The 243,793-nt window shown below is 36.4% G+C and overlaps 23 protein-coding genes and 1 non-coding gene across 30 annotated transcripts; 8 read left to right on the top strand and 16 right to left on the bottom strand.

Annotated features, from left to right (window-relative positions):
* Positions 1-334: 334 nt before the first annotated feature.
* On the bottom strand, positions 335-3,674 carry LOC135688145 (uncharacterized). Its single transcript, XM_065204865.2, has 5 exons — positions 3,507-3,674; positions 3,228-3,377; positions 2,464-2,601; positions 1,053-1,232; positions 335-901 (listed from the first exon to the last, which is right to left on the bottom strand). Exons 1-5 carry the CDS (start codon positions 3,561-3,563, stop codon positions 824-826), a joined length of 603 nt encoding a protein of 200 aa, XP_065060937.1. The 5' UTR covers positions 3,564-3,674; the 3' UTR covers positions 335-823.
* Positions 3,675-10,558: 6,884 nt separating this feature from the next.
* LOC135688435 (histone H4) lies at positions 10,559-11,287 on the top strand. The gene has a single exon (XM_065205282.2). It carries the CDS (start codon positions 10,635-10,637, stop codon positions 10,944-10,946), a length of 312 nt encoding a protein of 103 aa, XP_065061354.1. The 5' UTR covers positions 10,559-10,634; the 3' UTR covers positions 10,947-11,287.
* A 2,592-nt stretch (positions 11,288-13,879) lies between these two features.
* On the bottom strand, positions 13,880-49,980 carry LOC135688076 (nephrocystin-4). Its single transcript, XM_065204782.2, has 37 exons — positions 49,776-49,980; positions 49,265-49,452; positions 47,952-48,262; positions 47,114-47,172; positions 45,687-45,842; positions 43,703-43,770; positions 43,002-43,082; positions 42,530-42,583; positions 42,032-42,137; positions 41,473-41,624; positions 40,434-40,622; positions 38,928-39,139; positions 38,225-38,264; positions 37,435-37,556; positions 36,817-37,008; positions 35,870-35,935; positions 35,033-35,138; positions 33,915-34,058; positions 33,664-33,765; positions 33,090-33,201; positions 31,707-31,787; positions 30,082-30,223; positions 29,285-29,348; positions 28,820-28,878; positions 27,983-28,150; positions 27,360-27,418; positions 26,729-26,853; positions 25,993-26,082; positions 24,774-24,930; positions 23,525-23,610; positions 22,581-22,666; positions 21,834-21,893; positions 19,210-19,321; positions 18,272-18,380; positions 16,420-16,538; positions 15,838-15,933; positions 13,880-14,784 (listed from the first exon to the last, which is right to left on the bottom strand). Exons 2-37 carry the CDS (start codon positions 49,442-49,444, stop codon positions 14,641-14,643), a joined length of 4,209 nt encoding a protein of 1,402 aa, XP_065060854.2. The 5' UTR covers positions 49,445-49,452; positions 49,776-49,980; the 3' UTR covers positions 13,880-14,640.
* A 4,093-nt stretch (positions 49,981-54,073) lies between these two features.
* Positions 54,074-60,568, bottom strand: LOC135688436 (fucolectin). Its single transcript, XM_089114087.1, has 2 exons — positions 59,995-60,568; positions 54,074-58,287 (listed from the first exon to the last, which is right to left on the bottom strand). The coding sequence occupies exons 1-2, from the start codon at positions 60,275-60,277 to the stop codon at positions 57,854-57,856; spliced, it is 717 nt and encodes a 238-aa protein (XP_088970213.1). The 5' UTR covers positions 60,278-60,568; the 3' UTR covers positions 54,074-57,853.
* Positions 60,569-67,821: 7,253 nt separating this feature from the next.
* LOC135688297 (uncharacterized) lies at positions 67,822-72,374 on the top strand. The gene is made up of 2 exons (XM_065205084.2): positions 67,822-69,122; positions 70,455-72,374. The coding sequence occupies exons 1-2, from the start codon at positions 68,804-68,806 to the stop codon at positions 70,883-70,885; spliced, it is 750 nt and encodes a 249-aa protein (XP_065061156.2). The 5' UTR covers positions 67,822-68,803; the 3' UTR covers positions 70,886-72,374.
* A 485-nt stretch (positions 72,375-72,859) lies between these two features.
* LOC135688295 (AP-2 complex subunit mu) lies at positions 72,860-83,830 on the bottom strand. The gene is made up of 11 exons (XM_065205082.2): positions 83,660-83,830; positions 82,774-83,039; positions 80,336-80,418; positions 79,671-79,806; positions 78,831-78,996; positions 78,099-78,147; positions 77,491-77,567; positions 76,327-76,462; positions 75,529-75,626; positions 74,997-75,108; positions 72,860-73,133 (listed from the first exon to the last, which is right to left on the bottom strand). The coding sequence occupies exons 1-11, from the start codon at positions 83,731-83,733 to the stop codon at positions 72,999-73,001; spliced, it is 1,332 nt and encodes a 443-aa protein (XP_065061154.1). The 5' UTR covers positions 83,734-83,830; the 3' UTR covers positions 72,860-72,998.
* Positions 83,831-84,001: 171 nt separating this feature from the next.
* On the top strand, positions 84,002-87,037 carry LOC135688289 (GPI inositol-deacylase). Its single transcript, XM_065205073.2, has one exon. It carries the CDS (start codon positions 84,002-84,004, stop codon positions 86,642-86,644), a length of 2,643 nt encoding a protein of 880 aa, XP_065061145.2. The 3' UTR covers positions 86,645-87,037.
* A 141-nt stretch (positions 87,038-87,178) lies between these two features.
* Positions 87,179-96,309, bottom strand: LOC135688298 (fucolectin-7). The gene is made up of 2 exons (XM_065205085.2): positions 94,458-96,309; positions 87,179-90,774 (listed from the first exon to the last, which is right to left on the bottom strand). The coding sequence occupies exons 1-2, from the start codon at positions 94,753-94,755 to the stop codon at positions 90,344-90,346; spliced, it is 729 nt and encodes a 242-aa protein (XP_065061157.2). The 5' UTR covers positions 94,756-96,309; the 3' UTR covers positions 87,179-90,343.
* Positions 96,310-96,446: 137 nt separating this feature from the next.
* On the bottom strand, positions 96,447-117,784 carry LOC135688290 (protein kinase C iota type). 3 transcript variants are annotated; one of them, XM_065205075.2, is made up of 21 exons: positions 117,683-117,784; positions 117,398-117,553; positions 114,848-114,969; positions 113,889-113,978; positions 112,985-113,035; positions 112,293-112,378; positions 107,605-107,655; positions 106,935-107,024; positions 106,449-106,548; positions 105,866-105,945; positions 105,362-105,448; positions 104,941-105,012; positions 103,883-103,980; positions 103,234-103,320; positions 102,676-102,725; positions 102,066-102,151; positions 101,442-101,529; positions 100,107-100,232; positions 99,148-99,317; positions 98,116-98,234; positions 96,447-97,154 (listed from the first exon to the last, which is right to left on the bottom strand). In XM_065205075.2, the coding sequence occupies exons 2-21, from the start codon at positions 117,436-117,438 to the stop codon at positions 97,067-97,069; spliced, it is 1,782 nt and encodes a 593-aa protein (XP_065061147.1). In that variant the 5' UTR covers positions 117,439-117,553; positions 117,683-117,784; the 3' UTR covers positions 96,447-97,066. The 3 variants fall into 3 exon arrangements, with proteins under 3 accessions (XP_065061147.1, XP_065061148.1, XP_065061146.1); XM_065205076.2 differs by having other exon boundaries at positions 117,701-117,782; XM_065205074.2 differs by having other exon boundaries at positions 117,398-117,777.
* Positions 117,785-118,301: 517 nt separating this feature from the next.
* On the top strand, positions 118,302-121,944 carry LOC135688299 (uncharacterized). The gene is made up of 2 exons (XM_065205086.2): positions 118,302-119,296; positions 120,805-121,944. The coding sequence occupies exons 1-2, from the start codon at positions 118,996-118,998 to the stop codon at positions 121,197-121,199; spliced, it is 696 nt and encodes a 231-aa protein (XP_065061158.2). The 5' UTR covers positions 118,302-118,995; the 3' UTR covers positions 121,200-121,944.
* A 905-nt stretch (positions 121,945-122,849) lies between these two features.
* LOC135688294 (uncharacterized) lies at positions 122,850-128,178 on the top strand. Its single transcript, XM_065205081.2, has 7 exons — positions 122,850-123,448; positions 123,803-124,068; positions 124,364-124,645; positions 125,137-125,292; positions 125,653-125,791; positions 126,362-126,474; positions 126,886-128,178. Exons 1-7 carry the CDS (start codon positions 123,019-123,021, stop codon positions 127,135-127,137), a joined length of 1,638 nt encoding a protein of 545 aa, XP_065061153.1. The 5' UTR covers positions 122,850-123,018; the 3' UTR covers positions 127,138-128,178.
* Positions 128,179-128,221: 43 nt separating this feature from the next.
* LOC135688292 (uncharacterized) lies at positions 128,222-139,762 on the bottom strand. The gene is made up of 7 exons (XM_065205077.2): positions 139,227-139,762; positions 136,253-136,512; positions 134,368-134,649; positions 131,407-131,562; positions 130,192-130,333; positions 129,619-129,731; positions 128,222-128,670 (listed from the first exon to the last, which is right to left on the bottom strand). The coding sequence occupies exons 1-7, from the start codon at positions 139,672-139,674 to the stop codon at positions 128,401-128,403; spliced, it is 1,671 nt and encodes a 556-aa protein (XP_065061149.2). The 5' UTR covers positions 139,675-139,762; the 3' UTR covers positions 128,222-128,400.
* Positions 139,763-146,734: 6,972 nt separating this feature from the next.
* Positions 146,735-148,528, bottom strand: LOC135688296 (QRFP-like peptide receptor). Its single transcript, XM_065205083.2, has one exon. The coding sequence runs from the start codon at positions 147,831-147,833 to the stop codon at positions 146,844-146,846; it is 990 nt and encodes a 329-aa protein (XP_065061155.2). The 5' UTR covers positions 147,834-148,528; the 3' UTR covers positions 146,735-146,843.
* An 8,304-nt stretch (positions 148,529-156,832) lies between these two features.
* Positions 156,833-161,446, bottom strand: LOC135688301 (UPF0598 protein CG30010). Of its 2 annotated transcripts, none has more exons than XM_065205087.2 (3): positions 159,731-161,446; positions 159,545-159,593; positions 156,833-158,023 (listed from the first exon to the last, which is right to left on the bottom strand). In XM_065205087.2, exons 1-3 carry the CDS (start codon positions 159,911-159,913, stop codon positions 157,563-157,565), a joined length of 693 nt encoding a protein of 230 aa, XP_065061159.1. In that variant the 5' UTR covers positions 159,914-161,446; the 3' UTR covers positions 156,833-157,562. The 2 variants fall into 2 exon arrangements, with proteins under 2 accessions (XP_065061159.1, XP_065061160.1); XM_065205088.2 differs by having other exon boundaries at positions 159,736-159,877.
* Positions 161,447-161,589: 143 nt separating this feature from the next.
* LOC135688303 (lens fiber membrane intrinsic protein) lies at positions 161,590-165,505 on the bottom strand. Its single transcript, XM_065205093.2, has 3 exons — positions 165,098-165,505; positions 163,341-163,481; positions 161,590-162,907 (listed from the first exon to the last, which is right to left on the bottom strand). The coding sequence occupies exons 1-3, from the start codon at positions 165,354-165,356 to the stop codon at positions 162,765-162,767; spliced, it is 543 nt and encodes a 180-aa protein (XP_065061165.1). The 5' UTR covers positions 165,357-165,505; the 3' UTR covers positions 161,590-162,764.
* Positions 165,506-165,595: 90 nt separating this feature from the next.
* Positions 165,596-171,792, top strand: LOC135688293 (uncharacterized). Its single transcript, XM_089113988.1, has 3 exons — positions 165,596-165,720; positions 168,933-169,096; positions 169,954-171,792. Exons 2-3 carry the CDS (start codon positions 168,949-168,951, stop codon positions 171,132-171,134), a joined length of 1,329 nt encoding a protein of 442 aa, XP_088970114.1. The 5' UTR covers positions 165,596-165,720; positions 168,933-168,948; the 3' UTR covers positions 171,135-171,792.
* Positions 170,261-183,920, bottom strand: LOC135688302 (uncharacterized). 4 transcript variants are annotated; one of them, XM_065205092.2, is made up of 4 exons: positions 182,012-183,920; positions 181,402-181,705; positions 180,380-180,517; positions 170,261-178,870 (listed from the first exon to the last, which is right to left on the bottom strand). In XM_065205092.2, exons 2-4 carry the CDS (start codon positions 181,661-181,663, stop codon positions 178,695-178,697), a joined length of 576 nt encoding a protein of 191 aa, XP_065061164.2. In that variant the 5' UTR covers positions 181,664-181,705; positions 182,012-183,920; the 3' UTR covers positions 170,261-178,694. The 4 variants fall into 4 exon arrangements, 3 of the variants coding, with proteins under 3 accessions (XP_065061164.2, XP_065061162.2, XP_065061161.2); XM_065205090.2 differs by having other exon boundaries at positions 183,400-183,903; XR_010516374.2 differs by lacking the exon at positions 182,012-183,920 and adding an exon at positions 180,146-180,201 and having other exon boundaries at positions 178,787-178,870; positions 181,402-181,934.
* On the top strand, positions 172,373-175,462 carry LOC148957905 (uncharacterized). Its single transcript, XM_089113989.1, has 3 exons — positions 172,373-172,506; positions 173,894-174,085; positions 174,669-175,462. Exons 1-3 carry the CDS (start codon positions 172,443-172,445, stop codon positions 175,328-175,330), a joined length of 918 nt encoding a protein of 305 aa, XP_088970115.1. The 5' UTR covers positions 172,373-172,442; the 3' UTR covers positions 175,331-175,462.
* Positions 183,921-185,623: 1,703 nt separating the features above from the next.
* Positions 185,624-191,100, bottom strand: LOC135688008 (uncharacterized). The gene is made up of 3 exons (XM_065204681.2): positions 190,232-191,100; positions 187,494-187,628; positions 185,624-186,186 (listed from the first exon to the last, which is right to left on the bottom strand). Exons 1-3 carry the CDS (start codon positions 190,446-190,448, stop codon positions 186,023-186,025), a joined length of 516 nt encoding a protein of 171 aa, XP_065060753.1. The 5' UTR covers positions 190,449-191,100; the 3' UTR covers positions 185,624-186,022.
* Positions 191,101-194,118: 3,018 nt separating this feature from the next.
* Positions 194,119-194,190, bottom strand: Trnap-cgg (transfer RNA proline (anticodon CGG)). The gene has a single exon. It is a non-coding gene; the product is annotated as a tRNA-Pro (tRNA).
* Positions 194,191-197,693: 3,503 nt separating this feature from the next.
* On the bottom strand, positions 197,694-207,332 carry LOC135688010 (TAR DNA-binding protein 43). The gene is made up of 4 exons (XM_065204683.2): positions 206,986-207,332; positions 203,578-203,765; positions 202,606-202,746; positions 197,694-201,058 (listed from the first exon to the last, which is right to left on the bottom strand). Exons 1-4 carry the CDS (start codon positions 207,245-207,247, stop codon positions 200,657-200,659), a joined length of 993 nt encoding a protein of 330 aa, XP_065060755.2. The 5' UTR covers positions 207,248-207,332; the 3' UTR covers positions 197,694-200,656.
* A 1,489-nt stretch (positions 207,333-208,821) lies between these two features.
* On the top strand, positions 208,822-210,813 carry LOC135688007 (uncharacterized). Its single transcript, XM_065204680.2, has 3 exons — positions 208,822-209,103; positions 209,302-209,436; positions 210,495-210,813. The coding sequence occupies exons 1-3, from the start codon at positions 208,893-208,895 to the stop codon at positions 210,662-210,664; spliced, it is 516 nt and encodes a 171-aa protein (XP_065060752.1). The 5' UTR covers positions 208,822-208,892; the 3' UTR covers positions 210,665-210,813.
* Positions 210,814-213,047: 2,234 nt separating this feature from the next.
* On the bottom strand, positions 213,048-222,440 carry LOC135688006 (uncharacterized). Its single transcript, XM_065204679.2, has 4 exons — positions 222,193-222,440; positions 215,816-215,959; positions 214,286-214,438; positions 213,048-213,947 (listed from the first exon to the last, which is right to left on the bottom strand). Exons 1-4 carry the CDS (start codon positions 222,380-222,382, stop codon positions 213,757-213,759), a joined length of 678 nt encoding a protein of 225 aa, XP_065060751.1. The 5' UTR covers positions 222,383-222,440; the 3' UTR covers positions 213,048-213,756.
* Positions 222,441-227,360: 4,920 nt separating this feature from the next.
* On the bottom strand, positions 227,361-233,638 carry LOC135688224 (uncharacterized). Its single transcript, XM_065204971.2, has 6 exons — positions 233,482-233,638; positions 233,079-233,394; positions 231,274-231,412; positions 230,581-230,694; positions 229,259-229,372; positions 227,361-228,434 (listed from the first exon to the last, which is right to left on the bottom strand). The coding sequence occupies exons 1-6, from the start codon at positions 233,508-233,510 to the stop codon at positions 227,749-227,751; spliced, it is 1,398 nt and encodes a 465-aa protein (XP_065061043.2). The 5' UTR covers positions 233,511-233,638; the 3' UTR covers positions 227,361-227,748.
* Between the last annotated feature and the right edge of the window lie 10,155 nt (positions 233,639-243,793).

Raw genomic sequence — 243,793 nt, 5'->3', positions numbered from 1 at the left:
CCTTTTTACTTGCCCATAAAGTGGACATCAGGTTCTTATGAAGCAATGATTATTGTCTTAAAGTCCCCTGCTAAAAACACAAAATATTACACAGTATTGAGTCTGGTTTTTCTGTAAAATTCATGATTGGTGATGAGATATATTCCATCAAAAATTACATGTTGTTACATCCCCAAATACTCACTTAAAATTCCTTTACCTAGCTATTGGGGCAGATAAAGATATTTCCTAGACAAGACAATTCATAAAACAGCAATTCTAAGATGTGACAAATGTGCAGTTTAAAGGATTAATATTTGGCTGTACCAAGCAGAAAACACTTCAGGAAAAGTAATTTTCAACAAATTCTTTATCAACATTAAAATTAACAATTGCAAAAATTAAATTGTTAAAATATCAAAATAAATTACCATTTCTTAATGGATAGTTCTAAATGAAACAATAGTGACATCAACATGTACCTCTGATGTCAAAAAATAAAAGCAAATAATATTTTGAAACATTTAAAAATTAATGTAAATACTTCACAAGTAACGTCAATGGATGAGATGAGACTTGAATTTGGGAAGTTTTGTGGGTAGAAGGGTGGATGACAGAATAAATTACTAAGCAACAATTATTGAAACAAAATCTGGTAACTAAACAAATATCCCTTAACAATGTTTGTGCTTATTTCACAGTATATCATCCCTTTTTACAACGGTTCTTCTTTTCAATGATACCCTCACAACGAAGTAGTACCACATGGTTCTATGTACAAAGATGATGCTGTCATCACAGTCTGTTCAGTGCTTTGCAATGATCAGCCATCAGATAAGAGCAATTATGCTTCAACTTGCTTTGCAGCCTCTGCTTCATCTGATGATGATAACTTTTGCTTCTTCAAGAACTCCTCTCCTTCCTGAATATACAAATATTAAACACTTTAAGAAACTGGCAACAATTAAGAAACCTTTGAAATCAGTATTGAAATTTGCAGCTTTATATATCTAAAGAATAACACATTGTGTTGATATTTGTTCCATGCACAGTGACAAAGTATCTTTACATACCTCTGCAGTCATTTGCATGGTACTTTTCCTCTTTAGTTTGGCACTTTCTTCATCATCTGTTGTACCATTTGTCTCTACCTTTTCTTCCTCACTAGCCTTTATTGCTTCTTGAACTTGCTTAACTTCGCTCCTGGTTCCTTCCACAAGTCCTCCTTCAGCTTCCAACAGTTTGGCTGCTTCCTGCATAAAATCAAATCTTCTATGATATATACTGCATCTTATAACCAGACATTCTATAATATAATAAGTTTTAACAACGCATACAAGATAAAACACTTTGGTATTAATCGCAGGTGTTGTTGGAAATTTGATATCATTAATAACCACAATAAAGTTTCACCACAACAATCTCTTTAATATATAACTATTCTTTCTCTGAACTATAAAGAAAATTTTAGTTCTGGCCTCATCCATCAGTTCATTGGCTAATCAAAGAAGCCATATTTCTGCCACTGAATGTAGTTTTAGTATTGGATTAACAGGGCTGTCAACTCTCCTGGTTTTGCTGGGGGACTCCAGGTTTTGCTTGCTTTCTCTCGGTCTCCCAGTTTTTTATAATTTTTTGCCCTGTGTTTCTTTGTCTTTTAGCAGAGGTTTTCTTATAACAAAATGATTGAAATGACTTTGTGACAATATTTTTTGTTAGTGTTTACAAAAAAACGAAAAGGTTATAAAAACCATTGGGAAGAAGCGTCCCATGATAATGATTGTCATTAACTGTTTGTCCAACATGACATTTTTATGCCGGTATGTTGTTTATAAATTCAAGAAATTCCAGGGATCTCAGGGATCTCCCTGTTATTGGCCAAGTCTCCTTGTTTTTCTCAACAAAAAATTTGAAATCTCCCGGTTTTGAAAATTTTAGGTTGACAGGTCTGGATTAATTGTAACTAAGGTACATCTTATTTCAGTACAAGTTTCTTCATTGAATTAAATATCGAAAAATTCCCCATTAACAAAATGTAACTCAATTTTCTGCACACGCATATTAGACTACATATACAATACACTCTTTTTATAAGAACCAATAAATTGAAGCTCAGGCTAGCTGTTCTTAGTTTTTCTGAAATTTTAAGGCAAGATATTTCCTAATTTGTTCGCAAGTTATTAGGGTGTCAGCTGTGCAATCTCTAAATATTGTGCTCAAAGGGAGTGTTCAGGCCTCATTTCAAAACAAATTGAGCAAGACATCTTTGATTTGTTGAAAAGCGTGAAAAATCCACAAAGAAACATTTGGATGACAAAAAGAATTCTTGTTTTCAGTTGGGTTTTTTTACGGAGGAGTACCTCACCTTCAGCTTGTTCTCACTTTGTTCTTAACTTTAGACCAATTTTGAGGTTCATGTTTATAAAACATTGTTCTAATATATAAAAGAAGACACATTCAATTGCTGCTTTCGCCTAGCTTTACCTGAGCTGTAACTTCCATTGTGGATGCTCGTTGCATGGCTGGCTTTTCTTCTTCATCGTCTTTCTGGTCTTCACTTTGTTTTGCAGTCTCTGCTCTCGTCTTCCCTAAATCAGCACCTGCTAAAATCTCTTCCCCTTCCTGTATCAAGACAAATATGCAATTAACACATGCTGCCCGTTCTGAGTGTTTCAGAATTATTGCTAAAGATTGGAGATATAACAAATAAGATAAAGAAGACAATATCTGATAAAAATAAGTCTACAACTAAACTCGTTTTGGAGAGGACACTACATCAGACCCTCTTTTTAACTGTTTTCGCGGGAAGAATATTAGGCCTACTCTACCGACATTGCAATGAGACATCTGTACAAAGCAAGACTGACAATACAGCACATTTTAAAGATAAACCTAGTCAAAATAATGGTACATAACTTACGAACACAAATATTATCCTTATTATTGATTCTCGCAATAGCCCACCAGCTAAATGAAACTTTTGTTTATTGATTATGCGGATGAAAATCGGCTGGATTTTTTTCCACGCGGAGTAACAAAATACTGAAAGGAAAGAATTTGATTGTGAACTCCCCGAGGATTATGAGCAAAATACATATTTGGTTCTTTGGAAAGGGAAAGCTGTCATCCTGTGAAGTTACAGACGCTTTGGCGCGTTCCTAGACAAAGAGGACAAGACAATAGACGCAGAAAAACTATTTCAAAAGCTTTTTATTCAGATAAAAGCAACAGTTGCATAAATGTCAAACCTTGGCTGTTGCTGCCATCGTAGTTGTTCTTTCCATTTTCGGCGTGGAATCTTTTTCAGCTTCGGTATTCTCTTCGATCTTCTTTTGTTGTGATCTCGTCTTCGCTTCTTCGTCAACTTTTCCGAGCTTTTCAAGAAGCGCATTGCCTTCCTAAAAGAATATTTCAGGTTTTTAGAGGCATGAAACCAAACTGAAAATGAGAAACAACGAAACTTCAAATTATAGTTACCAGGCGGATAAGTCTGGAAAGTTCGAGAGGTTAGAAAAATATTGAAATACCTCCGCTGTAGCAACCATGGTTGAATCTCGCTTAAGTTGAGCTGTTCCTTCGGCCATATTTATGATTTTTAATCGAAAAACAACGTCTCAACCTTAGCTTATTCGAAATTTCACTCGATAAGCACGTTGTTTACGACAAAAGCAGTTTGCCGAAAGAGGAACAAACAGTGAGCGCTTCTAAATTTGATTGTTTTATGTTAATTCCTGGCGGGAATCGACTGGCTTCTGATTGGTCCTTTTAATATCACATGACAAATAACAATTATTTTCTGATGTGTCATTGGCTAAAATCTATACATGTGACTTTTGATTTTCCGGAAAATCTTTCAAAGGAGAGCATGGTGCGGCTCATTCTGACAAGGAAACAGATGTACTATTAAGTAGAAACGGGGGGCCAACAACTTCCAGCTTATTGGGACAATTGCAACACTGAAGGGAAAGAGGGACAAACACAGAAAAAAATGATTTCTTTGAAGCTTAATTGAATTTAGTCACAAATAAAATCAACTATACCAGCTCGAAATGAAGCATTTGAACTTTTGATTTACTTAAAATGCAAACAGTTTTGTTATAATATCCCCCGTCTTCTTGAGCTTTCATAATGATCTAAAAGAAGCGATTAGAAGGTGTCCGTTTTCTCGTTGATTTTATCCTTCTTATTATTAGACGACAAAAGATCTAAAGCGTGGCTTCTCACAGAAATAAGCCCTTTTGAACGGTCTTTAATCAACAATCAATTTGTATTTGAGTATGTATCACGAAGACAGGAGGTTCTCCCTGCAGCAACACGTCACGCAACCCTTCAAGAAAAATTTACAACACCACAATTTCAATCATTGGTATTTTTCACGATAAACTTTTAAACTTTACTGCTGAGAAAAAACCAAAAACCACGGTGGTAAAAGAAGCCACTAACCTCAAAAATAATTCTTTTTTACTTCAGTGTAAGCATTGGCGCTGTAGACTGAAAATTTTGAGGGTATGTGGAGGATGGTGTAGTTTCACCTAACAAGAAGGCAAATACTCAAAAAGCAGTAGATCTGGGCCCGAAAAGGAGGGTACAGCCCCCTATGCACACGAGTGGTAGAAAAAGGCTAGGTTCTATGCACACGAGTGGTAGAAAAATGAGAAGACTTAAAACCCTGTTACACAAATAAACATACAGCCTGGGCACCCATTGTAAAATGCATAATAAAATATGCTTGAATCTTGACGTTACGGAACTGGTATTACAGCATCAAGATGCGCTCAATTCTACGAATGCCGCAATGAAAAATATGAAACTGGCATATTTGGTTAGGCCTATCAACATCAAAAAGTATGTATATCCGTATCTTATGCGAGCATTGGCTAGGATGTTAGATGCAGAGCCGCCCTCGTGTGATGTTAGGAGACTAATGAGAGCATGCAATGTTTTGAAAGCATTCACGTGAAGTAGAATCATCATTATATCATTATTTGTACCACATGAAATCTGTACTTACATGTGCATTCTAATTTGCCAATACTCGAAATGTGGAACCCTTATTCCCGGCGGGGTTTACCTTGGAGAAAAATCACAGGGATGTGCCTTCCACAATAATTTTTTGACCCTGTCCTGGAAAAACATTTCTGTAAACATGAGACGCTTTAAGTGAGAAAGCTATAGAGTGGACAAGGATTCAATTTTAATGACAAATCTGACCTGTTCTGGAAAAAGTATCTTCGATGAACATACCTCTGCCAGAAAAAAGAGAGATAAAACGAATAACCCTTTCCCAGAATTTTCAGCCGGATGCGACGCTATTGGCCGGAACATCCCCAAGTAACGCCAAGATTTTACTTTATTTATCTTATTATCAACAGCGTACCTTTACAGGGTGTTTTACAATTTCCCCTAGTTTTAGGGTCTCTATAGAAACGTCCTCCACGCTCTATAGACATGAAATAAAAACTAAAATGCTAGAGTGCTTTAATCCTTAAAAAACCTGGATTCTGAAATGCTTGTGGGAGATTTTGCAAGTCGTGCTCCAAGGTGAACAGGCTTAGCTTGGAACTTTTGAATACTGTTTATTGTTTTTTGGCTACTTTGGAAAATCAGTTTTACACATAAATCAATTTCTACTCGCCTTGCCTTACACATTTCAGAATATAAGCGTAAGAGGAATTGTACCTTGGGTGCCAGAGCCTCATTTCTATTCTCCTTCGCAATGCCTTTCCCCCATTCTTCATTCGTTGACTCTATCTGGCAGGAAGGTTAGGGGATTTGTGAAAGAAATAGACAGTTGTAGGGATCAGTCATAAAAAGCTACATATGACTGTTTTATTAGCCAAATATTGCCTCGTAAAAAGAGCCATACCTTTTCCAACGCATTTTTGAAACAGGGTTTTTTCCCAAATTTTTAGGGTTGTGGCCAGCAAAACTTTACTCCTCTTTGCCCAGCCAAACTTCCAACTCTGGCTACACCACTGCTTTTTATTTACTTTACCTTAAAGGTAAAACCCGAATTTTAAAAATTGGGGAATCTTCCATTTACCAGTGACCTGAAGGGTGTGTACACTTGTAAAACTATATGGTTTTACAGATGAACGTAGACAAAGAAGGACAACAAAATATATATAAAAGTTTTCTTTGATTATCAAACGACTGCGGTTTCAACCAAGCTTCCAATAACTAATCGACTTTTATTTAACGGCAACTTTAAATGCGAATATAGGCGACTTCGACTGAACGATACGACTCGACTCAACTCCATGGCTTCACATAACGACTGAATTCACAAACAAGGGCACTGCATAAAAATCACATGACAACACACCTTAATTAGGATAACAAAATAATTACTTCAAACAACAAAGGACTGATGACAACAATAGTGGCGATGGAATGATGCAATAACACGGAATGTTGATGGCAAGGTGACAAACAACGGAACTATCAAGAACATCAAAAGAACAGGCAACTGAATATCACGAAACTAAATAAAACATAAAACTTATTGCATAACATAACTCCCCCCTTTGAAAGACAAGCCTCCTGGCTTGCACTCTCAAACGGAAGAGAAACTAGAAAATAAATTTAGGAAATATTAGGTTACTTCGAAATAGTTCCAATAACAATGTTCTCGTACGCTTCTTGAAGAATCTCTCTCCCGCTCTTGAAAAATTGCTGCACTGTGTGGTAGCAAGCTCTCCTCAAGCATGCTCTGTGTCTTCTGTTGCGAAACAATTACATTTCTTGGGCCGATTATTTTACTTGGCAAGCCATCTGCCACATGATCTACTATCACATTTACAGGCCGCCACAGTCGAGGCGTTACTCGTTGTTGCAGTTCTTGGGCGATTGATTGCAATTCTTGTATCTTCGCATCAAGCACCTCAAAATCTTGTGGTGACGGAGCGACGTCTTTCGTAGCGATTCTGTCATAGCGAGGTTCTACCGTCTGATCAGTGACGCATGTGTACTTTCTGTCCAAACAGTATTTTGCAACATGGCCAACTCGCAGGCAACAGTAGCAGATTGGCCTCCCATCCTCTGCTCGGTACACGTTTGTACGATTGACAAAAGGATTGCTGGCTTTTTCCTCGGCCAACCGCACTCTTTCAGCCATTTCAGCACACATTGTGCTCACCATATCCAACACCAGCACTTTAAATTGTTCCAACGACACCATGTTCTCCAACTCTCTCCAACAGAAGGCCGTGAGTTCTTCTCCCGGGTCACGGCACCAATGTAAAACTATATGGTTTTACAGATGAACGTAGACAAAGAAGGACAACAAAATATATATAAAAGTTTTCTTTGATTATCAAACGACTGCGGTTTCAACCAAGCTTCCAATAACTAATCGACTTTTATTTAACGGCAACTTTAAATGCGAATATAGGCGACTTCGACTGAACGATACGACTCGACTCAACTCCATGGCTTCACATAACGACTGAATTCACAAACAAGGGCACTGCATAAAAATCACATGACAACACACCTTAATTAGGATAACAAAATAATTACTTCAAACAACAAAGGACTGATGACAACAATAGTGGCGATGGAATGATGCAATAACACGGAATGTTGATGGCAAGGTGACAAACAACGGAACTATCAAGAACATCAAAAGAACAGGCAACTGAATATCACGAAACTAAATAAAACATAAAACTTATTGCATAACACACTGTACACTTGCAGAAATCCACTTAGTGTCTAACACCCAATCATTATTGCTTTAATCGGTCCCTGCTGACTATTTACTATAATTCTTTTGTTGTGTTCAGTTGTGTACCAAACGATTCCTTATATTTGTGAAAGTTTTTTCCAGTGAGTCAAATTTTTACAACATCACAAAATTAAAATCACAACACCACAAATCAAATTTACAACAACACAAATAGTAACAAAACCACGTTAGAAAAACCCCTGCAACCCTTGTGAAAACAAAAATGTAGATCTGATGAACTGATGCTCACTTAATTTTGCTCTAATGAAGCACTGTTTGCCAGGGGAAATTTTAAGCTATCCCTATAGATATCGTTTATCCTTTGTGCGTTGCAGTGTTATTTATTTTCAACGTTATAGCGATTGTTTCTTAGCAAAATTCTTCACGAAAACTTTATTTTACTTTATCTACGAGTCCAGAGTTTTTCTGTCTGTGGTTTGACTTAAAAGTTGGTGTATTTGGGCAGAGTCTGGAAAACATAATGGCCCCACAGTCACTGGCCGGAGGAAGGTTGTAGAAACAAAAATAAATTGATGAAGGTACCCAAAAATTAAGAAACTTGTTGAAGTTGAAAAAAACACATTGCATTTTGGATTTCAAAATACAGTCAGAAAAAAATGAAAAAAACTGTATTTGAATTACTCTGTTTGGAAAGTTGTTCCCAATGTTTTGTCAAACTTAGATTTTAAGACTTAGATTTGAAGGTGCGATGATAATCAATTTGTGCAGTGATAGATAAACAGGGAAAGTGTGCAATGATAAACTAGTATTTTATAGCGATGACAGGCAAATTCTACCCTTTTTTACAAGCTTCAAAATTTTTTAAAAATTCAAAACTTCAAAAAAACTACAAGCTTCAAAAAATTTTTTTGGTAGCCAAGGCTATGAGGAGAGGGGGACAAAACATATTTAGGGCAACAAAGAAACATGAAGGGGGGAGCAAATCGCCCAAAGGCTCGAAGGCCTAGGAGGCCGCAAGAAATGCCTACCAAAACTATGCCTACAAAGTAGTGAATTGACTTTTACGAATGCAAGAATGAATGTACCCTTGGTACCAGACCCATTCAATAAAATGACGGCAAAGAAAATTCTGGAATGCATTTTAATGCCCTTGGTGCCAGTCTCCATTATTTGCGGCTCTGAACATACCTGATGCACTATTTGCCAGAACTTAATAATAACAAAAAACAATAGATGGTGAAAACAATACTGCAGCAAAGTATTTTTAAGAAATCACGGATCTTCATATAAATTACGGGACTTTGTAGGAAAATTTCTCCATAAATTGGGTTTAAAAGAAAACAGATTTTGCCTTAAACTGCTATGCAAAACAATCAATAAATGCTAAAAAATTATTCAATTCATTAGAAGCAATGCGGTTCAGGGGTGAATGGAACCTCCTTTCCTTTGTCCATCCCCTTTTTCAATTATGATGCAATACAATATTTCGTAATCTTTTAGAGGTTTCACTCGGGGCCTTCAAGAAGGGGGGCAGGGCAAGGAGGACAAATTGCCTCAGGGCATCGAGATCTAGGGGGGCCGCATAAAATAACAAATTCCGTCTTAAAATGTAATTAATGAAAAGAAACAAAATTATATTTTAAGAAAATAAAACATTTTAAATGAATGAATGATTGAATGAATGAATGATGCCTCCTCTTTCGGATTTGCCTCAGGGCCTTCAAAAGCTCTGCTCTGGTTTCACTAATAAAAGTTTCTTCTAAACCGAGAAAGAGAAGAGGTTTCAGGGTGGTGCATGGTGGGCGGCATTGTTTACCGCTTGAGGTTCTACTAATACTATACATAACTCAAATAAACAATATGTTTGATATCAAGACAGAATGAATTTTGAAAAAAACAAATTACAATACTCAGATTCTCGTGACATATGCATAGCATTTCGAATAACAGTATGAAATTCCAAAGGAATAAGTTCTTTTGATTTAAAAAATACAATCATTAATCTTATAAGGAACTAAACCCTCAATGCTCGAAGCAAAAAGTTAAGAAACAATTTAATTTTCAAAAACTGCAGAAGTCAGAATTTTCGTTAAAAAGTGTATATAATGTCCGGTCAATCGACCTTTGTTTCTTATGGAAACTTTGCAATTTTGTGGAAAAAGGCGTATACACTCATTTTTTTAAAATAAACTGTCTATAAGAAACGAGTACTGGACAGTCAGAAAAAATTAAAGAAACTTCAGTACTCGAAGCAAAAAAATCAAAAACTATTAAATCGTGATAAAACTGAGAACAACGAAATTTTGTAAAATCCGAGAACATGATTGCCCTGAAGGCCTAGAAATTAAGACACAAGGGATAAAAATATACTTTCCACGTCTAAATACAGCGTCAGAACGAAAGCGAATCTCTTGACGTGAAAAAGGTCACGAACATTTCATAACATCATTCATGACATCATAATTAAGAAACTCTTAAAGGAACAGTGAGTAGTAAAATTTCCAGAACATTAAGAAACTGGAGTACACAACATCGACCTTTGTTTCTTATACAAAAAATGAGTGTAAACTTGAAATGACAACAATCGCCGTTTAGATTTGTGGCACGCTGTCTCAATGAAGTCTTAGGGGTGTGAATAGCATTGTATGTCCATTAAAAAAATGCTCCTTTAAACAAAAGCAGTTCCTACAGGAATTCTTATCGCTCGCTTTACTGTGCCCCACGAAACTGTGCTCGCTAATTTCTTCTGGATCGGAAGTAAATAAGCCTGTCTTTTCATTGGTTTCCATAAAAGCCAATAAGAACGCAAAATTCCATGATTCCACCAATCAAATCTAACATTGCTTCTTTCGCGTACGATGTCAATGATATAGGATGATAACAAAGAGAGCTGAATTTGTCAAAGTTGTCGTAAATACCACGAGGAAAAGAAAGATTTGTAGAAAGGAAATTTTGAGGAAAGAAAATGTCTGGACGAGGAAAAGGTGGGAAAGGTTTGGGGAAAGGTGGTGCCAAGCGTCATAGGAAGATTCTGAGGGATAACATTCAGGGAATTACAAAGCCTGCAATTCGTCGACTTGCCCGCAGAGGTGGAGTGAAAAGAATTTCAGGTCTGATCTACGAAGAAACAAGGGGCGTCTTGAAAGTGTTTCTGGAGAATGTGATCAGAGATGCTGTGACATACACTGAACACGCAAAGAGGAAAACAGTTACAGCAATGGATGTTGTTTATGCATTGAAACGCCAGGGTCGCACGCTGTATGGTTTTGGTGGTTAGGGCCTAAGGACGGATGCAGCGTCAATAAAATCCGGGAATGTGGCCTAGCAGAACAGAAGCAAGCTGACATTCGGTTATCGCATTCTTTATACACAAAAGACATCAATAGAAACTGTATATAACATGCAAGGTCTAGGGTTCCCCTATTCGCGGAAAATGGACTTCGACACAGATTCTCTGTTGGAAAGTCGCTAGCCCCCCGAAAGGGGCAATAAAAATGTTTTAACTGTAGGAAAGTGATAAGAGTAATTCAAAAATTTTTAGTTTTATTTAGTATGTAATTATAAGCCTGTAAGGAATTTACTTTGTGCAATTTAAAGATAAATTAGTCGTAACATTAATACCCTGTTGTTTTTATTTCAGAGTGTTTGCTCTTGCTCATGTTTTGTATATCATGTTGTTGAATATCAAAAGGCCGACACGATAATTGTTCTTTGACAAGGGGATCGGCTTATTTGGTTGTAAGTGAAATTTATTAAATTTCCTTACATGGGTTGGTAAAACGATCTTAAGTTTTCTCCGCAGATTACTCAGATTGCAATTTTAACCGATATTTTTTGTTTTTGCGAAAACGTCTTGGTCGAGTCACGTTCTGCCCCTGTCACGTTCAAACTAAAGTAAAAACTTAGGGGGATGGAGGACTCGACCGAGGGGCAAATCACTGCTTAAAATCGCGTACGCTCTCAAAAATAATAACAAATTAATCCCAAAAAACACATTAATATCATATTAATCGCAAAAAATCACCAGTCATATTAAGCGAAAATATTTGAATCTTTGGTCACGTACATTCGTCCATGTTATTGAAAAAAATTAAATGTCCCTTTCAAGGTTTTCCACACTTTTATGTACATGTTCAAAAATCTGCCAACACTCGAGAACATGAGCATAAATGAAGGCCTCGCTCTCACGCCGGGGTCGCTGAAACAGCTACAAGATGAAATATAATTTTGTTGCCGATTTTTAAGTATTTCCAAGCTGGGGCGTTGGGGCTCGGTGGGACACCCGGTGGGCCCCTTTCAAGTGAGTTTGTAAAATCCAGGACAAACAGACCTCTGTGAAAGAGATGCGTGGAATATGAACAGGGTCGCCGAGAGGGGGACAAGGAATGGCAAACTGCCCCAAGGCCTCGAGGTTTAGGGGGCATCTTAAAGCCAGGAATTCCAATATAAGAACTGAATTTTAACGAAGCGCAACAGAGTATGCTTAGAAAGTTGTAAAACGCGGTAAACAACTGTAAAATACATTCTGAGATGTATTTCAAGCTAATTTAAATGGCGTGGCCGGAAATATGTTCTGCTCCCAGTCCGAAGTGCTCTGTCGCGTTTCTGTTTGTATCAAATGTGCACTATGTGCAAATGTGCATTGGATTTGTTCCACATTTTTTGCAGTCTTAAAGAGACTATGGTTAGAGAAAAAAGATACACCCCAACAAATGAAGCAAATGAACCTTTAAAGGTGATAGAAACTGGCATCTTTTTACTTTTCGTAGGTGCATGATTTCCTGGTACGTACCATTTTTTGCGACCTGTGGTTTGTGATTGGAGATGTCATACAAATCAGCAGGCCCTCTTATGATCATTTTCTCCCGGTTCTTTTCTACAGGGGCCCAACGTCCCAGTTTTATGCACATTCCCCGTTGATTGCTGATCTACGTAACATAAATCGCTGCCAAACTGCCATGATAGGTTGTCATTTGATTCACGAAATACTGTAGTTTAATTTGACATATGACTTGGCTAAACTATTATGTATTTTCTTTTTTATGTATCTTGCCCTATGTCGCTTCTTCAAACGGGTTTGATTGCACAAAAACCTATTTGAAAGCACTTTCGAATATGTGATTAATTTTTCAAAAGTCACGAATTAATCAAAAAACATTGATCACTTTAATCACTAAAAAATCAAATTAATCACAAATTAATCACTCGTGATTTTTAATCTCGTACACCATTTTTGTTCAGTAGTGATTTGCCCCTCGGACTCGACAACCCAAATTTGTTGGATATAAAAGAATAATGTTATAGCAAAGTCATTGGCAGTGAGAAGGGGGCAAATCTAATCAGTTTGAATATATCCCGCTTAGGGGTGTACCGGATCAGGATTTTCAGAATCCGGCCGGAACCGGATTTACCGGATTTCTTCGTGGAATATCCGGCCGGATTCTACCGGATAATCTGACCATTTATAGAATTTTCAGTAATAAAAAGTTTTGAGCCACTTTGCGAAAAAATGTATAGCGAGAAGATCAAAGAAACCTATTCAGGGTTGCCAGATTGAATTTACAAACGAAGGCTAGACTGGTGAGCAATTTAAGCCAAAATGCTCATAAAAAGGCCAAATCAAAAACTCTCTCAAGAATCCATCGAGCAGGCACTGATTATATTTCTACGCTTGTGCCTGTTAGATAATTTCTTACTGATTAATTTCGGACGTCTGCTGAAAAGGCCAACAAGGTCAAATTTAAGTAGTAAGCAAAAAACAATTTTTCCAGGCAATCTAAATCTAAAAACCAAAAATGAAAAATTTGGCCTAAAAAGCCGATCTGGCAACCCTGGACCAAATTTGTGAATTATATCATCCAGTCTTCCTGTTTCGTGATGACGAGCACTTTCATTTCAAATCTGTTTTCAAGGCGCTTGTTTTATCGTTGGTATCGTTTAGTTCTGGAAAATCCATTTTTCATCACTGTATGAAGAGAGTCTGACTTGGTTTTCCAAATTTTCTTAGTTTTGATTAAAGTTCTGGAAAATCCGGCAACTGGCCGGATTTCGGAAACAAATCCGGCCGGAACCGGATTTTCAAAAAATCAGCGATCCGGCGCCGGATTATCCGGCCTACCGGATATCCGGTACATCCCTAATCCCGCTCTCTGTGGCGGTCTGGGGATGAGATCGCGGGGGGGCAAAGGGTGTACAATTGTTCGGAAGGCCTCTAAATGAGGGGACAGGGGGGTAGTCAATTACTGGCAGAACGTGATAGATTATTTACCATCTAACTGTATATTTTAGTATCGTTGTAGCGGCTGTAACATTAAACTCAATGGTATAGAAGGCAAATTGCCCTCTAGAGCCTTTACTTTGCAAAAAGAGGGCGGTGGCTTAGCGCTCTGGTCACCAGGGGTCTTTGTAATGCCCTGGTTAGCATTTCATTTCGGGCCAATCCGAAAAAATATACTAGATTTTGAGAATTTCTATGAACACTCGCAATCGTTGACATTTATCATTCTTAAAATTTCCAACTTTAAGAATGGGCTGTGCTTTCAAGATTCAAAAGTTAAGGAGCTGAAAGCATAGCTTGGCGGTTTCTAGGACTGCAACAAAGAGGGAAGCAAGGGATATGGCCAAGCAAGATATGGTCCGAGTGGTTGAAAGTTAAAATCGCTATATTTTCAGGCCAATTCTCAAGCTGAACGGCTTCTGACAATAATAGAAAAGATGAAACAGAAATATAAAATAGATTAGTATTTTTCAGCTTAAATAATGCACGGAATTAAAATTGAAAATATTTACAGAATAGACTTCACAGTGTCTCTGATGTTTCTTTGCATACTTATGCCATTATAATTTACATCGGAAAAATTTACATCGCTATTATAAATGAACATCTTATTATCAACTTGAATGATAGCTATAAAGTATACCAAACAAATAGATTTAAGGAGCTAAAGGCTAAGATTTGTTCTACTCACAAATCAAGGAATGTACCTGGCTCTAAGGCAAAAGGTTTCTTCATTTTTGCCTTCTTTATCGTTAACAAAAACAAGTACGTCAACCAGCCCTGGAAATTGTTGTGGTAGAAATTCGAGAATAATTTTGTGAGTCTGTCCACTGCCAAGCTGGAAAAAAGACGATGTTTTAAATTTAGAAAAGAAAAATATTCTACTAGAGCTTTAAAAAATGATCATTTAAATTTTTATGCCACAAAAATGTAGCAAATACCAATAAAGGTATTGTAAGATGAAAAGGATCGATGCTTTCGAAATGTGGGCTTACAGACGCTTGTTTGGAATATCAAGGAGCGACCGTGTTACAAACATTGAGGTATTGGAGAGAGTGGGGCACTCGAAAACCCTGCTGAGAAATATTCAAAAAGCACAACTACGGTACTTCGGCCACATAGCACGCCGAGACTCTTCCTCGCTGGAAAAAACCGTAATGTTGGGTTTTGTTGAGGGCCAAAGAAGTAGAGGTAGACCGAAACACCGATGGACAGATAACATCAAGGCCCTGGTTGGTGCATCTCTCCGGGAATGTATCGAACAGGCGCAAGACAGAAGATTGTGGTGTGGTATCATTCAGAGGTGCACAAGCAGCCCGCCGGCGGCTGAATGAACAATGATGAAGATGAAAAGACATTGGCTAGTTGCAATACGCTTTGGTGCATGGAAAAAGAAGGTTATAAGTTGCGAATCAGACAACTACAACGCTTGACAAAAGTACTAGAGGAATCCAAGCAGTTTCAGTCAATTTTTGATCAATTTTCCGTTCACCCCTATAAAAAAATAGCTGTGACACCCTCTATCTCCCCAACAAATATTGGAAATTCACCTCAGTTACCCTAGTTTTGAAAATACAGGTTATGTTGATCAAATATTGTTTGAAAGTGGAGGGATGGAAAAACTGCTAATATAAACGAAAAACATTGTTATTGGTGTTCAAAGATTTTTGGTAGGTACTGCAGTTGTCATATGTTGCATCAAAAATGAAGCATAGGAAATTACAAGAAGAAAATATCCTAATGCGAACGCGAATTATGTTAGAACTACGAATACTCTATGTAAATTATTGCTGTAGTTTTCTTGTAAGATTTCGGCATCATAGAATATCTTAGTAAGAAATCATCCCAACTACAACCATGCTTAAAGAGCTATCTAACCTTTCATACTTACCAAAAACGCGTTTTCTCGGAAACGCAGTAAATCTGGTCGATTGGTGTTGAGACTAAAGGATTTCTTCATTGGGTATGGGTTGCCGTAGGTAATGCTCTGTTGCAATGAAAGAAACAATACATGCAATACATACAAAGCGTTCCAAAAACAGCAAGACTTAATTATTGTAATTAAATGCTTAAAGAATTCGCTAAAGAATCATGGCTAGCGTACAAAATAACTGGTAAGTATCATCTTAGAAAACTTTTGGAAACTACGGATGCTGTGTAGCAATTACTTGATGTAACTCGCACAAAGCTCATTTAGGCCGAAAATGGGATTCCTTTTTTGGATAAAAGACAAATATTGCAATAGAAACGTGTAGAAGAGGTTGCAACATGATAAAAACGGCGAAGAGAGCTGGGCGGTTGAACACGTGCTGGACATGTGATGTAAAAAGGATAACAAATAGAGGTGGGTGTTGTATCCTATTCTGCAAGAAAACTAGGAGCATTCTTATGAATGGATCGGTTGATGCTGAAGAGTCGGCGATGGAAATGGCCAGAAAACCATCCTAAATAATTATATTTACGGGGTACGTACCTTATTTGATCCGCGGCCTCCTCCACATTTCAGTTGGAGTTCAAAGGTCTTTGATATGTACGGAGGCTTGCTTGTGATGCAGACCAACCATGACTTCACTAACTGGTGAAATTCGCAATCTGAATCTTGGCTAAGGATTCCAAGGCTACAATTACATGCCTCATAAGTAAATAAATCAGCTTTTTTAAGAGCTTGAAATCCTAACATCACCTTGGTCCATGTCAGGTGACAAAAAGTAGGAGATTAAAAAAGCATGCCCACAATTTCACGAAAAGGCCTGAATTTCTCTTCTTAGCTCAACTTTATGCCACAGTTCTTTACACACAGGGATTCATGGAGAAGGAGGGAAGGGGTGTCTTTTAGGGTACGAGGTGCTCTCGCACAGGAATGCGTTAAGTCATTTCTCTTCCGAATGCAAGGTACAGGGTTTTTTCATTCCGAAGAGTATCATATCATTCATAAATTGTTTCATTCTACTTTATATAAAAGTTACACCAAAAAGGAGAAAACAAGTTTGATAATTTGTCAACCCATTTTTGCTCTCCTTAAAAAGAATGTCCTGACCGAAAAGTTCTATTTAGATACGTCTTCACCGATGATGCATACATAAGAGCACAACGCAAAAAACGCTTCCTGTTGTTACAAGACACTCTTCGCTTTTGCTTTTCAGTCAGAGATTTAAAAAAATTGGCTTTTCAGATAATATAATAAGCGAGATCTTCAGCGTTCAAATCTAATTAACAGCATTATCTATTAGGCTAAGTTAGTTTAATCGCCTTTTAACAGTACAAGATAGGAGGGAAGCAAACCGTTGCAAGTCTTGGTGAAACATTTATAGTACACGATCATATGTGAACGGAAGCTAAGAGCTTGCTGTAGGTAGGCTTATAATTGCAAATAAATTAAGTATCTATCGGTATTGAGGTTGCTGACACACATATCCTGATTTGCAATACCATATAAAAGGTTACGATGTTCGGCAAATTAAGAATGCTAATTCGGAAAAGAAGTTTAATGGATCACTCAGTCAGGGCCGTCGCTAATCACTTTCACTTAGGAGGGTGCCAGTCACAAATTTGCCGACAAAATTGGGCGTGGCCTAAGGTATTTCAATTTTTGGGTGTGGCATTTTGACGCAATTGATTTCGTTTATCAAAGAATATGTTCTCGTTAGTCTATCATCGCTTCAATTTCAAGTGACTGTGGGTACTTAGCTTGTAGATATTACTAATAGGACCGCTAAGAGATTTCGAAGGCTTTGAAGCAAAACCGAAAGACGAGGCCATTTGGGAGCGGAGCAAGCAGAAAATTTTTGCGACCACGCCCTTTAGATTGTCTAAAAATGCATTTCAGAATATTTCTTGCAGTCATTTCTTGCAATCGTTTAAAACTTTTAACTATTTTCAGGCATACTTTTTCTACGTTTCATTGATTTCATTCTTAAAATGGAGCTCATTACTACTTGAGTCCCCATCAACCTCAAGGCCCTGAGGCACTTTGCCCCCTGTTCCCTCCACGGCAGCCCTGCTTACAGTGGCTTCCAGTTCCTCCAGGGTCAACGTTCAGAGTTTTTAATAAATTTTGACCCTTCCCTAAACCCCAGGCCCCAGACAGACGTTAGATTCTAGACTCCGGCTGCCGACAGAAAGTCATTTGAAATTTTTGGGTACATTTGCCTCTCCGTGACACCCATAGCGCAGCCCCCGCATCCCCCATCCCCCCCACTAGCGATGCCCTGCACTCAGTGAACGAGAAACCGTAACGTTGGACAACAATTTCGCCGCTAACAAATTAAATGGAAGGATGTTCGGTTAATGGTGTTTTGTGTTCTAAAGTAAATTGGAAAGGATACCGACAACGTTGACAAACATTTTGATGTTCCCCGTTGATTTTGTAGTCGCTTTCAATTTAATCTCTTGGACTGAATTCGCCATTAGCATGAATGGATCGTTGGGCAAGACCTTCATTCATAACGAGAAAGAAAAATATTGTATATGAACAACATGGACCATTCTTAAAACAGCAAGCAATTATAGTTATCATTAGTTATCACAGCAAACATAAAATATGACATTATCATAAAATATGACATTTTCATAAAATATGAAATTTTCATAAAATATGAAATTTCATAAAATATGAAATTTTCATAAAATATAACATTTTCATAAAATATAACATTTTCATAAATAATAACATTTTCATAAATAATCACATTTTCATAAAAAATCACATTTTCATAAAAAATCACATTTTCATAAAAAATAAAATTTTCATAAAAAATGACATTGTCATAAAAATCAAATTTTCATAAAAAATGATATTGTCATAAAATATGACATTTTAATAAAATATGACATTTTCATGAAAAATGAAATTTTCATAAAATATAACGTTTTCACAAAACATGACATTTCTATAGAATATTACATTTTCAGACCCAATTTTGAAACATAGCATGTATCTGCATAAAACTATCTGAAACAGGCATGATAGTAAATGAATTACGCGAGGGCCAAGTTGGCATGTCTTGCATGCTCTTTCGTTAATTTGAAAAGAATTTTGAGTAAATCGTTTTGGGTAACTCATGCTACCACGTAGCTACCTTGCGGTGTATTGGCTTTGTGAAAACATATGCGAACGTAGATTTGATTATAATGGTAGCTTAATGTATGTAAATTTAGAATTTTCAAAACAAGGTATCAAAGTTACTAATGCCTGAATTGTATTGCAGACGATCAACTCAAGTCCAAAGATTATATTTTAACAACAATTTATGAGTGGACATACCTCTAGCTCTTCAGCATTCGATGAAAAACATCTAACCAACCGCGAGGACTGTGTACCACGAAGAACAATAGACGTTGTTGTTGGTTGACCTTGTGTTGATGTAACGTCGATTCTATAGGCAAAAAAAGAAACCGTCAGACTGACTACAAAAGAATACTATGGCAACAAGCAAACGAAAGTAACGAATGCAATGATAGCCCATAGTCGAGGTATACAGACTACAGATCCAAGAATCTGGCGATTAGTACCCTGCAATAGTAAAGATTTCATGTAGAGTGAGAACAGTCGCGGACACACTCTTATTCAACCTATAGGAATCACGAGGCGTGGTCGAGAGGAAGGGCCAGTACACTACTTGACAAGCATAAATCCTTAAAACAACTTTTAGAAGCTAAGAAGTAACAAATACAAATACAAATAATATTCATGGCTTGGGCCTAACCATCCCCCTCCACCAGTGGCGTAGCGTGACTTTTTCAACTGGGTATTCTCTATTAAACAAAAGGGTGGGGCAGGGTGTGGCTCAATGGGGCTTGATGAAAATAGAGGGATAATAGGAAGATTAAAAGGACTAGCTTTTGACATTTAATCTATTACTTTAACACTTTTCTTTTTGGTTCGGTTGGCAAGTACTGCACTGTCAGGGCATTACTATGATGAAAACGATACTTTGCTAAAAGGACCCAACGCAAATATACTCTTCGAACTCATTCATTGCATCAAAATTCCATTTCATCAAAAGTAATTCAAATCAAAACGTATCATTGAAAATCAGTAAAATTTTGCTGGTCGAAATATATCCCAATAGTTGTTGTTGAATCCTCTAACATTTGCACTGATGTAAAGAGGAAGTAACTGTAAACACCTAATCTTGATACCTTAATACAAAAGGGCTTTCGAAAGTTTCAAAATTATTCACATAGGGCATTACACGAGTTATAAATAGCTTGTGGTATGCAGTCTAGACTTTTTCTTCATGGCCTAATCGTGATATTTTCAATACAAGTTAATGTTTGAAAGAATCGAAGGTAATGAGATGAGACTGCACGATAATGCAAATAAATGCGCTCGAATAATGCAAACAAAATAGGCCAACAAGATAACTGAATACACCAGGCAACTATAAGGATATTATCCAGGCCTATCTGCATTTACTTTAATTCCGTCTCATAACACAATTAGAAGCATCCCTGATTGACAAGCAATAACAAAATTGACATTTCAAGAGGGCACAGATCTGAGTCAGTGTAGTATTATGTAGAAGCCTACCTTACCTTTCCACTTTGCTGTTGGTAGATTAAGATTAGGGGTCAAATGAGAGAATGATTATGAAACAGTAATGCGGACATTGCAATGGTTTTTTAATTAAGTCATGTTTACTGTTTTCGATGCAGCGCCATCACTCCAACCGCTCCGACGTCCATTATCTGTTTATATCGATCTCAAAACGAGACTATTTTGAACCAACTTTGAGGCTGTACGCTGCATATTTCTCAGCGTACAGGACCATTGTTTTAGCTGATTAACGGCAAATATTATTCATGGAAAGGAGCATTTTGATTGGTTAAAGTACCGTCTAGGGTATTCACTGCGTATTCATGACCGATCTCTATTCAACATGAAGTAGCTCAATCTTCAAAGATCTCCCAGCCTCTCTATGCGTCGCAGTGTTGTTTCCATGAATTTCGTGATATTTTGTACTTGTACAAAATGTAGAATATCGAAGGTAACGAATTCAACCAGAATCAATTGCCCCAAAACATTTTTTAGTTATTACAAATATACGTCGTATCAATATTTTTTCTGAGAAATCTCAGGGTATTCACTGAATACCTTGAATACCCGGACGCTACGCCACTGCCCTCCACATAACCATTGTAGAAAAACATAATCCATAATGTTCCCCTTAGTTGTTAGCAGACGTGAATCCTATGCACTTTCTGAGTTTCCAGATAGAAAAAAAATTGGATAAAAGGGACTTTGAAATTGTGTTTTGGCATTATATGAAAAACGTTTGATTGATCGTGTCGCTATTATATAAATATCATCTCCCTAATAATCAGCAGTAAGCATTTTGAGGACAACACCAGAATTCTATAACATGTGAAAAGTCCATTGTCAAATATTATGATCAACTGCTGTTTTCTTTTGAATTTTAGGAAAGGTTTAGGGGCTAAAAACTGTGGATTTCATCATAGGCCGTCCCCTCTCGGCAGAGACTAGAGACTAATTGCCATGACAGATGTAAGGGAGAGCAGGGAGATATATGACCTCTTTTTTCAAAATAACGCGTGTCATTGTGTCCGTGCCACGCAGAGATAACAAAAACACGACAGGACAAGGAACAAAGATCGACATATTTGCAGGTGGCTCCTATCTCCTGGTGACTGTTTTATCTTCCACACAATAAGCAGATCTGTTTCCTAATGTCACAACCACAAGATTTTCCAACTATATTATTTTCAAGACTCTCCGGTCATTGTGTGCTGTAAAAACGTAGTTGACGTAATCGTCACGTGACAATAACCGCTTTAGGAGGACTGGGGAATACAATATGGCGGTATCAATTCTAGAAAGGCAGAAGATTATTTCATCCAGCGACGAGGATTGGAAAAAATTCATACCGTTGCAAAGAGTGAATATAAAACTGCCATATCCGACTTGGAGATGCACAGAATGTGTCCCTATCAAAATAAAAGACAAAAATTTAAATAATGTCAAAATCCTTACAAACTCCCACATACAACTTAAATTTATTGCTGATTCGAATTAAGTTTCTCGATGCGATTATGTACCTCGAGTTAGAAGCAATATATTAGTAAAGAGCCAGATGCAAGGTTTTGTCGCAAAGCGGAACTTTATCAACATTGTCGGTAACAGCCGGATAAAATCACATGGTAATCATCAAGGCCTTTTCAGTCATTTTTTCAAATTGCAGTGAAAATCTTTACTAATGGTCTCATCCTATTGGTGTCACAAAGTTAACTGGCAGTTATACCTGAATTCAAAGAAAGCTAATAAAAATATTCCTATTAAATCCTTGCATCACTCAATTTGATAAAAGATTCTAAATAATACTAGAAAGATTCTTTATATATGAAAATGATAAATTGTTTCCATTGCATTTTCAAAAGAGGTATTAATGTGCAAAACAATGAAACGAATGTTGGAAGAAAGCGCTTAAGGACATTCAGTATTTTAATAAGGGCAGACGATCGTCTTAAAAATCGTCTGGTAGAGATCCGCCTTGAACGACGAACAGAGAAAACTGGTTTACATTTAGAAGGACAAGGATAAGAAAATTTCCTTATCCAAGAGATAAAGTTTCTTGTTGACTATATATTGCCTCTCCTATACAGCAAAATACTTACGCATAGATGACAACAAAAAAACGTCGAATATTCGGAGATGGTCCACAAGGAACTTTGATCATGACATCCTGCGGCTCATTCTCATGCTACGATAAAAGCAGATTGGATAAAACATTTGTCAACCCATTGTACATTTGAAATATCAACAAAGTACGTACACTACTGTCCTAAGATTTGGTTGTCACAATTAAAAACCTGCCGGTCCTGGAAGCTATCTTCGTTCTAGAAAAGTATTAAGTACACGCTGCATGATTAGATAACGGTCTTCAGTTTGCTTTAGCATCAAAAGCATCAATGATTGCATTAATTCAAAACAATATCATTATTCCTGTGGCTTTTCTACAGCACGGAGTTAAGGTCTCGGGTTTATAGGACATATATATGTATGATACTCAAGACCTATCCATTAAAATTGGAAGAGTTTTCAATAAGGCACAGGCAGCATTTCAGGTAACTGGAAGACTACTTTAAAAAGTCAGAAAACCATCACAAGAGGATAGATATTCAATCAGATTTGACAAGCACTGAGACGCAAAATAGGTTTGAGCTCCTTGAATATCAACTTTGATAGAAACAATCAATGGATGTACGAATCTTTAAAGGTTTTAGCACCGAAGAAAAGGCAGGGATAAAACAACTTTTAGTAACAAACAATAAGATGGGGGCAGTATCGCAAACTGCTTTCAGTTTCAGAAAAAATCTAGCACCTGCTTAATGAACAGGGCGAAAAACTTAAATTTATTTTTTCAAGATTTATGCTTTTTGATAAAAGGGGGTTAGCGTATTCATCTGACAAATACAGATTTGATTTGCAACATTGGAGAAAAAAAGAGTACACATGCTAAAGCATAATAGCATACTTGATTGATTGAAATTACAGATACTGTATTTTAAAGACCAAACTGAGCCTAACTATGGTTAATTGAATATAGACTCGAACCTACCACATCGTGTACTTCGCAAATGACATGCTGATCAGTACATCGTGCCACTATTGATTGCACTGTTTGTCCCTCTGTCATTATGTTACCTGAAAAGAAATTTTTCAAAAATATAAAGCCTTTATCTCTTATACTAGCATCAAAATGGTATCACTTGGCGACTTTGGGAATAAAAGTGGAGAATTAAGATCCCTAGGAGCCTACAAGTACACAGACATACTGAAGCTTTAAAAAGAGTCAAAGAAATTGGCAGAGATTGTCCCATCATAGATACATAAATCAATTTCGATCACTGCTTGTCCGTGAAACATTTGATGAATTTCAATCAAGAACTTTTATCAGTTGCAATTATTATATTTGTGTGTTACCCAAAATAGTCCCTAAAATTGTTTTCTAGACAGTTTTATTATTCGCCTGATTCTGATTTTCAAATGAGACAACTATTTTGAGAGCTGTTCGGACTTTTGAATAATCCTGTTTTGAGAAAAACTAAATGTTACAATCAGTCAAGCTAAAAAAGGATACAGACAACATCAAATAACAGCAAAGTTTCAGAAATTTACAAAAATTGAATGTAAGTCAAATAAAGGGGTTAATATATTGGAATACTACTAGAATTACACTGGGTTTGCCTGAGTAGGGGGGCTGTAGCTGCATGGGGGTTGTTCTTCCTTCTATCTCTATACATACAAATGGGGGACTATAAAAGGCAGATGGTTAACAGCTGATAATACAAACAACTTTTTCTGTAGCTATAACAAAAAAAGGTAGAAGGAAGAACAAAATCTGAAGCTAAGTGTTTTTATATGGCTGTTTTAAAAATATTAATAAGTAAGAATGATCAATATTTTTAGCTTTGTTTCTGCTTGTCTTTTACACGTACTGCCCAATCATAAAGGGAGGAGGCCATGATAAAGTGAAATGGCCGGTGATATAATCCAAATAATTGAATTCACCCCCCCCCCCCTCTTGTAAATGTTTTGATCAATAGAAACAGAAAGCAGCTTTTCTAACATCGAACATGGAAGAGGTCGCTGAACAGGATTCGCTCGAGGCTCTATGTGAAATAAACAACTAACTGTTTTTTATAAATTAAAAAGCATACTAGTGATCGATTGCAAACGAATTGTATTGATTCATGTACAGCTTTTACAAATTGTAAAGGTTTGGCTAGAAGCTTAATGGCTAATATACGACTAAGCGTCTATTTTACAACATAAAAATTCAAGCCAGAGTTTAATTGAAAACAAACCTGTTAGATTTCGCCAAGGAGGAAGCCGAATAGATTTCTTTAAAAATGATTGTTCAGCGTTTGAAAATCGAAAAGTTTGATCAATGGTATGAGGATGCATTTCGACATTAAGCGTTAAGATGGCTATTGGCTTCTGGTCTACAGTCACAAACGATATCTGCAGTGAAAAAAAAACAAGGATTGTTAGAAGTATGCTTCTCAATATGTTATTTTAGCTAAGAAAAATTGAACGCTTTCATCTAGTGGAAGTGTGGTAGAGAAACTGTTAGACACTCGATTAAAATGGAGAATGACACAAATAATCAAGATATTTTCTACGATACGTTAATAGATTTCCAGCTCATGGAATACAGTGTTTCGTAGAAAAGGCGATCAAAAACTTAGGCCTAGCCTAACAACAACAACGGTTTCAAACCGAGGTCAGCAAATGACGTAATCAATAAATGGCTCTTCTGGAGGGTAAAACTCTATAAACAAAGGCTTAGTGTACTTATGGTAAGCGATAGAATTGTCCATACATTTCACAAAATGTCATCTTTTATTTGAAGAAACGAAGAGACCTTGAATCAAAATAAAGATACTTCCATATTTATCACAGCAACAAAGCTTCTTTGATGCTTTGAATTATGTCTGTATGGTATATCTAATCAATTAAGAGGTTGGTAATTTACTTGCAATCCAAAATAAATCAGTGCAATCTTAATCAACTTTCGACATTTTTTTAAATTGCGAAAAACAATCTCATAGCGAAAAACAAATTTTATCTCATAGTGAAAAAAAGTTTGATCTTATGGCGAAAAAACAGCTTTTATCACACAGAGAACAAACAAATTTTATCTCATAGAGAACAAACAAATTTTATCTCATAGAGAACAAACAAATTTTATCTCATAGAGAACAAACAACTTTTATCTCACAGAGAACAAACAAATTTTATCTCATAGAGAACAAATAAATTTTATCTCATAGAAAACAAACAAATTTTATCTCATAGAGAACAAACAAATTTTATCTCATAGAGAACAAACAAATTTTATCTCATAGAGAACAAACAAATTTTATCTCATAGAGAACAAAAAAATTTTATCTCATAGAGAACAAACAAATTTTATCTCATAGAGAACAAACAAATGTTATCTCATAGAGAACAAACAAATTTTATCTCATAGAGAGCAAACAAATTTCAAACAATTTTTCCAAAAAAATATATGAAAAATACCTTAATCGACTTGGATGTGATTCCAGTATCTTTTACCAGAGATTGACATAAATAATTGGTTTGCTTTGCAAAGAGTGGATGAGGAGGACCCTGAGAAGACAAAAGAAAGTTGAAAAGAGATATCGAAAAAACAAACCAATCATATATGAAAACGTAATAAAACAAATTATCAAATCACTTATCAACAACTGGATGCAGCATTGATTGTTCTTATATGCATGTAATGAATAAATAAATATATGTAATGAACTAATAAATGAATGCATGAATGAAGAAATGAATGAATTACTGGCAAAAATAGTAAATGAATGAATGAATGAATGAATGAATGAATGAATGAATGAATGAATGAATGAATGAATGAATGAATGAATGAATGAATGAATGAATGAATGAATGAATGAATGAATGAATGAATGAATGAATGAATGAATGAATGAACGAACGAAAGAATGAATGAATGAATGAATGAAGGAATAATTTAATGAAATAATGAAGGAATGAATAAAAGAATGAAGAAATGAATACCATTAAAATTGTATTTTCCTATAATCTTTATTGTTTATACTCGCTATTGAATTTCTTTATTATTTTCTACTCATCTGCAAAAAGTTTCTGATTGACTGCTAGTGGCAGATGCTAGTGGTAGAATAGAACAAAGAATTTTCAATACTGATGACCAGCCTTTAACTAAAAAGACATAAAAATGACAAATAAATGACAACAAATAACTTACGAGCTCCGGAGTTGCACCTTCCGCAGTGAAGCACTGCAACTTGAATGGGATATGTACGGTTTCATTTGCCTTCAAATATAATTGAACCACAGAGTCTAGGTCACTCAACATATTCTCCTCAATTGCTGCAAAAAAAAAGACCCTAAATTTCTTGCCGATAAACTTATGCAAATGTATGCAAATTTATCTTCGAAACAGCATCAAGACAAATTCCTATCTTTTTCTTGTCAATATGCTGTAACTTTAAAAGCTTTCAAAAGAAAAAAAAACACACCATCGATGTTTTAATTGAAGCCATGTTGCTTTCATTATAATTGCCTTTTGACGGCATCAAGGAAGGGACGGTAAGTGTTCGTAATATAGCTTAACTGATTAATGGAAATAACTGTTTAATCAGTCTGTCGTAAAATGTCCATTGCATCTCGTGTATAGGGGTGGTTTTAAATTGCAACGACTTACACGCAGTTATAACCAGTTTTACTGCGATAATTGTATTTACAATGATTCTTTGAAATGCGAAGCTGTAACAGACACCTAGTTGCATTGAAATAGTTGCATGGCCTATTGCACAAATAGTGATGGCTGTAAAGCTCAATCCATCTTTTAGATATTTAGCATAAAAGCACCTTACCTGTTTTCGTGTTTGTGAGCTGTTTGAAATATCTCCACTCGCGAGCATTTGTAATAACACTACAAAGAGTCAAAGAACAATACTTTAAATAAAAGGATACCAATAAACAGTTTTGTAAGGATAATCAGTAGATAGTTTTCTTAAAGGAAAAGTTGAAATGTCAACTTGTATACGCTGAAAAGGCCGCAGTTTAGGGCACGGCTCAAGTAATGGCAATATAAAATAATGTGCCTTTTCGCACAAAAACGTTGAATATGATCTGTGTTCGTCTATATCAGTTGTGTAGCGTTCAAAGACAACTTACTGACCACAGTAAAAGTGAGTTAGTAATATCAATTGCTAGTAATATAATTTTACATTCCGCAATATTTTGCGTCACAAGAGCTAATTTCAGCTGTGAAATCAAAATTTGAAATTTGAGTTTAGGCAAAAACTAAATATCAGTGATAGGTTGAAAAACATGTGTTAGGAAATTTGGTTGAACGCGACTGTCGTTATCGCAAATAATCGCGATCCATATCATAAATTAACCCAACAAAGCCCGTGGTTTACAATACTGCATGGTTATAAAGAGACATCCCTTGCATTGGTCGTGGTGTTCTAACAAAAAACCTTGTACTTACGAAACGTCCCTGTCTTCCCAAAAGATTTGCAAATTCTGATCCACTGAATATGGATTCTTGAGAGCAAATTCGAAAAATTCAGCTTTTCCTAATGATGCATGCACGGTGCGCTGAGTTGTTATTCCTCCTTCAAGGGAGTTTATGATGCTCTCGTGTTTACATCTTTCTCTGAATTTTAAGTAACAAAAGAGGTTAAAACAAGGAGAATGAAAAATAAATTGCTCTTTTGACCTGCAATTTGGTTGCGTGATGAAAAACAATCGACCACTATGCTTTTAGTTACCAAGCAGATGGTACAATGTAACATTTATTCAACAGCAGAGGTATCATTCATTCTTGATTCTATGCTTTGGATCTTGGTACTACCAATTCTAGAGGAATCATTTAGTCAAAACAGAGAACCCGTTCAAAGAAAATACCCTTTAGGGGCAAGCCTGCTTTGCAAGAAAGAAGGCAGCTGCTACTTTAAGAGAACCAAATATACCTCTTATTCGCACATCGAATTCTTTAGAAATTATATAGCAAGCTTTATAGGGTCGCATCGCATTATGATATAGGTTTTAAAAGTAAGGCATGAAACAAAAGTATATTAAAAATTTCGTTAAGAGATTACCTTGCATTGATGCGCATATCATGAAAGAAGAATAGATGGAATAATTGTACAAAGAATATGATTGGTAGAAATTGGAACAAACAGCGAAAATTCATGGTTCTAAGGGTATTACTGGTTCACTCTTTGGTAGTCTCCTGCTGCAGTCAAGATAAGATAAATAAAAACATATTGAAAACATATTGATAACAAAGTTACTGAAAGCTTAAACAAAAACCGTATTCTACCTGTACACTTTAATTGTCTGTAAGTCCCGGTGGCGTTGCACTTTCTCCTCTTTTTGAAGCTTCATAAAAAGGTTGGAAAACATTGGGATTTTACGAACAAATATCAGTTATTTGGCAACAAAACAAGAAATTCCACGAAAATGAATTACTTGAGTATTGAAGGAATGATATGAAAGAATGTGGCAGCAAATGGAAGCACTAAACTCCCAAGAAAGAAGTACATATTAAAGAGAAAAATACCCCTAATAAATTGAGGGGCAAGGTTGAGGCTGCAATCTAAAAAACACCAATCAGTGAGATTTTGGCAAACAGAAAGGTGTCAATTCAATTTACCAAAAATTCTCAAAACACAGCGTCTCTATAAAATGTAGCCATGTACTTTACAAAAATCGAGAAAGGTATTGCTCACCAAGCTTTGACCAGAATTAATGATTCATGTGCTAGAAATTTAAAACAGTGACTTACCACAAAGGCATTCACGACATTATTTTGCTGAATTTGCCTGACAGCTTGCATCCTATCCAGTTTCCTTTAAGAATAACGCAGATATGAAATTTCCATTGGGGTGACAATTACGAAATCACGTATAACCATTGAAGACCATGAAGGATGTTTTTTAATGCGACCTTACAATGATATTTATTCACAACAACTACATGATATTCAAGCAAAATCACTTACATCTGAAAATACGATAGTATAAATAAAATTCTATTCATTAATGATATTTGAAAATACATACTTAATATCTCTTCCAAAAATTATAAAAAAGGGAATCTATTGACAGCAAAAGCTAAAAATATTACACAGAAATTTGGAATATTATAGAGAAAAAGCGGCAGGAAGAAGACAAGTATAAGCATGAAGAAGATTTCTAAGAGGTTTGTCAAGAGATGCGTACATGATGATTGAGACTTAAAAGTCTGAAGGTGACAAATTTAAGTGCCATTTTTCACTGCTTTATAACTTTATAACGGTATTTTGAAATTTTGCGATTCCAGGGCCTATTAGATTGAACAGAAACATAACCTAAACAATAATTGAAAAAGACACGCTCGTCTGTGTATTTTAGGATGCTCTTTGTCGCAGTTGAATCTAACAGCAATAGGAGTTGTTAATGTACAATTTTTTCTTTAATTGCCTACACCTGTTATATCCCATGTGCATTTATCGTAGAGTCCATTTCAATTCATCTAGAAACAAAGAAATTCAATCGACATGGAATAACAGTAATTGACTGATTGGGGACTATGTTGACCTACCGCTTCCTCACTGCCTCGGCTTCCCTTGTTGTCTTTCGCTCAACCGGGGCTGTCTGATTTCGCCTCGTGAAAAGCAAATTCGCTAGTTCTGAATCGCACTCAGTCATTAGCTTTGCCCTTGCCGTTTTGCTTCTTCCCAGGGCTAAAATGATACAAATATGAAGGTCACATAAACAGGTCGCCTCGCCTTCTAATAAGAATTAAGATTCGAATAGGATTTTTCAAGAAAGTTTTTTAAGGTAATTACGAGTGCAGTAAGGTTCGCATTAAGGTGCTATTTCTTAGAAGTAAACTGCATAAAGAAACACGATGGTAAAAGCAAAATTATCGAAAAATAATATTCAGACAAAATTAAGAAAATTTATAAATAAAACATACAAAATGAAATAAAACACTGGAATCAGCTCATTTTTTGAAAATATGGTAAAAATTAGGAAAAGTTTCAGACAACCAACGGGTAAGATATTGCTGAAATTGCAGGAAACTATTTTCGGGGCTAGCATTTCCATAGAAGCTAGTCTAATTAAGTGTTAAGCTCATTATTACTAAAATAAAATGTTACTTCACTTCCAAAGTGTTCACAATGAAATATTCCAAAAAAGGCGACCATTTATCGAAGGTGATCAGTTAAAGGCAATTTGCAGATATAAAAGTGGCTTAAACCATGTGTCCATCAATATTAGCCAATCAATAAGCGTGCGAGTTTAATCACGCTCACTGATTGGTCAGTTTTTTACTGAAAGATGGCCTCTTTAGTATGTGTTGATTGCCTGTAATACGGATAAAGAAAGAACTTGTTCAGAGTATGGACATCAAGAAAATATTGGTGGTAGCAAAGCGACTGAACATTGTCCAGTGAACTTTTTCCCTGTTGAAGAATGCGGGTGGGAAAACTGGCAACAGGGCATCTCGTTACCTTTGAAAATACACTTTTCATAGTCCTAGCCGTGTTATCGTATGAATTAGAGTGTATTATCAAAAAGTATCTTGGACTTGCTAGGTTCATCACAATCACCGTACTCGTGCTCTCTGTCATCGCTTTCCTTATCGGAACTAAAGCTAATCTCTTCAGAAGACTCATCGTTACTAATGAAATGCCTTTTTCTGCTATTCGTCCAATTGAATATTGATAATGTTTCCATTTTGTTCGCGGTGTTTTGTAGGAAAGTTCGCGGTGTTTACTGTTGAAGATTTGAATATGGGAAATAAATTGACGCCAAACCCAATCCATTAATCAATTGTGTGTGCGCGAACTTGACAAAGTTCAGTAGAGTGGCAAAACGACTGAACATTTTCTCTGCAACATCAGTGAACAAAAGAAATTTAATCCTGTCCACTGAGCATTTTTGACTGCCTTCAAAATCGACTGAACATCGCTGAACAAGACTGGACAAGGTGGCAAAACGACGCAACATTTACGCTGGACATTTGTCCAGTGCATGTTCAGTAAAATTGTCCAGTCGTTTTGCCGGGGCTTAACTCTATAAAGCCAGTAAGGGGCACCTTTGGCTAACTTGCCTACGATGATTGGCTTGATTCACCCGTATCATCGGACAGAGATTGAGTACAGCAGATAAACAAATGCATTAGCATTGAGGTCTGCGTACCAACAGTTCTGAGCTTACCTGGTGATGACCCACTTAAATTTACTGATCCTGACATCGTATCAGGGATGATAACTGTTGATCTCATTTGAGGCAGGGTTCCTAAAATCAATGGGTAGAAAAAACAACTAAGACGTGAACAATCAAACAATTAAAACGTGATTAGATTTTGGCTATGGTAAATAGTCGCTGCCTACAATAAGCTTTTGCGTAAGTCTGATCAAAGGGCCTGGTTGCACGGGCATGAGATTCGTCTGCTTACATCAACAAGAGGCAAACCAATGTACTGATTAAGCTGACCAAAATCGATTGTATTGATCTTGAAAACCTAACCATACTTATACAGGTGGTTGTGTACTGACAGACGCGGCTAAGCCGTTCAATACTCCGCGTTAAGATAATGAATAAAGAGCGTATAGCTGTTTTATGCATGTGGCAGATGCTTTGTCAAGATTTAAACAAATTGATAACCATTTTGTGTTGTTTTTTTATTGTTAAGGTTTTGATCATAGTAAGAAAAAGATGCGATTTGATGATCATAGTAAAACAAGGATGAGATTTAGTTTTCCTTAAAAAGGTCTTTTTAAATATTTTTGAATATCTAATTCATCTTAAAACTTGAAATCACGTTAAGTTTCCACCTTTTACTGAAGTTGTCCATATGATTCAATAACTTACAGGTCTCTAAAATAATCTTTCGTTAGAAATACCCAAATGGGTCAATGCATTAAAATACAACACAATGCAAGTAAGTTATCAAATTTCTGAAAAAAAACAAAGGAATTCCATGCTGATTTCCCTTGTTGCTGAAGGTCTTACAGCAACGTTAAGGTATTCTTAATATATTTATTGGATAAACAGCTTTTCAATGACATCACATGAAACTTGGTGTATAGATTAACTAATGCAAAAAATGTAATTAAGAAGTTGACTCCTTTTTCACAAACTGGCTGCATTCTAAACTTGATCCTAGACAGGGAGGCTTATTCAAGAAGACCGCTCGTTCACATCTTGACCCTAGAAGGGGAGCTTTTTCAAGCGGGGCACTAAATTGATTGTGGGGCTTGAACAAATTATCACGGTACCTAGCGTAAATTTCATCGATAGTTAACGATGCACACGACAAGAAAATTAACAGAACTGTTGGTAATTGAAATGTGGAATCGGTTTAATCACTTTCCAAGAAAACAACTTTTTTCTATTTTTTCTTAATAACTTGGAAAATTTGCTTCAAACAAACTCAACTCAATAAGAACAAAGTTTCTCAAAATAAAAAAATTAAAAGTATGATAATGTTTGAAAACCTTTATCATAGAAAAAATAAAAAAAACAGTCATTTTATGAATCAATATTTATGATTTGAAGATTGGCAATTCATAAAAAAATGAACAAAAAAAAATGTACCTGCTTTCGTTGGGTTGAAATCAGATGAATAGCCGACATTTGCTAATCTCATGTACAGTTTTCCTTCTAGAGAAATATTTGCCCCTGTTGGAATTTTGCGTCCATTTTGAGCCTGCAATAGGAGATTTTTGGCTTTCACTGATAGAAATACAAACTATGGTTCTGGAAGCAATTTCTGGGATTCTGGATGGGTGGAATTTCGATTTCCAATGCAATTTTCTTGCAAATGTTAATTTTCTCGAAATGAATATTTGCGAGGCAGCTGATTTAGATTTCAAACATCTAAAAGAAAACTAAGGGCTAAAAAGAGGAATATTTGTCTTCATTCTAACAAGGCGGAGATGCCAGTTCTTGGAGCTCTAAGATTTTACTAGCATTATGACTGTAGGAAATTTATTGAAAGATAGAGCCTTCCTAGTTGACAGGGAAAATTACACTTTTGCAAAGCCTAACAATTATACCTGGTTCGGATCTCATTTGGAACAAACTCAGATAAGGGAATATAGATACTGAAAAAGGCGCTTAGGGTGCTTAAAATCGATGGTGTACACTGAGAAAACAGTGATCAACATACCATGTCACCAGCCATTGCAAGCTCATCCTCGACGTAATCCACTGAAGTTACATCCAACTCAAGAGATGCTTGCACAGATGATTTGCCTTGCCGCATTAAATACTGAAGAATTCAAGTAAGAGAAAGAAATCAACCAATGACTTAGTATGATACAGCAGAAAGATTTAGATCATATATTTTCAATAATAAATGCTAAATGCTAATAAAAATATTTCGAGCTCCAAATGAGCTGTATGAAGAAAAGGTCTTACTTTGAGCTCCGCTGATGTCGAGCCAATGAGCATGAGTGATTCTCCATCCCACAAATCTATGTACATCCTTTGTTCATGTAAATACCGAATAAAGGACCTTTTCTCCCCAGGCTGCATGTAAGCAGGATCAACAGTATACTTGACCTAAAACAGAAAAGCCAAGGTTACAAAGAATTTGCCCTATTCCAAATATTATTAGCAAAACATTAAACCATGCAAACATAATAGTTAAACATGACTCTTAACTGCACTCCAAATACACGTGAAATCGTTTCATTAAAGATCTTTATGCAAAGTTCTAATACATTCAGTGAAAGGTAGTTGATGAATACCGTAAATCCTCGAATTAGCCCTCTAATTTATTTTTGATATTTTTGGATGGGGGCTTATTTGAGAGGGGGGCTTATACGAGGGGGAGGAGGCTTATAAAATTATTGCAGACATTAAGAAGACATTATTAAAAGACCTCGTTTATCTTAGTAGAAATTTCTTTATGAGCATTTAATTAATTACTACCAAAAATATGAATTTGTTGTGGTAATTCAATAAAACGCCTTAGGCAACCTCAGATGGCAAAAATCATCAAATTGAGGGGTCCAATTTGAGAATTTACGGTAGCAATGGGGGCTTATTCGAGGGGGGGGCTTATTGACAATTTGTTGTTCTAAGGTGGGGGCTTATTCGAGAGGGGGGGCTTTTTCGAGGGGGGGGATCCGAGGATTTACGGTATACACTCAGGTAAAGTGGATTTGCCAGTATTATGGAAATCAGAGGCAGTTAACGACTAATATTTTGTTACAGGCCAGATTCTATTACTGCCAAAGTCTTGTTTTTTTCCTCTTTCAATAAGGACTATGCTACAAAAGAGAATATCATTGGATATTTTACAAAATATTGGGACGGTAAAAATCTAAAGCTACAAAATCAGAATGTTGTTTCCCTGAGAGTAGGTTTTCGATTTCCCTTTGATCTACGACTTACAAAACAACATTTGGAAAATATCGCCAAAAAAATAGTTTATAACAAAAGCTTATAGCCACACGCAATAAAAAACAGGAACATATCCCCACTGGACACCACTGTCATAAGCTACGATGCTAAACATAGGGTTTCCAAACCTGCAATCCCGGAGACGTGTTCACAGGCTTTCCTTCTTTATCACACTTGATCAAAACACAGGGCAAATTCTGTGAAGACTGCTTGATGAGGTCTCTTAAACATAACCTGGAGGCAAAAATAGCGTTATTCACACTAGATTGGAAATTACAACCTGTCAACCTTACAAATCAATACAGTTTCATGTTTATACAGCCTTCGGTATAGCAACATCGGTAAATTATCTACCTAAAAAGAAAATAATACTCAATACTTTTAATTGATAACGACTTTAATTCAATTTAATGCTATCTAGCAGTTTACCACAGATGGCAATTGGATTCACTGTCTCCATTATTACCACAACTTTCAACATATCACAATTACTTCATATTTAAGTATTTACCGGAATAAAAAAAAATGATCAGAGTTTTTATGCCATCTTGCTAAGTCAAACTTGTTGGACAATAATTATGTCTATTGTTGTTGTTCCTTTTATATGAAAATAATGCCTGGATCTATAATCACATACATAAACAGTGACGTGTTATTTCTTGATGATGATAAATCCAACGAACCCAAGGCAAAATACATATGATGATGAAAACATACTGTAGCAATAGTAATGATAAAAGTATCAACAAACATTGTCAGGGCTAAAATAATATTTTCAAGGGCCCTGTTTGAAATGAACTTGAAAGAAAGTAAAATATTACAAAAATTACAGAAATTGTAAATTTCTGTAAAGTTGAAACGTCTTTTGTCAAGCTCTAACAGAATGAGCTATGGGTCGTTGAGAGTGTACTAAACTTTGATGAGGTTGGTTGAAGTCGAAAGACAAATTGCAAAGAGGTGTTTACCTTTCAGTTGAAACTTGCGGAAAGCGGTAAAACTGGAAAGTTAGAAATACGACGGGATGCTTGCACCTTTAAAAGAAAAATATTCTTGCTTAAATTTTATGTAAATCTAGGATTAAGAAGAAAACCAAGACTAGACGAGGGATACGGGGGACAGGATAAATGGTACCATAAAACCAGTGTAAAAAAAGGGGGGAATTAAAATAATTGATTGTTTTTAGTTAGGAAAACTCAGTTAGCACATGGACGAGAGACTACTTCGCGAGTAACCAGAAATAACCCTTATAATCGTTTCATTCCATAAGACATGCAATGGAGATTAGATGTAGCCAACTAATTGTATCGTTACGTTGATGTATTATCTCAAAAGACATGTAATGCAGCGACATTTATTAAGCAATACATGGGTCTGGGGTGCAATGAAAAGGTTAAATGGAGATTAAGTATGGTGAGATGGATTCGGGCAAGATAAGTTGAGTTGGGATAGAGTGAGATGGGGTGAAGATTCAGGGTGGAGTATGATGAGATACTGTAGGGTAGAGTTATGTGGCGGGGTATGGTAAGATTAAGGTTAGGGTAGGGTTTGGTTGGGTAGGTTAAGATAAGTGAGTAGGGTAAGATCGAGATCAGGTGAAGCATAATGAGATGATGTAGGATAGAGTGAGATAAGGTGGGAAAGAGAAAGATTAGGTGGAGTATGAAGAGATAATGCAAGGTAAGGTAAGATGTGATGGTGTAGGGTAAGATAAGATGGGGCAGGGTAAGAATTTGTCGGCCATGATAAGGCTAGGTTGAGTCGGTTGAGATGGGGTAGGGGTTGGTGAAATGGGGTGGTACATGATGCAATAGGGTGAGATATTGTTGGATGGTGTGAAATGGAGTGAGATGAATTGGAACTGGAAAATGGCAAATACCTAAACTTTTGAAGAATTTAGGCTGTGAATACTTACATTGAAATAGCAAGAAACTGGAGGATAATTTCATTTGACTGCAACGAATCTGCTTCCTCTTGCTCAACATTGTAGCGTAAAAGTTCACCAGGATCAACGACAAAAGGAGGATTCCCTTTGCTGTCAGTGATCACGGGGAAACCAGCACCGTGAAGCTTAGCATAGGCTGCTCTTGACAGTGAAGTGGGCAAGCTTTAAGGAAAAGTAACACGTGTGAATAAAAAAGCTTTCAAACACAACATTACAAAAGAACAAGAAAACGAAATATTCTTTAAATGTTTAAAACTATTTTTAGAGGTGCAGAATTTAACAATCTGGCTTTTAAAAAGCAAACATTTTGAGACAAACTGACGCTTTATGTCTGGCACATCAGAACATCGAGCCGAAATAGTTTAGTTACGAAAAAAGTGTCGAAAAAAAAATTATTGCTGGGATATCAAGGAAAAACTACCGATCGAAAACAGGTTATTTGCAAAGTTTTTAGAACAAATTCTGATACATGAACCATCTTTCAGCAGATGTGATTATAACACAATAAAAAGTAGCCAATGAGTAATGCTAGCAGAATATTCGCTAAATGAAATACAATTATAAGCAATATTGCAATATTGTATTTACCTGGTTGGTTGATTCGTTGAAGTGGCAAGTATAGGAGTGTACTGCTGTGTAGGAGGGAGCATCGACAAATCTAATGCCTCAAGATCTTGTCTCTCAGGAGCATTTGAAAACTGTGTAGCGGGCTATGATGATAAATATGTAAAAATAATACATAAATATGGAAGTCGAGTGCGAATGAGAAAGAAGAAAAGGTTGATAACGAAATTACATAAAAATGAAAAGCATTATCTGATTTATTATTTCTAGATTAGCAATCGGGCTTTGGCGAGGGGAACAGTTCGATTCTGAGTCACCACTTCGAGTTTCACCCTTTATTCAAATAAGAAACAGATGCACAGTCTCACAATGAAGGGAGATTTTGACAATGAAGTGTTGGGCAACTTTACAGGCATTCTAGAACACCAGCACCAATACTGCCAAACCCTTTCACAAAAGTTCACCAAAAACCCTTTATATCTAAATATGGATTAATGGCAATTACTGGTAAACAGTCTTTCAGAAATTGTTCGATGCCGTAGCTGTACACGCTTTTAGTGTATAGAACAGGATGATTCAAAGTTGCTACTCCGATTCCACGCTAAAGGTGATCCAAACATGGATTGAATACTCAAGTTTGGATTTTCGAACCAGTGGTGTGTTCGATAAAACGATCAATTGGTAAACGGATTATTTTCAACACAGAGAAAGATATAATTGAGATGATGAGAAAAATGAATGATATAATGGAGTTGCTCACTCTTGCTAATGACAACAATCTAATACTGCAAAAACAGCTGTTTAACACACTTACTTGGTTACCCGGAAAGGGAATTGAGCCTTGAACACCAGATCTATCGAGCAGAAAAAGGGAAGGAATATAGGATTGTGCCAAATGAGATTAATCCAAACAAACCCCAAACTATGCTCAATGTAAGTAGAATCTTCTTGAGAAATTGCTTTCCAAATTTAGCAATACTTTCCACTCTTTGTTGTTCAAATACCAGCCTGTATATTTATATTTAAGGATTCAAGGAATATAAAACCTTTACTGAGAGAGTTAAGCTTAACATTCATAAAAAATGGTGACTTCATTACCGGTTCATAAAACATCAGCCATTGTCATTCAACATTTAAATAAATGGAAAAAAAATTCTACTGCGTCTGCTTGCAAACAAAACATAGATATAATATTACAAGTGAGAACTAAGGAAGTTGTTCATGAACTTATAGCAATGCAGTTTCAAAAAAGAGGATTCAATGGCATTTGAATATTGCATACATGTGCTGGCTTTAAATTAACTGTATGCAAGGATCCATGTGAACGAAGGCCAGTCAAATATCACAAGTCATGCTTTCGGTAGCTTCTTAACCAGCCCTTATTCTAAAGATTACCAGACCAGTTTTCCAGATACGTTTTCGATTCAAATTTGACTCACCGTAATTCATGATACATCATCTAGTCAATTTTACCATACCAAAATTCTACATACTAAGAATGTTGATTGTAAATGTACCTTAGATTGCCTGGCACTGGGGATTTGTTGTGGACCAATGGGGTGCTTGTGATCGCCTGTGCCTGGCCAGTGTCCATCAGGTTGGACATTTCTGAATTGTTGCCAGATGTTGTACCCCCGGCTAGCAACGAGCGCCTACGAACAGACTCTCTGCGTTTCTTTACCTGGGTAAACGTGAATTGAATCTTTCCAAGTGATGTCCTTTTTTTAGTCTGCAAGAAGAAGAATAACTAGATGAAAAACTGAATGTGAAACCAACTCAACCAAAGCCAAGATAATATTTTGTACAACACAGCTGTCTTCTGCATCTGAATCCACTCTTAAAGTTACTTCACTCTCGTACTCCGATACAACGATTGCTTAATTTTGCCAAATTTTAGTTTGAGTTTGTAAAAGAGAAGAAACCGTTGCTTCACGGCCTAGGGAAGAAGCGATCGAGATTCTATCATGGTTTCCAGCAAAAACACATAAAACAAACCAAGAGTGAAGGTCATTTTTTATTTATGCAATATAAAACCAACTTGTTCCACAAAATCTTAATCCAGCTCGTCTTTGATAAAACCCGAATGCACGGTTTTCATTCTTCAAGCGTTCTATAACTGTACAAACAAGAATCAACAAATCTTGCAAAGTCAATAGACTGTTAAAATAAAGTTCATTTGAGTAGGAGAAAACCAAATTAGAACCTTTATAAATATATGCAAGGGAATTTTTTAGACAAAACGAATTGAGATTGAACATAGGGCTTCTGGAAGGACATGCAGCTTCACTCGCAACTTCAATCAGGTAGAATCTTGGACAACCCAAAAATTAACGATCTCAGTTTTATAGCTCAACAAATTGCAATCAAATAGCTTTTCAGTTTTTTAAACAACTATATGTGTTTACCTTTTCAAGAATTTGAATGAGGTAGATGTGAGAGAAATGCTCGATTCAGTTTTTGAGCAATATTCCAACTTGTGACTAAAGCAAACTGAATGAACATAAGACCATTTTCGAACTCACTTTAGAAAAATGATGAGCAGTGAGATGTTTGTGATTCTGTTTACAGATCTTCTATCTAGAACCTCTAAGGTTTCAAAAATGGTTTATGAGAAGGTACCAAACAGCTACAGACAAACTTTTACAGCGTGGAAAGCCTGGCATTATCCAACACCGTAACATATGAAGAATGCAATATAAGAATTAAAAACAGTTTCTCGGCGACTATATTTCAAAATAAGACTCGACTAAAATTTCTCAAGATACACGAGAACCAATATCAGTAAAGTGCATGTGCCGATTATCTAAAGAGTATTATTACTTTTTATCAAATTTTCGTGAGGTTATGGAAAATATTTTGCTTAAGCAATATTTTTCAGAAAAAAAAAAGTTAAATTCTGAATGATAGAACAAGTACGGCACATGGCCACACCAAATTTCTTAAAGGTAACAATATATTTTGATGATCTATCAAGATTTCCACACAAGAAAAAAAATAACACGTAAACGAAATGAAGTTCTTACCTCTTCAATGTTACTGACTTTGCGAGTGAAGCAAAAAGAGTGAGACGGATTGGCTCCTGGTCCTCCAGCAAGGTCAACTGTGACGTCAGCAACAGCGGGAAGTTCACTTTCGAACGGATTCCAAACCAACCACCTCGCTATCACCTCGGTTTTCTGTGAAAGCGGCATGCTACCGAATGATGAACCAAGCTGTGAATGACATAAAACAGAATACTTAGATATCGAGCGCATCGCATCGCCACGCAATCATCCTGAGAAACATTATGAGGCAAATCACAAAGTGTCAGTTTATGCCGTAGCTTGGATCAACAAAACACCCAAATTAAATAAACTATATATTCTAGAATGCTTAAAAGGCTGCGTATGAAAATGAAAGTTGCTTGCACAAAACTTCCACGCGAATCATTTCATGTATGAAAATTTTCACGCGAATCATTTCATGTCTCTTGTAATTATAGGGTTACAAATGGAGGTTGGTGAAAATTTCAATTTCTGTCGAAACGAACCTTTCAATGAAACGAGAGGAAATTAGGCTTAATTAAGTATTCATTCAATTTCACCATGATGTATTGATGAATTTATAGGGAAACTCCTTTTTTCGTCGAAATCTAATAAGAAATAACAGAAAGAAAATATAAAGGACAACAGAACCATTGCTTGCTGATTTTCTACACATTCAACCAAAATCAACACTAAAGATTTAAATTATTTCACTTATTCGAGGTCAGAGCATTATATTTTTATCCATTATTCTACACAGATCATGTACATAGACTATTCTTTGTATCAAATCGCCATTTTTAATTACAAATACTCTTTAACATATTCTTCAATGACGGAAATTTCAGCGTTTCTTTAATCCAGCTGTTCAATTCCGCTTTTGCTGTCACATTTTTTTACCAAGCGCACCGGTGAATTTAAGCACATTTTAGCTCAACGCTGGGATCCATTCTTGATAACATTGATAATAAAACACTTTTGGATATTCAGAACTCAAGCAAAACAGTAAGAGTTAAAACAAAAATAGAAACAACCTTACCCTCGATCGAGCCTTTTTGTCTGTTGGAAGTTCAAGTTTCATGACAGGGACATTAAGGATATATTGTATTTGAAAGACAACAGCGAACAATGGGTGGTTTGCAACTTCATCTAGCTCAATTCTACTTCTCAGCGTTAGAGACTTTGTTTCTCCTATAGGTAACATCAAGTAACATTAAGAGTGAAAAGGCGAAAGGCATTATTGTTCACACAACTGTTCAAAGATCTCAGCACTAACAATACTTCGACCAAGAAAACATAAGGAAAGCACCTAATAAGAAAACATAACGTATTTTGTTTAAGTACTCTTCGTCTGATCTTCATCAGAGTGTAAAACGTCGGGTAATTACCAAGATTTAAACGGAAATTGAGTATCAATCTGTCTGTTATAGAAAGCTCAGTGCCATGTAGATAAGCGTTCACAAATGTGAATGGAAATGGAGGATCAAACGGTCTGGTGTAGAATGCTCAGTGCCGTGTAGATAAGCGTTTACAAATGTAAATGTACAAGTGAGTGTGAAGTTTAGGAGAGGAAACAGCTATTAAATAGCAGAACCTACTTGCTAGTCCTTCGCCACGAAGGCTACCAGAACTGCTGTTATTTGACTTTTGTAAATAACCAATATGATGCTCTTTGATAAATGTCCATCCATTGTGAACGCCAACCTACAGAAGAAATGCAATAGTACAATTCATTTTGAACATAAGAACCAAAATTGGAACCTTAGCAAATCCATTGTCATAATAATAAAATCTCTTAAGCAATTGAAAAGCACAAGATGGTTGAATAAATTAGCAACCCTCAATATAAGAATGAATTAAATTAGCAACCCTTGATACTAGAATGAATTAAATGGGCATCTATCTTTATCTAAAAGCCGGTCATTTTAAAAAAACTGAGCGAAGCAGTGACAACAAGAAATTAATTCATCATATTGTCATGCCAACATGGCGGCGATTTAATCACATTTGCTTACCAAGAAAACGGTTTCGACAAGAAAACGATATAGATGGAAAATATAGCTGATTGAAAAGAGAAGATTAAAAACGAGGCTTACCAAAAGCCTCCTTTCGGCTACAGTCACTTCGGATGAATCTGGATCAATTGCATACTGAAAACAAGCGTAAATGGTCGGTTAAAATTGTTGGGCTTACATTTTTCTCTTGTGACAACAGCATCTGGAAACTCCATAAGATAAGCGTGGTCAATTCTAATCCATTTTCGAAAACATTCATGGTTATTGGCAAAAATAATACTTTTATTAGTTTAATGCCAGGTAAGAATTGTAGTGATGAATCAAATTTAAGCTCTAAATCGCATCTATTAAAACAAATTGACTTTCCTATTATATGAAAAAGAACTAGAATGAAAAGAGAGGTCAAAAATGAGATCAACAGAAATATCTTAATCAAGTGTCACGCCATTCGTTTTATATATTAATGCAAGCCTGAGAATATTGTTCAGCTTGAATCAGCCAGCAAATATTAATACTGCTTCACTGAAAAGGGACCCATTCTTAAAAAACTTACTTTGGCCAGTCTGTCCTCGTTGACAGCTCTACAAAGATTCTCTTCGAATTTTTCGACAGAAGGGAATAGAAACAGAGAAAGCTGAAACGAATATATATATATATATTTGAAATGTCTCTACTGGTACAGAAAAAATAATTAGTATGGTTCATCAATTAATAAAGAGAAGTCTCTACAAGTTGGAGGATCAAATTAAGTTCAATTTAGGACAAAACAAAGGAAGATTTAATTGGAAGATGGCTTCACACAAGACTTTCGACTCAAATTAAATTTATTAAAAATAAAAAATAAATCCATCACAACATGTTTAAAAATCTTTGTCCAACAAGGCTAATCGAAGCTTCACACTGAATTAGAGAACATTTCAGCATTCACAAAAGAAACACTTCCACACTAGTGGAAACTATCAAACAAAAATTATCAATTTTCCATTAGACCCTTCTAGCTTCCAATATAATTTTGACCATTTTCACCATTTGATGTCATACAAGCAAAGTTTCTTTTCTACAAAACACGTTAGTTTTAGTTCCTTGTCTTAACAAGCAAGAAAATTTTGCTTGATTTTCATAACAGATGAATCTTAGAAGTATCGAAGAATAAAGACACAGCCTTGTCTTGCAAGAAATAAAGTTAGTGGGAAAACTCTTAATCGGAGTCTAGAATTAAACTACATCATTTAAGATAATCAATGGTTACTTTACCTTTCCAATATAACACGGCCAAGGCTTCAAAAGCTTGGGAACTCTTAAAATATCAATGATTCCTGACTCTGAAGGGCAGAAAGAGGTTTGTGTTACATGAAACCGTTGTGTGTTTTAAAATGGAAAAACTTTAGGAGAGACTTTAGAGATTCGGTTAGAAATAGTAGAACTTAGCGTAATCCTTCCATACAAAATCTCTAAAACCCCTTAACAGATACAAAACTTCTTCTAATACATTCGGATTTCCATTGATAATTATATTCTAAGACTTGCTTTTTAAGTTACGATCCAAACGTTTTAAAATAGTGGGGGGCGTTTCTTCTAAGTGATCGAATGGCAAGATTGAATTTAAATATCAATAGACACGCTGATAAGGCAGAGTAGAAGCATTGCACTGACGCTAATGATTCATGCAATACCATTTAATTCTAGGTTCAAGTCAATATGGGAAGGAGTAATCAATCAGATATGAAGCAAAATGGTGTCAACAGAGACTTAGCAAAGATTAGACTGGCCTTGAAATCGATTTTTAAAGAGCCCGCCCAACACCTGCCAGCATGTAAAACAGACGTAGATCCAAATATGATGATATGATGATTTTCGAATTTTGGCAAATCAGCCACGTCATGCGAAGCGATTGAATCCTATCTTATTTAGTTTTCCTGTGGACATCAGCCATCTAATGCCATTTAAAATGACTCTAAAAGCCCAAGATTTAAAACTGAAAGTGGTTCGATGAATATCAATGAAATTTTGATAAAGCTCTTTTGTGTTGGTAGCGTTCTAGCGACATTTCCTAAACTGTGAGAGATATAGAGCCAAGGTGCATACACTAAGTGAGCAAAAGTATTGCACAGGATTGACAATTCAGTAATGGCGACCGCGTTGTCAACAAATCAGTAATGGCGATCGAAATTCAACCACTTTTGTGAAGCCATTAGGCGTCTTTTTATGGTTAAAATCTAATCAAACCAAACTTCAAACCGTTGACAAAACTTTTAATTTAAAAATTGAAAAAAAGTTACCTTTTAAAAAAAAATAATTTTAACTTTTATTGGACAGTCTGTGAAACTTTTGTGAGACTTGCTAAAACTTTACCAAAAAGTTTAGTAACAAGTTCTGTTAATCGCGACAGGACAAATTTCGAAAAACATTTGCAAGATCGCATTTAGGTGTTAAAGTATCAAGTTGATCAGAAATGGCCTTGTATTTGGTGGAAAGTGGCATGTTTTAAGCCATTTATCTCCACTCTTTTACAGCTATTAAGGCACTTGAGTGAACCTGTTTATCACGGGGATTTTGGTATTTTCATTTAATGAGAGGACAAAATGTTGTTTTATGCGATTTTCAGGATTATTTGTTCCTATAACAAAATCGCAATGGGTTGGAAAAATGGACTTTACGATTTATGACACATTCTATTGATTGAATTTTGCTGCAACATATCACGAAGCGGGCGCTGCTCCAAAAATTTCCGACCAAAACTTTTAGCAGATTCCCCAACAAAAGTAATGAAAATGAGCAGTTCAAAACCCCCAAGCATAAAGTAAGTACCCCCGAGTTCATTCTAATAAGATATCGCAAATTGGTGCAAAGATCAACTTTTTTATTGCAAGTGTTTCGCAGGTACTTCAATCATCATGGCTCATGGCTCAATTTTTGTGTTTTTGTGACATGTCGATATTGTTTAGAAATATGTAAAAATCAAGAATATTCTTACATTTACTATTATCACCATCAAACCCTGATAAAATTTCCAACATATTCCAGTTAAAAAGTCATCTTTTAACTTTTATGAAACTTGCTATGGCCACTTGAATTTTGGTTCGCTAAAATTTCTTACTGCGGTGCAGCCATTTCTGTTTCAGCCTGTGCAATACTTTTGCTCACTAAATGTAGTTATGCTTTATTTTAAGCATCAATAAATAGCCAAAAACAAAAACTCCATAGAATATCATATTGTGAAGGAGAAATGGAAAATCACCGGTTTCAGCCCCAATCTCTGAGACTCCTGGAATCCTGTCATCGCCACTTAATACCACATTTTCTGGCATAAGATGCAGTACCTCTTCCAATGCAAAATGTGACTGCAAGCTGTAATTTATTCCGCAATCTTCTATAGGCTGTAAACCCATGAATTCTAAAACAGACGGAACATGTCAGTTACTTTTGAACGTTTGAATGTACTCGTAAAACGATCATAAATCTTATATGTGTCTTTCCTAAATAAAATTCCCAGATGTCGTCTTCTCAATAAGATTGATTCGAATTTTTCTATAACAAAACAGAACTCCACGTGAAAAATATTGTGAAAATCTTGTGAAAAATTTCGAGCTGAAAAATTTAGTTTTCTCACTCGAACTCTTCAACTATGATTGGGCTCTATGTTTTCTAACTGCTCAAAGATGTCATGCTTCCTCTCAAGCTTATTTTTGATCGACGTGTGGATTTAAACTTTTGCTCACCTATAAGTCACTATCTGACACTGCACACCCTGAAGACTATTGCATAAAGCAAACTTAAGAACATTGGAAGTTTCTGTTCATTCATGCAATCTTGAGACATATCTTTCCTTTGAATGAACGCCCATTTTAGCTCAAATAGCACTTTCCTATTTGAACATTCAGAGGCTGTAACCTAGTTTTGATAGACATAAAAGCCAATAGGACCCTCAGGATGAATGCAACCAATTAATCATAAATGCAATCACGCAATCAATTGATAAATTGTTCCCTCAATAAACATATCTTGAAATACCAAAAGAGTAAACACATCCAATCCTTAAATATTGAAATAAAAAGGTAACAGGATCTTAAAAATGCTTGAAAATAATTAAACTAGCCTATTGAGCAAAGTTTCCATTCTTGGATGAAAAGAAAACCATATTGGTTCCTTGTTGGCAAAAACAGTTGTCATTTCAAACATGCAAGATTATGAAAAACTGGATGGGAGGTGACTAAAATATGGCTACGTTTGAGAATTACCGGGCATGTCATCATTATCAGGAGGCTAATCAATGTTTAGCGGTGGATCCAGATGGTTGTGACAATTGCAGTTGCTACTGTCAGATTAATGGTAAAGATTTGAATCAGATGCTTGTAATTTCCATACAAAAACTTGATAATCAAGTTCCATATTTGCAGACCAATCAACTTATCATTTTTTCCATCAGTGTTAGTTTTAGCAATGACAATTTTGCATGCTGATCCTCAAACACTATAATTGGAATGTCCCCTGCCTTTTGCCAATAAACTACTTGCCAAAAGACCACCACCTCTTACACAGCAATGATTAAGCTGTAGTATTTGAAAGCTAACCAGTGAGAAGTGTTTCTGATGGGTTGTGAAATAATGCAGGAACGAAATAAGCTAATGCACGAATAGATAATAAACTGAGGTTCTGGGTGCAAACCTTCAATTGGTTCGGAAAGGAGCAGCAGACCAGCTGGGGTTCCATAGTAGAGTGTCAACCTAAAAGGTACAAAAATATTTTTATCATTAAATCATTAACGGAAGCATGGCTTTTCCTTTACTTGAGGTAATGTGTCCAGCTAAAGCAAGCGACTCTGCGGGGTTTTTAGAAACATGTGATTTTTCATGTCATCTTCCCAGCCATTACAGTCATTCTGTTTATCTAACCTGCTGCGAGGTTAGCTTTCTTGTGAGCAGTTTTGCATCGCAAGAATACTGACCAATTGATGTTACTTGACATGTTGGGTATACGCAGTCCTTTTATATGGACACATTACCTTTAAACGTATTCACAAGTAAATATCAATAGATACTGGGCAACATAATTTGTACAGATATTTTTAAAGCTGTGAATACATTTAAATAATACATTTCCAAGAAATTTCCAAGGAAATAAATGATACATTTATAGCTTTAATTACTAGGGTTAACATTTTACTTAATCAATGTCACATCAGTAGTTTACAGATTTCTGGGTTTTGGGAATCAGATAAAAAAATTTCACAATAAAGTAGTCAAGGAAATGTAATGCATCTTTCAATGCCTAATGGTTTGCTTCCACAGGTTTCAATACCTTTTCAGTTTACGACTTTCATCTTGTTTTCTTTCCTTTCTTATACTCTTCTGTTTTTACCTTGATATATTCCTATGATCCTTGACTGTTTCTTATGCTTCCGTGTCAGCAAAGGATTCTTAAGCTCGCACTGTACACGCCTGAAGTGTGGACAAAAACCTCTTGTGCCTACAAATCACATTATATCTATATGAGCAATATTTACCTTTGGTGCAATGCAGACGCAGCTCCTTTTGTGTCTGGTAACTTCCCAACATTAGAAAATATTCTCAGCATTGACCATCCTACACTCTGGTATAACTTGCTATCAGCAACAGCAACTTCTATTACCAATGTTATTGTATAGTCATTCAAGCAAGAATGAAAGTAAAGTGGCTCATTGAGAACCACTTTAGCTGTGCTGCCAATCCTGCTAGTTGCTGATACCAATGGGCCCTTCCAAGTGTTCCCAAAGAACCAATAGTTTGCAGCATCATAAAAAGTCACAGAGACTTGGAACTCCACTGTGTCAGTTGACTATAAAAAAGAAATTTCAAAACCTATTTCAAAAAGGAACCTTAATGTTTTTCTAATCAAAGAAATATCACATCATTATCATCTATGCAGCATTTGAAGTGGGTAGGTTGGTGTATTTTTTGTGTGAATCTGGCTGGCAGCAAAATGGTTAATCAAAGAATTACATAAATAATTTCCAACAGAGATTCTTTTGATCAAGGCTTGAACAGTTTTTTCTGAAGAATATGTTGGCCTATACACAATTAATTCCATGTGTAACTACAACATGCTACAAGAGCAGCATTTTGTTTATGACTTTTCATTAACATCATTGATCAAAAGAATCTCTGTTGGAAATTATTTATGTAATTCTTTGATTAACCATTTTGCTGCCAGCCAGATTCACACAAAAACATACACTAACCTACCCACTCCAAATGCTGTCTGAAATTGAATAACTTCTTTTTAATAAGATTAATTCTGGTCATTTTGCTTGGTTCATAAGAGAGGAGCTTTGATTTTCAAATTATCTTAAAGCAAAAAATATTTACACAATAGTACTCTTGACACCTAAACCCATTAATCTTTTTCGCCCAAACCAATTCCATTCTCAATTGCAACTTAGAAATGAAGGCTGCATATTCTACTTTGCTACCCTTTTTGCTTAACAGCTTGCAGAAAATCTCCGCCCAGCAACACAACTAACCTCCTACTCCTTCAGCTTATCACTTCACAAAAAAGTTTTTAGCCTGCAGAGAAAGATTAGTAGGTACACAGGAGCAGCTATGAGCTACCCTTGCCATAATTTCCAATTTTGAAAGTGGGCCAATATCTGTGTGGCAAACTCTAAGTTTGCTTTCAAAGCAGCCTTTAATACGTGAGGATAGGTACAGAGTGTTGCTCGAGGTTGCACAGAAGACCACAGATTTTCAGAATTGTGGTCTTCAGTCTTTAAAATTAGGCAGTCATTATTACCATAAGTACTTATGAAAACTGCTATAGCCTCAACATTGTTATACTTACAAAACCTGGAGGGATGTTAATGCCTTCAAGTGACTTCAAAGTTAAGCAAAATGGAAAACTGTTTTGACTTTTCGTTGTATGCAGTCTACTTGGGTGTGGTGGAATGACTCTGTTTTCTTCATAAAACTCTTCCCACGTTTCCTCCTGGTCATCCTGATCTTCTGTCCCCTTCATTGTCATGCTTGACACTAAAAGAACACAATTTAGACGTCAAAATTGATGATTTGGGATGTGTACTAAAAGCAAACACAAGTTTTCTTCTCACAAAAAAGACAAAATAAATTACTTTCTTAACAATTCTCAAAAATCTAACATTTCCACTTCCAGCTTTAAGAAATATAAAAAGAAAATTTATTACTGTGTGTCCTTTACAAAAATAATATAAAAAAGGTTATAGAATAGAGACAAGAATGAATATAACAATTTTTAACGGAACGGACTCATAGACGAGTCTCCGCATCTGACTGAAATGTACACGGACATGAGTAAAAGTTTAGCAAGGCTCTCTTACCTTTTTGCTTGCTCCAAATAATTTCATTAGATAGCGTTCACTATTAATTGAAACTGCACTTTTATATGCTAGATATTCAGCATTTGAAAAATCTCCACTGAATCGAACGAGAGCTGTCTATACAATCCATGACAATCAATATTGTTGACATACACTCTCGTCCAACGTTAGGCCTTCTCTTCAAAATGTTTTTGCCGCCTCTACTTCAAGCAGAGGTTTTGGAATGACAAGATGCCACTGATCTTGCGAGATACCTTGAGATCTTGAAATTCAGTTCGGTTTAGTTCAGTTCAGTTTGTATTTCAACTCTACATACGATTTATCGTAAAATTACTACAAAATACGCCCAAACGATTAAACTACAAAAATATTAAGTGATATTTTAGAAATTATTAATAACACCAGTGGCGGACTGGCAACCGTTTGACCAACCGGGAAAAGTAGCCAAAGGGGTGCCAATAGGTGCTAAAGTTGCATAACTTTGGGTCTTGTAAAACTGGCCCGGAAAAACTTTGCTTTACCTGAGAATCAGTTTGTTGCAAACACTGTCATAAGAAACGAAACGGGGGTCAGGGGCTGGCCCTCGGAAATTTTTTTAAATCACCCTATTTAGAATGTCAGAACATGCCCCATGTCGAAATCAAAGTTTTTTATTCACAATTGGCATTTGCATGAAGAAGACTCTCTGTCAAATTGACTGTATTTGAAACGTCTACACGACTGGTCAAATTTGTAGGTATCAAGTGACGTATTGTCCTCAATTTCATGTATGAAATGATAGATTTTGAAAGTTGGACCAAAGCCCAAAGCCATTTTTCAGCTAGCAAGACACCTTTTTCCAAGATTTTACAAAGAAAACAACTTCTCTGGCCTAGGAGACGAGATTTTTTTCGATTAAACTCGATCTCGAAATCTTTAAAAATTTGACGAAAAATTTTTTGAAATTAAGTTTTGCAGCATATCTTTGAAAAAAAGTAAAGAGGTGCCTCAACACCTGCTAGCCTAATGACTGTGTTGCTCCTGCCTCCACGCTACAGTTACAAATCATTTACAAAAGATATGATTTATGATCAGGTATTGAACATGTGCTCAAAACCGTAGACTTGTCCGAGAGATATCTGATAACATATCTTAGACAAATGGATTTTAAGACATCTTGCTGCCATCCGTTTTGCGCAAATTGATGAGTTTGCAGATTGATGGCTTCTTCGGTATGACAAACTGTGCGTAGACATGGTAAAATGGATAAAGAATTTCTTAAGAAAAGACACAGTTTCTATTCCGGAATACTTTAATAATAAAATTTGAAACCAGTTTTATCAAAACAGCCGGTTTAACTTTTCATTAAGTTTACAGAAGGTTCTTACATGAGGGCATCAATCCTCAATAAATTTTGTATAGAGTTTTTAAAAAGTTCTCAAGATTTTTGGCTTCAATTAGTCATAGCTTTTTTAGGGTACAAAACTCCTGGTTGCAACGTACAAAAAGCATGATGCATAGGAGATTTTAGTTGAATCGCAAAGTAAAATAGCTTGCCAACAACAGGACGTTGAGAAAGTATTGTCTTTTATCATACATAGAGCAGTTCTCACTATTAAGGGATAGTTTATGGCCCAAAGAATAGGGACTATTATTCAAGAGAGACAAGACAAGGAATATGCACATATTACGTCATCGAAAAACGGTGTTATTTGAAAAATCCCCTTCTCCGTAAATTATTATTTTAATAAGCTTTAAGAAATAGCCATAATGACTGCTACCGTTTGTGAAAAACCCCCTCCCCAACCCATCTTTGATTATGTAATATGGGAACGTTACCATACTCAATGGCCAACACACCGATAATTTATCCAGTTATAACTATTTTGGTTGATTTGAAAGAGCACAGGGTAGTGCTCAATTAATTTTCCCAATGTGCGAGCCCTCTCAGTCGATATCAGATACTCGAAATAATTCGCATTAGTCATAAGTCAAAAAACTAATATGGTTAGTCAAAAGTCATGGGTTCACAAACAGTGCGCGAGTTAGCTAGTGAAAACCCCTACTACCCTCTCAACAGATATCGAATTAATTCAAGTATTGCGCACTTGCTTGAAAAAATTAAAAGCTAATGAGGGTTGGAAGTGAGAGTAGGCTTTCTGGCTGCTACCACATTAACTGCTGTCAATAATAAAAGTATGAACACTTTTTTGGCGCTACTAAATTTGAAAATGGCTTTGAAAAAAGCAAAAATTTTAAACATACTAAAAGCTTTTTCATCTGAATCTCTTTAGAGTTAAAAACGTAAGAATTAGGGTCGGAAAGAACAAGATGGAGAATAAATACCCATTTGTGGATTGAATTTTCCATCTTGTCCTTTGGACCTTTATTCTAACGTTATATGCTCTGAAAAGTTTCAGACAAAAAAGACTTAATATGTTTAAAATTTTTTGCTTTTTTCAAAGCCATTTTCAAAACAAAATATGTTTTTCTCAAGGTTTTCAAAAATCTTGCAGAAACTGCTGATGAAAACATCGTCTCCAATGAATTTTCTAAACTTTTCATGGAAACGTACTTTAGATAGGAGGTCAGTTTATGATTGTAATCAGTTATAGTTTTATCGGAAGGTTAGTTGCCTTTTGAAGGTTTTCAAGTTTTTGAAAAAATAACTTGGGGCAAAGGGCGCACCGGGAAATTTCCCGGTGTCCCGGTGGGCCAGAAAGGTTAATTTGAATGGAGGGAATTTCTTAAAGGGGGGAAGTCTCTCAGCAGCTATGCTAATCGAGGAGAGATCACCCCCTTTTAAAGATGTCTCATTTACATTTGACTTCTATTTTAAAATTATGACTGAGAAACTTATCTCCGATCAGTTCTAGTAATTTAATTCAAAGAGGGAGGGTTTGAGCTTTCAACGAAATACAACACGAGATAGTGACTTTTTTTATATCCACAGGAATGTCATTCCAGAATTTGCTGCACAGTAACGCACCGACTTAAGGCCATATTGCAAGGCATTTTCCTGTTTCAGGAAATGTCCTTGCCACGACTTTTAAAAATACTCAAGAACGCTATGTTTCTGCAGTTCCTTGCGATTTCCAAATCTTTCGATACAAAAAGCATGCATTTTGCATTTTAATAAAAATTAGTTTTCTCAGTTTAGTTCATTCAGTTCATTCATTCATTTTCGGTAAAAGTAGCCGCAGAACCCTGTTATGGAGGAAAGATTTTAACAGTGATGACTAAAACATTTACGCAATAGATATTTTCATCAGATTCGAAGTTATTTTCGTCCCTTATCACAGACCGTCGGCGACCATCGCCGATGCAAGTCTTCTCATATACTGCTTGTCTGCGATGAGGTGCGATTTTCTGGCCCTGTTAGGTCACATGTGACCCTGAAAAAAGAGCCTCATTTGAAAATTTTTGCGCCAATCCTGATAACAATGTCTCGAGAAATTGAAAACATTAGCCAACGCATATGGCCATATTTTCAAACAATAGAGAGTACTTCGCTGATGCCGCTACCAAATTTTCCACTTACTTTCAATAAATATCTGGAAAAAGCCATTCTTATTGCCTTGTATCGTCGTTCAGGCTCTGTTAAAGACATTCCCGTGGATTTTGCAATTTTCTTCCAGCAATTAACTTATCCTATTCTGTCTTTTGAGGCCTTTTGACTTTACATGATTGATCGTAAATTGGTTTAGGTTTTCTTATTTCTTCGATAAAATGCGAAACTGATACACTATTTTCTTGGGAGAAATCCTCCAGTTCAGCCATTTTGCTCGGCGCAAGTGTGGTCATAGAGGTAGACTGGAAGCTAGACATGATCGCCGATGGACCCAGACAGTGTTCTCATATAAATTTTCCCAGGCTTTAAGAGCCAGCCAGGGGCGGCGTGGCAAAAGTAAAGGGCCTTGGGGCATTTTTCAAAATGCTAGTCAGAACCCTTTTTCTTAAAACTCAACTAATCAAGGTTACCAGCAGCACTAACTTTCAATTGACCAATCTTCCCATTTGGAATTATTGCTAAAAAAAGTAAAAAAGGTCTGGAAATTTATGCGGTAATTTGACACAAGGTAAAATTTTGCCAATAGATGATCTTTTTTGGATCTAGTTCCAACAAGAAGTCTTGAAACCATTTATGCTTGGTTTTGTTGAGGATGAATATCATAATCAACGGAACAACTACCTTCGCCCAATTCTTTTTTGTTTTCAGGAACCGCTACAGTGACCTCTGATTGCTTTCTTGGGTGGTCGCCGGGCCATTCTCTGCCTCCTGGTGATATACAGACAAACAGGTTACTTGTAATTGTCTTCAAGGTTCTTCTTTAGAGGCCCATATCGACAGTAAATCAAGGATTGCCCCTGTTAAGAGTTGTTCTATATGCACTTAATTTGGACATAGCTTTCGTGTAATTCGCACATTTTTATTTAATCAATAACTAAGGAGGTGGAGGAAGGCGCGAGAAATTTTCTTTGCTCAAAAAAACAAGGGTGGGAATGTAGGATATTCATAGGACAAACCCTAAACTTTCCATTCAATCAAATTCTGGAAAAGCCAGTCGAGTCTGTGCGCAGGCTAACCCAGTTTTTGACAGTACTAAAACAAGGAATAGGGAATCGGGCAACAGGGGAATCAGAGAATGGCAGAATCCGGGAATGTGGGAACCTGAAGTCAAAATGTTGAAGTATGGACAATATTTTGGCAATGTAATGCATGATTTGATGACTTGACTTTGCGGCTGGGGAGCAAGGCCCCAGGCGTCTATAATTTTTGCGATAACAGTGAGGCGAGCATTCGAAAAGCGTGAAATTTATGGGCCCTTTTAAAAATCAGCTGATCAGTTTACTGTTGTATATTTAAGGTGTTATAATTTTTGTAGCCATTTGTAGTAATATTTTAGATGTAGCAATTTTAATAAACCAGTTAAGTTTACGACGTTCTGTTTTCTTGTAGTAGATTGAGGGCCATTTTGGCCTACATATCTATTATCATATAAAAAACAATCATACAGACGACAATACACTAGATTGTTTTTCTAAAAACATGCCCGATCTTGTAAATACTTTGCAAAAAGCGTGAGCCTTATCATGGTTAGAACAAAATGAAATTATTGCAAAACCTGAAAAAATCTCATGCTATAATGATTAGGGAAAACAAGACAAATAGCTACTAGTGAAGAACAAATAATCATTAAAGGTAAAAAAATTGAATCTGAGGAGACAGTGGAGCTTTTAGGGGTAACGTTGGATCACAAACTTGATTTCGACCCACAAATTTAGAATCTTTGCAAAAAAGCTGCAACACTTTTAAATGTTCTTAAAATATTAAAGACGTTTATTGGTTTCCACGAGAAAAAGATTCTTGTTCAGAGCTTTGTATATTCTAATTTCAGTTATTGTCTCTTGAGCTGGTATGTTTCATTTTCTAAATCATTACAGAACATTGAACAGAAACAAGAACGTGTCCTAAGATTTCCCTAGATCATACAAGTTCGTAAAACGATCTGCTTGTGAAGTCAGACAAACGCACAATGTTCGTTGCTCGTCAAAGAATTCTGTGCATTGAAATATTCTAAACAGTAAAACAGTTGGGCCCACATTCTATGCAGAATATTTTTTAATTACGTTCATCAAATTATTCATTTCATTAAGATATCCAAATAACTTAGCCCATGTTAGACCTGATCAAGCAACATTTGGATCCAAAAATCTTATGTCAATCGGGCCACAGGTTTGGAATGGCCTACCCAACGAACTGAAATCCGCAGAAAATTTGAAAATTTTAAGAATCTAATAAAACAATGGGACTGACCGAATTGAAAATGTAGTGCCTGTCAGCTTCTACCAGTAAATGCAAATTACTCTTTAACTTAGTATCTATAATTAATTCAATGTGCCTATTGGTAGCTATGTTCGATTTTGATAAGTTAAAATTGTATAGATATGTATATATATTGTTAGATATTTCTTTTCATATCGAATTAAAATGAATTTACAACAACAACAGCTGCCACTAAATGACTGAAAATTCGTGATGGTGTCCCCTATTGCTACAAGTGTCCCTGTTTGAAAAATTAATTTTGTTAATATCAAACACCGCATGGTGGGTGTTTTTGTGCAGTTTAAAATTGATGAAGCTTGTTAATATTCTTTGGAACTTGCAATTTGATGCCACTAATATGCTGGTTCCTTTTGAAACAAACAGCAGGTGTTTGAGGCAATCAAAAAATCCACCATTCAACTTATTTTTACCTATGCAGCCATTAAGATAAGCTGTTCTTTGAAAAAGCAACAATTTTAAGACCGACTTAACCTTAAGTGTATTATCCTAAATCGTTTGCTTTATGCAAAGCAATTTTTAAACATTGTTTATCCATGAAACTTCTCTTCTCTTTACTAGTGAATAAATGACATAGTGATGAAAAAACAGTGCCGTCGGAACGAAATTCATATGGGGGGGGGGGGGGCTGCCCATTGTATTCCTTCTCATTCAGTACACTGTTATAAAGAAAACATACTACAGTTTGACAATTATTGACGGGCTCCAGCCTCCAAGCCTCCCAGCCTCCCAAACCCCCGGGTTCCGACGGCCCTGAAAAAGTATAAGCTAATGCATTACTTCCAGGACTTTTTGCCGGGATGCAGATCACCAAAGCGTCATCAAACATACCCTGTACACTTCAGCCTAAAAAAACTGCGACAGTGGATATCAAAGTTAGGTATTGCCAAGTCAATAAGGACGAAACGGCTTCACTTCGATTTGAATGTCACAGTGTTTTTAGGGCTGTAGTAGTAGTACCATGGGTAGATACAGTATTACTGTACTAAAGTTATCAAAAGGGAGGTTAAATTGATGACAAAAACTATGACAAGACGTTGCAATTAAGGTGTTTTTCTTATTATAGATAGTTGATAATCGGTGTAACAATATTTCAACTATGTTAATATCTGTCATCTGCCAAACAGAGGTATTTTCAGCTAAGTATACACCAGCAAAAAAATCATTTTTAATTAATACAATTGTTCATTGTCTTGTATCTAAGTTCCCGACTTCTAAGTACCCGACTAGAGTAGTTGGCATCGAAAGTTGTAAAGGTTGACGCCTCCGTTGATGATATGATGCAATAGTAAATCTCTAAATAATGTGCACTGTAAGAATTCTCTCATCATTCACGAGCTTTAATCCATTGGAATTCTAGTCAAAAGTGATTGGTTTAAAGACTCCTTATTGATTTCAAACTGACTAAAAATGCATTATGGGATACATACGTGTCGCAATGGCTCATTGTTAGCAATGAGTCTTTAACACTGTGGGCTAATCATGGTATAGTGCAGGTAAATGTTTAGATGCACGTGAAAAGAAGTGTTCGGGTCATGAGAAGCTGAAGTGGCTGTTTTTGTCTACCAAAATTCTGGGCGGGCGTTATTTTAATGATACAGAATAGAGGCGATGCGCAATTTCTGGGAACACTCTTTATCACAAAATAAAAAATTTTGTGAAAATATTTTCATCAAAGATTTACCCAAAGCATGGATAAAATCAATTTTGGAAGCCTATTTTAGTACGCATACTCTCAAAGGATCACTGATATATTTTGTTCTTTCTAAGATGTTGCATGCGAAGAACATTAAATTTTCACAAACGGCTGTAGATCATCGTATACGGAGAAATCAAGAATTTTGTGCCAGCAAGGTATAAATTGGCATAACTGAGGTCCTTTGCCAACAAAAAACCTAAATCAATAATAAAGCTATGTTTGAATTCTAGTCATAGTTTTTCTGTATTGCAAATACTTTGTTGTTTTTATTTAAGTGACGAAATTCTGACAACCAGGAATGATTAAGAGGACAGAGAATTCATCCTAGCGCCACCTCACGTCGAATTATGTAAATCCTATCTTGAAAACTCCAGAACATGGGTGACTCCTTTTGGTTTCGAGAATACCAACATACTACATTAGAATAACTAAGTTTAAGGGTCTATCTCCTTTTACAGGGCAGTTTTCAAACACAATTCTTATAATCAGTTCTAAATGCAACCCAGCTAAATCTATTGAAAATAAAATGAAATTAAATGTCTCTAGATCATAATTCTAAAAAAACAACTCTCCATACACTTCCAGCTCACAGATTGTCAAATCGTCTGAAACATTTGATTCAATAAAGAGATACTTGCCCAAAACCAATTCATCGCATTCAAACATGACTTCTTTCGCCGTGAGTATGCCGACGTTCCTTCTGCAAAAAGGGTTTGCCCCGTTTTCAAGCAAAAACCCAACTCTGATGTTGAAATCCCTTAGGCGCTCCGAGCAGCAGTCACCTCTATTAACAATGGAGACAGCCTTCACCATGCTTGCCTGAGGAAACTCAACTGCCCACCAATGTGGAGGACCAACACCAGACTCAGTGTGTGTGCATGTGCAAGCTTGGTAGTCGTTGCATTTGATGCCATCAATGGCTTTGTAGCTGTTTGTTGGTTCTGATGATTGGTACGTCCTTGCAAGGGGCAACGAAATTTTCTCTTTTTCTGAAAGAAATTATAATCTTTCAGCAAAATTTTTAAAAGAGAAGTGTATATCTATTTGCAACACCTGGAAACAAACAATATACACTGGATATACACTATCTGTAAGCTAAACAGATCATCTTCATCATTAACCTTTTTAACTGTTAGCTAGACATTAGTTCTACATCTAATTGACGCTATCATGAAGCATCTAAAAGAGATTGCATTATGGACATAATTGACACTACTACAAGTACATTCCGAGCAGCAATATTTATTAACAGAAAATTGTGTCCATAAGATCGACTGTATTTACAAGTCATCCTGCAAATTCCATGAACATGAAATCATAAGTGAAATCTTCATCGTTAAGATAAACGTCAGATTATGATCTTGTATCTTGGTGTCAAAGAAACGAGAAATAAAGTAAGATGCATAGACTCTCTCTTAAAGTTTAGTTTACTTTTCATTTCATCAGAGTTCCACAATTTTAGGGACAAAGAACCTTGCTTTGGCAAAATAGGATTCTCATTTAGCTTTAGGTGTGTTGTGTAACGATCACTAAACACTCAAGACGCCTCTACAAATGACACTCTACAAATGTTAAATGAGATTAACAGGGATTGCCTTGTTTCTTTCTGGGTTGCATTGCTTTGGGCTACTTGTTAAACAATTTATAGTCTTCGCTTATTAATTTTTAGATATAAGTTAAAGTCCTTGTTTGCAAGAATCTAGATTTTATAACTACTTTCAAAGTCAGTAATAAACAATGTTAATTGGAATCTTAAAATGAGTGTCATTTGATCTTAAAAGCCTTTAAATAAACACTTTCAGCAAGCTTATCAATAATTCATCAATAGTGTTATGATTTTGAACAGGATTCCATAATGCAATATTGAAAGACATTTATGGAAGCCCTGCTACTTTTAATTTCCCTATGCCTTTATTTGTTTCCAAACTTATTTTCATACTTCATGCCCTTATCATTCCATGAAAATTCTTGTTCAATATTTTCTCAAAATAGAAAAACAAAATCAGATGCCTTGGTTATACTAAAATAATGATGGGGTCCAGAAAGTTTGGGGCTTACAAGGCACTGTCTTAAAAGACCAATAGCAGTTGATGATGATGACGATGCTTGATGAACATTTGAGACATTCAAAGCAGCTACCATTTCATCGTCTGATGACGTCTTTAAACAATGCACTGATATTTCTATATCTCTTTTTGAAGTCTAGTAGCAGGCAGAGATATGCGTATTTTGCATCTTGCATAGACATGCGTAAAGATGTAAACACGATTTAGTAACATTTTCATTTGCCTTTTCTGTAGTATTAGCTTGGTTGCGTTTGATACTTTAAAAAGCATTCCATGAAATAATGCCATTTTATGGTTTTTTTCTTGTTTTCTCTGTGATAAAATGCTTTGAATTTGTTGAACGAGCAGGTGTAGCAAGCCCTAACTTTTTCTAAAGGAAGTTTGGCTTGTTTGGTAAAAAATTCAGTGAAGTCTGCTTGAGAACACACTCCAAACCCTGTCCTTATCACCAAACCACACGTTGCATCCCTAAACCTTATCAAGTTCAACATAAAGACTGTATACTTTTTTAGCGCATTAATTGCTTGCTCTAAAAACGGTAATTATAAATTAATCAAGTTTGATAAAATAGCAATCTCTTGCAAGAACATAAAAACTTTAAGATTTATAATGTTTGTAAATGTGTCATACTTTCTTCTTTCCTCCAAACGTATTGTGCTTCTTCGATTTGTTTATGTCCCTCTTCCAAACCAAAAGCTTTGAAGTCTCTTTCATCCTTGTTTTTAATGATGAAGTGACAATTCTTTTTAAGGTAGCAAGTTTGAAATATTGGAGATCCAAAAAGCTCATAAAAGTCAGCTTCCCCCTTCACCAGCTGGAATTTGAGTCCATATGACCATACCTTTTTCCATTCTTGCAAACAAAGTACATGAAAGTTTAAGAAAAACAATGAAAAAAATAGAAACCGTTCCATTTTATTGCTCTCCGTTTCATAAAAACACTTTCCAACCCTTTTTATAAAGACGGTTAATATCAATTTTTAATTAACAGGTATCCATGCATCAAGACGTTCTATTGGCTATTGATTTGAAGTCAACGAGTCAGTGATTACCAACATTCTTTATCAAAATTTAAATTAGCCCAAGAACAATTGCTAAAAGCCACTGCGATTACACTGAAACAATAGTCTAGCAAGTAAATGGTTAACATAGAGGATCAATCTACAAAAAGGCTGAAAGGTATAATAGGGACATTTGCAAATAAAAACATAGAGAATGGCTTTGAAAAAAGCAAACATTTAGTAAACTAAAGCTTTTCGTCTGACACTCTTCAGAGTTTAAAACGTCAGAACATAGATCGAAAACTCTACGCTAAGAAATATATATACTCAGTTGTGGATCGAAATAGGCCAATCAGAAACACGAGCACATGACTGTAAACCAATCAGTGCCGCTTGCCTATTAGAATGTTACCAGTGGAGTCCTAAGGTGAAAACGAACTCCTTTTGTCTACACAGTAGCGGTTTTTTCGTGCTTATGTAGATAGATTCTAAAACTGCTAGGTGGAACGACGATCGGGCTTTACCAATAATCCGAAACATGTCGCCATTATAGTTTTTTGCACAATCTGGGTTTTCTAGCAAATGCTGCCCGATAGCAGAATCGCAGGTTTTAGTTGTAAGTTTAGATTTGCAAGGCCGAGGTGGCTGTTCTCTTTGGGGATGTGTTTTGTTTCTAATATTAGATGGAACGTGTTGTTTTATCCTATCCTCCAATCTTTGAGGTTTCTGACGTTTTAAACTCTGAAGAGTGTCAGACGAAAAGCTTTAGTTTACTAAATGTTTGCTTTTTTCAAAGCCATTTACAAGTTTTGTACCACCAAAAGATTGTTTGCATATTTAAAGCAAACATTTGACAACATGCTAACAGCTTCTTTGTCTGACACTCTTCAAAGCATTCAACGATTCCTCAACTGCTAGATAAAGGTTAATTCGACGTAAATCATCGCTCGCCCTGATTCAACGTTTCTTCAAGAGTCAGCTGAAAAGATCTTTGTAATAAGCAATTGTATGTTGGGAGATAATCAAAATAACGAGCCAATAGAACGCACCTTTCTCGATCTCATGTGATCACTAACTTTTACATTGCTGTAAAATTACCTTCTTCATTTGATCATTTCAAACAGGGAATTTGGCATATCCATCAAAAATCCTGCCTAACCGAGAAGTTCAAATCTTAATAGTGAAGGCCACCGACTATTAAAAGCCCTGGAAACTTTCTTGCAAACACCAGAAATTACGTTACCGGAAGCCTGTAAAATGCTTGGTCTATTATACCATCGGAAAGAGCATGCAAAACTGAATGAAATCAAACATCACTGTGATTTGAAGAAGTAATGGCTGTTCAAGCTTCTAGTTATTTGTCGAAAAACTGACTTGTAATGTTTCATGCCTTTTGCACATTCTTTTAAGCTGTAAACATACACTACTAGCTATATTATAGCTAATCAAAACCAACTTGACAAATAAACAAATTAAGAATTTTATTACAGTATAAGATGAAGAGCTGAATACATTGACAGTAATGGTAATAAATAAATAACTGAATCGCTGCCAAACTTTTAATATTTGCTTTAAAATCTTATATTCCAGCTTAAGGTGATTTTTTTGGGAATTGAATTCCACACTTTATGTTGTCTATTCCATATGCTATTTGGTTTATTGGCCATAGACCATAAGCTAGTGCGAAGGGTAAATCACTCCCAAAAAGAGGTACGAGATTTAGAAATTTTGAAAAAGATTTTGGGATATTCCGGTAGATTTTGGAATTTTCAAAAATCTTTATAAAGTTTTGACATTTTAATGTAAAGCAGGATTTTTAATATTCTGTAATTTTAAGTGAAAATTCTGCAATTTAGTAAATTGCTTATGATAACAATGATTTTCAGATGACAGTTTGTTACAGAAAAGAGCAGTAGATCATTGAAAAAAATTTGTACACAATGTACACAAGACAAAAACGAATTTCTAGCAAGGAGGAAAATGCTGTTTCAAAGTGGTTGCGGCCAGGGAGGCTTATTCAAAACTTGGGCGAGATATGACCAATGAAAATTATTCTTGAAATTATTCTTGCCTGGCTCATAAACAAAAGCAACAACAACATCAACAACAACAACAACAACAAAAACAACAACAACATAAAGTTATTAATCAAGAAAAGATTGGTGTTTTCTGTTGTTTTCATTTAAAAAAATTGGTTTTGGAATGATAGCGCAGTCGCTTAGTAGTTGAATGGTGCATTTTACGATTCACGCAAAATTGGTCATCAGTAATCTGTGAAGTTTTTGTGAAGTTAACAGCTGGACTAACAGCAGATTTTGTCGCAAAAGACGAAGACATTTGTCTTTCTTGAATGAACTTGCTGTCCTCTTTGGTGGGCTCATAGAATGTCACGTGTACGAAAAATCTAGGTTTGATTGGTTTAAAGATGAAAAGCCTGCCTTTCGCAAAAGACCGCGAAATATCAAAGGCAAATATCATATATTTTTGATGTCAAATATTATCACAAAAGGCTAAAATGTTTCGATTTTGACCCCGCACACTACAGATTTATGTGATAAAAGACAAAAAACTTCGTCTTTTTCGACAACAATTTGCTGTGTGCGCTAGGCTTTAGTAACGTTGAGAACACGCGCAAATCTATTCAAAGCAGTGGTATGGTGGTTAAGGGGCCGGTGGCATGTGCCCCAGCCCCACCAGTAACCAGAATCAGGGAGCGGCAAAGGCGATCCAACTCCACCAAGGGGTTGCCAAAATGCCCTGGAAAACAAATGTGAACGAAGAAGGCCACATGACATAGCTGAGCTCGGAAGAGGCGCATATTTCGATACTGAGAAGTCTTTCTCTCGACTCTTTCTTTCACTCCACCTTATCCGGAACCCATTCAAAACTCTTGACGCTGTGGAATCCAGGGTAGGGATAGCAATCCCAGCATTCCTTTGTAATCCACCATTAGAAATAAACGGTCCCTAAGGGCCTGATTACATGGAGCGGGCTTGCCCGGCTGCGGAGCTGGCCAGGTCACCCGCGCTGCAAATTCCTAATGATTATTTGGAGAACACCAGAGGTGAAAAATGTTGGATGGTACATTTCAACGCTCATCGAGAAACCGTTTTCAGCTATGAGGTTTTCGAATTGAAAGTTTGGGTTGTTTTCAATGTCTTTTCTTCAGATTCATGATTTGATTAATGTTTTAATATCTTAGAGCGCATGCGTCGTTTAAATGCGCATCCTGCTTGAATCGATTACATGAGCAAAAGATTAAATTGCAGCTTGTTTTGACGGGCTAGCCTAGTAGGCAGAAAACGGATCCCGTCTTACCGGGCTAGTCCATTCTCCATGTAATCGAAAGTTTGGTAAATATGCTATTGAAACCAGGGTCCCGCCAATAATGTTCCTATTGAAACCGGGCCAGCCCGCTCCATGCAATCAGCCCCTAAGTAACACAGTGACTTGCTTGACCTCACGAAAGTTGAATGAAAAACATGAATACTATGCGAAATTGTAACGATCAGAATTTACAAAATAATACTTTGTACTTAGTCCCTATTGTAATATAATCAGCTCACGAGTAAACAAGCTGCAGTTCAGTCTTTTGTGAACTCCCTCTCGCCCTAAATATTACAGCCCCCATAAAGTTTACCATCGGGGTGCCCCCTAGCCAATTTTGAGCCACTCCACCACTGATTCAAAGCACTGCAAAATATTTGCCAGAGATAAAGTGAGAAATTGAAGGGTCCTTTACCTGAGACCCATTACAATAGAGAACGTTGCAGGTGTTGGTCACGAATGTGCGCAAAAAAGCAAAACAATGTGTACGATCGAATGTGTACGATACTCCTATCGATTTAAACTAAGAAGAAACTTTGAGAGAATTAGCGAGAAACCTCTTGCATTCTTGTGCAAATGCTACTGTGCAGCTGAATCAGAGTTTGTTTGATTGTATCTCCGTTTAAGTGACAACATACAAATACATACAAAATAGCTAAAAGTTATTGCTGAATCTGTTCAGCTATTTTCTGTCTATTATGAATCAATATAGCAAAAAATGGTACAGGAATACGGGAACAACTTACACTCTCTACTGGGAAAATGGAAACGTGCAAAGAAGCATATTTTCATTTTCAACGGGAATACGAGAACATTGGTTGTTTTTGCAAAGGGAACACGAAAACAAATACCCCCCCCCCCTCTCTGGGAGACCCTTACAAATATTGTGAAATACGAAGAACTCTCAGAAAGCGAAAAACGAATTTCAAAGAAAGCAGTCGATGTCTTCCACCCTGGAAGATGACAAGAATGAACTTGAACAATGAAGGTCAAAAAAATGGACCGAGGTTATCCACCATATTCATAGAACGCGACTCTAAGTAAAATTAGACGTTAGAATATATACAGACAATTATACCGTAATTAGAACTTTAGAATTTCAGAACGTTAAACATTCGAAACCATTTGTAGGAATCCTGATCCAGCCTGCTACCTAAGGCGGAAAATACCTACGGCCTACAAACCTGCAGTTGCTTGCATAAATTTATTTGATAACGCTGCCTCCTCCCCCCAGTACAATGTTGCAGGTTGTAAATCGATGCGCCTTTTATATGCAACATTGCTAAGGGGGAGGGGGTGAGCTGTGAAAGTAAACGTTAATTCTAAACCGCTATCTTTAAAGTAAGTTCCAAAATGTTTGTCAAAGAATGTTGGTAGGGAAATACGCAAGATATCTGAAACGAAGCAGATTAAATCTTTAAAGGCCATTTGCAGCAACGTTACAATCATTTGTCACCTGTCTTGAAGCTATAATGCTTTTTTGATGATTTTTATGTAGATTGTGCTAATCCCAAACGCTGTACGTGGGTGCTATTTTGCGCACTTTATGTTTTTAAGAGGATAATTACAAGTTAAAGGGTTGAAGGCTTCCTTTCAAACACTTCAATGTAAATAATTAATTTTTACTCCTGATAATGTATGCACATTTACGTAGGTTCTAATCATTTACATGATAAGGAGCAAAATTCTGGTCTTTTACTCAGACGTAGGGTAATTATGGGCGCAGCGAATCAAACTCAATTAGATGTGCTCAAAATGCGCCCGCAAACCGCTTCAAATTGTTGTTGGTGCGCAAAGCAAAAGCAAACTTTTGGGGCCAAATTTGTTCCCGTGGTAAATGGCCCCCACCTCGACGAGATAATATGTTCTTTAGGAACTCGACGCAAGTAAGCGCGACAGAGGGGTGTTTCGGAAGCACTGAGAGCATTGAGACGGACAAAGAGATTTTCTTTTCAACTTGTCTTGATGGCCTGGCCTGTTTGCAAAACAGGGAGTAAATAGGCCGTTTTAAACTCAATTTTCGTACTACAAATACTAAATTTTTGTACATTCTTGACGAGATAGCACCTGCATTGACAAAGGAGACGGTTTCGAAATTGCCTATATCTCCAGACATGAAATCGACGGTTTTTCTTTACAGGTTTGCAAGGGATGATTACTTATACACAAAACTGCAGAGCTTGTTGGATTGGGAACCGCAGCTGTTTCCTTGATAGTGCAGAAAGTTTGAAAGGCTACACGGCTTATCTTTGAAAAAATCTGCCACTACAAGCACCGCAGAGCAGGGGGGCTGGGGGACTTTAGCCCCCCCCACTTTTTGTGAAAATGCAAAATACTAAGAATTGAATCACCAGTAATGCCTCTTTTTATCCGGTTTTAGCCCCCGCGCTTTTTTGGACCCCCCATTTTTCTTAACGCTCCGCGGTTCCTGTAATAACAAAATGCCAAGAAATAAACATGCATTGATGAAAACAACAAACATTTTTGATCAAGAATGGCAGTTTCCCTGTTGTTTTGGTGCTGTAGATGGATGCAATGTACGAATTAAATGCCCTAAAAGTAGTTTCGAAAGGGCAAAAGAATACCACAACTACCGTAAAAGCTCTATTAAGCCCCTGGGTGCTTATTAAAATTTTGAACCAAAAAAGTTTTAAAATGCCCTTGGCCAATTTTTTGTTATGAAAATTACATACAAGTGTTCTCAAAAAACTTTGCCAGCAGTTTTTAAAGTTTAATCAATCAAATAAAGGTCCTTATCTTCATCGACTGACTACTAAGCTACACAAGTTAGTCTTTACACAGGTGGTATTTAATGCACAATATCTTATCATTCTCACACCCGTCAAGAGACCCACTAATTGCGCATATTTTCTATGTTTGACATCAAAGGCTAAAGAGGTGATGACTTAATAGAGAGGGGGAGGGGGCTTATTTAAAGTTTTGCTTGATAAGGGGGCTTAATAGAGTTTTTACAGTATTCAGTAGCGCTAATGGCGATTGTTGATGCATGGTATAGATTTAATATATATAATGGCTTCCCTGGAAATAGTCATGATGCCATTTTCAAGCCGACTAATTCATTGAAAAAATTTCAAAAGTAAACTTCATTCCAAAATGTTCAAAGAAAGAATCTGAACTTGAAATTTACGCAAACTTGATTGTAGATTCTGCTTTTCCCTTTTATCTATGATGGATGAAACCCTACAATAATGCAATTCTCTCTGACCAAGAAAAATATTTCAATTATCGTTTGAGTAGGGCAAGGATGGTAGTTGAAGGGGCGCTGGCGAAATCTCCAACGTAACTTTTGCAAATGTCCCTTGCATTCATAGTTCTACACATTTTTTGTATTGATTTGGATGATAAGTTACGATGAAAAGAATCAGAAAAATGAATCGGAATGAGCAATTTAATTTGCTGCGCCTATAAGGCGCGGTCTAAACTACGCCTAAACTACGCCTTAGGCAATATGCAACAGATTAAACTGGTTTATCATATACTGAGGTATTACAGGGTGCTCTTTCAGGCTAGGTGGACATGATTCTGATAGCTAAAAATCAACTTTTACCACGTTCTCAGATAGTTTATTTATCGTAAAGTCACAAGTTTCATTCCAACAAGCATGTTGGAATGATTTGGCAACCCTGCCCAACAAAATCACGTTTGCGCAACTACAGCAAGGAGAAGCCGGTCACTGATTTGCTATGGTTTGATCAGAAAGCTGCGAACGGTTTACAAAAGATGAACCAAACTTCGACAGAAAAATCGACTTTATGGATGGGGCCGCAAAAAATGAGCCAGCTGCCGTTAGACGAAGAAGGGAATGAAAACTGTTTGCGACAGTATAGGGGACGGTTCAAAAAAAGAACCCATTCCATTACTAGGTTCTAAGTAACCCCATTTTGCATCTCCTTTTCATCATATTCCTGGTCTTTAAAAACACTTTGCTGTTTTTCAGTGTGTATCGCCATGTTCAGTTTCCGGCAGAAGCCTTAGTGTAAGAAGTGAGGCCCTGAGGTTTTGTTTTTGATAAATCGACAAATGTTGTATGAAATTTTTCGCTGGTTTGGCAACCCCTACATCCAGAAATGTCCAAAAATGACCAAAAAGTCGTCCAACAACGATGGGCTGGGGCTTTGAACAGTAATTTCCATCAACTTGACATCTTAATTAAGTAGGAATCTGAAGAAAGTAAGTTTCCCTAGATGGAATAAAGGAAAGGTGGTTTAAGGTCGAAGGGATCCTTTTCACCAAGCTTCTATAGAGTGCGAGTTTGAAGGTAATTTGTGGAAACTGCTAAAAATAAGAAATAGCTTTGATGCCTACGCAGAATCACAAATAAAGTAATTGTCCAGTCGGAAAAGGCCAACGACTTTATCAGCTTGCAGAGCTGGCAATGTAATAAAGGCTTAAAAAAGCAAACTAGAAAATCTTCAATTAAACCTAAGAATGGGCGGATGTTAAAAAGCGCGTGAAGTGTGATTTCGTTTGGTTACTCGCTAATGATCACAGTGACAACTGATTAACTTAAAAACAAATATTCACAAATCAGAACCAAAGAAACGCGAAATTAAAGAGCAATTACAGGTGGTGGCGGTTCGGCAACGGTAAGAGTGATTCATAAACATTTGTGATTTTTGCATGAGAAGTTTTACAATGAATGAGAAGAAGAGTTTGGAATTGACGGGGGTATCGGTATTCATGCAGCGATTTGCATCTACCAATATAAGAAGACAGATAGGGGGGGGGGGGGGCGGGGGTGAAAAGCGCAAAGAATATGCGAAAAGGGGCAAACCTTCGGCAAATTCTCCTAACCAGCAGCATTCCTGTTACAACAAACCTAAGGGTTGAATTTACGTTTTTCGGCAAGAAACATGACAAGTTAGCAATATCAAGGTAACTTGAATGGAAGCTTGAGGAGCCCCCGTGAAGCTTTCTGTTCAACTGGGGCAGCTTGTGATAAAAGAAGACGCTTCTTCAGGTAAAAATACACAATAGCTGGAGGTGCAAGGAAGCAATTTCTCGCAATTAAAAAGAGAAGGTCAAGAAAATATTAAGGATATCTAAGAAGTTTGTAATTGAATAAAAAGTAGTAAAAATTTGCAAACCACGATGCAAAATTTGTCTATGATATGGCTAAATAAAATTTTGTGCTTGCTCCTGGCTTTCTTTCTGCAGCCGGTAAACAAGGTACATGGACAAAGTATTACATCAGGAAACACATTTGAGCAGATTCTTGGAGATAAAGAAGAAGACCACAACTCGATCGATCAGTTAATGGTGTTCAACATGTGTGGGGTCGAGGAATGGTGTACCCACGTGGTAAAATGGAAGGATAGTGGAAACTTTGAGCTGATTAACAATGGTGAACACGAGTGGGGAATTAATGATGATGAAATAGCTGGAATGTGGGTGAAAGGATCGAAATCAGGTAGGTTTAAGCAAACTAAAAACGATTAAAGAGAACGGTCAACTTCTCATCTAACAATATTTCAGTAGAATTAGTAACTATCAATGGGCTTTTGGATGTGCCACTCAAAGCAAGTTGCATTCTTATTGAAAAGTTGTTTAATTCAAAGTAAAAAACATAATAAACTCAGATCACATCAATTTGAGAATGGACACTTCAAGACGACCAAAAGCAACTAAGTGAATTCAGTGATTTTTCAGCAAAAGCAAAAAAATTCTGGATTCTTGCAGTGCCTCCTGCGAATTTTATTTTCATCAAAAACTTTTCAAGGTTCCTTGAAACTTCTTTTAAGATATGATTAGAAATCTGGAAATTTTGGATGCTTGTTTAGACAAGCTAGAACTAAACGAGCCCTGTCACATATTAAAGTGTACAATTCAATGGTATATTCTTCTTCGACCTCATCCTTGGATCTTTTTTAGATATTTAAGATAAAAAATTCACTCCTTCATGTAGACTTTAGCCACAATCTTAATGCAGCGAGCAGCTGAAAGTGGGTGTCTACAAAACAATAGCAAACCCAGAAAAACAACTCGAAAATCTTTTTATGTTAGCTTGATCCAATAATCAAGGATGTTATCAAGTCTGTTCTAACCAAGATTTCCTTGGTTCATTTTGATTCTAGTCACTCTGAGATCTGGAACAATAAACAAGTGATACGAGGTGGCATAGTCGCGTCAAACAGCTAAGATTGCATGTAGAAATCTGAATATCTGAATCAATATTCTCTTTGCTCTCTATGCTAATTAATTTTCGCTAGGAGAGGGGTGCAGTTATGGGGGGCTCAGATCGTTATAGAGAAGGCCTATTTTTACTTCATGCTATTGTTCTTTGAAATGCTTTGAGCGAGAAAGCACCGCTCCCTTCTTATTTCCGTAGCGGTATATCCCAGGTACAAGGAATGTCACGATCAGTCCAATCATGGACGATACTTTCCACAAAATAAATAATGTGGAAAATGCTCGATCCTTTGAATAATTAGTCTGGCAAAGGTAGCCTAAACGACCGAATAAGCAGCGGGGGGAACTTATTCAAAAATCCGACCGTGACCCCGGGAGCTCGTTAATCAAGGAAGGTCTTATAAACAAACGAATTTTGTATTGCATTTAATATTGCTGAGTTGTTGGACTGGCATTCGTTTCAACAAGCATCCCTTTCTTGCTCATGGGGGTCTAACTTGATAGGGTTGTCTATTAAAAGACCCTTTCCGGGGCACTTACTTGAGGGGGGCGCTTATTCAAAAAGGGATTCTTACTTGGTTGCCTTTGATAATTCCGTTAACGTTTTCCACAGAGCTCAAGAACGTTGCGTTTAAAAGAGATACCAAGGTCTTATCAGAAAGTAATCCAAGTTCTTTGGCCGTCGATGGAAACAAAGACAACCAATACCAATCATGCTTTCTGTCAGTCAGCACTGATACTTTACCTTGGTGGAGAGTAGCATTTGGGGCACCTGTGCTTGTTTACAGTGTGACAATAACAAACGCTGGTGGTGGGTTATACCCACAACTGGCTGCATTTTTCAAAGAAGTTGATATCAGAGTTGGATATCAAGATACCAATGGAGTGAATCCATACTGCAGACGAAACATCTCAATAGCAACCCCGACCACAGTTGATTTTAGGTGTGACAATGAGGTGCCAGGCACGTTCTTATTCATCGAGAAACAGTCTGCCGAGTTGTATTTATGCGAAGTAGAGGTTTATGGTATATTCCTTTTCTGAATTCCTTACATTTGAACACCATGAAAGTTATTGATGGCTGTCGGACTACGACAAAGCGAAGCTGTTAGCGGCCACTGCGAAGGAGAAAAACTGGGACCGAAGTTGCGACCAAGGTCAATTGAAATACAGGCCTTGCATGCCTGTAAAGCATTTATTGTTTAAAATTATTAATGTTAAAGGACTTTGATTTAGTAAAATAAGCTTTTGGCCTATTTGCAAGTTGGTAAATTATTAAAACTTTGATAGTTAATTTAAACTCTACACTATTGTAGTAACAGAGTCTCTCCGGACACCCATGGAGGTATACGAGTCGTTATTGTAAACACAGAATTAAGAAGCATAACTTCGCAAATATTTATTAACTCTATAATGAAATTAGACAGCTGAGCGGTAGGAGGTGCTTGAAGCATTCTATAACAGAGGTTTAACTTAAAACCTTTATGTTGCCTGGATAAAATCATCACACAAATGGTTCTAGCCTCGCATTTATTGCACAATCTGTTATCTGGCTGAATCAAAACCTGAACAGGGTGAAATAAAACGTAAAATCAACGCGCAATGCTTGATGGCAGAATATCTTTGAAGTCTAGTTGTGCAGATTCGAGTGATTGCAAAATGTTTGGGCTTTATACACGTGGCACTAGAATTGAGGATTGCATCTATCAGCCCCTAAATAGATTCAGGAAGATGCTATACTAGTATCGATGAGCTAATAATCGAGATTATCAATTACAAATCTTCAACGGTAGTTCTGTATAAATCTCGTGAGATCTGTAATTCATTATGCGCTAGAAATAAATAAGAAAAATTGAAAGAAAAAAGGGTCAGTTATGAAAATAGTACTCGTTGCTTTGAGTCAGAGAAAGAAGAATAGTGGCTGATTGAAAATGCTCTTTGCAATGACGGGGCGCGCTCATTCTCCAGTAGATTTGCAGTTGTCTGACTTCCAAACGAGTTCCCATTAAAAATATTATAACTATTCGTAAAAATGATGCATTTCTGTCTACAGTTGTGACGGCTACAACAAGCCCTACCCTTCTAATTGGCATCCTTTATTTGAAACTTTGTAAAAGGTCATACAGAAAAACGTATTTTTCAATCTCGTTGCCAAAAACTACCGAAGCTGCAAATGTAGAAAACTAACTCCTTGTAAGTGTTACAAAACTGAATCGCGACAAACTAAAATGATGTATGAAACGCTTCAATCAAGCTTCGAGGCTGCTTGTGGAAGGGAAATCGTATTTCAAGAGAATTTTTACAAAGAATTCGAGTCTAAGGGCCCATGTGGACGGACTGGCAACTAAAACAGTGAAAATAAAAAAGCATCTGTGGTCATTGTAAACAAAACGAGAGATATTTCCTTTTTCTAGTTCATTTAGTCAGAGAGTCATATTACTTAATCGATAAATCTTCAAACCGCAGAAAAGGAGGACTAGAGTCTAGGCAGAATTACTGACAGTGGATGGAAAGTTTATATACTAAGATCTTCGCTTCAGTGGAAAAACATTCTAAAAAAGCTTTCAATTCTAAACGAACGACGAGCTAAAACAGATTCCAGACGCTGGCTCACAACAGCTAGGCCATTGAGGAATCCCCTTCACTGTTAGTCACTTTTAATCAACATATCGGTACAAACCAGATCACGTGTTTTGGTCTTAGCCTTTTCTTTTACCTTATAATAAATAGTAGAATAAAAGAAATTCTTGAAATGATGAAGTGTAGGAGTATTTCCACTAAATATTAGGCGAGGGAGCTATTGAAAATGTAAATTTTTTTTCGCACCAAGATAAACTTAGAGTTTCATCTGTCTTTCATGTAATTAGATTTAACGTTTGATTAAATAATTATGATTGTAATTAAAACTGCATTTAAGAAACTATAACAAAGCCATGTGTTAGCAAAAGATGAATAATCTTGATCGAGTGGCTTTGTAAGGACAGATGTTTTAACGATTTACTAAATAAACAAGGCTGCTTATGTTTTGGTTATCTAATCAACAATAGAGTTTTAATCTAATACAAAATGTAGTATTAAACAGTTATCTTATAATAATTGGGAATATAGTTTACTTGGCATATCGCCGACAGTTACGATACCAGCTGCCTCATGGTTGTTAGCATCTTGTCTCGTACAGCCCACTCTTCGAAATGTACCTGACCCATTTCACAACATCCTGGTCACTGTAATTCAGTTTCGACTCAAAAACCTTCAGATAACGAACCTTCAGCCCAGAGCATGAAAAAGGAACCTGAAAAACCGCGATTTTCAGAATATAAAATCATGACAACCAAATGTTACAGAATAATGGATAAAACAGAAATCTCTGACGGAAAGAATCTTTCTGTTAGGTTTTTTTAAAAGTGTTTATCGTAACTCTGAATGATAGCTTTACAATGAAAAGTACTACCAGGGAGAAAGATTTACGCCATTAAAGAAATGAATACAGCCAATTTTTGGCCTCTTTCAATTCGTTTCACTACTAATATAGAGAAAGTTATAATTGGAGGCTGCTAATCTAACCAAAGGCAATCGCGTTCTGGTGTTTCCTGAAACTGAGATCTTAACTAGGATTACCATACGACCATGTTCAGATGACATCAGGCGGCTATGCTGAACGAAACTGCATGATTTTGTACTGAAAAAATTATGCAAACAATCTTTTGGTGGTACAAAACTTGTAAATAGCTTTGAAAAAAGCAAACATTTAGTAAACTAAAGCTTTTCGTCTGACACTCTTCAGAGTACAAAACGTCAGAACATAGATCGAAAACTCTACGCTAAGAAATATATATACCCAGTTGTGGATCGAAATAGGCCAATCAGAAACGCGAGCACATGACTGTAAAGGTTGACCAATCAGTGCCGCTTGCCTATTAGAATGTTACCAATGGAGTCCCAAGGTGAAAACGAACTCCTTTTGTCTACACAGTAGCGGTTTTTTCGTGCTTATGTAGATAGATTCTAAAACTGCTAGGTGGAACGACGATCGGGCTTTACCAATAATCCGAAACATGTCGCCATTATAGTTTTTTGCACAGTCTGGGTTTTCTAGCAAATGCTGCCCGATAGCAGAATCGCAGGTCTTATTAGTAATTTTGGATTTGCAAGACCGAGGTGGCTGTTCTCTTTGGGGATGTGTTTTGTTTCTAATATTAGATGGAACGTGTTGTTTTATCCTATCCTCCAATCTTTGGGTGGTGCGTCCTACGTAGCCAGAATCACACTGGCACGTGAATTCATACACAACAGAACTTTTTTTTGTGGCAGGAACGCAGTCCTTTTGAATGGACGGAAGGGCCTTTTTTGTACTGTAAACAACACGTGGGTTAACCGCGAAGAAACAATTTGTTATGGCCTGTTTTATCACATTGATGGATGAAATTTATCACATTGATGGATGAAATTCAACATCGAATCAAAGGTGCAAACTAAACTCAAAGTCTCATGACTTCAAATGTGTAATTGGACCTAAACTGATTCTTCTTGCTATCTTGCCTATTTCTCAAAGGCAAAATTTATTTGTAAGCTTTGTGCTGACGGGCAGGCAGACTAGTTTGCTAAATTGAATCTCGTTGAAGCGGTGCCTCGATCTAAAAAAGCTGAATAAATAGTGTCTTGTGGCTAGCATTTATTACGCTAATGTTTTTTTCTACTGTACATGAAACTAAATCGCTATTTTTGCCAATACGTAAACACATCTCAGACGTTTTTCATTGGTCAATAGTTGACTGACAGGTTACTTATGCGATAAAATCTACGACTGCCTATAAATTATCTAACGAGAGGTAGCACATGTACATCGTAATCGCGCAATGCAGTTAATCCAAAACAATTTGTATCATGTCACGTGTGAAATCAAGCTCAGTATACATGCACAGCAGCAGGATAAAAGGTAATAAAATGCGGACTGGGTTTCTTGAGCGCCTCAAAAGCTGAACTCTTCAGAGCAGTGGATCGTAGAAAACAAGCTTAAAGTATTTTCCATCGATGCGAGATAGGCTTGACAGAAAATTTGATCAACTGAAAAGAACATTTAAGCGCATTTCATTGGCAAATGATAAACTGGGTGAATATTTGGTTTTGTAAAAAATTAAACAACGCGGGAACAAACCTCAAAATTGAGAGAAATTGGAGGCCTAGTCCATTTTTTTGATTCTTTGGCAGGAAGAAGCTCTATTTCAGCTGTTATTGTGCATTCTTTCATGCCAGCCATACGACGAATTCTATAGAATAAAATGGAATATGTTTATACAGAAAAACAGATATTTCATGATATAAATCGCCAATACTATGCAATCAAAGGTACACCTCAAAACACGACCATCAAATCAAATGAAATAAAGACAAAAACTTTTCCATTAGTGTGTGCTTGTTATAATTTTCACCAACAAATATATTCTCTCTGGGCTAAATGCAAAGAGTTCAGCAATTTACATTCGCAAATGTGAATTCTGCACGACAACCTCGCTGAAAACGTTTTCACACGCGACATGTTGCATGGGAAGAGCTTTTCTTATCGTTTTTTAGTTTTTTTTTACGTTTTCAAGAGTAACTATCTAAACAACATAAAACATTCTATGTCACAGCAAAAACATCCATTAAAGCAATAAATAATAGAAACAAACAATGAAAAATGTTCTTACTTCCAAAGAATTGCGTTTTCGCTCGTCTTGTACTTTGCTTTGCCTTTCTGACAAATGAGTTGCACCCCTGCAGTGGTTGGCGGTGTTGGAATACGAACCTGTGAGGGGATTAAAGCTCTTTTTTGAAAAATACATAGGGCTAAAAAAGTAGAAGGCATCGATGAGTGTTGTCTGAGAGTTGCAAGAAAATTTCCTCTGCCCGCAGGTTAGCTTGTTAGAAAGTGAATAATCTAAAAAACAGATAAACAGCTGCAAAACAGAAATATTTTGTTGGAATAAGAGTCCATTGATCCCCAACTTGGAACGTTATTTAGGTCAAAAAGGATCTATTCGGGAAAGATATGACTTTTGAAGTCAAGTGAAAAGACTCATTTCTAATCAAATCAGTTAGACACCACATTGAAAGTTTCGTCTGTACGGAACAATTCTTTTTATCCAACAATGAGACAAATATCACGTTTCAATACAAAAAACTCCGTTGTTTCCAGCACAGATCAAAAAAGTATTATCCAATTTATGGATTGTCATATAGGAGGGGTCAATCCGCATGGGAGATTTTCCCCTCCTTCCACTCTTTGCTTCTTCCATTTTGCATGTCAATAAAACAAGGCAAGATAAACAACATTAGTAGCATGGTCAACTGCAAAACCTAGGCGGAGGAATTGATACTTTCAGGTTCATAGCAAACCAAAACCATGCAGGCCTTCTGTCTTAGTTTTATCAATTATAAGCAACGTAGCCTTAAACACAACCAATTGTAGGCTTTAGATATTTCAAAACAGCTACAAGTAAACTAACCTCTATTTTTTGCCCAAGGATCGAAGGCTTGTAATTTGACTTAAGAACGACTTTGACTTCCATCTTGGTCCTTCCGACCTCCCTTACCAGTGGAATAACACGGAAAGGCAGACTGATGTCCTTCGTTGTCCTGTACCTGATAGCGACATAATAATAGCAATATAAAGTGGTAATAGTTCCATACAATTATAGACAAGAAAGAGAAAGAGGCAGACTTTAAATCACTAACTTTCTGTTCCCGTCCCTTTCTGTTCGCCATGACTTTTCAAGACGAGTCCGCTTCCATTACACATTAATGATTTTTTGAGCCGATCATTGATTCTGCACGACAGTAATATATTCTGCGCGACAATAAGCACGAAGACTGCCGAACGGTTTTAGATAATACATTTGAGCTGAATGGAAAGAGTAACGGGTTACTACTATTCAATATATGGAAAAAGTTTGGCTTAGTTCATTTCCTTTACGATCTTACGCTACTAAGTAGGTTCTTAGACTGTGAGTAGAGTTCCGTCGTGGAGTAGTCTGTTAAAGCTATTGCTTTTTACACAGAAGCTCTGGCTCAAGATGGGGTCTGCTATTTACCTATAATTCTAATACGAGTGTTAGAAGATATCAAAATTGAACTCCAAGTTTCAAACCTGGTGCGATCATCAAAGAACTGGTCACCAACCGCCGTACTTAATGCGATTAGGAAGCGATTATACACGGGTTAAAATCATTTTAGTCTCCGTGGGCTTATAAAATTGGGTCAAGGCTACAGAAAATAGCATGGGGACGTTAATATCATTTGCTATGACAATATTGAATCACTTTCTATATCAAAAGCAGTATTTTAACTTAGCTACGATCGACACTACCATTTTCATAATAGTGCTTTAAGCCTGGAAATGACCTGACCCCGAACTTTGGTTGAAACGCTCCTTTTCTTAACGTGGCGTTTCCGTGGCTTAATCTCCAAATGGCGGTAGAAATGAAGCGTTTCCATAATAAATGATAACAAATGCACTTTGCGGCAACTTTTTCTCTTTTCTCGTTCCATCATTTCTGCAAATTTTAACCACAATGACGATACCTCGTTTCCAAAAATGCTGATAATTTCCAGGCACGCAAAACTATCAACAAAGCATAAAGTAAAAGTTAGTTATTGATTGAGCTTAATACCTCATCAACTCGTACTCTCCATCCGGGGGTATAAAACTGATGCTTCTTTCGCTTTCAAACTTGCTCAATTTGACGCACTAGGTAAGAAAAGTTCCACATCACAATTCCATGTTCTAGAATTATTTCAAATCAGTAAATGTTCATAAAGAACAATATGTCAGGCATTTGCTCGAAGAAGTTTGCAAATTTTCCAGGCTTTTCTCGCTTCATTAGTTGCAATCGTAAAATATTTTTTTATATAACAAACACTTAAATTGTTTCTTTACAAAAATCGATTAGCAAAAGGTGTATCCGTACCAACTTCGTGTAAATTTTTGCGCAACAGTTATCTCCTTATCTCTCATGAATAGCTTACGTAAAACAGATATCTTATAGTGATGAAAGACTTGGCTTACTCACATGTTAAGAAACAAATTAAAACAACTGACATATTAATATTACTATGATTATCAACAATTTTCAAACTGCCATCAAGAGATGTTAGCAGGCCATGCATTTTGGTTTTGTTCGCCTTTTAGGCAAAGAATGTCTTAGACCAGGAAAGAACGGTCCAAAGATATCTCTATAAATCATAAAAGAGTTATGAATGAATCGACGGCAGCCGTTACCTGATGGAACGTGCAGTCATCAATGGCGATGCCAGTTTTGCTCGTGTTTCTAGAAGACAACACAACGTCGATTTCTATATCAAGTTTTAAAAAAGCTAAAGGGGCTGTGGCAGGAATTCTTCTATGGAAAATTTTGAACAAACTGCAAAGACACCCATGAAATTTTTATCGAATCCCATGAGTCGAATCACCCAAGAAACGACTGCATTCATGAAAAATCTCACTTATGCTTAAAAATCAATATTTTTAAAATGTTTGCCTAAAACTACAGATTTATTTGTTCTTCAAATGATAGATCGATAAACGTTAGAAATGGTTTTGCAAAATGTGTTTGACAAGAAAGAGTATGAGAAGTTAAATAGAGCCATTGTATTTACTCGAAATTCAAGTTTTACTCGGCGTTCATTTGAGGTCAGCTTTCAATAAATTGACTGCAAAAAATCAGAGTCTGCAGAAGTAACATCTGATTGAATCTTCTGAAAAAGACTTTGACTTAGTTTTTCTAAACTTGAAATTTTTCCGCTGCTTCTGCTAACTTGACCTTAATGTTTCTTTTTTAAATTTTTAGACAACAAATTAAATGGCATATTAGAATATGCGTTTTAGATAACATTTTTAAAGAAAAATGGCGATCGAAAAACAAATCGAGTATCGTAATTCAAAACTTTTTTGTTACAAAATAGAACAAGAGAAAGCCTCATGCTTAGCAAGAAAAGAAGTTATCCCACTAACCGCTTTGGAGCTGTATCTGGCATGCCAGTATCAACGGAGCCTCCTTTTTTCCCAAGCTGACTCTCAATCGCAATTTTGTCATTCATTCCAAACTTACATTCAGGCATTCCGGACAAGTAACTTTTCATTACCACCCTTCCGGAAACATGTGCACTTAGAACCTGACCTGCAATTAAAAATTCAAGTTTTTGTCAAGACAGGGTACTTGCTAAAGATTTAGAAAAGGAACCAGGATTGAGCGACCGCTGTACACAGAACAGCAAAATCCTTCTTGACAGTTGCATCATCTTTGTCACAATTAAATTATTTGTTTTTTAAGCAGCTAAGTGGATGATAAACAAGCCAATTTATAGATTAAGGTAAGAATTCATGGTAACTCAGTCATTTGATAAAAATTTACTTTTCTGAAGGTGAGACAGAATATCCTTGAAACCCTCAATAATCACAAACTTGTAATCAACTAGTCTTTTTGTAACTGAATGGGTCATCTCTACAATAATGTTTCTTACTATTTGGATTGCTAAGTAGTTTTGGCCTTCATTGACTGAATCAGCTTCCAAAGATAAGTTGTTATTCTGGCTTAAAATTAGGGTTAACGTATTCATCAAATTGAAGTACCCTTTTATAGCAAGCAAAAGTCAATGTTTCTCTTAGAATCCATCAACTTTCTTTTCATCGAAATACTTCTGATATGAGTAAGGAAAGTAATACAAAATCACAGGGTGGTGATACCCAAAAAGGGTGACTCTGAAGTAAATGTTTGCTACAAAGTCATGACAGGGCAACAAGGAATCATTTTTCAACATTGCTTTGTGAAGAGAAAGACACTGCATTCCGTACCTTGTGGTGACATCAGTAGATTGACAGATTCAAGCACATCTAAAAACAACTCATTTCTTCGGTATTTGATGCCTTCTCTTCTCCAACCGATCTGACCAGTCACTTGACTTGTAATCTGTGCTTGTTCCTCTCTTGTCTAACAAACATTAAATATGATGTAACAACTTCTAAAAATTATTTCTGCTCTGGCAACATGATGTAACTATTCAAGAAGAGTTACAACAAGAATTAACACATAAACACCAATGGCGTAGGATTAAAACACCAAAACAAATATTTGATGCTTAGGGCAAACTTGAACATTCTTGCCTTGATGCTCAGGCATCTAATGTCTTCTCCTATGCCATTCATGAGACACTGACTCAGCATCAGGTACAATTATACTCATTGCTTTTGACAGAATTTTTTTGAACAAAAAAATCCAATTGAAGAAATGTTTAAAGGAAGTACAAGGGAGATTTGAAACAAAGACTTCTTATTCTCACTGTAAAACCTGTGGTAAATAGTTAAAAACAATGTTTCAATATTTCAAGCTGGTAGATTGAGACACTGTTTAATGTACGAGCTAAAGTAACAGAAAACTGGACAAACTATAATAGAAAGGGTAACGACAAACACATATCTTGACAATATACAAACATCAACTTATTACAGAGATTACAGACCTGTGACTTGACTCCTTGTTGAGTGATGTAAGTTTTCAAAACACCTGCATCCGTTTTTTGGGGGTACCCAAAGTCATTGATTTCTGGTGAGAAAAACATTTTGAAATTATTGGTGCCAAACACTCTATTTGTAATTCAGATCATTCATTCATCAGTTCAGTTCATTCATGCATTTTAAATTCCACTACATACAGATACTCTAATATTAAACTACTTACAAAAATTATAATAAATAAATGAGACAATAAACATAGAATATAACAAAGATTTGGCACTACACTAGAGGATTTGCATGAAGGGGAATTCTTAAGGAGGAACTCTCAGTAGCAAAGCTAATCCAGGAGAGAGCACCCCTTTTTAAGATAATAATTCCAGAAACTGTATGTGAAATTATGTGACTAATAATTAGGTTTATACACTGTTCTCTTGCTTTGCGAGAACCCGTTCATCAACAAATTAAACTGGTCTGGTTCTATGAATAATTATAACCACTGGGATAACCTGAATTTTGCAATACAAATTGATACTCTAAAAATTCAATAAAGGTAAAAGTTGATCAAATTGCAAGTAGCATACAAAGGTACCAGTTACGCTAAACTGGATTTCTATCTGAGCAGAAAGACTTTGCTTTTCTGTTGAAGAGATTTTCTATTGTAAACAAACCAAAAATGCTTAGTGTAACCTAACTTTGGGGTTTCCAACCTAACTTTGAAGGCTGGACTAATGGTAGAAGGGTGTTAGGCAAATGACTGTACTCTTTTCAAAACCTGGTACATTAGTGAAATGATAGAAATTTTCCATTTCATGTTTGGTAAATAGGCTTATTTGATGATATTTATCAATTTTTAAATTAAAGGCTCTTGTGCAACTGTCATTCTTTTCGATAATTATTCAAAGAGCCAGCCTAATATCGTACTGCAAGAAAATACAAAACGCAATCAATTTCTTAAGACAATTGCTGTTAAGCATGCCAGTTGCGCAAGAGCCATTAATAAAAATTAACTAAGACCAAGGAAACAAAGCTTTGTAGAACAGAGGAGAGATGCCCTTTCTTTTGGCAAATAATGATAAAATGTTACACTACAACACAATAATTACTCTAGAGTTATCCTGCATGTATACAGGATACTGCTGCTCATAATTTGCATTGGTAAGATGGAGTTTGGTGTTTTGATTTCTACTAAATGACAACTGCAAGGAACTCCCTTTTCAGCTACAAAAATGGGAGGATTTTTCAGCTACAAACATGCCTTTGTTTTCACAGTTATCAATGCTTAATCCAAAGGGACCTCTTGCACTCACTCTCTGAAGCAAAATACATTGAGAGGGCCTAGTGTTAGTATTTGATTTGTCTTTTTGACATTCTGTCTGTCTTTATGGCTTTTCCCTGTTGGGGATTAGTGGGTTGGTGAGAGATTTTTCTCTCCTTAAACTCTAAATCTGCATCTGGAAATAAATCTTCATTTACCTATTAAAATTTCATTGGCGGTAAATAAAGGAGTGTTTGACAAATGCATAAATGAGTAGATTGAATAAAACGCATAATTTCACTGAGTTTTCTGCTATCTTTTGTCTCAAACATTAAACAATAATGCCACAATAAAGAACTTCAGAAACCTTGTCAGTTTCTATCTGTATTGGAATGAATTGACACTTCAAAACAAACAGAGCTAGTATATTTCAAGAAATAAGCTTGCTGCGTCCTCTTGAACAGCATGACAATCCTCCATCAGAATTTAACGGCTTATTGTTATTTGCAGAAATTTTTGCATCATGCCAAAATGCAAAATTTGGCAAAATACAGGTTGAGGTGGTATTTTGTAAAATGCAAAAACTGATTTGAAAATATTTATTTACCCTTATGAAAAGCTGAAACTAGCAAATCATGTTTAGGGCGGTTCTGTTCATGCAAATAGCCTAGTTCATGTTCCATTTAACTCATTGACACATTTTGGAAAATGGCCCAAAACCAACCCACACCAAAGTTCAGAAGGGCCTAATTTTGAATTGGCCATGAAAAGACCATAACAGTAAGCATCCCTATTAGTAATTGGTAAATATCCACTGTTCTGTGTGTACAAATGTTGTTTTGAGAGTATTTTACATCTTTATCCACAAGGCCTATTTTCATGTTTCCTTTCCCAGTGAAACCTGCCTGGCTTGAAAAAGAAAGGGGGATGTCAGAAACATTTATTTGATTAGACATTTAGTCTGTACATTTATTCGATTAGAAACTGCTTTTCTGATCATTTTGATGAGTTTTTACAAATGATCAATCTTTTGATCAATCAATCATGAGAAAATCTTTGACATGACCTCTCTCTTATTCAAGCCATGTGGGTTTATATACAAATAAAATATATATATACAATAACTACAAGAGATCTTATGGACCCCAAGATCAAAAGCCATGTGAAAAATTAACAAAATATACATACCATCTAGCAACTCATAAATCAGCACAAAGTTGTTTTTGACATTATCTTCTGTGATTTTTCCAAAGTATGATGACATAATCTCAGATGTTTTGTTCAAAAATTCAAAGACCATGCCAGCATTTAGGTTTTGTTTTGTAACTGCAGCAACCCAAATGTTGTTTTTCTTGATGTGAAAGAAGCTTGTTCCAGCCAAAAGAGTGACTGGTGATCGAACCTGTCCTCTTGCATGGATGACGTTGACACGAAAAGCATCAGCAGCATTGCGGCTACCAAAGCAAATTTAAACGTTGATAGTGCAAACTATTTTAATGAGATGGTGAAAAACGTAATATATAGTGTGGCAAGCAACACTACACTGTTCTCTGCATATATATTGCAGATATGTACATATAATGCTTTTTTGGAATTAAACCTGTATGAAAATTGAAACAAAATTCCTCTATACTTATATTGTGCCCACATTTCAAACAGGCAGATATTAAAATGCGTTTGCAAATTTTGTAGTCATAATAAACTTGCAGTTCACTTTTACTATCAAATTATTTTTTTGATCTGTTGCTGTTCCTTAATTCATTAATTCAAACTCAAGTTAAACTTGATAAACTCTTCCTGCACTGACCTGTAGCCGTTTTGGTTTTCCTCAGTGTCCTATACAACATCCAATAGTGAAACATTCCATTTTGCTTCGAAGAGTGCCTAAAGTCTATTCCTGAACTTTCTCAATTTCTGAATTCTTTATCTTAAATTCAAACCTTCTTAATTTGTCATTATTGTAACCAATCTTGTAGAAATCGATGAAATTTAAAATTCAGCTCTTTTCTTGGCCTAAAACTCAACTAAGAAACAACAAAACCAAACTGGGAACATGAAATCGTATGCAACTCACCCGATATAATCTCTGTAAATCCGAGAGATAAGGACCTCTCCTTTGTGGTTGAACATGAAGAAACCCCCAATCATTGTTGCCTTAGTTTACTGATGTTCTTGGAAGGTTTACATGCTATGGAACAAGGTCCTCTTTCCTTCCACTCCACCCAGCAATTTTCAGTATGAAAATTGCAGCGGAGGCGCGATCCTAGAGTCATGTGATCAAGATAATTTCAAATCCGAGGCTGTGCTGTGACAGAGAGGCTGTAAAAACAGCGTCAAAAAAACACAAATTCAACTATATATCATTGTATCTATTTGCCATTGTGGTGGAAATTCATGCCGTAAAGGCTAAAAAAATATGGCAGATCTTTTCAACAGAACGTTCCTCCTGACAACTGCTGCAGTTCTCGGGTGGCTCATAATAGCTTTGGGTGTTTTCGAAGTCGTGAAAAAAATGGAAGAAAATCAATGTGAAATGACATACATGTTTGAGTATCCCGAGTATTTACAAATAGATTTGGATCCTGCTCTTAAAAAGAAGTTTCCAAAGTATTCTTTAATGATTTACGGTGAAGGATACTATGCCATGGACCTTAAAAATAATGGCATGTCTGGTATCCCTGTGCTGTTTATTCCTGGAAATGCAGGTAGCTACAAACAAGTCAGATCACTGGGTTCTGTTGCATTAAGGAAAACAGAAACACTACCTTTCCATTTTGATTTCTTTGCTGTGGATTTCAAAGAGGAACTTTCTGCCCTCAAAGGAAGTTACCTGGTGTCACAAACAGCATTTGTAAATGAGTGCTTAAAATTGATCCTTGAAATTTATAAAAAAGCAAATAAAGAAAGACATTCAGTTATCTTGATTGGACATTCAATGGGTGGTGTGATTGCAAGAGGGCTGTTTACTATTCAAGATTTTAACCCAATTAATGTAAACACAATCATAACACTTGCAACTCCGAATAAGCACCCAGCTATAAATGCTGATCAGGATATGCACAATTACTATTTTAGACTGGCTAACTTCTGGGGTCAACCAAATGGCACTGTTTTTGAAATTTTGAAACATATTCTGCTAGTTTCTGTAGGTGGCGGTAGTAGAGATCTGCAAGTTCGCAGTGACCTCACACCTCTAAGCTCATCCATGCTTAAAAACCAGTCATTGTCAGTTATTACCACAGCAATTCCTAAAGTTCATCTTTCAACTGATCATAGGTGCATAGTTTGGTGCAAGCAGCTTGTGTTGTCAATAACAAGAGCACTCATAGACATGGTGGATAAAAAAGAATTTCAAGTAGCAAAAGATGAAGTTTCAAGGCTGGAAGTTTTAAAATACCATTTTATCTCTGCCTTTAGTTCAGAGAACAGTGCTGAAGTTGCAGTTTCTCTCACAAAGGGGCAACCAGAGTTTTCAATGAATCTGTCTTTATGTAAAATCTTCAATAGCCCACATTTTTTTAAGTCAACAGCAAAAAGTAGATCCTGCTTCATTTTGGTTCTAAATAATCTTAAAGGTGAACTCTCAGCATTTTATGAAGGAAAAATAGCAAACTGGATTGGCGTTTGTGAAAGCATTCACCAGTGCCATTCATTTACCACCTTGTCAAGAATGGCCCACATTATACCTAGAAAGGGCTCCAATGCCAAAGTTGTCCGGATGAATGTAAGTGACATACTGAAATATGGCAGTATACTTGTGCTTGGCCTTGATGACCCAAAAAAAGAAAGAGTGAGTTTTAGAATAGGCAACAATCTACATAACTTTAGAGTTCCATATCTCCTGTCCAGAGAAAAGAAGGAATTACATAATCAGAGAACAACATGCAGGGTAATCTTTCCATCTCTACATACACATTGGCTTGTTTATAAGCTGAAGATTAATGCTTCTTGCCGAAAAGCAAAGCCCTCAGTTTCTTTTCGATTTCATGTGCCCTGGATGAATGAAGATATTTACAAAGTTTTTACCACATCAATGGAAATTAATCTAAAATTCACAAGTACACCATCAACTGGTTCTCAAAGCATTTCACTCAGTAAACTGTTCCTCTCATTTTTTAAAAACAGTAGTAACAATATTGCTCAAGAAGAAGGAACCCCAGAAATACAACTTTGGTTTCATGATAGATGCAACTTTACCTTAGAGATGTGGCTGGATCCTATTGGTACCGCTGGACAATTGCTAATTTTCACATACCCCTCAATACTTTATTGGCTACCTGCCTTGACTTTGCTCTGGCTTCTGGGACAAACAAATAAACCAGATGAGACACATTTTGTTTTTACATTACATCATGGAATTCCTGTTCTTTTGGCACTTCCTTTTATTTCTTGTTACTTTTTTGATCCATGTCTGGTTCTGGTAAAACTTTCTATTTCAAGTGCTTTACTTATGGCAATAGTGCACTTTTCAAAAATCTTACTGTTCCTGCTGTTGTTAGTTGTAAGGTTGGGGCATATTTTTGTTCAGAAGGTCCTAAAACAAATATTGAATGTTAGGTATCAAAAGTTTTGTGAAAAAGTCGTTTCTGCTGTTGTTTTGACGATAGAATCAATCTTGCCTGTTATAATGTCACTTCTGGTCTCTGGAAGCATTGGCCTCTTGGCATATCTTGTATGTTTTCTGATGGGTGTTTTGTGGAGGAGCTCAGGTGATAGAAGGTGCCTGTGCTGCTCTATTGTTATGATCATACTGAATGTACCAGGCCTTGTATCATGGTTCAAAGAAATTTCATACGGAATGAGATTTGACTTCAACATGACTAATGTGAGTTCTGCTGTTCTTGTACTTGCATTGCATGTAATCAATGTTTGTGAAGAAAGACAATTTAACAACAGGAGAACTGGTTTAGCTTTAGCTTATCTTTTTGCATTTTTCATCATATTAAAGTCTGATAAACCATTCATGGCTTCGCAGATTTTAAGCTTTGCAGTCCTCGTATACTGTATTGCTACGAAGTGTAGAGTTTTACGATCAAATATAGGCCCTACAGTCACATAGCAGTTTCTTTCTGGTTTTAAATAAGATTCTTCTATGAGAGGGACTCGTAAAAATCGCAAAAATCGTAGATGTGGAGAACTTAACATTGGAGAGGTGAGAGAAGTTCCTCAAGTTGAATGTCACTGTAGCTGGAGATATTAGAGAAGTTCCTTGAGCCGGAGAAATAAGAGAAGTACCTCGATCTAGAGATATAAAAAAGTTCCTCGAGCTGAAGAGATTAGAGAAGTTCCTCAAACTGCACGTCACTCAAGCTGTACATCACCTGCGCTGTGCAGAATAATTGCTATAAAGAGTTCTTATTTGTTTGTTTATCCTGTTATTATCTTTGATTAAGGTTGATGCTCAATAGCATTTCCTTTTTCAGACATTGATATTTACGTCATATTGATTCAATATCTCGTGTTTTTCTAACTTTGCAACTCCCTACAGCGCCTTTAGCCAAGGCCATATATTATAGTATTTATTTGTAGAATCATACGCGTATCAAGCGCAGGCGCAGATGCAAACTTTGCAACAAGCATTGTGCAATGATGAGACAAATGCTTTTTCGCAATATATCTTTTCCTGTATCCTGCAAGACGATTTTTTTTCAACCAAGGCCATTCCCGTAGCTTCCTAGTAAAACACACCGCATAGTCTAACGTCAATGTGAACTTCTTCTCCATTTTCAACATACGATATAGAATATCCAACGGTGACAGCGTACTATATTTCTTAAATGTTTATTCATTGGTTGAAAACATCTTTTATACTGTTGTTTCTGTGAACAATTTTTTTGCGGTACAGAATTTGAAAATGGTTTTGAAAAAAGCAAACATTTTACGACATACTATAAGCTTTTTCGTCTGACACTCCTCAGAGCATAAAACGTCAGAATAGGTTCCGAAAAACACGATGGAAAAATATATACCCAGTTGTGGATCGAAATAGGCCAATCAGAAAAACGCAAGCACAAGACCGGTATAGTTGACCAATCAGTGCCGCGAGCCTAAAGAAAAATTGTGTTGTTTCTCTTGAATTCGGATCTAATTTTAGTGGAAATGGAGGTTTTGGAGATGTACGCTGAAAATTGATTTCCCTCCATTTTTCTTTGATTTGAAAGAAACCCGAAGGCTTAGATTTCTCAAACTTGTCACTTCTGGTCGATGTTAGTTAAAAACTTTTTCGTGTACATTTAATTTTCTATTGCATGTCCCATTCCTCTAATCAATTTTCCCTGCTCATTGAAGCTTAGTGCAGTAAACGCTTTCCTCTTTCTTAAAGTTCCCTATTACAACGCTCTGGGTGCAAATAAGGTTGCAACTAAGAACATATGATCCTATGAAAAAATAAGAATAGGAAATCAACGCTCTTTCAAATATTCTCCTCTGAAGAGCAAGAATCCAAGTTATACACCGCAGGTAAATTAGATGATTTACCTTATACCTATTTATCAAAAAAGTTCAAAACATACGCTGTACCCAAATTCATTTAGAGACCATGCGATTGAATGACTATAATAAGAATATAATAATAATATATAATAATATAATATATAATAATAATATATACTAATAATATAATAATAGTTTAAAACTAAAATATTAAATTATTGTGTCTCATTTCCAAAAAGGCAGGTTTAGACGAACAAACATTTGACATGTTGAAACGTAGCAGAAAATGGCACGTTGGCATGTTGACACATGGCAGCCAAAATATGTTGCTATGTTCTCACTTTGTCATAGAGCTTTTCTGCAGCAGTCTTTAAATCATCCTCTAACTTTACCATCATCTGCATCTTTGATAAGGTTCTTCGATTATGCTGAAACCACGTGTTTGTTATGACCAGACTTGTGGTGCTAGGGAGCACAACAAGATCTTTACAACTTTCACTTTGTTCACCATGTCCAAAGCTATAATAGTAATAATAGTAATCATAATAATACAAATTTATACAAGATAGGCCTTTTCAGAACAATGACGTAGAGCTGTTAATAAGGGTCTTGTATGAAGGAAAGTGCTAACAAAGTAAAAGGAATAGTCTCAATAGTTGTTGTATTTTCAGGGTTAAGCAAAGTGAGAGACTGTTTCTTAGTTCTATACAATGAATTTACTGCAACGTGATTAAAGAACGTACCATGAACGCTAACTCTGCCTTTATCTTGGGCAGTTGTGCTGACTGCGTACGACACACGTGAAGAACGTAACAAAACTGCGACAGGAGAGCTTCCAGCAAAGGCGAGGCAAAACTACTGTGTCCCGAGAATTTTTGAATACGTATTCTCAGCAATAGTCTTTATCATCTAGGCGTTTAGGTTACCAATAATGATTTTGATATCTCTGCTAAAGATAGTATTTCATGTTTCTTGCAATTTGTTACATAAACATTCTATTTCATCTCCCCTGACCCGAAAGTTGGTGCCAAAGCTTGAATGATGCTGTTGTTAGGGTGCAAGGGTTCACTGGACTGTACCCTATAAGAACCCTGGCTGCGTCTTTCTCGAAGTCCTTGCCTCCTTTTCTTTGGTTCAGAGGGTACCAAATATGTTTTCCGGGGAAGTGGAATTCGTCATTTTTTGGAGCCAGGAATCGGGAATCGATAACCTCGCGTTCGGGAATTGATGATCAGGAATCAGGCTAAAAACGTAGCGGGAATTTGGGAATAAGGGGACCTAATGGGTACCCTCTGTCAACATAAGTCTTAGGTTTGTCGGTATTGAAACTTCTGTAAAATACTAAATTGATCTCATCAATCCCATGATTTGTATCTTGCCACTTGTCTACAAACTATGTACAGTTCACCAAGTACTTTCATTATCCTCACATTCCCTTCTTATATATTAAACCACTATGATCAAACCTGCTTCTAAATGGAGTTCTGTTCCTTCCAGTAGCATACTTCTCTCGTTGTCAGCGTGGTCCTCACTGAGCAACGCGCCCCATCTTGAGCAACGCGCCCCATCTTGAGCAACGCGCCCCATCTTGAGCAACGCGCCCCATCTTGAGCAACGCGACAGTTGATGTTGTTTGAAGAAAAATCAATTTTAAAATCATGATTGAAAAGAGAGGTCGAGAAGGAGAAAATCGGTGGATCTTCCCAAGCACCTTCCTTGCTTGGAGTCTCTGAAGAACAAGGAGAAAACGACTCGAAAAAAACAAACAAAACGATTTTTCAGCCAGACATCAAAAACAGCTTGCAGAAACTAACTTCATCATACTCTTGGTAGTCAAGGGCCACTCAGAGGGGACAGTGGTACCAAGCGGCATCATTCTATATCTCGCATTTAAAACCCAGGACTAGCAGGCGTCTCAATTTCAACAAAGCGACAACGAAATTCTTCGTAATTCTGTCCAACCGTCGGAATTAACTATACAAAGTATTCAAAAACAAACAGGAAATTCATAATCGGCAAGTTTATTTTCAATAGATTATATATTGTGTAAATGTAATCATATCACTATAAATAATATCAGATTTTAGACTGTTTAAAGGGAGGAGGTTAATCCTGTGCCAACCTCTTTGTGATACTTTTATCCTGTCTTTCCAAACGCCTCTAATGGATCTAGATGAGTTCTGTGAATCCTTCTTGAGTAGATTGGATGTGTTGCAGCCCCGTGTGTACTAGATCTATACCATAAACCTCTTTGTCGTAGCCCTACGTCTACAGAGATGCCTTGAAAAGCCATCAACAGCTTTCATGGTGTTCAAATGTAAGGAATTCAGAAAAGGAATATACCAAAAACCTCTACTTCGCATAAATACAACTGGGTAATTTGTTTCTCGATGAATAAGAATGTGCCTGGCACCTCATTGTCACACCTGAAATCAACTGTGGCAAGGGTTGCTATGGAGATGTTTCGTCTGCAGTATGGATTCACTCCATTGGTATCTTGATATCCAACTCTGATATCAACCTCTTTGAAAAATGCAGCCAGTTGTGGGTATAACCCACCACCAGCGTTTGTTATTGTCACACTGTAAACAAGCACAGGTGCCCCAAATGCTACTCTCCACCAGTGTGAAATATCAGCGCTGGCTGAGTGAAAGCATGATTGGTATTGGTTGTCTTTGTTTCCATCGACGGCCAAAGAATTTACCCCACTATTTGATATGGCCTTGGTATTTCCTTTAAATGCAACGTTCTTGAGCTCTGTGGAAAAAGTATTTAATGTTAGTTAACATCAATCAGATAACTCACCCAAGAACAACAGTAGCTATGGCCCTGCAGGACCTATGTGAATGAACGGAACGATGAACAGAATTTCTGCTACCCTAAACAGTCCAAGTAGAGACTAGATCAATTAGTTCTCTTGCTGTGAAACATCAAAGTGCACGAATGACTGGGAGTGGCGGAAAAGTTAGTAATCAACTTTGCCGCTTAATTTGTTTTAGTATTTTCAACATTTTTATAGTTAATACCCCAACATAACCCCAATCTGTGCAGCAGCATCTAAAATAGGGCTGTGCCAAGGTTCTGTGCAGATTTTGATAGAAAAAGGGGTAGATATTGCTCTGCAAGCAGTAGAATGCCAAGACCTCTTGAGATCTTTTTAGTGGCGGTGTACAAATGTGTTGTATATTGGAGTTGTTGATCCATTTGAACTCCAATGCATTTTACGTCACTCACAAGTTTGATATCTCCACCACCAATTTTAATTTGTGACTTAGAGATGTAACAAGTATTCATCGCACATAACCTTTTTTACTACAAAGAAGCAATAATTGTTTCTCCGTTTGTCTTATCGTTAAGATTTCAAAGAATGGAAAGAGTAATATAAGAAAATTTCATCAGCGTACAAAACGTTAGGCTCTTGAGGCAATTTGAGTGATCGTTAGAAAGAAAAGTGGTCCAAGGCATAAACCTTGTGATAACCCTCACTGAACTATCTCTATTTTGGAAACCATTTATTTACTTTACACAGCTTGGGCCTGTTACAGATATACGATTCAATCCAAATAGGTTACATTTAGTAGCGGACTATCAATTAGGTTCCATTCATGTGGGACCTAAGCCCCCGGCCCAGAATCTAACCCGCCTTTAATTCTGAGGCTAAGTTTTTTTGGTATTATCTGTGAAAGGCTACGCTTTGGGTATAAAGACGTTCCAGCCTAGGATTATTTACACTCTATAGTTTTAAATAAGTTCCCATGAAATATTCGATTTTGGTCCATTCGCAAATATTAATACCCAAGAAATTTGCGGAAAATTTCGGAAGGAAAAAGTTTTTGCAAAATGCAAGTCTCTTGACAAGACAGTAGAAAAATGAAGCCAAACTTTTACATCTATGACATATTGAAATTATTTATTTTATCTTCCTATATTGAATAGAGTATTTTATAGAAAGTCTTTTTTCAAAAACTATTCAACTTTAGTGAAAATGTGAAAACGTCAGTTATAAAAAAGATAGAGGAGACAAAACATTTGACTGCGTTAGGTTTAACGTTGGGGTTTAACTCGAATGCTCGTTGTTGTAACTCATATATGCAGATTTACATTTTTGGGAAACAATTCCCAAGGGGAGCACTTGGCACACAGACATACGGGGGGGTGGTGTCAGTCCGATATTTTTGGGTCAAATGTTTGCCAAAAGTGACATTTTTGGGTTAAATATTTGTCAGAAATGATATTTTTGGGTCCTGCGAAAATAGTAGATACAATTCTGATATTTCTAGGTATCAAATTTAGAAACACTGATATTTTTGGGTATTCGTGAGATTTCCATATCCGAATCAAATGTATTGTCAATAGATCCCAATGCTATGTCATATTATCTCACCCAAAATTCCAATTTGTGATATTTTTGGGTACAAGATATAAGTAAAACTGATATTTTTGGGTCTTATTGAAAATGAGCTGATATTTTTGGGTGGCCTTTAAATTTCTTGGACTTACCCCCCCCCCCCCCCTCCCATATGTCTATGTGCAGAGTGCCCCGCTGGGAAACAATTAAACAGAAAACTTTATGTAAGAGTATGGAGTAAGACACATTTTTGTTGCTAGTAAAATGGATGGTTGTCTTTTGTGGCCTGGTCATTTCTAAAATCCATACATCCAACTTTGTATGGATTTTAGAAAATATGTTGAAAAAGCTATGTTTCAAATCATACAGTCGAATTCTATTACAAATATGGTAAACATGTTGAAAACGATTCTCTCTCTAATGATGACAAACTGCTGCGACGAGAAGTCTTTCTGTGTTTTGAAACGTATAAAGAATTACTTTAGATCAACTACAGTATTGTCCCGCATATAAGAAACACAGACCCTGATTTTTAAAAAAAACCCTTTTAAAAAGAAACTGGTGAAGGTCTGAAAAAATGCTTGTTTCTTATTCAAAAACTTTCATATAATTTAAACATTTGAAAAATAGAACAAAACATTAATCATTCTACACTTACTATTTTGTCAGTTATTTTAATAAAAGGATAAGTTAAGGGTTTAAAATCATTGACCATAAGAACTGTTTGTTTTCAGCTTTCCAGTTTAATCAAACTGAGCCTGGTCAAATGAAAAAAAATTTTGATTGCAAACTAAGCAAAAAGCACTTTTCAGGAATAATTGTAGCTTTTTCTACAAGTGAAAAATTACAAATACAACTAAAAATATTAAGGTATTTTTATCACATTCATTGCGATGGTGTCTGAGTACATGATCAATAGTATAACATGGTTTTTTGTATAAGAAACATTACCCTGATTTTAAATGTATATCTCATTTTATAAGAAACACATCAGACCTGAAATCAAAAAAGTTGTTTCTTATATGCGGGACACTACTGTATAGGCCAGATTCAATTGGGTGGTTTTTTCTCGGCATCGAGCAAGGTGTAATGGACGTACTTTCGATTGATGACATTATTTTTGACATTGCAGCTTTAAAAAGTCGAGAATAGTTTATATAAGACATGAAATTTCGCAAACATATTGTTTGAAATTTTTATAATTTCATTTATTTAATCTAGAGATCAGAATAATTATTGTCACATATCAAGAGTTTAAAGGGCAGGACAAATAAACCTCAAATAATTTTTGGATTTCGCTTTCCACGACGATATTTTATTGTTCCGATTCGTAGCCTTAATCATCAATAGCAGCACATCGTTCTGATCATCGATGTCTCGATCATTGCTTTATTTATCAATTCCGATACTTTCAATTTCTCTCATCGGAAATCAAACATTCCATGTAGAAACAGTGTCCTTGAGTCGACAGAGATACCTCCTCTTTTAGTCTGATATCTTGAAAACTGTACTCAGAACAAATTCAGTCCTCCAATAGGAATTAGCAATTTGTGACAATTCATATCACTCAACCTCCTCAGTTTACTTCTATTTTGTGGTGGACGAAATGCTCGTACTGAAGAATTTTCGATATACTGAGATTCAAATATAAATGTATATTTTAATGGGACATGAGAATTTTGTTTAAACTAGTAAAAATTCGACTATAATGAGTTCGAATTAGACAGAGCTGAACGTGTACAAAGGGTCGACAAATCAACATTTTATCAAAAGGACCTTTATGACATTTACATGCCAACGTCATTGAATTATATAATTGACACTTAGGAGGTTAAATGCACACTCTTTAAAATTTTCGTTTCGAATATTAAGTCAACTTTTAAAAAAGGTTGGAAACCAAATGGTACATGCTTGACTTTCTTACGTAAGCAAATAATTGCCTTAGAGATCAGAATAATTATAGTCACATATTAACAGATAAAAATGCATTGTCAAATTTCTATTTATAGAGCCAAGCAAAGCTACTCCAGTTGCATCTCGCGCCTTTCTTTAGAGGATAGGAAGGATATAAAAACCTACAAATCTGACTTACTTGTAGGCATCTTCGTCCATACCAAAGCAACATCACCCTTGTTTTTCAGTTCTTCAAGCTCTTTAACAGAGGTGATTTTCTTTAGTTCCCCTGTCTTCTTCAGTTTCACGACATGGATGCAAGAGCTTTGCGCTTCACATTCATTTAGAACGACCAGATATTCCAAGGAGGGCAATTCTGCATCCCCACTTTCGAATGAAACATCGTAAAAGGTACCAGCTGTGAAAATTTCCGGATATGCTGAGTTTGTACACAAAGAAACGAATAATACTTTAAAGAGATTTCTGATTACGACCATCTTTGTTTTCCAGTTTCTCTTCAACGTCAAACGACTATGAGAAAATGTTCCTGCCTTATTGAAGCAACCACCCTAGTAGTTATAACTGCGTCAATAACAGGTGCAAAGATTAAACAAACAACTTTGAATAAAAACGATGACATCCGTTTCTTATTACTTTTTCCTGACAAAAGGAATTAAGATTTTCGATATTTATGTCTACATAAAAAGTCTGCAAACAACTGGGGATATACTGTTTCATATCACCTTGGGCTTATTCGATTTTGTGTAAAATGCTATTGACCAGAAAGCTGAGTAAACACTTCATTTGAAAAATAAGCCATCACCAAATACTCCACAATATTATAATTCAAGAGCCAGCAAAAAGATTGGGCGGAAATCAAGGATTCCCCCTCAAACATCGTGGTAACACTTTATACCATGTGAACCATTTGTTTTGCTTCTTCCTCGTGATAGATAAAAACAAGCTATTGAGGTACGGGCGATAAAAACTTTTATTCTTTTCTTTTTGCTATCAATCAACAGATATTGGATTCAATTACAAACATGTACATTCAGAGTCTTCTGTTTTTGTTCAAGTTTGATTGCAAAGTCTTTCTTAAGCAGATGTCAAAAAGGCATAACCCTTCCCTGTTCATACTTTCATTACCTTCTCCCCCTTATCCCCTTATACAGTACCGGCCGAAAGCGCAAATGTCTCCAAGAAAGATGTAGTTTACACATAATATAGTTTTACATAATGTGTATAGACGCTTGCTTAAAATATCATACACGGATCACGTAACCAATGCCGAAGTCAGTTCATGTATTAGAAGAAACCAGGTAGGTCAAACAGAGGAGCTACTGACGATTGAGAAGAAGGGGAGGTTGGAATGGTTTGGCCATGTTTGTAGGCACAGTAACACCGTCTCACATACCATACTAGAGGGGTATGTAGAAGACAAATGGAAGCAAGGCAGACCAAGATTGAATTGGATGAAAAATATCAATGGAAAGGCCTTGGGTGCAGTGGAAGAAAGCAGGAAAGCAATGAACAGAGCGGCAAGGAGGAAGATTGTTTACGAGTCGTGCTTTCAAGAATTAAAGTCTCTGCTATTGCCATCGAAATAGAAACCGGTGTGATAAAACTTCTCATTAAAGCTAATAGGCCATTATAGGAACAATGTATTGATGAAATGAATCCTGTCATTGAAAAATGAGCCAATCACAAAAGCCCATTTATAAACAAGCTGCTGCTTGGACCATTCCAATTTTCTGATAAAACACATATTCCGGTATTCCGGAAAGCAAAACATTTCAAGAGAAATTCGACGGTTTTTCAAACGTCTGTATTCAAAGCTATAATCCTTGCCAAAAGTCTTGGTACACCAAGCTAAAATTTCGCATAACTTCAGTAGCATCCCCCTCTCCCCCTTCAAACAATGTTGAATAGCAACAGTCACTTTATCAGCAAGGGTAAGTAATAGGCTTTTCAACCAACATTGTTTTTGGGGGGAGGGGGATATTTCTTTATCTTACGGCCGGAAACCTTTATTTCTTCAAAATCTTTCATTGGTCGCAGGGTGTTCCAAGGACTTTTGTCAAGGATTGTATCAGAACAGTGGTATCCTGACTCATAATACTGAAAAAGAAAAATGAAATCAAACTGGTTTTTGTGGTGTAAAAAGGATGCCCGAACACTGTGCAACATGTAAAACTAACACCTTATAATTCGTAGCAAAATAAACATACAAATATATTCAGATCAAACGTCGTCCATCTTTATTGCAGTTCTCATTTTTTATCTCCAAATACTCCAATCAAAAGTTCAATCTTCGAGAACCCAGAAAAAAAAGTTCTCCATGTTTAGAGCGTGTTGGACTACACGTAATAACGGGTATGGAGAAACAGTTTTTGCCAACAAGATCATATGCCTGCTCCTGTTAACAGCTAGTCTTAAAACTGGGGAATTAAATGAAAAACGATTTTTGACTATTATTGTACTGTACGCACGACAAGGGAATTTTCTTAAGGCAAAGTAAGGGATTCATCTCATAAATTAAAGGAGATTCACTGACGATCTGGAAGCTTTTTTGTAACTAAACGCAAAACTGATGCTCCAGCTTGCCTGGACAAAGTCTTCACCAAAATGGTTTAATGGGAAATAGATCAAGCTTTGAGCTTCGCCCATTTACAGCTTACAAATGAAATATTCCTTGATACCTATAATATTAAAAGTTCTATCGGAAAATACTCGATATGCCTGTATAGAGAAAATCTGTCATACGACAAGACCTCCCTGATGTTACAGACAATACATATAGAGTCAGACTCAGACAGTGTCTTCACTAGACATAAGCAGGGGGTTGATGTACTCGAAACCTTCGAATTCTGATTGATCAATAGTTTCCAGAGTCGACCTGTTGACGAAATAAATACACTGGGTAAGAAAATCTGAAACTAAAATCTTAACTGAAAAAATAAAACAAAGGTATTGACACAGATCAGTACTAAAGGACGAAGTCAGAAAAAAATCACAATAAACACAGCTAGAAGTGGCTTTAATTGCCAGGAATTAAATGATGATGACTGAAGAACCACGATTTCAGGTATCATAGAAAATCCATACATTTACTGCGGAGGGTTTGAACTCTCGTAAACAAACTGGATGGAAAAAAATAAGAGAAATTTTGAACTTCCAAATCTGACGCTAGAAAGAACCCTAAAGAAAATCGAATCCTCAACGCTTCTTGGCGCCTTCAATTTGCAATCACCCAGAAATGCTTTATTTGTAGCAAGAAAAGAGAAAAAACTGTCACACATGCAATCTCAAGAAAAAAGGAAATTTGACACAGGCCTGGCCAGGAGAGCAATGGTTCTTGCTCCCCCGCAGGATCTCCTAAAAGGCTGAAGGGGAGCTACAGAGTGCTCTCCTAAATTGCTCTATAAAGCAAATTGATCTCCTTGAAATTAATTTTCCTTGCTTCTATTCTTATTTATCTACAAAGAGCTCGCCTATAAATTACTAGGAGAGCTGTTTGCTGCTCCTCTGCTAAATGTCTTATGGCCAAGCCTAGTGACATAATCTACAAGTCACGTGCTTCTATGTTGTTCATGCTACGATAAGTAACCTGTGTTACCAGAAGTCAGAAGTAACCTGTGTTACCATGAGTATATTACTGTAACATCGCTATACGAGTCAAGAAAAATGAAAACTTGTTAGTATCTGCTAAAGGTTTCTAAGATAGTGTATATATCTCTGAGTACGTTGGGAATTTCTGACCTTCCTAAAACAAGTCCAATTTCTGGACACGTCTCAAGGGTCATAAGAGCGTCAAAGAGAAAAAAGCATACAAGTTTGTCAAAATAAAAGTAGCTTACGGGTCGTCTGGTGTTAACTGGACTGCCTCGGTTGTGAACTGCTGGTCAAAATTGCCGAGTACTTCTTGTTCTCCAGCTACGTTTGGCTTGTAGGGAGGCATCACTTGTCGCTTCTCAAGCTGCAAAAAAGCCAACAAGGTTTGTCTCACAGACCCTTTCCTATTAATCTACCAGTGGTCAAGCAGCGATTTCAGCTCTGCAGGATGACACTTATTGCCAACAACGAAGTAACAAGAAAAAAACAATAAGCGATTTCTCTAAGTCGAAGTCACTTTAGAAAAGTTTTATAAAGTCGTAACTAGATGCTAAGTCCCTATATAGGTTCTGTAACTTGTCGATTTGTTTTCTATGATCCCCATTGATTCGACTAACACCAAGTATATAGACAAAGTACTTGTATCGTATGCTGTAAGGGAAAGTGGTTCACAGATGAACAAAATGATTACAACAAATACTGCTTTAGTGAATCCATTAAAGTGCTGCGTTTCTTTACTTGAATAATACTTGATATTGTGTTTCTTTCTTTATTAGCTGGGGCTTTCGTTTTCCAAGCTTGCATACTTTTTTGACGATAAATTCCAAATGATATTTAAGGAAGTTTATCAAAATAATTTTGAATTCTAATCGAGTAAAATTCCCTGCGTTAATCAGGCAGACGCTAACAATTGAGTGGCAGAAGATGACGAAGAAAATATGGAGATTTGATAACGATGAGTCTCAACGAATAGAGACAACGATGAGTTGCAAGATGCAAATGTAATATTTGCATAATCTTCATTCGCAAATACTGAACAATATTGTGTTTAGCTAATAATTGGAACTTTATTTTGAAATAGATTCAATACGTATGAGAGCAGCAAAAAAGAATACCATCTCAAGGAGCCAAACAATTTTCGAGCTAATAATAATATGTAGCTTACATATTCAGATGTTTTTAGCATGCATTCGAGGGGGGCTAACGATAAAAACGGATGGTACTTCACCAAACGCTCAAGAAATTAATTTTAAAAAATGGATGTGAAGAGGACTCACAGCTTCCCAGTCAATGGCCTTGAAGAACAGGTGGGACATGATATCGGCAAATCCGGTCTGCAAATGGCAGCCTAGCCTGTCTCTTGGATTTTTGTTTAAAAATCCTTTGAGGCATGATGAAGCCCTAACGGAAAGCGATCGCGGTATTCTAATAGGATTTTCCAGGATCACTGAAAAAAAACAATGCAGGGAAGTCGTGAGGAATGTCATAAAGAAGTGTAAAGCTTCCTTATTCTTTCGAAAATTGGGAAGTTTTTTATGTAGAAAAGGAAGCAGTGTCTATCATATGGTAAAATCCAGGTACTTAATCTAGCGTATCATCTAGACATTCAATCTGGTGTGAAATCCAGTAACTCAATCTAGGGTGATTCAATCTAGGGAGTGATATCAGGGTATTAGATCTAGGGATAATAAAAAACCAGAGATTCACTCTGAAGTTAAATCCAGTAACTTAATCGAGGTGATTTAATCTAGGTAGTGATATCAGGTGAAATTCAGTTATGCAATCCAGGGCGTTAAAATGTGGGGGTGAGATCAGGGTATTTAATATTAGATTCAGTATAGTATATAGGTAGCTAGTATACTCTTAAATTTAATTTATCTTGAAAATTTATTTCGTGACATTGGATTCTCGTCGTCGTATTGCTTTGTTCCTGTATATCTTTCATTTTAAAATCTCATTGCAAGATTCACAGAATCCGGCGGACAGCCTATCCTGCGGTTCTTCCTTCTCACACTTTATTTAACTTAGGGTTAATGAAATCCAGATATTCAATCGTGGGTGATTCAATCTAGGGAGTTAAATCTGGGTTTTAATCTTGGGTTAAAGAAATCGAAGTATTATTGATGAGATGAGATCAAGGAATTCCCAACTCAATGAAATTAAACAAAAGAAACGGAAACAGTAGCATGCATTATTCGAATGCCTAGACTGCTTCTAGCTATAGGAAACGGCTTACCTTGGAATAGGTAATCTTCGGTATTCTGATCTGCATTGTCACTGGCTGTCACGATATCAAAAGGCGATCTCCCAGCCAACATTTCGTAAAGTAAGACCCCGAGAGCCCACCAATCAACACTTGCGCCTTTAAAAACAAAATAATGAAAAATAATCAAGTTTAAACAGACAAAAAATATCGAGTTTTTACAGACCCGAACAAAAACCATCTTGCTTAAAAGTATATGTGCAACATTACACACCTGAAAACAACTATACATTTCAATTTTAGAATTAGTTACTTAAAGAGATGGGTTTCTATCAAAATGTAGATATAGTCACTGGCAAACGAAGCATACACAGTGTGCTTTTAATAGCATCTGAAGATAATACATTCTTGTTAGATAATACACTTACAAGGTAGCTAATAAAACAAGTAGCAGTGAAAAACAGTAATGTCTTAAGAACATAAGGCCTTGCTGCCTATTCCAAATTTCTTTTAAAAAATCTTTATAGATATAACAAGGAAGTAATCTGAATTAAATTTCATTTTTAATTGATGGTTCAAAACGTTTTGTGAACGAAACACAGCTGAATCATCTGCTGTAAAAGATATTGGATTAAGAAAACAATGTTTAATTTCAATGGAAATACCATTTTAAAAAGCAAATAAAAATTAACTTTGTTTATATTTTTGCTAGGATTTAAGCCAATTGTGCAAATCACGGAAATACTCCTGGTTGAACAGAACTTAAGCGAAGCCCAAAAAGCTTGTGATACCATATATTTTCACCAATAAGCGTTAAACATAAGATAAACGATTTCATCTTTTACACAATATTTTAATTAATGCCTAATTATTAGAAGCGCCACACTCGTTGATATTTCCGTTAACATAAACTATAACAAACAATCAAATTTATTTTAATTTTGATCATTAATATTAATAAGATACCCATAAAATTTTTTTGATACGTAAAAGACTTTTGTCGATCTCTGTCTATAAGTAAGAGAACAAACGATATGTTTTGAGATTTTTTTCACCTAAAGACATTCTCGAAATACCAAGAAAGTGTTGACTAGATCAATGATCTATGTTGCCAACTTTAATCAGTTAACAAATTCACCTATTATTCTTTCATGCTAAAACTGGCCTATCTGTTTGATGGTTTCTATGGATAAAAACTTGCACCAACTTTTTTGATCTCATTAATAAAAACCTCCCTCTATAAAACACACACGTTGAGCAAACAGGGCATTAGGCCACTACAAAATGCGAGTAACAAAGGAGCAGGCTTTTTCCTAACAAAAAAATACGATAGGAAATATGCAGAACGGAATAAAAAGATAATTTTACCGTAATCTTCTCCTCTTAAAATTTCGGGTGCAATATAATTTGGTGTTCCACAGAATGTACTTGTGGTCATACCGGGTTGTAGGCCTTCCTGCAAAATAGAGAAATATTCTTGTGATGGTCAGTCTTGTGTTTGCAGTCTTGTGATGGTCACAGGTACAAAATTGTACACACAATTCAAGAAAAGTTCTCATATTTTGATAAAACAGGCCTGGATGATTTTGTTAACTTGGTAAAATGAAAGGTTATATCAAACGGCAAAAAAACGCTATTGGAAAAGATGAGGCGAGGAGTTAAAATACAGCACTTGTTGTAAGTGCTAACTTTAGATTTGTGTTCTACTCACAACATGTGAAGGGCAAAGGGTCTACTTGCAAGGGGCTAAATGGGAAGCGTCCCAAAAACCGTCGCAGAAATAGTCCATAGTTAAAATTTAATACAAAATCGTTTGCAATCTTACATGGAGTCGTCCCTACAACTGCCCATACCTATAACTTGAATTTACCGTTCCTAATCTTACATCAAACCTATAGGAAGCAGGAGTTTGGTAACACTGAAGCATCATTATAAATGCCAATGTTCATCAAAAGGGTGCTGAAAAAGAAAGTCTTTTTGAGCTTTGAATACCTTACACATGCCGTAATCCGTTAACTTAACATGCCCATCTCCATCAAGCAAAACATTGTCAAGCTTCAGATCTCGGTATATGATTCCTGCAAGGGAAACAAAAATAGTTTGAATCAATGCCTTATAGAGAGAACTTACATCTATAAAGATTTATTACTCAATATCAAAAACTAAATCAAAACAAAAGCTAGATAATTGAACTGGCTGTAGGAAAACCTGTACAAATTTTGGTCATCAAAAACAAAAATTATTGCCAGAGACGCACTTCTGTGATGATGGCTTTATTAGCATCGACAATATTGTTCGGGATCAGGGAGAAAATTAATTCGATATTTTCACAAATACATTGTACATTCAGGCTATTGCGTTAGCCACAACGGTAACAAACGGAACTAGCTCTCAACGGAAAGACGTCAAAGGTAACTCGTCAAAGGAAGAAGGCCAATGGGAGTACCTCAACAGAAAGACGTCAATGGTAGCTTGTTAACGAAAGTAGGTCAAAGGAAGGACATTATCGGAAAAAACTCAATATGGATGGATGTTAACAGAAGGGTGCAACGTTAAAAGTGGTTAAGGATATTGTGTAATGAGAATTATTTATGTTTTTCACCTTTCTCGTGGAGAAAATTTAAGGCACAACAAATCTCAGCTGCATAAAACCTGGAGAAAACAAAAGACAGATGCATTAAAACACAAGCACTGGTAGTTTCTATAAAATAGCTAGGATCATGTATTGAATAGAACATTGAATAGAAATACAAACTCAAATACTTTAAGTTGGAATATTTCTAGGTTCTCTATCCAACAACAGAATCAATTGCTAAAGGCTAAAAGAGAATGGAAATGGTAAAAATTTAAGAGAAGAAAACAGGTCTGAGCTCGTGGGATTTGGTTCCAGAAAAAATTGGAGTACAAAGTGATGCAAAATTTCAATATAATTGTAGATTCTCACAGGCTTTTATCGGTATACGGCTTTTATCATTCACTCTAAATAAAAGAAACAAGGAAGAAACATGTTCCTCCTTTGTACAACTCAAAAGGCATCATAAAAGATATTTTATTTCACAGTCAACAAGAGAGTGAAGCATGACTTAATGACCAAGAAATTGACTTTGAAAAGACAGTAGGATTGTTATGCTAACATTGCTTGATCGCCCAAGAATCATACCTTGCATGGTCCTCTTGAAGTCTTTTCATTTTCTGCATATGGAACATTAGATCTCCACCGTTAACAAATTCGATTACGAAGAAAAGCCTGAAATTGGCATTAACGGATAAACAACAAAACATGAACTTTGCTAGCTACAATGATAGATTTACTGGTAAAGCTCTACAGAAACTAAGATGTTTTAGAAAGAACAACTAAATGCTCCTTTTCATCTTATGCATAAAAATTTACGCATCGTGAAATACTCTTACCTTGCTTAGGACAAAAGACGTCTACTGACGACGTCCTAATGAATTGTAGTATTTGACAACAAACAGTGACGTAACAAATATTAAAATAGACGTTACTCTAAGCTTCTTATTTCCATTTTCTTCGTTTTATAGGCCCTGGATTGATAACAGAATTTATATTCTGATAACATAAAGCTGTATAAATATTGACTCTATTATACGTTGGACAACCTAAAAAGACTATCATATATTAGGCAGGCACTAATTATTTGATCATTAAAGGTAAGTCTTAATGGCAAAATTGGGTACAAGTTGAGTTGCCTGAACTATAACACAAACGAATGAAGCCATCAACAGTGAGACTAGGAGCAAATTAACACCAGGTTTATGCAAATATTACATAAGGCCCTGCTACTCACCTACTTCTGGTCTGAAAACAAGAATGCAAGCCGACTAAAAATGGATGATTCGATGCGATTTCAAAAACATGTTTTTCTGTTTGCACCCAGTCAATATCCTATAAGAAAAAATTAACCACAATGATGAAATTTGAAGAGTATTGTTGAGATGAAAAAATTAATGAAGAGATTTGTCAATAAGTCATTTTTTATAAAATTGCTTAAAACATGTCTCTTAAAAACGAGCTACCCTTAAATATAATATTTAATTTTTAGAGTTAAGTTAAACTTCAGTATATTCAGCATAAAAGATGTTCATTTTTGAAGTCAGATACTGTTTGTCCTATACTGCACTTCAAAATATTGTATAACTTGATTATGGCTTACTCCTAAATAAAAACATTGGTAAAAATCTCTGATGGAGATAAACGGGTACGAATTAGCCCTTGCGAACATCCTCATCAGGGCTCTCGCAACATCCTTGTAATTTGTCACTATTTTCAAATCAAGTAGTTTTGTCCTTCGTGACACTCATACCGAGCTACAAGGCACTTGAAATGAAAATTCATGGCAATCAAGTCTACCTAAGTTAGCTAGTACATCTCTATAATTTTGCGCTTGAAAGGACCCCCCCCCCCATCCCGAAATAACAGCCAGTAAACGCGAGTAACTGTCTTATCCAGTTTTACCCTTGGCAATTTATGTTCTTTGTGAAAAGTCTCATTGCTGTGATGAGGAGAGTTTTAAGGGAAACATAAGCATGTTACAGTTTAGCTATTTTCTTTAAATAATGCCGGTATTGTAACCTATTTGGAGATACCATTCAAAAAAGGGCATACCAAAGTATTTTACGCCCAACCCTCCTCGGAGTATAAACGCATGATAATGAACAAAGGTAAGCTAAAATTATATAACTAAATGCAGATCGAAAACAACATTACAAAAAGAATGGTGAATTTGACTGGTTCCTCATTAATTTCACACATGTTAGGAAAACTATTAACAAAATCTTTTTTACAAGGACAAAAAGACTGCAGGCATTGTATTATTTTGAAATTTTGCTAATCAATAAAACATACTTCATCGTCATTTACAAGATCTTTTTTAATAACTTTCATCGCATAAATTCGGTCAGTCTGTTTGAGCCGAACCTGAAAGAAAATACATAACACATACAGACAATACAGACATAGCACATAATGCTAAATCGGACTGTACAGCAATTTAGATTGTGCTTAGGCCACACGAGCAAGATGCAAAATAGATCGATGTCAAGAATTTTCAATATATGATAGAACGAACAAAGATCCAATTCTGTTTAAAAGTAATAGAAACATTGGAATAACACCTTTGAGAATTGAATTTCTTATAATGTATAATTGAAATGAGACATAAACAATGGAATAACAAATTAACAAACAAATATCTTTAAAGGTGTAAGAGTGCTCAACAGGGATTTACTTTAACTGAGGGATATCAATTTGCATAGCGAATACTTACCATTAAAACTTTGGCGTAACTGCCTCGCCCAATCACGCGAATAAAATCGAAATCTTTTAGACCAATCAGAGAGCTTTCACCAGTTGGCTAAAATGGACAATTAGAGGTTACAATAACAATTTTGATTGGCGATGATTAACCAAGAAGCAACTGAATAACAGCATGAATAATAATTATGCTTAAAAAACCTATTACTATCTGAATATATATCTTTATATCTCGGTAGCTTACAATTTCTCGCGTATTTTCTACAACATTTCAAATTTCTTATTCACTAAACTTCTTATGGTTTGTTGCATCAGGTCTCCTTAATCTGCTACATTTATGAAACTTCATTTCAAACAAAATCTGGAACATCGGGGCGAAATATTAGCCAAAGTTGATTTACATTTGTCTATTGCTGTTTGTTCTCGGAGCCTTGCGATGTTCCTTACTTACTATATGAAATTAAAACCCCCTGTTTTTGATGGCGGTAACTTTATGAGAAGGGAAAAGAAGAGCTACCTCTTTAGACATTGAGTCTGCGTTAAAATCTACATCTCTGTAGACGCCTTTCTTCCTTGAGCCTGGACTATCACTTTTGGCTGTTCAAAAAATAAGATGCAAGAACATAACTTAGGTTAATCTACATGTAGTATGTTACGTGAAAATCACAGCAAGATTTATGTCATAGACTACATTATTTGGTGAAATAATCTAAAAATAGCAAGAAACATCAATATTGTGCTATCTGCTTAATTTTCGCTCAATATTATCGTTAAATATTTCTGCTTTATCAAAATTTGCTACGTTTCTTTATTCTGAGCTATGTTCAAATTTTGCAGTATCAGCGGATTTTATAGTGCAATAAAGTATGGAACTTTACAGGGCCAGTTACCAATTCCATTACTCGTTTATTGTTTACAATGGAAGAAAGGGCTTGTAGCGTGCGTGTAGTATGTGGATCAAATAACATCCCAGCATGTTTAAGCGCATTTTTTTAGGTATGAGATGGTCTAAAATAAGCATGGAACAATGAGACTTTAAAATGCAAAAAGTAATAAAATACAATAATTTGCTTAATTCAAACAACATCTGTCAAGCATACTTCTTTTTGGACCCATGTAAGCATGTTCATGTAATACACCGGTTTTGCTGTTCATTGGTAATGAACTATAATTCTGGGGATTCTGGGCAGCTGATGTGGCCTGTGAAAAAATTATGATTGTTATTATTACCAAAAAAGCTGCTGCAGGATGGACCGACTTCAGCGCAGTCTGAAACAAACTTTTAAAGCGCAGTCTGATATGCAACAACAAACTAAATAAAACTTTTCCGCAATAAACAGAGAACAGTAGTGCCAAAACCCCTTTGGCACTCCCAACCCACCTGGCCCACAGGCCCTCGGTAATTCCCTTCCCACCTAACTCCCACCCCCTCCTACGCCTCAAATTCATATAAAACCCGACAGGGGCTACTTCAATAGGCAACGGAAAGACTCCTGGAAACCAATAACAATGGACGATTGGAGGAATTTTTTTCTATATCAAAGATGAAAGAAATCCAATGAAAGTGGTCACTGAACTAGTCATACCATTGAACTAAGAATTGTACTGCAATCCACAGATACCAAACGATGACACTTTTTGTGAACCATAATTTTGCAATTGAGACAACGCGCTCCCTGCAAAAAAAGAAGTTTCAACTATTTGCAACAAACAGTATATTTGTACTTTTATGCTTCAAAGAATATAAAGCTCGTGTGCAATGCCATGGAATAATGAAATGATTCATATTGCTAATCAACCAGAAAAATAAATATATTACACTCATCTATTCTATTTCCACTAATCAACAATCTGCAACAAAATCGGGGAAACAACTAGGTTAATGCATTTCAATTTTTCGCCTTTACGAATAGTGGTTTAATAAAGAAGCAAAAATAAAAAAATAAAAATTTCATTACAGTAATTGTGACAACAGCAATATTTTGACAAAGGGCCTAAAATATAACGGCTTTGAAGAAATCTGATTTTGCAGCCTTAAAAGAAAGGGCGTTAAAAGGAAATTCTAGTCAGTTAAAAGGCAGTTTTTGCTCGAAGAAACTAAAGTTATTAAATACAGGAGAAATCAGACGAGCATTAAATGTACCTTTCTGTTGGCCTATTATTGCCACATGGAAAAAGCGCAGCATGGCTGAATTGGTAATCCTTCAGCATAAATTGTGCAGTGGAAATTATACGCAAATACACTACAAAACATACCTGTCTTCCTAGTCCCCAGATCATATCTTGACAAATTTCGCAATTCGCAAACTGAAAGTAACAAATTTCCAAATTAAATGTCTACAGTTTCAATTAAAACAGAAAATGTCATTTTTCTCAAGGTGACCGTTTCAGAGGACCAAGAAGTGGGCTCGTGTAGATAATGAAAAATATCCGTCTCTTTTAGAAAAACATTTTGAGGGTTACATGAATTTATTAGTAATAAAAAAGGGCGATAATCATAAATTTAGCAATTTATTATAACGGTTTTCGCTGAACAATCGATATCTGCTATTTAGTATGAGCTTTGGAAAACTTTCACTTGTGCAAGGAAACCTGAACAGATCCGTCGGAAGAACTACGTATTTTTGCAAAAAACTTAAGACAATTCGGAAAACTCGCGTGCGTAAAATAGATTTGTTTAACAAGATAACTCTGCAATCTGGTATTAAAAGCTTTTATATGAGATCCGGGGCAGCTGGTAACAGAAACTTTTCGTAGCAAAATCGCTGATGTATCGAAAAAATGATCGCCTTTCCAGAGATTAATAAAGCGGCAGACTCAAAAAGTCCAATATTTGCATTTGGTAAAGATAAGAAATTAAATTTTTCATCCCGATTTATTAAAAAACATGTGAAAAATCACGTGACCAGTTGCAATTCGTCATTGTGCTATATGTCATATTTTTGCGGATGGTTCAATAAAATTGGGGGTTTCGGAAATCGCTAAACCAATTATCAAAAAAGCAGTCTAAGTTTCTCGTAAGTGCAAGAAACTTTTTTGGCCAAAATGAAATTGTAAGGATGTGACAGAAAGAGATACGTAAGGAAATCTGTTTATGGTGAAATGCAGAAATGAAATGAGAAGAAGGTCACAAATGCCCTAAAACAGATAACGCAATAAGCAAAGTTTTAAGACCTGGGCGTAGCGGAAGCTAAACGTTTAAGGGGCCTTAGTACGGGTTTTGCCTCTAATGATGTTGCTTCATTCAGCTAAAATTGCCCAAATTGGCCTGAAATCAAATCAATTTTGACTAATTGGAGGGGAGCTGCAGCCTATATTTATGGATTTATGCCCCCATTTGTCTCTTTAGCCTATGTTTATAATTGTATGCCTGTCGATAAATAAAAATGAAAGGGTGAGTGACCTTACAAGAAGTTGCAGCATTATGGTATACGAAAGACAGGTCTATTTGCAGTGGTCGATAAATACCATTCTCATCTTTAATCAACTCCATAAAGCCATTATCAATCCTTGATTCTACGATGCTACTGTAACAGCTGTATAAAAACCACAGATGATATGGTTCATGCTGGCGCTTTCAATCTCTGCGCGACCTGTTTCGCCCATTCACTCGGTGGGACCAAGCACTCTTGCTTATAACAATATTGTGTATAAGAACATTCAGTCTCAGAGGTATCCAATTTCTTAGAATATTAGAAGATTACAGCCCAGTCTCGGCTCCAACATTTTTACCTTACCTTTAGCAATTGCCTGTTTTTAACTGAGAATTGTATGAAAGATATAGGTATCTCATTTTAAAAAAAACATGGTTTCTATTAATGGGGGGGGGGGGGCTATTTCCTCTGAAATCCTTTGAAATACGTTTTTACTTACGAAATTTTCTAAGAACATCTAGGCTGGGAAAATATTATAGCATTTTAAAAAAGAAAGAATGTATAGGCATAATGGTCGAGTTGGACTGCCACACGCAAAATGCTTTAGAGGACAGATTCACAGACAGCAACAAAAGAAGGTTGGAAGAAAATGCATGATTTTGATTGGTCACAGTGGATGCAGGAACTAAATAGCCTATGTGGGATTTACAAGTTGCAAAAATGAATCTTCATAATGCTACGTTTACTGGCTCACTAAATATTTCATCCTCTCGAAATTGTTATCAAACTTAAAATATCATACTTATTAAAAACCTAGCAAACTACAAAGTTGATCATTTTGACGAAGTCATGGGTTAGATATCAACGATAACCATTTGAAATGGGTTTCCTCAAGAATATTTCTGTCAGCAAAGAAATAGGCCGATTCCATCATAAAAACTACAAAGCAACCACGATTAACTCAATTACTACTTGTCTCCTATATCATAATAATAATGTAATCTCTTTTCATTTAATAAATCACTAAATACATACAATTCCACATCTCGCTTCTATGAGGCAGTGTACAATTGGCGACTTATATTTCGAATAACATGTTGAAACTTAAAAATGGCAGTTAGAATAGTGAAAAGAATAATAATAATAACAATAATAGTAATAATAATGAATATTTAATAGATCCAATACAGGTGGCTCTTCACTGTTACACTTTTCCCTTGATACATGCAATACGCACTTGAACAACCTATTTACTAAACTGATAATATTCTTTCATTGTTGAGTTGATCTTTTTATGATACAAAATGATTTTTTTTAAATATTTTGCATCTTTTATGACAGAATGCTATTCACTAAAAGTAAAAACAAGCAATGTTCCAATTTTCATAAACACACTAACTTGAAGAATGCCAAATCCATCGATTTCCAAAGCAGTTTATTGCTAGTCATCTAAAAGTTGACTTGCTTAGTGGGAATATGAAATTTCCTTTTTTGCTCTTAACAAAAAGGTCAATGTACTAGACACAAAGGCTCCCTTTTAAACTTCTAACAGACGAAAAGTTATTTCGGAATTTAGAAATCACAACCCAAGGAAACTATGTTTCAGGAAATGAGAAAAACAGAGGGCATCAAGACAGTTTAATATCCATCTATCACTTGCATTGAAAATAAAGTGAAAAGTGGTCTCGAAAATGGAATACAACTGGCTCAGTACTTGAAGTTTTTTATGACAAGACATAAATTGTAAAATGCAAGAAATGACGCAAAAGTATGAAACGCTACGCACTGAGCCACTGAAGATGTACTCTTTCAACGCTCTCCAATACCACAGCTTTAAATCCATTAGTCTCATAATGCTTTAAGGGCTAGCAAAAGTGTTTTAGTCCTTCATTCCTGAATATTTCCCAAGCACTAAGGCAACAACTCAGACCATGATTCCTTTAGTGCTATGCATTTATTGGAGTGACTTCTAATATTTAACTTCTCTCCAATCGTCAATTCAAAAATATTTTCAAAACACTGATGCATAATTCATGACTAGCGATGAAAACTTATTGCAATGTTAATAGATTTGAAAAAATTTTTTATCCTCTAAAAAATTCTATAGATTAGCAAAGATTATCTAAGAAGAAATAAATGAACAGCCGCAATCGAAGAAGAAATTTTAGAGCAGAAGCTGCAAATCACTTAATACAATTTGCTTCTATTTATTTCAGGAAAGTTCCTGAGGCAGCGCCTGGGCAGAGCTCTTGAACTGCTTGCAGAAACTAATCTTAAAGCAAGCAAAAAAAGTGACTTTGGATTACATCAGGAAAGGACTCAGGATTATCTGTTAGGATTAATAAACCTTGATAACAAAAATCGATTTTAATGGTGACCGCATCAACCCCTCGTTTACTACAATTGTTTTAGACTATCGAACTTGCAACAACAGAACAACAACAACAACAGCAGAGAAACAACAGCGGAGCAACAACAACGGAGCAACGACAACACAGCAACAACAACAAAAATATCATAGATCAGCTGATACGACGCCTGCCCTCTCAATTGACATTCGAGTAAAATTCCATTCTCATTCGGTGTCATCGGTTATGCTTGATTTTTGCATCAAATTTTTACTTGTAGAATGTCTGGCTACAACATAGAGATAGGAATGTATACCTATCTCTATGGGTTACAAAGAGCAGTTTCATTATGATTGGCTCCCTGCACGCCACAGAACCTAGTGTCCGATAAGGTGAACCGAGCATTGACGGAGCAATGTGCCTTATGAAGAGAAAGACTAAGGCAATCGAGGCCGGGAAAAAATACAAAATGACAAAAGGCTTACTAAAATAGGGATTGTGAAATCGTAATCACATCTGAAAACGCAGTTCACTCGACAGGATAGTCCAAAAATTGATATTTAGAATGATCCTCGGGTCTATAAAACAACAGTATCGCTTTAAAGTGTTACCAGAATAGAAAGGGGTGAAAGGATTTGTGGCACCTTTTACAAACAACTAAAGTAGCTTTTACAGCATACATGTAATTCTGCCTAAACTAAACAGCACTGTATTATATTCTTTTCGTCCGACCTTGTGATACAGGAGCGCTTCTATATCATTGGTCCGACCGATGGTCCGGATATTCACAGCTATTTGCATCGTATTAATAGCGTTCACAAGTGTGACGTCACAAAAACTACTTTTAGAATTTTCGAATTTTGATCAGATAACATGAAAGAACACCATAAAGTACTCCCGTATATGAAAATCGTAATATTTTGACTGATTTTGCATATTTAGAGGTATTTCATGATGCTCTTTCTGGTTATGGGAAAAAATTTCAAAAATTCTAAAAAATAGATTCTTGTGATGTCATCACTTGACAACTCTATTGAGATCTCGACCAAAGCTTTTAAGGAGTGAACAAAGTCTACAGCCTGTTCGAGATGTGAGTGGCTTCTTTACATTTATTGCGTTTATGTAGGGTGGCACACAGCATGCCAAATCCTTTAATAGCACTCCTTTGCAGCTAATTCACAACATATCACGACCAATACTTAAGAAACAATATGAAACCAACCTTTCCAAACCGCCTTGTAACAAACGAATGTCCATTGTAATGATAAATCTTACGCCATCTACGAGCTCCTCTTCTGTACATTAAACCTGCAGTAAGCAAATGGAAAAATACGGTAATGAAATTTCAGATCATTTCTTTTTCTTTGAATCTTTCTATTTCAAAACGTTATATAAATTGTAAAATTGTAAAATCTTTCAGCTGCCTTGTTTTTGATAAGAGAGAAATCGATCAAAATGATCTTTATCATGGAAAATTAGTTAAGTAATAAAACTTCTTCGATAATCTAAGATCCAGAAACTTATTTCAAAATATTTTGGACACATTTATAGTATTTTTAGCAAGGCGTGAAACGTATTTTAGCTTTTCATTTAAACTAAGCAAAGTAGTAATGAAAAGCAAACTTGGATATTCTCATTAAGAAGGAGTCAAACATTCACTGATACTTTGATCTCTTGATTAAAGTGAGTTAAAATAAACAAAAATGCCTCGCAAAAATGCCATGCCGTGTTTCAAGTAAACGTGACATTAACCTTTTAAGAAGCACAAAGACAGATACAACAAACATCGGATTACATATGATGATTATTTTCGGTTCTAGAATTTTTTAACTGCTATCCATAGCCTTAGCTAAGGATTCAGAATTTCTTCTGATGTGTGAAAAATTGAAGCGGATGAAAAGCAGACACACTTACGATCTTCTCCAGCTAGCAGTTGGCCAGGCTCATCTGGAACACCTTTAAAAACTGAGAAAAGAGAAGAACAGCAGGTTAAACAGGAAATGAAACAATCTGAAGAAAAAATAAATGAAGAAGTGTGTTGAATCTCGTTATCACAGGCACTTTTGCAAGCCTAATGCCAAAAAAACCAACAATCCTACTCTGGATATCAGAGGAACTTAAATTTGAGTCAATTTTACGACCAAATTTTACGTCAGCCGAGAAATTTCTTATCTTCTCCTTAATGTAAACTGAAATAACATCCTCTGGATAGCCGTTCTCCAGAAAGATCTTAGTTAGTTTGATCTTAGGCTTGGAATCTTAGGCTTAGAAAGATCTTAGGCTTGGAATCTATCTACATAAGCACGAAAAAACCGCTACTGTGTAGACAAAAGGAGTTCGTTTTCACCTTAGGACTACATTGGTAACATTCTCGATAGGCAAGCGGCACTGATTGGTGAACCTATACAGTCATGTGCTCGTGTTTCTGATTGGCCTATTTTGATCCACAACTGGGTATATATATTTCCTAGCGTAGGGTTTTCGATCTATGTTCTGACGTTTTAAACTCTGAAGAGTGTCAGACGAAAAGCTTTAGTTTACTAAATGTTTGCTTTTTTCAAAGCCATTCACAAGTTTTGTACTTCCAAAAGATTATTTCCTGAGATGCAAGTTATATCATACAACATTTTCTCACAAAAGACTCAGACTTTTGGGTTAAGAAGGTAAGAAGGTGTCAAGTATGCAAATATATACAGTAAAGAAAAAAGCAACAATGCCTAACCATTTCAGAAGTAGTATGAAGTTATAAAAACAAGAGAATCATTCAATACTATGAAAATACTTGGATCTAATCGTATCGATCAAAAGGCAAAAGTACCATTTATAACAAGTTGAGGATCCCTGTTGAGGAAGAAGAGTCTCACTGCTTCTTCTAGTTCCATTTGTGATGTCAAGGTGCAAGGATCTCCTGAAATGCATCACATAGTAAAACATGTTTCAAAATATGTTTCAAAATATGCTTAAAAACAATGTTTTTAGGATATGTTTCAAAAAGTTCTGAAGGCACAAATCATAAAACCATCCAAGAGTACAATGCACATGAGCTTTGAAGAAAAAATAAATTTGAAAATTCTTAAGAATGAACAAATTACTTTTTTGTTCACCAATCATTACAAAATGAAGCACCCAGAGGACTAAGATTTGTATCTTAACAAAAAATTTGGCATCACAACATTTTAGTACACAGACTACTCAAAATACATTTATAGTGTTTAACTGGAAAAATAAGCCTTAACTCTATACAAAATTGAACACACATTTGATTAAATACATTTAATACACAAGCTCTTGTCCAAATATTGGGACGAAACATAAGCATTTAAAACCACTCCAGATCAAGTAATTTTTTGATTGGATCAGATTGAGATGGATTTAGAATGCAAATTACTTCAACAACATCGTTCCTCATTAAATCAAAGCTTGATTTCGGACAAATCTACGGTGTATCTGTCAAAATTATTTCAATATTTTTAAATGCATTGTCATCCATTGAAAAAAATATTTGTCACATGACCACTTTCACATCCAGAGCATATGCACACCACAAAATCTGACTTGATCTGCAGGCAGCACTTTCTGGACTGGTTCTTGCCATTTAGTTCATATTTATATTAAGGGATGATTATTAGGTTAGATACAGAGTTTACAGCTGAATTCTAATGACAATAATAAATCCTAAATTTGAAATTCAGTTTACTCCTTGAAACCTATATTTGACAAATAATACTCTTTCATTCTAAGAGGCCTTATTTCCAGCAAAAACAGATACACGCATACCTTCATCATCAATCCATTTCAATGTAAATTTATCCCTGGGTGCAAACTTGTAAATGTCTCTGAGATCACCGAGTAATGACTCGTAGCTAATATGTGGATCCATTACTAAACAGGTGACATCCCTGAAAACAAGTCAAAAGGAAAAAATTTTAAACATATCTATAGTGAAAATATTGAAAGAATAACATTGTAATTGATAAATAAGGAGTGCCTGAAGCTCTTTAGTGAAGGGGGAAAGCTGGATTTACAGCAAAAAAATCATGGGAAAAAAATAAAATGTTTCACATAAAGAACAGGAGTGAATTTCTGCCTTGTGCATTCTGGCATCTCCTTACATTAGATTAGACTGCAAGCAGACAACCCAAAACGAACATATTTTATTTTTCTTGTCACAAACATTCTCGTCTAAGGATATGACAACAGCCATTTTTATTCCTATTCTAAGTCTGTCAACAAAAAAACAAGACCTAGTTATAATAAGCCTCACATTCTGCCAATGTTTGCTGCTTAAAAGCATCATAAGTACTTTTTCATAAATTATTGTTACATGTTTTTCAAAACATGATTTGCTGAAATTTCTTAGTTTTCCAAGCCCAAGGTCTTAATTGAATCAAAACTCTTCATTGCCATTCTGCTGCCCAAATTGATTAAAAAGAGATGATTCATTTCATATCGGATTCACTGACCCAATCCGATACCAATATTAGGCTCTGTTCACATGATACCGGATTCATTTCCTATCGGATTCACTCCTGTTCACACGGAGAGGCTACACTTCAACACTGCTCCGAAAAATCCATTGTCTTGAAGCAATTGCATAGCAACATGGAATGCTGTTCGTTGTTTTGCTCTTTTTCTGATTGAGTGCATTCTTGGATGTGACAGAACTGATTCGCTGTTTGGTTATGAAGAAGAAGTATTTCGAAATCAATTTTCAAACAATCTAATTTTCCTTTGCATTAATCTTTTGAAGCTCATCATCATCGCAAGGAGCATATTTATTGCTTAACTGCAATCCACTGTGATTTCGTGTCTTGAAAAGAGTGCCAAACTGTTTTTAAAAGCCCTGAAAATGAAGCTGCTTTTTTGAAACAGAGGTTCCGGAGCGAAACTGTATCAGATTCATCTGATATGATATCACTCCACATTCACAGCGGAATGGTTTGACTCCGCAAAAACAAAACGGAGGGCATCGGATTCCAGCATCATCATGTGAACATAAGGCCTATCTGATATGAAAAGCAATGCGATACAAAATGAATCCTGTATCGTGTGAACAGGGCCTTTATTCCACTTTAAATGATAACAATAATCATAAAAAATTTCATAAACTTTGTTTAAAAATATTCTATAAACATTTAGCCAAAATTTCTAACATCATCCTTGGCTAGGCATTTGACTAACTTTGAATTTCTGCATTTTCTCGAAGAAGCTATATGAAGTTCTTGCAAATATTCATGCGAAAAGGATCTTGTGTCTATTTATATTTACTGTTTTCCTTGAAGCCATTTACAGCTGTCTATGGGGCTTTGAGCAAAATATATGAGGCTAATAAACACAAATCTTTAATTTTTTTAGTGGATTAAATGGATTAAGTTTAGTGGTGGTATTCACCTAGAGGAACAAGGAGTTTATGAAGTTATTTCTAGTGATTATTTATATGTGAATAAGAAACTAGGTGGACTATCTAAAAATAAATTTATTGTTGTACTTAGAAACAAAATAAATGTAGAGAACAAACAGTGTTAAAGTTACCGCACAGGCCCTGTCTTACGACACAGTTTAAATCTAAAGACACATTTTAGTTAGAAGAAATTGAATCAGGGTACAACAGCATGAGAAAAATTTGATTTGGAAGAGAATTGAAGACTGAACAACTATTTTAACAGTCTTCAAAAAATCATCCAATGTTTATATCGCTGATTCTCTACATTTTGTGTTTTTGGACATCAAGCAGGAAATAAACTTTGTGAGAGCTTTGTTGTTACAGTTATGTCGGTATGGCCTGAAGTCTTTTTGATATATGGGGGCAAAAAGGTGGAATGACCTACCAGTAGAAATTAGAAATTCTCCTTCAAAATATTCTTTTAAAAACAATCTTAAAATATTTTTACAAAACAACACAGTAATCAATGATGGTTTTTAAACTTAGTCTATAAAAAGATGATATTTTTCTGTGGATGACTGATAGCAACTTACAGATGATTCTTTTACTTTTAGAACTAAAAAATAAGCAGAACGCATCTAATTTACTAGGGGGTGCTTTCTCCTCGATTAGTTTATAAACTACTGAGAAAGTTTTCTCCTTTAAATAATTCCCTGTTTACAATACTAGCTTGTTTCTCCACTACTCTGTATTTGTTATGTTACGTTTATATTATTTAACTTCCTTTTACATTGTTTATACTTTTAAGCTTGGATTATTTCTAATTTGTAACAAGTGTATGTATCCAGTGGAATTTAAAATAAAACTGAACTGAACTGAAGTTATAAACACAGCATAGGAAACAACAATGTAAACAAATAAAGAACAGAAACAACTCAAGTTACCCATTAAAAGCAGCTCGTAGTGGAATTCCCTCCATCTCCATTTCGTGCTGCAATTCTTCCTCGACTGTGACGAGCTGAGACAGCGCACTTGGAAATTATAAACTCTCGGTCGTTCACTCACGAAACCTTAGTCAAATGTCTTGTGTCGGGAACGGCCTAACACCAAAACAGGAAGAGCAATACCTTTAAAATTGTTGTCAATTCGCAAAAAGCTTTTCACAAGACTGAAAAAACCTTTCAAAGGCAAATTACGATTATAATAGACAAAAGAAGTTCTTTATGAACCTTAGAATAGGTGCTCACAGCTTGCAATTTCTTTGCAATAATTCCGGAAATTTTTCTTCCTACCGCATCATCGGCCTGATTACTATGTTTGGAATTTGAAAGGCTCCTTCGCAGCGTAAATGAAAATGACAACAGCAAAGAGTGCCGCACTCAACAGCGGCAGACGTAACTGCGTGGGAGCTTGAGTGCTCGAGCCCCACCCTCATAGTATATTTTGTGAAGGATTTTTAATAAGGTAGAAAAAGGAGTATGTGTTATTTATTTAAAAATGAGCAAATCAAAAAGAAGATTTTAGCAGTTAGGACTTCACCAAAGGACTTTTTGGCGCGTTTACATGTCAATTTTTGTGACTCAATTTTATCATAAACATTATTGAAATAAAATGACACATTATAATAAGAATATTCTCAGTTGAACCAGCTTAGAATTTGGCCAGAGTTTTTCATTTTGTCGTCTGATTATCACAGTAAGCGTGAACATGGTCACTGGAGGCAGGGTGTGGTTTTATATATTAACTTTAGTTAGGAGATTCACATCAGCTTTTTTGCATGTCTCAATTGCATGTCTCAAAGGCTCCGACGCAATTAAAGTGGGGCCTACCGGAACCAAAGAACCTGCGACAAAATATTATCAAGAAGTCTCAATTGCTTTGCAAAGAAAGGATAGGTTAATGCCACTGACCTAAGGCAGGTCCTCTTGATACACAGCGAGTTTAATTTTGTTTCTATCAACGTTTAAACACCAAGGAACGGCTGAGACAAAGGAATGGCCAAACATCTTTAGTTCTAGTGACGAACACACAGATCTGCTAGTCAAGGGCTACCTGTGACATTCAAAAATCATTACCAAATTTCCGGTGCACACATGAATGTCCATTTACAGCTCAATAGCATTTCATTACTTTTTATACAACATGTAAACAAAAAGAGTTGATCTAAGGAGAAGTATTCTACTTGCTTGTTTCTGCATTGTCTCAAGATATCCAGATGTGCTAAGTAAAAATCAATACAGGATGTGACATCTGGTTGCGATGAATTTTTAGATAAATATGCTTTGAAGTACATTCATGTTGAAAATTCTTTTCACCTTTCTTGTTAAATATAAAAGATAGAATTGTTCTCAAGCAGGACACTGCAACGTAAATACATTTACGAAGCATTATAGATATTAGTGTGCAAGTGTTCTTTAGAAATTAAATTGTAAGTTCTACACCTGCTGCTAAGAAATGCAAAACAGCATAAATGAAGGTTTTCACGCAGGTATAAACAGTTCTAACAGCCACACTCCGCCTTAATCCATTTTTAAATGCAAATATGTTCACTATCGAAAATCTCTTAAAGGTATTTTTTGTTTCTTTATGTGCAATTTCAGTATCTTCAGAGACTATCACAGCTGGCACTTTTTACGATGTGTCATTCGAAAGTAGAGATGCAGAAATACCCTCCTTGGAACAACTAACAGTCCTGAATGAGTGTGAAGCACAAAGCTCTTGCATCCACGTCGTGAAATTTAAGAAAACTGGGGAACTGAAGAAAATATCCTCTGCCAAAGAACTTGAAGAGCTGAGGAACAAAGGTGATGTTGACGGTTTTATGACGAAGACACCTTCTAAAAGTAAGTGGAATGAATATACTGGCTGCTTTGTTCAGTCTTTTCACTTTGTTGGGTTTTTGGCCATTAAATATAAGCTGCACCTAATGAACACAATGAAAGCAGACCCACCAATAATGGGAATGAGAAAGCAAAAGGGTCTTTGCCCAATGCCTTAAGCTGGGAGAGTTTCCAAAAACTACGCTCGTTGTTTTTGGTACATATTTTTTTGTTTTAAGAATAAAACGTCTTTGAAATGGGATATTTTCAATTAAGCGCGTTTTCCCTTGCGATCTGATACTGACTTGCCTCTGATCAAATGTTTCTAATGTCATCGGGATGCAATGACATAATTGTAATGTTCAATGGCACAATTCAGATGATGAATGGTCTAGATTGACTCCTTATTGTTGCAATCTAGTTTTATTGCAGCTGGTAATGTAAGGAAAGGTCCCTCAAAGGCCTTTAGCAGAGGCTTAGCGAGAAAAGGAAGAATAGCGAAAAAAGATAAAAAATTAATCATAAGCGTAATCTTTTGACTAGATTTAGTCAAGAAGAATCAAAGAAGATTTAAGAGCGCCGTCTAGATTAGAGCGGTACACAAAAAGATGAAGAAGTGAGAAGAATCCAAGCGTGCCCTAGAGGGAAGCCCAAGTTTTGAAGTATGGCTTTGTGTAAAATTCATTTCGGTTGTGTAAAATTTTTAGCAATAGTCAAGGACTTCTAATCTTGACAGAGGGGTGTTTATATCAGGAGAATAGGCAACCCAATCCATTTCTGAGTTGTGACATTGAAATCACCAAGAATAATGATTTCGGTTCATGAAGGCAGTAGTAGGATAGATTCCATAGATTTTGCAATGTTTTCACCAAGAAGTTCATGATAAAAGTATTTTGGCATCTAGCATTCGTTTACCACTATCATTTTCTTAACATAAGGCTGTCTTGCATGATTTATTCTACTCATTCAGATCCACATCCAAAATTCCTGTAACAGAGAGAAAGAGAGATGCGAGGAAATGATAGCACCCAGAGATCAAAGCCAGTGGTCTTCTGCCTCCACTTTCGGCAACGCTGCTTTAGCACCCTTCAAATCTGATATGTTTTGCGTTTAAAGAACGTTTCAAGTATATCTATTTTCAATGAAGCATGAAGTAACATGGGCAATGCTTCTAGGAGGCCATTATGGCCAGTGCCCTCAATAATTCGCCAAGATATGATATTGGAAATATGTTAAGACCCTCTGATATTATCTCCAACAGAATGGTCATCGTGTCCCTCCCCTACCCCCAAATAAAACATGTTTGCTATATTTAAAAGACAATGGTTGCTCACCAAACGACTTTGTCTCATATTTGCACTTTGAACTTCTTTGCTCGATGCATGCAATTTTCTTTTCCCGCTCCATAAAACTGCTGCCCTTATTGGAGTAGAATAAGCGTAATTTTTTACAAACTTTTCATCAATTAACGCTAACTACAAATAAGTTTTTTGCTAAATTTAGAGCTGCTTAATTTAGTCTTATTCCTTTAGAGCTGCTGAATGTTGCTTTCAAGAAGAACACAATGGCGTATCCAGTAAGTCAACTTTCTTCGAGCTCCGTAGTTGTTGACGGAAAGAGAGACGGACCATGTTATTTCACGAGCACTGAATTGCCGTCGCCATGGTGGAGGGTGGCATTTGGAAAAACTGTATTTGTTCATACTGTATCTGTAACAAGCTTTTTGAAAGGTATCGATATCAGGGTTGGATATCAAGACAAACATGGAGTGAACCCGTATTGCAGACGTAATGTGTCTATAGCAAAGCAGACAACAAAGGAATTTGAATGTGAAGAAAATGCAGTCGGTACTTACTTGTTTATTGAGAAGAGAAGTCCTGTTTTGTTCATATGTGAAGTGGAGGTTTATGGCATCCTTCTTGACTAACTCGTGATTTGCCTTTTTGCTATGACATATGGATGCTGCTGAATATTACCAAGTTGCAATTCTACATAGTGTTGTAAAAACGAGGAAAGAACCTTATAAATTAAGACTTACTAACAGTACAAATGCTGTACATTTTACTATTGTGGTGAAACTAATTAAGTAAAAACTGATCATTATCTACAACTATATCTATAACTATAACGATAAGCTAAATTTTCTCCGAAAAGTTCTCCTTTCAATACTTTTCACACTTGAAATATATTTTTCAATCTTAAATGTAGTTTTAAAGGTACAATATGTTCTCATTTTCGGTTGATTTTTCAACATTCAGAGAGTATTTTGATCGAAACAATCCACTACCCATTGGTTTAACACATGTTTAGCGCCAATGGATCTGAATGTTTTAATTCGGTTCTCCCATATGTCTCCGAGTCCACGGCTGAAGCAAATGTATTTCAAACATCTAGACCATGTTAACTCTAATTGTATGTTACTTCAGTATGCTTGCGTCATTATTTCATTGCTTTTTCCATCAGAAATACGAAGCAAATTTTTCGTTAATGATCTGAAACCCAAAGCATGTAATTGTCTTCTGCCTGGCTCGCATCTAGAAGCAACATTTGATGTTATTCGTTTTACTCCAAGTATATCTTTACAAAGCTTCAAGTTCAGCTTTTCGATTGGGTTATAATTATTGAAAGCATGCTTGAAGCAGCCCCAAACATCCACCCCGTGAAGAAGTACGGGTTTAACAAGGCTATCAAATAATTTTAAGGTTAAAACTACTTTCTTCTAGAACAATTCTCCCAAACACGTTCTCATCTTATAGTAAGCCTTCAGAACCCGTTTGTACAAGTCGTTCAGAAGACCCTTGATACTAAAAGAGGGGGTCAGTAAGAAACCTAAATAACTAAAGCTTCTAGTGATTTCTATGGGTTTATCCTTAAAAAACAATTGATCCTTTTGAAACGCTCTGCCCCCTTGATGTACCTATGGTCTCCGACAACCTCTCGTCGGCCCTTTCAATGTACCGCATAACGAGTGCCCCATAGAATCGTAGGCATGAATTATCGTGAAGCATTTTAGTGCGATTCTCAAAAGTTGTTTTTTAGTCTAATAATGCTGTAAACTCGAGCCCTTCCCCCACTTTGAATTTCTTGGCGCCGCCCCTGTACTTTTTGTTGCTATCACAACCGCGATTGTTCTCAGGAACTCGTTAATCGATGTGAGTGAAAATTTGAAGCTTCCAACCCTTATCGTGATACCGAGGATGTCATCTTTAGTGGGATGTGTTAGGGTTTTACTGTCTTCCCTTCTTTACTTGGCCTGAAAATAAGCTGTTTGCTTGCAAAATTTAACAATCAAAAGATAATTAAACATAACTAGCTTACACATCAAAATTTAAAGAACAATCCAGCCTCAAAGTTTGGAAAAATTAAGAGCAGCCAGCTTGAGCCTCAATTTTCTGGTTCTTATGTAAAGAATACATTACTGCTCTGGATTGGAAAATTAGGCCCTGTCAGATATAATTTATTATCGAAGTCAGAAACCAATAATAGGGCTTCCCCTTCAAGGTCAGGCTAATTTAGCGCGAAAACAACAACAGAGAACATTGGCGCGAAAACTCTCTTTGCAAACAAGAGGCTGTAAAATCTCATTCTCAATCAGAGGCTGCAAGAAGGAAGAAATTTGCTTTTGAATTTTAGAGTTTCAGCAAATTCAGGAAAAATCTGCTTCTGTCCTGCCAACAAAGTAATAAAACGGTTACTTTGGATGAATTTTAGAATAGTTTTGATGAAATTTGGATGAATATGTCCTGATGGTTTCTCAAAATAAAATGTCTTCGTTTGTTTCCAATGCAGTGCTGTTTGTTGTGTTGGTTTTCGCTATCATTGGGATGGTTTTAGGCACCTCTCTAGCGCCAAAGAAAATCATCAGAAGCAAAAATAACGAAGTTCTTGTTTATGACGAAGTTTTCAGTAAAAAGTCACTTTCAGTAATGTCTGAGCTGCTGCAGCGGCATGGTCCTTGGGATTTCATTTATCCAGAGAAATATGAAGGGATGCACGAGAATGACAATGGAAACTTGCACTGGGTTGCCAACTTTTCTCCAAGTGACTTCTCAGTGTCAACTATATGGAAGGTACTTAACAAGAAATTGGATAGAGTTTTTACTGGGATCAGATATTTTCCATACAGTGCACAAGGAATTTTGATTAATCGAGGAGACTTTCCAACAGTCAAAAAAGGTATTCTGAAATGGATGTCTGTTTCATAGAAATATTCATGAGAACCATATATATAGTTTTCAGAACAATCTCCTGTATAATATTACAGCAAAAAGAAAAGTTAGAAACCTCCTATCTCTAGCTTGGTGCAACTAAGATCCACTTGCAGTTTTAAGGGGCTACCAGAGAGGCCATGGCCCCAGGCATTGCACTTTGCCAGAAAGAGCATGTACCCAAGAAAAAAGTTTGAAAGAATACAAGCTCCCCAGATTTTTTCAGCCATGGGGTCCCTATAACTGCTGCTGTTATGGTCTAATGGAGTATTAACAAGGCACTAAAAACATATTTATTTAAATGTATTTGATATAATTTTAGGTGAAAAGGAAGGAGACCTCTTGATGAGAGTTTTTCTTACCACAAACATGAAAAAGAACAGTTACAGTGAGCTTCTGTTCTATAATGAAAATGAAGAAATTGTTGGCTGTGTTTATCCGAAGTATGGAAGAGTTGTTGCATGGAATGATACTGTTGATTTCATTTTTAAACCTCCGAGCATGAACCATGTGACTGGAGAATACAGTCTGTTTATCAAAGCAACTTTAGACAAAAGCAAATTTGACAGAGCTGTTGAAGTATTTAAGGTAAGAGAATAGAAATGCTATCAAGAATGTTTTTACCTTTAAGCTTTTTGCATTGTTTGTATTTTGGATGCAAGTCATGCCATATTGCAGGACTTGGTATTCTAGTTTTCTTGTGTACCAATTGCTGGATTCTGGAGAATTAGGATGATCAACATTTAAGGAATTGATAGGAAGGTACACAGTTTAGTCCCAAAGTCCAGGCAATGTTAAGAAAGCCTTTTGAATTTTTAAAAAAATTGAAGATTGAATGTGGTGAAATGAATGTTTTTTTAATGGATAAAAAATTTCTTTTAAGGATCATGCAAAGCGGAGAGAAGATATTGCTAAAGTGGCTTTTCCATTATCAAATAATCTGGACAATTCAATTTATGAGATTGACCTGTCTAAACATTTAAGAAAGAAATTTTACGACAGCCAAAACCAAGCAGTTGCTGTCTTTGATGATGTTGTACCAAAGGATGTATTGTTAGCCTTGAGAGAGTATTTCTTCCAATATGACAGTTCCTATGTTTACAATGCTTATGATCCTGCCTATGATGAAGGACATGATAATGTCAACTGGGTAGCTCAAGTACCTGTGAGTGATGAATTTTTTTGAATAAATTATGTGCCATGATTATTTTTAACCTGTCTACTAACTTTTGCATTGTCACATAAAGTTTGAAATTGCTATCAAGTACACAGTGAAATAGAAACTATGCTTTAATTTTCCCATATATTCACACCAAATTTCAGATGGTGGTGCTGAACTGATAAATGAAAAGTGTTTGTCAAAGGGCCTTGGTATTCATTGAGTAGTCTCTAAAATTTTAAACTTGATTCTGTCTCCGATTAGGCTAGGGTCCACACCACGATTAGGCTAGGGTCGAAGCAAGTAGTTTTAAAGCTGCAGTAAAAGGAGAAAGAACGGGCCTTGGCCCCCTACTTTTGCTAGCCTTGACTGCCCTATTTTCAAATTTGTGACGTGGGCCCTGACGTTTGAAGCTTTTTAATATATAAATCCAATTTCGTTGCCATGTGGTATCACAAAGTAGCAATTTTTCATATTGTATAACATGCCTCTTTTAGGCAAGACTGCTTCCACACAGCAAAGTCTGGCAATACATACACCACATCACTTCTTATATGAGTAATGAGACAAACTGGCATCCATATGATGTGTCTATGAACATCATACAGCATTATCATCATCCAAGGATTCATACAGACTGCAGTGAATGGGAGGTGTGTAAAAAACATAAAAAAATGTTTCAATATTAATGGATCTGGTCACCTTTGATTGAAGCTTTACACAGTTTTGTTTGAAACTGGATGAGATGATTTTGGCTATCTTATTGTTCACACAGCATCAATATTTATTGTTCGTTAAAATTCTAAATATATTTTAGCTCTTTCTTCGAATTGGATTTGAGAGTTTGTTCCTCAAATTATATCAAGCAAAGAAACATATCAGTGAAAATAAATTTTTTAATATATATGCTTTTGTTTCTATTTGATGCCTGCTTTGTCCCTTGGGCCTCTGTCTTATTCTGTTGAGTTGAACCATTATGCTTTTGTTTATATTGATTTTGTTTTGTTACTCAGCACGAGTACACCTTTTTGATGTACCTGACACCAGACTGGTCAGAGAATTTGTATGGAGAAACTATATACTTTGAAGAGACTGACAAGGGAAAAATGAAGAAGGAAAATAAGGGTGGAAATGAAAAGTATGAAACACTAGGTAAGGTTTTCTGCAGAGGAGGTAGTTAGATGGGTTAATGACAAGATTATGTGGGGAAGGTCTTAGGCAATCCTTGGAGACAGTTTAATCCACAAATACAGGACAAGTGCCATCATTTAACATTATTTTATGTAAATCACAAAACATGCTTGTTTTTTTCCAAAAGATTATCGATAGGAGCTCAGAGAACAGATTTAAATTCATCAGAAGGAATTTATAATATTAACAAACCTATTTAATCATTCATAAAATATAGCACTTTCTAGAACTCAAATTAGCCATGCCCTAATTGGGCTTTCTAGGGATTTCCATTATGGACCTTCATTACGGGTCTTTGAAATGTGCGTCTATGAAAACAAAAGCCACTGCTCTAAGATACCAGGATGATCATTCTACAAGATTTTCGTAAGATGCACTCAATTCAAATCCAGAAGACTTAAAAGCACAAGAAAATTACTTGGTTTTGTGGCTTGAACTTCTTTATTTGAGGTTATTTGTCAGATGGTCTTTCTGTGTGTTCGAATTTTAACTTAACTGAGAACTTATTTTCTATTATATGTTGGTTTTCAGGTGCTGTGAAGCCAAAATTTGGTCGCATTGTAATATTTCGAAACATCATTGAGCATTCTGCAAGACCTCCCAGTCCAGATTTCTTGGCTGCAAGATACACGTTTGCTGTAAAGGTTTGCACCATTTTATCTGATTTACTGATAAAAAGGACATTTTTAACAAGAAACTAAATATGCAACAGTTTGGACCATAATCATAGAGTTAGAGGGCCAAAGGAACCAGGGGGAAGGAGACCAAGGGGCTAAGGGGGCCATGTCCTTCGCTTGATGAAGCTCTGTAACTTTTCTTCAATTTTTACTGTTGGATTATGTCTGAAATTTATATTCTGTCATTAAATTAGATTCATGGGAATGAAGTAAATTTTTAGCTTCCCTTTCATAGAAAAGTAAAAGTAAAAGAATTTCGGTTGTTGACTATTTTGTGTTTTATTCTTTCTCAATTGAAACAAAGTTTTCATACTTTTTCAACTTTCTTGCATTCTGTATCTTTCTTGTATTCTGATTTTTTCTTTTTTTCTTCTTTAGGTTAGCAGGTCACCGCAAATTGCAATAGCAAAGAAGCTGCGAGAGCTTCTTGGTGACATTGCGGAATATAATGAAAATGCATCACAACTAATGCAAGATTTAGAAGATGGTAAATACAACAGAAATCAAAACGATGGAGACGTAGACTTTCTAAACAAGCAGTATTCAAAGTTTAAGGATTTAAAAGAGAAGATTGACCTCAAAGCCAAAACCCGAATTTATAAAGCAGTTTCAATGAGCATCCCAAACTAGAGACTTGGATTGGTGATCACTTTGAAAGTTGGAAGAACTGCTGATGTAATGATTAGTTTTAGAAACTTGCTGACTGGTTAACATCCTCCTGAAATGCAACAAAGAATTCTAAAGCAACCATTTGCACCAATGTCTTTAGTACCAGTCTGTCCTGCCTTCATGAATAATTTGGCTAGCTAGTTATTTCAAAACTTGGGAGTTATGAAAGACAAAATTATTTGCATAAATTAAATTTGTAAGGAAATTTATTTAAGTTCATAGCATCTTCTATTTGGGACCATTTTCTGTAGACATTGAGAATTTATCTCTATATTTTTGACATATGTTTTTCTTTCTGACTATCCTTGGCGGTTCATTACGGCTTCATCTATGCTGCTGTTGAGAATATTTCTTAGGTCTGGATTCAAACAATATTTCTTTAATTTTTAAATACAGCCTCGATGAAGAAACAAGAACAAGTTCTTCTGGGAAAATTATTCCTCCGATTCTTCCTTCATAGTCTTTATTTAATCTATCCTAATCATACATCAATTAGCCAATGACATGTAATTAATCAGACAACCACCATAATTAATCAATCCATTGCTATCGATCAGAAGAATCACTCAAATATCACCAAAATATCGACCGTCTAATTTTTGTTGACATCAATTGGACTTTCAACACTTTTTATCAGCAAGGACTAAATTCAATCAATCATTCTGGGTCATCACATGAATAGCAAACATGGGGATATTACTCAGGGTCTTCTTCATTAATTTCAAAATTTGGTTACATTCAACGTAAATTTTAAAGAAAAATAAATCTAAAATACCATTGTAATGTGATTAAATATGCCCTCTCCTGTTATGATTAAGCCACTCCCCAACAAAGCCTTTTTTGTCCAGTTTTTTGAGTCAAAAATCTTGTTTTTTCTTAAATATATTGTAAGCACAGATACTTCCCCTAAATAATATCAAATTCCAAATAAACCCCTTTCCAATAGATCTCCCCCTAACTACTTGATAATAGATAATTGGGCATTATACAGCAACAACAACAGACAATATTTTTGCGACAAAAATGCTCAAAACAAACAAAAATGGTAATCAAGAATTCAGTTTTGTTTTGATAAAGCAAAAAAAGATTCAGCTGCAGGTTCCTCGTCACACGATTTGTCCATAATGCAACATTGAAAAAAGTCTTAAAATCTTAATACAGGTAAAAAACTTGACATCTTAATAGCACGTTATGAGGCTAGAGCCATCGCAACCTTGGCAATCCCTAATATGCTGGCATCTCACGGACAACGTGCTGTTTTCTCAGTATAGGAGTGAGAACAGCCTCTTTTTGCGATACAATGTCCTTTTCTTTTACTTCACGGTATTTGGCAATGTGTTTTAGCAGCTCCTCGGGTTCCAATAGGATCTTATTGCTCCCTGCCTGGTCGTGCATTTGGTTATAAAGCATGCCACCTTCATCGTTTTGGCCCTCTTTAAACTCAAGCAGCTCTCTAAGAATCTTTGCAAGACCGATTATCTTGCTTCTTGAAACCTTAAAATTTCAAAATTTATACACATTGAAGACTACCATATATTTTTCCAAAACCCTGTCTAACAACTGATTACACCAGCAAAAGATAAATGGTGATCTAATAGTTGATGAAGATATAGCAACAAAATGAAGATTCAAAAAACAGGACAACCAAATAATTTGTGTGGACGCTTACAGCTATTTTCATCCCACATCTGATGGTTGTATCTGGCTAGATCATTAACTAATAATAGGTTATAGGGCAAAAAAGCGGTTTTAGAGTTCGTTCAGATCGAGGTAGAAGGTCAGGATGTTGCGTTCAGTGAGCGATATGAGAGTTCACTGAGCAATCAAAAGGAGGTTGAGTGCCAGTCTGCTGGAGTACCTCTTGCCACCTCAGTGTTCAAGCAAATTCTATCTGGAAAGGTCAACTTTGAGATAAAAGTTTCTTCAATTCTGATGAATACACATCCCCCGGGGATGGCACAAAAAGATCAACGAAATTAATTTTCGTCCAGAAGATGCATTTAAGATGTATTATCGACCTTCGACCGTGATGAAAAAAGCTTCAACCATATCAAAAAATCTGATTAAAGTTGTAAGACAACCTGAACTATTGCTAAAAAGTTCAGATACTTTTACCGGTGGTGCCCATTGGAAATAATTTTACCCATCGGAAACAATAGTGCCGATCGGAAAAAAAATTTTGCTTATCGGAAATGATGGTGCATATTGGAAATAATGGTACATATTTCAAGACAACTGTGCCAATTGGAGACAATGGTCCTCATCGAAAAAAATGGTGCCCCTTGGAAACAATAGTCCAGACTTTTTCCAATAGTCAAGATTTTTTCCAGACTTTCCATGGGAAAAACTAGTTAGCGTTAGCAATACTCTCGTCCGTAACACATAAATCACGTACAGTGCATTTAAATTGTCATTTTCAAAAGAAATAGGCCTAACCCTTACCTTGATGGCGAATGTATATCTCGAACCGTGAAAATCAGGACTAGGGGGTCGTGCTGAATGTGGAATATTGTTTCTAAACATCACCATTCGTCCATATCTCGGTTTAACAGAAACTACAAAAGATTAATCAAGAAGTAAAAAACTAGAAAAAAGTAAAATTTAGAAATTGAAGTAATTAAGGAAAAAAGAGGAGCTAAAAACAGACGAATTATTTTGATGGAGCACAGCAATATAAAATGAGAAATATTATTGAAATTTTGAATTAAATCGTTACCATAATTTTTTAAAAGATTTTCAAAGGGAAAAAGGGAAACGAACCTGACTGAGATGATTAGTTTACTATATTGAATAAGCATATTTTTTAAGAAAACAGTTTCTTTGTCGCATTTCCATGTTATTTGTGCTAGCTCTGTTTGACCCCATAAAAATTCAATTCAATTTTTGCCCCGCCCACTGAACAAGACGATATCTCTTGTAAAGTCATGTTAATCTCATTATTTTAGCCACTAAACAAGACCACGTTTCGTGCAAGCACTTGAAAATCGGCAATTGATAATCCAAAATGGTCTTTACCGATAGTCTCGTAGGCTTTATCCCGTATTACTTTGGTTCCTTTGCCCATCTTTAGGTCTTGAATTTGGTTCAAAAAGATTGTTTCACCATACATTTCTTCAGTCCAATTTGGATTAAGATACAATAGAAAAGTGTATTCGACCTAAAAATAAATAAAACAGGTACTTAGATAGAATGCAGCGGCCAACAAGAAATCTTGAATATTTTCTCTGCCTGTTAAATCGTTCTAGGTCCCCAAATATCTATACAACTCCTGATAATGCAGCGACATATTTAAGCCAAAAGGTGTCTAAAAAAGGAAAACACTTTAAAAAGCAAACACTATTTTCTGTAGTTAGAGCTCCATAGCATGGCAATGAAATGATATGTTTTATAAGGTTCGTAATTTGCAATTTTTATCTTTGCAGTTTCAAAGAGGCCAGGTTCCTCCACATTATTGTTAAAAATTTATTGTTAAAATTATGGTTCCTTAAATTTTGACTCATTTTGTAACCAGGTTCTCAAATTCTTGTCTATATAGGCTAGCATTAGTCAAGCTCGGTGGTGTAGCGTCTATGTATGCTAAGCTTGCGGCACAAGCGTAAAAAATTCTGGACATATTCCAAAATTCTTGCAACATTTTTATAATTTTTAAAATTCTTGCAACATTCTGCAATAAATCGCTTCCTTTTTCTGGTCACGAGCGGCATTCAGTGAACTCCAGCGTAAACATGCCCATTGGCTATTTTTCCAAGTAAACAAATCACTTAAAAATGGTGACATTTGAAAAATCTGAAATACTTTCAGAGTCTGCGCGCAGGCTAGTCTACTTTCGTCATCGACGATAAAAAGAAACATGCGATGCTCCAGTGCAGCTTCAGTGCAGCTCAAGTTCAGATTCTGAGAGAAGTTAGAATTTTTCGGACCGGAGCTTGCGGTCGGCTTGAAATCTTACAACTGAAAGTAACAATTCCGAATATCAGGCTATCAAGTAATAGGGATACCTGATACAGTATTTATCCGAGCTAGTATTGAGGGTTTATCACAAAAAAGGTTGTTTCTAAAAAACCCTAGCTTAGTCTTACCATCTAGAGGAAGAGAATTCTTTTGCAAGTCTCGAGATTTTTTAATATTCACTATTTACAGCACTATCAATACAATGTCCCCTTTGTCCATTCAGTGTCTTTTGGAAATAAACTTTGTAAATAGAGCATTAGAGAAGTTAATAGGCAATACCTCGTATTCTTCGCAATCAGTATGTATTCTTGTGTGAAACGTCTTTTGAATCATATTCAGGGAAACATCATATGGAAACCAACCATCTTCACCACTGAGATATCTAGCCATTCCTTTTACGATACTCAAAACCTTGGTGCCAAATATTCCCTCAGGCTGCAAAGAGGAAAATAAAATCAAATTCAGCTCTTTCATTTCATAAAAATCTCTAAGTTCACAAATAAACAAAGATCAGGGAATCGAGGCCAGGTCTTCCCCCCGCCGACGTCAGGTATGCAAACTGTCCAGTCGGCACAAACGTTATCGTCAATAACATCATGTGACTATGTCTATTGAGACAGATCAACGTGATGTAATTCAATTCGATTATCGCAGTCTTTGGTAATAAAATGGTGTAAAAAATATTGCAAAAATCGTCTAAATTCTATCGTGGTTCTAAAACGTCAAAAAGTGTACAATATTTGGCGATTGTATCAAGGAGCTTTTCACTTGAATGAATATTTCAAAGTTGATGGAAGAAAACAGATAATAGGCCTAATGATAACGAATTACAATTCTAGCACAGAAAACACAAAAGCCGATCATGCAAAATAGTGCACTTCCATTCTAATAGATTATCACAGAAATATCAAATTTATGTAAAAAAGAATTCAAATTAGAAGATTTTTCATGTTACAAGAGAAAAATCAGGAACGATCACTGCATAAATGCCATTCCAAATAGCAGAAGGGCCATCAAAATATCTAGTCTGAGAATAAATCACATAAAGCAATATCTGCTCAAAATTTGCTAGCGACAACATTGGGCAGAAGCAGTGGTATAGTTGAGGGGTAACGCGGCACAACGCCTCCTAAAATGTTTGGGCTGTAGCGTTATACTACCTAAACATACAAACAGTAACGTTATGCTTCTTAAATATCAGTATCATACTAGATATAAGTACAAATATCCAATTTGATTATTAGACAATATAGCAAATAGATTGGTAAGGCTTTCGATACTTGTCTCAAACAAGGTTCGAGAAAGTATGAAAGTGATTAAAGTCACATGAAAATATCGTAATTGCATTTTGGACATTTGCTTATGTAAACTAGGCATGCGTAGTTCGGAAGTCCTTTGTTCGCGATGATACGCAGTACCGTAGGAGGGGCATTGTTCATTGGTCAGAACAGAGGGAAATATCATTGAAGAAGTAAATGAATATGGTTATCTAGGTCATCTACTAATATCCAAAAACGAAACAAATAAGAAAATTGACAGAAGAATAGCTGGAAGAGGGCAAAGATTTGGGCAATGTGTCGATTCATAAGAAAAAGCAATGCCTTAGATTTGAAGAAAAGAGTAACGGATGGAGTCGTAATACTAGCAACGGTGTGAAAACACGGACACTGGAATAAATTGGCAGTGGGGCACAGAGAAGCACGAAAAGAGCAATGTTTAACATCACATGCCTGAATAAGTGGACAAACGAAAGCTGAAGATGACAAACCAAATGGTTTGACGTTGTAGACAACTCAGAGAAATATGAGTGGCGAATGGGCAAGCCATGTAGCAAGTTGACACAAAAAGGTGGACAGAGAAGATACCAATTTCAAAAAAAAGAGGATGCGAAAGACTTGAAAAGGGACGAAAAGATGACCTGAAGAACATCGCATAAACCACTAAGATGAGATGCATGAAGTATAACGCAAACAGATAAATGTTTAATGCAGAGATGCCTAAAAAGGAAAAAAATGTGATATTTTTCTGAACAGCGCCAATGAAAGGCTTTGACTTTTGCTGTACTACCTAAGAATTTACATTTAGCTGGGCAGATGGTGCTGTGATTTTGCATCAAGTCTCTTCTTCAACATCCATGCATATTTGATAGAGGAAAAGGGTTGAAAATTGAAAGCCGATTATATCAAGTTCAACAGTTTTAGGGTTTATGGATACTAACAGGCATGTTTTAGGCTTTTTTCTCAAGTGCTGTAAGCATTGTAGACATTATAAATGCTCATCTTTGCAAACAATTTTATGGTGGTACAGAATTTGAAGATCGCTTTGAAAAAACAAACATTCTAAAAATTCTGCTTTTCGTCTGATAATCTTCAGAGTATGAAAGGTGAGAATACTGATCGAAAAATCAAGCTGAAAAATATTGTATATACCCTGTTGTGGATCGAAGTAAGCCAGTCAGAAACGCGAGCATAAGACTGAAAGAGTTGCCCATTGCTCTTCTTGGTTGGTTATGTTAGGGTCATGTTAAAATATTGTATATACCCTAAAAATGAAAAGGACCAAGAAGCTAAGCTAAGCTTAGGTGCGAGGGCGGCTCAGTGGTTGGGGTCGCGGACTACACTTCCAAAGGTCTGGGGATCTTGTCCCAGACATGACCAAACTTTTACCCAAAGTGAGGGGAGTGGCCAGCTCTCTGTTATTTCAGGCATAGGAATCACGAGGTGTGGTCTCATCGAGAGGAAGGACCAGGAAGCTGCTCGATAAATATAGTTTCTGATTTTCCTAAAAACAACCTTTGGATGCTAGGTAGAAACAAACACAAATAAAATGGGGAGGTAATGTAAATTTTTTGACTTTAGTTTCTAAGTAAGAATCGTTCTTGAAAATGGCTTTGAAAAAAGCAAAACATTTTATAAAATATTTGCTAAAAGCTTTTTCGTCTGACACTCCTCAGAGCATAAAACGTCAGAATAAGGGTCCGAAAGAACACGATTAAAAATATATATACCCAGTTGTGGTCGTTCTAGAAATCGGCACACTGTAATAAGCCATTGAAGTGAGCAAAGAAACCAAAAATTTTCAAAGCATTAACATCCACACTAATCATCAGTTTTCGACATACTTGTTCTTGAGGTATGGGGTATGAATTGTCAATGAATTGCATCATTTACTAAAGATATGTTTAATGAACTAAAACTAAAGATAAGACTAAAGATATGTTAAAAGAAAAGGAAAACTTGCCTTAAACATGACAATCCAGCTGACATTATCCACGTCATCGTGCTCCTGGGTACTAAAGCCTGTGTTCGAGTATCCAGTGTTATATTTCATGAGGTACTTTCTTAGGATTTGTAGCTCAGTTTCATTCATTATTCCATCAAATACACTAATCACGCCACCGTCACGATCATAGAATTTTCTGGTCAGGTGTTTCTCAAAATATTCATCTGTATACTGGTGGCTTTGGACGTCAAACTTTGGAAAACTATCCAGCTTTTGCCTCTTTTCAGTTTCCCTAACATCCTTTAAGAAGAAATGTTCCATATATGACCCCAAATCATAAGGGGAATATCAAAAGACAAGATAAACATGTAAATGCTTTTTGACAATTCTGAAACAAAACTCTTTCATAAATAGTCTGCCAAATACACTTCCATTACAGAAACAGTGCTATTTGGACACATTGCAAAAAGGCTGCATTTTCGCTAGTTTTTATAAACTCATTACTTTTTTCTGTCTCATTTTTAGACCCCTTTGCATTGCTTATAATAGCAAAAATGCAGGGCCACATAGTTGTCAGCCTCTATATTATTGGAGAATTTATATGGTGATCAATTGGAATTTAGTCACAGTTGGTTTAATGAGGATTTTTTTCAGAATTTGATTTCACTCTGGGTCCTTACATTAGCTGAATTGTATTATCCACACTTGGGTTTAAGGTTCATGCTTTTATTCTTGTTCTGAGCCTTGAAGAGACACTGGCGCAAATTTTGCATCCGCAGACATCAACGACAATTTATGAGCCACAGGTTGGAGGCTCATGGTACCCGAAAATATTTTTCATTTATCTGTATTCGCTGTGGAAGTAAAGTTTCGAGATTTTGAAAAATGGGATATACATTTTTGATATCCCACTTCTTTTCTGGTCTGCTGCGTGGAAACAATGGGTTTGACGTCATTTGACAGTTCTCGGTCGCGGCTTGGTCGGGGCTTGTTGCCCTAGCTGGTTCAATCGGTTGTCGTCTTTTCTTTTCTTTCGCTTGTAAAGGTAGATGGGAGGACGCGATCGACGCGATTTTTTTGTCGGTATCAACGAGCAAATCTTGTTCCTGTGTTACGACACGCTCGCACACTCGCACCATTTCTCGCACCATTTCTCGCCCCACGGCTTTCACCGAAATCATATCCCCATATTTCGGTCCCCGTATCGTTTTTTACAAAAATTTGACACTCCTTGATATGAATGAAGGTATACAAACTAAGTTGGCACTAGATCAAAAAACCCAGGCCCTCTTCAAGTAAAATTGTGCCTTGTGTCCATTTACCCTTAAGTTTCTCGGTAAAAGCATCAACTGCAATTTACAATGAATTACAATCTCCAGATTTTTCTAATATTCAAACGGACTGCTAAGATTGAAGGATGGAACTAAATTGACAACCAGTGCTGCTTGTTATCTAGCTTTAGAAGTAACTGACAACATGGTATTTTTCAAGACCACGGCGAAATTGTACCAGTTGTTTTTATCTGCTGTTCAATTTTTTAGCAAAACTAAAATAACTTTCAATAGGATTAGAAGGATTGCTTTAGTAAAATTTGCTTTAAAGAGTGCATTTTCCAGAGAACTAGAAGCATCAAAATTTGAAAATTTTCTAGTCCTTCAACGGCAACCATGGTGCTGCCTAGGGTAGTAACTATATCATATAAAACGGAAGTTGCGAATTATATGCAACAGAGCTAGATTGACAAAATGTATTGCAGAGGTTTGTATCAGCAACTAAAGAATTACAGGTAATTATTTTTTAATCAGGTAAATTTGTAGTCCCCCAAACCCCTTCACCCCCTCCCCCTTTCAATACAAAAATTTCCTCTTAGGAATGGAAAAATCAATTCAAAGTAACAAGTTACCTTGATATAACTTAGCTCATTGGCCATTTTTGTAGAACTCCTAGTAAACTTGATAAGGAGGCTGTACTTTGTTTTGAATGACTCAAAGCCTGGTTGCTTAAGTTGAAAGTCTAAAGTAGCATTCCAAATAACGATTCTGTTGAATTTTGTTGCAACTGCCTTTACAATCTCTCCCTTTTCATCAAAGAACAACATTCCACTCTTTGTGAAGCCTTGACCCAAAAACAGGTTACATAGAATATCATCTGTGCCAGTTTCCCCTAAAAAACCAACTAAATTTTAACAACAATTCTATGCAGGTATTGCAAAACCTCATTTACACAACAAGCCATCAAAATTCACTCTTTCAAAAGAAAAATTAGTGTCATTTTCTTCACAATCTATAAAAGTTAAAACAAATTCAAATTTTCAGGAGGGGCTTACCTTATCGGCCTTAATTGCGCCGGCACATCTTTCCTGCCGGCCCAACTAACGAGGGCCCTGATAACGCTGGTCGCCAAAAGTGGTCTTACGCCATTTAGGACCGGCAGCCAAAAATGAAATTCCTACTATTTTAACTATATCAATGAAAACTAAAGTCAAAATTGATCACTGATCGGTCTATATTTCTCTTTATCTCCTTATCTCCTTTTTTGGAAATAAATGAGATATTATCCATTTTGATATGTTTTACAAGAAACAATTTTTTTTAAATATTTCAGAGATAAAATCAATGCTTTTTAAGAATTGGAAAGAGAATATTAGCTGCTCTTGGTCTGTCTAGTATTTTTTTAAGATGTTACTTTTACTAACCGCTTTTGTTATCTTGAATATGCATATCTTTGTTTGTTCCAGGAGTGGAAGGGGGTTACGGGAGAAACTAGGGTGCAACAAATGCTCCAGATTTAGTGTTGTTTTCCTGCTTTCAAGCCCCCTGATTACAAAAAACATCCCTGAGCACGTTTATACCTCAATTTTTGCCCCACTTACGGATTGAGGCTTGTTAAAAATTAATGCCGGTTTTCCTTAATTTTTTTCGAAAAACGGGCCCATTAACACCGGCCCCAAAAACGCCGGCTCTTATTACCGTCACCTGCCAAAATTAACGCCAATAAGGGCCAGCAGAATTAGGGCCAAGGTATCTAGATCTGCCTGTCAGTTACTTCAAACCTCAGTTTCCAGAGTTCAAGGAGATTACTGAAAAGACATTCATCATTGATTGGTTTTGTTTTGGGCGCTTCTTATAATAAATTCATATCCAAACTCAACAAGTTCAAGCATATCTAATAAATTGAATCACTTATTTTTCTTTATGTAAGCATTGTTCAATTCGAAAAGATTTATGTAAACTGTCATTAAGAAGGATTTTGAGAAGAAAGGATACACAAAGGAAGTGGAAAGAAGTGAAAAAAGATTCAACAAGAAGGACAGGAAGGCTAGGCAAAACCACAAGAAAGAAAGGGTCCATGAATTTTTTTTTTTTGCTTCTTACGAGAGCCTTTTTTGGTAGATTTTTGTAATACCATAGTGCTCATTACCATACAAATGAATGAATAAAGTGACATAAGAAGGCTTTTTGAGCACAATTAGCCCTTATTTAGATAAGCCAAAGCTATACAACCTCACATCTGGAAGACCACTGCCTGATGACAAAGCAGTACATTTTTTCTCAGCTTAAAAAAGGGTGAAGCTTTTATTCTACGAATTCAACAACTGTTTATGCATTGACAAAGATACTGACCCTCTGCCTCTCAAACCTATCAAGAGACTATCCTATAAAGAATTTGTAGATGCTGAGAACAAGTTCAACATCTTGTGGCAATATAGCTATGTTGCTTGTGACACTTATATAGATTAGTCCATGAAAAATGCAGAAAGCACGCTGCAAGGCGAAGTAGAGGAGTTTGTAAAAAACATCTCAAATGAAAATACCATAGGCTTAAAGGAACTACTCAAAAATGGGGCTGGAAAAGGCTTCTTCAGGTTATTGAAGAAATTTAAGTGGAAAATGCACCTGCGCATGGAGAGAGAGTAAATGTTTTCTGCAAAAAGAGATGATCAAAGCTGATAATCCTTTTAACTGTAAATCTATGACCTTAGATTATTTTACCTATGAAAATCTTCAACACCAGCCTATGTGAATCTATGTTTAACATGAAACAGAATGGAGTCACTGAAAACCAAATTAAAAAAGGTTTTTAGTACTCTAGAATATGGCTGTCACCCTAAAAGGCTAGGAAGGGGGCTGTGCTGAAGGGAATGTCTTCAAGCTACACCCAAGACTATACTTATGATTGCACCCTTAATGCTTGCATTGTGTTAAATATTCTGTTTTATGTATATGAAATCATTAAAACTTTTCCCTGACTCTAACAGGCTAATAGAAATGGCTCATTCAAAAAAAATAAATAGCACTATAAAGGATTAATTTACATTGCCAAGTAAGGAATTCGCCCAAACAAACATATAATGGTTTTTTAAGGAAAGCTGAGCCCCTCAAAATCTCTCTTAAATCTAACAAGAGGGGCTCAGCCCCCCATGGCACCACTGCACTTATGGACCCTATGATAAAGAGTTTAATAAAACTTGCACAAAACAATAACTGGTCAGATCTAAAACATGCTCACTTTTGATTGACGAAGAAAAAAGTAAATGTCCTTACGCGTTGAATGTAGTAAGCTTTCTACATTATCCATTTGTACAAGCTATTACATTTTTAATATGGGAACAAAACGAGCCCAAACTACTATCCTTTGAGTCAAATTGTTTTTGTTTTGAATTTTTCTCTAAACTATGATTATAAGCCATTGATGAATAAACGGTCATGGTTAGATTTTCAACTATGGTTTTTGTTTCAATAAATATGTTTGGTTATGTCTAAACACTGGCACAAAAATTTTTGACACCGGTAACCTCCAGTGTTGGAGTTTAAAAAATAGTCTGGCTCCAATGGTCTGGTCTGGTCAAAAAATGGTCTGGTTATGCACATCCTTACCTTCAATGATGGTTGGGAAATCACCTCTTCTAAGCATAACACCCTGCACTTGATATGCCATGTAATCACTGAGTCCAGTAAAATCTTCTAAAATTTTCTGAAACACCAGCCAGGACTTGGTTTTCATTAGAAATTCAGGAGATAAAGGTGCAAGCCAGTCCAAATTTCCACCTCCTCGATGGGTAATATTCGCTAACTTGTCTGGGTACTGGTAGTGCCATCGTTCTCCACTCAACAAAAAACTCTCTAGCTTCAAAGTGATCCATTCTGGCATAGCCTTATCATAAACTGCAATGTTGCCTTCTTCGGACATAAATTGGATTGTCTTATTCATACTGGGCACAAACGAAAGTGATACTGTGATCCAACTAGTGCATATTAGATAAATTATCCAACTGCTTAGCCCATTCAACAGCAAATGACGATGGAGTGAATGCTGCATAGCCATTGTCGTCGTAAGTTGTTCTTGTCAGGGTCTACGTAAACTGGATCAAAACAACTGCGAAAGTTTATACCCAGGAAGTAATGCCGAGAAACAATCGTTGCCGAGAAGATGTAGGTTTCAGAACGAGGTCAATGAGGGCGGCGCAATTTCAAAGAAGTACCGATAGGTGACATCATCAAAATATAATTGGAATATCTTAATTTTTACCACATATTCTGAAATAACGGAATAAAATACCTCTTAATATGAAAAACAGTTAGATAATTTCAAAATTTGGCGAGACATGACAAATGAATGATTTCATTTTTGCTAGTGGATCATTGTTATTCTGGCCTGGTCAAAGTAACACATAAAGTGATTATGTACATTTTCTTTTAGCGCATTGCTTTTTGGGCTATATGGTCAAAAATGAAAATCCTTTAGACATATTTTTGTGACGTCATCACTTCGATGCTCTTTTGGCCAAAGATAGGGCCCCTGACTGAACACTGCCAGGTAAAAGAGTGGTAGAGTTAAATATACTGCAATGGAGCTATAAACAAAAAACGATACAATAAAATGACGTCCTAGAACAAGAAATGAATATTTAGTACAACGTTTCGAGCAACACGTACAACACGCACAAATCCATTGATTACCAATGTAACAGGGCTAGTTTGCACATTGATCTACAACTATCGTTATTTCTTAATTTTCTCATATAGGATTGTTTAAAATACCTTATCTTTTAAATTCGTTAGTTATCTTCCTAGGAATTTTCTGGTAACATCATTCGGTTTATTGCCCGCAACTCGCGCGCGATAGCGCGCGAGTGAAGGGCTTATAGTCTGCCCCGCGTATAAGTAGCATATGGAAGCTTCATGGATTTTGTCACTTTTCTGCTGCCATGACAACTGTCAATTAATTTCATTGTCAATCAATCGGCTTTGTCGAGGAGGTCGTTAACCGCCACCTCTTTGTGCGAAAGGGAATTATCATGGGAGCGTTGCTCTGCCAAGACTCTGTTAAAGGCCTTCGGTTTTTTTGGCACGAAAACGGTGCTGCATCACAGCTCGGTTCTCCGCAATGGATGGAAGTTTTGATTCGAAGTTTTGGGAATCAAAACCAGTCGAATGCCACACTTTTCTCCCAAAAACTCGAGACCGTACGAGCAAAAGTTATGATTGTCGTGATTATCGAAAAATAAATGTCAAACCCTCGAAAAACTTCATGATTTTCAAAAGGGCGTTGGACTTAAATCAAAGGCAAACTGAACACCAAAAATTCTTGATAAAAAGAATAGTTTAGCATCAACTAGAGCAGCTGTTTTTATAGAATTATGAAAACCCAAGATGGTGTCTTCTTCGAATATCCTGACCTAAATTTTCAAAACAATCATTATCAAGGAACTAATTGTTTGCGGGCAGTACTAGCAAGAGCTATTTCTAGTATAATTGGTCTTGTGAGTAGTATTTTTGTTGTTGTGAAATTTGCGACACTTATTTTTTGATTGACCCAGGAGCGAATCAATGACAAATCAATTTTGACAAAATCCATTCCTTTCATTCCACCAAAAGCTAAGTAGGCAGGGCATTCCTCTGAACCATCGACCGCATTGCCTAACCTTTGTTTTCTCGGCTGATTATGGAACAATATGGTATAACGAATTATTTAAGCCCTTACAACATTTTCAAAAATTCATCAAAGTCACGTTACCGATGACGTCAAAAATGTAATGTTTCCTAGACTCAAAACCATTGCAACTTCCCAAGTATACGTCTGACTCCAATATAAATGCTAGATGCGGGCTCGCCTGAAGGAAAGCTTTCCAATGATATATACACATCAGTATTTTAACGATGTCAGCAATTTTCAATGATGACGTCATCACTCTCAAAATGGCCGTCGAACAGTATATTTTTAGACAAAAGCTCTGATCTAATCAACTGCATTTCTGGATCGTTTTGTGGCAATGTTTTGTCAGGTAATTATTCTGCATCACTCAATTTAGCGTTTAAATCCTCGAATTGCCCCCCACTCCCTCGAAAAAGCCCCCACCCTAGAACTACAAAATGTCAATAAGCCCCCCTCGAATAAGCCCCCACTTCTACCATAAATTCTCGAATGGGACCTCTCAATTTGATGATTTTTGCCATCTGAGGTTGCCTATGGCTTTTTATTAAACTACCACAACAATTCATACGTTTGGTAGTAATTAATTAAATGCTCATAAAGAAATTCCTATTAAAATAAATGACGTCTTTTACTAATGTCTTCTTAATGTCTACAATAATTTTATAACCCCCCTTGTATCAGCCCCCCTCCCCTCGAATATGCCCCCATCCAAAAATATAAGAAATAAATAAGCCCCCAGGGGGCTAATTCGAGGATTTACGGTATATATTTGCCTCAAATCCATTTACCGCCAGAATCCTCCGATGAACTGAAGACATAAACTTCCCGTTCACTCTCTAGTTCATCAGAAAGTTCAGTGCTACTTAGGTCAGAGTCTACCTGGTCTGTTGTTTCCTTGTGTTCGTTACTAGCACCGATTTCGTCGACACTACGGGCCTATTTCGGTACCTCAGTACATCTCTTGTATTTCTTTGGAGCAGGGAGATTTTCACTGCCACTTTCGACATCTGCCCCAACGTTTTCTGAAAGTCGGCTCTTGTTTTTCCGTCTTGACTTAAAAGAAGGAGGCAGCAGGGGGCACGTGAAGCAAAAAGATTTCAAGGAAGACTCTTCAGAAGACCCTTCCAGCCACAACTTTCAAAAGAAAGTCTTGACGGATGGTTCTACGCAACGCAATCAGCAGTAGGCTATCTTCTAGGAATGTGAATCAGAAGGAAGTTAAATGTTACTTTCATTTTGTTATACATTTTTAGTCTTGTTTCCACATAGCTTCTCTTGACCTTGCCAGAATACATTACCATTTGAACAAACTTCTGAAAATCTTCTATATCGCTATCACTAACCACTTTTTCTTCTCCAAGGCTGTCAAGCAGTTCAAGGTATCGCGGGCTCTTGATGACTATCTTCAGCAACCTTACCTTTCCTACGTTGCGGAAATAGGATTTAGAATTACACATAGATAAAGCATGTAAAGCCTGTAGATTAAGGCAAACATCTCTTCCGAAATGGGAACCATTTGCGTTTTACATGGAGAAAAGCAAAAGCCCAATGTGTCTTCCTTCAGAAATCAGTCTTTTGATATCAATTTGCTTCTAATTTTGATATAGGAGCTCGTGGCATTTATATCCTTGCAACATGTTTTGGTAGTACACTTCTAAATGGCCTCTTGGCCCTGGTTCACCAACTTATACCCAGCTTCAGGAGCAACAAATTTGATAAGGTTGCGCGTCCGCGCTCGGTACGTTGGCATCGGCTTGATGGAGCGAACTGCTACCACTCCGTCTACTATCCAAACGGCAGACTTCGGAGGCATGTCTTTGATCCATTGCCACTCTTCGAGCAAGAGTCGTTGCAAAGTTACTTTGTCTGACTGACACAAAGTTAAACCAGCTGTAGCGATAGCAATTGAAAGAGGAACGCTTGTCATGGGATGAGTGAATGCCTCTTGCAGACTTCCTGTCTTCAAAATGAGTAGTTAAAGGCCTGTTTTTGTGTTCCTTGGCCACGGTAGGTGTCCCCTTGACCTTTTCCAGATCTGCCTTCAGCATTGTTTTTTTGATCGGCGTGAAGAATTAAACGCTGCCATTAATCAGGCGATCATTTGTGAAGCGATGCATATTCCCTTCTCCTATGATCGACGCTGCAAGGAGGTCAGTAGAACTTTATTGATATAGTTCTTCACCAGTTAAAGTCGATTTCGCAGGTGTAACAGAAAACCGATTGGTGCCATAGCTTCGAAGAGTTCTCTAAGGCTACCATTATGCTTCTGAAGGAGCTTTGTCCTACCTGGAATGCTGTACTTGTGAATTGATGATGACTTTACAAAAAAGTATTGCTTCAGAGCCTCTCTAAACTTGCTATGAATGTGGGACGTGGCAATCCAAGTGTTAACCGCATTAACGTTTGCTGAAGCCAGACCTGTATGGACCTGCAGTCCCTTTAGCTTTTTGATTAAATAGCTCTGTATGTAAATCGCAATGAATTGCAGAGAATTTGTTTTGAAATTTCCGCCAAATTCTTATTTGTTCCAATCTTGGAATGCTGTAGTTTGTTCACCCTCACCCTGTAATGATTGAAGTGCAATGGAGAAGCAGATGTTGGTATGTCCAGTAGCGGGCATAGTTGATGTGATTCAATGCAAATGTAAGCAGAATCATATTTTGCACTGCTTGCAAAAGTAGCTTAGTGTTGCTTTTCTGCAGAGCTGATACCAAGCTCAACAAAGCAGACAAATCCTCCAGCTTAGTGATTTCAAGAGACTTTTCAGTTTTTTGACGATTTTCAAGAATCAACAGTTTTTGCATCAATCTGCCATTGCTTATGGGCATTGACTGTGTGTGTTTTTTTGGAAAAGACGTTGGCGAACCCATGAGTTGATAAAAGCAACCCATCAGCACCTTGATCTGACTATACAAGTCAGCATTCGTTCACATAATTTGGTTCATCTTTGCCTTCTCCATTTCATCCGCATGAACAAAAACATGAAATATGTCAAGATCATATCTAAGAAAGAATCAAGGTGTATTCCTTGCATACTGGATAGACAGGCACCTTATGAGTGATTGGCAAGGTATCTAGCCCTGTCAGGGGTATTAAATAAGGCTTTAAAGTAATAAATCATATAATAACTGTTTCCTCCTGTCTCCTGGCAATGCCAATAATATAAGCCCTTGGCCTTTGTGCAAAGCTCGGTTTCGTACCGACGGCTTCAGGTCCGGTCTTCGGAAACAATTATTTTAGATTTAATTAATAAAATTAAAAGAATAATAATGAAAAACTGTGGATGGCGAAGAAGCAGCTTTTTTTCCGTTATAAGAAAGTGTCAAGCAAAACCATGCATGATGTCAAATTGCGATAATGCCAAATTGTGCCTAGCAAAATCAGAGTCAGCTCGCTGGTCGACAGCCATTTTGAAAGTGATGACGTCATCATTGAAAATTGCTGACATCGTTAAAATAGTGATGTGTATATATCATTAGAAAGCTTTCGATCAGGCGAGCCCGAGTCTAGCGTTTATATTGAAGTCAGACGTATACTTAAGAAGTCACAATGATTTTCAGTCTAGGAAACAGAACTTTTTGACGTCATCAGTAACGTGACTTTGATGAATTTTTGAAAATGTTGTAAGGGCTTAAATTATTCGTTATACCATATTGTTCCATAATCAGCCGAGAAAACAAAGGTTAGGCAATGCGGTCGATGGTTCAGAGGAATGCCCTGCCTAAAGGCTTTCAGTTAAAACAACAGTAAAAGGTAGGTACTAAACACCCGTTCACAAGCATTGTTAGTCTATTAAATTATCCACATATGGGTGTCGTTTTAAATATATAATTGTGAACTACCTTATCAATCCATGAAGTCTCTTCTCACTATTAAGTGTCTACAATGACTCTTACAAGTCTACTTGCAGGCGCATTAAATTCTGCAGCGAAAATGGACAATTTTAGTATGTTACACAATCACTTTTCAGCATGTTGGTCAAATATCGAAAAAAGTGATGGTAAAAAGTGATCGTGTAACCCGGCCTTTACGCACGTCCGTTCTCTACCCTTGGTTCCGATCTCTACCCTAATCTAACGTTGCTACACACACAAGCGCTGTCAGCAGGATGAGATTTTAATAACGCGTCCATTTCGCAACATAACCAAGATATTAAAATACTTTATTAAATTAGAGTCAAAATTCCATAACAGATGGCTTGCCAGACGCTTGGTTATTTTGCTGGCTAATGCAATTAATTTTTCGACTAGGATTGGAATGCTTTCGGAAAACGCTGGTCAAGCCCTATACTAGCCTGCGTCACAGACCAAAAACTTCCGTGAAGTGTATGAACATACACTTCACGGAAGTTTTTGGTCTGTGACGCAGGCTAGCCCTATACATAATCCGAGGGGTCTTCAGATGAGGCAATTGCTCTTAAAAGGCATACCAATTAACAGGCTTTGCTTGCCCAACTGGGGACGTAACTCAAAGAGAGATTTGGTCCACGTATCAAATCATAATTATTTCATGACTACAGCATTTCCGACTAACTAAAACTAAGTAATAATTAACAATATATAAGTATCTTTGTTAGATAACAAAAGACACATGACTAACAGTTCAGATCAATGCCTACTAATTAATGGAACAGGAAAAGAATTATACTTCCTTCGTAGGCTCCTATTTAGATGAATTTCCAACTAAAATGTTTTTGTGTAAAACGAAATAATTTCATAATCACAAACCATACCCCTACATATAATTTGATATTTGCATATAAACAAAAACAAACCATACCCCTTCATATAAACAAAATTTGTATCAAACTACGAGGACATTGGAGTTTCTGACAAAGAGCAAACGTAACAAAAACATTGTCATCAGCATGAATAATAGCGACAATGATTTCGCCAAATGATCCCTTCAGCTAGGATTTGTTATAGGCAAATCTTCGAAGAGAAATTGAGTCGTGACATCATTTTTAGAATATTGACACTTGACCTTAAATCACGAAAAACCACTGTAATAAACCTCCAGAAATGCAGAATTAGCTAAATTTTTTTGTAAATTGACCAAAATATAGCAAGTGTCCAGCGTTTGGTGTCCAATGAGTGATGTCCAACGAGTGGTGTCCAACGTGTGGTGTCCAACGTGTGGTGTCCAACGTGTGGTGTGCGATGTGTGGTGTCCATCGTGTGGTGTCCGATGTGTGGTGTCCATCTTGTGGTGTCCAACGTGTGGTGTGGGATGTGTGGTGTCCATCGTGTGGTGTCCGATGTGTGGTGCCCAACAAGTGGTGTCCGAGGTGTGGTGTCCAACGTGTGGTGTCCATCGTGTGGTGCCCGATGTGTGGTGTCCATCGTTCGGTGTCCAATGAGTGGTGCCCAATGAGTGGTGTCCATCGTGTGGTGTCCAACGTGTGGTGTCCAACGTGTGGTGTCCGAGGTGTGGTGTCCAACGTGTGGTGTGCGATGTGTGGTGTCCATCGTGTGGTGTCCAATGAGTGGTGCACAACTTCTGATGTTCAATAGTGTTTAAGGTGTGGTGTCTAATGTGTGGTGCTTAATGTGTGGTGTCTAACGTGTGGTGTCTAACGTGTGCTGTTTCTCAAACCAAGGAAAGACGCGACGCAAAAACTCGAAAACATGTCTTCTGATTTTTGGCAACCTAATAGCATAAATGATTGGGTTTAGGGCGGAATTCGAGAAAAGTACGATTTCTGACCATCTACTCCCTATATAAATCAGCGTGAATGATGATGAACTTTTCACAGGACGTAAAGCAACCAATACAGCAAATCTTGGCAAGTAACAGATAAAGAAAGCAACAGTTACAATGAAAAGGGTTCTGTTGCACTTCCTTTGTTTTCTTTGTTCAATAGCATCGATCATTTGGGCTGTACTTTGCCGGGGTGCCAAGACAGCCAACCTCCGCTGGCGGGCTTTTATCAAACGATAAACCAAAACTTGAATGACGGAAATGAATACAAGAGCAAAAATAACCATTGACATTTGTAGTGAAAAGAAAATTTTCAAAGAAAGAATATTTGATGCTCCTAACAACGCATACATTAAAAAGAGGCTCCAACTTGATGCAATCAACACAGAGTACCAAGTACTAAGATTCCATGCTTTCAACCTGAGTGGGAAATACAAGGCTATAAAGCGATCAATGTTGATAGTGCACATCATTATCGTCGACCAACCGACCAATATAGTTGCAACAGTTGCAAAAATGTGCTTCAGAACGCAGCTGTGGATGTTGAATATATCTTGGAAACGTATCACAGTATTGAGAGGGAGAACAGTGATGCTGCTTAGAAAGTCAGTTATTGCCAAGCCTGCTATTATCGTGTAGGATGGATTAGAGTAGAGCGAGGCTTTCCAGATCGAGTACAATGTAAGTGTATTGCCAACCATTGCGATTATACAGAATGAGAAGCTTGACAATATCGAAATCGAAGCCATAGAAATGACAGCTTTTGATGCAAAAAAGTATCCAATTTTATTGAAGCCATGACATACAACAGTTGCTGTAACTGTGTCATTAACATTGCTTGAATTCATGATTCAGTTGTAAAGTCTCCCAAACCGTCAAATGTTGTCTCCAACCTTCATTAGATATCCACTGAGGCTCTGTAAACAGCAAAAAAGCTCTATGAAAACATCAGTATATGAACATATTACATCAAAATTTCGTCGTAACAAAGTTTCAGACCAATATTTTGATAAAATATTCTTCGATTAAATTTCAATATAGTTTTTTGCTTTTAAGAATTTTGAGAGTTGGATACTGTTACTATTATGTGGGGCTAGAGATAACATTTTTCTGTATCCTTTTAATTAAAATCTAGTCAATGCAAATTAAGATAATTGTCCTCATTTTAATCGTCATCATTATCATCCCTTCCAATCATCGTTCTAACTGTGTTTTGTCACCGATTTCAAAAAGCTCCGGCTCTGCCTTTTCAAAACTGTACAATTTTTTTCATTTGCTCCAGGTATTTTGCATTTTCGTCACAAAATCTAAACTGAAAAAGAGCAAAAAACTTTTAATGCTCACTGCCTTCTTATGAAAATGTTTAGAAAGAGCATGGCAGCTTTCTTTATTGTCTTACCAAAACTTTAACTTCAAGTGCTGAAAAATTCTAAACCTTCTCTTTGCCTTCGCATAAACTGAGAAAAATGCCGACAATGTTGCTATTTTAGTTTTTTTGCAATTCGATTATGCATTATCTAGCCGTCCCTCAATAAATTCTCAGAGAGTGCTCAAGCTCCCAACTACCCAATGTGGATTATTATTAAAAAAGTTTCCATCTTTTTTTATCCACCGAAAATTTAAATTTTTTGTTGTTAAGGTACTTTATCTATAATTTACAACTACACCTTAACAACTTTAAAAAAGTTCATATATCCAGGGAAGTAAACAAACAGCATAATCAAATTATGCAGCCAGTAAAAGGTAAAGAAAAATCAACTCGCTGACAACAAAAAATATAATGCCTCAACGGCTTTTTATTTTTTATCGCCTATCTTACTTTACTCTTCTGACTGCACGCCCCCCTCCCCAATCGCTCCCGGGGTCTAGGTCTATGTAGAGCCATTCCCGCCGATCAGAGCCAGATCGTCGAAAAAATTCCACATCAAACTCCCTCTAATATAAACCCTGGGTTTTGTTAAGGGGAGTTGCATAGTTCCTTATTTCTGAGATCATACGGAATATCCTTTTTAACGAAATACTCCCACATGTATTCCGGATTATTATGGTTGATCGATTTATAAATTTCTACCATAAAGTTTTCTAAGTTTTTCTTATGTATTGTTTTCGTTTCATCCTTATCCAGCAGTTGTGGAAATCTGGAATCGTCGTCCACGTATCATATTCTCAGTGCTCGTTTAAGGGTCTTGTCAATTTCATTATTTGCAACTTTGCTGCAGAACACCCAGATCAAAGGGCAGTATGAAAAGTTTAACAACGCAGTAAAATTTAGCAATATCTTTGATATTTGTGGCCCTAAAAGTGCTTTTAGCCTGCCAAATGCACTTGCTTTTTGATTAACTTTCTAGCAAAGCTCTTTCACTTGCCCTTCGAATTTAAGTGTGTTATCGATATGAACACCAAGACGTTTCAGATTTTCGCTTGGTTGTATTAGCAGGCCTTTCATGTTCAGGCATAGTTTGTTTTTGTCTTTTCGTCCTAGGAACACCAATGGGAATTTTGAAGGGTTAGTACTCGTGCCATTTTCTGTAAACCAATCAACCAAATTTTGTAGGTCACCCTCTCGTTTTGTTACGACTGCTTCGACAGTGGTGTTGCATGCGTATATTGTCGTATCGTCAGTAAAGTTACATATTTGTTATTCACGTTCTATATGGAACATATCGTTTATATATATATTGAAAACAATGGTCCTAAAACGGAGCCGTGTGGTACCCCTATTGAGACACGCTTTGGTGAGCTATACGCTGATTCTACTTTGACTCTTTGGGTTCTATTTGTGAGGTGACTGTAAAATTTTTGCAATACATTTTTCTTGAAACTTTAGGCTTCTAGTTTAGCAGTTAGTAAATCATAGGGTATGCAATCATATGCTTTTGACAGATACATAATGATTGTCCCCACTAAACCTGTTTCATCTAGACATTTCTTCCATGTTTCTATGACTCTAATAGTGCATTTTCTGTACTATACCCCTTTAGCATATATCTAAAAAGCCTAAAATCCTAGTTCCTAATCCGCTGTTATTCCAGTGTACCACTATGGCCACATTTGCGCCGAACAAAATGTATCAGTTTCTCAATTTATCGAAGAAATCTAAACCAATTTACGATCAATCATGTAAAGGCCTCAAATATAGAAGAGGATAAGCTAATTGCTGGAAGAAAATTACAAAATTAACGGAAATGTCTAAAGGCTGAATGATGATACAAGGCACGACGAAGAACGGTTTTTTCCACATGTTTATTGAAAGCAAGTAGAAGATTTGGTAGTACCGGCATCAGCGAAGTACTTTCTATTGTTTCAAAATATGACCAACATGTTTCAAATGTTAATTCCCTGACGTACTTTCACGGTGTCACAACAGGGCCAAAAGATCAGAGGTTATCGCAGACAAGCAGTATATGAGAACACTTGCATCGGCGACAGTCGCCAACGATCTGAGATGTATGAGAACAAGGCTTTACCGTCGCGAATATTTCTTCCAAGACTTTCAGAATATCATTAGGAAAACTATTTTACAAACGGCTTTTTTGTTGATAAAAATAAAATTTCACAAAGCGAAATTCTAAATTGTTTTTTGAACAAACCAGGATCATTCAAACGGCAAAAATCTCAAATTCACCTACCTATCTTGAAACGCAACAATCGGAGGTCGATAGGGGCATCTGCTACTCAGCGTACATCAAGCGCATCTGCAACTAACTCGTGGGCTGCAGTTCATTTAGAAGAGAAATGACATGTTAACAGAACACATGATAAGAACATTTCTCGTTAATAAATAATAGATAGATTCATTTTCTAATCCTGGGATAATTTTCTATGTCAAATCATCATAAATTTTGAATATACACCTCGCTCTTTCTACGTTGCACATGAGTATGAATTCTGCACTAAGCTCTAAAGCATAAATACAACTGGATTAGTTTTTCTTATCGCAAAATAGCGGAAACATGGCATACTGACTTACTTTTCGTCCGCCTCTTTTCAGAGTCTAAACATTGGACAATCACCGAAACAAAGCTGAAAATCTTTTTTCTTATTCTCATGTTAATTTCGATCTACACCTGGAAGCAAATTTTCAGATTTCACCTTTAAAACTAGATTTAAGTTATTTTTGTCTGGTATATTTCTGCCATCAAGTACTGTAGATTGGTTTGGATGCTGCATTTGCTAATTTCAGTAATACTTCAGAAACAGGAGTATCAGTTTCGAACCTTTTGCGTAAATGAAAATCGGCTTCAAATATCGTTGCATCACCAGCAGCAACATCCAGCATTATTTGTCACCGTGTAAGATAAATTCTTTAAAGAAAGAATAAATCCTTATGGCAGTGGCACGCCAGTTTAGAAATATGCAGTCATGCTGAAGATGATGTCAGGAAAGTTCCAGGTCCATCTGATTTGTTCAAACATCTTGTTATAGCTATAAAAGCTTAAAAGCTCTGCAAAGAATATAGTTTGATTCAAGCAATTGACTAGAAGAATGGATGCATTGTAAATAATGAAATAAGTACAAGAAAAGAACTAAGGGGGAACTGAGCGATGTACTTTGCCTCTTTTTCTAAGGAAAATCTTGTTACAGTCCGTAGGAAATGTTGTACGGGCATTAAGACGCAGCGATACAGCTGAATCATTGATCGAGCCAGTGAACGAAAATTTCAGACGACCATCAGCATGAGTTATCAACTTGTATGAAAAGGGACCCAATAATTTGAAATTAGAGTAGGAGTCCAACAAGGATCTGCACTCACCTATCTTTCTTTTCTTCATAGATATTGATCTGCAAATATTTGATTTGAACAAATAGAATCGACGCCTTATAAATGCAGATGCCTTAGCGATAATTGTCAAAAAACAAAAGGCTATTATCCCAGAATTGCAAACAATGTAGCCTGCGTGAAGACTCTACTGTTTTCAACTCGGATCCTCTGTTTTCTTTTTCCTACCGTTGAGTTAAATTAAAAACTCATTATTCACAGTACAGAATCTGTCAAGGGTCCGTGGTTCGAATCCCTAGCATGACCAAACTTTCACCCAGAATGAGGAGAGAAGCCAGATCTCTGTAATTCCAGGTATAGGAATCACGAGGTGTGGTCATATCGAGAGGAAGGACCAGGATGCTGCTCAATAAGCATAAGCCTCTCAGTGTCCTAAAAACTCTTTCGGACGTAAGGTAGAAAAAAATACAACAGTACAAATACGAGTACAGAGGAAGTGTTGGAAAGATTTTGTAGGAAGTGGCTGCACAGGATCGAAAATGCTGGGATGAAATTACAAGGCACAAGAGGCTTGAGTCATATCACACATCAGCATTATTTAAGGTCTCAAAGAACTGGATAACAATTCTTGCTGATTTGACAGCTTGCTTCAAAACTTTGCCTTCTTTCTCTTTTTTTTCAGAATCCAGGGCATGCTGGCCCACCGGAATACTGGCCCACCGGAACACTGGCCTACCGAAACACTGGCCCACTTAAACACTGGCTCACAAGAACACTGGGCCACCGGAACACTGGCCCACCGGAACACTGGCCCACCGGAACACTGGCTCCTCAGCTGAAAGTTTTCCAAATAGGGTTATTCAAACCAAAAGAGCCTTTGTTCTGCCAACCCCCTTTTCTAAACTTTCCAACTACAGGCGTATCTCGATCAGTCGAATGCTCATGGGAACAGAAATCTACCCCCGAACAGTCCCGCCCCTTTCCCGCTTCTGACGGCCCTGGTTGACATTCGAGGGTTATGAAGATTTCGCCAACGTTTTGGAATTCAAAACAATATTTTTTTTCTGATTTGCACAATCTGGTAATCAGCAATAATCTGCTATAGTTACGTTTTTATAAAGCAAGCAAATTTAGGCTGCGTTTACATGATGCCGGACCGTGTGTAGGCTTTCCGTTTACACGAGTACTGGGCTATCCGTGTCAAAATTGATTCGGTTAGCCGTACAACTTTTGATTCTTCTAGCTAGACGATCTCAGAGTTATCCAGCATCGGGTAATTAATGGGCTTTCCGGATAAGTTTTGTTACCGATTCATAGCGCGGAGGTGATTTTGACACAATTAGGCTAAAATTTCAGCGGCAAGCTTCGCTATTCATAACAGAGCTTACATCACTCGGTGCACATTATCTTCTATTGTTGATTAGAGCACTTCAAGGGTCCAGTACATCAGAAGAATTCTTAAAAAAAGCATCTAGGAAGAAAATTTGTGCGTAAATTTCGGCAAAGGTCTGGACAAAAAACTTGGTGGGGTAATGTTATCAATGACATTGTGCCAGAAGAATGGATTGCGAATGTGCAAGGAGAGTTTCATTAATCTTATCTTGAACTGAAGCCATTCCATGTTCTAGATAGAAAAGTAGATGTCTTAGAATACATCGGCAAGAATGGACACATGGCGTGGGAAAAAAAATGAAAGGGAATCTAGATTCACAGCTGTTGTCGAGGAAGAAAGTTTCCTTGAATTTAGCAAATACTTGCACAGTATGATTTGATGAGGCACAGTACACCAGACCCTGAAAAAAGGTGACAGGCAAAAAAATTAAGACTGAACAAAGCTGGAAATCTATATCTCACAGTACAGAGATTTTAGTAGCTGTGTTAACGCAAAACTTAAAGAAACTCGTCGAACTTGGCCCTTGCGAACTGTAATTTGACAAATGTCTACCATTAATCGGCAAAAATGATATTCTCACGCCAGTTAGAGAATGATTCTTAAGTTTGCGGAACTACTTTTCTGTTTTTAGACAAATGTTTCCTAGTCTAGCATGTTGTTGTCGGAAAATTCAATTCAATGCTGGTTTAAGCCGTGCGTGATCCAATGCGCAGTCTTTCTGCTGAACCTGTTGGTCTCCCAAATTTTGTGGACTAGTCTACCTCTATAAAATGCAGTATTTATCGAAATTGACCGTACCTCGTTCTTTTTTTTCCATATAGGCCTGCTCTTCAAAAGCAAGTTCCTTGGCTAAAATCTAACCAATGACTTTGATCTAACAGACCCTATAAGTCCCTCTTCTGTGACCATTGTCTATCTCTGCAAGACTTTGCAAGGTCACTGCTTTTCGTTTCACCTCCATTTCAGACTTCGTCCCACTAGTTTTCAACTAAAATCATCTACAGCATAACATTGACAGAATTTGCTTTGTCAGACAAAATTGGCCACAACAATTTGGATCACACAAACAAATAGAAAAAATTCCGTGTATGCAACGATGCATATGACAATGTTTCTTGGCTTGGTCGAGCATTAATATGTGGATATTCTGTTCTAGATCTTTTAACCTTGCATATATTTGTAAATTTCAGCGTTGTAATACTGATCAGGTTTGGAATTACTATGCTTTTCCATTCATTGTAACTATGCTTCTGGGTGTTACTTTAGAGCAATGCAAAAATGTATATTACTTTCGTTGTATTGAATAGATCCAAAATAGAGGGCCCTTTTAAGACCAGCATTTGCTGAGAGGTTACCCTCTAAAAATATACGAAATCGTATCAATCAATTGGAGGAGTTGACTGCTAAGTGAGGAATGATGTCGTGTTTGAACACAGCAATGAGGCCTGTATAGCTTTCCGATATTCTCGATTCAATATAGCTTGTATTTTGAATCCCTTGAGCTCAAAAATCTGGATCCTAACTTTGACAATAATTTTTGCGAGATTCTAAAAACAGCTTTGAACGAAAACATAGAAACAATTGCTTTTGATGACTTTAACTGTGTCACAACAAAATAAACAACCTGGTAGAGCAAATAGGACAGAGTGCACTACCGGTCACAAAAAACATACACGGGAATCGATAAAATAACAGCTACGCCCGCGCATAATGGCACGAAGCAAATCAAGTTATGACCACATGGTAGTGAGGATAAGAAAAAATTTCCACACTTTTCTGGCGGTACAAAACTTTATAATGTCTTTGAAGTTTCTTGAAAATGGCTTTGAATCCAGTGGTAATTTTCTATGTGCTTGCATTTTTTGATTTGCTTATTTCGATCAACAACTGGGTATATATTTCCATCTTGTTGTTTCGGACCCTTATTCTGACGTTTTATACTCTGAGGAGTGTCATACGAAAAAGCTTTTAGTAGTATGTCGTGAAATGTTTGTTTTTTCAAAGCCATTTCAAAGATCCTTACATGTAATTGAAAAAATATTTTCAAAGAAACTCTCAAGGTTAAGTCATGGAAACAGGTTTCTGGTTTGAAAGATACCAATACTGCCTTCAACAGGCGTATACAATTACTGCCAAAAGTCTTGGAACACTAAGATCAGTTTCGAAGGCAAATTCAGCCACCCCCTCTCCCCTTACAAACAGTGCTGATGTACTATAGAAAAAAGGGTGTGAGAGCTCCCTTAGATACCCCCTTAAGTTTATTCTTTTATTAGTATTCTCATGTAATTTATGCAGGACCCCAGGCAGAGAGAGGCTGGAAGAAAGTGAGAGGGAGTTGGAAAAGAAGCTAGGACGGAGAGGACGAAAAGATTGCAAAAGCAAGAACAGTTGTTTGTATTCTAGAGAAAGGGGGATTTATTTGTTGTCATCTTTTTGTTAGAGCTTTATATCCCTAATCTTGGAGAAGTTGAAGTATTTTTTCGAGTAGAATCTTTGCGAACAAACGCGCCTACGGAGTACGTTTTTTTTGTGGCTTGTATTGTATCTTTTTAAACTTTCAACAATGTTCAGGGGGGAAGGGGGCTAGAAGAAGTAGCATTTGAAAAAGAAATGAAAAATAGAAAAAAATGTTGGTTGTTCCAAGTAATTTTGGCAATGTATTTGTTGTGGGAAGAATGACCAGAGCGGAGAATGGCTTTCTCATGGTCTGCATATCATTAGATTTGTCGAGAAAAAGCAAAGTAGCACTAAAAAGAGGTCTATTTCGGGAAAGCAATTACAAATAGAAAGATTTTTTGAAACGATTCAAAGCAAGCCAAAGCTTTCAAAGTCAATGACAAAGCAAACAGAGGATAAAAAACAGTCGCAAACGAATCTCGTCGGTTTTAACAGCTATTGAGAACAATATATTAAAAAATTCTGTCTCTATCAGACATCGTCTGGGAAGAACACAACTTTGACCAGATACCGCAGTCCCTAATTGTTGATGGGACAAATGTGCTTGCTGCGCCACTGTCACTTTTGATAGAGCAATGCTTAGCACATTCAGTTTTCCCAATCGAAGCAAACGTGCCAAAATAACTCCCACATATAAAATCTGGTGGCAAAACAATGGTGAAAAGTATCTCTCCGTCTCATTTTCACCAGTTCTAGCGAAGGTCTTCAAACACATCATGCATATCAATCATTATACATGTATCCAAGAGAACGACCCTCGTTCAGAATATCACTTTGGTTCACGGCTAAGCTGTAATCATGTAATCTCTGATCTTTCAGAAACAATAGATCATTGCTGGCTAAATTACCAATATATGGAGTACATGGAAATGAACATATATTCTTTAAAGTAATAAATTCAAAAAGGAACATCCTGCATATTTTCGAAGTACTTCAGAAGATTGACAATCAGCTGTGAAGTTATGCAAGGATCCATTTCAGGTCTACTGCTGTTTAAAATAGTGATCAATGAAATTACTTGATAGCTTACAAAGGTCCGAAAAAGACAGCAAAAGAAATGATTCAATGCTCAACCTTGGATTTCATAACGCCCTAAATAAATTCAAAATAACAATCTCGTTCTTCATCTGAAAATAAAACAAAAACTGGATTTGTACTATCCAGAAAACACCAAAAACTCCCAAACTTATGGAAAGTTTAACAACCTCTGTTGTTGATAAAGTACAATTTCGAAGGACGATTTATTGAAGAGCAAAGCTGATAGTAAGAGACGTTCGTCGTGTTATTATCTTTCCTAAATAAATACAGCAGCATATACAAGCAGCAAAGCGTAGCATGAAAACACGACAGGAACAAAAAATGTGAACAAAGGCTTAGATGCTATCACTACAAAAGTAAGCATTTTGTTGAACAATCAGGTGATTAGTGAAACGGACTGGTACAAATATATAGGGTTGGACAAAAGTTGACCATGAAGCAGCATCTTGCACAGACCTACATAAAAGACTTCTCGAGAGCAAAACTGCTGGCTTGTATATAACATAACATTAGCCTATGGGTAGCAGAAACGATCTATGAAGTTATGATTCTACCATAGATGTTGTAATACAGATATACCATACTTGATATGTTAAATATGTATACATAACAATATGAAAGAATCTGCAATAGAGCTTTAGCCATCATCAAGAGAGAGGCCAAGAGAGAAACTGCAAGCTGTACTTCATGCAAGAAATAAGAGATGCCTAGTTGAGTTGTTTAAATACCAAAATGGATTGGGACCGAGACTTTTTGAGCAAATTCAATAAAATCATTCATTTACATATTTAAATATATTTCTTCAAAATACTTACTCAAATATGTCTGCAAAAACATGTGAGAGAAATGAAAATTTACTTGCATTTACTTACGAGTCTTTCTGAAGAATATATGAAAAATTTGGAAAAAATTCAGAATTTTTCCTCCAGCGATTTGAATGATCATGCAATGCAATTATACACAATTTTTCTAAAGACCGTGCCCTTGCAAAAATTCCCACAATTCATTATCTAGCTCATGCTCAACATTATTCCAAACAAAATGGGTTGGTGGGTCATGCTCAGAGTTGCCATTTTTATGTACAAAGTTTTGGCTCAATTCAATGGCAAGGCTAGACTTCACTAATCCAACACCACCAGCTTTTTCAGGACCTGGGTGATAGATTCGCCCACTCGGCAACATGCAGAGCTTTTTAGGCTGAAATTCAAATTTCACTTTTGGTCCAATGCCATTGTATGTTAAAAGCCACTGGTCTTGCTGCCCACTTTGGTCTTCAGGTAGAATAAAGTTACTAAATACAATTGGATGGTCATCACAGTGGATGTAATTCATCTCTTTGCCACAAGGTGAAACATATGGAAAATCTTTTTCAAAAACTCCAGTCTTGTTTATTTTTAATCTTGTGAAAAAGAAAGCAAGAAACTGTTTATCTGCAAAAAAGAAACAAAATTGTGACTAACATTTTACCTCGAACTCAGCATTTCAACTATGATTTAAAAATGATCCAGATTCAAACAGCTGCATTCAAGGGGAAACACAGCATAAGTAAGTACATATTATTATATTTAATATCGTTGTTGCTTTTTTGTCACAAAAGCTATCATTTAATTCAAATTATTTACAAGATCTAAATTCAGGTCTAACAACAACAAAGGAGATTTGTTCAACTAACTTTGAGAAGTTTATTAAATAAGTTGCAAGTAAACATAGTCCTGTATGCTAGTACAAGCCTGCCTGGAATCCTTCAAGTCTGCACAGTTTGCACTTCGACACTGCTCCAAAAAATATTGTCTAGAAGCAGTTGCAAAGCAACATGCAATGTTGCTCGTTGTTTTGCTCTTTTTCTGATTGAATGCATTCTTTGACGAGTGCAAATCAATTTTCAAACAATCTAATTTTCCTTTGCATTAATCTTGTGAAGCTCATCATCATCGCAAGGAGCATATTTATTCTTCAACTGTGATCCACTCTGATTTTGAGTCTTGAAAAGAGTGCCAAACTGTTTTTAAAAGCCCCAAAAACGAAACTGCTTTTTTGAAACAGAGGTTCCAAAGCAAAAACAAATCGGATTCATGCGTTCACATGAGCTCAAAAGTGATCCGATATAATTCCATTCCAAATTCTCAGCGGAATGGTTTAACTCCACAAAAATGCTACAAAGCGTATCGGATTCAAGCGTCATCGTGTGAACAGAAGGCCTAACCGATATGAAAAGCGATCCGATACGAAATGATCTGGTATCGTGTGAACAGGGCTTTAATCACATGTCATTTGCTTTTTTAGTCCTTATTGTTATATAATCAGGTCTTTGATGAAGTAAATGACAAATTAATGAATGCTCAGGTCTCTGACTTTGATGTGGTTTTTCTCACCAGTTTTAATAATAAATGATAAAAGCATTATAAAATTCCATTAGAGGCTGTTCCATGTCTCATTTTTTTTCTGATGTCATGGTACCACAATTTGTCTAAGCCGGACAGCAGAGCAAGGCAGTTTTCATTGATATTTTGCATATGTGCAAGAGCAAAATTTCAAGTGTGCAAGTGTTTACTTTGGTAGAAGTATGCATTTCAATGGTGCACACAAGTGGGAATAAGCCCAAGGACATCAATTAAGAAGCAAATATGAATGAAGATAAGAAAATTTCTCTGATTGATAGTATTTACATTATCAAACATGCAAGACTATGTCAACCTCGAGGAAACCTAATTTTCAATTGCCTTAAGCAGATAGTCACACCCATGTCACGCCCAGATATCAAAATGCCACACCCTGTACTAAGTGTGCAGGGATGTCTTAGAAATAATATCTCATAAGTGCATGTTTCATCTGCAGGCTGTCAACCACAGAATTAATTTTTATAAGAGAATACCCTTTTGGTAGAAAAAGAAAACACACCCGATCAAACTTTTAGTAATGTAGAAGATAAACTACCGGATAAAAGAACTGACCTTTGAAGCAAGTGATGAAATTTTTCACTTTCGTGTCATCTAGGAATAGCTGGAAAAGTAAAATAGCAAGTTTAGTTATAATTTCGATGTTCAAATCAAGATTTGCATGCTACACAAAACAAACAAATGTAATCCAACTCATTTGAATTTTTCTCATGGACAAGATAACAAAATAGATTTATTTACCTGACCTTGGTGATCGATGTAGTAAAAGTATTCTCGGACACCTTTGCGAGGAGACTGTCCTTGCACATAGGTTACGAGGCACCGCTTGAAAACTGTAGATCTACTGCAAGCGGTTTGTTCAGTTCCAACTACCAACCTGCGTCTGACCACTGACCAGGCATCTTTTCTCAGCAATTGCCACATTGCAACCCTTATTCTCGAGAGGATCCTTGCCTAAAGTTCAAACATATCTCCATTTTGCGGCAACAGACTGGTTGTTGTTGTTGTTGCAAAGCAAAATGCATAGAGATGTCAAAATGTCAACTCCCTGTGGAAGTTGCAACCCCCTGTACATTGGAACCAGGAACCAAGGCTACAGAAAATATATATATATATATATATGGATGCCCATCGAGCTGAGCAAAATCCCCCCTTCATGTACTCATTCTTCGTACATAAAAAGGGCGTTTTATACATACGCTCTTGTCAACCGATAACAAGAACTTCGTATTAATTTTCCTGAAAATTACACACATTTTCCAAAAATATGCCCACTATTTGTAGAAAAAGAATGACCTTTTACGATAACATTTCTTTTATGCATAACTATTTGTTCAAGGAAGAGCATGAAAATTAATTAATGAAAATTGAAGGGTTTTTGTGCCACTAAATAAATGGCTCTCACTGTTTAGTTTCTCTTGTTGGAGCTAAAATAAATCATTAAATATCCATTTATCAATTTTTCAGATAAAGATAATTTTAACAAGAATTAATACTAAAATCAAGAATCATTTTTTGTCAGTTCAGTGGGAAGGAACTTATCCAACACATCGTTCGAAAGTTTTTTTGTTGGCTTTAAGGCAAAGAGTGTTTTTAGTATTATTGTTCCCTTTTTGATGCTAAAAAACATTAAAATTGTCAAAACATGGACATTTTAGATTTCTCTTAAGAAAAGCAGGAAGATTTGTTCAAAAACAGGGAGATCCCAGCAAGTTGTTGAATTTATAAACAACATACCTGTAAAAAGTCTTGCTGGACAAAAGTTAATAGAAAAAACTATCATCCTGGGGAACCTCTTCATAATGGTTTCTAGCACCTATGTCATTTGGTAAACATTAACAAAAATGGTGTCACAAAATAAGTCATTGCCGTCATTTTTGTTATAATATATACCTCTGCTTAATGATAGGGAAGAGCAGGAACAAAAAAACTTTAAAAACCAGGAGGCTTGGAGAAAGCAAGCAAAGTCAGGGGTGTCCCAGGGAAACCCAGAGAGTTGACTGGACTCTTAGTTACTCTTTGATAATTACAATCAATCAATTTCTTAACTTCCCACCTAGCTTAGAAACAAAACAGGTTTCATAGCATGCATTTCAAAATGTTTTTGCTAAAAGCTCTTATTTGAATCCTTGTATCTTCATGATTAAAATCCAAGTTAATTTGTTAATAAAGAAAGCGAAAAGTGCTAGATGTCAGTCTTGTAACCAAACTTGGATTTCTTTGGAGTAAGTACTTAATTATAGAAACCTAAATCCTAATCAATTTAAAAAAGACTGTCTTTACTGCCACTGGTTTCATTCAAATAAAAAGTAGCCCTAACAAAGCTAAGATTGATCTGGATGGAGCTGGAATGATTTTCTTCAAGGCACTATTACCCCACAAATTTCACTGATCAAATAAATTCTATTGGGTGTGTTGCAAAAGACCCGACTTCTACAGTTTCCTGCTTCTAAATGTATCACATAGCCAGCTTTTAACAGTGTACTGGCATCACATCAAGCCAATAATCTTTGCAGCTTTTCAACCAGATGGCTATAGTTAAGATGTCATAAAGGTATTTTCATAATATTCAGAAAAGGATGAAGACAAATACAAAAGTGTTTGTTTGAAAACTATCTTTTTCATAAAAGAGAGTGAGCCTTCTACTGCATGCAAAATAGGAAAAAAAATTGAAAAGTGACTATCGTACATCATATTAATATACACACAACACAAAAAAGATAAAATTTGGATAAAAGTGGCTTATCTAAATAAATAGCAAGTAATGAAAAATCAGTGCTAGATAAGTTGGTTACTGACAAAATGCAAAAATAAATATAGGAATCTAAAGTACTAGCACAAAGTACTAAAAGTAGACATCATTGAGAAATGAATTAGAGCCATGAATCTAGTAGCCTGCATACAGACTTTATTTCTTTTGCAAAAAAGTGCCAGGGCAGAAGTATTTTGCAATGGAGCATTAGGTCTGCTTGGAGGCTATGAATCTAGAGGTTTATGGATGCTTTAGATAACTATTACAGCACAATAAATTTCACTCCACTTTCTAGAAGTAATCATTTTTATATCTATCTTATATTAACTTGTAAAAAGGCAAATGCTTAAATGCAATTTCCAAAATCAAACAAAATTTGCCGAAATGAAAAGTCCAAAAATCTAAGTTCGCTATATACTATCTTACTTAAACTTAATAACAGTAATATCAATAAACCTTCTTCTACAACATCTTCAAACTTAGGAATAACACTTTCATAGGAGTGAACATTTTAAGAATAACAAAACTTGAAAACTGAGGAAATTAAGAATTTACTAAGAATATTTGCCAGGCTCAAACTTCATCAAAATATTGACTTTCAATTTATCTGAATGTTTTGACCAAACAAGACAAGCATAACTTTCAGGCAAAAAGTGGGATGTACATGCATCAAGCTTGTACTGAGGTACCAAAAGTTTTGAACTAAAATTTTTCATGATTATTGTGCAAACCAATGCGAGTCTCATTTGAAATGCAAAGCATCATTTTGATTAATCAAAAGTTTCATATTTTCGGACAATATGTAACAAGCATCCTAAATGTGGCATGCATCCATGATTAATTTTTCTGTTCTCCTCTGATAAATCAGGCAGATATTTCTTCTATGTTATAAATAAATCTACACTAACTACCATAGCCAACTTTCTTTGTTTTTTCCTTTTCACAAACAAACAATGAATTTGTAAGAAACCTTGATATCTTGTCTCCGTTGTGAACCTCTGACAGATAGTCTTATGCAATTTCTCACTTATCTGCAAGCACCAAGATCATGCTGATAATGTACATTGCTGCTGCTGACCAACCAGCACCATAAGACCATGAGAACTGAACTTTTTTGTCAATGTAGTTGTCTGTGTAAATAGCTAAGCCAATGATCACGAAAACAGCTGCAAGAAAAATGATGTTTTGTAAAACAGATACCTCAACAAAGCCTTATATGTGGGCATTTGACAAGCTAAGAAAAATCTTAAAAAACTATAACTAACATTGTGTTTAATTGCACAAATTAAAGACAGGTTTAATATATTTGGTTGATAAACACTTAACCTGATTGGAAAAAAGACCTTTCCTGGAAATGTTTTATTCTGGATAACACTATGCTTCTAAGGCATACTTTTTCTTTTTACATGATGGCAATCATTGAGCTATAAACATGAATCCATAAAATTTATTCAGCTTTGAAAACTTAGTCTCTAGTTCAAATCTGCAACTTAATATTTACTTTGAATACATGTAAGAAGTCAAGTTAATCACAACAGGGAAGAGGTTTATATGTGCCTCTTCCCAAAATTGTTTCCCAGAAAGTTAGCAAAACTTTACCTGAAACAAAGAAAAGTATGGCAGATCTTGTTACTGGGAAGAAGTATTTGTCTGTGATGCAATAGACCGTAACAAAGATGAAAGCCACCAGTGTACACAGCATAGCCAGAATGTACATGGCAAGAATCGCACTTCTTTTACCTAGGAAAAAACAAAAATGGTTGAAAAATTGAATTTATATGAGGCAGGCAATGTAATGGCTGAAACAAACCCTATGAGATGCCTACAATAATAACTTATATAGCACTAGCACACTATATAATAGCACTAGCACACTATACAATAAGTGGCTGGGAAAGATCATGGTATCAGAGGAATGGTTGCCACTTTATTTTTCCCAACACACCCTCACCAGTGGTTGTTTTCAACATTTGCACTGTCAATATATCATTGAAACCTTCAACACAAACTAGACATGACCATTCAATTTATTCTAAACACAATATGCCACAGAAATAGAAGGGCAAACGGAGGAATCTTGCTATTAGAAATGGCCTGGCTAATAGCAAGAACACATTTATTGGGTCTTTGGAAACAGGAAAAAGCGAAGGGACTTGGAAATGATAGGTTATGGCAGGAAAATGCATTTGCCATTCCTTCAACTTTCGGTTTAAAGAAAATTTAATGATTGGTTTGCTGTTTTAAGAGGAAAAAATCAGCAAAACTTTGAAGCATTGCTTCAAAACAATTATGTAAAAGATTATCTGAGTATTCATGAAAGATGACCAAGAAGTGTCACTTAATTGAAGTTAGGTGAACGAAAAATGTTGAAATTTGCAGCAATGAAAAAATTATAACTGACAAAGTGACGTTAGCAGTGCACCTAAATTTTAAAGTTTAAATATTGACACAAGATGAGTTGTTCTACATTTGATGTTAATGACTTGTTTATCTTAAATTCTGATTTACTCATTATCTAAGCACATGACAAGCAAAAAATTAAAGCAAAACGTTCAATGTTTATTATTCTTTTGAAATTAATGAAAATAATCATCTATAACCAAAGCGTCTATGTTGTTTAGCAAGAAAACTATTTTGATCTCTAAACGAAAGCTTTAGAAATTGTTTACTCTACATCACTTTTGATAACCTAAAGCCTGATATCTCAGTTAAAATGATCTTCTCTGTCATATATTTAATTCACAAAATACTACTTAGCGACTTATGAAATTCACAAAATTTTCAACTTGGCACCTGAATGACAATAATTTTATCATAGTGAAAATAAATCGGCTAAATTCTAGCAGACAGGCTAGAGGATTTAAATGTAGTGCTTTAAAGCAGAAATCAGTAGGTTTTAATTCCATTTTTATGAAAAAGCTTCACAAAGTTGTTCAGTGTGATGTTATAAAAAATCTCCATAAATTTTTAAAAGTTCAAAGTTGTTGAGAAATGTGTTTGGAGAACTGTTGGCATTACCTGTGCACTTAATAATTAAAAATTGCCAAGCCTCTCAAAGAGCTTGAATTTCTAGTAACTAAAGAACAACAGAAACAAAGAACAATAAGTCAGAACAATAGATCACCAGCTTAGGAGAGACAACAAAGTGTTCATAAATTATGACTAACAGTGCCAAATAAGAGATTTTGGATATTTTACAAAGAATTGAATAACGTGCCTTTCTCGATCAAGAAAAAGCTCCATTAACAGCAAAAGTGCCATGAAGAGCACTAAAACATGTTTTCAAAAACTCAATTTTAAAAGACAGGGGAATCTTATCGTTGTCAAAAAGTGACAGTGAGCAGGGCTTTACTTACTATCACTGAGCCCAGTTTCCTCTTTGTCGCCAACTGGTTCGCATTTTAATGCTCCATAGTCTGAATGGGATATTTCTTTCACCCTGGTACAAAACTCCCATAGCCCAGCTCTACTCTGGTAACGGCGATTTTCCTTTCCAATCTGTGTATCATAGTCTATAATCTGGTATTCAATCCAGTAATTTGTACACAAACACAGCACTAATACAATCACTGAAAAAATGGCACATGTATAGCTGGCAACTGTTTTGACAGACATCTCGTCAGTTTAGCTTTTAAGTGTATTATACTTGTGTGGATAATGCAATCAGTAAACCAGGAGTTCGAGCACAGTTTCACAGGTTACTCCCAAATCTTCACCTTCAGCACGAACAATAGGTTGACAGTTCCTTTCCACAAATGACTAAACCCACCTTCCTCACAGCCTCAGTTTCATCATCCAATCAAATAGCGCTGTTTAAGGACGGAACCAATCAAACCAGTAGCCTCGTCCTTCAAATTGTATTTATTTATTTATAAAAGACTGCAAAAGCTGCAGGCCTAAATGGGTTCTGGCGAGAGCTTTCGATTGATTTGATGCCTCCGGATAGATTTCTGGCTTGCCAGTAAATAACCTTCTTCAGGTAAATTTTGAAACTTTAGACTAAAGCTATAGTTAACCGCGAAGAGAGCTTTTTAGTGGCTCAAAACTTTGTCATGTGACTGTACCCCCCTAGTGACAGAAATAGGCCATAACTCAATAGACGCGAACTTTCTATCATCCAATTGACTGATATGATGAATCAAATTTACAGATCTGACTGAAATTAAAACCGCAACACAAAGCTGCCACACCAGGACAAGCAACTCAATTTTGCAGCTTTGCGCACAGTCTCTGAGAAACTATTTTTCTCTTGCGTTGTGGACTTTGTGCGCATGGTGTCCATTTGTCAAGACTGCCTTTTATGGCCAATTTTTTGGATAACTGCACTGAAATGACGTTGAATTGTTTACTTTTTCACTACATTTTTTCTATTATTTTATGCTATTGCCATGACTCTGGCATCCTCTTTGCACAAAGAATTAATATATAACAAAAGTATTCATTTTCTTCAGCTTTCCTACCATGTTACCCTGCTTAAAAGTGCGTGCGCTTATAAACGGAAATTCACGATATTTCATCTGAACAGTAGTCTTTGTCATAAGGTCAATTTATATTCAAAGCAGTGGCGTACCCAGGGCTGCAGCAGTGGGGGGGGGGGGGGTCTTGGGCACAGCCCCAGAAAATTTTCTTGGACCACGCCCTTCAAACACTCACAAATGAGGGGGAACGCCCTTTTTGCAAAATCTCCCCCCATCATTTTGATTCATGTTAGCTACGGTAAATAGCAAAGCATTTTACAATTATTATTGACACAAGCATACAGTATACTACCCCCCCCCCCCCCCCCAATGAGTTTTACATCGTTTTTGAACAATTTAATTTTCTATCAGTTTCGGGGTAAGCAGACATAAAATTGTATGACATCATAGAAAATCACCAGAATGCTTTCTTGGAGATAATCTATGTATGATTGTATCAATGGAGAAGATTTAGATGATTGTTTTATTACTGAACATGATTCATATGCAAAACCGCTTTTTGTTTTTATTTTGGTTCATTAAAAATTTCTCAAAATCTGCAGTCAGAGCATAACTTTGCGTGCTAATTTTCAAGCATTGGTCCTGGACATGCCGCCCAGGGTTTTCAGCAGATTTTGTAATTCTTCTATATTCAATAAGAAAAAATCAGAGAATTTTTTTCTCTCAATTTGAATTTGCAAAAAACCAGTGTAATCGGTAAAATTAGGGTTTCCTAAGCCTACACCTGTGTAGGGTAATAGGGTACCATTTTCTTATCATTTTTTCAATTTTCCTATCAAGAATGTCTCTTTTCATAAGATAGAACAGTTTTGATAGAACACCTCTTTTCTAAATATGTTTTTTTCACTTCACTATTAATTTCCAAATAGATTGAAGTTTGTGACTCCCATTACATAAAGGCTTTATGATAAAGTTCCTAACAGAAAAACAATTGATAGTCAAAATGTGAAGAAAAGAAATCACTTTTAAAAATAAATCAATGAACACTTTTAAATTTTCAAGATTCCAAGGATTAAAAGAAGCAAATGAATGAAAATTCGAGGGGGGCAATTTTCCCTTTACATCTAGTTTAGGAGAGCAGTTAACAGCTCACCTCAGGCTCCAAGGGGAGTGCAGAGGCAAGCACAACCTATTGCTCACCTTAAATGGCCAGGCTTAGTCAAAGTAGGAGTTTTGTTGAAGGGGGCTAGAAGCTTTTTCTGAAGATTCTAACAAAGTAGCAAAATTTTGACAAATTTGATTCTCCAGGGCAGCTATAGCCCCTTAACCCCAGGCACTGTGCACCTGTGCTTAAAGATTAGTTAGTAGTTGAATAAAACTTAAAAAATCTGATATGATTACAATTAAATTGCTATTACAGATCTGTTTTCAATGTTCCTGTGTACATGGTGGCATAATCTCAGTCAAAAACATTCGGGTCTTTCCATATCAAAAAGGGACACCCATGTAACCAACCCACCATCTCAGAATTGTCCAATTTTTTGTAGGGTTGTTCATGCTAATGAGATTTTGAGGGGTTCATAAAGCCATATTTTGAGGGGCTTATTCGATTGGATAGTAGAAAGATGTATACAAAAAATACTGATATGGCAGGGCATTGTTATATGTTGAGGGCTTTATTAGAAAGAGGGTGTTTGATTTTAGGGTTTCCTACTGTATTTTAGAGATGATGTTTGCTTGGTTCCAAATGTGAATGTTTTAATGATAATGAGTGCACCATTTCTATCACCAAACTCCAGATGCAAATTATTCTTAAGAAACTGCTGACATTGTAAAAATTTAAGAGTATCTACACTGAATCCAATGTTAGACTTTAATTGATAAAACATTTATCAAGTATTTCTTCTAAATAAAATTATTTTGAAAGTTATTTTGCAAAGTTGAAACCTTTCCCACTTACCTGCAACAATAAGTTTGTAATTAGATTTTTAAGAAAAGGTACTCCTTATCACATACAAATTTTGGAAATTTTTCATTAAAATCTGACTTTTTGAAACATAATTATCTCAAAACAAGAAAAAATGCTATTTTTTTGCTCAAGTCAAGCTTAGACATTATATATTCAGTATACAAAAGCTGGGATTTGTCACATTTTGGTAACATTGTCACAAATTGGGGCAGCATAGTTGCTAAGGGTAAAAGCAACCCCTTTGATACAGACATTTCATTGCTTTTCTGTAAGTGCTAACAGGTTTCTGATGTCATTTACAAGCTCCTGAGTATTGATTTACCCTGATGAGACATTTTCAGGGCAAAATTCCAAAAATACATTAAATTTTGCCAAAAAGGCTTGCAGCAAAAATTCAAAATGGCGGATTTGAGAATTCGAGCCAATTTGGTGCAAATTTCAAGTGGCTCTCATTCTGGAACGAATGAAGGTATTGAGCTGAAATTTTCAGGGTGCTCCTACCTCATTAGTATGAGCAACCCTACAAACAAATTGGACAATTCTGAGATGGTGGGTTACATTTACAATAATTTTGTCCCCCATTGATATGGAATGACCCATTCTCATCCTACTAATGGGAAAGTGTTTTTGGAAATTTAACAACGTTTTTTCCCAAGTGTGTTTTAGCCCATATTGCACCCCTTAACAACTACATCATCTCATTTTTTATATTTCCAAGCACCTATTCCTGGTGCTTTTTATACCTATTATGATCATATGTTTCTTTTTGGTACCAATATATGGAATTCCTTTTTATTTTTTTAGGAAAAGCTGGTTATCAATGAACATGGACCCACCGTTAGAGATTACCCCAATACCAGAAGATGATTCTATTTTCCTGGTTCCTGAGAACAGAATTCCAAGTAAAAAGGAGCAGTGGCCTTTCTTGTTTTGGATATATTTAAAGTCTCTTGGCTTGTATCATACAGGTTGGTAGATTTTGCTTAATCATTTTGCCAGCATTGATTACCGTATTTCGCTGTGTATGCAACACACATTTTCTCGAATTTTATTGGCTTTGTTTAAGGGTGCGTCTTATACATAGTAACATTGACTGTCCCATCATTTCCTTTTGAAGGCAAAAGTGTCATTTTATAGACAAAATATTTTGACATTTGGAGTACCTGTTTTCTTAATTGGTATAATCGCACTTCTGCCGGAAATTAGTGAAAGCTTTGAAATTCTCCAGCTGCAATGTATGTGATGAATGTTATGAATATAACAGACAACGAACGATAATTTTATGGACTTAAAAACCTGTAAACGTCAATGATGATTTTGATTATTTCATAATGTTAAATTTTCTACTTGATGATTTTAAACGTAATAGTTTAAGGTAACGTAATATTTTAAACATTGCGGTTTGAAAAAATTCTCCTACAAAAATCTAGTGTCTATAGCATTCTCGAGTTTATTGTTTCACTGAAATATACATGCTTTACAAGAACTGAGAAAGGGCATAGGTCTTAGATAAGTTCAGACATGGTAAAGAATATTTTTGCAGAATTAAAACATGGATTTAAGGGTGCGTCTTATGCATAGATGTGTCTTATACATAGCAACCCTTGCTAGGTGTGACACTCAAATTGCACTTCGCACTCTCTCAGAGTGCAGATCGTTGCTTGGCCCATAGTTTTGAACTCAAACTACATTTTGCTACCCATTTCTACTCATTAAGATATTCATGTTTTTGCATTGTTATATAAAAACGCTCAATATATTTCTAATGCCTTCTGTGGGATCTTTATAGAATTAAATGTCTATGTCAGATGCTTTCTTTTCACAGCCCCTTTGGTCACAATTCGTCGCTGTAATGAATGCAAAGAAAAAGGCCTGGACAACTTTGCCAGTATCAGCTCATACATCTCACCCTGCGATATTTGCGAGAGTTTCCTTTGGGATCATACAGGGCAAGTTAATCATTTGAAAGATAAGGAGATCGGTGCAAGTCGCCTTAACCACGTTGGTAGCACCTGGGTTTCAGTTTTGTGGCTATTGATCATTTTGGCCAGCGTTGTTTACCTTATCCTTTACAATGTCTTACGATACCGGGAGAGCAAGGATGACATTGTTGAGTTTTTAGCCACAACATCTATCCAATTGTTGCTGTCTATACCCCCCTTCGCTGCTTTGATTTGCAAAGTTAATTCAGCTTGGCCTGACATTGCTCCTGGCAAATGGACTGCTGCCATAAACCCTATGTTCCTTGTCCAGCGTCTGCGACTGGTGGACATGCGAAGATCTAGAGCCACAGGGTACTTTCTGCTCTTCGCCAGCCTCTTTTTCATTGCCTTGCAGTGCACCCAACAGAATATTTACAATTACGGAAACCTCGATCGCATTGATGCAGTCTTTTTCATGTATTTCACTTTAATAGTCAACACCTTCAATTTTGCTGGTATGGCGTATATTGCGTACCTTTTACGCCGAAGTTTCGAGAAAGAAGTTCGCCTGGTATCGCGCTTCGTGAACATTCACATTGAAGATATCGACATATGCCGGTTGCGACTTGCAGAAATCTTTGATCATTTCCATACATTTCGAGAGTTCACCTCTGGCTGGATGTCACTTAATATAGTTCTTGCCACACTCTCTATTCTACTTGAGCTTCATTCCTGGATCGCCGAGTCTCCAATTGGCCCTTACCGCTACGAAAGACTCGCATTTCTCCTCGGCTGTTTTGTTTTGCCTATCCAGATGCTTGGCAATGTGTCCGTTGACTACCTCTGGGGACGCATGGTACGACGCATTAGCCGGCTGCGCAGGAAGGAAAACGAGCATTGTTATGATAAAATAATGCAATTTCTTTTGGAGCAGAAACCTGGAGATAGGCCTTGGCAGTCGGTTATGGCCTTTCTTTTGTCGACCATTGCTGTTTTTGCAGGCATACAATTCAGGGTTCTCAGTAGCAGAGCTGTCAATAGTGCTACTAACTTCAACAGTTTAGACTGGAATAATACTAGATAAAAAATAACCTTGTTTAATTGTAATTAGGTATCTGTTTTTTAATTGTAATGGATGACATTCTTTGATAATCAAAGTTATAGTAATTTTTGCAAGTAATTTTCCCAATCACTTGTTTGATAGTTTAGGTATTACTTATAGAGGCTATTTATCGGAATTTGTAATTTAGATCTTTCCAAACTGAAATTTGAACTTCGTTTTGTAGAAAAGTAGCGTGGTTTTCCAACCCACGTTGTTAACTAAACAATCACTTTAATTTTTCCATGATCCATTGAAGATCTAGCTAACCATTTATCCACCGATGACATTTCTTCCAAACCAAATAATTTGTCTATGATTATGTGGTGGCTGGGGTAGCGTACATAAAGTGTAGCACTGCACAACACGAACGACTGTCCGGCGCGACACGAACGACCAACCTGCACAACACGAACAACCGACCTGCACGACACGACCAGTAGCGTGGACATGCTCGGCACGTAGACACAATTTTCCTCTTTTATTGTCAATGCGTTTTATTTATATAAAGAGAACGTTAGCCTTGCAAGTAAGCCTTAAATTTTGCTAAACATTCTTCCTAACGACATAAAAAGATCCCTAGAACCTAATTTAATCTACACGAACCTAGATTTTTTTACAAGAACATGTTGTGAAACCTTCACCGGTGCTCTTTTTGTAAAAATCTTCCTGCAGCTATAAACAATGCTAGCAAAATCTATATATTCTTTTCTACAACTTTCTCCAATTCAGTCGTATTTTACCATCTTTAGAGCTTCTATCAACGTTGTTTTGTGGTCGACCGTATTTTAAGGTCATTCATTTTAAGGAGTTGGGTTTGTTCATGTGCTTGTTTATATGCGGTAATTTTGCAGAAAAGATGGAATTTTTTTTCATTAATTTGTTCCTCTTTGCAAAATAGGAAATGGCTCCTCTGTTTACATCAGGTTACATGCTGCATGACAGAATTTTGTCATACACTATGATGTAATAAGAGATCAAGGAAACCTGAATACCAATCTGAGGAATTTTCAAGAGTCAGATAACATTGCGCCTGGATTTAGAGTCAAAATCGACCAATGGCTGAGGCATACAAACCTAGGTGTTTAGTAGCAACCCCCCTCAACTCAGCCCCGTCTTAGGATCACAGTTTTCTGGAAAACAATCGTACGGGGATAATTCATTTGACCACAGATCCCTTCAAACGATTAAAAATATCCGGCCTTGATATCAGGTTGACAATGCGGGGGAGGATTGCGCCTCATCATACTTAAGCTCTCCGTCCAAACAACCTGTTTTCAACTGTGTTACAAAATGGCAACGATGGCCAGCTTCTTTGCATTGCTGATGGCTTTTGTTCTTGGATTTTCTGTGGCAGGTTAGTGTCGGATTGTTAAGTATCAAATGTGTAGCAGACATCATTGATTGTGAGAAATCAGAGACTTCTTTTAAGGAAGTAATAATAGTTTAAAAACATAGTTTGCTTACCTTATGCTCATTTTCAGTCTACTTCATTGTATAAAATCGTGAAATGACTAAGAGTGTAGTTAGGGCACTATGTATTATCGTTTCCTTGATTTTCTTTTCTGGAAACTGTGGCAATCTCCAGAGAAGCCGGAGTATCAAAACAAACTCACTTTGCTGGAGAAATCATATTTGCTTTATATGTGGTTGGTTTCTTTCTTATTCCTGCCATCGTTCAACCAATATTCGAATGACACAAAGGCTCTAACAAAGTGCTTTCGTTTGCTAGGCACACAAAGTGAAGGAGATATCATATGCCGAAGAGAGAATCGATAAACTTTTTAAAAAAACCTGTCGTTATAGACACAAATAAACTCTCTGTAAAAGATGTATATTTTTACTAGTATAATTGATTTGATTGGTAAAGTTGAATCTTACTGTTTCCAATGGAATAAGCCAATAGAATCTTACTGTTTTATTGAACGCTATACAGATAGATTTTGTTTCCGCATTTGTATTCATATATTAGTTGGTCACCGGCTGAAAAACATAACATTCCGACCTTGCGATTGAATACTGTTTTCTTTTGTCAATACAAAAATTTTAAATATTTACCCGCAAAAAGACATAAAGTCTCATATTCTATGGCAGAAAAATTCGTTAAGAAAACTGTTTACTTTTTCTGCGAAGGATAACTTTGGAAAAATTGTTGATCGAATTCAAATTTTATTGCCAGCCCACCAGACACTTGTCATCGATCTGGTACCCGTCAAGTCAGGACCTACTTCTGGATGGGCGTGGTCAGTAACGATATGAGAGTAATCCTGAACACCCAGAAGGCTGACTTTTTGTCATACGTAGACATGCATTGCACATTTATTATCATTATTCCTTGATTTCGAATTTGAAGAGATTTGACGCAATTATTCTGTACACCAAACAGGTGTTTCTCCTATTAAGTATAAAGCATGACTGACAAAACCCTTTTTAGTGCTTTACATCGAGATAAAACAGACATTGTTGATGGTGGTATCACTAAAGTGTTTGGATGAAAAAGTCTGTGGAAAGAGACTTGAATTCGAGTTCCAAAAGGTGATATTTGATCACATTTTCAGTCATTTTAGGCAAACTTAAAAGACGAAAAGGTAACTTAAAATGCCAAGCAAAGTGACTGTTCTTTGTTTGTTAAGCAAAGTGGCTCGATTTACCAAATTGCAGAATGTATAGGCCAAACGATTAAACTGGCCGCTATAGTATAAGCATTGAAGGATTTATAACTGTCCTTTCTTATTACCTCACAGAAGGCAGACAAGGATGGAAGACATATGGAAATGGGTTCTTCATTTACCGGTCCACTACGGATTTTCATTCAAGCAATCAGTTCAACATCAATGGAGTATTCTCAACTATGCCAGACCCGACCAATAGATTCACTCTTCTGGCAGTTTATGACTCAGAAAATGTGTTTACATTTCAGCTTGTAATCAAAGACGGTAGTTTATTAATACTTTCTTTTTACACGAATATTTACAGACTAAACAAGTGGACTTTTTTATTCGGGAGGGGGAGAAAGGGGGAGAGGAGTGGGGGGTTGCGAAACGAGCAAAATAACCAAAACGACCTTTACTAATACACATTTGGGCAGTGAAAAGAAGATATCAGTTACATAAAAGATACAGAGTGATACAGAAGTGGCTATCGTTTAAATAAAATACTGCCAATAAAGATATCTAGCCTCGTCAATCTATGGTTTTTCGATTATAGTATTCCCGCCAATTATTATCTTTTCTTGTCTGACTGACATATTGACTCCACTATCTTAAGAAACACTTTTCATTATGTTGATTTAGATTAATCTTCAATGATATCATTAGCACAAAACAACATTTGAAACTACAATGTTCCCGATTTCAAGGTTCATTAGAAAACTGAACTACCAAACGAGAGTTTCTCAAACCATGGACTTTATACTGGTTATGGACCGGTGTTATATACTGGTTATAAACATTTAAGAACTTCAATTTAAGAACTTGTACTTCTACTGTCAATGCTTGACACCCAAAATTTGTTTTGTAGGAATGTTGACAGTCACTTACCCTGCAGAAGGCGTAACAGAGACAAAAGATTGGTCCTCGCCACTTATCAACACGGGGTATGCATTCAGCTTCAGTGTTTCAGTCAAAGCACAGGGCCTTAATGCTTCTGGATCTGCGTACAGTATTAATGCTTCAGTTACTGGTGCTCTTAGGCCAAGTGTCACCTTGGTACCTTTTGGTAGAAAATGGAACTATGGCAATGTGACAATTAAAGTTGGAGGAAACGGACCGTTAGACCCAATAGGAGCACCCTTTTTTAGAGGATGCCTGTCTGACGTTACCTTCAAAGGAGTGGACATAATAAAGGAGTATTTCAAACAATACCCAAACAACACGAATCCCACAAGAGGCAAAAAAATGTTTATTAGGGATGGTCATAGCTTCAGCAACGTGTCACAGATTTGCGATGATGTTATGTCAACTGCCAAGCCAACGTCGACAGATGCAACGAAATCAAAAACGACGGTGACAAATGCAAGTGCTAACCTAAGCTCGACAAAAGCCTCTTCTGTCCCGCAGACAACAAAGGCACCAAAGCCGCCCCCCAAAAATGATGCAAGCATCTTGACTGTGACTGCCATTACAATTTTTCTCTCCATCAGTTTTGAATGTCTTGTTACCTTGTTGCAACATCTTACCTGATATTGTTATCGGTTCCTTGAACATTTATCGTAACATTTCAGATATATCAGGAGAACTAATGTTTTCGTTATTGTGATATTAGCAAGTAGCCGTTGTCTAGCAAAGAAACCAGAGATGTATGTTATTGTTTTATTTTCTTATTTCTCTTCCTGAATATTACTTCTTCCTTCCACTACCTCAAAACAATATCATAATGGCCAAATATCATACATTGTACCATTAAACACACTTCCTAATCTCTTCCGTCATATTGTAGTAAACCAACATTGTTTCAAGGGGTATAGGGGTGGTTGCATTTGACTTTAAAATTTTTTGTAAGTGCTCCAGAATCTTTCATTGAATAAAATGAAGTTTTACCTATTGAGTAGCGCTTAGCACATGCCATATAATAAAAAGGGTCTAACACTAAAAAAGGGTGAAGACTCATTTCGGACGTCTATTTGCCAATTTTAAAACTTTCCAGAAAAGTTTTCCAAGAAAATAGCTAGAAAATTAACATGAATGAATCAATTTGCGATGCATTTAGTTGGAGAAGGACTTTATCTAGCAATAATCTATCAATTTCAAGATAGCAGTAATGCCAACAACAAGGGTCTCAAAAATTGGAGATTTCATCGTCGTTGAACCTATTTTCTTAACCCTCTTCATCAGGAATATCTTTTCAACAATAAATATTGAAGTGAAGTGAAGTGACTACATTGTCATTAAAACAAGGCCGAGAGATAGAAGGCAAACAGTAAGTAGGTAAATATGTAAACAAACAGATAAATAAGCAAGTAGACAAACAGATAAATGAATCAATAAGTCACTAAATTCCTTAACTTCAATCACGGTGTGAATAGTTTTATTAGAAAGGTAATGATGATATTTCTCGCAAACTTGTATTCCTCCTTGAGAATATAAATTTGCAAAGAGCAAGTAGATGAGACAGATAAGGAACGCAGCTTTGTTAAGACAGATAAGGAACGTAGGAAATAAATGAACCTTTTGGTGATTACGATCAAGATAAAATATATCATTGTTGCTATTATTGTTGTAAAAGTTATGCTATGCATTTACCTTCTGGGAAATCACTACACTGTCATAAAGTATTAGAATGTTTCTTTTAAACAAAAAACCCATGCTATTTAAGATAGCAAAACTAAACAGTGACTGAACATTGACAATAGCAGCAATGATTTTAATTCTCTGGAAAACAAAGTCTTTGTTTGGTAAAGGACACATTGATGAATGCCATATCCTTGATTTTTGGTCAAAAAGACTTGATGTCAAAAAGATGAGAAAAATTTGCAAAACACACTTAAATAGTCCTAACTTGCATTCTTTCTTTTAAAGCTAAATTGCATTCTTAATTAAATTATAGAAACAAATGTTCAGCTAAAAAGTAACCGAACTGAAACTTAAAAACCAACTTCGTTGTGCATTGCAGCGAATTTTGCTGCGTTGAAGGCAGCAATCAACTCTCAATCAACTCGATTTTAATCCAGGAATAATGGATGTTTTTATCAAATTAACTAAATTAATGAATTACATTTGTAACAAGCATGATCAAAGTATAAAAACTGTCATATCATTTTTTAAAAGCTAAAACGATAAATTCATACCTAGAAAGCGTTCCTGGTACTGGAAAGGGTTTTCTCCTTTCACTCGAGTTTATTCTAACAATGAAAGGTTTACCTATCCCCATTATCCTTGGGAAATGAAGACAATTTTTGTTAATCATCAGGTTTGATAAACAAAGCATTTTTTAACTTAGGCCAGAACATCAAGGATTCGCGACAGTGCTAGTGTCGTTGGCGGAGACAACGAAATCTGGTTTTTAAAAAAAACTATTTGAAGAAATCAAAGTTGTCCTAATTGTGCTGATTGTAATGAAACCTTGTGTCATTGGTTATGGCCCTTATATTACGGGCATGATTACTTGTCAACTAGATGCAGATTAAGGAGTCCACAAGAAAAAGATCTGAAACTAGTACCTTGAATGATATAATTGCCAGCACAAATCCAAGGAATGTTGTGAGCCTAACATCTGTTGTCCTTAGTCCGTTTTTACAGAATTGTCAACGACAAAGACCAAGAAAAGTTCTATCAGGAAACTTAGCAAATGTTGTCACGATTCCTTTGAAGATATCCTTGAGTAGTCTGATTCCCATTGGGTGAAGTGTTGAAAAAGTGCCTTAAATGAATGCTAGAGGGCACGCTGGAAGGTATTGAAAGACTTCTCATAAATGGTTCAGTGAAATGTCAAGGGAAAAGATCTTCCTTGGCTGGACAATAAAATCACAACAACGAAAACCATGGAAGGGATTCTCGCCATTAATGAAAGGGTAAGAAACTGGAAATGAACATTTTTGGTTTATACACAAAGAAGTAGAAATACCTTCACATACAGATGAAAACAAAGAAAACAGAAGAAAACAGATGAAATACAGATTTAAAAAAGAAGTCGAATCCTAAAAGAATGCCAACAAAGTTCAATGACATTCACAGTTATATCTAATGGCTTAAAAATAATCTGTGAAAGCGTAGCTGTGCAACTCTTCCATTTCATTCAGCAGCACGAAGACCTAGAAACTTCACATCGGTAGAAAGGTCTCAATTCAAGTGACGAGTGTTTGAGAGGTCGAAATCTCTTGGAATGGATAGCTTGGAGCTATCGTATTTGATAAAGCAAAATGTGATTATCTACCCATTGGCAACATCAAACATCCAAAATGTATGAAAAGCAACAGAATTTTTCGCAGTGTCGCTGAAATGCAAAGGAATTTGACCACTACAGGCCGGTCTCAGCTACTTCTTTCTTTCTGTGCGCAAAATAGTTCACAATCAGTTGCATGAATACTAAGAGAGTTCAAAATCTACTGTCGTTCTGAGTTTATTAAGAAGAAATGACTTGACTGAATTTGACAATGTACAACATTAATCTTAGAGCTGTCACTTCTACAGTAAGTAAGGAACAATTATGAAATATATACCTATAATGATGTTGATAGGCCTATCCATAATATGGCCTATCAAAATGCGTCACGTCGTACTGAAGAAGTTGAATGAATATTTTATTTTAACAAATAATATTGTTCGAGTTTCTGGAGATGTAACAGAGATGTTTTCCAAAAAAAGCTAACGGAATCCAGAGCATCGTAGATGTGACATCAAAACATTCACGAGTTAATTAGAGAAACATCAAAATAGCTACAATACCTCGCTTTAAAAAGAGCAGGCAAATAAACTGCTTCTCCATCATTTGGAATTTAATTCAATTATGATAATTAATAATGATTCAATTACTGTGTAATATTTACAATATGTCTATTAAGTTTTATAATTTTGTTGCAAAAACTTGCAAACTATTGTAAATTGTTGATCAAATACAAATCGATTTTCCTAGAAATTTTACATCTTGGACGATATAATGAAAAACTGGGACAAATAACATGGATATGAAGCCGAGCCAAGCCAACCCATACGACCAGCCAAATCTCCACGGCTTTTCATTGATGTTGTGAGTGTAAATGGATGCAGCAAGCATGGTGAACAAAGCTGCAAGAAGAACAAGCAAATCTGAAATGTACAATGCTTGCCAAAAGTACTTGGACTTGCCAAAAGTACTCCAGGGCCCTTTTGATAACAGTACTTTCTTATACTGATAAGTTTACCATGTATAAACATGTATATTATTATAACCATTGCGGAACACTCATATAGTTCGACTCATTACTCAATCTATTCTCAATTCACACCTATAGAAATAGCTAAGTTCCCCCTTTCTACAAACCAATGCTAGAATTGCACCAAACAGTCACCCTAGTTTCGAAATCACAGGACTTCTTCATATAGTGTTTTTCAATGGAGAATATTATAAAATCCAAGATTGTTTGAAAAGGGAGTGGGAAAACTACAAAAGGAAATGACAAATTCTGTTTGCATTAAAGGTTTTGGCAAGTATTGTCAGGCAGGCAGCCTCAAAGATGATGTATTTCATTGGCAGCTAGTTTAAACCAAAAGTAAGAGCAATGGTAGGGACTGCCAGGCCAATTGTTCATTTTGAAAGCACACCATAACGCCCCTGCTCAACTGCTGTATGATGTAACCACAGGAATTGAATGGTTTTGTGTAAAAGAAATCCCCATAGAAAATCACACAAAACACGGCACTCCCAATCAGGAACCTCCAGTGGACAAACCCAGAATCGAGAACTTCTCTCCAGAGCTCTTCTCTTTTTCTAGAGCCCAATCTCTTCAGGTTCTGAACATTGGATTGTATCAATTTAAATCCCCTATTTGTATCAAATTCTATGAGTCATACAATCTCTACTGCTCGATCTGCTTAGGTTTTTGGTATTCTCTAGAGAAGCACTACAGGAAAGCTGTAGGATATAAAGACCTCGTACATTAAGAGCATATGTCAAGAGAACTTCAGTCTAGATCTCCTTCTGTCTTTATTTTATGTTGTCTAGTTATCATGAATGGGTAAATGATAATCGAGAGGGAGGCAAATTGCCCCAGGGCCTCAAGATCCTCGGGGGCCTCATAACGTAATAAATTTAATTTTAAAACAAAACAATATGCCTAAGCGATTGCAAGAAAAAGACTGCAAGATTTATTCCGAATTGTATTCTAAGTTAATCTAAAAAGATCTAAAAAGGGCATGGTCGCAAAAATATTAACCAGCAAATATTTATCAGCTTATCAATAACATAGAAATCCAAGAATTTTAAACCATTTTATTAAAAATCCATTCAGTAGTTGCAACCGCTATCAGCTTAACACTCTACTGAGTAAAATTTAACTATATCTAACTAAAATTTAAACTCAAAATTTGACGCAGAAGAAAGCAAGATCCTATGGCAACATGTGACGTCATGCTTCATGCTAAAGATAAGTATTTTTTTATCATTGCTTGAGAAAACGACCTTATTATATGTTTGAACATATCCAAAATGAGCTCACCTATTTGGTAGTGGCATCCATAAATACTCTTTTTTAATTAACCAATTAGAATATCAAGTGAGGTATCCTAACAAAAGCTAACTTAGGTAATAATGGATACCTGAGGTAATCTCCATAGCAACCACCGTGGTAACAAGTATGTGCTTTTTGTGAAATGAAGCCAAAAACGAGGCAAGCAATGACATCAATCCAAGTAGAAGACTCTCGATTAGGAGGCCATAAACAATTTCAATTGTACCTGTAGAAAAAGGCCACATTTAGCATCATTTTACTTGAGGGGCTGCTTTGGGGTAAAGGATTCCTCAATCTTATTCAAGAATACTTTACTAAAAATAGTTTTTAGTGTGAAATTTGCTAACCAAACATATTCGGACATTAAAAGAGAATACGTAGCCTAACGGTATAAGAAGACTGCAAAAGAGCTTTGTAACTACAATTAGAATGAAAAAGGGGACCGCATGCAACGTGCAAAAGCAGCATTAAAAGAATTGCAATTTATATTAACTGAGACATAATGCTATCCACATATTCTTCATCGCTTCCAGGAAGATAATAGCAGATTTCAGAAAGCGTCTCGACCTTCCTCCGGATGACAATTTTTCTTTCTTCAACGTCCTTTTCTTTTCCGTCTTCTAAATATCTTTTGAATGAGAGTCTTTTGGAAATTGAATTTAAATAGAATCATCTCATGTTTGGTTTTCCCAAAGTTCAATCACAACAGTAAATTCACCTTACTCTACATACTCTTTTAAAGTTATATATTGGTCTTCTTTAGTGTGGGTGCTTTTCAGCCATATGTGGGTGCCCTTTCGGTGAATAGTCAAACTTGTCAGCAAATTAAGATTATCTCACTCACTTTGTTGGCAAGTGAGGCCTGAATACCTCCCTAGAGCATAATATCTGGCAATCACACTGTTTACACCCATTAATTTGAGAAGAAATTAAGAAAAATCCAGCCTCAGATTTTTGAAAAAAATAAGAACAGTCAGCCTGAACCAAAATTTACTGGTTCTTTTATAAATAAAGATTGTAGCTGTATAAAAATCTATGAATATATCTAGTAAACAAAGAATATATAGAAATGCATAAATATGTTATCTGAAATGTTAAGAAGAAACCTACCTAAGTGTCCAGCAGCAAATCTTGAATTTGTGACTTGTATGCAATCAATTTTCAAGATTCTTTTATCACATTCTTCAACCAGCCCTTGGATAACGACAGTGGTGTTGTGTCCTGGATTTTTTGCCTCTCGCCAGTGATCTGTGCCAATACTCAGTCCGATTACAGCACAGCTAAACATCGTAAATGTAGTTGCAAGGCCAGACAAAATGTAATGCTTGTGTTTCGGTACAGTATAGTAAATCATTGGCTGTGTTTTAAACATCTTCGGAGCAAAGACTGGAACTGATCTTGTTGTTGCTAAAATCTGCGAAAACGTATACATGGGTCAATATTGCTCAAAACGTAGTGTAGAGGCTTCGTCCGAATCAACTAAAATCATTATCTCATAAGAAGGTTCAATAAAACTAATTTATGTATGGAATTTAAAAATGCAGACAGTTTGATATTTTTTGCATATCGCTTCATGCATATCTGTTTTTAAATATATTCCAACCATCATCAGATTCAAACAATGGGTCCTCCAGTTAGTCCAATTTTGAAAAAATCTTAGCAACCTATGCGTAACACACGCTGAATCATGACTAAAAATTAGCAATAAAGAAAACGATACTTTATTTGTCGTAGGTAGCTGACTTTCCTGCGATGGAGCCTGTTTTTCCGTAATTGAAGCATCGTATTGCAACTCGACGGGGTTTTCTTGAAACAGCACCTGCTTCTTTGACACTGTTTCGCATATGAATATTTTACGATCTCAAGGACACTCAAGAAGACGATTTCAGACGAACATTTACTTACGTAATGGTTCAAGAATCTGAAGGAAAGAATATGTGGCACGCCGATACTACTTAAATGGTCATTTCCAGTATGGTACCCCACTCCCATAACACTTTTAGAGCTTCCAAACTCTCCCGGTTTCCAGAAAAATAAAAAAAATTGCTTGCATATGCCAGCGCTGAACACATCCATTTTTAAGACGCTGGGAAATTGGAGGAATAATGTCTGGACCAAAACAATATTTCGTCAATGTAATACTTTGATTGCAATTAAGATAATTTAATACATATAATCAATGCCTGTATTTAAGGGGTGTTTTTAGCAAATTACATTTTCAGGGCTCTTTTTTTACAGCAAGCTTGTTATATAACGGGTTGACCTTTTCCAGGAGCACTTATCGAAAATCGTAGAGGGGCTCTAGCTCCAACATCTACATTTACGAACATAGGTTTCATTAAAGCATTACATTGCGTTACATTCCGTGCTGTCTTCCGTTGCAATATTCCAAACGTATCTGTCGGGGTGCAAGGGGGCTTGACACCCTTGGCTTTTCATAAGTCGTCGGCAAAATCTTAAGATGTAACCGTTAGTTGGTCAATAATTTGTAAAACAGGAACAAAACCGTCTTTATCGGTAAATTTTTACTTTTCTTGAATCTCCAACCACCACAACCCCCCCCCCCACCACCCCTGCGCAGGAAGCTAAAGATACATCATTGGATGGGAAGGCAAAGGAATGGTTCCAATTCTCATAGAAATGTTCTTCTTTGCAACTGTCAGGCAGCGTATCCGCTTATCTTTGTGTCCCTAGTAGCTATCATGAAATATTACTTATTGTTACTTTGCAAAGTAAACTAAAGAAAATGAATTGTGTACTTAGGTTGCATTTAGTCGATCTAACCTGTTTCTGAAATGCCGAAAGGGAAACTGATAGATACATTGATTCTGATTATGATTATGATAATGGCGATTGTTGTTGGGGATCATCCATTGAAAACATCACCCCATGCCAGCCGAAACTACAAAAACAGCATTCTATCCCAATCAAATATTATGCGAAGAAATGAACAGAAACATGATCAATAAAATGCACGGCAACAAACTCACGTGATCAGTAATGGGGAATATGTAGTTGCCTTCGATTACACAGGGGAAACCTACTGACCTGAATCATACTCAACGCAAAATATAATGTTGGTGTACTCATAAAGACGCTTGTCCTCACCTTATAAGTAGTGCATATAGACACATTCTTGCTTCATTTTTGACTTGGTTGCAACCGATTCGGTCTTCGCCTTCCGTATATCACTGTACCTAGCTGACAGATTTTTCCTGCAACGATTATGGAGTGCAAGAAATTGGCCTATATTAGATCGCTTTATCATATGAAATGACCTTCAAATAGAACTCTTTTAATTCTTCTTTGCAAATGACCCGTGAAGAATTCAATACACATAGAATCTTTTCTATCGCATTACCGTTGGCCATTGTTTTGGTTTTTATCTTTTCGAGTGTTTGTCATTCATATGTAATCGAATGCTCCTTCACAAGTACATGGATGAAATAATGGTGACAAAATACAATGCTCTTTTCCAAACCCCGAATCTTACTCCAGTCTGCGCGCAGGCCAGCACAGAGAGCCATCTTTCCCCTGAGTCTGCTTTTGTTGAATCTGTTTGCAAAACGTTGGTACTGTAGTAAAGAAGAGCACGACTTGCAAAGTCGGTATATGAGTTCACCCCAGCAGTACGTATATTTTGCTTCCTAATTTTATTTAACAATTCCTAATTTCCTCATTTGCCTCCTAAAGACCTTGGGGAAGTCTAGCTTTACCACAAAAGAAGATGCATGCTACAGTTGAATGGGTAAACTTGAAGCATTTGAATTTGAAATGATTACAGTTTTAACGAAAATGGTCAATGTCAGAGATCCGCAAGAAGTTAGCTTGCGCGCAGACTCATTTTCCCATTGAAGGGCTTCGAAGCCAATAGAGAGCAGTGATGGAGACTGAAAAAATAAAAACTGGCAAAATATTCAGATTGATGAATGATGTAGACACCAGCTTTATAAGTGTTACACAGGAATGCCTGTACCTGTGAGGCTAAGGGGGCTTTTTCCCGTCTTGCCTTTGCAAAATTCAGCAATTTATCTCATTTTACTTCTCCCCTTTTCGTTTGCGCTGTAACCCCTTGCCTTCCTCGAAGGCAAGCTTCCCTGGTGTTTCACACAATTTTTGTATGATCTAACGAGAAAGACAGTGGCTTTTTTGATTACGCAGTCTTCATTCAAGTTCTTGCAGAGCTAAGGATGTTTTTTAGTTAAAATCTAAATCACTCAGGTGCAGCTGGCAAATTTGGATTGGGGGGGGGGGGGGGGGGGTGGTTGGGGTCAATGATTCTCATGCAAAAGCTGCAAACAGGCACCGCGGAGCGTTGAGAAAAGTGAGGGTGGTTCTAGAAAAGTGCGGGGGGGGGGGCTAAAACCGTATATAAAGAGGCTTTACTCGTAGTTTATTACTTGATATTTGGCATTTTTTGCAAAAAAGTGGTGCCTGGTCCGCGGTGCCTGGCAAAGTAAGACGCTAGGCATAGAGACCCAATGTGGAATTACATACTGTGAACCGAATAAAACTTAAAACAAGTGATTCAATAGTGAACAGGTTATTGCATGAAAATAATTTAAAATTTATCTATTATCGTGAACCCTTAAAACTCCTGGATAAACATCAGCAATGCCCTTTCAGATGTATCCTCTAAGCAATTGAGTTAGCCAATTTCATGTCCTTCTTATGAGAAACTATTCTTTGGCGGTACAGAACTTGAAAATGGCTTTGATAAAAACAAAAATTTCACAGCATACTAACTTAAAGCTTTTTTCACATCATACTAACTTAAAGCTCCTCAGAGTATAAACCGTCCGAAGTTCTTTCGGGGCTCTGTTGCTTTTTTCAAAGTAATTTTTGAGAAACTCTTGAAAAGACAAAGAGCTTTGAAAATCGTGTTGAGAATATGTAATTTAGCAAAAAAGATTGCCGAGTAGGTCGGATAGTTTCGGTAACTTAATGCAGTCGTGGTGAAATATAGAAAAATGCACAGTGGTGCAGGTACTGTCAAGCCAAGCCGTAAAAATGGGCACAGAACATTTCCAATGCACAGTTTACAAAGTTTCCTGTCTCCAAGGATACTTTTTTGGTTTCATAAGACATTTGTATCTGACTTTGCGAATTTTTATGCTGAAAAAGGCATAATGTTTCATCCACAAAAAGAACGGAATGCATCTTTGCAGCTGAGCCCTTGTCCTACGAGCATGTGTTACTAAAGATGCTTGGGGCAAAGGCAGGGTAAAAATTAGCATATCAGGTGCAAAAAAATCACATTCCATTTAAACACCCACTGGCAAGATAAATTCTGAGGGAAACTATGAATCACAAATTAAATTTATAAATAGCGAGTATTTTTTGAGGCAAGGGTCATTGTCTTACCGCCAGATGTAGAAAAATGTCCATTGTAAGTTAGTTGTAACTTGTCTGTAGGTTACTTGTATGAATAACATCGATAACACTTAATATTTCAACGCCATTTGCTATGTTTTTCATATATTGTAGAATTCAATAACTGCTCACTTATGCGTTAGAGCTATATCAATAAAACATGGAACACCCCTTCAACATAGCAAAGGGATGATGTAAAGAGTCTTCATTATTTGAATAACAAAATGAGACCTGATTTTAGAACATGTTCTGATTTGGAAAAAAATCTTCATACTGTTTACAAATTCGCTCTCCTGGAGCAACAACTTTGAGCTTATTTACATGAAGTACATAATTTTATATTAAAATCTCGATATTACTAGTATGATTGTCGTTTTCTTTCGATTCCAACGATAATAAAAACCAGGCCGATTGATATGAAGCAGACACCGACCCATCCAACGATGTAAGACCAATCCAGCCTGTAGTATTTGTTGTCATAAAAACGGACGTATGTCGATAGGCCACCAACTGCACACATAACTATGAAAAAACACACAAATCATAAATGGTACGTTCAGTTCGTAAAAAGTGACCAAAGAACACGAATGTTCGACAAAAGGGACATATTATCAATGGACATAGAACAGAAAAGCGGAAAGAATGACATTTTTACGATTTTTCGTGCTATTTTCAAATTTTGCGTTACCAAAGGCTTATTATAATTTTTGTACAGTAAGGGTGGCGAAGGAAGTAAATCTAAACCTTAGGGTGGCACCAGAAGGGAAGCTTTGGGAATATTCTTTCGTTGAAGCAAGCTACGACCCTTCTCCCTGCTGAAATGAACAATCCAGGAGCCTCAAGTATGAAGCTTTCTCTGTTCATCGATTGATGTTTTCACAGAAACCAATTTACGACTCCTAAAAAACTACCAGCTTGGAACGACTTGTCTAGAACAAGTTTAGTCTTCGACGCACTTCAAAGCACCCGTTTGATGGTCTTTTTGGAAGAGGCATAAGCCTGGTTAACACGAGGCGAATTTTTCGCGTGAAGCAAATTTTTAGCTACGATTTTTTGGCTGCAAATCTTTCTTTAGAATTCGAAGTTCAAATTCCATTGGCAAAATTATTATCTATGCGAATTCGCTGCAAACAATGCAAACCGAAGATCGAAGTTGATTTTAGTGGAAAAGCGAGCAAAACAGTAAAAAATAGATACTGGATTACAAAAAACTTTTCAGAACGTCTGCTGAAGGGGGAATTTTATCTTTCGGTAAGAGATATACTTTTACATGACCAGGAATACTTCTTAAAATGTCGCAATCTACGAAGTGTTTGCACAAACATGCATGCAGGTGTATCTGCGTTGAAAGACTGAAACTGCTGCTGTTGAGCAGGCAAATAAGCATCCAATACTTCAGAGTTGTGAAGAATTTCTTGCAAATCGTTTATTTCGGATATATTGATACAACGATAGAGCTTTCAAGCCAGTTTTCGTCAATTTGAAGTTCAAATGTTTGACTAATAATCTGATCTGAATCAGCTGGCAAAAGTCAGCTGTTTTCATATGCTGTTCTCATTGGTTTATTTAACAATTCGAAAAACTTCACAGTAAAAAATTAGGAATGGTTTCTATTTCCTGTCAAGTGAATTATTCGATGCGAAATCGCAGAGCTCGAGTTCCCACCGTCGAGGCACAGTCGGATTTAAGAATGGTAGTATCTTGACAAACACTGCATCCAAAAGTTATGGCAAGCAACATAAAAAATTTCGCTTAGGGGAGAGATGTCTACATTTCTACGGGGAAAAAGTAATGCGTAAAGTAACAAAGAGATAATTAGAAAGACTTACATGTAAGAATTTCCAGGGTACATATTGCTTTAGCTGGGGATGACTCCATGCAGAAATTCAACATAGACACCAGAAATGTCAGCAATTGAAATAAACAAGCACCAAACATGAGTGACAAGATTGCAATATAAAGTGCTGGAAGGAAAAAGATGCAGTTTGTGAAATTCTGTGTCTGCAGGGAGAAGCATCACCGACCTAACTCCGCTATTCATCCAGTTATTTCTTCTCGTTTCCTTCTCATACCTCCTTGAATTTCAAAACATACATTGGAGAAAATAGCTTTTGTTGAGAACTTAAACCTGGGATTTTTTAAAGATTAAACAAGAACTATTTCAATTCTATATCCTCGTTAGGTTCTTAACAAAAAGGGTCAGTCATTTATTGGAAAACAAGTATGTTTGTTTTTATTATTGTTCTTATTTTGATGTTTTTCTACCTCTAAAAATTCTAAATTGTGTTCATCACCTCTAAACAACAGTTTTGCAAGACATTTTAGTTGCAAGGTTGATTTGCTTAGAAAATCTGCTATGTTTGTCTTTTCCTTTAATTTTACATCATGGGCACGACTCGTTCTTATGTTGTTTTAATTTTTTAGGCAAATCGAGCCTCGATGTTCTAATAAAAATAGTGTATATGTTGCAGGGACTGCCTTGGCCTAGCAGCTTTGCAATAAAATAATGAGTGACTGAGCCTTGTACTAGAAAATTCTTACGAATAAGTATACAAGACGTTAATGCAGGTAAGTTAGAGTTGGTTTTTGCTAGAGATACGAGTTTTTGTGTAAATGAGTGAGATATGAGTATCGTGAACATTTGTGCGTTGAAACTTCTGTGCGATACTGTCGGCGAACAACAACGAAATTTCTTCGACACACCCTGTATACACTGGGTGGTAGACAACTCATACCTACTTAAGGCACCTTGGTATAATCCAGAATTGATAAAGTCATTTTTACCGAAAATTGCTTTCACAAATATTATTTGTGATTTTGTCAAGGTGGGTTTGCAGTCGCGATATTGCATCCTTGCTTTCGTGTTATCGTAACAGTGTTATGTGAAAGGTCAACTAGTATTAATCGTCGTTTTTTATTATTTGCAAGTGCCCAGCTCCGAACACAGTCTCTTTATCAATAAGTGCCAGTGAGTGAGTAGGCATTTCCTAACTATCCCTGGCAGCTTACGAAAATACTTATTTCCACAGCGGGTGGATAAGGATAAGAGCCCACAGCCTCTTTGGTCTTCAGGCATATAACAACGGGATCACAAAACACATCCCCAAAAGCCCTTCAAGATCAGTAGGACATGAGTAGAATGAGGCCAACTCATTTGCTGCAAAAGACGATTTATGCAACAGCCTCGTGCTCCTTCAGAGAGGTGTACAGCCTTTAACCTTTTTGCTGTGTTACATGTAAATAGCAGTGGTTTTTTAATGACAGCTATGAATGAGTAACAAGCAGCAACAAGAACTATTTTCAAATTTATGTGGGGTTTTGAGTTGAGAGTTTCACTTTATTTTGTACAAAGCTTTTACTTTTAACCTATAATTATGATGAGTAGGTGTAACACCATCTAAAAGCTTAAGATAGGGAGGGGTTGAGAACAGGGACATTATTATAGGCGATGGATTATTAGAAAATAACAGTGAATTATTATGAGCGGCAATGATTATAATGATGATCATTAACAATGTTGCTAATGACTACGGTGTTGGATCGAATGACGTTGAACAAAGATGAAACATTGTTTATGCAAAAAATAATCATTGATGATGACGATAAAGATTCAACAAAAAGAGGCAACTTTTATGAATTTGAATATTTGTAAACAGCAGCATGACCGAGATGAGTGTTTTGAGATTTTGAGAGATAATAAGGAAAACGTAATCGCGTGAAATCTAAATCGCATAAACTTAAAATCAGCAGAAAAAAATACAAAAAACAGGAAACTTCAGAATTACTGCTTTCGATCTATAAGCTTGATTAGATTTTCCGATGATGTGAAAAAAGTTTGTTTTTGCTTCATTGAGTATCATGTTGGGTATGTTAAGTGTAACGAATTGGCATGTGAAACAAAAACAAAGTCATTAATAACGTTAAAAAGTTTTCTTTTAATCATCCAATGTGTTGCAGTTGAAGAGAAAGGGTAGAAGGTACATGGAAAAACAGAAGAATCTTGCAAATCTTGTGACTAAGGTCTTTAATTCAAGGAGGATATAACGATCACATCGATCACAAGGTCTCTTTAGTGTCACTCATAAGGCTACACTTCTGAAAACTGTACGGTATTGATGCCTTAAAACGGCATTTTACGCTATTGTAAAAACGGCACCAATGCCACGTCTGAAACCTGTTTGGTACTGCAACACAAAACCACAGAATAGAAAAATCGACTCGTACATCTATAGCCCAAACCAGTTGACAAGGGCACCCTGCATTCTGTAAATGAATTGACGGTGGATATTGATAGCAAACCTATCAAATCTCAGTCAGTTTTTGGATTGGTTGAAGATGACCAGATCGCCCTCGTGACTTGTCACTTGTCAGATACATATTCTACATGGGCTGTATACAGTCCTTATCTACAATGCAACTTCCCGTTATTGTGTGTATTATCGAATGCATTACTTTCTATACACATAATCTTGACATAATCAATACTACATTTCTTTGCATAGCTAAAATTAGAGTAAAATTATGTATCAAAATAGGCAATTTTAAACAAGGTAGTGTCAAAATATACCTGGAAAATCTTTGAAGTTGTAATAAAGTCGATGGCATCTTTCGTGGGTTGCATTGTTCGAATGGACATCCCACGAGCAACGAAAGAAGAGTCCCTCAGTTACACTGAACGTCTCTCTTTTGCGACTCACCCAGTTGTTCGTTCCAAGACACACTGCGATTAGAATTATACCAATGCTGGACAGCAATACTGATGACCAAACTGCAAAGCGTGCCATCTCTGATACCACGAGAACTGCTACAACAATTTTACTGTTTTTGTTTAGAAATGGGCAGCGGGTCTGGTTTCAGCCGTGCCGCTAACCCCTCGCCCGAAATCAACATCACTTCCTGATTAACTATATCGCTACGCAAACAAAATGAAAACAAGGAATTTATTTATGATACAAGCCTTCCACTCAAAAGAGCGAGGAAATTCAAGCATTTAAATTTAAAATCATTTTATAAATTATCTTACAAAATAAAAGAATGTGTGCTTGAATGAGGAATCCGATACATTATTAAAAATTCTGATGACAAGTTAAAACTCACCAAATAAGGTTATCATTTTGTTTCTCCTGATCGATTTATCATCACAAATATAAAAAGCTAATGGACAAAGGGAACTTTGCTGAACCCTGTTTTCTGTCTTCGCACACCCACTAAATCAGTACTTTATGATCGATGCATCTTAGAAGGGGCCGTCTTCGGTCTTCAGAAATCCGAAACGGCATTTCTTACTGACTATGACACATGGATGAGGACCGATAAAGCGGTAATACATAGGAGACGGGATGTCACGAAAATCCCTATATCGTACATTGTTTCATTTAAGAAATTGCTATAGGAACTTTCTGAACCTTCTGAAGATCTGAAAAAAAAATTCAGAATTCACAGCAAACAAATAAGAAACGATTAGAATTTGAAAAAAGCAGAACTTCAAAATTTTGTGATTTTTCATAAATAAGATTGACCAGTCTGTATAAAACCTTGAAAGAAAAAAGTACAACAAAGTAAAACATGGCTAAGATAAGATTATCATAAGCCTCGAAAAGCCCAACAGAGACAAGATGATTCGTTATGTGGGTTTTCTTCTCTACAGGCTTTTCCATACATTTTGGAAATTATTTTGGGCTTAGTTTCCCGAGCCATTTGAACAACAGCTCTATGTCTCTTGCTTGTAAGTTCATCCTGCAGTTTTACAAAACGGAGCGACAAGTTCTTCGCACGCAAGGACCCCAAAAGTGAGGCCGGGCCCTGGGCATGTAGGCCTCTTACTTGACAACGAATATAAAGATTCCAACACTAGCTCTAGAATTTAATTGGAAAATTTATATAGATTCCATCATTATGAGCCCCAGAACTGACCCGGGCCCGGGGCACTTACCCCGGCTACCCCCTCTGTCAGCGTTCCTGATCGCATGCTTAGAGAAGGGATTGCATTGGTCAAATGGTCAAGTATTGATGATTGAAGTTGTCACGGTCATTGTTCACGACAATAAATGGTTAGCCACTTTGCTGTTGTGACAGATCATAAGATTTTAAAGTTTGATCACCTGGCAATCAAATGACGGCAACATTGACCGAAATTCACGTTTACGCTAAAAGCAGGGCCCACGCCAGCGGGGGGTCGGGGTGGCCATGGCCCCCACTTTTTTGCGAAGCAAGAACACGCTTTGATTATAACGAACCTACATGTAGTAGTGTGTGAGTGAAGAAAAGGCCACTGTAGCATAGCAGGCTGCTCGACGAATATTCTAGAATGAAACGTGACACACCCAGTAATCCTACAGGCACTTACAAATGCCACTCGCGACGTAACTGCATAACATGCGAACACATCACAGACGGTACTACTACTTTTAACTTTACCAACACTGACAAAAACTACGACATAATACAAAGACTGGACTGCAACTCTACTAGCGTTTTTTATGCATTACAGTGCAAACGCTGTTTAACTAACGGACACAAGAACTGCCAATACATCGGACAAACAAGCAGACGACTGAAAGACAGATTTAACGAACACAGACGAGACATTATCAACAAAAAAGTAGAAAAATCTGGTGTTGCAGAACACTTCTGTAGCCCAGAACACACCAATAATGACCTTACTGTAACACCATTACTGAAACTCAACGACAAACGAGAGAGTGTCCGACGAGCCAAAGAGCAATACCTCATTGGCCTGGCAAACACTCTCACACCGAACGGCATAAACAGAACAACTGACCGTTAACCTTACATAAACATTATCATTATTTCATATTATAGTACTTCATCCCCATTACGTTTTCATTCCACCACCACCACCACCCACCCTCTCTCATTCGCCACCATTCCCTCCTCTACCACTGCGCTGCATTCACACCATTCCACATCAGCCAATCCGACACCACCATCGCCTTTTTTAAATGTGTAATTATTTAGCCCGTTAACTTTTGCTCTGATGAAGCCCCGTATGCCGGGGCGAAATATCAGCCTTTACTGATTTACGTGTATTTATTGTTGTTTATTCTCGGCGTATTGCGGTGTTTCATATTTGCTACTACATGTAGAAGGCCGAAATATTGAAGGCTTATTGTAGTCAAAAAACCGAGGGTGAGATTTTCACTATACATAACTTTCTTTGTGTGTTTGCTCCTGAGTTCTAGCCACAAGTAAAAGCAAAATTCAAAATTTTTATGTTTTTCCTGTTTCTGTACTATTTTCATGGCACTTGTTGTACAGTAAAAATCAAGGAACTTATAAAAAGTGTGTAGTTTTAAAAGAGGAAAGAAGCCTTCTACTTTTGCTAGCCTTGCCCCCCCCCCCCCACTTTCAAATTCATGGCGTGGGCCCTGAAAAGTTCGATTTTAATCTTTTTTTGAACGAGCATAGCAGTCTTCTATTTGAGAATAATACGAAACAATGGTCACGGTTAATCCTGCGGAAATAGGGGGTTTCACAGGGTGGTGGCTAATTCGAGGAATGGAACAAAGCTCCTTTTTGATAATGAACGTTGTACATACACATAAAAGCTTGTAATGTCAGTGCCTTGGTCTTTCTAAATGTCGTATAACTAGGTGTTATATAGCAAACCGCTGAATTTAATTGAATTCAAACAAGCCTTGAAGCAAATCTTCTTTGTCATAACAACAATTTTGTCAGTAAACGAGCCTCCAACTTGTTCAAAAATACTTTTGGTGCAGCCAAGATCCTGTCGAAAACTTTAAGATGTTGCAAACTTGGATACATATCCGTGGCCTGCCAAACCATTGTTATGAAGAGCACTGCTTGTTTGTCATCGTGAGCGTCGTAACACATATTTATCGATAAGGACATCTACATCTGTAGTACATTTTAACCAGGGATACTTCCCTGCATGACAGGGTAGGTATATCTTTTGAAAATATGATTAAAACAGCAATCTTTTCTGCAGTAAGATAATATCACTTGCAAAGGAGACATGTCAACAACTCTTGATACCAATAAATGCAGCGTGGTGGGTCATTTTCGTTGATTTCAACAAGGTAACTCTAACCTAAACGATCACATGTGATGACCTATTTTCTCGATTGATGGTGACGCGGCGGAAACCTATTTTGAAGATTCCTGTTAAAATCACAATTCAATGCAAAAATGTAAATGATAGTTGTAATGAGGGAATTAGATCAAATTTGAGTTACGGGAAAGAGAAATAAAAATCATTGGCTTCATACTGGAACCTTGTGGGAGGTGATAATTCATTACCTTATCGCTTGGACGCTGTTCCTCATACTGAAAAGTTCGTTCGTTTCACTCCTGAAACATTTTGTAAAAGACAATCTATGATTCTTTTTAAAAGCATCAATAAAAAATTGAAACTATTTCCAGTCAGTAAGATAAAAAAGAAAGGAAGAGGAAAAGATCGTTAAAGAAAAGAACGGGCTCAGCCGGGAATCGAACCCGGAACCTCTCGCACCCGAAGCGAGAATCATACCACTAGACCACTGAGCCAACAAGCAATTGGATGAACAAAAAACAATAACATTATTAGTCATGAACAAAGCAACGCGACGACCAGAATTTTCACTACTAATATTTCGCACCGGCATATAGGGCTTCATCAGAGTAATAAGTAACATTTATTTATAAGAAACGCAAATTGATTTAAACACTACAAATTCTCATTTTCAGTATACACTCTTCTTCAGGGCCGTAAATCCCGGGGGGACGGGGGGACTGGACCCCCCAAAAATCTGGAGCAAAACGATTTTTTTGGAGAAATTACCATCATTTTTCTTGGAAGAAAGAAATCCCTGGTAGCCGGGTTAGAACCAAACTACGTTTTCTGTGTTATTGCAACAAACCTCGGCCACTAAGGTTATTTTTGTAAGCAGAGTGGTTTTTATAATTTTTACAATATAAAAACTTACCGTTTTCTACCGTTTTTTACCGTTTTCTACTGTTTTCTACCGTTTTATTTTTGAAAACAGAGTATGAAATAAAAAGAGAGCAATCTGTCATTTTATTTGACCTATTTACTAACTTATTTACGTAAATTTCTATTATTTGTCTATTATTTACTTTTATTTAGTAAATCACTTTTTGTATCATTAAAATGTATTCATTTTTGATGTGTAAACATGGCCTACTGAAATCAGTCAAAATAAGGAAGACGCACATTTCTGTTCAGTTAAATTTCTACCAATCAATACAACAGTGTCCCATATTTCCCCAAAGTCTGTCTCTAAGGTTTAAGCATGACTCTTCCCCTCATTTCACCCAATAAACAATAATCTGTGTTCTTCTGAGAAACGCCAAACTTTCTATCCTGAGCGATTCTAGTATTTTATTAAATTTAGTCTGGGGGATGCTTTTTTAGCCTTTCTAGAAGGTAAAATTTCAAAAATTTTCTTCCGCGTCGGACCCAACCATGGTGGGTCCTCCTACGAAAGTAAACTTGATTCTTAGCTCCCAAGGTTCAATTTCTTGGGGCCGTCTCTGAAAAATGTTATCCATCCAATCATACACACAAGTCAATGTACTAAGGAATATCTGTAAATACCTTCTATAGAGCAGAAAGTCTTGAGAAATCCAAAAATATTGACTTTTGTTTTTAAAGTAATTTGCCCCTCAACTGTTTCCATAACACATACCATAAATCCCTTGTGGTGCCATGACCCACTGCATACTTTATATTCATTCGCTCTGCTGACCCCCCCCCCCCCCCCAATTCACATGACAGATTTACGGCCCTGCTCTTCTTTATATAAGAACAATTTGATAAGAACACGAGCCTCAAAGTTGGTCAAAAGTTAATTGAGAACAAAGAACAAACTGAGGCTGAGCTTCTGCAAAATGCAATTTTGAACAACGTTTTTTCTCCAAATCGAGTTGTGTGGGTGCTTTTGGGGGTGCTTTTTCGGTGAATATTCAAACTTGTTGGCAAATGAAGGTTTTCTCATGCACTTTGTTGGCAAATAAGGCCTGGACACCTCCCTAGAGCGAAAAGATAGCAACCGCACTGCTCATTACCCTACAAATTTAAAAACAAATTAAGAACGACTGAACTTAAATTTCCTGGTTCTTATAAAAAAGAGTGTAATTAAGTTATTTTCGGCGTTATTGATATTAAATTAAAAAGGCAACAAAATCATAAAGTTATGAACTGAGACCAAATTATAGAGGTTTGATGGGGCCAGGGTATTTCATGATGTTCTTCCAGGTAATGGGAAAAATTTCAAAAATTCTAAAATTAGATTTTGTGACATCATCACTTGACAACTCTATTAATACAGCACGACGCGCCTTAAAATCTTACGCCAGTTTTTTCTATTTTGGGTCAGTTTCACAAAATCCAATCACACCACTTCAATTCAGATCGAAGATAACTTCGAAATAGTTGGAGTATACTGAAGAAGTAGGATGCTATAATTTTAAAATATTGTTTAACAATAGGATACCTCCAGATATACCCTGGGATCGTACGACTTTTGGGTGTTATACTTTTTAACAAGCCCAGTTATACAACAGTGTCAAAATGTCTTTTTACAGCTTAATTCTTAAAACAATGCCACTATGGCCGATTCTGAACAGTCTGCTAGTCAATACCTATTTCTGAACACACCAGCGCAGCCATTTAGGAAGAATAAATTATTATGAAGTGAAAAAATGCCTATAAAAAGAGAAAAACTAAAATGCAAAATCTGATAATGCATAGGCAGATGGTTGGTCAATATGGTTCAGTGGTCCTGATTTTTAGAAATAAATAACAATGGTTCATTTTAGGCCATTTATGTATAGTTAAGAATGATGTAACATTATTGTTAAAGGCGTTTGACATGCAAAAGTACAGCGAATCCAAAAAAACTTAGGCAAAATTGATCAGAGCAAGTGAACAAAAAGGAATTGAAAACTGATCACGTAAAACCACTGCGCCCTGCTCTAGGATTTCACCGATTTGCAGAAAGACGGAAACTGTTCACGTGTCCTTCTCTATGCGCAATTTGATTGGTCAACAATTCGGAATCGAGTGGCTGTAAGCCACTTTTACCTGTGTCAAATGCCATTAAGGAGTAAACGGTGTTTCGTCCGATTGAGTTTAAACAAAAAAGCTCTACCTCAAGGATTATGCCTTGCGCCACTTCTGTTTTTTGAATCACGTTAACGATCTTTTGATGTGCATTAAAAAGGCAAATAAGCTAATGCATTCTGATGACACCACAGTTGAATTCCATTCAGAAAACAGAGGAAAAAGATGCTGTTGTCAATGCTGAACCTGTTTCAATGAATATTGTCCAGACACTTGCCAAGGCCACAGGATCGCTGCAAAAGTTGCAAAACTAAAATCTTAGAACTCACTTTTCTAGAAATGCAGATCAGCATCTTGATAACTTTCCATATTTCGTTATCTGCTTTCATGGAAGCAGCCTAAATAGCCCGCAGCTCTATTGCTTGCGAAATATGTACGGTACGCTACATCGGATTCTTGCTACATTTCAATAGCACCCCCCTCTCGTTTGTAAAAAAATTGCTCTGTGAGATATTTCGAGATTAGATATTGTAAATCTATTTTCTTTTTAAGAAAGCAAACTCATTGCTGAAAATTGTTTTCAGGGACAGTGGATACAGTGTCTGTTGTTTTTACAAACATGCGTTTCTCCCAAATCCTTTGCTATTGGGAGTTTTGAGGAATGATGAAAACATTCCAGCAAATATTACTTGGAGCAGCCAGCAATTTGCATTTTACTTTACATCTTTTTATATCTTCCCTGAAAATTACCAGTCCTTATCCATCTAGAACAATGTTGATAGTTTAGAAAAATATAATAATAGGAATGCAAAGGTGTTTTTCCCTAAAGTAAATTAGGAAGGTACTCTTTCTAATTCCCTGACCCGTTTTAAAATAAACCAGCATTGTTACCTTAGGGAGATAGAGATGGCTAGATAAACTAACGTCTCAGTTCTAAGACATTTGGCAAGCATTGTGGGTTTGAAGCCAAGAAAAACACGGCAAAAAAGAGAGCCATTATGATTGATGAAACAAAGAGAGACATTATGATTGATGAAACAAAGAGGGACATTAAGATCTGTTACAATAAAAATGAAATAATGTTCAAAGTTATGAGTTAAGCTACAGTGATTGTCCCATTCAAAAATCTACCCAGAATTAACGAAGAATTTACACAAGGGATGTAATAGAAATGTGCTGTAATTGAAAAAAGGATTGCAAATGGGCTCATAAAGACAGAGTGGCGACAAATAGTACCTTACCAAATCGCAACTTTGGAACATTAGAACACATTCTCATTTAGGGAGAAAAGCACGAAATATAAAATGTTATATGCACTCTTAAAACGTCTCTTGTCTACGTTAAACGAATATTCTGTGGCAACCAGGCAAATATTGTTATGCAAAAACTGGAAGGAAAAAATTACAGCATCGAGGTGACACAAACTGCAATTAATGTATAATAGGTGTCACAAACTGAAATATATGTCCTAAATAAAACCCATTCTACTTTACTTGCTTTATAACTTAACTTCATATACCAACATAGTCTCACTACCTTCCAGTCATCAAGCAGCAAGAACATTTCAACGTTTCCTTTCGATCTCATCCACCATTTTGGCAACTATTTCAATTCAACAACAGTTCCTTTTCACGACCTTTTACTCGCAGTCTTTCTCTATAATGTGATTAAATAGCACTCTATCTTCCTAGGGGTTTTGTGAATCATTCTCTTTCAAGACAAACATCTCTTTCACATACTTTTAGCGACGTACTGTTGCAGAGAGTTGAGTTCCTGTTCTCTCGAGACCATTCTCTTTCAAGACAAACATCTCCTTCACATACTTTTAGCGACGTACTGTTGCAGAGAGTTGAGTTCCTGTTCTCTCGAGACCATTCTCTTTCAAGACAAACATCTCCTTCACATACTTTTAGCAACGTACTGTTGCAAAGAGTTGAGTTCCTGTTCTCTCGAGACTGTTCACAATTTCGTCTTTCCTTCTGCAAGCTCGTTCTCAAGTTATGTCAATCTTAACTATCAAGCAACAATACAATTGCACTGCTGTGTGCAGCGCAACAAACTGCTCGGGGAACAAAGACAAGTTCACCATTCCAACTTTGACGGTCTTCAAACACATTAACTTTAAAGCGCCTCGTAAACTCTAATCAACAAAATCTAGCTGATGGCACAAGATCATCTCTGGAAACCATTCTTTCTTTGGTTCCGTCCTCTCCTTTCGCATTTCTTTCCTTTGCGTTAGTCCAATACCTAACAGGCACTACCAGCATTCGAAATGGTTATTTTTATCATTCCGAACACATTCTTTAGTTACAAACAATCATCCTTGCTCAACCTCCATCTTTAAAGCACCTTGCTTTCAGGCATTTAGTTTCTTACAACTCACGCAGGCTTTCCTGTCCAGCTCTCGCAGATTCTAGTACATTTCCCGCAGGTATTTGAACATTTCCTGCAGCATTTCAAGCATCTCTTGCAGTTTTTTGTGTAAATGTCTCGCAGACTTTCGTACATTTCTCGCAGGGCCATGTACATCGCCTGTAAGCATCTCTCGTAAGCTTTCGCACATCTTCCGCAACACTGAAATTCACGACTTTCAATCAACAACAAAGGTCCTTCTTACTGCAGGTTCTCGCAGCATCTATCAAGGATCGAGCTATTTTCACTTTCCAGGAATCATTCTTGTATTTTTCTCATTTCAGAAACTTCTCTGACACTCCAAATATTTGCAAAAATGACAATAGTGGTAAGATTGCTTAACACGTTAGTCAGCACTTCTTTCATCTCGCTTCAAAATGTTCATTTACGTTTGCATACATACGTCCTCGATTTAGGCCCACATATATTGTACGTCGTTAAGTAGCTTTAGCAGAGGATAATTTTCTAATAACAGTTCATATACGATTATAAGCTCCTTCAGCCTAATAGGTTCATTGTTACAAACGAAAAGATACAACACTTTGAGGTATACAGTCTTGTTTGGAAAACAAGATCAATCTTCTATTCAGAAAAGACCTATTTTCAAAAGTAAAGATGCCTACTTAAAAGGAAACGAAGACAATTTCAGGCTTTAATTTAGCATACAAGAATCATCAAAGTATCGGTGGAAGAAGCAAAAATTAACCAGGTCATCCTAGAAAATTTAAATCCAGTGACAACCATGTGAGCTATCAATTGACCGAGGAGCACATGTGGATGCGTTTTAAAAGGAAAAATATCAACGCATCTCACAAAATAGTAAGGTAAGTAACTTTAGAAACGATGTTACCTTAATTGAATTGAGAAATAAAAAATGGTGAGTTTGGAATAAGCATTTTGTTAAGTCGAGGGAGGGCAGGTTATATGTTAGGGCAGCAATTATTAGCCAAGAACTGAGTATACGCAGTGACGTCACAATGTTAGCTACAAGAAAGGTTGAAATAAAGGTTGATGAAGGACCAAAGGACTAAATGAAAATCAAATTTTATTGATTCAATATTGGGTTTTATGTAGACATATTTCAAAGGGACAATTTTGCAAACGAAATTTATTGAACTGTCAACCTCGCATTGATTTAGAAATCAAGCAAAAAATAGCAGGGGTTAACAAAGCTGACAAAAATTCTGAAACCAGCGTATGAAATATAAATACAGAGTACCTTTTCCTTATATAAATGTTCAAAAATCATCAAATTATAACTTTTAATAGATATCAATTTTATATTCTCGAATAATTTTGATAACAAACTTCCTAATGATAAAGTTTAAAAACTATACTCATTTTTAGCTCCCTAAAAAACTTTTGGAAATAAAGATACCTAAAGAAAATTATATAAAAAGCAAACTGAAGATATCCCTTTAAACAAAAAAGGAACGGAAAAATAAATGAATTCAACTACATTTAAAAACTTACCTCCTTAGTAAAGGTGCAGCCCAAACACAAAACCGACGATACAAACCTTGCCTTGGCTTCAATCTAGGGTCTTTGGCTGCTGTGGTCGCTATGCCAACTGTACGCACCTTGTGTCCTTCCTGAAAACCTAGAGCCCGATCTCGCGGCTTGCATTGAAAACGAAGTTGCTCCTCTTTGTGATACCGAGGCTGGCATTCCATGATAGCTTACGTCATCGTCCCGATGTGACTTAGGCTCGGCAAAAGTCAGAAATACCTGCGCACCATTAATTGTGTGGCTTGTTCCCATTACCCTCTTCACAGACTCTGAGCTGGCAAAAGTTATGAAGCCGAAACCACGAAAAGGCTTTGGGATATAGATGTCTGTTAGCTCGCCAAATATTTCAAAATAACTACGAAGCTCGTTAGCAGTTGTTCCGCCTGCTAGACGTCCAACAAATAGCTTATATGGAATATGCGGGTCATCCTGAAAACAAATTAAGATAATATATAGAGTGAATATTGAGTGATATGAATTGAGTGAAAAAAATGAGCTGAAATAAACTAAACGATAAAATGTTTACTTTAATAAATTTATTAATTTAGCGCGTTGTGGTGTTCCTTAATTTCGACAAAATATAAAACCCCTACATTATGGTACCCTATTTAGCCCCATTATTGGGTTTGTCCGTTTGTGGGTTTTAAACCCCGTAACATTTGCTTTCCCATCATTTCCTTTGTGGGGCAAAGTATTATTTCATAGCCAGAATGTTATGATATTTAAAGCACCTAGTCTCTTAATGCCAATAACCGCACTCTGTATATTTAAAAATGATCAGAACTAAAGAAAATGAAAAGAAAATAACATCAAGCCACAAGTGATAATTTAATGCCTATCCTGACATCTTAAATATTGCTCTGTCTAAACAGATGCGAATGCTGTTGAGAAATCAGTTGCATTCATTGAACAGGGAAATAATTTCGTCACAGGTGTCACTTATGTGAAAACATCCAACATAAGGCAGACTTTTTGTCCAAAATACCTTTATTGACACATTACGGCATCATGCTCAATCTATCCTGTTGCAGTGGCGGCGTCAGCCACTACGCTCTGGGAAGGACAAAATAAAAATCCTTAGGCCACACCCTATTTACACCAGAAAACACCCTTCTACTGACATGGAACGCCAACATACCGGAAGGGAAGGCCAACGACTAACTTTAGATTACGTAAAGGCGGTTTCAAAATCATAGCATTACATCGCAAAAAGAACGCTGACAAAATCCCCCCTCCTCCCACATTTCTCATCGAATTTAGACGAAATACAGAATTGATCCTGCCATAAAAAGGGGCGTGTCTCTCATTGTCCACCCACCTCCCGTCGCGCCTCTATTGTTTTGCCGGCCATAGCCCAATGGTCTTAAACTAAAAATCGTAGTACACGCATTGCAATAAAGAAGCTTGGAGAAAATTTGGAATTCACGAAGCAAATGTTTGAGAGTGTTGAAAGCAAAGGATTCAGAAATCCGTGCCTGCTCTTTGCAAACGAAGAGATCAAAATCGAAGCATGCTTATCGTCGGAAACCTGTTAAGGTTCCTGAATTATGCGAGGACAGATGAAAAGTTACTTAGGGTTTGACTTTAAAGATCTTTTGGAGAAACAGATGACGAAGAAGAGATTCGTGAACTTTAGAACGGGTCATTTGATAACTTTTAATTAAAAGTTAATGTAATGCTACACACATTGGGTTTGAACGAATTTTCTTCAACAAATTTGGTTTCTTTACTATCTTAGGGTTTACTTATTTTTTTCACTGAACTACATGCTTTACAATAAGCGAGAAAAGGGGATGCGTCTTATACATTTTAAGACACAGTTACAGCGATTTGCTTAGAAATTTAACATGGAATTATGAGTGCGTATTATGCAAGAAACCGTTTTGTACATAGCAAATAGGGTACAATAATTTTGTACATACGATAGCTAAAAGTAACATTCTAAAAAGTAATAATCATATTTTATTTGATCTTACCTTTGCACGTGGAAGCCGGACTTCACACCTTCTTCCAAGAATTGTATGGGTTCTTCCTAGAACTTCTTCAGCTGCCTCATTATCAGCAAAAGTGACAAAACCAAAACCTCTAGATTCACCAGTCATGGGGTCTTTTTTAACCTACAGTGGAAATAAAGAAATATTATACAAAATTTCATTCTGAAACGGCCTTTTAAGTTAAAATTTAAATATTTGGACTAAACATCAGAATGAAGCAATGATAAGCAGTAGTTAAAAAAATTTCAGATACCATTGTTGGAGATCAAGTGTCTTGCCGTACTCATTTATATTGATTTGATGCTGTTGAATTCACTTGCATTTCTGGAGGTGACTTTTTTGGAACCAGCTTACGTGAACCGTTTTTTACTTCTAAATGTTCAATAGCCTTGTCTTTAAGCATTGCAAAGTTTCAAGCAATGCTTAAATAAATTTCCAAGATGCAAATGTGGAAAGTACAAGGATTTTGAAAGTTAGTCATGAAATAAAAATAGTTGAACAGTGATGCCCTTACCTGGACTATAATGGACTATATGGAAATTTTGCGAGAAGAAGGAATTTTTGTTGAACGGGAATACTGAATTGCAGTAATTGCACTATCTTATGTGTACAAATAGGTTTGAGAGGCAATATCTGATTATGGTACTGCAGTGTTTGATTAATGGCAGTTCAATATGAATAACTCAAAAAACAAAAATGGCATGTTTTACATCAGGGATAATAATACAATAGGTCTGTGCACGGGATGCGATAAGCCCAGCAAGCAAACAGGTGCAGTTTGTGGAACACCTGAACATTTGTGGAACACTTGGGCACGACAATATCTGACTTCGGTTCTAACCTGTTAGCACTTGAAAATGTTGCTATCAATAACAACAACAATAGAGATAACAAAGAAAATATCGGCATTTGCAATAGCTCATAAGATATGTTGTGCTCATAAAATATACTTGCCTGTACAAAGGTTATATCTCCAAACTGGCAAAAGTAGTCCCTCATCTCCTTTTCAGTAGCTTTAAAAGGTAAACCTAAAACAATCAAGTCTCCAATGTGTTCTTGATTGTCTCTTACTTTAACCTGTTTAGCCTCTGGTTCCCTTTGTCCAGGTGAAGCATCGATTTTTCTTTTTGCAGTTGTGTCGGCTAACAAAGTAAATAATTAACACTGATCATGGATGAAGACATCAAATTGTGATCACAACAAGATTCATAAATTGCCATTCCCCCGATTTTCTATATACATTGGATAAAACAACAAATTTACATCAGCTTTTTCTTCCATGTGGCAAAATGTAGAAAACTTATTGACAGGAATACTGACAAAATTGCAGTAAATAATCAGTAGTGGCACAGTGCAAGACATTTTTCAAGCTGTACAGGCTCTGGTGCATAAAAAAAGTATACAACTTAATTAACTTTTATTATAAATGCATTCATCAGACAGCTATCCAAGGTGATCACATAAGGCAATGATGGCAAGTAAGAATAAATTGTAACTCAGATGGCAAAGGGAAGGAAAGGGGGTGTCTGGAAGTCTGGTCCAGAGTAGCAGCTTGCAATCAGCCTCATAAATGGCATAGCATACAATAAAGCTGCAAATGCATTTCAGTATCCTTTGATATCAGTTTCCTTTTATATTAAAGTATTGTAAACATCGAAAAGAAGCATTTATAAAAATTCTTTACTTTTCTTTTTCAATTGGCAACATTTAGTAATCAACAATTTCAAAATTGCTCAATCTCAGAGGCAGACACATTACTGATTATTGGAGGGGGGGGAGGGCAAACTTCAACTGTCAAGACAAAATTGAAGCAGATGATTGGCTTAAATGCAAAATACATTTTCATCGTTAAAAAGGTGAATTTAACCTTGCCTTCTATGTAACTTAAATTTTAAACTAAAGATTCTTTAAGAATTGGGTGTGTAATGGACCAGATTTGGTTCAAGTCTACTCACCAAGCCTATAGTTATGTAAAACATAGATTTGTCATTAGGAAGTCACAAAAACAATTGAGGGGTAAAATCTCAGGTATTTGAACACACAGTGAGCGCTGGTCACGAGAAACATTGTTTAGGAAAAGAGAATGCTTGTGTTTGAATACCCACACTATTCTTTGATAAAAGCCAGTAAAATAAGATTTGATGCTTGTGCAATAAAATAATGTTTCAAATTTTTTACTGTTATCCCGATCAGCGAAGCAGAACTGACATGAACCGACAGTTTTAGGACTCGCACAGTATTTCATCTATTTAATGCCTGGGGGTTAATTTAATTTGTTAGTTTTTAGGATGGGCGTTAATTGGAAAGAAGCGTTAATTATGAAATGGGCGTTAATTCAAAAATTCCCGAAAACAGATTAGATTGCGTACCTTATCTGCTAAATTTCTTCAACTGAATAAACAACGTTTTTCTTGCATCCTTTTCACAAAGTTTTTATTACAATATCCTCTAATCTCCTCAACATGTTGGGTAATAACAATTGCTTGCCCTACATTTGCTTTCTTTCAGGAAAATATTCTGTTACCTGTTGTGCTGTATCAGTATACACTGATTGACCCTGAAGACCACATCCGACAGTTTTAATACAAAAAGATATATGCTTAGGCTAGACCTATTGGCCTTGTCTTGATGACTGTTAACTGCCATAAGGAGAACTCCTTCAAATCTATGTTATTCATGATTGTTGTAGGCAACTGTTAAATCAAACGGAGGAGAAATCAAAACAGAAATGGAAATGGAAGGAGTTTCCATGAAACCTATCAAGTTGCCTGGAGAAAATTCTGGAACAGATGCAGAGCACCAATGCTACAAAGCCTGCAGAGACAGCAGTGGGAACACCAATGGAAGTAAGTGACCTTGGAACACTTGACAAGGGACTTTCATGACCAGTGCTTACTGTTTTTTACAAAAGGCCACAAAGATAGATCATTTTGGACAGCTTGGCATGAAAAATATCAGTGGCTGGAGTACAGCATTATTAAGGACAGGGCATTCTGTTTTGCATGTCGACATTTCAGTACATTTACTTCAAAAACTGAATCTACTTTTAATACTGACAGCAAGAATACATGGGCAAAGTCCCTTGAAAAAAAATCGTGGCTTGCGGCAACATGACCAGAGTTAAGATCATGTTTTTGTAATGACCAGATGGGAAAGGTTTGAAAGTCAAAGGAATGAAGAGTCAAATAGCATAGCGAGCGTGCTAGACCCTATCTGGCTTTCTGTTGTAGAGAGTACATGGAATGCTTCTGCAATTTCATCAGTTTGCGCTGAAGAGATGGCTTATCATGGTCACAATGAAACAGAAGAATCACCAGATGTTAGAAAATGGTGAGAGTTTATCAACTTGCTGCGCACCAATCCACAATTGCAAATTCTTCACACAAAGATCAAAAGTAAATACAAAGCGTAAGACTATGCATCAAATTGTTTATCCAATGAACTGATTGCTGCACTTGCTGATAAGGTAAGAAACAAAATCAAATCCATGATTGATAAGGCCGGCATGTTTTCTATTCTTATTGATGAATGTAAAGACAGCACTGGTTATTAGGAGTTAGTGATCTGGTTAAGGTTTGTTGATGATACCGGAGACATACAAGAGTGGTCCTTTGAGTTGACCTACTTCAAAGAAATGGATGCAAATGCCATACTGACTGACGGAATTTCACTGGTCTTTGAATGGAAGAATATGTCTGCATCACTCTTAGCGTTAAGGGCTTCTGTAATGAGTGGCTCTAATAAAGATGTAGCTGCAAAGTTAAAAAAGTTTATTCCTGCGTAATTTATGTTAATTGTGTGGCTCATTAATTGAATTTGATTGTAGCTTCATATCTGAGTAAAATGGGGGAAGCAAAAACAGTTATCGATGTCTACAAAACGATCCATAAAATTTTTAATGTTGCAAAAGACAGGGAAATTTTGGAAGAAATGCAGAAGGATCTGTATCCAAATAAGAGCAGCTGTTCACTTACTGAAGCATGTTGGGCATGCAAATACAAAGGAGCAATAAGATAAACCCATGTCATGCCAAGATCTCAAAATGCCACACCTTTATCAGATGTGTAGGAACATTTTCTCTCGGGAATTCACTTGTAGTACTCTGCGCCTGCAGTCTGGCTAGACCAGCATCAGGTAAAAACAGTAAAAAAATTTGAAAAATAACTAGACTTGTTCTGGAAGGACCAATCATTTAAAATTGACTTTTTAGCATGTTATGTAGCACATAAAACATTAAATAAAGCATCCAGCTATAGGTGCCTGTGGATAAAATCTTCAATAATCAATAATCAACCACCGCTCTAGCACAGACTTCTGGGGATTTTTGAAGGAATTTACAACGTAGTCTGAGAAAAGATTCACCTGTTCTTGGACGCACGACGTAGAACAAAGTATTACCCCAGTTTTCAGGCGGTGGACAAATAATTCCTTGCGAAATCCGCAGTCCTCTCCAGTTTCCACTAATTTCACTCCTGTATCTTAGGCCCGTTGCGCCTGGATATTGGGCTTGGAGGGTAGTTAGCAATAGTGTTCCGTCGTCCTCACTGGGGACATCTATGGAGTCTCTGGGATTCTCCTCATCTGCAACTCTGATATAAACAAATTTGTCCATGATTTCTTTCATAAAAGAACGCTGTCTGATTTTTCCCAAATACGTGTGTTTCCTTCTCCAAATCAAAGTCCTTGTCTCTTTCGCAATACACAGAATACGAAAGATGCAAAAGAGGCTGCTCATGAGCGTTAATTTCATGAGAGGGATAGGGATATTGTAGAATTTGTTTTCGCTTGGGGTTCTTATTTTAGCTTGGTTGTATTATTCTCATTTGGGTTCCAATTGCCACGCTTCAATTTGGTACTAAGTCCTTATGTGCTTCTTTAGTGCCATTGGGAATAATGAATTGCTTATTTCGTATGCTGTTTCCACGCTGTTCTCTTCTCCCGTCCCTCCCTCCCTCCCTCCCCTTCTGGTATCAAGCGCAGTATGTTTCTTCAAATCCTTGTTTATTCTTTTGTATTAGGCTAGAACCCATAATGGGATTCATTCCAAATTTCTTGTATTTTTTCGTTTGGGAAAGCCTGGGCTCTTAATTCAGTCATGCTTTCTCTTCCCTGGTGCATCGGTTCTATGGTGGGAAAAAGTGAACTTTTCTTGTCCATTCCCTGCCCAGAATTTTAAGCTGCTTGTACTTGAGTCTATTAAATTATATCAAAGGTTAGGTTTTTGTATGGGTTAGGTGAAGCAACTTGTGCCGATGCACCAACGGCCCAACGTTCCTTCCTGTGATGAGGGAATGTAGCCTCAAGACCTGATTTTATGAGGGATGTGGCAACGTCTTCTGAGAGAGTTTTTTTGTTTTAATTGATGGAATGCATTTGCTGATGTTTTTTCTCCGAGTAAGAAATTAACACATGCAAAAAGCTTCTAATATACCTCCTTGAAACTTGCTTTGTTAGGATTAAGAACGGATGAGGAAGTTTGTTAGGATGAGGAAGGGGAGGGGGAATTGCCCCTGCAGCCCCGGTGACTTACACAATAGGCAATTGTCTTCCTCTTTATATGTAGCGACCGATTATAAGTTTTTAAATTTGCTTGAGTTAGTTAAGTTAAAGTTAGTTTTGTGAAGTTTTAACTCGAGTTAGATAGCCACAGTTCTGTTCTACCTGGGTATTACTGTTCTTTCCAGGGCCCACGCCACGGGAGGGCCAGAGGGGCCATGCCCTTCTCCCTTTTTTTGGAAGCACAGAATATTTCCGAAGAGGCCCTGTTTTGAAGCAGTAAATTCAAGTTCGACTTCTAGACATTATCCCTCCACCTTGAAATTCGTTGCGTGGGCCCCGCTTTCTATCTCGTAGAAAGTTTGAGACCTAACTTCAAAATTTTCTGCAGGGTCTCTGTAGTTTCTAGCACGCAAAACAATGTTTTTCATAGCATAAGAAATTGGATAACTTTTTAAACAATCAAAATCTCTGAGGAAATAAGGAGTATTGAAATTACTGAAGCATCAAAACTGAGATACTAAATACCAATGCTGCCTCTGATTTATCACAAACATTAAGTGAATGCATTGTCAAAAAAACAAGGGTAAATCCACCAGACCACAGAACAGACATACATCATGCTGTTCATTCTATTGAACTCTTTGAGGTCAATGACACTACGTCACATTGCCATTGCCATTCCGATTGTCTGCTATCAAAATTCCCAGTTTAACTTCCGGTTCAAAGCCGAAGACCTAACCGCCACAGAATAACACACAATCTGCTCCAAAATGGCGCAAGAAGTAAGGCTAAGGATGACCCTCTTCGTCGCCGTAGTTGTGGCATTTGTTGTCCTTGTTGTTGGAGTGGCAACCGACTACTGGGGCCAAAGCAAACGAACTACTGCAATACACTACGGATTATGGAAAGGCTGCGGGGCAATCGGTGTGTCTGATCAAAGCCCTATACGTTGTTTCAGTCCGGAGGACAAGAGGGTCTCAGGTACGGTTTGTCTACAATTGATCTTATTTTGTTTACAATGGTATTAAAACTTTTGTAGTTAATATATTTATACTAGAATGATAGGCTTTTCAAGCTGAATAAGAGCTGGTGGCTGGTTGAGGACCACTTTCCATTTGAGTAATTTTGCTAGGCAAAGTTTTTTGTCGCTTCAATTCTAATGATCCAATTTTATTTCAGACTGGAAAAGGGCTTCACGGGCATTTATGGTTTTATCTTGCCTAGTCTTCGGGGTTGCGATTGGGTATGTCCTACTGCTTCAAATGAAACCAAAGCTTCCATCAGTTCTATTGGCATTCATTCTGGCTATTTCATGTGAGTACCACTGGCACTCTACTAGCGCGCATTTTGTATACATCAAACACATTCATCAGCGAAAATGAATTTTTCCTACATTGTAGATTGAGAAATTACCTACGTAACGTAGTGAAGTAAAAAAAAAATGAAATGCAAAGGAAGTTGAGTAAAATATCATAAGAAAGATATACTTGTTTTAGCATGCAATTATGTTAATATCCGAGATCGAGAATCGTTTTTAACCACGTTAAATAGCTTTATGTTTTTGAGAACCTAAACTCGGGAATAGTATTGAAGTTGTTGAATTTTTGCCTGTTATCTTGCTAAAAATTTCTAAAAGGTTTCTGGAGACTAATGTTAAAAAAACCACACTTTAGAAACCCGAAAAGGGGTTCCTAAAAGTTGGCATGGATCCCATCTTTGAAGGGATGGATTTTCAACCAGTTTCTTAAGTTTGAATGTGATCTGTATCATATTTTCTAAATATTGTTTTCATCCTAGGTTTCTTTTTACAGACCATTCCTTATTAAAAAATGCCTTTAATTTAAAAAATAATTAAATATAATCGTTAAGGGATCATTTGATTTCGTATCGAAAGTGATTTTGTGACTTCATGTCTAAGGCCCAGCTCTGGACGATTCGCTTGTTTCAAAACAAAGACGATCCTGTAATTTGAACTTTTCAGCGACTTTTAATCCTTCATCTAAATTTCGGTCAAAAATCTAAAGTTAGAGGTTTACCTGGAGCATATTTGCCTTAGGTTAGCTATTTGCTATCGAAAGCATCCTTCGCCATTAAAGGATTGTGTTATTCGAGAATGTTAGGGATTGACCGTAACATCCAGTCGAATTTCCTAATTTCCCAACGAGAAAGTATCACGAAGATATTTTAAACAGATTCAAGACGATTTACAATTCATTGAGTCAAAAATGAAGTGGCGTATCTGGCATTGATTGTCCAGTGAAAATTGTCAGAAGTTTTTTATCTAGGCTGCTACTTCAAACCGAAGGTATAAGAATATCAATGTTGCAGTAAATTATCGTTGTTCATAATGATTTTTGCTTTTTTTTCCTTAGTTTTGTGTTCAGTGACTGGAGTTGCAGTGTACACAACTCGCAGTGGTATATTGCAGGTGCCTGGCCTAGAATTCGGCTTCTCTTATATGCTCGTCTGGGGAGGCATTGGCTTAAACGCTGTTGCCATGTTGCTTTCATGCTGCGATCAAGCTGGGTATCATTTCTTTTGATTTTTAAGCATTGCTGAATAGGGACACGAGTTTTATCTAAAACCTCAACCTTGTGTATCATAAAAAATTTATATTCATTATCGCTACTTTCCGTAATAGTTTAAGAACTGCTGTAATTTTTATTTTTTGTAAGAATTTTATTGTTGGAACTTTAGTATTTTTCTACGGAGCATCTATATTTTCCAAGATTGTAATCAATACTGCTTTCAAGTAACAAGGCTTGCTTTAATTAGTTAGTAAACACTATCATGATTCTATTAACCGATATCATTTAATCTTAAATGCATTTCTAAGGTTAGAGCGGAGAGAATTTGATAGACATGCCGTAAAAACGTGCTTGGGGCTCGACAACACTTCAAATAACAAGACTTTTCCACCAGAATCTTCCCTTCTACCCTTTTGCAAAAAAATCATTTTGTCATCCATAGTCATCGTCAAAAGAGCCGTAACATCCAGCCTCCCGCCGCTTCGTGTTGGTCTTTTTAGTCGAGGCTCAATGCTCCTTGAACAATTTTTGCAGAGCCCAACATTGATGCATCATTTTGTTGCATTTTAATCACTATTTAGAGTTATTATGTAAAGAATTTGTGAACAAGCTTTTTAAGAGGAAAACAATTCAGGCAGGGAAATATGAATCCATTATCTGGACAACATCTGTTTCCTACTGATGGGACAATTCGGGCCAATTCAAATAATTGATTTTGCAGACCTTATTGTTTGCACGATTATTAATAAACCATGCGAGAACACTAAGTGTTATCGGTTGTTTTAACCATACCAGCATTCTTAATGACTTTTACTGACAAAAATGATCTTTATAAATCCTGCGCAGGCCACTTTTGGCAAGTTTGGTCTCACATCCCAATTGTTGGCCACCGTTGCATGTCAGTAAACTTTCCAGAAGCTAGATCCCTGTTGAAAACCAAATCAGAAAACCAGATTACAATATTTCTGATCTAATAACTTCTGTGGATTTGTTTGGAAAATTGAGATGACAGAATGCTCCAGCTGCATGACACCGTAACTGGTTACTGGTGATTGGTGAGAAGGTATGGTTCCAAACAAAAGAGCAAAATCTGCTTGAAAGAGAAATAATAAGATGCTTCAATGGTGACGCGCTTCTGTTTGGACGTAATACCGTCAGTGAATTAAGGTTTTAAACTACTACAGAGGGATCTGAAGAAGTCAACGTTCCTAATCTGCAAAGGGCTTTGATTAAAATCCTAACTGGCATTCGAAATATGTTTATCAGAACTTTGCCTTTAGGTCAACTTCTGCGTCACCAATCATCAAACACGGGGGTTCTATTACAGGAGGTCCAGAGCTGCATGACCGTGCAAAAATCTTCCAACAACCGCATACTGCAATTAAACAAAGCGCAGACGTAGCCGCGATGGTAAAACGAGCAGTGGCACAACAAGCGAAAAACTCGCTATTAAGAAAAGAGAAACATTGCTAGAAGTAACTGTGTGGCAAGTTCTTTCTTATGGTTTTCGCTGTTGCGTTGATCTAAACATTATTCAACATGTTTTCGAGGAAACGCATCCACATCCTGACATCCGTAAACAGACACAAGCTGAATCCCCAATCGGCAAAACTCCCATTGCCAAACCCGTATGTTGCACCTAAAATAGGGTTGAGGCCGTGCAGGTGTAACGTGGAGGCAAGAACATTTTTTCAAATCATTCATCGAGACTTTGTAATGAAAAATCAATTGCCAAGGCTTTTCTACCTCAAAACAATGCTATTTTTTCATTGTTATTACTATGGTGAGCGTATACCGTCGTTGTGGATGGAACGGTAAACACTAATCAAAACAAAGTCAATATTTTTATGAACCAAGTGTTATATTGTAGGATGGAGCTTTAAGCAACCTTTATATAAACAGCCTTGGTAATTAACCTTGTGGTAAACCATAGACTGAAAGGGGCAACATTTGGTGGGCATACATGGAAATAATAAGTGTGGTCCAGCCTTCCATCATATGCAACTAAGGACTTTTATTAGCTCAGGTGCATTTCAATGCCTTCCAGCATGGGCCATGGTACCAGTATAAATAGAAATTATTGACTGAGAAAGTTTAGAAATCACTGACTAATTGGTGTAACAAAGTTTAAGGCACCTTAGCTTGATACCTAAAGGCCCCCAATAAAAGGACCCTAAAAATATTTATACATACTTATATTTTTCTCAACTTCACCTGCTTTTCAAAAATGATTAACATGCTCTATTCTTTACGCTCTTGGTTGGGATCCTCTTACAGTCTGCAAACAGGGACCTGTTCTTAGTCTTTTTCTAAGGGCCCCAGGTGCTTCTGTCACACCACAGTATGAAACTCACATAAAGAACAAGGTGACAACAGGGGAACAAAAATAGCTTTCCATAATGTTCAAAATGTGATACATAGTAAATATTACAAGAAAAGTACAATATTGCTTAAATGTTATTTAACAAAGTGCTCTGAACTATTACTCCTTAAAAAATTGGGCCAAATATCATTATCTCATTATCTCATGCATATCATTCTAGAAAACGCTATGACTGACCAGCAACAGAACTGAGGGAAAACATCTCAACATTTACTCCTTATAATGTGGCTTTGTCACAAAAAAACGCTACTGAAACTTATGAATGAAAGTTGCCAGAATTTTATCTGAAAAGTTGTGCTGTCCTTTATTTCCAAAAGCTTTTTGTAAAAATATCAAAGAGTATTGATATTACTGACAGTAAAGAATGTGCCATTTATGTATTTGTGCAACATCCAGAAAACAAAGTTTAGATCAGTTACAAAAGAATATCTCCCTAGCACACTGAAAACAAATCTTGCTTTCATTGAAGTTTAGCTTACCACTTTTCACAAAAATATTCATACCCTAATAAAATGTAGTAGTGTAGAATTTTACATCATACGAAAAGTTTCAGAAGTTGATGCACCAGTGTCCTTTTAATGACATGTATTATCTTTATAGGCAAAATGTGAAATTTCTGCGTCTTTGATGACCAAAGAGTTTCAAAATGGTCTTGCTACTTTATCCAAGAAACATCTGATGCAAGTTGTTGATGCTTAAGTGTAAAAGCATGACTTCAGGACACTAAAACCGTCTTGTTGTTGGCTTTTTCTTATCCATGTTACAACCAGCAACAAATGCAAGCATAAAGGCGACGTACAGTAGAATCGAAGCAAATGCTCCCACGAAGAAAGAATAGCCATAGTAATTCTTGTACCGCAAATTAACATCACTCCATCCAGAGTAAACAAACTGCCCAATGCATGCCACAATAACTGCACAGAAATACAAAATGTAAAAGCAATGTGTTTTGAGTAGCACAAAACAGTACCTCAACACTAATAGATACATACTTGGAACGAAAACAATTTTGGAAGACACTTTTGTATATATATATATATATATCATTTTAATATAAATATATATAGCTTATAATTGGCTTATAAAAACTGACAGGCCTCAAAATCCAAATACTAATATTAAAGTAAATTTAATCACTCTCTTTATTGCAACACAAAAAAATTCAGATTGCTTGAAATGAAATTAAATGTGGCTTAAACAAGTAGAACTTCTAACATAAAACAATGTAGAATAAAATCAGAATTCAACTCACAAGGTAAGAATGTGGCAAATCCAAGAATCTTATAAAGAAGCCACTGTTTGTTTCTGAAGCAAAGTACAGTGAGGAGTGGGCAGAGATAAGAGACACAGGCTAACAGCATGAACGCCTGTACAGTTCGAATCCAGTCTGTATTTATTCTCTGTCCTTCAATGTAGAAGGAAAAAACATTACAATTATTTTATATATATAAACTTGTTGATTGAGACAAAAACCTGGAGCCAAACACTATGGTCACATGAATAAATTGACAACACTTGACACTGTAGAGCCTGAATGTTGTGCAACTTGTTCAGTGCCTTGTCAAGCAATGTTGAGTGATGTTGAGCAATGTTCAGTGATGTAGAGTCAGATTTGAGGAAACATCATTCAACATGGTCTTAACACATTTGTATAATTCAAAAATGAAATATCTGGCCAAGCAAGAGCCTTACAAAGTTGCTGATACCTTTGTCATCTTCTGCAGGTATGTGAACATGGTGAACTGGAATTTTTATAGAATTATGAGGCAAAGAATACATCAAAAATTATATAATTTCCCTTATGATGAAATTCAAAATGACCACCAACCAGTGTTTCATTTTACAGATAACTTTGGCTATAAAAATAGATTGAGGTGAAATTTTGAGAAGTTGATCTCTCTGCAATATCTATCTGTGAAATGAAAATGAGCAAAATCTGAAAAGGTGGGTGTTGTTCATATCTAATGAACTGACATTGAATGACCCAGCCTAAAACCTGCAAAGAATCAGCAGAACAAAAGCTGTAAGGTTTTCATTTTTTTTATTCAATCCTTTCTGTATGGAATAGCCTGCCAGACAGTATTGTGATGCAGGCAAATTCGGATACTCTTTACAACCTATGTCGAAATCACCTCAGTAAATTTTAATGTTGTAGTTGACTGGGCAGACATTTGTATGACCCAAAAGGGTTGTTAAATGTAAATGTAATGATGATGATGATGAAAAGTATGTATACTGTAAACGCTGTATTAAGCCCCAGGGGGGCTTATCTATTCTTCAGTCCTCAAAGGGTGCCTTAAAAGAGAGGAGGGGTCATCAGAGAGGGTGGGCTTATCAATAACTCAAAAGTTTCTAAAAATCAATCAATTATAATGTCCTTATCTTCCTCAGAGTCATCATCAAGATCAATTGATATCCCCTGGGACATCCGATAGACTAATTTGAATGGCTTTTAAGGCTCAAAAGAAACTTTCTTTCACATCAGGGGCTTAAGAGGAGTGCTTCATAGAGAGTAGGGCTTATTTTAAATTTTTGATATGAGGGAGATTTAATAGAGAGGGGGGCTTAAAAGAAAAGGAGCTTAATAGAGCTTTTATGGTATATATATAATATAGACATAAATAGTACTGATATTACTGCTTTTCCCGTGCGATTTAAACCAGAAGTCATGAATTGCATGTCTCAATAAAAAATATTGCTTCAAAGAGAACAGACTCACATCTCATAAAATCTTTACAAAGAGACCTGCTTTCTAAAATAAAATCATTTCTTGTATCATTACCTTGACCAATAAGAAGGTCCTCACACCTCACATTTCCACCCCTTACAATGCAAGCTTTCCATAATCCAGCATAAACAAGATCATAAGGTTTTTCACCGACAGCAGAATAATTGACAGCAGTTGACCTCAATGCCACCATGGCAGCTAAAAATAAGGAGATTTAAAATCTTTTAATTTTTTTATAAATAAATCTAAATATATATATCATATATATATATATATAGAGAGTGATACAAATATATATTCAACTTTTCCAATTGTCACAAATAAATTTGACAAGAAAGCTGCTTCTTGTGGTTTCCAAGCCAACATATCTCAGGCAAACATTAGGAAAATTTATTTACAAGGGCCCTGCTCAATTGCATTGTGTTTGTGTGCAAACTGTATTGGTCTTTGTCAGCAAGGCATTCCCTGTGAAATAATTTCTATTCTTCATTATGTCTAGCATTATAAAGAATTTCCTGTAAACCTGTGAAAAATATATATAGATTTGATTTCCGACAACACTCTTCTAAACAAATGATCCGAATTAATCACCAAATGCGGACACGAAAACAAGTTTTATCTCATGAACAAAAGAACTCTACCTAACTAATTAACCTGTATCTAATAAAATTTCCATTGTCAAACTTTATCACACCTTTTGTATATTTATACTGCGGTAGCAGGAATATTCTTCATTATAGTCTGTCTGATGAGTGCGCAAGCACGGAATTCGGAGTAACAGAGAACATGTCTCATTTCAAGTCTATATTCTATTTTAATATATTTATTGCCCTGTATTTTTGCACATCGAGCACTGTCACGTCAGAAAAGACAAGGGTCATTCCATGTCAATTCACCGAGGCCATGTCACCCACCATCTCAGATTTTGCCAATTTTAATATATCATGTGCCAACTGATAAGAATAGTTCATTCTCAAAATTTCAGACCATTATCTTTAGTTCTTTTTGAGATATCCAGATTTGAATTTTCAAGAATTTTGAGGTAAAATTACCAGAATCCGCCATCTTGGATCTTCATACAGAGGACAACTAAAAACCCAATTCTAATATCTGAAAAGAAAATGACCAGAACATATCAAAAAGAACTTATTTATGTAAATTCAGCTATGAGGAATTCAAAAATGACATCAAAATGAATATCTGACAGATCTGAAAGATTCTATTTATAGAAATCACTGCAGGGGTTGAAAAATTGAAAGATTCCGAAAAGACAATTGTGTCAAATTTCATTTTGGAATTTCATGATGTTTGACAGGTAGCACCAGAATGAATTTTTGCAGTTAAATTTGAGGTACATTGAGGTACCAAAATATTGAATTCTGACTTGGTGTCTCTTCTTGTTCAAGAGCTACAAGCAGCTAAAGTAAACTGAAAATATTGTCAAATTTCTTGTGCAAAAGTTTCTTTTTTAATGTAATGTGTATGTTTGTAGACATATAACTAGCAAAATTTGAAGTTTAATCAACTTTTTCTGTGTACACAATAAGCAAAGCATTCATTTAAATTAAAGATTTGTTATCTATCACTTTTTTACAGTGGATAATGTACAGTGGACCACACCCACTTATGGGTGCGGCAAAATTGAACACCATGGGAAGGCTGTATTACTTAAGAAATTTTCAGACTTCACTCGAAAAGGTTGCAAATAAACACTTTTTCCTTGAAGCTACAAGAAATCAAAAGCACAAAATCTTTTTGATAGTGCTCAAGGTAAAAAGTTTGTAGAAACAGGTATAAAATTACAATCTAATTTCATTTTATCTTGAATACATGAATATACCAAATTGTAAATTTTTCAAAAGTGTCCAAGTTCTTATTGGCTCACTTTTGTAAGAAAAAAATAATGCCTTACAGGCTCGTCATAATTTCCTTGATTTTCGTGAGATCTTTGTCTGCAATTTAATATTGTCACCCAGTTGCTGTGAAGGGTGTTTCTATCTAACTAGAAATGGTAGAATATGTCAATTCGAAATAAACAAAATGTTAGCAGATATGTTAGCCCAGTTTTCTATTGCTTATCAGTTTTGTTGTGTTGCAGAAAGTTGGCTATCTCCACCTATAAATCTTTTCATAAAATGGCGGCGATATTCGTATTTTGTCCTTCATCAAACTGATTATTTCGTCAAAATCCTTTGCCTTTCTTTCAGTCTCACAATAATCGCTTTCAGCTTCTTCACTGTCCATCAGTTGATCGGGCATGACGTCGATAGTTTCTGCAACAACGTTTAAGATTTTTGATTGCTTTTCGGTCAGTTTGGTTTTTACTTCGTCGAGTTTGCATTTGCCATAAGAAGCTCTTAAATGCTGCGGAACAGAATGCTGCTTTATCGGACTAACGTCAATATCTTCAAGTGTTAAGTCAAGGTCTTAATTCTGTTGTTCCCAAGCTCTTTCTGGAAAGCATACATCTGGATCATTATCATCGTCATTCCCTTCTGAGGTTTTCAATCTTTCAGACATCTCTCTCCGACAAGTTGGGCATAACTTTTGTCCAGGTACCACGTAAATATTGATTTTATGATAGCTTTTCGAAGATACTATTGACACTTCCCTCAAAGAGCCTTTAACAGGATTCTTATGCTTTTGGAAGGGGTCGCAGCACTTCTTCTAAAAAGCGCTGTACTGCGCTAAAATTGTTTGTTCGTGATGGTGACAAATTGTAAATTCGGGTCCTATTTCCAGACCTGTTCTTAAAGAAATTAACTCCGCTTGCTCTTTAGTCAACGAGTTGCTTGTTTTCATCCAAACTGATCTTGTGTAGAACAGAGAGTGAAACTCTTCTTGCAGATGACTGCCAATTGAACACTTTTCCAGCGATAGAAATCTTTCTGCCTCTCGTTACTAAAACTTCACAAAACAGAGTTCGGAAACTTTATTTCCGTTTTGAATGGAAATAAGGAAGCACTAACTGGCTACAAACTGATGCTTGCAGATTCCATCATGCTGATAATTATCACTTTACCATCATAAGCGGATACTAAGATTATGTTTCACTAACGTGATTTTTCAAGGTCCGTAAATCAAGCAATTATATTCGTCGTAGCTTTTCAACACTGAGCCATATTTCATTTACAACACTGAATAGTTTAGTAATTATGTTTTAAAATTTAAACTCAATTTAAACATCAATAAGATACAATTACTGATAACATATATTAAGCAATATTGTAGTTAAGTTCCCGTCGACAACGAATATTGCCGCCATTTTATGAAAAGATTTATAGGTGGAGATAGCCAACTTTCTGCAACACAACAAAACTGATAAGCAATAGAAAACTGGGCTAACATATCTGCTAACATTTTGTTTATTTCGAATTGACATATTCTACCATTTCTAGTTAGATAGAAACACCCTTCACAGCAACTGGGTGACAATATTAAATTGCAGACAAAGATCTCACGAAAATCAAGGAAATTATGACGAGCCTGTAAGGCATTATTCTTTTCTTACAAAAGTGAGCCAATAAGAACTTGGACACTTTTGAAAAATTTACAATTTGGTATATTCATGTATTCAAGATAAAATGAAATTAGATTGTAATTTTATACCTGTTTCTACAAACTTTTTACCTTGAGCACTATCAAAAAGATTTTGTGCTTTTGATTTCTTGTAGCTTCAAGGAAAAAGTGTTTATTTGCAACCTTTTCGAGTGAAGTCTGAAAATTTCTTAAGTAATACAGCCTTCCCATGGTGTTCAATTTTGCCGCACCCATAAGTGGGTGTGGTCCACTGTACATTATCCACTGTAAAAAAGTGATAGATAACAAATCTTTAATTTAAATGAATGCTTTGCTTATTGTGTACACAGAAAAAGCTGATTAAACTTCAAATTTTGCTAGTTATATGTCTACAAACATACACATTACATTAAAAAAGAAACTTTCGCACAAGAAATTTGACAATATTTTCAGTTTACTTTAGCTGCTTGTAGCTCTTGAACAAGAAGAGACACCAAGTCAGAATTCAATATTTTGGTACCTCAATGTACCTCAAATTTAACTGCAAAAATTCATTCTGGTGCTACCTGTCAAACATCATGAAATTCCAAAATGAAATTTGACACAATTGTCTTTTCGGAATCTTTCAATTTTTCAACCCCTGCAGTGATTTCTATAAATAGAATCTTTCAGATCTGTCAGATATTCATTTTGATGTCATTTTTGAATTCCTCATAGCTGAATTTACATAAATAAGTTCTTTTTGATATGTTCTGGTCATTTTCTTTTCAGATATTAGAATTGGGTTTTTAGTTGTCCTCTGTATGAAGATCCAAGATGGCGGATTCTGGTAATTTTACCTCAAAATTTCTTGAAAATTCAAATCTGGATATCTCAAAAAGTACTAAAGATAATGGTCTGAAATTTTGAGAATGAACTATTCTTATCAGTTGGCACATGATATAGTCAATCCGGGTAAAAAATACGCACGTGTCTCTGCGGGGAAAAAATTACGCACCGCCTTTTCAGCCACGCCCAATCACTTATACCGTTTTGCTTGTGGTTCCCGTATAGCCTAGAGAAGGCCTGTCAATTTGACCTGCTTTTCCCTTTTGTAAGGATTCTTGATTTAGAATAAAGCGGAATTGAATGTTTACCTTGTAAATTGGCCCAATATAATGTTTTGTCGGAAATCATCGAACTTTCTTATTGTCGCGTCAGTAACTGTCAAGCCCTCAAAGTCAAGTGTTCTCAGTTGTTCTAAGGGATTAACCTTTTGACCTATGATAATTACATTTGCTTGCTATCTTTTGTTTTGTCTACATGGCATGCGTATTTTTTGGACACACAATTTTTGAGCACATGGGGAAAAATTAGGCACTCCTGATGTTGATTGATGTTGGTATGGGACCTATAGAGATATGTAAATATGAGTCACAGAGGCACAAATTATCATGAGATATTACATAAGCTTATATTAATGGGAGTTTACAATGTATTTTTGGCACTTAAGTCATAGACTCGCTTTCATATGCCAAAGTTTTTAATAGCAGACATCCTCGTGCTTTTCAACTTTAAAATCACTTAGAAGCTGTTCAAAACTATTGCTTAACATCGTTACATGGAAAATCAAGTATTATATGAATGTTCTTCATAAACAAGCCTCTAGGATTCATTCTTTTATGTGTGCGTATTTTTTCCCCACCTATCCGCATTTTTTACCCCATTTGATGGGGGAAAAATTTCGCATTAATTTTCTTTAATTATAAGAAGGTTAATTGGATTAGCAAGACAACAAAGGTTTGGTTAACAAGGTATTACCATTCAAGTTTGAAAAATAAAAGAATATTGACAAGATATCTTTTGAATATTTTTCTGGAGCAAACTTTGTGCAAAATGCGTATTTTTTCCCCCAACTGACTATATATTAAAATTAGCAAAATCTGAGATGGTGGGTGACATTTCCATTTTTTTCTTGGTGATTTGACATGGAATGACCCACAACGCAATCTGGAATATTTGATTTTCTATTCATGTTCTGCAGTGATTTTCTACAATCCAAACTTCTGGCTTCTGATAAAAAGCAAAACAATAACAACAAGATCTCAAAAGCCTTTGCTGCGAATTCTAGGCATTATTCTTTGCAAAACGTAAGTTATTCCCTGTGCTGAGAATAATACTTTGCAGTCTGGTGATGCTCTTGGTTGGGATGGTAGGGATGGTAGGGATGGTATTCCAGTTTGCTGCATGGAAAACCAATGCTCATTGAAATGAGCCACACAAGTAATCAAAATGATTCTGTGTGGTGGCTATATAAGTTTATCAATATTTTTATATACTCTACAAAATGGCACCCCTCAAAAATGCAGACTCCTCTCCAGTTTTGGCTGATAAAGTCTTAATGCCATATGACCATATATCAAATCCTTGTAGGCTTCGGCCAACATGCATTAACTATGAACACTCATTTCACACAAAAGACAGTTATCATCGTCACTATTTAGGCCTCTTTTTTGGCAGGGAAGTTGGCTGATCATCCCATTAGGCCTGAAACTTGAAGTAATTCTCAGGCCAAGGTTATTTAGAGGGAGTCAACAAACATAAATAAGAAGCCTGCCTTTCTAGAAGAAAGAACAAGTGGCGTAACTCAGTCTACTCCAGGGTATATCACCTATATGCTTTATAAAATTGTAATGATGATCATATTGCTAGGCCCATAGAATTGACTCTATGGCTAGGCCTTCCTATTTAGATACAAACAAAGCGGCGCGCATTTGCAAATAATAAAGAAGGAACCTATTTCTCTTCACTGGGAGCAAGGTATAACTGTGTTTACCTGAAGATATGCAATCTCTTACTCTGTAAAATATCTCATAAGCTAAATTCCAGGGTAAAGATTTTGGAAGGGAAGTGTTGTGGAGTTAACTACTTACCTCCGCCCTTGTAGTCAGACAAACGGTCACATCCAATCTCAGTTTTCTTTCTGTAACAACCTTTCCACAAGAAATCTTCATAGTATGGCCTTACCATAATCCATGAATTTGTTGCAACTGCAACGATATGAAGAATGCAGCTAACAGAAATCAAGACAGCAATCGAAATTCCCACCGCCTTCAAATCCATTTTGTTTGATCCCGAAGTCTACAGTCGACAAGATAACGTGTTGTGTGTCATACAAGTGAGTACCTATCAATATTATGAAGCAGTGAGTACAGTGAGCTAGCGCAATTATCAACTCTACAGGTATGACATTTTTAATCCATGCCTGAAAACAATCCAGAATGTGTTGATGGTCCTGAGAACTGCATTATGGGCGGTCTTGGTGAGTCATGCAGCAAATTGCTTTTCTTCGTCGACTTCCATCAATTTCGAGTATCACTTCCATGGTAGGGGTTTTCTCAAAAAATTCCCTGCTAACGAAGTCTAGTTACTAACGAGACTTTATTTCTGAACATAATTTTTATGCAGTGGTACCCTCAAATTGGCCTCTATTACAAGCCCCCCCTCGAACTAGTTCCCCTACTGCAAGTGAAAATTGTTAACAGCCTCACCCTCAAATAAGCCCCGTCCAAAATGTCAATTTTTAATTTTTCAATTTAATTTTTCAACCCCCGTAATTAATTCTAACAGTTGGGTTCATTGCTTTACTAAGTTATTTTGAGAAAATTACTTCTCAATCTTGACATTGCACTTCAGTCGGAACTTGAACTACTAGCAAAACATCCTATTGGATGATGTGCATTTGGGAAAAATTATTGCAGCATGAAATTAAGTACCAACATTTTGGCTGACAGAAAGTTTGGTCCACCAAAAGTATCGATTTATCTAAAACTGCAATTAATCAGTACCATTTCCTTGTGAAATTTATGTTCTATTAAATCAAACACGCAATTAAAAACTGTTTAATTTGTCAATATTCTTATGGCTTGTTTTACTATTTCCCTTCGTTTTAGGGTTTATATAGAAAATTCCTTCACGTTCTTTAAACATTCCCATATTTATATTTCATATTTCATGTTTAATTCTTTTAAGGAGGGTTGCCTTTCAAAAAGTTGATTTTCAAGGCCCCCCCCCCCCCATAAAAACATTACTTACAAAAACTACGAAATAGAAGCGATTAATTAAATTAAACTATAAAACCCTATTTACAATATTCAAAACTAATACACAATAATGTTGAAAATTTACAATAAAAGCGAGAGAAAACAGTTTCTGAAAAGTTTTCTTGAAACTTTAGAGAGAGGCGGCCTGCTTTGACTCGGCGGACAGGCTATTCCATACTTTTGCACCTCTATAAAAGAAACATCTCTCGCCATTTGCTGACCTTTTCATCGGTAACCTCAAGTCGGTTACCGTATCTCTAAGGGCCTGATTACATGAGGAGGCTGGCCCTCCTACCCGGGATAGATGATTTTGGCCGAGATCTCGGTATCAATAAGAAATGTATTATGATTTGAGATTGCGATTACATGCAGACAGGGCCAGCCCTGATAGCCGAGATCTCGCCTACTCGTGAGAGGGCTGGCCCTGTTAACAGGGCTGAAAATGTGGTGTTTTCATCATGTAATCGATTGGGTAGGGCTGGAAAGAGGGCTGGCTTTCTAAAGACATAACTGCGCATGCTTGCGCCCGCTTGCATTTTCATTTTCATCATTCAAAATGGCAGACGCAAGCAAAGTGAATAAACCGAGTGGGAAGAAAAATTTGGTCATTCGGAAGTTTCTTTTCCATTCATCTTCAGGTGAAATTCCCTCAATCATATTCGCCCACCAAGACTCCGTTCTTCCATTTCTCACCCAAGTACTTTTTTTATTTCTCAACATCCTTTTCATGTGAATGTGCTTCGCTTTTCTTCGCATTCTGCTTTTCTTCATTGCGCAATATGCAAGGATTTTTCGACACATAATATTGTGTTGAAGTAAATACAGATAAAGAATGCCTTGGAATTGCATCAATAAAGACACAAATATTCCAATTTCACGGCAAATGCTTGTAAATCGTGTTCTGTTGCTTTTTGTTGCCGCCATTTTCATCAGCACAGAAAATTAAAACTTTCCCGCCAAATCTTTGCGCAACTTACTGCGCAGGGACGAGAGCTCGACCGCGAGATGAGTTTTTCTCATGTAATCGCAAACAGAAATCCGTCTCGGGTACTAGGGCCAGCCCTCTTGATAGGGCCAGCCCTCCTCATGTAATCAGGCTTTTTGGCTATATGACGATCAGGACGAATTTCGGGTGAAAAGGTCGCATAGGTATTGTGGAGCCAGTTCATCCAGGGACTCAAAGACCATTGTCGTAGATTCATCAGAAACAAGTTCCACAACGGTCTTACACCCCAGCCCTTTAACGATAGGTTTGCTTGGGGCATCAAAGCTGCTATTTGTTATTATCCTAGCCGCACGATTTTTAAGTTTTTGTTACTGATTAATTTCAGTTAAACCGGCGCAGTCCTAGACAGAACAGCCAGGGTCCACGCATCATTCTAAAAGTGGAGGGTCTGAAATGGGTGTGACCGAAAAAATTTGAGGCCACGCCCTCCTGAACGCCGGAAAACGTCCCTTTTAGATAATTCTTGCTTATTTCTATTGAATTTTTATAAAGAGTCTGGTTCAGAGAAGATATCAATAACTATAAAATAGATAGAATTAGCTTGAGGGTAATAAAAAACCAAGCTAACCAAGTTAGAAAATACATCATATCATTAAACAAGATGAAACACCTAGAAAGAGAACAAAAATGGTTCCCAGTCAATGAGAAATGCTACTACTTAGGAGTAAACTATCCAAAGTTGCGTTAGAGTAGGTCTTCCAAAAAACATTTCTAGCCTTTTATTGCAAAAAAGTGGGTGGGCTATAGCCCCTGCTAGCCCAATGGCTGCTCAATAATGCTGAAAGTGGGGCTTCACAATACCTGTGTAAAAAGTTTGCAATTTTTCTTTCGGGAGAAAAGACTTAGCATGTCTTGAAAAGCCAACTGCGCTCGAGACCTTGCTAGAAACTGCCTTGATTTGCTCTTTCCAATCCAAGGAACAGTCAATTTGCATACCAAGGTATTTTGTCGTTTGACTGCTTCTAGCTCATTATCACGAATTTTCAGAACCAAGTCTTTACTTTGACTTTGTGTTTATGATTTTGACGTTGAACGTTATGTTTCTTTATGGTAGAAATCAGCATAGAATGAGCTTTCGCAATATTCAGGGAAAGCTTGTTGCCTTGTAGCCAAGTGTCCAGTCCTCTAAGGTCACTATTAATAGCCTCACTTAGCCGAGTCAAATCGTGAGACGGGTAGCACAAACTGGTGTCATCAGCACACATGGAAACGGTGGAATCTTTGACAGCTTGTGAAAGATCATTGATACAGAGGAGGAAAAGAAAGGGGCCAAGACATGAGCCTTGTGGAACACCAACTTCTATTTCCCCGATTTCTGAATCCACGACATTAACTTTACAAAACTATTTCCTATTGAAAAGGTAGATTTAAACGAGAGAGATTACTTTGCTGTACACCGTAAAGCTCAAGTTTTTGCAGAGAATGTTATGATCTACAGTGTCAAACGCCTTTTGAGGTCAATAAACACTAGACCCACAAGCCTACCAACATCCATTCCATTGTACCAGTCGTCAGTAATTTTAAGCAAGCATGTACTGTTGAATGGAGTCGCAAAAGCTGGATTGGCCAGATGAAAAATGACCGTTCTCATTCATGTACTGGCACAGCTGGTTTTGCTACTAATTTTTTAAAGAGCCTTGAGATGACAGGCAAGACGGATATTGGTCGATAGTTGGACTTTTCAGCCTTGTCTCCATCCTTGAAGATCGGAGTGACTCTAGCAACTTTCCATGAGTCAGGAAAATGACTTGTTTCAATAGATGTATTAAACAAGAAAGCAAGCGAATTCTCAATAAAAGGAAGCTCAAGCTTAAGAAAGTAGCTAGAGATGGTATCAGTCGTGAAGCTTTTTGCAGTCTTAACCGTGGCAAATGCATCCCTGATCTCCCGCACTTCAATAGTGGAAATGTTGGCTTATGTTTATTAATTTCATAGTCACCAGCAAGAAGGGGATTTGGGGCTGGATCTTTTTTGTTTGCAAGATCCTTACCTATAGAGCAAAAGAAACTGTTCATTGCATTAGAAATATCTTTTTTGTGAACATTTTGAGAACCAGATTCTTTAAGACAATCGATGTTGCTGGACTTTGATAATTTGACTGGATCTCATGGATTGCATTCCATGATTCTTTCATGTTACCTTTACATATAGAGATCTTATTAGTATAATACTGCTCCTTTAGCTGGATGTAAGATTCAATAAGGAATGGGGATCTTCTTTTGTTCCCAGTCTTTCTTAGCTTATCTCTGGTCTGCATTAGTTTCTTCAGGTCCTTGTTAATCCAGGGGCAGTACTTCCCGATAAAATAGAAACTACAATGCTTCAATCCTTAAAAGACTGGATTCTGAAATGCTTGTCGGGCATTTGCAGATTTTACTCCAAGGAGAACGGACTTAGTTTGAAAACTTTGGACACTGTTTATTATTTTTAGATATTTGCTTACAACTTCAGTTTTTATCAGTTTTTACACGTAGAGCTTCCTTGCCTCACACAATTCAGAATATTAACGTTAAAGGAGTTGTTAAGGAATAAGATAGTTGGGGAACTGGATCAGCCAGAAAAAGCTACATATGACGGTTATTGTGTTTGATCAGCCAAACATTGCTACGTAAAAAAGCCAAAGCTTTCCCAAACGCACTAGCGTTTTCAGTGTGAGCACCAAAAACGGAGACATTTGAATACGCTTACGTCGGCAACAAATTACGTGCTTTCTAGCACACTAAATCTAAAAAATGTTGAAATTGAGAATTCACAATGGACTGGTAGCTGTTTCTGTTACTGCCAGCTCATAGTGGTTTGGAAAGTAATGTCATTTCACAACTAACACGATTTTCACACTTTATTCTGTCTAACTAAATTAATCTATACACAAACTCAAAGGAAACCAATTTTGAAAACATGTAACAGGTGTAACAGGTGAAAACATGTAACAGGTGTAACATAAAATTCGAGTTTAGATAGGTGTAACATGATCCTACATTTCTAAGTTTAACGTAATAACAGTCTATTTAATGATAAGAAATAAAACAATTAGTTCATCACTGTCTATTTATATCAATGCACTTTGCAGCTTCCAGATCAAATAAAAAGAAGCAGCCACTTCGCAGTAAAATCCTCAATCAAATCTTTTTGTAACAAATTTTGGCAAAGTTTTCTACATGAGACATGCAGCTAAAATTCTCCCCAGTTCTTCTCTATGCATCGGAAGTTTTTGTCGAACATCTCTATATATGTGCTGTGCAGCAAAAATGTTGTCGAAACCTTAATAATTACTCTCTAGATGAAGTCAAAGGGAATGTACCCATGTCCAATGATGTGGAGACGACCTTAATTTTACTTTATAGTTGCGAAGATGGGTTCCTTTTGCCTCTTTCGAACGCTTATCTGATTCCAATTGCGGTTCCTGTGGCTGAGTGTGCTGATTGGGGCCAAGCACTGCTTTCAGTGTAGCAACCGCAACCACCATATGCAGCTTCAGTAAAGAGGTAGAACTTTGATGGCATCTTGCTACCTGGAACTGGGTGCGGCCTTGCAGTTGCTCGCCATTTCACTGCAAACCCTTGTTGCTCATAATATCCATTATAATTTGGTGGCGATGAGTTTGGCTTTGAATAGAAGACCAGCCTGTTGTTTTGATTGCCGTCGCAGTTGCGAAAAGTAATACTTACACCGTTGGAGAGGAATCCTTGGTCGGTGCCTTTTAGAGCATGCGCTGCAGGCCATGTCCCAAGATACAAGAAGTCCGTGAAATCTCCATTTTTCGGTCGCGTGTACCCATTATAAGCGTTTATTTGTACAGATAGCCGACCTATGCTATCATATTGATGTATAACAGTATGTAGTTGAGAACCGTCAACTTGCTGCAGACTAAGAAGCACATCCTGGTGAAGTGTAAACAATGTTTCTATGTCTTGTGTTGTGATCTGAGACATGATGTCACTTGGGATGAAAGTGTATCCACCACCATTGATATCCATTTCGCAATATACTTGGTAGATTCCACTTGGAATGAAGATGTGGTGGAGACCACTCTTAACGCCAGCTGTTTTCAACGATTTGCAGGTAGCTTTAAAAAGAGCATTAAAAATATAAATACAAATATAAGTGTCAAAGTCAATGTTGTTTAACTTCAAAAGCAGTTTGGTATCGATCTACATACAAACGAAAAAGCCGCCATTGTGTAGACAGAAGGAGTTCGTTTTCTCTCTTGGACTCCAGTGGTAATTTTTTCTTTAGGCACGCGGCACTGATTGGTCAACTATACCGGTCTTGTGCTTGCGTTTTTCTGATTGGCCTATTTCGATCCACAACTGGGTATATATTTTTCATCGTGTTCTTTCGGACCCTTATTCTGACGTTTTATGCTCTGAGGAGTGTCAAACGAAAAAGCTTTTAGCCAATATGTTGTAGAATGTTTGCTTTTTTCAAAGCCATTTTCAAGTTCTGTACCGCGAAAAAGTTGTTTAAATACTGTATTCTAGACCAACACTATTTTAGACCAATGTGGTGGCAAAGAAGGATGAATATTCCTGATCCTGACGCTATATTTTAACTATATTTCAGGAACTGAATCATGGATACTATGGCACACAGGGTACTAGATTTTGAAGGGAAATCTGTCAGTAGATAGGGAGCTTTTTTTGAGCTGGTATTACATTAGTAGATAAGCCGTTTTATTAGCCCTCTGGTATTCATAAATGGTTTTCTGAATATCAGCATCTTCTAGAAATTATTGACTAAAAATGTCATAAGATATGAATTTATAGAGTCAGTCATTCTATTTTTGCAAAAAGTATTGGAGGAAAAAAGTGGCGAATAAAGAAAAAGTAAGATTAGTAAATGGTTTATGATTGTTCTGAAATGAATGAAAAGCCAAATAGATTTTCTTACCAAACTGGCAAGCAGAGCCGAAATATCCAACTGCGCAGCTGCACGTGTAATTTGCAACAGAGTCAGAGCATATCCCTCCATTGAAACAAGGCAAGCTTTCACACTCATCAATATCTTTAAGGAAATTTGTGATTGATAAATAAAATTACAGCGAAAATGAACTTAGAGTAAAGATTATAGGAACGATATTATGTAGCATGATTTGCCTTGGTTCCTATCTTGTCTGCTGTAACTTTCCACCGTTGATGCTACTTCGAATCTTATTTAACTTGCAGAGAACACAGAGCCAGTGAGAGAGACATTGTGTTGATATATATATAACTCTGATCTGAACTTGACTGAACTTGACTGACTGAATTACATACAAATTAACATACTTATATACAAAAAAAATGTGCTGACTAAGGATGAGTTAAGATGATGTAATGATGATGCAATGGAGAAGGAAAGATCTAGACTTGGAAAGAAATCAGCATGACATAGATGTGTGAACGTGTGATCAATGGTGAAGGGAATGTCATGTGCTAGGTGATGCTGTGAATGACGTAGGTAGATGTCATGGTGATGGGATGATGTAGGAATATGGCCTAATTTACAATATTAAAATCACTACAAGATGCAAAGTGAACCTTTTGAAAAAGCAGCAGCTCTTGAAATAAATATTGTCTAAAACCAAGCTTGCGCTTCATTCAGAAAAAAGTAGACCATGCAAATCGACAGCTGCTCTTATTGTCAATGAGGGCCGTCATAATGGTGCGTTTTACACCTCCACTGGAAAAATTTTCAGAAAAAGGGAGTTTTCTGCCATGTAGCAGTGCTTTGTTGGCAAATTTTCACAGATGTCAGAAAAAAGAATGGCACACCCACTGTGTCTGCAAAGGGAAACTGAGCACCCACTTCCCTTTAGCACAAAGAGGGCTTGATGTTAGATACAATGGCTATAAGGCTTATATGCTCTTTCGTCCAACATAATATAATACACAGTGACAGTGACTACAAAAATAGTGATAAAAAGTGGCTGCTTGAACCGGAAGTGAAACCTCCCTTTCAATAAGAACGTAGAACATTTCCGAGCACAAGATCGCAACCTAGATATTTATTTATAGAAGAGAATAAAATTGCATTGAAGAAAAACTTTTCAGAGCAGAATAACAACCGTGATTACAAAGCTTTGTCAGCTTAAAATATGGTAAATTTAGCATGATGGTTAAGTTAACATGATGGCAACGTGACTCGGGGACAAATGCTCAAACGTAAAAGTTTAGATTTCTGCTCATTTAAAGATAAAGGTAATTGTTCAATACAAAAAATGTCGTATCTACCAGTTTCGCAATTTTTGCCTGTGTATCCATCCATACAAGTGCATTTGTAGTCGGCGACCATGTCTGTACATGTCCCAGAATTCATGCAAGGGTTACTGCTGCATTCATTTCCATCTTAAGAAGATACCGGGAAGTGCATAAGGAAATGTAACCTCAAAGGTGATGTAGCCACAAAGGTGATGTAGCCACAAAGGTGAAGAATCAGTAATTTGAGCGGAGAATGATCAACAGGAAGGTGAAGTCAAACAAGAACATACGAGTACCAAACATGTATTGTAGTTCAACTAAATTTTAAAATGCATGACCATAAGCTTCAAACAAAGGGATTTGTCAACATCGTTATTCCGTTTTTATCTGGTTTTATTTTCAAATAGGAAGCATTTATTGCAACGAAATTTTCATTATATTATGTCATCCTCTTCTATTCAAAAATCACTTCGAAGAAAAAGCTTCATTTGCAGTTGAACAATACAACACTCTAAGTTTGAGCTACATGAGAAATTTTGTGTATTTGTGATTTTGTAACTCCTTCACAATAAGGGCCGTAACCACCCTCACACAATCAATGGCGAGGGTTGTGATACTGTGTGTGGATAAGCAATTACGTGAGTTACACGGCTCGATTCCTTTCTATAGAAAATAATCCATTTTAGAGCGTTTACAATGGATTCAAGACTAAGTATTTGCTCTTACCGACAGGTTTGTTGCAGTGCTTTCTTGGTCCAGTTAGGTTTTCGCTGCAAAAAGCACACTCATAATAAGGCGGCTCGCATTTGTCTTTACAGAGAACACCAGGGCCACATGGGTTCAGCTCCTTACAAACTTGACCTACCTGCAATAGGGACAATTAAATGAAGTTAAAGTTGGGTAAATATGAAATAAGAGAGTTCTGTTATTCGCTAAATATAATATTTTGGATAGAAGAATTGACAAGTCACTAAAAGAAGCTTGAAAACCGGTATATTGAAGCCAGGGACGCCCCCTCTACCCCTGTTGTTCCGGCATCCATGATTTACGCATTGCAAGCTGAGCGTGTATAGAACAAATGTGGGGAAACTTCAACGATTATTTCATAAATGTTAGAAGCATATGAGACCTAAGGGGCATATAAAGCGTTGAAGTTTTGCAGCATTGATCATATTGTCCACTGCCGCTTGCAGATTTCGCAATTTTCATCTTCCGTTCTCCCCTCTTTTTGTCAACATTTAACATGAGACTTTTGGTCCCCCCCCCCCTCCTCTCGAAACGTCATCTACAAACTGGAAAAGGAGAAAATCAACGTAATTCACATAAAATGCTTGTAAGGTTGATGTCTGACTTCGATCAGGCTTGGATCCGGGACACAGGGATGGCAAAATTCTTGGAGGGCTAAAGACTTCCTGCCTCATCTTCCCAAAACTCCTTTCTCCTTCTTTTATACAATCTTCCCACCTTCTTCTCGGCCTACCTCCTTTTTGCCTACCCAACTGCAACTGTCTCACTCTTTTCCCCACGTAACTGTCATCCCTTCTAACAACATGTCCGGGCCAGTGTAATCTGCTTTTTCTCAGCTTTTCTGTTTTTTTCTCCTACCCTCACTCTTCTTCTAATTTCTTCGTTCGTCACTCTCTCTTATCTACTAAGTCCTAAAGACCACCTCAGAATTTTCATTTCTGCCACCTGCATCTCCCTTTCATGTGCAATTGTAACAGCTACCGCCTCCATCCTATACATCACAGCTTACACTATTATGCGCGAAATAAAAAATATCAAATCAGACTTCAAACATTGTTATCGCCATCGTCATCAATTATTAATTCTAAAATATATCCTTGGGTGATTTCTTATTTCTGAAATCGAGCATTCGAAAGGGTCGACTTCATCCCTCTGAGTACCAACGGCCTGTATTTCTTATAAAAGCCTCTCGTAAGGCCCATGCTTAATGCACATTAAACTTTTGTCTTGGGATATGTCGAGACTGGAAGTAAAATGCTATGAATTTTGATTTGATGAGAAGTACTTAACGGCAAATAAATAAAATGAAAATATATGTTTTATCAAGTTTACTTATTTTGTCATCAGTGAATATTTTGGGGAGGGGGGCTAAATTGAGAGGAGAGCTTACTAAATTTTTCTTTCTGAAAAGGGGGCTAATAAGAGAGAGGGGCTTAATTGAGAGGGAGGCTTTCAAGAGAATTTACCGTACAACTCCCAAGATGCATTGAGCGCAAGCAGTAATGCGTCCTAATCAAGCTAAAATGCTGCAGGCCTCCCCCCTCAAAAATGCTATTGATGAGATATCCCACATAGAATGTCCCTTTCAAGAGCAAGTTCTGCTCTGCAAAAGAGTGGCAATTTCAACGAATGCATATTTATCTCATACGCTTCATTCAATATTTTTCTGGTCACCGGGACCGTTTATCATCGGGTCATCTTGGCCGTACTGAATGACATAGGCCTCGTTGATTTTTAGCATTATTCACTGGTTTCAAAAGCAAAACCAAATAGGATACACAAACCAGAAGATCTTCAAAATCAGTAGATTTGTAGATCCAGTCTGTATCAGCAATGAGATTTGTTCCGTTGGTGTCTACATGGGCTTTGCTGTTCAGCTCACACAGCATTTTCTCCACGTTGATATTATAAGAGCGACAATCAAAATGGTGGACACACTTCATTGTACATTTCATGTCATCAACGCCTTTTATCGTGCTGATAACATATCCATTAAATCGGCGGCCGATGTAGATAGTCTTAAAGTCAGCTACTGTGATGCATGGCAATCGTAGAATCGTTGCAGTTACCAACGAGCAAAATATAGCCAAAAGACTGAGCCTGAAGAAGAAAATGAAATCATTTAAAATTGGCTGAAGATGAATAGAAAATGTCAATGATTCGCAATAAAAAGTAAACATTACTTACCAATTTACAACAGAATTGAAGAATAACATGTCTAGTATGATTTACACCGAATGTTAATGTTTATTGCATCGAATGCAACACTGTCTTGACAAATGACATTGCAAAAGAATGGTTTGTTGCATCATTGCAAAAAGCACCTGACCTAACTCTATCAATTGACGACAGGTCACTGCTATTGACGACCAACAAACACAAGGGTTCGATTGACTAGTTTTAAACGTTAAAGGGCCTCTCCAGCCAAAATTGGCAATTGCATTTTATTGACTAATCTAAAGGAGTTGAACCTGCTGATCACGAATTCGTTATTCGTTTTTCGATATTTTTTACAGTTTGTGAGATATAAGCTCTTGCATTTCGATAATTGAATTGAATTAACCGACAAAAATTTTTCGGTTTGGTGACACTGTGACGCAATTTTGACGTCACAGTGTATTTCGTTAGTCTCGCCTCAAACCGAATCGAACGTCGGCGATTCGCAAATTGAACACTGCAATTGTTGGTACTCTCAGTTCTGTTCCACCGGCTTTTAGTTTGAGCATTTCAGATATCAATTCTGAAGCCTTTAGTTGTTCATCGTTTATGGAAAACAACTTGAAGTGTCAATTTCGATTAATTATACGCGAGGGAAGAGCTGGAACAGGAAGCCGTAGCTTTGTGGGCCTATACAGGTGATCAAAACAAAGTCGTGACACAGCATGGACACATTCCGACCCGCAAACTTAGAATAATTGTAAACATTTAATATTTTTCGATCCTAAAAAGCACCTGCTGTAGATTTAGATGCAGTTACCAACGCGTGACCATGACTCCTTCGCGATTCGAAGGAATTCGTCGCGTGAAGTATTTCGCAGCCAAATTTCGCAAGACTTTTTCTCACTGGAGATTGGGCTTAAAGGGCCTCTCCAGCCAAAAAAAATTTTTTTTTTTATTAACTAAAAAGTTAGCATCTGGTGCGTGTATTATGGTAAAGTTGTCGTTTTTGCGAAGTTTCAATTAGTTTAGAAGTTATAAGGCTTTAAAGTTGCACCTTTCCGAGAAAAAAACGACAAAAGCCGAATCAGTTTTGTGACATTTTGACGTCACAGTGTGCGGCTCTCGTTCGTCATGAATTTCTTATATCTTCCACCGAATCGTGAAGGAGTCATGGTCACGCGTTGATAAATGCATCTAAATCTACAGCAGGTGCTCTTTAGGATCGAAAAATATTAAATGTTTACAATTATTCTAAGTTTGCGGGTCGGAATGTGTCCATGCTGTGTGACGACTTTGTTTTGATCACCTGTGTAGGCCCACAAAGCTATGGCTTCCTGTTCCAGCTCTTCCCTCGCGTATAATTAATCGAAAATGATACTTCAAGTTGTTTTCCAGAAACGATGAACAACTAAAGGCTTCAGAATTGATATCTGAAATGCTCAAACTAAAAGCCGGTGGAACAGAACTGAGAGCACCAACAATTGCAGTATTCAATTCGCGAATCGCCGACGTTCGATTCGGTTTGAGGCGAGACTAACGAAATACACTGTGACGTCAAAATTGCGTCACAGTGTCACCAAACCGAAAATATTTTGTCGGTTAATTCAATTCAATTATCGAAATGCAAGAGCTTATATCTCACAAACTGTACAAAATATCAAAAAACAAATAACAAATTCGTGATCAGCAGGTTCAACTCCTTTAGTTAAGCCAACAAAATGCAATTGCAAATTTTGGTTGGAGAGGCCCTTTAAACTCATTTTAACTTTTTTTCGCAGAGAAATTCTTCGCGAGAAATCCCAGCAAAAGATTACTGCGCATGCCTAAGACGTATTTCGCGCGAACTTTTTCGCATTTCGCAGTTTTTTTTCTCACTGGAGATTGGGCTTTAGATTGACTAATTGTTTAAGTATTGAAGAGGGTTTAACATTTAATGATTACCACAAGCCACGGAGAGAATAGAGGGAGGGGAATAATGCTGTAGCCTTTGGTAGCATCGAGGATATAGCAACGTACTAAAACGAACGAAAACTAATAAAAAAATGAAACTTCAGAAAGCATGTTGTTTGACAAAAGGAAAGGTTTCAACAGCGACAACTTTTCGCTAATAGGTCAAATCGCATTGCTTTTTATAGCTTCTGCTCAGTTTTGAAAGTTCTTTCTGATGGTATCATTAGATTTGAAAAATACGAAAGTGAAAATTTGCGAAGAAAAGTTGCTGAAACGCCTGCCTGCATCAGGTATGGGGAGTTTGCCACCCCTACTCCACAAGCCAGCCATGAGCTTTGGGTTGCCTTAGCAAATGATGCAATTTATTTAGAAATAAACCACAAGTAAAGTCACTTTTTTTCGGCTTTAGCCCCCCCCCCCCAATTTTTTAGACCACCTACTTTTCTCAACGTTCCACGGTGTTTGTTCTTGTAGCACAGGTTATTGGCAATCAAAATAGAGGAAAATTGACCTTATGGAACAATTTATTTAAAAATCCGATTTTTGGCCTAATAAAGAGAATTGTAAATGGGAGGATTGCAAGCTTTGGCTACAAGAAAGATAACAATATCTTGTTGTAAAGGTGACGTAATGATAGGGATGAAGTGGTGAAGGGAGGGGCTCAGAATGAAACAGCCCCCTTGTTAAAATCTTCGAAAGAAAATGGGCCTCCCCCAATCATTGTTTGTGTTTGGATACAGCTAAGAATCAAGGAATGCAAAGAAAGCGATGAAGAATTGTTGCTTCACAACAGGTCAGCCATGGATGACTAAACCAGAAACGGAAAAGAGAAACAACTGACAGATTTAAAGGCATTGCGGGCGTTTTATGCATGTAAATGTACACAAAGTTTGACATATATAGATAGAGAAAAATCCTTGAAAGATTCCTTACTGAGTAAGTTAGCTTCTGTTGTGTAGATAGTTCATTTTAAGTGTTGCATTTAGAACTGGACTTGATTGCCTGAATCAACAACAGGTAGCTATTGTTTGACCTGCCGTATCTCTTTTCACTATTTGATGAACTACGTTCTTTTTTATAAGAACAATCCAATTTCTGTAAACTATGAATATATTCTAAGATCAATGAATATCAGTTTTGCATGACATTATTAGAAACACTGTTCATTAGCTGACAAAATATTACCCTGGGTACCAGAGCCGCAAAAATGATAAAAATCCGCAAAAATTAAAAAATAATGAGAGCTCTCATTATTTTTTTATACTGTTTTTTAATTTTTGCGGCTCTGGTACCCAGGGTAACAAAATAAACTCTGTTTTGTTAATATAGCCTAGGATCTTCTCTATCGACGATTTTCTGGCCATCTTTAGGATGTCATATCTCAAAAAATTTAAACCATGGTGGCGGCTTTCACCAAACCCCTGAGCAATATAAACATTCTGGCCCCCCCCCTCACTTTCAACGAACTCCCGCCCTTACCTCTGGCATCGATCTTCAGATCTCAGCTCCCGCTCACTCAGTAAATGTACCTCGCTGCTCAACCAATGATTGGAATGAACATCGACCCTTTTCATATTCAAATTGCAATGATTACACGAAAAGAACAACTTAGAAATTTCATAGAGCTCCTCTTGTTTTTAGTATTGTGTTTTTAGTATAATCAATTTACATCTCTTACTATACTAACCCTATATTATCTAGATATTCTTTCCTTTTTGTTTTTCATTCACATTCTTCTCTTTAAACCGCTATTACAGTTTTCTAAGCCTTAATTTCGTCAACTATACGCGCCAAATCGGACATATGACCTAGATAGCTCCTTGTGAGTCCTCTTCATACTGTATGTAGTTTTCCCTTTTTGTAAAAAATCATTGTCATTTGAGGTTCAAGTATTAAAGACTCATTGCTAACAATGAGCCATTGCGCTACGCAAGCATCCCATAATGCATTTTCGGACAGTCTGAAATCAATTATGTTTAATCCGTAGAAGTTTACTGTTATTGTTTGGATTGTCGCCTGGATAATTTGCCACCCTCGCAAAGGCTCATTGTTAGCAATGAGTCTTTAAATATAAATGTTGGTAGTTAATTATTGCCGTGAATGAAATGTTTGAGTTTGAGTTTGAGTTTTGTTAAAATTTTGCGGCTACAGTCCTGTGTAATGACTAGGCTAAAATCTTGCAAAATCTTCTTCTACTAAAATTTTGCAGAGAATGTTAACATTTCGTTTAAATATGACACCTTTCTTGAAGCATTGAACTTTATTATGTATCAAAACAATACATTTATTGCATAAATTGATATTCATACTGTAATATCTATACTATAATTATAAGTATGCTACTACCATAATAAATAGACTGTTGCATAACACGTTGTTAAAACAAGTTTAAAGAACGGAACCTATATTTCTTTTTTCTTTCTATATGACCTTTTCAGTGGGAGAACTTAATAAAATTTTCGACGCTTTACTTAGTGTCCTAGGTGCCATTCGATTTTTGAAACACTGTAGGCCCTAACTAAAACTTTGTTTCGTTTACAAATTGATTATATCTGTGACTTAACAGAGGCACTACTGTACCCCTTCGAGTTGCCGACCTTCCTCGATTGCCATTGGGTACAAAATTTCCCTACAAATCCCCGAGCCAACGTTCAACCTTACTGCGTATATTTCATTATCAAATTTCAAGAGTCTCGTTTCCATTGGCTGTTTAGATGATTAACAGTTCCATGGATATGACAAGACAAAGTAAAGCTGGAAAATGTTTCCTTTATTAGCGTTGTAACACTGCGTTCTGTTATAAGAAGTTGCTACACCATTCTTGGTATAGCTCTCATTCTCCTATACATTGTTGCTTTTTCTCTTTACAAATCAGCCCGAATCAGACATTGACTCTGCGGGTTATTTCATTGCTAGATTGCCAATTAATCTAAACCACATTTGAAGCAGGTTAATACCAGAATCAAAGGAAACACCTTTAGTTGCCGCTTTCGTAAACTCATGGAGAATTTATAGCAAATTTGCTGCTGGAACACGCTTTCAGTTTCTTAAACAAAAGGCATCTTTAAAAACTTAAAAAAAGGGTAGCAACAAAAATATTCGAGCGAATCATGCATGACCAAATAAAAGTGTTTTTTCCTTTTTCACGTTATTTTTGTGAGGGCTATAGCATTCAACATGCTCTCTTAAGACTGTTGGAAACGTGTGAACAATTTCTCGATAATAAAGTATATCATGTAGGTGCTGTCCTGATGGATCTTTTGAAGGCCTTTGATTGCTTAGATCACGATCTACTCTTAGCAAAACTAAATGCCTATGGATTTAGTCGGAATGCTCTAAATTTGATATGTAGCCACCTTTCTGATAGGAGACAACGGGTGAAGGTAAATGGTACATTCAGCACATGGTGTTACTCAAATATAGGAGTACCACAGGGATCAGTATTAGGGTTCTTCCTCTTACATATCTTTATCAACAATATCTTTTATCTGGTGAATGATACTGAAGTATGCAATTACGCAGACGATACAACGTTATATGTTGGAGATGAGAACCTTAGGACAGTGCTCTCAAAATTAGAGAAGACAAGCTTTCGAAAAAGACTCGAATGGTTCTCTGATAATTTCATGAAACTAAATGAAGAAAAGAGTCAACTTTTGATTTTCGGAGCAAAAAATTGCGGAATAAATATTGGTGCCTCGCAAATATCAAAATCTGAATCTGAATGAAAATTTCTTGGTGTAACATTAAATTCCAAACTCGATTTTGATGCTCATGTTGAATCAACTCTGTGTGAAGGCAAGTCAAAAACTCTATGCCTTAGCAAGGGTATCCAAATACATGGGTACGGTAAATAAAAAACTGATAATGAGGTATTTTATTGAGTTCCATTTCAGTTATTGTCCGTTAATTTGGATGTTTCATACGGAAGTTTGTCGAAGGAAAGAATATATCATACGAAATAAGAACATATCATATGTTCTTATGATAGAACGTCGTCGAAAGAAAGAACATGTCATACTTTTTTGACAAAGGCCTTACGAACAGCAATGATGCAGTGCAACAAAATTACGCAATAGATATGTCAAGAGTAGAACTTACGAGAATCTTAAAGCTTTAAAGAGCAAAGAAATTTTTGTGTGAAACTCCTGAGCAGGACGAAATCTGAAACCTTGGAGACCTTACAGATGACTGTAAATTTTGGAAGACTGTCAAACCGGTTTTCTCAAATGAAAAACAAAGCCTTAAAGTCTGGGAATTTCCGAAGACCAGACACTGCTTTCGCCAACTAATGGGATCAAGTGAAAAAAAGATACGAAATAAGAACATATCATATGTTCTTATGATAGAACGTCGTCGTCAAAATTTACGATCTAAATGATCCAATGAAAAAAGATATCAAAAAATATGAAAATCACACCAGAATTGAAAAGATCAAAGAATGCTGCAAACTGAATAAGTTTGAATTCAAACCAGTGACTATAAATGAGGTACTTCTACAGAATCAAAATCTCCCCTAAATAGCACTCCAGCTCAGATCCTCAAACAGAATGCAGACATTTTTGCTGTCCTCATCCAGAAGATCTTCAATTCTAATTCATCTGAGTGCCATTTTCCAAAGGAACTGAAATCTGGTGAGGTCTTGTCCCTGTTCAAATGTCGTGATGCCTTTATTAAGAAAAATTATAGACCTATAACGGTTTTATCATCTGTTTCTAAAATTTACGAGAGAGTAATGAAGGGTCAGATAAAACCTCATTCCCTTAGCTTCCTCTCTCCACTTTTGCGTGGATTTCGAAAGGGATATGGAACCCAACATGCACTTTTACGACTCATAGAAATCTGCAAAAAGACATTAGATAAAGGGGGTGTCGCTGGAGCACTGCTGATGGATCTCTCAAAGGCTTTTGATTGTTTGAATTATGAGCTTTTGATTGCTAAATTAAGTGCTTATGGTTTCAGTACGTGTGCATTGCGGTTGATCCATAGCTATCCCAACGAGAGAAAGCAGAGAGTAAAGATGAAGAGATAAAACGATTGGTGTACCACAGGGCTCAGTCTTGGGATTTCTTCTGCTTAACATGTACCTCAATGATCTCTTCATGTTTGTGAATGATGCTCAAATATGTAACTTTGCAGATGATACAACTATCTATGCTTGTGACAATAGTGTTGGTAGTATCATTGAAACATTAAAGAGTGATGCCCGTAAAATTGCAGAATGGTTCCAAACAACTGTATAAAGTCGAATGAGAAAAAATGCCATCTAATGGTCTTTGGGAATAAAAGTAATGATTTTTCTTTAAATATCGGAAGTGTCAGGATGCTCTCTCGAGAGAATCTCTCACTTTCTTGATACTAAACAACTAAATAGAATAATGAAGGCATTTTTATTGTCCCAGTTCAACTACTGTCCTCTTGTTTGGTACACTTAATAGAAAAGTTAATCGTATTCACGAACTGGCGGATAACTTACAAAGATATGAAATCAGATTTTGACACAATGTTACTTAGAGACAATGCGGTCCCAATCAACATCAGGAATTTACAACTGTTGAAGGTTGAAATTTATAAAACAAAATGAGAGCTCAATCCTACTTTCATGAAAAACACAGTACGTATGGATTGAGAAGCTGCCACTATCTACTACTACCACAAGCGCGCACTACGTGCTATGGCTTAGAGACGATATCGTTTCTAGAGAGTAAATTGTGACAGGCGTCTCAATGAGATGAAACAACCAGATACCCTCTTCAGCTTTTAAAGGAGAATATAATCTTGGAAAGGAGAGGAATGCAACTGTAGACTGTGTAGACCTTTCGTAGCTCAAGTTGGGTTCTTGAACGGATAAATGTATTGTATTGTAAATGCCAAAAATGCTATAAAAACATTGTAAAATATGTATATATGTATTTATATTTAATTTATTTCTTATGTCAGATATAAATGTATTTTTATTTTTTTTAAACAATTTACTTTGTAGTAGGCTTGAGTTAGCTTTTATTTTGTAGCTATTTTTATATGCCTACTTTAAATAAATAGATAATAATGATGATAAATAATACGATCTTAGAAACAATTATGATCTTCTGGTACCAAAAGCAAATAAAACTGCTCATGGTATAGAAAACATGCGATATGTTGGAAGCAGACTTTGGCAGACATTACCAAGTGAAACCGAGGAGTCTCGCACCCTAGAAATCTTTAAGGCTCGCATCAAAATTTGGTCTACAAACAAATGAAACTACAAGCTTTGCAAAACGTTTATAACAAACCTTGGCTATATCTAGTTAGCATTGAATTTTTGAATGTATTTTTTGTGTAGCACTGCTGCTATTTTAGTCGCCAACTTAAAATAAATTGTATTATTATTATTATTATTATTATTCCTGCAGCTCATTCATCGACATGTGTGACTCTTTGTCCATTGATCATCAACAGAAACGCTACCTCATCTCCAAACTTACAAGCATCTCCATTCGCACCACATACTATATATTCTGCTGTAGAAACAAAACTTGGACTAATCCAGAGCTTCTCCCCTTTTAGCATTTTTTTTTCTTTTCTCATTACTACGATGTATTAGTTTTTATTTTGTAAACACAGGCTAGCCAGTCACAAATTACCTTGTAATAGTGAGATTTGTAATTGTAGTTTTAACAGGAATTCAAAATGAAAAGTTTCCATTATCATTATTATCAACCAAGCAATAACCTCAATGAATAACTCAATTTATAACTATTTTAAAGAAACTTGTGGTACCATCGACAATATTTCCAACGATCTGTTCGCGAAATATCAAGATCGAAAAGCCAAGGAACTTAAAAAGGACTTAAAATTGCTGAAGATGAACAATGCTAATCTTTTAGAAATTAAATACGTCTCTCGTCTACTGCGTCACAAAATCAACGGCTGTTCTATGACTTCTAACACTACTCATATTGCTGATCATGATAAGTTCATCTCCAAAAATTTCTAGGGTTACGTTAAAGCATCTTCAAGAACAGTTCATCCATTCTCCCAACATTTCCTAATGATGTATGCACGCAGTACTTTCTAAAAGCTCTTTCCTCTCTCAAGCAATGTTTTTCAATAGCATCTTGGATACCCACTTTTCAAGAGCCTGATCCCCCTTTTCCGCCGGAGCCTCCTTCATATCAGCAAATTACAACAATAATTCGCCGAATGAAGTCTTCTGCTTCTCCTTGCCCCTTAGATAAGATCTCTATCATTGTCCTTATCTTCGTAGTAAACTTACTGAAATTTTCTGTGCTATATGGCTTTCCGGAGATATTCGAACTGAATGGAAGAAGGCATGCACTATCTTAATCCACAAACAGGATTGCGCTGAAGATTCATCTAATTTCCGGCCCATAACACTTGAGTCAGTACCACAAAAAATATTTACTTCTTGCTTGCGTGACTATATGTTTGATTTTCTTAAAATAATTGTTTATATTGAACATCAAATTAAAAAAGGCTTCACGTCAAACATCTCTGGCACTCTTGAACATACTTCAATGATGGCTCACATTATCGACAAATCACGTACAAAACAGCGCTCGCTGGTTGTCACTCTTCTTGATCTCAAAAATGCCTTTGGCGAAGTACATCATAATTTGATACCCACTATACTGTCTTATCATCATATCCCTGACAACATACAGCTTCTTATCTCTAGCCTTTACACCGATTTTAAAACCTCTATCATCACAAGCCACTATAATACTCCTGCTATTCCAGTCCGTCGTAGTGTGCTTCAAGGCGACTGCCTCAGTCCCGTACTATTTAATCTATGTTTTAATACTTTTATACAGTACATAAAAGCTGAAAAATACAAACAGTTAGGTTTTTCTCTACATGATCAGAACGACCGTATGTTTCAACCAGTCCATTGGTTTCAATTCGCAGACGATGCTGTAGTTATCACCAGCAATCAGAAAGAAAACCAACTTCTACTGAATTGTTTCACTCGCTGGTGCCAATGGGCTTACATGATCATACGTGTCGATAAATGCATCACTTTTGGAATAAAGAAATTTTCCACACGTTCTCTTCAATATCAACCTAAGCTTTTCATAAACAACAAATCTATCCCATCTGTCTCTAATGGAAACTCTTTCAAGTACCTCGGTCGTCATTTTGACTTTGAAATGACAAACCGATAACATAAATCTGACCTTTTATCATCACTGTCCAACATGCTTAAACAAATCGATTCCCAGCCTCTTCATGCAAAAAATAAGCTGCGTCTTTATCACAACTCTGTCCTTTCTAAAATCTCCTGGAACCTTACTGTAGCAGATCATTCAAAGACGTGGGTTGTCGAGAATCTTGACAACCTCGTATCCAAATACATCCGCCAGTGGCTCGACCTCCCAATAAGTGC

This window comes from Rhopilema esculentum, chromosome 19, assembly GCF_057945365.1.
Source record: "Rhopilema esculentum isolate cy_ngs chromosome 19, ASM5794536v1, whole genome shotgun sequence".
In the NCBI taxonomy this organism is placed as follows: Eukaryota; Metazoa; Cnidaria; class Scyphozoa; order Rhizostomeae; family Rhizostomatidae; genus Rhopilema; species Rhopilema esculentum.
The sequence above is the reverse complement of the archived record's forward strand: the minus strand, read 5'-3'. Positions and strand labels throughout refer to the sequence as shown.

Coding starts and splice junctions, on each gene's coding strand:
- LOC135688010 (XM_065204683.2), bottom strand. CDS start 207,247: ATGAAAGAAATCATGGACAAATTTGTTTATATCAGAGTTGCAGATGAG. Junction 202,747..203,577: donor GAGATATAACCTTTGTACAG/GCAAGTATATTT, acceptor TTTCCACTGTAG/GTTAAAAAAGACCCCATGAC. Junction 201,059..202,605: donor TCCGGCTTCCACGTGCAAAG/GTAAGATCAAAT, acceptor ATTTGTTTTCAG/GATGACCCGCATATTCCATA.
- LOC135688436 (XM_089114087.1), bottom strand. CDS start 60,277: ATGGAACGGTTTCTATTTTTTTCATTGTTTTTCTTAAACTTTCATGTA. Junction 58,288..59,994: donor CGTTTGGAGGAAAGAAGAAA/GTATGACACATT, acceptor AATTTCTTTCAG/AAAAAGAGAAAATTTCGTTG.
- LOC135688296 (XM_065205083.2), bottom strand. CDS start 147,833: ATGAATTCAAGCAATGTTAATGACACAGTTACAGCAACTGTTGTATGT.
- LOC135688295 (XM_065205082.2), bottom strand. CDS start 83,733: ATGATTGGGGGTTTCTTCATGTTCAACCACAAAGGAGAGGTCCTTATC. Junction 80,419..82,773: donor GATTTATGAGTTGCTAGATG/GTATGTATATTT, acceptor TTTTCTCACCAG/AAATCAATGACTTTGGGTAC. Junction 78,148..78,830: donor CCAGATACAGCTCCAAAGCG/GTTAGTGGGATA, acceptor GTTGTCTTCTAG/AAACACGAGCAAAACTGGCA.
- LOC135688145 (XM_065204865.2), bottom strand. CDS start 3,563: ATGGCCGAAGGAACAGCTCAACTTAAGCGAGATTCAACCATGGTTGCT. Junction 1,233..2,463: donor CAATGGAAGTTACAGCTCAG/GTAAAGCTAGGC, acceptor GATTTTATGCAG/GAAGCAGCCAAACTGTTGGA. Junction 902..1,052: donor CCATGCAAATGACTGCAGAG/GTATGTAAAGAT, acceptor TTGTATATTCAG/GAAGGAGAGGAGTTCTTGAA.
- LOC135688297 (XM_065205084.2), top strand. CDS start 68,804: ATGCAAAATTTGTCTATGATATGGCTAAATAAAATTTTGTGCTTGCTC. Junction 69,123..70,454: donor GGTGAAAGGATCGAAATCAG/GTAGGTTTAAGC, acceptor CGTTTTCCACAG/AGCTCAAGAACGTTGCGTTT.
- LOC135688007 (XM_065204680.2), top strand. CDS start 208,893: ATGGCGCAAGAAGTAAGGCTAAGGATGACCCTCTTCGTCGCCGTAGTT. Junction 209,104..209,301: donor GGAGGACAAGAGGGTCTCAG/GTACGGTTTGTC, acceptor ATTTTATTTCAG/ACTGGAAAAGGGCTTCACGG. Junction 209,437..210,494: donor ATTCATTCTGGCTATTTCAT/GTGAGTACCACT, acceptor TTTTTTCCTTAG/TTTTGTGTTCAGTGACTGGA.
- LOC135688294 (XM_065205081.2), top strand. CDS start 123,019: ATGGTTTCTCAAAATAAAATGTCTTCGTTTGTTTCCAATGCAGTGCTG. Junction 124,069..124,363: donor GAGCTGTTGAAGTATTTAAG/GTAAGAGAATAG, acceptor ATTTCTTTTAAG/GATCATGCAAAGCGGAGAGA. Junction 125,293..125,652: donor CAGACTGCAGTGAATGGGAG/GTGTGTAAAAAA, acceptor TTTGTTACTCAG/CACGAGTACACCTTTTTGAT.
- LOC135688299 (XM_065205086.2), top strand. CDS start 118,996: ATGTTCACTATCGAAAATCTCTTAAAGGTATTTTTTGTTTCTTTATGT. Junction 119,297..120,804: donor GACGAAGACACCTTCTAAAA/GTAAGTGGAATG, acceptor TTATTCCTTTAG/AGCTGCTGAATGTTGCTTTC.
- LOC135688302 (XM_065205089.2), bottom strand. CDS start 181,723: ATGTATACGTTTTCGCAGATTTTAGCAACAACAAGATCAGTTCCAGTC. Junction 180,518..181,401: donor ATTTGCTGCTGGACACTTAG/GTAGGTTTCTTC, acceptor CTTTTTCTACAG/GTACAATTGAAATTGTTTAT. Junction 178,871..180,379: donor TGCTATGGAGATTACCTCAG/GTATCCATTATT, acceptor TTCTTCTTGCAG/CTTTGTTCACCATGCTTGCT.
- LOC135688301 (XM_065205087.2), bottom strand. CDS start 159,913: ATGTGGCAATTGCTGAGAAAAGATGCCTGGTCAGTGGTCAGACGCAGG. Junction 159,594..159,730: donor ACATCGATCACCAAGGTCAG/GTAAATAAATCT, acceptor TTACTTTTCCAG/CTATTCCTAGATGACACGAA. Junction 158,024..159,544: donor TTTCATCACTTGCTTCAAAG/GTCAGTTCTTTT, acceptor TCTTTTTTGCAG/ATAAACAGTTTCTTGCTTTC.
- LOC135688435 (XM_065205282.2), top strand. CDS start 10,635: ATGTCTGGACGAGGAAAAGGTGGGAAAGGTTTGGGGAAAGGTGGTGCC.
- LOC135688303 (XM_065205093.2), bottom strand. CDS start 165,356: ATGTCTGTCAAAACAGTTGCCAGCTATACATGTGCCATTTTTTCAGTG. Junction 163,482..165,097: donor GGAAACTGGGCTCAGTGATA/GTAAGTAAAGCC, acceptor GTTTTTTCCTAG/GTAAAAGAAGTGCGATTCTT. Junction 162,908..163,340: donor CATACTTTTCTTTGTTTCAG/GTAAAGTTTTGC, acceptor TTTTTCTTGCAG/CTGTTTTCGTGATCATTGGC.
- LOC135688293 (XM_089113988.1), top strand. CDS start 168,949: ATGAACATGGACCCACCGTTAGAGATTACCCCAATACCAGAAGATGAT. Junction 169,097..169,953: donor TCTTGGCTTGTATCATACAG/GTTGGTAGATTT, acceptor TTCTTTTCACAG/CCCCTTTGGTCACAATTCGT.
- LOC135688298 (XM_065205085.2), bottom strand. CDS start 94,755: ATGGTCGTAATCAGAAATCTCTTTAAAGTATTATTCGTTTCTTTGTGT. Junction 90,775..94,457: donor ATGGACGAAGATGCCTACAA/GTAAGTCAGATT, acceptor CTTTTTCCACAG/AGCTCAAGAACGTTGCATTT.
- LOC135688290 (XM_065205075.2), bottom strand. CDS start 117,438: ATGGAGATGGAGGGAATTCCACTACGAGCTGCTTTTAATGG. Junction 102,726..103,233: donor CTTCAAGAGGACCATGCAAG/GTATGATTCTTG, acceptor TGTTTTCTCCAG/GTTTTATGCAGCTGAGATTT. Junction 98,235..99,147: donor AGGCCATTGACTGGGAAGCT/GTGAGTCCTCTT, acceptor GCTTTTTTGCAG/CTTGAGAAGCGACAAGTGAT.
- LOC135688224 (XM_065204971.2), bottom strand. CDS start 233,510: ATGTTATTCTTCAATTCTGTTGTAAATTG. Junction 233,395..233,481: donor TTCAATTCTGTTGTAAATTG/GTAAGTAATGTT, acceptor TTTCTTCTTCAG/GCTCAGTCTTTTGGCTATAT. Junction 229,373..230,580: donor AGGCAAAAATTGCGAAACTG/GTAGATACGACA, acceptor ATTTCCTTAAAG/ATATTGATGAGTGTGAAAGC.
- LOC135688076 (XM_065204782.2), bottom strand. CDS start 49,444: ATGACAATGAAGGGGACAGAAGATCAGGATGACCAGGAGGAAACGTGG. Junction 39,140..40,433: donor AAGTCAGTAACATTGAAGAG/GTAAGAACTTCA, acceptor TTCTTCTTGCAG/ACTAAAAAAAGGACATCACT. Junction 34,059..35,032: donor ACACGTCTCCGGGATTGCAG/GTTTGGAAACCC, acceptor TTTCTGTTTTAG/GTCAAGTATACTGTTGATCC.
- LOC135688008 (XM_065204681.2), bottom strand. CDS start 190,448: ATGGCACGCTTTGCAGTTTGGTCATCAGTATTGCTGTCCAGCATTGGT. Junction 187,629..190,231: donor CAACTTCAAAGATTTTCCAG/GTATATTTTGAC, acceptor TTTTCCTTCCAG/CACTTTATATTGCAATCTTG. Junction 186,187..187,493: donor TACCCTGGAAATTCTTACAT/GTAAGTCTTTCT, acceptor GTTTTTTCATAG/TTATGTGTGCAGTTGGTGGC.
- LOC135688292 (XM_065205077.2), bottom strand. CDS start 139,674: ATGGCTATGCAGCATTCACTCCATCGTCATTTGCTGTTGAATGGGCTA. Junction 129,732..130,191: donor TAAAGCCTACGAGACTATCG/GTAAAGACCATT, acceptor AATCTTTTGTAG/TTTCTGTTAAACCGAGATAT. Junction 128,671..129,618: donor GATATACATTCGCCATCAAG/GTAAGGGTTAGG, acceptor TGAAATTTTAAG/GTTTCAAGAAGCAAGATAAT.
- LOC135688006 (XM_065204679.2), bottom strand. CDS start 222,382: ATGGATTTGAAGGCGGTGGGAATTTCGATTGCTGTCTTGATTTCTGTT. Junction 215,960..222,192: donor GTCTGACTACAAGGGCGGAG/GTAAGTAGTTAA, acceptor CCTTATTTTTAG/CTGCCATGGTGGCATTGAGG. Junction 214,439..215,815: donor GGACCTTCTTATTGGTCAAG/GTAATGATACAA, acceptor TCTACATTGAAG/GACAGAGAATAAATACAGAC.
- LOC148957905 (XM_089113989.1), top strand. CDS start 172,443: ATGGCAACGATGGCCAGCTTCTTTGCATTGCTGATGGCTTTTGTTCTT. Junction 172,507..173,893: donor TCTTGGATTTTCTGTGGCAG/GTTAGTGTCGGA, acceptor ATTACCTCACAG/AAGGCAGACAAGGATGGAAG. Junction 174,086..174,668: donor TCAGCTTGTAATCAAAGACG/GTAGTTTATTAA, acceptor TTTGTTTTGTAG/GAATGTTGACAGTCACTTAC.
- LOC135688289 (XM_065205073.2), top strand. CDS start 84,002: ATGGCAGATCTTTTCAACAGAACGTTCCTCCTGACAACTGCTGCAGTT.